The following is a 288,358-nucleotide window of genomic DNA, read 5'->3' as shown; positions in this document are numbered from 1 at the left end:
GCGCTGCTCTGTTTGAGTAGTTCTAAGTTCTAGCGGACTGATGACCTCAGAAGTTAAGTCCGATAGTGCTCAGAGCCATTTAAATCATTTTTGAAGTATAAAAGTATTTACGAACAGTAGAAGCAGCATTGCAGCGAACTGATCACTTAACCAAGTGCAACATAGAGTACCTGTGTAATGAATCATTCCAGCTGTATAGCTGAGAGTAATATTTGTTAAGCAATTCATTGCAGAATTAATGTAATACCCGCACGATGATCTCTGTCGTCATACTGTACCATTAGCAGACCGCGAATGGAGTACTATGTTCGTTAAATCGGATTACTCAAGATGAGAAGCGACGAACGCCACAACACTACCTTTTACTTAAGAAGGGCAGTCAGTGCTAAATTATGTGCGCCACCATTAACGTTACTGTAAGCAGTTTGACAGCATAACACCACCACAACTACTGACAACCTGAACCATTATCATCACGCAGTTGTAACTCGCAGTGATTAGAGGTTGCTGATGTTCGTCAAGAATAGCGGAAAGCGTCTCTGAAGTTCCATTTGCATTACGACTAGGACGGAGAGAATCCTGAATAACAGTAATAGGTCACCCAGCGAAGAGAAGAGTCCACGTATTGTCTCAAGTTCTTGCAGTTTGATATTAATGCAGTTCCCGATGGTTTCACACTAACGGGTTCTTTTGGCTATCGAAATACTCATATGCGAATTATAAAAGTGTAATTGCTAGAACGCCCAACTACCTTAATAACACCTCATTCTGGATTGAATATGACTCGGGAAATGACGTTAATTTGACGTTTCCATCCATCACCTGTCGTCTTACTGAATGAAGTCTGAAGTGCACGCACAGTTGTGTTGCCTGCCGCATGGATTCTGTGAAGTGTTGTGGCAGCTGACAGTCATTGCTGAATACAGACATGTGCAAATATCCTCGCTGCTCTAGGGGAACTAGTCTTTATTGCATTTTTCCGTACCGTAATTATCACAATAACACAAGGCTTATTCTGCTGAAGAACTTGATGCCACAAGTCCTTAAATAAGAACCTCCTAGCGGGAGTAATGCATGAAAGGAAACAGACTGTTGGACAAAAGAATGGACAGCTCCCTGCTTTATGCGTTTCCGATAGTGCCTACGAAAAGAATCTGGTGTCACATTTTGCTTCACAACCGTAAGCTGTTTATTTTTTTACTTCATACTAAAACAAAAGTGATGATATGAGAAGAGGAAGTGACTTATATGCTTCTCAGGAACTTTAGTTTTTCGTGTTTATTTTCTCACTTCATACTAAAACACTCTGTGACCAAAATGGTACTGACACAGAGGATGACAGACTAAAGGCGGAAATACTAAATGTCTTTTTCCAAAGCTGTTTCACAGAGGAAGACTGCACTGTAGTTCCGTCTCTAGATTGTCGCACAGATGACAAAATGGTAGATATTGAAATAGACGACAGAGGGATAGAGAAACAATTAAAATTGCTCAAAAGAGGGAAGGCCGCTGGACCTAATAGGATACCAGTTCGATTTTACACGCAGTACGCGAAGGAACTTGCCCCCCTTCTTGCAGCGGTGTACCGTAGGTCTCTAGAAGAGCGTAGCGTTCCAAAGGATTGGAAAAGGGCACAGGTCATCCCCAATTTCAAGAAGGGACGTCGAACAGATGTGCAGAACTATAGACCTATATCTCTAACGTCGATCAGTTGTAGAATTTTGGAACACGAATTATGTTCGAGTATAAGGACTTTTCTGGAGACTAGAAATCTACTCTGTAGGAATCAGCATGGGTTTCGAAAAAGACGGTCGTGTGAAACCCAGCTCGTGCTATTCGTCCACGAGACTCATAGGGCCATAGACACGGGTTCACAGGTAGATGACGTGTTTCTTGACTTCCGCAAGGCGTCCGATACAGTTCCCCGCAGTCGTTTAATGAACAAAGTAAGAGCATATGCACTATCAGACCAATTGTGTGATTGGATTGAAGAGCTCCTAGATAATAGAACGCAGCATGTCATTCTCAATGGAGAGAAGTCTTCCGAAATAAGAGTGATTTCAGGTGTGCCGCAGGGGAGTGTCATAGTACCGTTGCTATTTACAATATACTTAAATGACCTTGTGGATGATATCGGAAGTTCACTGAAGCTTTTTGCAGATGATTCTGTGGTGTATCGAGAGGTTCTAACAATGGAAAATTGTACTGAACCGCAGAAGGATCTGCAGCAAATTGACGCATGGTGCAGGGAATGGCAATTGAATCTCAATGTAGACAAGTGTAATGTGCTGCGAATACATAGAAAGATATTTCCCTTATCATTTAGCTACAAAATAGCAGGTCAGCAACTGGAAGCAGTTAATTCCATAAATTATCTGGGAGTACGCAGGCAGTCACATCCGCTCACTGCAGTCAGAGCCAAGGTGATTTCTTTCTGTTTATGGCGAAGCGTCTGCTGCAGTGTCCACAATCAGCCAACATAAACAAATCGCGGCGGCATTGGGCACTGCTAATCGGTGCACTTGTCGCGAGCCTCGACAACAAGAGCGCACTGTCTCTGCTAACGATACTATGGAGTTAATACGTCTTAGTTAACGTAATATGCAGGACGTGGGTTGGGTGAAAATTCAGTTTGTAACTTCCCATCGCATTAAAATACTTAACAGTCATATTTGATGCAATATTTATTGTTGGTTGTCTCTCCAATGTTGATAGTATTGATTCAGATTGTACGTGAACACGTAACCACACACACACAGATGCAAACAGTCGTTGATTCCAGTGAGGGTGACAACTACTGTGTGTTGAACAACACATCCACCTGTCAATTCCTCAGCTAGCGTTGAGTGGATGAGATTTTTCAATTACCTTGCACTGCAAGAATTGTAAGGAGGAGACTGAAAGTAAATGGACTTGTATGCTATATCCACATTAAGACTGACTGACTGAGCCGACCGCGGTGGCCGTGCGGTTCTAGGCGCTCCAGTCCGAAGCCGCGCTGCTGCTACGGCCGCAGGTTCGAATCCTGCCTCGGGCATGGGTGTGTGTGATGTCCTTAGGTTAGTTAGGTTTATGTAGTTCTAAGTTCTAGGGTATTGATGACAACAGCAGTTGAGTCCCATAGTGCTCAGAGCCATTTGAACCATTTTTTGAACTGACTGGCTGAATCCGACAAGAAAGATCTGGTATCAAAATGAAATTATAGAAATCGGATAATTTAAACGTCTGTATTGCAACAATGCTGCGCACATAAATTCCTATGATGGAGTAACAGGTAGCAGCTGTCTAAGAAAAAGTGAGAAATATGTCTACTAGCAGCAATGTAACGTAATTATAACCCATATGTATGTGATGGAAATACTGAACCGAACAATACACATCTATTTCAGTGGTGGGATGATACACCATATCGGATTTGCTGATGACGTAATGACGAGAATAATAATAATAATAATAATAACAATAATAAAAATAATTATCCCGTTTGGGGATAGTGGAAACCCTCCCCCATATGGGTGGTACCGAGGAAATCAAGTACTTGGGGTGAACCAAATACTAACACAATCCTGAAAGGCTACTCACTCCGTTGAACCCAAAATCCAGAGACGTCAGTGTGAAAATCACCGCTACTCTGGTCACCGTCTGTTAATCTCAATCATCTCGGCTGAAAATATTTGCTTCCAAACGCTTCAACACCCTCTGGTCCCGCGGTGGTCTAGCGGTTCTGGTGCTGCAGTCCGGAACCGCGGGACTGCTACGGTCGCAGGTTCGAATCCTGCCTCGGGCATGGGTGTGTGTTATGTCCTTAGGTTAGTTAGGTTTAAGTAGTTCTAAGTTCTAGGGGACTTAATGACCTAAGATGTTGAGTCCCATAGTGCTCAGAGCCATTTGAACCATTTTTGAACCCTCTGGTCCTGTCCTGTCCTGGTATCAACGAAGCCAAACCAATTAAACACAAGCAAACATCAACTATGCAAGCAAAGGCAGCTTTACCCTAGATGGTACACAACGCGGCTGTCGACAGGCGGCAGTTGGATTTTCGGATTCTGGGGAGTCCAGGTCAGCACGGCAGAGAATATCGAAGTTCTCTGGTAAATTTCCCTAGAAGCAGAAAACATGTATTTGAAAACTAAACATCGATACATTGACCCAAACACGAAAACTAAATAATCTCACAAAAGAAATCGACCGACAAAATAATCTGATCCTTGCACTACAAGAACCACGACTAACTGACAATGAAACCTTGCATTACGGAAACCATTGTATCTTCAAGAGCAAAATACAACAAAAGGTAGCGAAAAGAATACCAACCCTCTGCATTGCATTTCTCGAACACAGATCTATCATCAACTCTGTCAAAGAAATCAGACCCATCAACAATCGACTTACGACTATGCTCATTCAGAGCCCCAGTAAAAATTATACACTCATCAATGCACATACTCCCATCAACATCGAAAATAATAAAAACACCGGAAATGTCGAAAAATTCGGGAACACACTCGAAAATACTATGACCAAAATTCATCAAGATGACGTGATAATACTAGTGGGAGACTTCAACTCTCGATTTGGGACTGAAAACACCTATAGGAAAATCATTGGTACAAATTCAACACGCCGAAACGCTTAGACCAACTGCACACGTCTGACTGACATCTGCTAACAATTCAACCACAAAAGGATATCTTCCCACTTTAGGAAAAAACCAGTTCTCAGCTAACATGCTTGGTTGGCAGGTGCAAGCTGCTTTCGTTCGCCTTTCGAGACTCACTGAAGGCCAGATTTTTAATTCTTTTATAGCAGAGCTACAAACTCACTAAGGGAATCATAAGAAATCGCTCGAGCAAAATTCGTCTTGCTACTTTCAGTAACCCTTAGTGTCAGAGCGAAAACAGTACGCTACTGCCAAATTCGTAATGTCACTTTTGTTTTCTGCCGACATATTTTTTGTTGTTGTGAATACATAATTTCTCTATGAAATGCCACATTTTCATAATACTTGCGAATGATACAGGAAATGAAGTAATTACAAATCTTTACGAAGTCAAAAGTCGGTAATATCCTACTAATTCCTGTTAAAAGAGTCTCAATCATCTTACAAACACTTAACGCTTTATTAAGATAGACTGCTGTCGTGACGTTTTTGTAGTAAGCTCATTTTAATTTGTATTAGTACAGTGAATATTTTAATTGTTTTGTCCATTAGTTTACTAAACGCAACAGTAATCATCAAAATGAAATTAATCAGCAGCAGAATTTTATTTCACGATATCTAAAACAATCTGACAATGCTAAAGTTGTTTACTAATTCTACGCCCGTAGAAACCCACTGGTTCTAACAATGCCATTGAACCAGTGTAGTTTTAAGAGTATTTTCGTCTAGAAATGAATGGCCTCGATGGTTGATCGATCAAGAGCGGGAAAGGTAAAATTTTACGAATATATGACGAGAGGGACAAGTGCTTGAGAGAGGACTTCCCTATCAATTTAAATGCCTATGAGAAGACTTTCCTGGATGTTGTTGGCAACAAATTTCAGCTGTGTTGCACACACCCCTTGCGGCAGAATTCGTAGCCCAAAACACACTTTTGGAGCTATCAGACGTAAAATATTATATTTACACTACTCTTTGCTCGAGTTTGCGTCTTTTGGTTTGGCTCAGCCTTTCATTTCTTCTTAGGAACTTAACGATAAAGGCATCATAACACGTCACCAGTAACAGTACTGCATAGGAATGCTCAATGAGCGACCTGATGACGTTCAATAGTAGTCACTCCGTTGATTTTTGTTGTTTCGAATTAGAGCATGCGGTACTCCTACACCAGAATTCTGAACTTTGCCTGTTGAATGCAAATGGCGCATGATGGTATAATGGTTATCTGTCACATATATATCAGTAGTCGAGACTTCCTTAATGTGGAAAATCATTCATGCCAGAACGGTCTTTGGCGTATTTTTCCGAAAAGCACTCGCTCCAAACACAGTTCAAATCTTTCTAGCTGCCTCCTCTGCGTTCACCCCTCTGTTATACCAAAAGTAAACGTTGTGTTGCAGATGTTACACCTTTTTCCAATTGCGACTCAATTTTACAATGCTTAACTGTAGTTCATGATTTTCAAGTATGCAGAATCCAATGCTTAGCTACAAGATGATAGTTAGAACTTCAAATTCGAAAATGACAGTTGATCCATACACTGACAGCGTCGCGCCGCGCTCACCTGGGCGGCGCCGGATTTCAGGCGGCGGGTGGCGTCTTGCCGGTGGCCGGTAGCCGCTGCAGCGCGAAGAAACGCTCCGAGCGTAAGCTGTTATGATCGCGACGCAGCCACGAGCTGTCCTGCGGAATTGTTTCTGGAATACTTGTTATTGCTGGTGGGTAGAATGTTAAGCGAATTATCTTCCATGTTCAATCAGACTCATAACTTTCGACCGACATGTGGTAAAAAAAAAAAAAAAATTACACTGGACGCGAACATGCGACCACAAGTTTACAATGCACGACGATTACCACTAGACCACGGGCTAACCCAGTTCGAGAACATCTCGGAAGTAGACAACACTTCCTCCTAATGTCCTCCAAATGTCGGCTTGTAGAAACTGTAGCGCACATCTTCTTACGTGAAAATAGAATCACAATTTGGAACTGGACTAGGAAGAAATTAGCACTATCAGCATAACCGCAGAAAGTCATACACCGATAACTGAAGCTTTACAACCCGACGGGAAATGTTACCCGTCCGCTAAGAATAACACAAAAATGGTTCAAATGGCTCTGAGCACTATGGGAATTAACTTCTAAGGTCATCAGTCCCCTAGAACTTAGAACTACTTAAACCTAACTAACCTAAGGACATCACACACATCCATGCCCGAGGCAGGATTCGAACCTGCGACCGTAGCGGTCGCGCGGGTCCGGACTGTAGCGCCTAGAACCGCTCGGCCACCCAGGCCGGCTAAGAATAACAGTTATTCGTGGCTTCTGGGACAGTTTCTGTTTTACGTCGTAACAAACGATACTTAGAACTTAGAAGAGTACATGTTTTATATTACAGAAGAAGATTTTAAGCTGAAGAAGAATAACAAATATAAGAAATGGTTTCAATTTTTTTTAATCTATACGTGGGCTACAAAGAGGTGGACAGTTTTTTTGTTTAGAAGCATAATACTATATTTTCACTTATTTTATTCCTGGAATTTTCTTAAGCAGAATACTATTCTTTCACTTTTTTATACCTGGAATATACTTTTATGTTGATTCTAAAATCAGAACTGTTGTAATTAGGCAAAACCCCTCCGGCTCCGAAAGTTCTTTCATTTGTTGAAAAATAAATGGCTTCGTTACAGACCTCATATGCATCCAGTGCATAATAACTTAAACTGTGAATATATTTCTGAATGAATGTTTACTATGTATTTTTCCGTCACCATTTTCACCGTTATGTTCTACAAGAAACGCACGCCAATGGAGGCTACAATCCGTAATTTATTTTACCTTAATAACTACATCAATTTTGTTCTCCAATTTAAAGTAATATATGGGTGCAAACATGGAATACATTTGAATAATGCAGCTGCTCAGTGATAGGTATGGGAGAGGCATTGTGGCCAGCCCTCGGATCATCGACCCCTCCCCTCTTTGCCTCTACATACCTGGTGCTGAAAGTCTTCTCAGCTTAAAAAAAAATAATAGTGCATTGATCAGCACGTGTGTCTACTAAGCAGGAGGTCCATGTTCGAAGTCCAGTCGGTCACAAATTTTCATCTGCCGTCGTTGCTGTATTTTTAACGCGCTGTGACAGTGTGGACGTCGGTCCTTCGATATTTAAGATGCAATTGTTTTTTGAGGCAATAGAGGTGATTTGCGAACATTTGTCTTGCCATCAGTGTAGCAGGACTTCAACGGGATCCAACCCTTAGTCATTGCTTTGTGCCAACGCTAGCCCATGTCATATTTATGCGAATCAGATTGTAGTTCATATTTAGTCAAATAACGTATGGTAAATATACAAGTATGCCGGCCGGAGTGGCCGAACTGTTCTAGGATCTACGGTCTGGAACCGCGCGACCGCTACGGTCGCAAGTTCGAATCCTGTCTCTGGCATGGATGTGTCTGATGTCCTAAGGTTTAAGTTCAAGAAAAATGTGTGTGAAATCTTATGGGACATAACTGTTAGGACCATCAGGCCATAAGCTTACACACTACTTAACCTAAATAATCCTATGGACAAACACACACACCCATGCCCAAGGGAGGACTCGAACCACCGGCGGGACCAGCCGCACAGTCCCCGACTGCAGCGCCCTAGACCGCTTTTTTTATTTTTTATTTTTTTTTTATTTTTTTATTTTGTTTTTTTTTTACTTTTTCTTCAACTTTTTTTTACGCTCTATCCTTTTTTTTTATACAGGCGACGGTGGGGGCGCGGGGGGCAAAGTGGGCAGGGGTTGAAACCTGAGGCCTGGCCACAGTGTCCCCCCCACCACCACCGAGCCTGTGGTGTTTAGGGAAATAGGAGACACAGGAATCAACAGTAGTGGAAGGCGTTGTTATTTATTTATTTGCATGTGTTTGTAAGATTCACTAATATCATGAAATTATGGGAACACATCGGCGAAAAGGAAAAGAAATATAAATTCTGGTTAAAGAAAAAGAAAGGAAAAAGGAAAAGCAAAAAGAAATAAAATCCGCGCAATCTGCGACGCGCTCTCCCATCCGCGGAGGTCAGAAGTAGAATAGATCGTAGGCGGTTGAAACTCAGACACCGCCAGGGGAGGAGCCAGGCACCCCCCAACTCAGTGGAGGTCTAACAAAGACCGCTCGAAGATAGTTAGCAAATAATGTTCGGTATCGTGGCGAGTTTTCGAGAGCTGCATGGGCTGTTCGTAAATAGGTCCAAAAGTCGAGGCGGGATTTAGGTCCCTCATGAAAGAGATAAGCGACCGCCCATCCTTTGACCCACGTAATAGCATGACATTTGGCGGCGGGAAAATGTCGGTCCTCCGGGTATAGAAACATTCGAGGTTCGATTGTGTCGGGTGGCACCCGGAGATAGCAGGCAATGATTTGCTGCACGAAGCGCCATACATCTTGCGACGAGGCGCATGTCAGACGGTGTTCATCAGTGTCCAGTTGCTGGCAAAGGAGACAAAGAGGGGATTCTGACAAGCCAATGTTGTGCAGGCGCTGCTTCGTGGCAAATTTCCTGTTGACTATGTGATACCACAGTGCCCGGACGTTCGTAGGGAGGAAGGGCTGGTGGACGGTAGTCCACACTATGGGCCACTGGATGGAGGGATGTTTGGTCTCCATCACATTCCGGGGAACACATCGCAGCAACAGGCTGTAAAAATCCTTAGTCCTAGGTGGGCGTGTATCTGGGAGACTGGTATGTATGTAACTGTAGTCGACGAAAAAGGTCGAAATATGGGACAAATAAGGCACGATATGGCCGACAGACACCGGTGGTGAGGTGGAAGCAGGTAGGAGGACTTCAAGCAGGCTGCGTGTTAGAGATGTACCCTGGGCCATCCACTGTTTTCTCATGGTACTCATGTACAAGGCTGCAGCTCGCATACGGACATTGACGAGCCCGACGCCACCATACCGTGAGGGCAGGGTAAGTGTCTCATAACGGACTTTAAACATCGAACCAGCCGTGAGATAATAGCCAAAAGCCGCCTGAAGGTTGCGCCCAATTCCAGTTGGCAGAGGGAGAACTTGCGCGATGTGAACCAATTTTGATGCCACATAAAGATTAATAAACTCAACCCGTTGAAGTGTGTCCTGGCGGCGCAAGAGGTTCTGGCGGACGTCGTTGCGGATGACGTGTAACAGGCGACGGAAATTCGTTGCCGCTGTGCGTGTTACCGTGGGGGTAAAGGTAATGCCCAAGTACCGGAAAGTCCGCACAAGCGGCAGGGGTGCAACTTCACCCTCCTGGAGGCCTCGTCCAATGTGCATTGCAGAAGATTTGGCGACATTCATGGCACTGCCAGCGACAGCCCCATAACGGGTAATCAATTCGAGGACTTCCCGAATCTCAGAGCCGGAGCGAATGAGGAGGAGGAGGTCATCAGTATATGCCCGACAGCGAAAAGTGTGTTGGCGTAGGGTGAGGCCAGAGAGCTTGGTCGTCAAGCCACCAAGAAGGGGCTCAAGGGCAATGGCATACAGGAGGGTAGAGAGGGGACACCCCTGCCGTATCGAACGGCAGATAGGTACCGGCCCTGCTAAACGTCCATTGACTTGGACACGTGAACTGGCACTGTCGTAAAGACGCCGGATGACGTCGAGAAACGGAGGGGGGATGCCCATTCGGGCTGCCACCGAAAACAGGAAACGATGACGCACTTTATCGAAGGCGCTGTCGAAGTCTATAGCGACAACCGCTGCCCGGAGTCTGCAGGCCGCCGCTATCGCAATTAAGTCGCGGCATTCCCCTGTGGCAGTCTGTATGTTAACCTGTCCGCCAGGCGTCGTTTGCTCTGGCGAGAGGATATGAGGGAGTGTAGTTCGGAGCCGCATTGCCAGTAAGCGCGCGAAAATCTTGTAATCGGCATTGAGTAGGGTGAGCGGTCTGTAACTCGTGACCATCGAACCTCGGGCTGGTTTGTGGACCGGTATAATGATGCCCTCAGCAAAGGCGGGTGGGATTGCTTGGTCAGATGTCATCAGTTCTTGGTACATAGTCGTCCACCGTGGTGCCATGAGGTCCCGAAAGGTACGGTAAAACTCAATCGGTAAGCCGTCAAAGCCGGGCGATCTGTTGACTGCACCCTTGGCGATGGCATGGTTGACTTCGTCTAGCGTGACCGGCACTGTCAAAGCATCCGCCTCCGTGTGGGGGAGGGTGCGCGTGACGTAATGCAAAATGGAGTCGTCTGCTGCAGTTCCAACGTCTTCATCACTATAAGTACGACGGTAGTGCTCGACGAATGCGTGGACAATGTCATTCTGAGTGGTCACCTGCGTTCCATGAGGCGTGGTCAGAGTGCTGATGATCTGCCGACGACGCCTTCGTTTGTCGGACACTATATCATGCATGGATGGAATTTCTAAATCCGCGTGATCGTGGCGCCGCGTCCTTATCACGACCCCTTGCAGTTTCCGGCGTGCCAGCGCAATTATCTTCGCCTTAGTTCGTTGCCGTTCCAACTGGTTGTCCGGGGTTGGCGGTTGAGCATCCAGATCTCGGAGAATCGCGTAATAGAAGTCAACAGTGGTGCGATGCCAGTCGGCCATGTCCTTCCCGTATCTCATCAGTGTCCTCCGGATCGCCGGCTTGGCACAATCCAACCACCACGTCAATGTCGAGTGGTAGCGGGGAAGGCGTCGTTCGCAGGCTGTCCACGTTTCAGTGACTTGTTGGCGACACGCCAGGTCATGCAAGTGTGAGGTATTGAGTTTCCATGGCGCACGGCTGCGCCATACTGATTGCGGCGGAAGGAGGACCGTACAGATGTAAGCGCAATGGTCGGAAAACGCCAGCGGCCATCGTTCGGCGCCCCGTATCGCAGATCTAAGAGTTTGTGAGACATATATCCTGTCTAGTCGACTTGCGGAATGACTGGTAAGAAAGGTATGGCCAGAAAGGTCGCCGTGTTGAACTTCCCAGGTATCGTGAAGCAGGAGGTCTCGCACCACTATACGTAGCTCCTGGCATGTAGTATAGTGGGGAATCTGATCTTTAGGATGCAGAACGCAGTTAAAATCACCTCCTAGTAGGCAATGGTCATACCGCCCTAAAAACAGGGGAGCGATTTCCTCGGTATAAAACTGGGCTCTTTCATGCCGTCGGTCGGTGCCTGAGGGAGCGTAGACATTAATGATGCGTGTCCCCATGGCAGTGAGTGCCATGCCCCGAGCTGATGGAAGGAAGGCGACATCGGTCACAGAAATCCCGTGGCGGACGTAGATGGCCACCCCGCGGCCCATAGGATCACTCGCGGAGGCGTGGGCGGTATAGCCATTGATATCCGGGAGACTAGCCATGTGAACTTCCTGCAGAATGGCGAAATCAATATCCGAAGCCCAGAACATCTCCTGCATAAGGCGGATTTTCACCCTGGAACGGATGTTGTTGGTGTTGATGGTTGCTATCCGGTAGGCCTGGTGTCGGATTGCTGGAGGCTGGTCCACTCCGCTGTCCGCGCAAGGGTGTGGGCGTCGCAGCGGAACATTATCCCGCTGGCCCGCAGGGGAGTCTGGGGAGAGTATCATTAGTGGTGAGGCCGTGACGGCGCAGGGTCCCGTAACGGGTCCTGCTCCTCGACCTCCTCCTCGTGCCACGCCGTGGAAGCGGAAACTGGTGTATCGTCCATTTTGCCTGCAGAAGATGTTGTAATTGTGCGTGGTGTAGTATCGCCTGTGTTACGTTCAGGATTTAGTTCAGCGTCAGCACGGGGCGCAGGCACACCGATAGATGTCTCCGCGCTCATAACGTCTTCGTCAGCAGTAGCGGGTTCTGAGGCCTCGTGCTCGTCGACGGTTACGTCCTCCTCGACTTGTAACGTCTCCTCTTGGCCGGAAAAGGTGCGACGTCTTCGCTTGCGACGTTTCGGGGAACGTTGTTTCCTTGTGCGACCCTCCGTGTCAGACGACGCAAGGGAGTCGCGTCGTTCTGGCAGAAAGGCCGCTGTAGGAACGATGAGCGAGTCGATCTCCATCGTGTTTTCGAGGCCAGGGTCAGCGTCTGGTTGCGCCGGCATCTTCGGAGCGGCGTCGATGGCCGGCCGAGGCGGCGGGTCGTCCGAGGCGCTCTCCGTCGGTGTCGGGTCGGGCTCGTTGATGGCGTCGTTTGTGGTGACCGGGCGACGTTGCAAAGCGGTAGGAGAAGCTAGAGCAGCGGCATAGGTCACCGGTAGCACCGTAGGTTGCGACGTGGGTGGTTCTTCGGCAGCTGGAAGTTGCGTAATACGCCGTTGTAGGCATTCGGATCTAAGGTGGCCTTCTTTACCGCACCCGGAACAGGTCCGAGGCTGGCCGTCGTATATAATTATTGCACGGCATCCGCCAATCTGTAAATAGGACGGGACGTGGCTTCGGAGATCTATGGTGACCTGTCGGACCCCGTTTAGGACAGGATACGTCCGAAACTGTGTCCACTTCTCCGCAGTGTGGCCATGGACTGTGCCGTATGGGCGTAGTGCCGCGACGACTTCCTCAGCAGGAAGTTCGAATGGCAGTTCGAAAATGCGTATCGTTCGCATACCTAAGCCTGCGTGGTCGACGGTTACCTCCCCCACATTGCCATCAGCGTGACAGAAGCGGAGCCCCTGTTTGGTCTCACGTAGTATGCGTTCGCACGCCGCGTCGTTAATGATTTTCACATAGACCGTGCTGCTCACGATGGACAAATGTATGCCGATAATATCGGTCGCCGGGATCTTCACTTCCTCTCGCAGAAAACGCTCCACATCGAGTGCTTTGGGTCGGGCATAATCTTTGCAGAAAGTAAATCGGAGTGTTGATTTACGGTAACGGTTCGCCATGGATCGTACAAGGTAAGCCGGCACTTAAGCAACGGCCGTCAGAAAGTAAACAAGGCGAGCTCGCGCGCCGCACGAAGTCAACACGTACGCGTCCGCTCTGTTGCCCTGCCGAAGGCAGACTGACCGTTCGGCTAATATCGCGCTGCTCTGTTTGAGTAGTTCTAAGTTCTAGCGGACTGATGACCTCAGAAGTTAAGTCCGATAGTGCTCAGAGCCATTTAAATCATTTTTGAAGTATAAAAGTATTTACGAACAGTAGAAGCAGCATTGCAGCGAACTGATCACTTAACCAAGTGCAACATAGAGTACCTGTGTAATGAATCATTCCAGCTGTATAGCTGAGAGTAATATTTGTTAAGCAATTCATTGCAGAATTAATGTAATACCCGCACGATGATCTCTGTCGTCATACTGTACCATTAGCAGACCGCGAATGGAGTACTATGTTCGTTAAATCGGATTACTCAAGATGAGAAGCGACGAACGCCACAACACTACCTTTTACTTAAGAAGGGCAGTCAGTGCTAAATTATGTGCGCCACCATTAACGTTACTGTAAGCAGTTTGACAGCATAACACCACCACAACTACTGACAACCTGAACCATTATCATCACGCAGTTGTAACTCGCAGTGATTAGAGGTTGCTGATGTTCGTCAAGAATAGCGGAAAGCGTCTCTGAAGTTCCATTTGCATTACGACTAGGACGGAGAGAATCCTGAATAACAGTAATAGGTCACCCAGCGAAGAGAAGAGTCCACGTATTGTCTCAAGTTCTTGCAGTTTGATATTAATGCAGTTCCCGATGGTTTCACACTAACGGGTTCTTTTGGCTATCGAAATACTCATATGCGAATTATAAAAGTGTAATTGCTAGAACGCCCAACTACCTTAATAACACCTCATTCTGGATTGAATATGACTCGGGAAATGACGTTAATTTGACGTTTCCATCCATCACCTGTCGTCTTACTGAATGAAGTCTGAAGTGCACGCACAGTTGTGTTGCCTGCCGCATGGATTCTGTGAAGTGTTGTGGCAGCTGACAGTCATTGCTGAATACAGACATGTGCAAATATCCTCGCTGCTCTAGGGGAACTAGTCTTTATTGCATTTTTCCGTACCGTAATTATCACAATAACACAAGGCTTATTCTGCTGAAGAACTTGATGCCACAAGTCCTTAAATAAGAACCTCCTAGCGGGAGTAATGCATGAAAGGAAACAGACTGTTGGACAAAAGAATGGACAGCTCCCTGCTTTATGCGTTTCCGATAGTGCCTACGAAAAGAATCTGGTGTCACATTTTGCTTCACAACCGTAAGCTGTTTATTTTTTTACTTCATACTAAAACAAAAGTGATGATATGAGAAGAGGAAGTGACTTATATGCTTCTCAGGAACTTTAGTTTTTCGTGTTTATTTTCTCACTTCATACTAAAACACTCTGTGACCAAAATGGTACTGACACAGAGGATGACAGACTAAAGGCGGAAATACTAAATGTCTTTTTCCAAAGCTGTTTCACAGAGGAAGACTGCACTGTAGTTCCGTCTCTAGATTGTCGCACAGATGACAAAATGGTAGATATTGAAATAGACGACAGAGGGATAGAGAAACAATTAAAATTGCTCAAAAGAGGGAAGGCCGCTGGACCTAATAGGATACCAGTTCGATTTTACACGCAGTACGCGAAGGAACTTGCCCCCCTTCTTGCAGCGGTGTACCGTAGGTCTCTAGAAGAGCGTAGCGTTCCAAAGGATTGGAAAAGGGCACAGGTCATCCCCAATTTCAAGAAGGGACGTCGAACAGATGTGCAGAACTATAGACCTATATCTCTAACGTCGATCAGTTGTAGAATTTTGGAACACGAATTATGTTCGAGTATAAGGACTTTTCTGGAGACTAGAAATCTACTCTGTAGGAATCAGCATGGGTTTCGAAAAAGACGGTCGTGTGAAACCCAGCTCGTGCTATTCGTCCACGAGACTCATAGGGCCATAGACACGGGTTCACAGGTAGATGACGTGTTTCTTGACTTCCGCAAGGCGTCCGATACAGTTCCCCGCAGTCGTTTAATGAACAAAGTAAGAGCATATGCACTATCAGACCAATTGTGTGATTGGATTGAAGAGCTCCTAGATAATAGAACGCAGCATGTCATTCTCAATGGAGAGAAGTCTTCCGAAATAAGAGTGATTTCAGGTGTGCCGCAGGGGAGTGTCATAGTACCGTTGCTATTTACAATATACTTAAATGACCTTGTGGATGATATCGGAAGTTCACTGAAGCTTTTTGCAGATGATTCTGTGGTGTATCGAGAGGTTCTAACAATGGAAAATTGTACTGAACCGCAGAAGGATCTGCAGCAAATTGACGCATGGTGCAGGGAATGGCAATTGAATCTCAATGTAGACAAGTGTAATGTGCTGCGAATACATAGAAAGATATTTCCCTTATCATTTAGCTACAAAATAGCAGGTCAGCAACTGGAAGCAGTTAATTCCATAAATTATCTGGGAGTACGCAGGCAGTCACATCCGCTCACTGCAGTCAGAGCCAAGGTGATTTCTTTCTGTTTATGGCGAAGCGTCTGCTGCAGTGTCCACAATCAGCCAACATAAACAAATCGCGGCGGCATTGGGCACTGCTAATCGGTGCACTTGTCGCGAGCCTCGACAACAAGAGCGCACTGTCTCTGCTAACGATACTATGGAGTTAATACGTCTTAGTTAACGTAATATGCAGGACGTGGGTTGGGTGAAAATTCAGTTTGTAACTTCCCATCGCATTAAAATACTTAACAGTCATATTTGATGCAATATTTATTGTTGGTTGTCTCTCCAATGTTGATAGTCTTGATTCAGATTGTACGTGAACACGTAACCACACACACACAGATGCAAACAGTCGTTGATTCCAGTGAGGGTGACAACTACTGTGTGTTGAACAACACATCCACCTGTCAATTCCTCAGCTAGCGTTGAGTGGATGAGATTTTTCAATTACCTTGCACTGCAAGAATTGTAAGGAGGAGACTGAAAGTAAATGGACTTGTATGCTATATCCACATTAAGACTGACTGACTGAGCCGACCGCGGTGGCCGTGCGGTTCTAGGCGCTCCAGTCCGAAGCCGCGCTGCTGCTACGGCCGCAGGTTCGAATCCTGCCTCGGGCATGGGTGTGTGTGATGTCCTTAGGTTAGTTAGGTTTATGTAGTTCTAAGTTCTAGGGTATTGATGACAACAGCAGTTGAGTCCCATAGTGCTCAGAGCCATTTGAACCATTTTTTGAACTGACTGGCTGAATCCGACAAGAAAGATCTGGTATCAAAATGAAATTATAGAAATCGGATAATTTAAACGTCTGTATTGCAACAATGCTGCGCACATAAATTCCTATGATGGAGTAACAGGTAGCAGCTGTCTAAGAAAAAGTGAGAAATATGTCTACTAGCAGCAATGTAACGTAATTATAACCCATATGTATGTGATGGAAATACTGAACCGAACAATACACATCTATTTCAGTGGTGGGATGATACACCATATCGGATTTGCTGATGACGTAATGACGAGAATAATAATAATAATAATAATAACAATAATAAAAATAATTATCCCGTTTGGGGATAGTGGAAACCCTCCCCCATATGGGTGGTACCGAGGAAATCAAGTACTTGGGGTGAACCAAATACTAACACAATCCTGAAAGGCTACTCACTCCGTTGAACCCAAAATCCAGAGACGTCAGTGTGAAAATCACCGCTACTCTGGTCACCGTCTGTTAATCTCAATCATCTCGGCTGAAAATATTTGCTTCCAAACGCTTCAACACCCTCTGGTCCCGCGGTGGTCTAGCGGTTCTGGCGCTGCAGTCCGGAACCGCGGGACTGCTACGGTCGCAGGTTCGAATCCTGCCTCGGGCATGGGTGTGTGTTATGTCCTTAGGTTAGTTAGGTTTAAGTAGTTCTAAGTTCTAGGGGACTTATGACCTAATATGTTGAGTCCCATAGTGCTCAGAGCCATTTGAACCATTTTTGAACCCTCTGGTCCTGTCCGGTCCTGGTATCAACGAAGCCAAACCAATTAAACACAAGCAAACATCAACTATGCAAGCAAAGGCAGCTTTACCCTAGATGGTACACAACGCGGCTGTCGACAGGCGGCAGTTGGATTTTCGGATTCTGGGGAGTCCAGGTCAGCACGGCAGAGAATATCGAAGTTCTCTGGTAAATTTCCCTAGAAGCAGAAAACATGTATTTGAAAACTAAACATCGATACATTGACCCAAACACGAAAACTAAATAATCTCACAAAAGAAATCGACCGACAAAATATTCTGATCCTTGCACTACAAGAACCACGACTAACTGACAATGAAACCTTGCATTACGGAAACCATTGTATCTTCAAGAGCAAAATACAACAAAAGGTAGCGAAAAGAATACCAACCCTCTGCATTGCATTTCTCGAACACAGATCTATCATCAACTCTGTCAAAGAAATCAGACCCATCAACAATCGACTTACGACTATGCTCATTCAGAGCCCCAGTAAAAATTATACACTCATCAATGCACATACTCCCATCAACATCGAAAATAATAAAAACACCGGAAATGTCGAAAAATTCGGGAACACACTCGAAAATACTATGACCAAAATTCATCAAGATGACGTGATAATACTAGTGGGAGACTTCAACTCTCGATTTGGGACTGAAAACACCTATAGGAAAATCATTGGTACAAATTCAACACGCCGAAACGCTTAGACCAACTGCACACGTCTGACTGACATCTGCTAACAATTCAACCACAAAAGGATATCTTCCCACTTTAGGAAAAAACCAGTTCTCAGCTAACATGCTTGGTTGGCAGGTGCAAGCTGCTTTCGTTCGCCTTTCGAGACTCACTGAAGGCCAGATTTTTAATTCTTTTATAGCAGAGCTACAAACTCACTAAGGGAATCATAAGAAATCGCTCGAGCAAAATGCGTCTTGCTACTTTCAGTAACCCTTAGTGTCAGAGCGAAAACAGTACGCTACTGCCAAATTCGTAATGTCACTTTTGTTTTCTGCCGACATATTTTTTGTTGTTGTGAATACATAATTTCTCTATGAAATGCCACATTTTCATAATACTTGCGAATGATACAGGAAATGAAGTAATTACAAATCTTTACGAAGTCAAAAGTCGGTAATATCCTACTAATTCCTGTTAAAAGAGTCTCAATCATCTTACAAACACTTAACGCTTTATTAAGATAGACTGCTGTCGTGACGTTTTTGTAGTAAGCTCATTTTAATTTGTATTAGTACAGTGAATATTTTAATTGTTTTGTCCATTAGTTTACTAAACGCAACAGTAATCATCAAAATGAAATTAATCAGCAGCAGAATTTTATTTCACGATATCTAAAACAATCTGACAATGCTAAAGTTGTTTACTAATTCTACGCCCGTAGAAACCCACTGGTTCTAACAATGCCATTGAACCAGTGTAGTTTTAAGAGTATTTTCGTCTAGAAATGAATGGCCTCGATGGTTGATCGATCAAGAGCGGGAAAGGTAAAATTTTACGAATATATGACGAGAGGGACAAGTGCTTGAGAGAGGACTTCCCTATCAATTTAAATGCCTATGAGAAGACTTTCCTGGATGTTGTTGGCAACAAATTTCAGCTGTGTTGCACACACCCCTTGCGGCAGAATTCGTAGCCCAAAACACACTTTTGGAGCTATCAGACGTAAAATATTATATTTACACTACTCTTTGCTCGAGTTTGCGTCTTTTGGTTTGGCTCAGCCTTTCATTTCTTCTTAGGAACTTAACGATAAAGGCATCATAACACGTCACCAGTAACAGTACTGCATAGGAATGCTCAATGAGCGACCTGATGACGTTCAATAGTAGTCACTCCGTTGATTTTTGTTGTTTCGAATTAGAGCATGCGGTACTCCTACACCAGAATTCTGAACTTTGCCTGTTGAATGCAAATGGCGCATGATGGTATAATGGTTATCTATCACATATATATCAGTAGTCGAGACTTCCTTAATGTGGAAAATCATTCATGCCAGAACGGTCTTTGGCGTATTTTTCCGAAAAGCACTCGCTCCAAACACAGTTCAAATCTTTCTAGCTGCCTCCTCTGCGTTCACCCCTCTGTTATACCAAAAGTAAACGTTGTGTTGCAGATGTTACACCTTTTTCCAATTGCGACTCAATTTTACAATGCTTAACTGTAGTTCATGATTTTCAAGTATGCAGAATCCAATGCTTAGCTACAAGATGATAGTTAGAACTTCAAATTCGAAAATGACAGTTGATCCATACACTGACAGCGTCGCGCCGCGCTCACCTGGGCGGCGCCGGATTTCAGGCGGCGGGTGGCGTCTTGCCGGTGGCCGGTAGCCGCTGCAGCGCGAAGAAACGCTCCGAGCGTAAGCTGTTATGATCGCGACGCAGCCACGAGCTGTCCTGCGGAATTGTTTCTGGAATACTTGTTATTGCTGGTGGGTAGAATGTTAAGCGAATTATCTTCCATGTTCAATCAGACTCATAACTTTCGACCGACATGTGGTAAAAAAAAAAAAAAATTACACTGGACGCGAACATGCGACCACAAGTTTACAATGCACGACGATTACCACTAGACCACGGGCTAACCCAGTTCGAGAACATCTCGGAAGTAGACAACACTTCCTCCTAATGTCCTCCAAATGTCGGCTTGTAGAAACTGTAGCGCACATCTTCTTACGTGAAAATAGAATCACAATTTGGAACTGGACTAGGAAGAAATTAGCACTATCAGCATAACCGCAGAAAGTCATACACCGATAACTGAAGCTTTACAACCCGACGGGAAATGTTACCCGTCCGCTAAGAATAACACAAAAATGGTTCAAATGGCTCTGAGCACTATGGGAATTAACTTCTAAGGTCATCAGTCCCCTAGAACTTAGAACTACTTAAACCTAACTAACCTAAGGACATCACACACATCCATGCCCGAGGCAGGATTCGAACCTGCGACCGTAGCGGTCGCGCGGGTCCGGACTGTAGCGCCTAGAACCGCTCGGCCACCCAGGCCGGCTAAGAATAACAGTTATTCGTGGCTTCTGGGACAGTTTCTGTTTTACGTCGTAACAAACGATACTTAGAACTTAGAAGAGTACATGTTTTATATTACAGAAGAAGATTTTAAGCTGAAGAAGAATAACAAATATAAGAAATGGTTTCAATTTTTTTTTAATCTATACGTGGGCTACAAAGAGGTGGACAGTTTTTTTGTTTAGAAGCATAATACTATATTTTCACTTATTTTATTCCTGGAATTTTCTTAAGCAGAATACTATTCTTTCACTTTTTTATACCTGGAATATACTTTTATGTTGATTCTAAAATCAGAACTGTTGTAATTAGGCAAAACCCCTCCGGCTCCGAAAGTTCTTTCATTTGTTGAAAAATAAATGGCTTCGTTACAGACCTCATATGCATCCAGTGCATAATAACTTAAACTGTGAATATATTTCTGAATGAATGTTTACTATGTATTTTTCCGTCACCATTTTCACCGTTATGTTCTACAAGAAACGCACGCCAATGGAGGCTACAATCCGTAATTTATTTTACCTTAATAACTACATCAATTTTGTTCTCCAATTTAAAGTAATATATGGGTGCAAACATGGAATACATTTGAATAATGCAGCTGCTCAGTGATAGGTATGGGGGAGGCATTGTGGCCAGCCCTCGGATCATCGACCCCTCCCCTCTTTGCCTCTACATACCTGGTGCTGAAAGTCTTCTCAGCTTAAAAAAAAATAATAGTGCATTGATCAGCACGTGTGTCTACTAAGCAGGAGGTCCATGTTCGAAGTCCAGTCGGTCACAAATTTTCATCTGCCGTCGTTGCTGTATTTTTAACGCGCTGTGACAGTGTGGACGTCGGTCCTTCGATATTTAAGATGCAATTGTTTTTTGAGGCAATAGAGGTGATTTGCGAACATTTGTCTTGCCATCAGTGTAGCAGGACTTCAACGGGATCCAACCCTTAGTCATTGCTTTGTGCCAACGCTAGCCCATGTCATATTTATGCGAATCAGATTGTAGTTCATATTTAGTCAAATAACGTATGGTAAATATACAAGTATGCCGGCCGGAGTGGCCGAACTGTTCTAGGATCTACGGTCTGGAACCGCGCGACCGCTACGGTCGCAAGTTCGAATCCTGTCTCTGGCATGGATGTGTCTGATGTCCTAAGGTTTAAGTTCAAGAAAAATGTGTGTGAAATCTTATGGGACATAACTGTTAGGACCATCAGGCCATAAGCTTACACACTACTTAACCTAAATAATCCTATGGACAAACACACACACCCATGCCCAAGGGAGGACTCGAACCACCGGCGGGACCAGCTGCACAGTCCCCGACTGCAGCGCCCTAGACCGCTTTTTTTATTTTTTTATTTTTTTTATTTTTTTATTTTGTTTTTTTTACTTTTTCTTCAACTTTTTTTTACGCTCTATCCTTTTTTTTATACAGGCGACGGTGGGGGTGCGGGGGGCAAAGTGGGCAGGGGTCGAAACCTGAGGCCTGGCCACAGTGTCCCCCCCACCACCACCGAGCCTGTGGTGTTTAGGGAAATAGGAGACACAGGAATCAACAGTAGTGGAAGGCGTTGTTATTTATTTATTTGCATGTGTTTGTAAGATTCACTAATATCATGAAATTATGGGAACACATCGGCGAAAAGGAAAAGAAATATAAATTCTGGTTAAAGAAAAAGAAAGGAAAAAGGAAAAGCAAAAAGAAATAAAATCCGCGCAATCTGCGACGCGCTCTCCCATCCGCGGAGGTCAGAAGTAGAATAGATCGTAGGCGGTTGAAACTCAGACACCGCCAGGGGAGGAGCCAGGCACCCCCCAACTCAGTGGAGGTTTAACAAAGACCGCTCGAAGATAGTTAGCAAATAATGTTCGGTATCGTGGCGAGTTTTCGAGAGCTGCATGGGCTGTTCGTAAATAGGTCCAAAAGTCGAGGCGGGATTTAGGTCCCTCATGAAAGAGATAAGCGACCGCCCATCCTTTGACCCACGTAATAGCATGACATTTGGCGGCGGGAAAATGTCGGTCCTCCGGGTATAGAAACATTCGAGGTTCGATTGTGTCGGGTGGCACCCGGAGATAGCAGGCAATGATTTGCTGCACGAAGCGCCATACATCTTGCGACGAGGCGCATGTCAGACGGTGTTCATCAGTGTCCAGTTGCTGGCAAAGGAGACAAAGAGGGGATTCTGACAAGCCAATGTTGTGCAGGCGCTGCTTCGTGGCAAATTTCCTGTTGACTATGTGATACCACAGTGCCCGGACGTTCGTAGGGAGGAAGGGCTGGTGGACGGTAGTCCACACTATGGGCCACTGGATGGAGGGATGTTTGGTCTCCATCACATTCCGGGGAACACATCGCAGCAACAGGCTGTAAAAATCCTTAGTCCTAGGTGGGCGTGTATCTGGGAGACTGGTATGTATGTAACTGTAGTCGACGAAAAAGGTCGAAATATGGGACAAATAAGGCACGATATGGCCGACAGACACCGGTGGTGAGGTGGAAGCAGGTAGGAGGACTTCAAGCAGGCTGCGTGTTAGAGATGTACCCTGGGCCATCCACTGTTTTCTCATGGTACTCATGTACAAGGCTGCAGCTCGCATACGGACATTGACGAGCCCGACGCCACCATACCGTGAGGGCAGGGTAAGTGTCTCATAACGGACTTTAAACATCGAACCAGCCGTGAGATAATAGCCAAAAGCCGCCTGAAGGTTGCGCCCAATTCCAGTTGGCAGAGGGAGAACTTGCGCGATGTGAACCAATTTTGATGCCACATAAAGATTAATAAACTCAACCCGTTGAAGTGTGTCCTGGCGGCGCAAGAGGTTCTGGCGGACGTCGTTGCGGATGACGTGTAACAGGCGACGGAAATTCGTTGCCGCTGTGCGTGTTACCGTGGGGGTAAAGGTAATGCCCAAGTACCGGAAAGTCCGCACAAGCGGCAGGGGTGCAACTTCACCCTCCTGGAGGCCTCGTCCAATGTGCATTGCAGAAGATTTGGCGACATTCATGGCACTGCCAGCGACAGCCCCATAACGGGTAATCAATTCGAGGACTTCCCGAATCTCAGAGCCGGAGCGAATGAGGAGGAGGAGGTCATCAGCATATGCCCGACAGCGAAAAGTGTGTTGGCGTAGGGTGAGGCCAGAGAGCTTGGTCGTCAAGCCACCAAGAAGGGGCTCAAGGGCAATGGCATACAGGAGGGTAGAGAGGGGACACCCCTGCCGTATCGAACGGCAGATAGGTACCGGCCCTGCTAAACGTCCATTGACTTGGACACGTGAACTGGCACTGTCGTAAAGACGCCGGATGACGTCGAGAAACGGAGGGGGGATGCCCATTCGGGCTGCCACCGAAAACAGGAAACGATGACGCACTTTATCGAAGGCGCTGTCGAAGTCTATAGCGACAACCGCTGCCCGGAGTCTGCAGGCCGCCGCTATCGCAATTAAGTCGCGGCATTCCCCTGTGGCAGTCTGTATGTTAACCTGTCCGCCAGGCGTCGTTTGCTCTGGCGAGAGGATATGAGGGAGTGTAGTTCGGAGCCGCATTGCCAGTAAGCGCGCGAAAATCTTGTAATCGGCATTGAGTAGGGTGAGCGGTCTGTAACTCGTGACCATCGAACCTCGGGCTGGTTTGTGGACCGGTATAATGATGCCCTCAGCAAAGGCGGGTGGGATTGCTTGGTCAGATGTCATCAGTTCTTGGTACATAGTCGTCCACCGTGGTGCCATGAGGTCCCGAAAGGTACGGTAAAACTCAATCGGTAAGCCGTCAAAGCCGGGCGATCTGTTGACTGCACCCTTGGCGATGGCATGGTTGACTTCGTCTAGCGTGACCGGCACTGTCAAAGCATCCGCCTCCGTGTGGGGGAGGGTGCGCGTGACGTAATGCAATATGGAGTCGTCTGCTGCAGTTCCAACGTCTTCATCACTATAAGTACGACGGTAGTGCTCGACGAATGCGTGGACAATGTCATTCTGAGTGGTCACCTGCGTTCCATGAGGCGTGGTCAGAGTGCTGATGATCTGCCGACGACGCCTTCGTTTGTCGGACACTATATCATGCATGGATGGAATTTCTAAATCCGCGTGATCGTGGCGCCGCGTCCTTATCACGACCCCTTGCAGTTTCCGGCGTGCCAGCGCAATTATCTTCGCCTTAGTTCGTTGCCGTTCCAACTGGTTGTCCGGGGTTGGCGGTTGAGCATCCAGATCTCGGAGAATCGCGTAATAGAAGTCAACAGTGGTGCGATGCCAGTCGGCCATGTCCTTCCCGTATCTCATCAGTGTCCTCCGGATCGCCGGCTTGGCACAATCCAACCACCACGTCAATGTCGGGTGGTAGCGGGGAAGGCGTCGTTCGCAGGCTGTCCACGTTTCAGTGACTTGTTGGCGACACGCCAGGTCATGCAAGTGTGAGGTATTGAGTTTCCATGGCGCACGGCTGCGCCATACTGATTGCGGCGGAAGGAGGACCGTACAGATGTAAGCGCAATGGTCGGAAAACGCCAGCGGCCATCGTTCGGCGCCCCGTATCGCAGATCTAAGAGTTTGTGAGACATATATCCTGTCTAGTCGACTTGCGGAATGACTGGTAAGAAAGGTATGGCCAGAAAGGTCGCCGTGTTGAACTTCCCAGGTATCGTGAAGCAGGAGGTCTCGCACCACTATACGTAGCTCCTGGCATGTAGTATAGTGGGGAATCTGATCTTTAGGATGCAGAACGCAGTTAAAATCACCTCCTAGTAGGCAATGGTCATACCGCCCTAAAAACAGGGGAGCGATTTCCTCGGTATAAAACTGGGCTCTTTCATGCCGTCGGTCGGTGCCTGAGGGAGCGTAGACATTAATGATGCGTGTCCCCATGGCAGTGAGTGCCATGCCCCGAGCTGATGGAAGGAAGGCGACATCGGTCACAGAAATCCCGTGGCGGACGTAGATGGCCACCCCGCGGCCCATAGGATCACTCGCGGAGGCGTGGGCGGTATAGCCATTGATATCCGGGAGACTAGCCATGTGAACTTCCTGCAGAATGGCGAAATCAATATCCGAAGCCCAGAACATCTCCTGCATAAGGCGGATTTTCACCCTGGAACGGATGTTGTTGGTGTTGATGGTTGCTATCCGGTAGGCCTGGTGTCGGATTGCTGGAGGCTGGTCCACTCCGCTGTCCGCGCAAGGGTGTGGGCGTCGCAGCGGAACATTATCCCGCTGGCCCGCAGGGGAGTCTGGGGAGAGTATCATTAGTGGTGAGGCCGTGACGGCGCAGGGTCCCGTAACGGGTCCTGCTCCTCGACCTCCTCCTCGTGCCACGCCGTGGAAGCGGAAACTGGTGTATCGTCCATTTTGCCTGCAGAAGATGTTGTAATTGTGCGTGGTGTAGTATCGCCTGTGTTACGTTCAGGATTTAGTTCAGCGTCAGCACGGGGCGCAGGCACACCGATAGATGTCTCCGCGCTCATAACGTCTTCGTCAGCAGTAGCGGGTTCTGAGGCCTCGTGCTCGTCGACGGTTACGTCCTCCTCGACTTGTAACGTCTCCTCTTGGCCGGAAAAGGTGCGACGTCTTCGCTTGCGACGTTTCGGGGAACGTTGTTTCCTTGTGCGACCCTCCGTGTCAGACGACGCAAGGGAGTCGCGTCGTTCTGGCAGAAAGGCCGCTGTAGGAACGATGAGCGAGTCGATCTCCATCGTGTTTTCGAGGCCAGGGTCAGCGTCTGGTTGCGCCGGCATCTTCGGAGCGGCGTCGATGGCCGGCCGAGGCGGCGGGTCGTCCGAGGCGCTCTCCGTCGGTGTCGGGTCGGGCTCGTTGATGGCGTCGTTTGTGGTGACCGGGCGACGTTGCAAAGCGGTAGGAGAAGCTAGAGCAGCGGCATAGGTCACCGGTAGCACCGTAGGTTGCGACGTGGGTGGTTCTTCGGCAGCTGGAAGTTGCGTAATACGCCGTTGTAGGCATTCGGATCTAAGGTGGCCTTCTTTACCGCACCCGGAACAGGTCCGAGGCTGGCCGTCGTATATAATTATTGCACGGCATCCGCCAATCTGTAAATAGGACGGGACGTGGCTTCGGAGATCTATGGTGACCTGTCGGACCCCGTTTAGGACAGGATACGTCCGAAACTGTGTCCACTTCTCCGCAGTGTGGCCATGGACTGTGCCGTATGGGCGTAGTGCCGCGACGACTTCCTCAGCAGGAAGTTCGAATGGCAGTTCGAAAATGCGTATCGTTCGCATACCTAAGCCTGCGTGGTCGACGGTTACCTCCCCCACATTGCCATCAGCGTGACAGAAGCGGAGCCCCTGTTTGGTCTCACGTAGTATGCGTTCGCACGCCGCGTCGTTAATGATTTTCACATAGACCGTGCTGCTCACGATGGACAAATGTATGCCGATAATATCGGTCGCCGGGATCTTCACTTCCTCTCGCAGAAAACGCTCCACATCGAGTGCTTTGGGTCGGGCATAATCTTTGCAGAAAGTAAATCGGAGTGTTGATTTACGGTAACGGTTCGCCATGGATCGTACAAGGTAAGCCGGCACTTAAGCAACGGCCGTCAGAAAGTAAACAAGGCGAGCTCGCGCGCCGCACGAAGTCAACACGTACGCGTCCGCTCTGTTGCCCTGCCGAAGGCAGACTGACCGTTCGGCTAATATCGCGCTGCTCTGTTTGAGTAGTTCTAAGTTCTAGCGGACTGATGACCTCAGAAGTTAAGTCCGATAGTGCTCAGAGCCATTTAAATCATTTTTGAAGTATAAAAGTATTTACGAACAGTAGAAGCAGCATTGCAGCGAACTGATCACTTAACCAAGTGCAACATAGAGTACCTGTGTAATGAATCATTCCAGCTGTATAGCTGAGAGTAATATTTGTTAAGCAATTCATTGCAGAATTAATGTAATACCCGCACGATGATCTCTGTCGTCATACTGTACCATTAGCAGACCGCGAATGGAGTACTATGTTCGTTAAATCGGATTACTCAAGATGAGAAGCGACGAACGCCACAACACTACCTTTTACTTAAGAAGGGCAGTCAGTGCTAAATTATGTGCGCCACCATTAACGTTACTGTAAGCAGTTTGACAGCATAACACCACCACAACTACTGACAACCTGAACCATTATCATCACGCAGTTGTAACTCGCAGTGATTAGAGGTTGCTGATGTTCGTCAAGAATAGCGGAAAGCGTCTCTGAAGTTCCATTTGCATTACGACTAGGACGGAGAGAATCCTGAATAACAGTAATAGGTCACCCAGCGAAGAGAAGAGTCCACGTATTGTCTCAAGTTCTTGCAGTTTGATATTAATGCAGTTCCCGATGGTTTCACACTAACGGGTTCTTTTGGCTATCGAAATACTCATATGCGAATTATAAAAGTGTAATTGCTAGAACGCCCAACTACCTTAATAACACCTCATTCTGGATTGAATATGACTCGGGAAATGACGTTAATTTGACGTTTCCATCCATCACCTGTCGTCTTACTGAATGAAGTCTGAAGTGCACGCACAGTTGTGTTGCCTGCCGCATGGATTCTGTGAAGTGTTGTGGCAGCTGACAGTCATTGCTGAATACAGACATGTGCAAATATCCTCGCTGCTCTAGGGGAACTAGTCTTTATTGCATTTTTCCGTACCGTAATTATCACAATAACACAAGGCTTATTCTGCTGAAGAACTTGATGCCACAAGTCCTTAAATAAGAACCTCCTAGCGGGAGTAATGCATGAAAGGAAACAGACTGTTGGACAAAAGAATGGACAGCTCCCTGCTTTATGCGTTTCCGATAGTGCCTACGAAAAGAATCTGGTGTCACATTTTGCTTCACAACCGTAAGCTGTTTATTTTTTTACTTCATACTAAAACAAAAGTGATGATATGAGAAGAGGAAGTGACTTATATGCTTCTCAGGAACTTTAGTTTTTCGTGTTTATTTTCTCACTTCATACTAAAACACTCTGTGACCAAAATGGTACTGACACAGAGGATGACGGACTGAAGGCGGAAATACTAAATGTCTTTTTCCAAAGCTGTTTCACAGAGGAAGACTGCACTGTAGTTCCGTCTCTAGATTGTCGCACAGATGACAAAATGGTAGATATTGAAATAGACGACAGAGGGATAGAGAAACCATTAAAATTGCTCAAAAGAGGAAAGGCCGCTGGACCTAATAGGATACCAGTTCGATTTTACACGCAGTACGCGAAGGAACTTGCCCCCCTTCTTGCAGCGGTGTACCGTAGGTCTCTAGAAGAGCGTAGCGTTCCAAAGGATTGGAAAAGGGCACAGGTCATCCCCAATTTCAAGAAGGGACGTCTAACAGATGTGCAGAACTATAGACCTATATCTCTAACGTCGATCAGTTGTAGAATTTTGGAACACGAATTATGTTCGAGTATAAGGACTTTTCTGGAGGCTAGAAATCTACTCTGTAGGAATCAGCATGGGTTTCGAAAAAGACGGTCGTGTGAAACCCAGCTCGTGCTATTCGTCCACGAGACTCATAGGGCCATAGACACGGGTTCACAGGTAGCTGCCGTGTTTCTTGACTTCCGCAAGGCGTCCGATACAGTTCCCCGCAGTCGTTTAATGAACAAAGTAAGAGCATATGCACTATCAGACCAATTGTGTGATTGGATTGAAGAGCTCCTAGATAATAGAACGCAGCATGTCATTCTCAATGGAGAGAAGTCTTCCGAAATAAGAGTGATTTCAGGTGTGCCGCAGGGGAGTGTCATAGTACCGTTGCTATTTACAATATACTTAAATGACCTTGTGGATGATATCGGAAGTTCACTGAAGCTTTTTGCAGATGATTCTGTGGTGTATCGAGAGGTTGTAACAATGGAAAATTGTACTGAACCGCAGCAGGATCTGCAGCAAATTGACGCATGGTGCAGGGAATGGCAATTGAATCTCAATGTAGACAAGTGTAATGTGCTGCGAATACATAGAAAGATATTTCCCTTATCATTTAGCTACAAAATAGCAGGTCAGCAACTGGAAGCAGTTAATTCCATAAATTATCTGGGAGTACGCAGGCAGTCACATCCGCTCACTGCAGTCAGAGCCAAGGTGATTTCTTTCTGTTTATGGCGAAGCGTCTGCTGCAGTGTCCACAATCAGCCAACATAAACAAATCGCGGCGGCATTGGGCACTGCTAATCGGTGCACTTGTCGCAAGCCTCGACCACAAGAGCGCACTGTCTCTGCTAACGATACTATGGAGTTAATACGTCTTAGTTAACGTAATATGCAGGACGTGGGTTGGGTGAAAATTCAGTTTGTAACTTCCCATCGCATTAAAATACTTAACAGTCATATTTGATGCAATATTTATTGTTGGTTGTCTCTCCAATGCTTATAGTATTGATTCAGATTGTACGTGAACACGTAACCACACACACACAGATGCAAACAGTCGTTGATTCCAGTGAGGGTGACAACTACTGTGTGTTGAACAACACATCCACCTGTCAATTCCTCAGCTGGCGTTGAGTGGATGAGATTTTTCAATTACCTTGCACTGCAAGAATTGTAAGGAGGAGACTGAAAGTAAATGGACTTGTATGCTATATCCACATTAAGACTGACTGACTGAGCCGACCGCGGTGGCCGTGCGGTTCTAGGCGCTCCAGTCCGAAGCCGCGCTGCTGCTACGGCCGCAGGTTCGAATCCTGCCTCGGGCATGGGTGTGTGTGATGTCCTTAGGTTAGTTAGGTTTATGTAGTTCTAAGTTCTAGGGTATTGATGACCACAGCAGTTGAGTCCCATAGTGCTCAGAGCCATTTGAGCCATTTTTTGAACTGACTGGCTGAATCCGACAAGAAAGATCTGGTATCAAAATGAAATTATAGAAACCGGATAATTTAAACGTCTGTATTGCAACAATGCTGCGCACATAAATTCCTATGATGGAGTAACAGGTAGCAGCTGTCTAAGAAAAAGTGAGAAATATGTCTACTAGCAGCAATGTAACGTAATTATAACCCATATGTATGTGATGGAAATACTGAATCGAACAATACACATCTATTTCAGTGGTGGGATGATACACCATATCGGATTTGCTGATGACGTAATGACGACAATAATAATAATAATAATAACAAACCGCGCGACCGCTACGGTCGCAGGTTCGAATCCTGCCTGGGGCATGGATGTGTGTGTTGTCCTTAGGTTAGTTAGGTTTAAGTAGTTCTAAGTTCTAGGGGACTTATGACCTCAGCAGTTGAGTCCCATAGTGCTCAGAGCCATTTGAACCATAATAATAACAATAATAAAAATAATTATCCCGTTTGGGGATAGTGGAAACCCTCCCCCATATGGGTGGTACCGAGGAAATCAAGTACTTGGGGTGAACCAAATACTAACACAATCCTGAAAGGCTACTCACTCCGTTGAACCCAAAATCCAGAGACGTCAGTGTGAAAATCACCGCTACTCTGGTCACCGTCTGTTAATCTCAATCATCTCGGCTGAAAATATTTGCTTCCAAACGCTTCAACACCCTCTGGTCCCGCGGTGGTCTAGCGGTTCTGGCGCTGCAGTCCGGAACCGCGGGACTGCTACGGTCGCAGGTTCGAATCCTGCCTCGGGCATGGGTGTGTGTTATGTCCTTAGGTTAGTTAGGTTTAAGTAGTTCTAAGTTCTAGGGGACTTATGACCTAATATGTTGAGTCCCATAGTGCTCAGAGCCATTTGAACCATTTTTGAACCCTCTGGTCCTGTCCGGTCCTGGTATCAACGAAGCCAAACCAATTAAACACAAGCAAACATCAACTATGCAAGCAAAGGCAGCTTTACCCTAGATGGTACACAACGCGGCTGTCGACAGGCGGCAGTTGGATTTTCGGATTCTGGGGAGTCCAGGTCAGCACGGCAGAGAATATCGAAGTTCTCTGGTAAATTTCCCTAGAAGCAGAAAACATGTATTTGAAAACTAAACATCGATACATTGACCCAAACACGAAAACTAAATAATCTCACAAAAGAAATCGACCGACAAAATATTCTGATCCTTGCACTACAAGAACCACGACTAACTGACAATGAAACCTTGCATTACGGAAACCATTGTATCTTCAAGAGCAAAATACAACAAAAGGTAGCGAAAAGAATACCAACGCTCTGCATTGCATTTCTCGAACACAGATCTATCATCAACTCTGTCAAAGAAATCAGACCCATCAACAATCGACTTATGACTATGCTCATTCAGAGCCCCAGTAAAAATTATACACTCATCAATGCACATACTCCCATCAACATCGAAAATAATAAAAACACCGGAAATGTCGAAAAATTCGGGAACACACTCGAAAATACTATGACCAAAATTCATCAAGATGACGTGATAATACTAGTGGGAGACTTCAACTCTCGATTTGGGACTGAAAACACCTATAGGAAAATCATTGGTACAAATTCAACACGCCGAAACGCTTAGACCAACTGCACACGTCTGACTGACATCTGCTAACAATTCAACCACAAAAGGATATCTTCCCACTTTAGGAAAAAACCAGTTCTTAGCTAACATGCTTGGTTGGCAGGTGCAAGCTGCTTTCGTTCGCCTTTCCAGACTCGCTGAAGGCCAGATTTTTAATTCTTTTATAGCAGAGCTACAAACTCACTAAGGGAATCATAAGAAATCGCTCGAGCAAAATTCGTCTTGCTACTTTCAGTAACCCTTAGTGTCAGAGCGAAAACAGTACGCTACTGCCAAATTCATAATGTCACTTTTGTTTTCTGCCGACATATTTTTTGTTGTTGTGAATACATAATTTCTCTATGAAATGCCACATTTTCATAATACTTGCGAATGATACAGGAAATGAAGTAATTACAAATCTTTACGAAGTCAAAAGTCGGTAATATCCTACTAATTCCTGTTAAAAGAGTCTCAATCATCTTACAAACACTTAACGCTTTATTAAGATAGACTGCTGTCGTGACGTTTTTGTAGTAAGCTCATTTTAATTTGTATTAGTACAGTGAATATTTTAATTGTTTTGTCCATTAGTTTACTAAACGCAACAGTAATCATCAAAATGAAATTAATCAGCAGCAGAATTTTATTTCACGATATCTAAAACAATCTGACAATGCTAAAGTTATTTACTAATTCTACGCCCGTAGAAACCCACTGGTTCTAACAATGCCATTAAACCAGTGTAGTTTTAAGAGTATTTTCGTCTAGAAATGAATGGCCTCGATGGTTGATCGATCAAGAGCGGGAAAGGTAAAATTTTACGAATATATGACGAGAGGGACAAGTGCTTGAGAGAGGACTTCCCTATCAATTTAAATGCCTATGAGAAGACTTTCCTGGATGTTGTTGGCAACAAATTTCAGCTGTGTTGCACACACCCCATGGGGCAGAATTCGTAGCCCAAAACACACTTTTGGAGCTATCAGACGTAAAATATTATATTTACACTACTCTTTGCTCGAGTTTGCGTCTTTTGGTTTGGCTCAGCCTTTCATTTCTTCTTAGGAACTTAACGATAAAGGCATCATAACACGTCACCAGTAACAGTACTGCATAGGAATGCTCAATGAGCGACCTGATGACGTTCAATAGTAGTCACTCCGTTGATTTTTGTTGTTTCGAATTAGAGCATGCGGTACTCCTACACCAGACTTCTGAACTTTGCCTGTTGAATGCAAATGTCGTATGATGGTATAATGGTTATCTATCACATATATATTAGTAGTCGAGACTTCCTTAATGTGGAAAATCATTCATGCCAGAACGGTCTTTGGCGTATTTTTCCGAAAAGCACTCGCTCCAAACACAGTTCAAATCTTTCTAGCTGCCTCCTCTGCGTTCACCCCTCTGTTATACCAAAAGTAAACGTTGTGTTGCAGATGTTACACCTTTTTCCAATTGCGACTCAATTTTACAATGCTTAACTGTAGTTCATGATTTTCAAGTATGCAGAATCCAATGCTTAGCTACAAGATGATAATTAGAACTTCAAATTCGAAAATGACAGTTGATCCATACACTGACAGCGTCGCGCCGCGCTCACCTGGGCGGCGCCGGATTTCAGGCGGCGGGTGGCGTCTTGCCGGTGGCCGGTAGCCGCTGCAGCGCGAAGAAACGCTCGAGCGTAAGCTGTTATGATCGCGACGCAGCCACGAGCTGTCCTGCGGAATTGTTTCTGGAATACTTGTTATTGCTGGTGGGTAGAATGTTAAGCGAATTATCTTCCATGTTCAATCAGACTCATAACTTTCGACCGACATGTGGTAAAAAAAAAAAAAATACACTGGAAGCGAACATGCGACCACAAGTTTAGAATGCACGACGATTACCACTTTTTTTTTTTTTTTTTTTTTTTCCGTTATTGATCGTTGTGTTTGGTCGTTGCGGACGTCGTAAGACATCCGTTGAAGTTCGTTGTTGATCGATTAGCTCAGTTTTTTTATTACAGAGGGTTGCTAACCCTCTGACCGAACACGCTGAGCTACCGTGCCGGCTGTAGACCACGGGCTAACCCAGTTCGACAACATCTCGGAAGTAGACAACACTTCCTCCTAACACTTCCGCATCTTACGGTGTTGCCAGATTGTGCAAATAGCCGGACTTAGAGTTGTCAGGGGCGGTCAGTTTTATTGGCCACCTTAAGTGAACGACTCGGACTTAGTCTCTGTGGCGGCCGGCCGGCAGCCAGGTTTTATGTCTAAGACATAGGTACAATTTCACTTGTCTGTGCTGTGCATCGTGCGCCCTGCTGCTTTCGAGCGGCAGTTTGACGACAGGCGGGGAGTGACAGCGCGGTGCGGCCTCTGGCGGCGGCGGCGGCGACGGCCTAGCGCTGCTAGGCATACCGATCGAATGACGGCAAGTACAGCCGCGGCTGCGGTCGGCGATAAGCTTCGCTACGCGCGCAGAAGAGACCCTCCCCCGTGTCTGCGTGTTTAAATAAAGAAGCAGTTCTTCCTATCCTATTCCTATTAAACATGATAGTGACAATCATACAAGTTGCTTCAGTGGACTATTCAGTTTTAAAGTTTGGACAGCCGGCCGGAGTGGCCGAGCGGTTCTAGGCCTACAGTCTGAAACCGCGTGACCGCTACGGTAGCAGGTTCGAGTCCTGCCTCGGGCATGCATGTGCGTGATGTCCTTAGGTTACTTAGGTTTAAGTAGTTCTAAGTTCTAGGGGACTGATGACCTGAGAAGTAAAGTCCCATAGTGCTCAGATCCATTTGAATCATTTTGAAAGTTAGGACAGGTGCTCTATTTTTTGACAGCCAATAGACTTCCCTTCATTTTGAACTTGGGATAGTGGATTTTCTCACCATTTAGAACTTGTGGTAACCGCTGTGGAGGGGGAATTGTTTAGGGGGAAATGTATGCTTCCAACTTTTGAACTGAAGTAACACAATGAAGTGTAATTATGTTCTGGACATTTAGAACTTAAGATCTTGTTTGAGCTGAAGTAACACGATGCTATATGATATATGTGTTGGCCATTTTGACAACTGTTTAAATGGAAACGCCGCTCGGGATTAGCCGAGTGGTCTCAAGCGCTACAGTCACGGGCTGTGCGGCTGGTCCCGGTGGAGGTTCGAGTCCTCCCTCGGGCATGGGTGTGTGTGTTTGTCCTTAGGATAATTTAGGTTAAGTAGTGTGTAAGCTTAGGGACTGATAACCTTACCAGTTAGGTCCCATAAGGTTTCAGACACACTTGACCATTTTTAAATGGAAACGTAAGAGGGGGATTGTTTAACTTAGACAGGCAGTATGGTATTACGCATTTAGAATAGCCCTAAAGGCAAGGTACTTCCCTTTGTCTTGGTATCTTAGACTCTGATGTCATATAAATGCACCACATACACCATATTGGATTCTGACGTCATACTAAAGCTGCGCCAGTATTCTATACCCATCGTGTCGGATTTTGACGTCATAGAGCTGCGGCAGTACGCTTTGGTCACCGTGCTGGATCGCCATTTCGATTATTGAATTAACCATCTATTTATACTTATGACAATGGCCCTATTTCCACAGTGACATCATAGGAGTCATAGGGAAATTCGATGACTCATCGATTACGTCCTCGATGATGTCATAGGTGATCTACTCTGCACCAGAATCCGCACTATGTACCTACCATCCTTCAATGTCAGGATTGCTTCACTGCTTCACCCAGGCCCCCACTCACCCCTCTGACTCTCCAGAGAGGTGGTAGAAGTGGGATGTAGTTCTCCCCACAATCAGCAGCGCAGGGCGTGCCACCTTGCGGCACGGCGTTCGAGGCATAGGCTACATTATCGTCATTTGGAGTGAGTGGCACTATTTTGTGATAATCATGGGGTCGAGGATTAGGAGGTGTAAAACCAGAGGAACTCGCTGACTTATCACTGTTTAAGGGGAATTTTAGAGATGGTGGTTACTACCTGCGCGTTGTGCACAGCACAATTGCAGTAAAGAAATCGATAATATCTAGCTAGATGATAACTGATCCAGACTGTGAATTAATATCGGTGAAGTTAAGCATAAAAAGTCGGTTAAAATGGTAATCGGATGCTTTTATAGGTCGCCTAGGTCAGGAGGTGTTGTGGTAAGTGCTACAGAGAGAACTTGCAGAATATCGTTAGCAATTTTCGTGATCATGGTGTTGCAAAGGGAGGTGACTTAAACTTGCCAAGTATAGATTGGGGGAGTCATTCTCTCAAAACTGATGCTAGAACAGAGGTTCGCAAACTGGTGGGCGCGCCCCCCTGGGGAGGCGTGATGATGTTGCAAGGGGGGCGCGGGTGGAGTTAGAGGTATAAACCTAATATTTCTTTTTAATATCGATATTTTAATAAAAATGAATGTTCAGGTATTAACGATTATGGTGCTACATGCAATCGTTTGGCGTCCCACTTCCCGCAATCCTATCTCAATAACCTATCCTAGAACATACAGCTTTTGAAGATCACGTTTAGAATGTCACGTTTAGAATGTCACACACAGAAACTCTCAAAATTACGAAGGCGATATGCGTTAATTCTAATATATCAGATCTGTAAACAACTTACTTCTGACAATTGGAGAACAGAAAAGACAGGTATTAACTATTCCGTACATTTGTACACATGACCTGAACGTAATCATGTTATAACTTTTAGCTGTAGTAGGCTATGTTCATCAGAGTAATAATCACTTATACTGCGTAACTGCAAAAATGCCGTTTTATTACCCTGTCAACGCGCGGGTCCCCATGTGATGCGATTACAGTGACTTTAACAGACTGTATACGCTTCAAATGAACTGGCGGGTTCGTAATTTGGACGCCAGGGTAATGCCCTTTGTCACCAGAAAAATGTGCACGACGTGAATGCGAAACTAGTACAAGTGTTCGTTCTGAGCAGAGTACTTCACGCCGTTCTGGAAACATTGTCGTGACTGCTAACAATGAAACATAACCCAGCTAGGTAGACAATGAAGTCCATTAGTGAGGTTTTTTTTTTTTTTTTTTTTCGAACAGTCAGTCTACAGCTCTTTCATTCGGATTACTTATCTGACAAAACAGTTATTTTTCTTCTGCCTTTTTGAAATACGCCATAATTTCGTTTGAAATTAGTGTACGTTCTTTGCTGCGACAATGGCTTCTTTTGGTACGAGTAGAGAGGTAGCTGCTTGGCACTGTGCACAGTTTCCAGCGATGTGTGAAGTGTATCCATGACCTTACTTAATTACCGTGAAATTTGACAACCAATTCATTGATGTTATCTCAAAACTTATAACGTTTCGTTTATAAGTAACGAAAGATAGGGGCACGAAAACGATTTTCGCATAAAACCCCAGGCTGCACTGCTCAGAACAGCACCGCAAAACACGTAGGAAATTCTTAGGGTACCTGTGGGCTGTTTCCGCCCTAATCTGGGAAAAGCCCGTTTCTCCCAGCAAGGGCCCTGCTCGGCCACCAGGTCGCAGACAGACAGTGCACTGACTACCTGCGCTGCGGCTGGGCTTCCCCGTTCTTCGCCCCACTCCTCACAGGCCTGTGAGGTGCCGACAGATGACAGTAGCTTTCCTTTATTTCAGTTGGTTGCTTGCAGTTGTTGACACATCTGATGTATTGGATTTTGCTGAAATCGCGTTGAATCTTTTACAGTTGTGCCTCAGTAAAATCAGTTATTATACTGTTAACTTCTTGTTTTCTTTTTACTTCACCATGAGTGTCGTGAAAAAACGTAAATATAATGATGATTATATCAAATACGGTTTTGCTTCTATACAAAAAAATGGTGTTGACCAGCCGCAATGTGTTATTTGCTATGAGGTGTTGAACAATGATTCCATGAGACCTCGTCCGGAACGCCATTTGTGGGCAAATCATGGTGCATTGAAAGAGAAGCCGAAGGAACTTTTTGCTGCAAAATGTGATAATTTGAAACGGATGAAGTTGGACACTGCTGGATCCTTCGCTCAGACATCAGAAAAGGTACAGGAAGCCTCGTATGAGTAATCGATACTTATTTCAAGGACCAAGAAAAGTCATATTATCAGAGAGACACTAGTCAAACCCTGTTTGTTGAAAGCTGCTGATATTGTTCTTGGGTCAGAAAGTAAACAAAAACTTTCACAAATACCGCTTTCTGACAATACTGTGAAACGTCGGATTGATGATATGGCCGAAGACATACAAAATCAATTAGTTACGGCCGTCAAACAATCGCAGTTTTTCGCAATATAGTTAGACGAGAGTACCGACGTTGCAAATTGTTGCCAACTGCTAGCTTTCGTTCGCTATATAGAAAATGAATCAATTAAAGAAGAGTTGCTGTTTTCTACAGAGTTAAAGACAACTTCAAAAGCAATTCATATAATGGCAGCCGTCTCTGAATTCTTTTGTAAAAATGAGTTATCATGGCAGAAACTGATAGGCGTATGCACAGGCGGTGCCCCATCAATGCTTGGATGTCGCTCAGGATTCGTGCAGATGATCAGAGAAAAAAAACCCTAGTGTTACTGCAATCCACTGTGTAATACACTATCAAGCATTGTCAGCTAAGACACTTCCAAAGGAACTCAATGATGTCTTGAAATTGTGCATCAAAATCGTGAATCATATTAAAAATAGTGCGTTAAATTCCAGGTTATTTACGGCTCTTTGTGAAGACTTGGGAGCAGAGTATAAAACACTTTTATTTCATACAGAAGTACGCTGGCTCTCAAAAGGAAATATGCTAGGAAGATTATTTGAACTTCGAGACGAAGTGATGCAGTTTTAGGAAAATAGCAAACAAACTGAATTGTATGTGGAATTTAGAAAGCCCAGTGTTCATCTTGCATTGGCTTATCTGTCAGATATTTTCGAATCTTTAAACACATTGAATTTGAAATTACAATGTGAAGAGTCAAACATAATGTTTCATCGGGATGCCATCAAAGCGTTTACTGAGAAGTTGCAACTATGGAAACGTAGAATTTTATCCTGCAATTATTCCTACTTTCTCAGATTGTTTGAAATCCTGGAAGAAGCCCGATTTCACAACGATTTTAAGGATACTGATACTAAGAGTAAAATATCGAACCATTTGCAGCACCTCATTGATGAATTCGAACGGTACTTCCCTAACAGTTGTGATGATAAAATTTATTATAGGTTAGCGACTGATCCATTTCACGTTGACGTGGATGTGTTGCCAGACAGACTACAAGAGGTAGTCTTAGTAATTAAAAATTATTCTGCAGCGAAGTATGACTTTGAGAAGATGGATAAGCCTTTATTTTGGGTGAAATATCTCACGGTGTATCCCAGCACAGCAGAACAAGCACTGAAACTTTATTTACCATTTTAAAGCACTTATTTGTGCGGAAGAGCATTTTCAGCGGTAGTGGCGATAAAAAATAAGCTTAGAAGCAAACTCAGTATTGCCAATGATTTACGTTGCGCAGTTTCTACTATTCAGCGAAGGATTCAAAATCTTGTAAAAAATATGCAAGCTCATCCTTCACATTGATTTGTTTGTTTCTTGCCATATGTGTGTGGAAATAATATTTTTATAATAAATCCGTCACATTATAAGAGAACTTGTTATTTTTCTCCTAACTATCCTTACATGTAGGTAATACTGTAAAATTATAAAAAACTATTTCGAAGAAACAATATAAAATAAACATAGTGAATCTGATTTAAATATAAAACTGCGTGTGATCCTTATGGATTCTGATGTTACGTGTGGTATGTTATTTCAACTAATAATAGTATTTCTTCTGGATGAAGACACAGCGAAAGTTTATCCTAGATATGGCAAGCGAAGAGTAGTCCTAAAATCGTATACTGGTGAAGAAATGGTGTGCAGCAAGGGAATGTAATCAAGGTAAGGAAGTTGTTTTATTCATGTTTTTTAAAGTTCTGTGTAGTCTGCAAAATTATTTCGTAAAACTTATTTTTTATTTTTTGTCTGGTTATGAGAACTGGGCGTTTGTCGCCGTTCGGTAACTGTCGTCGTTGACATAAATGCCAACCTATGCGCAATGACAATGGGGAGCGCTACAGGCGTACAAATCAGTGATGTTCGTTAACACCGTGACTGAGTGACTATTTTTGATAATGAGTGAAAATAATAAGCTACACTCAACTTCAAATAATGGCCCGGATCCACTAATCTGCAAGGGCGCAAATATTTTTCCTTGTTTACCAAGGACTTTCTTTACTTCAGGAATGGCTTATAATCACTAGACTAGACTGATGACGTAATAACTGCGACTCGATACGTTAACAGCCCACCATTTTACATGACGTCACCATCACAAATTTTTCAATAGTTTCTTGATAATTAATAAAAATCTCTATATTTTTTTAGGGGGGGGGGCACGGAAGTTTTCTTTTCGGCAGAAGGGGGGGGGGGGGGCGTGACAAACAAAAGTTTGGGAACCTCTGTGCTAGAACCAAGGACTGATGTGACATTATTCTGAATGTCTTGTCCGAAAATTACTTTGAGCAGATAGAGAGCCAACTCGAGAAGGTTGTCAAAGATCTCCTAGTAACAATCAGACCTGAACTTATCTAATCAGTTAACGTAGAGGAAAGTATCAATGAACATAGGGATGCGATAACAACTATGACTACTAGTTTTACAAGAAATGTTAAGAAAGGTAGGAAGATATTTTTGCTTAGCAAGAGTGACAGGGTACAAAGTGCAGAGTATCTGAGTAGTCAGTATCAGATATTCAGTGCTGAGGACGAAGCTGTGGAGCACAAATGGAAAAAATTCAGAACCAACATTCAATATGCCTTAGACAAGTACGTTACGAGCAAGGCGTTAGGAGACGGGAAAGACTCACTGTGGTTTAATATCCGTGTCAGTAAACTGCTACAGCCTGGAACTACGCGACCGCTACGGTCGCAGGTTCGAATCCTGCCTCGGGCATGGATGTGTGAGAGGTCCTTAGGTTAGTTAGGTTTACGTAGTTCTAAGTTCTAGGGAAATGATGACCTCAGAAGTTAAGTCTCATAGTGCTCAGAGCCATTTGAACCATTTGAAGTAAACTGCTCCGTAAACAACAGATTCAAGAGAATTCAAAACCTAACTGACAAACAGAAGCTGAACAAAGCGAAAATGAGCGTAAAGATAGCAATGAGAAAAACATTCAGTGGCTTTGAAAGTGACATTTTGTCTACCGATCTGAGGAGTAACAACATTAAGACATTTAGGTCTTATGTAAAATCAGTAAATGGTTCGAAATCGGCTATTCATTCACTCAGAGACCATGCTAACACCGAAACGGAAGATAACAGAAAGAAGGCCGAATTATCGAATTCCATCTTCCGATATTGTTTCACCACGTATAATCGCAGCCCAGTCCCTCCTTTCAATCATCGTACGATCGTCGAAATGGCATATATTAAGATAACCTATCGCGGAACAGAAAAGCAACTACAGTCGCTTAGTAATAGAACGGCATCAGGGCTAGATGAGATATATCTAAGATTCTACAAAGATTATGCGAAAGGACTTGCTCGCCTTCTAGCAGCAGTTTATCGTAGATCGCTGAGCAACGAAGGATACCTAGCGACTGGACAAAACCGCGTCATTCCTGCTTTCAAGAAGGGCCGTAGGACATATGCACACAATTACAGCCCTTTATCGCTGAAGTCAGACTATTGTAAAATTATGGAAGATGTTTTATGATTAAGAAATATGATGTTTTTGGAGAACGAAAATCTCCTCTATAAAAATCAACAGAAATCTTGCGAAACTCAGCTCACACTGTTCCTCCATGAGATCCATGGCGCTGTAGACAACGGCGCTCAGATTGATGCCGTGTTCCTTGACTTCAGGAAAACATTTGATACCATCTCGCACTGACGTTTAGTGAAAAAATGCGAGCTTATCGCCAATCGGAGCATATTTGCGTCTGGATTCAAGACTTCCTTTCAGACAGCACAGAACACGTCGCTCTTAACGGAATAAAATCAACAGATGTAAAGGTAACTTCCGGAGTACCCCGAGGAACTGTGATAGGACCGTTAATATTTGCAATGTTTATAAATGATCTAGTAGAAAGCGTCAGATGCTCTTTAAGACTGTTAGCAACTGATGCGGTTGCCGCCGGCCTCTGTCGCCGAGCGGTTCTAGGCGCTTCAGTCTGGAACCGCGCGACCGCTATGGTCGCAGGTTCGAATCTGCCTCGGGCATGCATGTGTGTGATGTCCTGAGGTTGGTTAGGTTTAAGCAGTTCTAAGTTCTAGGGGACTGATGACCTCAGATGTTAAGTCCCATAGTGCTTAGAGCCACTTGATGCGGTTGCCTCTAACAAAGTGAGGACGCCAGAAGACAGTAACGATTTGCAGAATGACCTGCAGGGGATAGATGAATGGTGTAGGTTCTGGTAGTTGACCCTGAGCGGAACAAAATGTAACATATTGCGCACACATAGGAAAAGAAAGCCACTAGCAGCCCCATGAGTCAAAGACGTCAGTAACAGCTTGCACTGTACGTGCTGAGCATTGTCCTGTAAAATGATGGTCAGGTCCTGCAGAAAGTGTCATCACTTCTGTCTCTAAGCTGGTCGTAGGTTGTGTTCCAAAAATGAAGAGCATAGAGACAGAAGTGATGACACTTTCTGCAGGACCTGAGCATCATTTTGCAGGACAATGCTCAAGCATGTACAGTGCAAGTTGGTGCTGATTTATTTGACTGATGGTGCTGTTAAGTGCTATACCACCTACTGCACTCCCCTGACTCAAGCCCTCATGAGTTCAACTCGATTTCTAAACTGAAGGCAACACTTCACGGCATTCGCTTCAGAACTACTACAAATTCGTCGGGCAACAGACGGCGCCGCTCGAAGCGTCAACACAACTGGCACTGCTAAGAGTATCCTATGACTTCCACATCACTGGCGACGGGTTATACACAATGCTGGTGACTACTTTGAAGGTCATTAAAACTTTGAAACACGTATCTGTTTTGTACGAGCTGTAAATAAATAGTTGCCACTATTAAAGTTCCAGCCCTCGTATATAGAGGTGACTGAGCAAAGTGACCTGTAGTTCAATGACCACATAGAACAGCTAGCTGGAAAAGTAGAAGTCAGATTGAGAATCATAGAAAGAATCTTAAGGAAGTGTAACTCATTCACGAGGGAAGTGGCTTATAAGGCGCTTGTTCGACCAATTCTTTTGTTCATCAGTATGGAATCCTTACCAGGTATGAAATTAAGGAGATGGGATCTGGATGTACTAAAAGAACCAGAGGTTGTTGAGAGTTTCAGAGGGAGCATTAGGAAACGTTTGACAAGAACAGGGGAAAGGAATACGGTAGAAGAAGACTGGTTAGTTTTGTGAGATGAAGTAGTGAAGGCAACAGAGGATCAAGTAGGTAAAAAGACGAGGGCTAGTAGAAATCCTTGGGCAACACAAGAGATATTGAATTTAATTGATGAAAACAGAAAATACAAAAATGCAGTAAAAGAAGCAGACGAAAGAGATTACCATCGTCAATATATATATATATATATATATATATATATATATATATATATATATATATATATATATAAATGAGATTGACAGAAAGTGCAAAATGGCTAAACAGGGCCCACTAGATGACAAATGTAAGGACTTAGAACCATATATCACTAGGGGAATGACAGATACCGCCTACAGGATAATTAGAGAGACCTTTGGAGAAAATAGAAGCAGCTGTATTAATATCAAGAGCTCAGATGGAAACCAAGTCCTAAGCAAATAAGGGAAACCTGAAAGGTGGAAGTAGTATATAGAGCGTCTGTACTAGGGAGATGTACTTAAGCGAAATATTCTAAAAATGGAAGAGACCGTAGACCAAAATGAGATGTGAGATACTGCGTGAAGGATTTGACAGAGCGCTGAAAGACCTAAGTTGAAACAAGGCTCCGGGGACAGACGACATTCCGATAGAACTACTGATAGGTTTGGGAGTGCCAGTCATGACAAAACGCTTCCATCTGGAGAGCAAGATGTATGAGACAGACGAAATACCTTCAGACTTCAAGAAGAAGTAATAATTCCAATTATTCCAATTCCAAAGAAAGCAGATGCTGACAGATGTGAATATTACCGAACTATGAGTCATGGTTGCAAAATACTAACACGAATTCTTTACAGAATAATGGAAAAACTGATAGAAGTCGATCTCTGGCAAGATCAGTTTGGGTTCGGGAGAAAGAAGGAACACGCGAGGCAATACTGCCGCTAAGACTTCTCTTTCAAGATAGGTGGAGGAAAGGCGAATCTAAGTTTATAACATTTATATACTTGGAGAAAGCTTTTGACAATGTTGAGTGCAATATTCTCTTTGAAATTATGAGCGTTGCAGGGGTAATATACATGGAGCGAAAGGCTATTTACAATTTGTACAGGAAATAGATGGAAGTTATTACGGTCGAGGGCCATGAAAGGGAAGCAGTGGTTGAGAAAGGAGTGAGTTATAGCTTATCCCCGATGTTATTTAATCTGTACATTGAGCAAGCAGTAAAGGAAACAAAAAATGTGGAGTAGGAAGTAAAGTCCAGGAAAGAAAAAGAAAAACTTTAAAGTAGACCGATGACATTGTTATTCTGTCAGACACCAAAGGACTTGGAAGAGCAGTTGAATGGAATGGATATTGTCTTGAGAATGAATATTGTCTTGAAAGGAGGATATAAGATGAACCTCAACAAAAATAAAACAAAAATATAGGAATCAGGTGATGCCGGGGGAATTAGATTAGGTAACGAGGTACTAGAAGTAGTAGATGAGTTTTGCTATTTGGGTAGTGAAATAACTGATGATGGCTGAAGTAGAGAAGACATAAAATGTAGACTGGAAATGACAAGAAAAGCGTTGTGAAGAAGAGAAGTTTGTTACTATCAGGTATAAATTGAAGTGTATGGAAGTCGTTTTTGAAAGTTTTTGTGGAGTGTAGCCATGTACGCACGTGAAACATGGACGGTAAACAGTTAAGAAAAGGAGAGAATAGAAGATTTTGAAACATAATGCTACAGAAGAATGCTGAAGAATACATGGGTAGATTATGTAACTAATGAGGAGGTACTGAATATAAATGGGGAGGCAAAGTATTTGTGACAGAACTTGACCAAAAGGGGGGGGGGGGGTCGGGTGACAGGACACGTTCTGAGACATCAAGAGATCATCAATTTAGTATTGGAGGAAAGTGTGTGTGTGGGGGGTGGGGGGGGGTGGAGGGGGTAAAAAGCGTAGAGGGAGACCAAGAGATGAATACAGTAAGCACATTCAGAAAGATGTATGTTGTAGTAGTTATTCAGATTTGAAGAGGCTCACACAGGATAGAGTAGCATGGAGAGGTGCTTCAAATCAGTCTTTGGACTGAAGACCAAATACCAGCAACACACCGAGCAGGCTGATAGAAGAGATAAAGAAGATCCAACAGAGGACGGCGCGTTTTGTCACGGGTTCGTTTGGTCGGCACGAGGGCGTTACCGAGGTGTGCAACAAACTCCATTGTCAGACTTTACAACAGAGACATTGTGCGTCACGGAGAGGTTTGCTACTGAAATTTCGATAAAGCGCTTTCTGGGAAGAATTGGCCAACATATTAATTCCTCCCGCAAACATCTTGCATAATGACCACAACGAGAAAATTCGAGAAATTAGAGCCAGTACAGAGGCTTACCGACATTCTTCCCACACGCCGTTCAGGAGAGACTAAGTTGTAGGAAGAAGTATTATGATAGTGTTTTTGTTTTGTGCAGAACAAGGACTATGGGTCGGTATTCAACCATGTGACATAGTGAGAACTGTTAGGATAGTGGTATGTTTGAAAGGTGGCGATCCTTTGGGCACTCCATCTTTCACGCCTTGTTAATTATGTAGTCCCTGCAGAAGTACTGCAGCCATCCCAGCTACACAGCGAGCCATCAGGACGAGTAATTGTAGGTATGACAGGGAATGACAGAGTTTGTTTGCTGTTAGCAACAGTAGATAAATTTTTTGTGTGTCGGCAAATCTGGCTAAGAGACGTGGCCAGGACGGCAGAAGTGAAAGAAACAGCTCTAGGTTCCTGCTGGAAAGCATCCAGGCTTCTACAAAAGTGTGACTGCTGAGATTGTGAGCGCAGTCGGTGGCCTCTCAACATAAAGTCAGCCCACGAGTGCAGCCCACTCTTCAGCAGGACAATGGCCAGCAGCCTGTATTCTGTAGGCGTATTGTACACATCGGGTGTGCGACCGACAGATGGGCGCCGAGCTTTATGAGTGCTCTGGGAAGGAGAGCATTGTCCTCCGTAGGTATGGAATGCACGCTCGTTTCTCTGGCCCCAAGTTTAGAAGGCAGAACATAGATTTTGGCGGCAAATTTTCTCATTGGAAGAATACTGCTATGCCGTGTCTAGACGGAAGTTCTGGCATTGTGTTACAAGTACGCCATTGGCAGCTTGACCACTGGGGAGGACAACTTTGGTGACTCCACTGTGACTTGGTGTCGAGAAGGAAAGAGAGGAGAGATTTTTGTGGCATTTAGGTGGATGTCCAACATAGAGGACGGTCAGAGCAAGTCGGCCAAAGTACGCTGTATGCTCGGAAAATTGGCGGAGAGCTGAGAAGAGTGCTCTACCTACCATCATCCTTATGGATAAGATACAATAAGACTTGTTATACCTATGGCATCTTTCGATCCTTATGGATAAGATACAATAAGACTTGTTATACCCATGGCATCTTTCGATGATGGTAGTTAGAGCACTCTTCTCAGCTGCTGTTATGTCAACTGGTGTCAGCAAGTGACGAGCATACGCTTAAATACGAAGATCCTCCGCCTACCTCTTCTCCCTCTACCTCACGTCAACCAGTCAGCGTAAAACGGGTTCACATAATCGTCAAAACGTAAAAAACAAAGTACAATAATAACATAAAATAGTTAGGTTTCTATTACTTTCTAAATTAAATTACAGGTCTGATGATGGTCGTGTGATATGACCGAAACCGGTCACCTATGTTATTGTAGCATACGTGGTGCGATCAAGACATAATTTTAAAAAGAAATTTTGTCATATTTTATTGTCAATCTAGTAAGATTTCTATTACTTTGCTTACCGGTTGAATCTAATGATATGCATACGATAGGCAGCGTTTGGTTTTTAATATTTCACTTTAGAAGGAAATTCTGAACAAATTAGACTTGCGATACTTTGCAGTTACTGGCGCATTTTGTTCTAATGTATATACTCTCTTTTCAGGTGTTCAGTATATTGTATGTTTTGTATGTTTGTGTTTTGTCGTTTCAGCACAATGTGCGTTCTTTTATCATTGGATTAGACGACGGCGTTTTGAATTTTTGGAGGGGTATTTTCCTAATGTGTTTGTGCTGTTTAATAGCGAAGATATTTAGAGGAATTGTATTCACTGTAGGTTCGTGTTTGACATGGTTGTTTGACGCCTGACGGATAACTATGAGCTGGGCAAGAGTCGTTAATGGAAATCGCGAAGTAGCGGGCTCTCTTAACATGGAGCACAAAAAGAGTATAGATCAGGGCGAATCACGAGACGAGGCGGTTGTTTTTTCCACGCAACACACAGAGGTAGTTAACAGCCAAGGTTCAGTGCCACGTTCAGAGGACTCTGAAACTGAAACTGATATAAGCGATGGTGAAGATATGGAAGAAACATGTCATGTCGATGTAGTAGTCCACAGTAGATGAAACTGATATAAGCGATGGTGAAGATATGGAAGAAACATGTCATGTCGATGTAGTAGTCCACAGCAGAAACCTGTCAGTGGCTGAAGATAGAAAGTCGATCCAATCTCTGCAAGCAAATAACAAAAATAGCAATGCGATGGGCAGCATCCTCGATTTTTTAAGAAGATGAGCAGAAAAAAGGCGCAGAGAAGCAGAAGAAACAAGAAGACCGGTTGCAGAATTATAAGGTAGGTTAACACGAAGTATAAAGTACACTATGTAATCAAAAGTATCCGGACACCTGGCTAAAAATGACTTACAAGTTCGTGGCGTCCTCCATCAGTAATGCTGGAATTCAGTATGGTGTTGGTTCACCCTTAGCCTTGATGACAGTTTACACTGTCGCAGGCATACGTTCAGTCAGGTGCTGGAAGGTTTCTTGAGGAATGACAGCCCATTCATCATGGAGTGCTGCACTGAGGAGAGGTATCGATGCCGGGCGGTGAGGCCTGGCACGAAATCGGCGTTCCAAAACATCCCAAAGGTGTCCTATAGGATTCAGGTCAGGACCCTGGCGGCTGGTCCCGGCGGAGGTTCAAGTCCTCACTCGGGCATGGGTGTGTGTGTTTGTCCTTAGGATAATTTACGTTAAGTAGTGTGTAAGCTTAGGGACTGATGACCTTAGCAGTTAAGTCCCATAAGATTTCACACACACACTCAGGACCCTGTGTAGGCCAGTCCATTACAGGGATGTTATTGTCGTGTAACCATTCCGCCAGAGGCGTGCATTATGAACAGATGCTCGATCGTGTTGAAAAATGCAGTCGCCATTCTAGAATCGCTCTTTAACAGTGGGAAGCAAGAAGGTGCTTAAAACATGTGTTGTGATAATGCCATTTAAAACAACAAGGGGGGCAAGCCTCCTTCTAGAAAAAGACGATCACACTATAACACCACCGCCTCCGAATTTTACTGTTGGCACTACACACGCTGGCAGATGAGGTTCAGGTGGCATTTGCCATACCCACACCCTGCCAACGGATCGCCACATTGTGTACAGTGATTCGTCACTCCACACGTTTTTCCACTGTTCAATTGTCCAGTGTTTACGCTCCTAACAACCAAACGAGGCGTCGTTTGGCATCTACCGGCGTGATGTGTAGCTTATGAGCAGCCGCTCGACCATGATATCCAAGTTTACTCACCTTTCCCCTAACTGTCATAGTAATTGCAGTGGATCTTGATGCAGTTTGGATTTCCTGTGTGATGGTCTGGATAGATGTCTGCCTATTTCAAATTACGAACCTAAGAAACTGTCGGCTGTCTGTGTCAGTCAACAGACGAGGTCGGCCTGTACGCTTTTGTGCTGTACGTGTCCCTTCACGTTTCCACTTCACTATCACATCGGAAACAGTGCACCTAGGGATGTTTAGTAGTGTGGAAATCTCGCTTATAGACGTATGACACAAGTAACATCCGACTACCTGACCACGTTCGAAGTCCGTGAGTTCCGCAGAGAGCCTCATTTTGCTTTCTCAAGATGTCTAATGACTACTGAGGTCGCTGATATTGAGTAACTGGCAGTATGTGGCAGCACAATGCACCGAATATGAATAACGTATGTTTTTGGGGTGTCCGGATACTTTTGATGATATAGTGTTGTAACACCAATAACGATTGTAACTAGTTAATACAGTGTAATTATGTGTATGTGACTATGAATTGGTTGTTCTTTACTAGTTAAGATCTTTAGATTGTCAGAGGGAAGTGAAGTTTGTAATGTACTTATTGTAAAAACTTAATACTGTTTAAAAGTAATGAAACTTCATAAAATATAAATGTTAAGAAACAGAAATGTGTATGTAAAAAATTGGTTCGTGCTTAGGGATCTTGTACTGTATAGTAAAAAAGTGTAGGGACCCCCTCCGCTACGGAAGTGGCCTGGCACGTGCTAAAAGGTGGATTTGGGAGTCGATCTGGGCTGCTACTAAGGGAGCACGCTACACTGTCAGTGGTTAGCCGTTGTACGGTTAACATCGAGGGTGCCAAGTGAGGCATTTTAAAGCCAATTTATATAGAAATTGCCTCGGATGTGCTTTCGGCTGTCGTATGGTGCTCTTGTTATTATGGAATGGCTCTAAAACGAGGATAATACGTCGCCAAGAAGATTTGAAAAGAGCATTCAACAGTAAGAGTGTGAGACAAGATAGCCGCCACGTGCTTGCCACCACTATTGCGCCACTGCTACGCCTGCTTCAGGAACTCAGATATGTATCATAGTATGGACCAGTATGTTTGTGTGAGTGGTTTTCAATAATAATTCCAGTAATGTTAACGTGTGTGTGAACTTTAAAATTGTCCTGTTCATGGAACCAATGTAGGGTCCCATCCTAAACGTACAGAAGACCTTGTATCCTGTTTCTGAATAAATATTGATTTGTGTCTGCATTAACTGTGGCAAAGGTCATTGCCAAAGTGTATAAATGTTGCTAGTTAAATTACCTGCTTCACAGTTAGTGAGAAAGGCACACAAATTGAACTTATACGAAAGTAATTTTGCTTTGATTATTACTATGAACTATTTTCTGAAGTTAATTGATCTTAATATTTGAATTACTTGCTTTAAAGTATGAACATATAAATTGTTTCAGGTGGGGTTAGAAATCAATACTGGCAAATTGCAAATTGTTTCTGAAATAGTCACAGAATTTACCTGTAAAGACAGTTTCAGTTTATGGGTCCCCACTATATTCTTTTCTATTATAAGAAAGATAAAAGGAATATTGCACTTGCTAAAGAAATCTGACACATTTACATAATAGTGAGAGTACAAAAAGTGTTTATGCAGTGTTATTTAACTTCATTTGTGGTGTTCGTATGTTAGTTAAACCAGGGCTCTTGTGATGCCCAATTTTAGACTCGTGATGTCTTGAATAACATCTTAGTGCTGAACTGGTTAATGATTGAGACAGTAAGTATTATTGCTATGAGTGAAATATCATTTAACTTCCTATGATTGCTGATTTTTCGAAATAGTAACTACTGCTACCCACTACTCAGTTCGTCCGATAGTCGTGTGTTTTCATTTAAATGAGTATTAATTAAAGTCACTCTAGCAGCTCAGTCTCATTTTTCTTCAAACTTAATGTTTCAAATTATTTTGCCTAATTAGGCTGGCGACCGTTTGTTGTTTCATTCACGTGAACTTCACTACTTTCATTACTTCCAAAATAAAGCCTTTCAAACCGGAACCGCGCTGCTACTATGGTCGCAGGTTCGAATCCTGCCTCGGGCATGGGTGCGTGTGATGTCCTTAGGTTAGTTGGGTTTAAGTAGTTTCTAAGTCTAGAGGACTGATGACTTCAGATGTTAAGTCCCATAGTGCTTGGAGCCATTTGAACCATTTTTGAAGTTTTCTATAATTGCCATAGATACGAAATTACTGTTCGATACCCTCTACCCATTAGGTAAACACACGCTTAAAACATTTCTAAATTCCTCCCATAGCGTAACGCTAGCTTGCTATATAGTGTTATACGTGGCTTTTACGTATCAGAACTTAAGGTTCAGTTACAAAGAAACTCCCGGCGGAGGTTCGAGTCCTCCCTCGGGCATGGGTGTGTGTGTTTGTCCTTAGGATAATTTAGGTTAAATAGTGTGTAAGCTTAGGAACTGATGACCTTAGCAGTTAAGTCCCATAAGATTTCACATACAGTTGAACAGTACAAGGAAACTGCGGCTCGCGTTATAGTGTATGTGTTACTGCGAACAAGAGGCAAACACTCGAAGCAAAAGAGGTCGCTACGGAAGCAAAAAGGGATGCTCATGTTGATAGAATGGAGGCAACTGGTACAAGGAAAGACGCTGTGATGGCCAAGAAGTATGTTAGGACAGCCAGAAGTGTCGGCCATCAATCTCAAAGTTCTTACCATGCTGCAGGAACAGGGACACGAGATAATTCGGGGAACTCAGGAACAAATTTGACAGCACTCTAAGAAAATTAAGATACTGGAAAACGAGCAGACAAAATTGTCACATCTGGAGCAAGGCTACGAGCGTGTCGCCAGTGGCAAGTTGAGATCATGAAGGATATTACGAACACACACGGCCGTATAAAACAGTTGGAAAAACAGGGCGCTAATAGGCAGAAGGGGGACGAGGAACGTAAGACACAAACGTAACAGGAGACGAGGAGGATTGGCACTAGCTCCGACATTACTGTACCGGTAAGTATCGTTGAATCCCCGCAGCAGAGATCAACTTATATTTGCCCACCACGAGTATGCGCAACGCAAGCGGCGGGCCTCGCCACAGTAGCGAAGCAGTCACGTCACTGCTTGCGGATTAGAAGGTTCGATGCTCATATCTTTGACGGGAGCAGTGAGGTGCACGACCATGATAGTCGATGTGACGATGACCCACGGAATATGGCACGCATGAGAGTCACAGAGACGGGAATGAGCGCACACGCTACTGAAGACCTAGGTTACGACCATGAACATTTTATATTGCATTTTATACTGTGGGATATCTTCCTGAAAGATTTTCAAGATATTATGAACGAGGTACTCCATGGAATAAAAATGATGTCCTCTGTTACTGTACTTGATAATTGTCAGTCTAAGAAATTGATAAGAGAAATAGTTGACTTCCACCCGAGGACAGCACAAGAAGTTAGAGATTGCAGGAAAACCCGAGAGCGAGGATTTTTCATTAGACAAAATGTTTGGCTTAAAGTATTTCGCCTCTCCAACGAACAGAAGCAGCGGTGTCACCAATTTTGTACTGTCTACAGTGGATCAGTATGCATCAAAAGAATTGCCCACCACAATACTGTTGAACTTGAAACATTAAATTGTAGGAATTCTATCGGCATTCACAATGTCTGCTACATAAAACATTTCATAGAACAAGGGAGAAGGTGAGTCATGGGATTTTTTGCTAACGTGGTAGATTAAATAGTTTTAAGGTGTGTTGTAGTGTAGATTATTATTTATCAATCTTGTATAGGACAAAAAAAAAGACATTGAGGTTTCTCTTTAGAGCATTATGGATGACAGTGTAAATGTGCCATTAATAAATTGTGTATTTGACGAGTGCTCTAGCCGGCCGGTGTGGCCGAGTGGTTCTAGGTGCTACAGTCTGGAACCGCGCGACCGCTACGGTCGCAGGTTCGAATCCTGCCTCGGGCATGCATGTGTGTGATGTCCTTAGATTAGTTAGGTTTAATTAGTTCTAAGTTCTATGGGACTGATGACCTCAGAAGTTAAGTCAGAGCCATTTGAACCATTTTTGAACGAGTGCAGTAATTTCAGTACAGTATTTGTGAATTGTGGCTAACTAGGTTGTCCATTGCATATAGGGAAAGAAGCAGTTAGGTTGCAAAAATCAGAATCAAACGTCATTGTTGTTACTTTTCTGGAGAGATGATTCAGGAAAGCGAGCTGGACCGTTACATTCCACTCATATTGCGTATTACATGAGATCTTCATTCCTCTTCCAAACTGTTCGGGTTCCATGACTTGGTCGTCTCTCCGCTGAAAGACAGCGTCGTGTTCCTTTTGTGTCGTTGCGTTTGACCACGCTGCTGAGGCGTTGTGCTTTAGGTTTTCGTGGGTGTCATCGGTTGTGTCTGCTCCAGGAGTAGGCCTATTATTCGAGATGAGACTGTTATGCATGTCATGGCTCGTAACAGTATTTTATGTTAATGTTAGTGAATTAGAAATGAAGAGCATTTGATTATCGTATCTTTGCGAGTTAAAAAAAAGGTGGGGGAAGGGGGTAAGCCATGATGAAGAAATTGTCAGCTTATATACAAATGGGCAGTTGAATGATGAAGCCACAGGACTGTCAAGCTAAGGCACACGATACTTCCACCTTAGACGATAACTATGCAGTGAAGGACAAGAGGTAGGAGTAGAATGTTGACCAGGCACATCGAGGCAAATTATGACATGAGGATTTTTACAATTTTGGTTGTTTTTCTCGCGTGCTCTATCTTGATGGACAGAGGAACTACATTTTTTTCATGGTGAAGGCACTAATGGTTCAACGGTGACGGGAAGGCTATTGGCATGTGAATTTGGGGTCATTTTGACCCATATTAGGCCAGCAGACAGAGTAGCTAGGACTAACAGATTATCAGACTCTGACACCACACACAGTTACTCCCATATCGAATTTTACTTTAGGTATTATTTTTTGTATGACACAAAGCCATCACTTGTGCACCAGTTTAATGCTATAATGTATAACTAGAAATAAGTTGTCATTGAAGTATGTATTTGGTTTTCTTTTAAGGAATTTATTTGCGAGTATTCGTCATGTAATCATCTATGATACGTATATGAGTTGTAAGAGATCTATTGCTTCTGTGGCATGTAAAAGATTTGTCCAGGCGACGCCCAGGAGAATGGCGAAAAGTCAACACTCGACCAGTTTCCTTGAGAGTAGAGTGAGGCAGGCAGCCCACAGGGTGCGGACGCTGTGACATTCAGAGACCTCTGCAACAAGCGGCCCTCCTGGAGGCCGAACGGCTGTGGTGCTACTTGACCAGCCTACTGAGGGATGTTCGCAGCAAGTGCCGAAACGGCTCACCGGCAGATCCTTATCCAAGACTGGCGCATGTGAGGGTGGCAAGACTCGTGTCACCTCTTAAACCACGAGTGCGAGCAGGGAGCAACGACAACACAGTGCATTAATGTAGACCAGTTTCTCCACTAAAGGCTCACTGTAGGGACAGCGGCTTGACTGACGTGAAGAGAGACACTACATGCCATCCTTACACTAAGACTGTATGCAAGTTATCGTTCGGCCAGCCTGTGACTGTTACACAGATCGCCGCGCGGGATTAGCCGAACGGTCTGGGGCGCTGCAGTTATGGACTGTGTGACTGGTCCCGGCGGAGGTTCGAGTCCTCCTTCGGGCATGGGTGTGTGTGTTTGTCTTTAGGATGATTTAGGTTAAATAGTGTGTAAGCTTAGGGACTGATGACTTTAGCAGTTAAGTCCCATGAGATTTCACACACATTTGAACAATTTTTTTGTTACACAGATCTGTGTAGGAAAAGAATTCGGAGAACAACGCCTTACTATCGGCCATAATGATGTTCTTTTTGATCACCACTATCACCACATAAAACTGTATGGTAGCAACCTAACATCTCAAGAACTATTCCAGCCACACGTTGCATATATACTCGTGCAAGAGACGTTCCTTCTCCCAGTCATCTGACACTGAAAGTAACAACAATCTCCTAGACAAGGCCAATGACGTCACCATTAAATAACAAGCCCTCAGTCATACCATTGTCAAAGACCCCTACACTTAGCCTTCCGTGCTGCCTCGCAAATCGTCGGCCTCACTGCTTGCTGACGTCATGTGCAGCCCCGCTCCGCCGTGAGCCACACGGTCCAGTTGAGTCGACTCCCACGATTGAAGGAAGGATGTCCGGCATCGCTTACAAATGCATCACACTCTCTGGTACAACCGCAGATAATCCTACCTCTGCCAGTGAGATCGGCACTCTCCCTTCCACACTCATGACTAGGACATTGATGTGACAGCAATCGATAAGAGTCAATTTTTCGAATACTCTGTATTAATTCCTATATAACCATGTTACCATGTTGTCTCTTACGTAAATCTTGTTCTTTACTTATCGCGTCTGTGCTTTCCTTCTCACATGCGACATAGTAACAGATAATATTCACTGTTCTTTGCACTGTTTGGTAACCTGTTCATCGTTACTTTATTGCAAGATATTTGTATGGTTGTGAATGTAGGGTGAATAGAGTTACAGTAGTGCCTTTGTGTAAAGTATTTGGTATGAAAGGACCTTCAGTCAAGGATAAATTTTGTACTGATTTGAAGTTTTCAAGGAGATCGTTGTCGAAGGGTTTCAGTATCTCTGTAAATGTAATACGTCCTATTGTACTGGAATAATTATAAAACTGACCTCAATAAATGTGTGAGTGTTGCCTTGGTTGACGGTGGTTGATTTGGGGGAGAGGATTCAGCAGTGAGGTATCGACCCCATAGGATTAGAGAAGGATGGGGAAAGAAGTTGGCCGTGTCCTGTCAAAGGAACCATCCCCGAAATTGCCTGAAGCGATTCAGGGAAATCACGGAAAAAGCTGAATCAGGATGGCCAGAGGCAGGTTTGAACTGTCATTCTCCCGAATGCGAAGCCAGTGTGCTAACCACTGCGCCTCATCGCTCGGTGAGTGTTGCGTTGCTAGACATATCTATGTACCCATGATAATTTTGACTGTAAAAAAAATTGTTAGAAGTACTTACTATGACCAGAAGGTCCATGAATTAATTCACTGCGGATTCCTACATAGCCTTCACCTCATATATTCAGAGAATAAGTGTGAAAGTGTTGAGTGGCTTGGTCTACTTGCGTATGTATCTGTGTTGGGTGGTATTTAGATATTAGTAGAATCAGATGATTGGAAAAGCATTCCTTTTCGTTAAAATGAACAAGAATGGTTTTAGGCAATTTATTTATTTTTCTCTTTTCCTTGTCACACTACACTAATCAAAGTGTAATACTTCCTAAGGGAAACATAGTTTGACAGTGGGGGGTAGTGAAAGGTGGCGAACCTTTGGGCACTCCATCTTTCATCCCTTGTTAATTATGTAGTGCCTGCAGAGTCATTGCAGTCATGTCAGCTATGTAGCGAGCCATCAGGACGCGTAATTGTAGGTATGATAGGGAATGACTGAGTTTGTTTGCCACTAGCAAGAGTAGCTGTGGCACTAGATACACTCCTGGAAATTGAAATAAGAACACCGTGAATTCATTGTCCCAGGAAGGGGAAACTTTATTGACACATTCCTGGGGTCAGATACATCACATGACCACACTGACAGAACCACAGGCACATAGACACAGGCAACAGAGCATGCACAATGTCGGCACTAGTACAGTGTATATCCACCTTTCGCAGCAATGCAGGCTGCTATTCTCCCATGGAGACGATCGTAGAGATGCTGGATGTAGTCCTGTGGAACGGCTTGCCATGCCATTTCCACCTGGCGCCTCAGTTGGACCAGCGTTCGTGCCGGACGTGCAGACCACGTGAGACGACGCTTCATCCAGTCCCAAACATGCTCAATGGGGGACAGATCCGGAGATCTTGCTGGCCAGGGTAGTTGACTTACACCTTCTAGAGCACGTTGGGTGGCACGGGATACATGCGGACGTGCATTGTCCTGTTGGAACAGCAAGTTCCCTTGCCGGTCTAGGAATGGTAGAACGATGGGTTCGATGACGGTTTGGATGTACCGTGCACTATTCAGTGTCCCCTCGACGATCACCAGTGGTGTACGGCCAGTGTAGGAGATCGCTCCCCACACCATGATGCCGGGTGTTGGCCCTGTGTGCCTCGGTCGTATGCAGTCCTGATTGTGGCGCTCACCTACACGGCGACAAACACGCATACGACCATCATTGGCACCAAGGCAGAAGCGACTCTCATCGCTGAAGACGACACGTCTCCATTCGTCCCTCCATTCACGCCTGTCGCGACACCACTGGAGGCGGGCTGCACGATGTTGGGGCGTGAGCGGAAGACGGCCTAACGGTGTGCGGGACCGTAGCCCAGCTTCATGGAGACGGTTGCGAATGGTCCTCGCCGATACCCCAGGAGCAACAGTGTCCCTAATTTGCTGGGAAGTGGCGGTGCGGTCCCCTACGGCACTGCGTAGGATCCTACGGTCTTGGCGTGCATCCGTGCGTCGCTGCGGTCCGGTCCCAGGTCGACGGGCACGTGCACCTTCCGCCGACCACTGGCGACAACATCGATGTACTGTGGAGACCTCACGCCCCACGTGTTGAGCAATTCGGCGGTACGTCCACCCGGCCTCCCGCATGCCCACTATACGCCCTGGCTCAAAGTCCGTCAACTGCACATACGGTTCACGTCCACGCTGTCGCGTGGATACATGCGATGTATTGTGTTAAAGACTGCGATGGAGCTCCGTATGCCACGGCAAACTGGCTGACACTGACGGCGGCGGTGCACAAATGCTGCGCAGCTAGCGCCATTCGACGGCCAACACCGCGGTTCCTGGTGTGTCCGCTGTGCCGTGCGTGTGATCATTGCTTGTACAGCCCTCTCACAGTGTCCGGAGCAAGTATGGTGGGTCTGACACACCGGTGTCAATGTGTTCTTTTTTCCATTTCCAGGAGTGTATTTTGTGTGTCAGCAAAGCTGGCAAGGAGACGTGGCCAGGACGGCAGAAGTAAAGGAAACAGCTGTAGGTTCCTGCCGGAAATCATCCAGGCTTCTGCAAAAATGTGACCGCTGAGCTTGTGAGCGCAGTCGGTCGCCTCTCAACAAAAAGTTAGCCCACGAGGGCAGCCCGGTTTTCAGCACGACAGTGGCCAGCAGCCTGCATTCTGGGAGCGTATTGTCCACGTCGGGTGTGCGACCGACGAATGGGCACCGACCTTTATGGTTGCTCTGAGAAGGAGAGCATTGTCCGTTGCAGGCGTGGAGCGCACGCGCGCTTCTCTGGAGCCAAGTTTAGCGGATATGAGCATATATTTTGGAGGCAAACTTTCTCGTTGGAAGAGTAATGCTGTGCCGTGGCTAGACGGGAGTTCTGGCATGGTGTTACAAGTACGCCATTGGCGCAGTTTACTAGAGCAGCTTGACCGCTGGAGACTTGGTGTCGAGAAGGAAAGAGATGAGAGATTTTTGTGGCATTTAGGTGGATGTCCAGCATAGAGGACGGGCTGGGCAATTCGGCCAAAGTACGCTGTACGCTCGGAAAATTGTCGTAGAGTCGCCACAGAGGACAGTCTTGGTTTTTTCGGCGTGCCAGCCATGATATTCTACACATCTCGGCGCGAGGGTTGCCGGCCGTGGCCTTTGCAGTTGCGCACCTGTGGTCTGTCTTCACATCACCCATTGGGGCAGTTCACTTTTGAGCATATTCGGAGCACGGCCTATTAGCAATCTTTGTCTGAAAGCTTAGCCTTCACTGCAGCGAGTCCATCTGACTGCAGTCTTGCATTTTCAACGTACCTATATCACATTGACATTCAACTATGGGTTCACAATCTCGGTCAGTACCTTACATATAGTCAGAAAGCATTGTTCCTCTTACGTTGAGGGAGGCATCGTTTTAGCTTGATCTCTTCCCCTTTTATAGCTGTGCCAACCATCGACATCATCTATCACTTTCTAGTTTGTTTCGTATTTGTTTTTCCGTAATTTCATCTGTATGCTAATTCGAGAAATGGACGTGTTGGATTTGTGATAAACTAAATCTGAATAGAGCAATATTTCATTTCAGTACCCTATTCATCCTGAGCATTTAAATTATAATAAATTTTTGTGAGCTGAGGGTACATAATGAGAGTAGGAAACCTTACATCTTTTAGTGTCCGTTTTTTCTCTTCTTTATGAATGTGTAAGTAATAGGAGGTAATCATTTTATGGTTAGTACCATGGGAAGCAGGACTGTCGACACCGCATGGATTACCAGGAATGAATTATTGGGAATCGTAAGTAGTAAATTAGGTAAGTTCCAAGCGGAAAAGGTGGAGTGGGATAAGAGATTAGGAGCACTTGATGCTGAGGTACCAAAAATGACTTATCACAAAACTTTGGAGTAAAGGGAGAAGTTGTGGAGAGCGCACGACGAATGGATAATAGAAAACGGGCCTCGTGATATGAGGAATGTGTTGACGATGGAGAGGATGAACAGCAAGGAAAAAGAAGAGGAAGCTGAAAGGGAGAGGAGCAGGCTTTTGGATAGTTTATATGTGCTTGCAGAACGTGCGATTACCGATAATGTAGTTGATCCTGTCGATCCGCCGATTGGAGTGGCCGCGCGGTTTGAGGCACGATGTCACGGATTTCGCGGCCTCTCCCGCTGTAGGTTCTAGTCCTCCCTCGGCCATGGATGTGAGTGTTGTTCTTAGCAGAAGTTAGTTTAAGTTAGTTTAAGCAGTGTGTAAGTCTAGGGACCAATGACCTCAGCAGTTTGGTCCCTTCGGAATTCACACACATTTTTTTCTGTCGATCACATGAAGAGTAGGACAGGGTGTCCTAGTTGGTTGGCCGATTTTTTAAAGTGGAAAGAGTAAATTAGTATTTGGGTGGAGTCATAGTACAAGTTCCTGAGAATTTATGTGAGGAACAGAGTAATGCCGTTAAGTTAAGGAGACTTTCTCATTGGAAGAGTACTGCTGTGCCGTGGCTAGACGGGAGTTCTGGCATGGTGTTACAAGTACGCCATTGGCGCAGTTTACTAGAGCAGCTTGACCGCTGGAGACTTGGTGTCGAGAAGGAAAGAGATGAGAGATTTTTGTGGCATTTAGGTGGATGTCCAGCATAGAGGACGGGCTGGGCAATTCGGCCAAAGTACGCTGTACGCTCGGAAAATTGTCGTAGAGTCGCCACAGAGGACAGTCTTGGTTTTTTCGGCGTGCCAGCCATGATTTTCTGCACATCTCGGCGCGAGGGTTGCCGGCCGTGGCCTTTGCAGTTGCGCACCTGTGGTCTGTCTTCACATCACCCATTGGGGCAGTTCACTTTTGAGCACCAGCTCCGATATCCAGTGGAATTATGATGAAGACTGTGCCGAAGTGATTAAATGTAGGGATAACATAACGGGTAATTTTAGTGCATAGCATCTGCCCCATTGGATGATGATTGGTACTGTGCTGAGGCCAGAGAACCTGGGCGAGACACACAGGGGGAGGGGAGGGGTGCATGCTGCTGATTTTTGCATCGTGTAGAGTGTAGCTGCAGACGAGTTTGTTGTTTTAGATACTACAGGGAATGTACAATAGGTTGTTGAAAGTTGTGCTGCAGATTTTGTGGCGGAAACGGGGTGGACGGAGTAAAAGAAAGAGGAGACGAGTTCGTAGAGTGGGTGATCAATTTGACAGGGCTGAATCTGTTGTTGAGAGTACGTCGGAGGTTCAGAATGTGGTTCGAGAGCAAGTATTGGGTCGCAGCCTTGCAAGGCGAACAACTGACGCACGCTGCAGGCTGTTTCCAACACAGCTGCAGTATGATGTGGGTGAACGGTTTAAGGCGGTCCAGAAAGTAAATGTTCTGACGGAACATCATTCCAGAGCGATTCTTCGGTGACAGAACGTTATTTTCAGTGTAGAGCTGTCATAAGGTGAACAAGGTAAACTAGCTGAACCTTGTAGAAATACATTAAGGCACAACTCGCATAGTATAGTGCCACCGGTCACAAGAAAGTTGTTTGGCGGAGCAAGAGTAGAAAACCAAATATTTTGAGGAGAATTCATTCTGCAGGGAGCACTACAGTGGCAGCCGTAAGTGGGACTACCTGTCGAGGTGCTGTGAATGGCGGTAGTTTTTTGAGTATGTTGTCTTGCCATGTTTTGTTGAAGTTGATACGATCAGAATGCTTCATTAAGAAAGAAAGATTGTCATTTTTAGTTTGTAATGGTGGAATGAAGAGTTACAAGTTTTTCGTTCTTTTTTGCATAAACATAGCAAGAGGCCTAGCAGTGAAGTATGTTTTATTGTATTTGCGTTAAGGAGGAGGGCATGAGACCCTTGAGGGATGTTGTAAGATTAAGCAGTACAAGCAAGAGATGAGAAATAAGTTGATGAAGTTGAGGATTAATATAATACTTATGTAGTAAATAGGAATAACCGGTCTAGTGGTAATTGTTTTTATCTTTATGTTAAGGGGTTAAAGAGACCTTAGGAGAAAACCTGGTCGAAATAAGACTTGAGTGACCAGTTCTTCGGCGTGCAGGGGGCAGCAGTGTAGGTTCGTTACCCAGTCTTGATGTAATACATGCCACAAATTCTACATAGGACAACATCTACAAATAAAAAAACACGACCTAAAACCCATAAACGAAGCACTAGAAATCCACCATATTACGCAAAAGGGAGCAATCAGGAACTTCGTTGAGGAAGCAGAGATATATTCATATGCATACAGCAATTCCACAAATTTACTGAATCAACAGACTTACCTAAAGCACAAAAAGTACACAGAAAACTTTATTCATATTGAAAAGTAAGACAACGGGTAAAGGAGATACGAAATATACATATCCATAACAATAGCCATAACAACATGAACAGTATACAGCAAATACAGAACATCAAGAAAACATCACAAATAATAGAGAATAACTAAATTATTACGAAAAATAGAAATATAACACTAAAATCTCAACTACAACTAAAACGAAATCCAGGCAAAAACGTAATTAGAGCCAAACCTATAAGAATAATAGAAACAGCCGAATTTCCACACATCACTTAATTATAATGGGAACTATGTAAACATGTAATATCATAGATCAACTAATAATCCTAACAAAAGGGACAGAACATGGCAGCAACGATATTACATATAACGTAAAAACACCAGACGAATGTGTTATAATTTCTTTGAACATAGTTACAGACCGTTGTATTAACATCGCCACTTTCTTATGTATTTACAGAGCACCTGAAGGGTTCATCGTGAGTGATTTATAAAACAAAAACCATTTGAAGAGGAGTGTAGCTTGCTGATATTCATAATAACAGATATTGTGTAAAAACTTAAAATGCAATTCGAGATGAAGAGAATATTACAGTTGGGGAAATCGTGTTGGACTGGATAAAAAATTTCGAAGACTAAAGGTCCAAGAAAAGATGACGACCAAACACTTCAAAAGATCAACGTTTATTTGCTAGATAACATGTATACCGGTAAAATACAAACAAGACAAAGCACAGTAGGTCACAAAAACACAAAATGCTTTGCTACAACATGAGTGACTCCAGTGACAGTATGTCAACATCAATGGAAAACAACAGTTCTGAGAAACTTCGAAGTTTATGCGAGTGGATGCATTTTGTAAACTTTTTGACATTCTCATCCACAACTTTATTTGACGACTGTCAGAATGATACATTATGTAGCTTTTTGTTATTTCGTTTTCTATAGTTTGTGTGAATGAAATTTCGTGTCACGAGGGCTGATTCGCCAGTACAAAAGGAGGCAGGAAGTATTGTGTTGTCAGCGAAGAAGAACAACAGCAGAATCGGTGGGTCAGGAGGGCTCAGTGACTCTGGAAGTGGACCAATAATTGGGTGTCACCTGAGTAAAAAATTCATCAGTGAGATTTATGCATAACTTTCATAAACATAAACAGACTCAACAAAGTTAACATCTGCAGGCTTACGTGAGAATGGCGCCATAGCTGAAACAAGCTTATAGTAAAGAAGAAACATTACTGATGAAACTATTGCAGCGTACTTGAAATTACTTTTTATGAAATGTCATATTTTGCCGTATTCTATGCTGCATGCCCGGCCGAAAAGAAAATGCAGACCCAAACGTTCTATGAAGCCACGCGGAACATTCTATGATACATTACAACCCTACGAAAGCTGAGCAAGTCGACTGCTGGTGATGCGATTGTGAAGTGGAAACACGAAGAAACAACCACAGATAAACCAAGACCAGGAAAACTTACATGCCGATGGACAGACACCGACGAGTATAGCAAAGGGTGGGTTGTAAAAAAATCGCTTGAATTCAGCTGAAGCAATCACTTGGGATTTCCAAAGCGCTACCTGCAATACATGTAGCACAATTAATGCACATAAAGAGTTAAAAAGAATGTGGTACAATCGTCGAGCAACCACTCATAATGATTTTTTTTTCGGCACGATAAAAAAAGTCATAATATGCTATGTTATACCGAATAATTCCAGGTAAGCTGCAGTAGTTAAATTAGTAACGTTTCTCTTTTACTACAAGCTTGTTACGGCTAAAGTGCCATTCTCAAGTAAACCTGCTGGTGTTACACTTGTTGAGTCTCCTAAATGTTATTAATTTGTGCATAATAGTCAGTTTGTAGATACATTTAAATTTAGTTGGAATAGATACCTATATTGCATCAGTAAGTATGCTGTCGATTGTCTGTTAGTTGCTAGGTTGCTATAGTCACGTAAGTTCTACTTGCATAGAATATTTTCATGAAATACTTTTGACAGTTCGACTAAAAGTTATTCTTGTTAATGCTATATGCTTACTTTGTAATCTTTGCTAGTCAATGATGCTAGTTGTGCTTTATTGATAATATAATTTTGTTATGATTTACATCTATGGTTATCTCTTTATTGTCTACTGTGTTTTTTCTCTGTTCTCGTTTTCCAAAAAGTCAATAAAATTTTGTAAATAATTTTTATGTTTGAGATCAATTGGTTCATTAAGGATATCGTTTGGACGACTTTCTGTGTTCCTATATATTTCTAATTCCTCCAGGATGTTCATGGTCTGTCCTTTTCGTATCCTGTGTAGAACTCGTAATGCATTTTCGGAATGTTTTGACTTATGATTTTGGTTTTTGAGATGGAGGTAGAAACCTGATTGATTGCAGTCACACATTCTTGGGTGTTCTTTGAATCTAACGCCAAAATTTTGTCACCTTTGAACGACGGAGAATGTTTCGCCGTCTTTACATGAAATTTTGTGTATCCCAGGGTCGAGGAAAACCGAGATTTTGGTTTTTCCAGATCGAATTTTCGTATTTCAACTGTCTTTTGTTCGAAACCTCGTTTCATTGTAGTTTTGTTTAAGAATTATTTTATTTGATATTTGCCCCAAGTATATTGTTGGTACCTACGTTGCTTTTGGTTTAGTTTTGTTTCCTCTTGTTAATTTTATGTCTTTGTGTATGGTTTGATTTTCAGGTTTCGTGTGTTTTTCTTACGGTTTGTGAACTATATTTAGTTTGAATCTATTTTATTGGGCTGTGCATTGGAGTACTGTATGCTCATTTTGTATTGTTTGGTGTCCTATTGGAAGATTGATTACTCTATTGATCACCGAGTTGAAATAGACAAATTTTTGCGATTTTGAGTGACAAGAACTTTTATTTTAATACTGTCTGTAGTAGCTGGTTTTCTGTAGATTTCAAACTCATGATTATTGTTATTGTTGCTGATTTTAAGGTCAAGAAAGTTTATGGATCTGTTTGTTTCTATTTCGATTGTCAATTTTATTTTTGGTTGAAATTTCTTGAGTTCTTGATTAATTGTTTGTGTGTCTTCATCGTTTCCATTTATTAGTACCAAAGTATCAAATACATCTCTATGGTAATACATACTTTTGTTGAGTTGTGGCTATTTTATATGAAAATGATTTCTATGAGTGTGGAGATAAATACGTCTGCAATTGAGACAGCAATACAGTTGCCCATTGCCACTCCATCGGCATCTGTGTAAATTGTTTGGTTGAAGTTAAAATAACTTTGGTTTAGGGTTAGTTTCAGGAGATCTATGATTTCATAGGTTCCTGTGATAAAAACTTTTTTATGTTTTAGGAGATCTTTTTTCTTTTACATTTCCTATTGTTAGCTTTACAAGTACGTTAGTGTGTAGGTGGTGGATTAACGGGTTACGCTTAATAGGTCGGGGTCCACTTTACATATGAAGTTGTAAGCTTAGTAGCTTTGTTGGGAAAGAACCAGAACTACAAACGCTAACAGAAACCACTGAAGCTCAAATCATTAAAGGTCTGGAACGCTGGCTAAAGCCAGAAATAAATCCAGCATAAATTTTTATAAAGGACTTCACCATGTTCGAAAGGATAGATTAAATACAGACAGTGTTGAAGTGTTAATTGCTGTCTGGTGTAGTTCACCTTGTAGTGAAATTGAAGTAGATACTTCCTGTGAATTAGCATTGTTGGAGCCAATGCTTGACAACCAGAATAAATTTATAAATCGTTTCTTTTACTGACACCATGACTCAGATGACACAGCTGCTGAACATTTCAAAGAAAGCTTGAGTCTTATTTCAAATATCTATCCCACTCATATAACTATAGATTTTGCGACGTCAATTTACTTTCAATATGATGACCAAAATATATGTTTGAAGCTGGCAGTAGGCACAAAACCTCATCCGAAATTGTAATGAATGCTTTGTCAAAAAATTAATTCGAATAATTAACTAAGGAGCCCATTAAAAGTGTAAATTATTCCTGAAACACACGTGACCTCTTAGCAAAAATAATCTTGAGCAAATAGGAAGCATTTTGATGGATACAGGGCTGAATGACCACTAGGTTGTAGTAGTGAGAGTGAAAAGTGTAATATCCAAATCCACCAAAAATAAATGCAAAGTACATCTGTTTATAAAATCAGGTAAAAATTCGCTTGACACCTTTCTAAGGGACAAAATTCACTGCTTCCGATCCGACCATATAAGTGTAGACCAGAAGTGGTTTCAATTCAAAGAAATAAGATCGACGCCTTTTGCGAGGTATTTACCAAATGACGTAATAAGCAATGATATTGTCCACCATGGCATACAAAAAGGGTAAGGACACTGTTACAGAAGCAACAAAAAAAGCATGCCAAATTTAATAGAGCACAATTTCCTCAATATAGGAAAGGTTTTATAGAAGATCGAAATGTTGCGCGAACGTCAATGCGAGGTGCTTTTAATAGTTTCCACAACGAATTTCTATCTCGAAATCTGTCAGAAAACCCAAAGTTATTCTCATCATACATAATGTACACCAGGAGCAAGACACAATCAATACCTTCACTATGCGATACCAATGGTGATGTCACTGATGACAGTGCCACTAAAGCAGTGTTGCTAAACGTGGCTTTCCGAAACTGCTTCACCAAAGAAGACGAATTAAATAACTCCAGAATTAAAATATAGAACAGCTGCCAACATAATTGACTTAGAAGCAGGTATCCTCAGTGTAGCGAAGCAGCTTAAATCACTTAATAAACGCAAGGCCTCCAGTCCAGCTTGTATACCAGGTTGTTTTCAGATTAAGGTGATACAACAGAGCCATACTTAGCAGTCATATGCACCCGCCTGCTCGTCGAAAGATCCGAACCTAAGGACTGGAAATTTACGCAAGTCGCACCAGTACCCAAGAGAAGAAATTACAGACCAATGTCACTAATGTCGATTTCCAGTAGGCTTTTCGAACATACGCTGCTTTCGAAAATACCTCTAAGAAAACGATTTATTGAGAAAGAGCTGACACAGATTCACGAAAGATCCATCTTGTGAAACACAACGAGCACTTTATTATCATAAAGTAGTAAATCCTATCGACAGGATGTGTCACACTGATTTCATATTTTTAGATTTCCAGAAGGCTTTTGATAGCTCTTGTAACAGCCGACTTCTAATACGAGGGTTATCCAGAAAGAAAGTTCCGATCGGTCGCGAAATGGACACCAGAGTGAGAACCTGATGAAGCTTTGCACAGATGTGTTGAGTAGTGTCTCTAGTGTGACCATCGATCGCATCAAAACGCTCTTTTCAGTTGTGAGCGCACTGTGAGCAAGTAAAGGTGCCTAGAACAACGATGTCTCCCTCCAAGTAGGAGGGCCCACTGAGAGTCTTCGCCTTAATGAATGCAGCCCCCCTAACACAACTGCCATGCACTTCATTCTTCGTGGCAATTCTCAGTTGCACTCTGCAGGGCCAATGAAGAAGATCCTGCAGCCTTTTCGATGGGAAGTGTTCGGTCACCCACAACACAGCCCTAATTGCTCGTCCTGAGTATCATCTCTGTTCACATGAAACGCTGGATACGAAGATAACACTTGGGCGCAGGCTACACCCTATAGACCAGTGTAGAGAATTATCGGAAAGCATAGGCAGCTGCCTTCCTTCTATGACAATGGTGTTGGAAATTTGGTATAACGCTCCGACAAATGCCTAAGTCGGAGCGGAACTGATGACCTCAGATGTTAAGTCCCATAGTGTTCAGAGCCATTTGAACCTAAGTCGGAGCGGCGACTATGTAGAGAAGTATCTGGAAAGTGTAGCTAACTTTTGCAAAAAAAAAAAAAAAAAGAAATGTTTCTGATTTTCACTGTGATTTCCATTTAGCGACCTATGGTAATTTACTTTCTGGACAACCCTCGTACAATTGCGTGCCTACGAAGTATCACCTCAGTTGTGCGACTGGATTCGTGAATTCCTAACAGAGAGGTCACAGTTCATAGTAATTGATGACAGAATGTCATCGAGTAAAACAGAAGTAATATCTGGCGATCCCCAAAGAGGTGTTATATGCACTTTGCTGTTCCTGATCTATGTAACCGACATAGGAGAAAATCTGAGCAGACATCTTCGATTGTTTGCAGATGATGCTGTTATTTACCGTCTTGTAAAGTCATCAGACGATCAAAGTCAATTGATAAGTGATTTAGACAAGATATCTGCATGGTGTGAAAAGCGGCAATTGACTCCATATAATGAAAAGTATGAAGTCACCCATCTGAATACTAAAAGAAATCCGCTACATTTCGGTTACACTACAGAACACGCAAATCTAAAAGTTATAAATTCAGATAAATGGTTAGGGATTACAGTCATGAATAACTTAAAACGGAACTATTACATAAATAATGTTATGGTGACAGCAAACTAAAGACTGTGTTTTATTGGCAGAGCACTTAGAAAATGCAGAAGGTCTACTAAAGAAACTGTGTACACCACTCTTGTCCGCGTCCTTCTGCAGAATTGCTGTGTGGCATGGGATCTGCATCAGATGGGACTGACGGAGGACATCGAAAACATTCAAAGAGAGGGAAACCCGTTTTGTATTATCGCGAAATAGGGGAAACAGTGTCACGGACATGATGCATGAATTGGGGTGGCAATCATTAAAACAAAGATGTTTTTCGTTGTGAGAGGATCTACTAGTATAATTTCGAACACCAATTTTCTCGTCTGATGTCGAAAAGATTTTTCTAGCCCAAATCTACACAGGGGGAAATGATTATCATTATAAAAATAACAGAAATCATAGCTGGACAGGAATATTTAAGTGGCCTTTTTTCCAACTGTTCGAGACTGGAATGGTAGAGAAATAGCTTAAAGGTGATTCGATGAACCGTCTGCCAGGTACGTAATTGTGAATTGCAAAGCAATCATGTAGATGTGGATGTAGATGTAATATAAAAGGAAATCAATTTGAACTTTTTTGGTATCTGTGTATTTTTTACGGAGCATTCTAACATTGCTGAGTTCATTATGATGTATTTATTGCTGTAGGTACATAGCTTGGTTTGTAACGTGTTAAATTTCTTACTAATAAGATAAGCTGAGCAATCAATACAGTTTACAATCGGCCGAAATGGAATTAATTGTTTGTGTATCATCGGTTGTGTATTGGTGTACGTGGGTTCACGATGAGAAAAGGTTTGTTTCCTTGATCTGTTGGTATTATGTTACAATTTTTAATGTATTTTTTTATTTGTGCGGCATATTTGTTGATAGGGTTGTGTGGTAGTTCTGTAACGTTGTTGTCTTTGAAAAAATTATTTCTTTGTTAAGACCTTCATTGTGATTTTTTTTTGTAGTTCCCTTCAGATAATTTTTGTAACTTTTACTTTCCGGTCAGTTCCTTTTCCTACTGGAAGAATTGCCATATCGATGGCAACTTTTGTTGTAACCATAAAATAAAGAACGTCCATTAATTATTCTGTCTGCAGTAGTTTGTTTTTTATAGATTTCAAACTCTTGATTATTGTTATTGTTGCTGATTTTAAGACCAAGAACGTTTATTGATCTGTTTGTTTCTATTTCGATTGTAAATTTTATTTTCGATTGAAATTTCTTGAGTTTTTGATGAATTGTTTGAATGTCTTCATCGTTTCCATTCCGTAGAACTAAAGTGTCATCTACATATCTATTGCAAGATATACTTTTGTTGAGTTGTCTACAGTTTCGTCTCACTTGACTGATACAGAATTTTGTGCAGATGTTACACTAAATTTTCTGTGTGCTTGATATGGTTTATAAACCAATGCCACTGTTCAGTAAATGACTGTAAACTAGTGATTAGAATGTGTGAATCATTCTGTACCCTGTGGTATTCGAATGGAATGATTTGGGCTTAACAAATACTTTGTAGAAAGTTTTTTGCCATTATGTGCAGTGATAACAGGGAAGTACAGAAGGGGCAGTGTTATGGTCTGGAGGTATTAATGGTGTGACCTCCTTATTGTATTTCAGAAAATACTAATTGCGGAAGGATATGAACACCTTTAACTGCATTTTCTTCTGGATATGATGCAGGAACAGTTTGGAGGCGATGACTATTTTTACCAGTATGGCAATACACCTATTCACAAAGTAACAGCAGTGAGGCATTCTGTTCTGGACAATAACGTTCCTGTAACAGTCTGGTCTCCCAGAGTTCGCACCTGAACCTAATGGAACCCCAATGGGTCGAGTTAGAACGGCATTTCTGCTCCAAAGTACGGTGCTCGACATCGCTATCTCCTCTGTTTTCAGCTCTTGAGGTACAATTGGGAGCCCTTTTCCATAGACTTTCGGACCCCACAGTGAAAGCTACCACAGGAGAGTAGATGCTGTCATAAAGGACGTAAACAACATGTAGTAATTTCCAATGATACCGTTTTGGTGCAACATGGAGGGCAATGCCTTACAGTTTTGTTTTAACGTGAACCAGTCGAAAGCAGCAGGCCATAATTTGCATGATAATAAAGTGAAAGACTTAACTACAGAATGGGGAGTACCACTTTGCGGAGTGGCATCTTATCTCGCTTCCAGGGAGCAGACCAGCAGGCACACACAGCTGTTTCCGCACAAGAGACAATATAGGTTATCTTGTCATGCATGAATTAGACAGTGGTGGTCAATTTTTCTGTACATGTAAAATTGTGATTATTGTAAGCCAGCGTAATTATGCAGCACATAAGTGCAGGGTGTGGATATCTGTTTCCTGTTGCTTGAAATGAAGAGATGTAACACGTACATTTAACAGTGAGTTTCCTTGATTATGCATATTTTGTAACATACATACATTCAAGATCATGTTCCTTGAAATCTGAAAAAGAATATATTTTGCTTGCGTCAAAAAGATAGGATTTGCTGACTAGTGCTGACTAATCGCATTTTTTGTCTCTCTGACCTGACCTGAAAGTATTAACTCAGCATGATCATATGATATAAAAGCAGAACACCCACTGCAAACAGCTTGGAATTGCTGCAGGACCGTCATAGATGCAGCCATCAAAGTTGTCATTGTCGTTCGAGGGTTACTTCGTTTTGGACACCAATTGTGATTCTGGCAATCACTACATAGTACTTGTAATAATAATATCTAATAGAGTTTTTTGTAGGTGATTGTCTACAGCTATTAGTTAATTTAAAACAAGCATATTTGTGCCATCAGCTGTACCTTTATACGTTTATTCCCTACTGGTTTTGATTATTAGAATCTTCTCCACAGGAGGAAAACAATGAACATCAATGGATCACATAAACATACAAGGCAACTAAATATAGAGCATATATAATTGTCGCATGTTCTACATTTGGTGGGCTTATATATGACGAACGTATGTGTTTGATCAGTTGATGTACACTGTTTTTCCCCTGTGAAGATGACTAATAATCGAAGCCAATATAGAATAAACATACCACTATACAGCTAATAGCACCAACATGATTTTTTCGAAATAAAATTTGAATATTGCTTATTAATTTCTTGTGACACAAGAATGTAGAGTTTCTTCTCCTTACTTGGTGCAGAACTTGTAACATCTGGACGAGGATGGGAGCACACTATCCACTGAAAGACTGCTCGCATTTGAGAAGCGATAGAGACATCAATATGGAGCGCGTCAACAACAAATTGAAGTGCAGTGCTGATTTATCTGAAGGGCTGCAAAATATTCGTGTATTTACTTAAAGACTTTTTGCGGTCAATGATAGGGAACTTTCCTTTCCAAAAAGAGGCGCCATTTACATGCTATACTGCACAAGAGTAAACAACATGATCACAGTTGATTTCAGAAATAGTCACACAAACCAACAGTTTTCTTTCATATGTGTTTAGTAGAAAAACTGTGTGTAAAATAGTCAGTTCCAATTCATAAGAGACCGCATCATAGTGGAACTATAAGAGAAATCTATTTTCTCTCTCTGTGAGAGTACATGGCTTTGTGTTTAATGTACCGTACCAGAATGTTTAGTTCTCACAAACAAAATCATTGGTTTAGCTAATGATCTATATACTTTTTTTCAGGAATGAGTGTGAAAATGATACAGCTAATCAAATAGGAGTGCTTTACAGATTTTGGACATTCTGTTGCTTTTGAAATATACGCTAAGTATGCATGCATTTGTTACACTGAAGTATTTCTGTTCCATAACATACTGATTGGTTGTTACATGAAGGATATATTATTCATATTTTACACTGTTTCGCCACAAAATGCAGTTCAGTGTCAATTCGATTTTATTGATGCAGATACAGCTGTCAAAACGTAGTTACCGAATATTGATTTCTCAAATATCTACTCAAATTTTAACAACCTACTGTTTACAGTAGATGATATTTTAATAAGTGTCGAAGGTGAAGTACAGTGGGTATTAAATTCCTATGTTTCCACTGTACGACATCACAAAATGTCAAGCGGTCTGTGCTACAAGACAAAGTTTGTTATGAGTTAGTGCCTGAAATGTAAAAAGAAAGGATCATCTAAAGTATTACTTTGTTCGCTTTTTTCCTTTTCATTACCTCTGTTACGTACTGAAATGTCACTGCCTCATTAAAGTAAAATGTCACAGAGAGAGAGAGAGAGAGAGAGAGAGAGAGAGAGAAAGAGAGAGTCAGAGAGAGTGAGTGGAAATGTAGAGGTGGAGGTTACACAGTGTGTGTGTGTGTGTGTGTGTGTGTGTGTGTGTGCGTGTGTGACAATTTATGCAAGTCAGAGGCAAATAACTTTGAATATGGTGTAAATTCATTTGAAGATTACACATTCTTTAAAGTGGAAATCTGATAATATTGCCAAATAAAATAATGCTTCTTTATGTAAGCCAGACGCAAATATCTTTGAACAGGATGCTATTTTTACGTAGTTCAAGTGAAGCTTATGTCATTTTCTTGGAAATATATCTTTGAGCATTGCGCCATTTTTACATAATTGAAGGCAAGCATATGTTATGTGGCAGCCTGCAGTTGGGACGTCATCAGAAATGAGGTAATTGCTTGCATATTCACTTGCAGTACGTCTTGTGTTCAATTAAAAAGATACTTTCTCTGAGCAAAGAAGAATTTGGCAAGTCTATCTGTTGTAAACATCTATCTGAGAAATATACTCGCACCTTTCTACATCAAGAACGGAAGCGTAAGCAATCGCAGTAAGTATGTATCTATCTAATAACATTATTTTTTTGTATGGCTTTGTACTCATGTATGATGTTTCTTGTTACAATACCTTAATACTTTGCATAAGATCATAACTCGAAATAACACATGCACTGCAATATCGTATTAGTATTTGTTCCATAGATCATGAATACAGTATTTCGTAATTATGTGGAACGTGTCAGTTCAACATAAGTTTTTTTACACACTATAATCTCTTTTTTTTTTACTACGTCACATCTAAAAATTCATGTATTTTGTTGAAGAAGCTATAATTCAGAAATTCTTTAATTTGTTTTTAAATGCTCACAGGCTATCTGTGACACTTTTAATACTATTTGGTAAATGACCAAACACTTAGGTGACAGCATAATTTACTCCTTTCTGTGCCAAAGTCAAATTTAACCAAGACTAGCGAAGATCATCCATGTTTTCTGGTGTTGTAGCTATGCACTTTCCTTTTATTTTTTAATTGGTATGGGTTAATAGTAACAAATTTTCTAAGAGAAGATATGTCTTGCAAAGCTGTTGTGAATATCCCGAGTTCCTTAAATAAATATCTTCAGGGTATTGTTCTGTGGGCTACAGTTATTATTCTGATTACACACTTTTGTGCAATGAGTACTTTTTCTCCTAATTATGAATTAACCCAAGTACTATGTCTTATGAAAGCTGTAAATGAAAATAGGCCCATTTAGGCTAATTTACTTACATGTTTATCAAAGAAATTAGCAATATCTCTAATTTCATGAGTAGCTGACCCTTAACGTTTCAGCAGATCATCAACGTGTTTCTTCCAATTCAGTTTCTCATCCATGTACACACCCAGAAATTTTGAATATTCTGCCTTTTCTACAGCCATCTGTTCAAAGTCTGTATTTAGCAATGGTGTTATGTCATTTACTATAAAGAACTCCATGTACTGTGTTTTGTCTAAATTTATTGAAAGTCTATTTGCAGAGAACCACTAAATAATTTTCTGAAAGACATTATTTACCATTTCCTCAGCTAATTAGTGTTTGTTGGATGTGATTACTATACTTGTATCACCAGGAAAAAGAGCTAGCTTTGCATCTTCATGAATATCAAGTGGCAAGTAGTTAATATATATTAATAGCAATAAGGGACCCAAGACTGAACCCTGTGAGACAGCATTCCTGATAACTCCCCAGTTAGAGCACTCTGCTAATTTTTGTGCACTATCTGTACTATTAATTTCAACCTTCTGCATCCTTCCAGTTAAATATGAATTAAACCATTTGTGCTTTGTCCCACTCATATCACAATACTTACCTAGAAGAAATTCATAAGTCACATTGGCAAAAGCCTTTGAAAGATCACAAAAATTCCCATTAGATGATGTTCAGTTACTTAGGGCATTTGACATTTCTGTTGAAAATCCTTTCTGGAAACCGAATTGACAATTTGTTTGGGGTGTCTGGATACTTTTGATCACATAGTGTGTTTTTATCAGGTCACACTCAGTAAAGTAGCCCTGATCCCTATCAGTACTGTTTCCTGCTCCACCCATTATCACAACATGATCCTGCTTTGTAAAACCTTGCACAATGACCCTACATTTTCTATCATTAGCTATTACAGCACTACTGGATGTGTTCACAGATACCGCACAATTGCAGCAATGGTCCAATGATGACCATGAGAAGCTGCATCACTGTTCGTAACGGTAAAGTTACCCCAAAGCCAGAATACGGTCCCCAAAGTCCTCCTTCACGACATCAAACACTTTCCTGTTTCGATGGGGCTGAGCTCCGTCTTGCATGAACCACATCTTGTCGAAATCATGGTCACTTTGGATAATGGGGATGGAATTACCTCCCAAAACCTTCAAGTACCGTTCAGTAGTCACTGTGCCACCAAGGAAGATCGCACCGATTATTCCGTGACTGGACGCTGCGCACTACACACTCAGCTGTTGAGGGTGAAGAGACTTCTCGATCCCGAAATGCGGTTTCTCAGTCCCCCAAAAAAGCTACATGCCAAAGTCAAAGATCATTGGTCAAAGAACAAGTTACAAAATATGTGTACACTATGGTACAGTCACAGAGAAATACACATGCACTCAAAGTACTATAAAAGTATTTGCAATTGTATAAGAATTTTTTTTCTCAGTGCAAATTTTTTGCAGTGCAGTGTTACATAATATACACTGATCAGCCAGAAAATTATGACCACTTACCTAATAGTCGATGTTTCCACATTTTGCACGGATAACAGCGGCCAAGCATCGTGACGTGGAAGCATTGAGGTCTTAGTAGGTCGCTGGAAGGAGCTAGCACCATACCTGCAGACATAAGTCTCCTAATTCACGTAAATTCCGAGGACGGGGCTATGAGCTCTGATATCATCTTCAATCACATCCCAAATGTGTTCGATCAGGTTCAGATCTGGCGAGCTGGGGGTCCAGCACATCAACTGGAACTCGCCCTGTGCTCCTCGAACCACTCCATCATACATTTGACCTACTGACGTGGCCTTTCTATAGTGCTGAAAAATGCTACTGCTGTCGGGATGGGGTATATGTGGTCTGCAACAAGTGTACGATACTCCATGATACTGCCTTGTGTGAGCTCCACTGGACTCATGGAGGCCCACGCGAATATTCCCCAGAGCATAATGGAGCCACCACCAGTTTGTCTCCGTCCCACAGTACAGGTATCAAGGAGCTATTCTCCTGGAAGACAATGAATTCACATCCTCCCATTAGGACGATGAAGGAGATATCAGGATACGTCAGACAATGTAACCCTCTGTCACTGCACCAACATCCAGTGCAGGACAGTCATGCCCATTTCAGTTCTATTGCCGATGTAATGGTGTTAACATTGACACATGCATGAGTCGTCGACTGCGGAGGCCCATCGTTAGGAGTGTTTGGTGCACTGTGTGTTCAGACTCACTTGTACTTTGTCCAGCATTAAAGTCTGATGTTACTTCCGCCACAGTTCTCCTCCTGTCCCGTTTTACTAGTCTTTCCAGCTTACGATGTCCGACATCTGTAATGAGGGGTGGCCACCCAACCGCACGATGTCTGGACATGATTTCACATTGGTTTCGCCCCGTGTTGAAGAGACTCGCCACAGGACTCCTCGAACAGCCGACAAGTTTTAGTTTCCTAAATGCTCGTGCCGAGCCTCTGAGCCATCACAAACTGCCCTCAGTCAGACTCAGGGAGATCTCGTGCTTCCTCCATTCTACACAGGGACAGCACGCTCACTGATCCTACATGCACGGTGCGTGTGTCTGACTAGCAATCATTACTCGCTAGGTGGCGCTGCTGTCGCCTGGATGGTTTTATATCGATAGTAGGTCGGTCCTGGCTGAACAAGTCACATGTTACTACTAATTGTCACATGCTATTATAATGTCATATGATAAAAACAGACTGACCATTTGATAAGACCTTCAAATATGAAAATACACAATAGAATGAAATGTTGAACAAATATATGAGTAAATCACACTATCACGAATCATCCAGACGATCACCAGCAAAACAACTCGAATGTGAAATCCATATTAGAGGTTTGGGGATACAAATAGCGTAACTAAATGAGGAACTGCATACTGCATACAGTAATAAGTAATACACTGTAGCGCAAAAGGAACTGGTATAGGAATGCATATGCAAATACACATATATGTAAACAGGCAGAATACGGCACTTCGGTTGGCAACACCTATATAAGACAACAAGTGTCTGGCGCAATTAACCGCGCGACTGCTACGGTCGCAGGTTCGAATCCTGCCTCGGGCATGGATGTGTGTGATGTCCTTAGGTTAGTTAGGTTTAAGTAGTTCTAAGTTCTAGGGGACTGATGACCACAGATGTTAAGTCCCATAGTGCTCAGAGCCATTTGAACCATTTGGCGCAATTGTCCCTCTCCAAGGTCGTTTCCCTCCCCCGTCCTTCCATCACCGGCCCCATTCGGCACCCTCCCCCCACCCATCTACCCCTCTCCCCCCCATCTAGTACTGCCCTTCCCCTCTTTCTTCCCTTCTCCCTTGTCTCTGTTCCCCTGGGAGATTCTGTCAAATTTGTACATCATCGTTGATGTGTTACGTCAGTGTTGTGTTTGGTGCCTTTCTCTCATGACGTCAAGAGCTGTGATTTTAATCGTGCGCTGGACTTGTACATAGTGTTGTGCTACGCCACCAATCACAACTCTTATGCGCTAGCTCTACTTCGCCTGTGTTTCTTCTAATCGTCACAGTGTGTTGTTTTTTTGTGTCCAGTTTTTAGATTTTTGTCAACAGTTTTACAGTCAGCCACCTTTTTACGGTATTTTCATTATGTTCCCCCGTTTATATATCAGTTTCGCCATGTTTCCCTCCTTCATGTTGTTTTAAATGTCTCCCTGTTATGTACTGTCTCTCGGCTGAAGAGCGGCGCACATGCTGCTGCGAGCCTGCCCCTGTGGAACACTGAAATACAATAAAGGAAAAAAAGGCGCAGTTGTTAGATCGGTTACTCCTGCTGCAATGGCAGGTTGTTAAGATTTAAATGAGTTTGAACGATGTGTTATAGTGGGCGCACAAGCGATGGGACACAGCATCTCTGAGGCAGCGTGAAGTGGGGATTTTCCCGTACGACCATTTCACGAGTGTACCGTGAATATCAGGAATCCGGTAAAACATCAGATCTCCGATATCGCTGTGGCCGGAAAAAGATCCTGCAAGAACGGGACCAACGACTGAAGAGAACCGTTTGACGTGACAGAATTGTAACCCTTCAGCAGATTGCTACAGATTTGAATGCTGGGCCATCAACGAGTGTCAGCGTGCGAACCATTCAACAAAATATAATCGATATGGGCTCTCGGAGCCAAAGGCCCACTCGTGTACCCTTGATGACTGCACGACACAAAGCTTTACGCCTCCCCTGAGCTAGTCAGCAGCGACATCGGGCTGTTGATGACTGGAAACATGTTGCCTGGTCGGACGAGTCTCCTTTCAAGTTGTACTGAGCGAATGGGCGTGCGTGTACGTGCATGGAGACGATCTCATGAATCGATGGACTCTGCATGTCAGCAGGAGACTGTTCAAGCGGCTGGAGGCTATATAATGGCGTGGTGTATGTGCAGATGGAGAGATATGGGACCCCTGATACGTCCAGATACGACTCTGACAGGTGACACGTAAGTATCCTATCTGATCGCCTGCATCCATTCATGTCCATTGTGCATTCCGAAGAACTTGGGAAATTCCAGCAGGACAATGCGACACCCCCACACGTCCAGAACTGCTACAGAGTGGCTCCAGGAACACTCTTGGGAGTTTAAACACTTCCGCTGCTCACGAAATTTCCAGACATGAACATTATTGAGCATATCTAGAATGCCTTGCAACATGTTGTTCAGAAGAGATCTCCACTCCCTCGTACTCTTACTGATTTATGGACATCTCGGCACTATTCATGTTGTCAATTCCTTCCAGCAGTACTTCAGACATTAGTCGAGTCCATATGACGTCGTGTTGCGGCACTTCTGCCTGCTCGCGGGGGCATTACACGATATTAGGCAGGTGTACCAGTTTCTTTGGCACTTCAGTGTGTAATAGTCAAATCCTACTATTAAAAAATCCAGTGCTATTACTATGGCTCATAATAACAACAAACCAACCATTTGGTGGGAACTACACCGTAATAAATATATTCATAGGCATGTAGAGCGTTGAAACGTAATAAGAGGCAATACCACTAAAAACAAAGAGCATAAAAACTAAACAACAGCCGAAATAATTCCGACGTCAAGACCATATCACAATTTCAAGGATCCACGAAGTGTAACCAGTTGAGACACGAAGGCTAAAATCACTTCTAATGGTGTCTCACAGAAACGTTAATTATTCATATTATTACAACATGTGTGACCCAATTATCAGTCCCTAACAATTTTATTGAACTAATTCACCAGTAATCTGAACCTGGCATATGAGCAATACACTTTGTATTATCCAACAGCATCAGTATGAAGAACCTAACCGTGAATTTAACTAAAGCCATCATAACCACAGAAATAGGAAGTTGGTCAGATAGACAATTGTTGAAAATTGTAAGATTGCGCCTTTGAGACAACCAAAGACCTTTGTATGATGCACAGAGGCACTAAACAAGGTAAATATTTCTGAGTAGTTCAGATAAGGATTTGTACAAAGGAATGTGAAACAGAATAGTGAGCGGCTTTTCCGTGAGCAAATGAGTATAATTACTACCTTGTAAGTAGCCTAATGAAGCCATACAGGCTTTTTCAGGTAGTGTTAGGAAGGGTAATACTTGTACTTATGAATTAATGCAAACTGATGATGCGAGCAATGTCTTGTTACAGGAAGCAAAGCAAAGGGCACTTGATGCTTTCCTGAGGGATTTGGCACCAGAAATGTCTAGGAGGGTGCGCTCTGGGTTACCTAGGGATCTCCATGCAGCAGTGAGGCCAGCAGTGGAATCTAAGGAAACTGATATTACAACAGGGGTAAAGGAACAGACGACGTTTGTTTGCAGTGAATGTGAAATGCTTTAACTGTGTTTGTATGAGGATTATGGAAAGCCTGCCACAGAAAAAATAGAGGTGGTATGAACTATCGGCAGTATTATGGGAATACCAATAAAGGAGGGCTGTATGGTAATAAACACCTGTCAAACATAAAAGGACATACTGCAGTACGGTGACTAGACACCAGGACAAATGGAGATTTCGACTGCTCCTGGACGCATGCATATACAGGGTGAAGGTTAATAAAACCGACAAACATCAGGGACTGATTCCTGACTGGAAATGGAGGAAAAAAGGTCCTATGAACACGTGTCCAGAAATAGACGGTGTGCGTTCATCGGCAACAAATCGTCCCAAAACACAGTACAGAGCTGCATCGCATCCACGTCACAACAGATGTTAAAAGTGGCCTCTACGGGACTGCAGGTGATAAGGATAGTTGCGGTCGTCATGCAGAATACACGTAATCATACTTTGGTTTACACCATATTGGCGGGTCACTTGCCTGGATTTTGTACTAGGGTCCGCCTCAGTAACCTGTTGAACCCGGTACTCCAAGTCTGGTGTACGCACATTCCGCTGCCTCCCTGCACGTTCGTCTATCTGAAAGCACCCATGGTCACACAAACACCCAAAGATGGCGTGAAATGTTGTGAGATGCAGTTAGTATCTGTGAAGGTACTTGTTTTACTTATTTTGGTATAGCTGTGGTGCCTCTAGATCGTTTCCATCTGCTCGGCCGCACTCAAACACAATCTCGACATGACCTAATATGAATACCGGAGTATTCGGCTGCTTACAGTAGCTGCGTCAATTAGACAGCCTGTGACCCAAAGAACACATCACATGTGGTCAAAGGAACAATCATTCGTCAGCGCCATCTACCATGGCAACAATGCATTTCCGGACACATGTTAATAGGACCTTTCCTCTTCCATTTCCAGTTGGAAATCCGTCCCTAGAGTTTTTTTGTTTTATTAATGTTCACCCTGTACAGTGATAGTGGCAACGATTCGCGACAAGCAGGAAATCTGACTTCGAGTCCAGGTGCGGCTCAGATTTTAATTTGGTCTGAAACATTCTACAGGTGATGCGGAACCATAATCTCAATTTATCCTCGAAAGGGAATCCCAGAAACACCAGAAGACGTTCCCAGTAAATAGAAAAATTCAGGAAATACGAAAGCAGAAGTAGAATGTGCACAGTGGGTGAAGTATCAGGTGTAAGTTATAAGGTATAAGTTTCTGTTGGACACAGTAGCACATGTGTCCTGGCCTAAAGAGATTTAGTGGGTAGGAGGTAATGGAACACACCATATTATAATTCGCGTGGGGGTTGGGGCTAGCCATACGAGTATATGGACATTGGGATCGATAATGGTGAATCTTCAATAGAAGGCGACCATGATTAGGCAGTGTGTAGATGTGGTGTCTCATGAAAGAGAAGGCTACACAGTAATCCTGGGATTTTCCTTTCTGCATCAGTATCATGTTATAATTAACTTTCAATGATGTCTGGTGGAACTTAGTGGGGAGGCATTTCGGATAGGGGAAGATGTCGTCCATTTTGACTTGTCATGAGGAGCATCTCTGATAGTAGGCAATCCATTTAAACCCGAGCAATGACAACAAGACTTAATTGGCATGATTGTGTGTGGAGTGGCTCTGAGAAGTCGTGAGTGAGTGTGGAGCATGTCTTACCTGTTGGTATGTTGTGCATAGTGTGGAGGGTAGTGATGTATTGGATGTAGCGTTTTGTTCAGCGAGATGAAGTATTTCACTTGGATGGGAAAAGAATGGAGGCAAGGTAATAGGCATAAATGTGAATCAATATGTTGCCGAGGAGCAAAAGTTGTTTAAGGAAATGTTAGTGAAAACGTTAGAAATTTTTAAGAGGAAGATTGCTGCGCAAAAGGTGTGACCTATGAAAAGAGGTATATTGCCACTAAGACTGCACTGGGTCAGATGTTTAAGCATTTGATGGGCACAGAGGGTGCAGATGGAAGAACTGTTGTTACAGTTTCAGGGTTTGTTCTTTCCACGTGGGTCGTTGCCTGCAATGCCGGTGACACAACACAGGATTCCTATGGGGATCGAAGCAGCAGTGTACTGGAAGCTATACAGAACACCACGGTCCTTGTACCTGATTTTAGAAGAACTTATCTATCACCAGTTAGCCAACGGCATAACAGAAGAGAGTAGTAGTCCATGGGGGATAGGAATTGTAATCTCACTGAGAAAGTCTACAGACGTTTCAAGGGAGTATCGCTTCTGCTACGACTACTGCCGTTTGAACAGTAAGATGATCACGTATGTCACCCCATTCCAAACATAGGAAAACAATTGATAATTTTGAGCGGTGCCGGTACTTCTCGACGATGGATTTGAGAAGTGGATACCATCACTCGGATGTGATTCCAGAGGACAGATCAAACATTGCGTTTTCTGTTCCTTGTGGACATCAGCAGTACATAATAATACCGTTTGGTTTGAAAAATGCACCAGAAACATTTCAGCATTTGTTGGATGTGGTGTTGAAAGGATTAAAGGTCTGTCAATCTGTCAATATGTGGTTATCTGAACGACATAATTGTTTTATCAACAAATATGCATGAACATAGGCGGAGATTGTGGGCTGCATATTTAACATCAAATGCTTAAAAGAATGATTTTGCGTTGGAAGAAGTAAGTTAGTTAGGTCATGCAAGTAGTAATAGTGGCGAGCAGACTATTCTGAAATTGACACAGCTGGTACGAGATTTACCAGTACTAGGGACAAGCGAAGAATTACAGACTTTCCTGGGGCTCACAAATTACTATAGAAAATTCAGGAGAGGATTTGCGGGGACAGTTTGATCACTCACACAACTGTTGTGGTCTGAGGTGTGTGAGAAAGCATTTGACGAGTTAAAGGAAATATTGAAATCGAGTCCAATACTGATGTTCAAAGATTTTTACAAGCAATTTATATTATCATACAATGCATCAAACAACGCTCTTGGGTGCATTTTGAGCCAGGACGTTGATTGAGAAGAATACTCTGTTGCTTTTGAACCGATATAACTGAATGGGGCTAAGAGAAATTATTCTACTCTAAAGAGAGAAATTCTTAACTTGGTGTACGGAGTAATGTACTTCCGGTATTACCTTTATGGGAGAATGCTTAAAATAGTGACCGATAAGGCTGCTTTGAAGTGGCTGCTAGGTTTGAAGGACCCATCCAGTAGACTGACGAGATGGACATTGAAAGTCAGTGAAATCTATGTATAAATAATCCACAAATAGGGGAAGGAATACGGAAATGCGGAGACACTAAGCAGGATGGTAGTGGTGGTACAAGTACCAGGTCAGGACCTCGCGGAATGGCTAGCAGCATAGAGCGCTGAAGGGTAATTAATGTAAGCAATACGGGAAGTGGCAGCAGTTTAGTGTGTGTGACGCGGCATTATATGAAGAGACAAGACGGGTTACGAGTGATCTTACCAGCAAAGCTAAGCAAGAGTTGCCTGATCACGTCTTGTCTGGTCGTGGAAGGTGCAAAGCAATGAATTGGAGGTTGGAAAGAAATATTGGTGAAAGTAATGAACAGAGATGTTGACCAGTTTGCTGTAGGGGAGGCTCCTATAGAGCCCACGCCGCCTGCTGCATAGGGCGTTGTAACTCGCATCCGGGTTAAATAACGTGTACAGCAGGAACGTACAGTGACGCGCAAAACAACGGGTAATTAATCAGGTGGAGTACTGGTCTGCCCCCTTACCCCTCTCTCTCTCTTTCTCTCTCTTTATTGACGGCTCAGGCATATAAAGGGTTAACCGAGTAGTATCAGAGCTGCGCCTAACTTCGCTGCATCGGTTTATATATATATATATATATATATATATATATATATATATATATATATATATATATATATATATATATATATATATATATATATATATATATCCTTTATGGATATTGTATTCCTGTAAAAAGTCTTATTTGCCCGATTTCCTCCCCCTGGATTTCGAACTGTTTTCAATGTGGCGCCCAAATTTTCGAAGGGAACTCCTATATTTTTTGCGACAAGGCATTCCCATTGCTGAGGTAGAGGTTCTCGAGTCTGGCAGAAGGATAGACTATAGACTCTGTTCGCTGTGGATCATAAATGTCACTCACTTGGCAGATCCTTCTCTCGATGATGTGATACACAATGTGTGCGAGAGTAGTGTCCTATCCGCTGGGAGGCACTCTACCGTTCTGGAACGGTTGAATATCCTGGCTAAACCGAAGCTCCAACAAACTTTGATCACTTATAGTGCTGCTAGGGCGACGGCTTTTCGGAGAACTCATTATTTTATTATTCGCTCTTGTGAGACTTGTATGACGGTGTAGATTGCGCTCCCCTTGCGAGTTGCAGATGTACGATGTATTAAAGTTGTTGCAGTTGAAATGGCGACAGATGGGAGGTTTGCGGGTGCGATCGAAATCACGATCAATAGTGACGGAGGAATTGGCATGTTATACCATCTGCTTCGACATCAAGCTCGGCGTCACCGCCCTTTTACTTCTATTATAGCAGCTGACGGCCGTCAACTGACAGCGCGAGTTTGCGTACTTCACGCCTTACGTCAGTACTGTGTTGATTTTTACTACGTGGATACACTAGCGACATTCCCTTGGACCCGGCTACTGGGACCCTAGGTAGGCCACTCACGCCTAAGCAGAACACCGAATTCTTGGACGCCTTTCACCCAAATAACGTATATGATCTTACTGTTACTTTTCATCCTCACAAACCGCTAGGTATGGATTGGCTCCCCAAGGAATTTCTGTGGTGTCACAGCCAGACACCACACGTCCTAGGTGGTAGCTTAAATCGGCCGCGGTCCTGTAGTACATGTCGGACCCGCGTGTCGCCACTGTGTGATCGCAAACCTAGCGCCACCACAAGGCAGGTCTCGAGAGACTGACTCGAACTCAGCCCCAGTTGTACAGACGACAGAGCTAGCGACTAGACGTATGAAGCCTTTCTCTCTCATTAGCCGAGAGACAGAATAGCCTTCAGCTAAGTTAATGGCTACGAACTAGCAAGGCGCCATTAGCCTTACAGTGATTGTAATTAGAGTCTCACTTGTGTTCACCATAGAGATGTACAAGAAGAAATTAAAGATAAGTATATGAGAAGCACCGTTCTTTTTTTCATAGCATTAATTACGTATCCTGTTCCAGTACTTCACGCCCGTCTGCGTTAGTCTCGCGTGCCTTTTTAAGCCACCTCTATCTACAAGGTGTTGGCCCAGCTGCCGACACATCACATGGCGACGAGGGAAAAGTGTTCTTTCTGATTGCTTACATTTACTTGTGTCATGGCTTCGCCAGATGTACTGTCCGAATTTTATCGCTTGCAGAATCAGCAGACGCAGGCGTTATTGGATGCCCTGGGACAGCTCGTCCAGGGTCAACGTGCGCTGCACACCGATGCGGCCGCCGCCGCTTCATCGCTACCGCCGCCACAACATGCTGTTGCACCTCAATTCAGACCCTTTGATGCAACCCACGAGTCATGGCAGGAGTGGTCCCGTCAGTTCAGCTTTCACCTCGCCGCCTACAGAATTCAAGGTAATGAGCGGCAGCCGTTTTTGCTTTCTTGTGTCGGTGTGTCCACCTACCGAGTGATAGTGAAGTTGTTTCCCCGGCGCGACGTAGCAACTCTGTCCTACGAAGAACTTTTGTCTGCTTTGGATGCCTATTTCAAGGAAACAGTAAATGTCGTTGCAAAACGGTATACGTTCTTTCGTACAAAACGTACGGCCGGTCAGACTAATAGGGAATGGGTTGCGACATTGCAAGGACTTACTAGGGAGTGTGCGTTTGAATGCGAATGTGGACTCCCTTATTCAGATACTATGGTGCGTGATGCAATAGCACAGAACGTTTCTGATGTTCGCATACGGGAACAGATTTTGAAACTAGTTAATCCCTCCCTTCAACAAGTGATAGACATATTGGATAGGCAAGACACACTTGACTTTGCTCAGGACTCATTTGCAACTTCGCCGGCGGTGTGTCACATTAACCGGCCCGCCGGGCCCGCTGCACGGGACGCTAGGCGGCCCTCGCGCCCGTCAGCGCAGCGGCAGCCTAGCTCGCAACCACGTGCGCCGCGTAAGCAAGCTAATGCAGTGAAATCATGCCCGCGGTGTGCAACTAGACATTCGCGTGAAAATTGCCCGTCATGCCAAGCTATTTGCATTTACTGTCATAAGAAAGGACATGTCCAAAGTGTTTGCCAGAAAAAGCTCAGATCAGACACTCACACCAATTCCAGGCCCTTTGCTTCGCGCTGGAATCGAACCAAGGAAACTCAGGCTCGTGCACCTTCGCCCATGGATGTTCATGTAGTTCATTCCACCCCGTCCGGTGACAGTGTTCATTCCACAAAAAGTGTGCGTCGCCGTCGACGGAAGTCCCGTCACGTCGCACGTGATTCTGTCCCAGTGTCTGTTCCCGTTGCACGAAACGGTCGCTTTTGTCGTCAGCAGGACAATAAACTTTTTGTAGACTTAGACTTTGCAGGCAAAGTGATACCATTCCAGCTCGATACTGGAGCTGCAGTTTCATTGCTCAATCACGACACGTACAACCAACTGGGCAAACCTCCGTTGCGTGCCGCAAATGTTCAGCTCAATAGTTACTCAGGCCAGAACATACCAGTGTTAGGACAGTGCAGCCTTCTTGCAACATACAAGGGACAAACAAAACTTGTGTCATTTTACGTTCTTCGTTCTTCTACTGCAGTGAACTTGTTTGGCTTAGATTTATTTCAGTTGTTTAATTTGTCTATAGTAAATCAGGTCCTATCAGTGAATCAGACTGTGCCTTCCGCCAGTGTTTCTAGTCTATGTGAGGAATTTGCAGACATTTTTGCACCGGGCCTTGGTTGCGCTAAGAACTATGAAGCGCATTTGGAACTGAAAGCCAACGCGCAACCGAAGTTTTTCAGAGCGCGCAATGTTCCCCACGCATTGCGTGATGAGGTCGCAAGAACATTAAACGATTTAGAATCTCAAGGTGTAATTGAACGTGTGCAGGCTTCTCTCTGGGCCTCACCCTTAGTAATTTTGCCAAAACCTTCCGGAAAATTGAGACTTTGTGTGGACTTCAAAGCAACTGTGAATCCACAACTAGTGACTGCTACTTTTCCTTTGCCCCGCCCGGAAGATCTTTTTGACAAATTGTGCCCCGGGAAATATTTTTCAAAGTTGGACCTAGCAGATGCGTACTTGCAAATACCTGTGGACGAAGTATCCCAGCGCGTCTTGGTGGTAAACACGCATCTTGGTTTGTATCGCTTCAAAAGACTGCCATTCGGGTGTGCGTCCGCACCTGCCTTGTTTCAGCAATATTTACAAACTGTTTGTGCATCGGTCCCTACTGCTGCGAACTATCTGGACGATATTGTGATCTCCGGAAAGACAGAAGCCGAACATTTGCAAAATTTCCGAACATTATTTCAGGTCTTGCGACAAAATGGTCTTCGCTTGAGGAAGGACAAATGTGTGTTTTTTGCTCGGGATTTACCCTACCTGGGCCATGTAATAAATACCCAGGGCATCCATCCGAGTCCAGAGCACCTCCGTGCCATACAGGATTTGCCTTCACCGCGGAACTTGAAGCAACTACAGAGTGTGCTGGGTAAAATAAATTATTATCATAAATTTCTGCGCAATGCTTCTTCCATTTCAGCTCCGCTTCATCGCTTACGCCGTAAAGGTGTTCCGTTCGTCTGGACGACGGAATGCGAACGCGCCTTTCGCCAGTTGAAATCGGCGTTACTTTCAAATACTTGCCTTACGCCGTTCGATCCCCGGAAACCCCTTTTGTTGATGGTAGATGCATCGGATTTCGGGATCGGGGCTGTGCTTGCGCACAAAGATGGATCGCATGATCGCCCTATTGCCTTTGCGTCAAAATTGCTCTCATCTGCACAAAGAAATTATTCACAGATAGAGAAAGAGGCTTTAGCTCTCGTGTTTGGTGTTACTAAGTTTCACGATTTCATGTATGGTCGTCACTTTACCATCATCACGGACCACAAACCTTTGACATCGCTTTTTCATCCGAACAAGCCGGTACCTCCGCGTACGGCGCAGAAATTCGTTCGCTGGTCTCTTTTCCTCTCGCAGTACCACTACGATATCTTGTATCGGTCCACTGCTAAGCACGGAAACGCTGATGCGTTGTCCCGTTTGCCTGTTGCTGAGGATAAAGCATTCGATTCTTCCGAACTTGCTTGCATGTTCATTGATGCGGAAACCGATGACGTGGTCGCTTCGTTTCCGATTGATTTTCGTCGTGTCGCTACAGCCACGGCTGCTGACCCTGTCCTTGCTACTGTTTTGCGTTTTGTTGCTACGCAATGGCCCTTGTCCAAGTCACGGATCGAGGATCCGCTGGTTCGCCGATTTTTTGCTCACAAGGAGAGACTTTTTGTACGACGTGGTGTTTTGTTGTTGCGTTCTGATAATGATCAGTCCCGAGTCGTGGTCCCACGTTCGTTACAGTCCTCTGTCTTACGGCTTCTTCACCACGGACATTGGGGTATAGTGCGTACGAAACAACTTGCTCGTCAGCACTGTACTTGGTTCGGAATCGATGCTGCGATTACGAATATGTGCTCCTCTTGCGTGGCGTGTGCCGAACAACAATCCGCACCGCCGCGGAAATTCTTTGCATGGCCGAAAGCCACTTCCCCTTGGCAACGCTTGCACATCGATTTTGCTGGTCCGTTCTGGAATGCTCGTTGGTTGGTTGTGGTCGATGCTTTCAGTAATTTTCCTTTTGTTGTCCGGATGTCTTCCACGACGTCTTCTGCCACAATCCAAGCCTTGTCTGCTATCTTTTGCATTGAAGGTCTTCCGCAGACTATTGTTTCCGACAATGGCCCACAATTCATGTCCGCAGAATTTCAGTCCTTCTGCAAGGCCAATGGTATTCAACATCTGACGTCCGCGCCGTTTTCGCCTCAGTCAAACGGTGCCGCGGAACGATTGGTCCGGACTTTCAAGTCACAGATGTTGAAATTGAAAAAGTCGCATTCTCGGGAGGACGCATTATTGCTCTTTTTGTCCTCGTATCGCTCTCAGCCCCGCGATGGTCGCTCGCCGGCTGAGTTGCTCCATGGTCGTTCTCATCGAACCTTGATGTCTTTGCTGCATCCGCCGCATCAGGTTCCTGTGCAGCGGCAGACTCCTGCTTTTGCTCCTGGCGACGTGGTCTTCTATCGCACCTATCGCGGTTCACGGCGTTGGCTCGCAGGGCGCATTCTTCGCTGCCTCGGCCACGCGATGTATTTGGTTTTGGGGGCCTCTGGTGAGGTGCGTCGGCATCGCAATCAGCTGCGCCTCTGTCGTCGCCCGGGTTCTGCCGCTCCCCGTCTGCTTTCAGCGACGGAGCCGTCAGGTCAGCACCCTGGGGACCCATCTACTGGCTCGCCTCATCCCCAGGTGTTACCGACGCTGCCTTCCATTTTGCCTCATGGCGTCGCGCTGCCGCAGCCGCCGCAGCCGCCTCCGGCGCCGCCCGCAGGGGACGCTTCGCTGCAGCCGCCACGCGCCTCCCTGGGTCACGCGCCGCCGATCGCTTCCCGTGACCAGCTGTCCTCCGCCATGGAACTCTTGCCCGCTCCGGACCAGATGTCATCGCGCGTCGGATTCTCCGACCACATGGAGGTCGACCCTTCGGCCCCTCCTGTCTCTTTACGGGCGCATACACCGCATGTTGACGTGCACCCTGGACTAGGTTTTCAGGCGTTTCCTAGCTCCCCTCGGACCGAATGGCCGGGTGCGGGTGGCACAGCCTCGCCTGTTGTTAGGCTCCCCACCTCATCGCATACGTCAACATGGGGTCCTCCCCACGGCGGGCGAAAGCCTTATCTCACGACCGTTCGCCGATTTGCGGGGGAGGAATGTGGTGTCACAGCCAGACACCACACGTCCTAGGTGGTAGCTTAAATCGGCCGCGGTCCTGTAGTACATGTCGGACCCGCATGTCGCCACTGTGTGATCGCAAACCTAGCGCCACCACAAGGCAGGTCTCGAGAGACTGACTCGAACTCAGCCCCAGTTGTACGGACGACAGAGCTAGCGACTAGACGTACGAAGCCTTTCTCTCTCATTAGCCGAGAGACAGAATAGCCTTCAGCTAAGTTAATGGCTACGAACTAGCAAGGCGCCATTAGCCTTACAGTGATTGTAATTAGAGTCTCACTTGTGTTCACCATAGAGATGTACAAGAAGAAATTAAAGATAAGTATATGAGAAGCACCGTTCTTTTTTTCATAGCATTAATTACGTATCCTGTTCCAGTACTTCACGCCCGTCTGCGTTAGTCTCACGTGCCTTTTTAAGCCACCTCTATCTACAAGGTGTTGGCCCAGCTGCCGACACATCAATTTCATGCACGCTTTTGGCCCCTCTTGGGCGTCACATTTACGTCCATGTTGAACGAGGTGATGAGGGGGGTAGTTGTGCCCGCTCTATTTAAGGTGGGGAACATTGTGTTGATACCTAAACATCCTGGTCGTAAAACTGTAGATAATTTTTTTCCCCTCACGCTACTGAACTCAGATTATAAGCCAGTGGCGAGGGTGGTAAATTGCAGGATGTCAGCCTTGCGACTGTCGTCGGCGCATATAAGAATTTTCTCCCTGCTCGCTCTATTCTTAACCCTGTGGCCGAATACCGTGATGTGGTTTCGGATGCTGCCGTTACTTCAGCCCATTGTGGTTTTGCTTTTCTGGATTTTAATATAGCTTTCGATCGTGTAAATCATGAATTTCTGCGTCGGATTTTTGAGATGATTGGGTTTACTGTTGAGGCTCGTAGTGTGTTATCGAATATATTCACGGGCATTGCAGGTTCGGTGGTTATCAACGGGCAACTGACGATCCCGATTAGCATCCACTGGTGAGTGCCACAAGGGTGCCTCCTCTCGATGTCTTTGACTTATCTCTGGAGCCGCTGCTTCGGAAGCTTGCGTCCCAGCTTCAAGGTTGGATGCTTTCTGGAAGGACCCTCGCTATTTGCGCATCTGCTGCTGATATGATGGTTTTACACCGTGGACGTGCAGAGATACCTCAGCTTAAGGCGATCATCGATGATTATTGTCGTGGCTCAGGAGCGAAACTAATCGATGGTAAAAGTAAACTCCTTAATTTATGGGGTTTCGATGGAGCTGTAATCACGTGGGCCGCTGCTGTGAATCGACATACATCACTCGGAATTTTTATTGGTCGTTATTCCCTCCAGATGGCGACTCTAAATTAGAAATCGCTTACCGATAAGATCCAGGGTGCAATACTGGAACATGAATGGCGCTCTTTTTACCCCTCTTCAGTAGGTACGAATTTTGGATACGTATGTGTTTTGTAAGACCTATTGCATCTCTCAGGTTCTCCCACTTCCTTTTATGAAGGTTTAGAAACCGAAGCAGTTGTGGGGGCAATTTTTGTGGAAGCGACGTATCTTCAGGTTGCGATATGAGGCTGTGACGGAGCAACGTTCCCTCTGCGGATTGGGCCTTTCTGACATTGAAAGGAAGGCATCCGTCTTGTATGTTCGGCACATCATTTTGATGATCTCTCGGGACTTACATACCTTTACATCTGGGCTGTTCGCCTTGGTGTGTCCAGCGAGTCTTGGTCCCCACGTTGATGTTGGTCGTCTGAATTTTAATCTGAGACACATTCGAGAGTTCTACATAACCGTGAAATATTTTTTTGTTGGCCCGCTGAGAAGGGATTCCTTGCCCTAATCCCGTTGAACAATCAACACCGCAAATATCCTGCAAATATCCTGGAGAATTGTGCGCGCCAACATCAGCCTCCCGGTTCTATTAATGGCAGCGGCCTCCTGCGGGCATCGAGTGGTCAACAATTTGATTTCCACTAACGAGCTTCTATATCGTATCGGGATTGGTGACACAGATAAATGTAGTAGGTGTGCGTCGCTAGATACTCTGCAGCACCGGTTTACTTGTCGCGGTTACCTAGCAAGTTGGTCGTGCCTCAGGAAGCAGTTGGCTTTTCTCACCCTGTCCTTTGAAGCTGCTTATTCCACTGGTGTAATTCTACGGCCGGCTACCTCTTTTTTCCGAGGACAAGGACTAATACCATCGTGTGGTTGGTTGGTCACTTTGTACATTTGGTCGTTGCTGGTGTAGATGATGACCACCATTTGGCTCTTCGCCAGTTTATGTCTTACGGCTTACTGGTCCTGCCTGCAACCTCACCGATTTCGAGAACTCTTTGCCAACATGCTGAATCTTATCTTTCAAAGTCAGAGCATCGCATGGTTTCGGCAACAGCAACTGTTCCCATTGCGCTATTATTTTCTCGTCTCTGTTTTCCCTCTGTATTCATTTTTTGCGCTACTGGTATTGTTTTTGGAAAATTAAAAGAAAACAAACAAGAAAAAGAGAAAAAGAAGCTCAGTGCCCTGGGCTCCACCACCTTGAAGCTGACTGTGACCATTAATGATTGCTTTTCGTAAAATGTATTTCTTGTTTGCCCGAATATTCATATACTCTTTCTCTGCTTTTTCTAATTAGTTCTACTTTTCTATATGTAAACTGTGAAATACTGTTGTTTAATGTCTTTATTTCAATGTAGGTTACCTGTGCAAAAAAAAGCGTAATGGATAATTTCGTAGGGTGAAGAGTCGAACGATGCGGGTTCTTATCTCGCTAGATGCAAATATATTTTTTTCTCTTTTTCATCCTTCATTTAACGTTGGTAACACATTCTGGGACTTTCATATGAATGTAATGAAAGTAAAAAAGAAAGTAGGTTCCCTTTCTTCAGTTGGATAACTGGGGCAGGTTAGGGACACGCAGGTCGCCGAAGTAGGGTCCTACTATCTATATACATAATTCATTCTGTATGGAACCCTCAGGGCGGGAGTACCACTTGCACTTGTCCTGTTTTTCCGTGATGTGTCGTCTTCGTAGGCAAATGTGATGTATTGCGAATACATAGAGAGAAGGATCCTTTATTGTATAATTATATGATAGCGGAGCAAACACTGGTAGCAGTTACTTCTGTAAAATATCTGGGAGTATGCGTGCGCAACGATTTGAAGTGGAATGATCATATAAAATTAATTGTTGGTAAGGCGGGTGCCAGGTTCAGATTCATTGGGAGAGTCCTTAGAAAATGTAGTCCATCAACAAAGGAGGTGGCTTACAAAACACTCGTTCGACCTATACTTGAGTATTGCTCATCAGTGTGGGATCCGTAACAGGACGGGTTAATAGAGGAGATAGAGAAGATACAAAGAAGAGCGGCGCGTTTCGCCATAGGGTTATTTGGTAAGAGTGATAGCGTTACGGAGATGTTTAGCAAACTCAGGTGGCAGACTCTGCAAGAGAGGCGCTCTGCATTGCGGTGTAGCTTGCTGTCCAGGTTCGAGAGGGTGCGTTTCTGGATGAGGTATCGAATATATTGCTTCCTTCTACTTATACTTCCAGAGGAGATCACGAATGTAAAATTAGAGAGATTCGAGCGCGCACGGAGGCTTTCCAGCAGTCGTTCTTCCCGCGAACCATACGCGACTGGAACAGGAAAGGGAGGTAATGACAGTGGCACGTAAAGTGCACTCCGCCACACACCGTTGGGTGGCTTGCGGATTATAAATGTAGATGTAGATGTAGATGAAGTGAAAACACGAAATGTCATAAACAGGAAAGCACATACAGCAGTAAAACATACATGTAATCGCGAAAACAGTCTGGAAATTACGTTGATAAAAATTTGGGAATGATTCTGCTATGACTTACCTGAATGTTCTTAGTGAAGTGTCCCCCTTCATTCTCAATGCGCTTAACAGAACATGGTGGGGTACAGAACGCGTTACTCGAGCATATTGTTTCACACCGTTTCTGAGTAAACTTGCTGGGCTTACAAGAGTAGTGCCGTTGTGTTTTTTCGCTTTAGATACACACTGCAGCGTGAAGCTGATTCTCCACTGAAAAGAGAAACTGCTCCGCATATGTAATCTGGCATGCGGTAACTTCTTGCAACTGCTCCGCTCATGAGCTCCACGGTATTTCAAAAGATGAGAATATAGAAAAGGGAGAATAAAATGGCGTGAAGCACTTCACTCTGGACGCTTAAATATACAGCGCGTGCAACGGTCTTAGAAATGCGTGAATGCTGAGCTACGCGCACGTCCCTGAGCCCTCACATTGTCCGCAAGGGTAATCGCCAGAAGTGAAGCCCGCGTCCGCCGAATCTTGCGCTCGAAGCTACGGTTAGCTGCCCCTCTAAGACACGGCAGCTCGCTGCAATTACGACACGAGTAACGCCGTGCGTGGGAAGAGCAGCTCCATCCGCAGCGTAGCTGCATTAAACGGAGTGCGGAGCACTTAGCGCACATGTGGCACAGACTTGCTGCGCAGAAAGGAGTGTCTGACGTTAGGGTTGACAGATACTGCGTTCCTCCGAGTTTCTGCGCTGTGGCAGTGTTTTTCTTCAGTAAATCTGCATGCGCCCTGTTGCGGTCCGTAACACATTTTACTTACACTGTTCTCCAAAACTCGAGGACGAGGGTACGTAAAGTAACACAACATATTAACAGCTCGGTGGAAATTAATGAAAGTGTAAAAGCATGTTGCTAGAGATCTTCCAGTCGTACTCAGAAATCTGTACGTCAGCATGACTACGGCGCCAAATGGGCACTGTGGTGGTGTTGTTCATTAAAACATGGCTCAGAGACAACTTTTGGCAGTTCACACGGAGAAGACTCTTTGGGAGACTGGATGAACGACGAAGTGTGAGCGTAGCTCAGGGATTTGGTATTGCTCACAGCATTGTTCCACGTGAATGGGGAGCATTCCTAACCACAGGCACTGCTGCCCGAAGAAGAGGAAGCAATCGATCACGGTTACCTACAGCAGCAGATGACCGCTGCACTGTGTAACGGGCTAGAAGGCGGCGAACGTCAAACAGCAGGAACAATGGCAACGACGTTTAACAGGATTGCCAAAGCGTCACGGAGACTACACGAGGATGATCTCTTTGCCCGACGACCACTGTTTGTCCTCCGTCGACTGTCTCTTTTGCGGCGGTGCCAAGAACATAGGAACCGCACCAACGAGAAGTATGTCGTGAGGTCTTCTCGGATATGAATAGATTAAGTTTGAGTAGTAATTCTGGATGTACCCTCGTATAGTGAGAGGTAGGAACTCGTAATTCACCCAGGAATATTGGCAAACTTATTCGATTAGGTGGTCCAGATATTATGATGCTGGGAGGCACAATGTTGCATGGGCATACTGTCCTTCGAGTCCTTGAAAATGGTACACTCACCTATCAGCGTTATTGAGACGTTATACTCCTTCTCCATATGCGTCTTTCAAGGTATGCATTCGGCCTGACTTCATTCTTATGGATGACAGTGCCCGACTGCATCGAACTGCACAAATTGAGGAGCTCTTGGAAAGAGAAGATGTCCGGCGAATAGACTGGTCTGCCCGTTCACCCAACTTAAATCCCATTGAGTACGCGTAGAATCAGTCGTGAAAGCGCTGGTGGAGGAATGGAAGAACTTGTTATCAAACTTGCGATCAGAAAAAAAATGGTTCAAATGGCTCTAAGCACTATGGGACTTAACATCCGTGGTCATCAGTCCCCTAGAACTTAGAACTACTTAAACCTAACTAACATAAGGACATCACACACATTCATGCCCGAGGCAGGATTCGAACCTGCGACCGTAGCGGTCACGCGGTTCCAGACTGAAGCGCCTAGAACCGCACGGCCATACCAGCCGGCCTGTGATCAGAATGGGAGCATGTTGCAGAGGATTCATCGCTGTCGGTGGTGATTGCACATCCTATTAGGAACCATGCCACGTTTTTTGTAATGTCTAGGGGACCATTATAACTTGCGGTGATTTCACTGTAATCATTGTCTGTTAGTAAGAATATCATTTCTATTAATCTCCTTGCGTATTTCTTTCAGTTACTTTCTCTACTACACTGTAGCAGTTATGTATGGTCCAAGTTTCATCGAGTTGTGTTATTTGGCAGTGACATGTTATGTGAAAGTCACTTTCTGTTCTTAATTTTTACACAGCATTGTAGTAGTAATGACATTTAGGATGATAGTATAACGTAGTAGGGGAAGGCGGGGCAAGACGGGGAGGTGGGGTAAGACGGGGAAGGGTATAAGCTACAGTTAGAGTGCTGCTGTCCGTGGATAGCTACGTCAACATCATCAATACACAAGTCTCAGTGTGTTGACATTGCTGAACCTTAGTTTCGAGGCGGTTTCTGTGAGCTTTGCAAGGTACGTACAAATGTTATACTGATTTGCAATGTTTTACGCATTTCGAGGTCCTAAAACATGTGTTTCGTGAACATTTGTCCAGACTGTATATATAGCACTGAATAGTACGTCTTATTAACAGGTAACTGCTGTGTCAGTAGTCAATGTTCACTAAATAGTGTTCATGTAGGCGTAACATAATCTGACAGCATGGTAGGGGGCAAGACGGGGTGCGGCAAGATGGGGAGCTTCCCCGTCTTGCCCCTACTATTTGTCCAACCATTACGCTCTTATCGTCTCATGTGTTTACCTCGCTGCGGGTTTTTAAATCGTACATTATACGTTGAATACAATTGTAAATAGAATGGTATTCGTTATTCCAACGTTTCCTAATTAATTATAAAGTATGCCTTAGGCTGTACGCTGAATAAAAATACACAAAACGTGCAAAGTAAGTATTCTTGCTATGCTTTAACGACTGACTATTGGAAATATGGTATTTGCTATATAATATAGATTACCAGGAATTATCTGACTCAATAGTACGTTCCACGTGTTTTATTTCAGATGGTTCGCAAGTGTCGGCGACAAACGTCTAGGCAAGATTGGTCACTGGAGTCAATGGAAGGCGCTGTAAATGCTGTTATAGAAGCTCAAATGGGTTCTTTCAGGGCTGCTCGACAGTTCAACTTGCCACAGACAACGATTTAACGACATGTGGAAAAGAAACGTGATGATCCTGGCTATACAGTTGTGAAAAGGTTAGGACCAATCACTAGCGTGTTTACCACAGAACAAGAGGCAGAACTTAAAGACTACTTAACACAGATGGAAGGACAGTATTTTGGCCTAACACTTAAAGAACTTTGTGAACTTGCTTTTCAGCTAGCTGAACGAAACAACATCAAACATCCATTTAATACTGCAGCCAAATCTGTTGGAAGAGATTGGTTAAATGGGTTTCTTGTACGAAACTCTACCTTAACAGTACGAAAACCAGAGGCCACATCAATTGCACGAGCAATGGGGTTTAATCGAGTTGCTGTAGATCGGTTTTTCGATATGATAGAAAGTCAATTAGACACATTCAAGTTTACGGGAGACAGAATTTTCAATTGCGATGAGACTGGTTTAACAGTCATTCCAAAAGGTCACACAAAGGTGGTTGCTTTGAAAGGGCGCAGACAGGTGGGAGCAATTACTTCAGCAGAAAGAGGCCAGACGGTGACTGCAGAAATCTGTGTTTCAGCGTCGGGGTGCTACGTACCACCTATGTTAATTTATCCTCGAAAACGAATGCAACAAGCGTTTGAGACTGGCCTGCCCCCTGGTGCCTGGGCGGAAGTCCAAGAAACTGGTTGGATGACGAAAGAACTATTTTTGACTTGGTTTAAGAAGTTTATTGCATTTACTGGAGCGTCAAAGGAAAGACCAATACTTCTCATATTGGACGTCCACAAAACGCACACCAAGAATTTAGAACTGATAGATGTGGCCCGCGAAAATGGGGTTCTCTTGCTGTGTTTGCCACCACACTGCTCACACTGTCTTCAACCATTGGACATGTAATTTATGAAACCTCTCGGTAAATTTTACGAAGATGATCGTGGCTTCGCACCCAACCTGGAAAAATTGTTACGCCGCATCAGATCGCACGTTTATTCGGCAAAGCCTTCATTCATTCAGCTACAATGTCCACAGCAATGAACAGGTTTCGGAAAACAGGCTTTAGGCCTGTAAACAGAAATGTGTTTCAAGAAATTGATTACCTTCCGTGTTCAACTACAGACATTCATCAAGCTCACACATCTGAAGTCACAGAAACGGAAGACCAAATACCAGAGACGTTGTCAAGACGTAAAACACCTGAACAATTAACAACTGACGATCAAGCCTCTGTTTCGTCTAACTTTCAGGTTACCAGCCCTGAAATGGTGATAGCTATTCCAAAGGTGGATAAAAAACCAAGAGGAAACCATCTAACAGGCGTGGAAAACCCGTTGTTTTAGCCGAATCTCCTTATAGGAGTGAACTATCTGAAGAAATTAAATGAAAAGGAGTCCCCAAACGTGCTGCATGTAAACGAAAACTCTTCCCAAAGACGTTTAATAAACCTGGGATACCACCAAAAGGACATAATGACAACGAAAAAGTAACGAACGTTACTGACGTCTTAACCATCCCTTCATGCTCAAGAGATAATACACTGAGGTCGAATGACAACGAGGAAGAGAGTGGCGAACGTTTATGCTGCTATGACTTCTCTGAAGGAGGCAGGATACGGTGTATTAGCTGCGGACGCTGGGCCAACGACACTTGTGCAGGGATAGAAAGTGATGATGACGAGGCTGTCGACACTTGTGCACTATGTGAAAGTAAGAGGCCTAAATAAAACGTAATACCTGATTCTACAATTCGCAGAACCATGTTTCGAAGCCTTATCGTCACATGATTTCGTTATTCAAGTCCTTATTTAAGCTTTAGAGATGAATTCATGCTAGTTCATCATCTTACCCCGCATATGGGGCAAGACGGGGAATTGGTAGTGTATGTTTCAGATCGAGATATTTCTAACTAAATGTAACAAGTTTGCAGGTTTCTTTGCATGCTATTGTAATTCAATGGTTAAGTAAACAAATGATAATCAAACCTACTTGAATTTTATTATTTTTTACCCTTTTGTAAGGGTTTAAAGTTAGCTTCCCCATCTTGCCCCGCCTTCCCCTTTATTGAACTGTTACGTTTTACTTTCGCTAACCTGCTGCTATCAAAAGAACATCCCTACGTTGTTAACGTCTTTATTATGATCTCTAATGTAACGAAGCACCTCAAACCAAATGACCTTCACGGTGCCAACCAACACGGATTCCAGGCACGCCGGACATTGAAAACTCAACTCACCCTTTTCTCACTTGAAAACCTCAATCCATGGACGTGGGCCATGATCTGCACTATTGCCTGCAGACCGGCCCGAATTATGCATATTTCTCTCTCACGCATAAAGTTTTCACCTCTGACGTCAAACTTTCTCTCAGTAGATCATTTTCACCACTCCTACACTATGTGATCAAAAGTATCCGGACACCTGGCTGAAAACCACTTGCCAGTCGTGGCGTCCTATATCGGTAATGCTGAAATTCAGTATGGTGTTGGCCCATCCTTAGCCTTTTGACATCTTCCACATTCGCAGACATACGTTCAATCAGGTGCTTCCAGGTTTCTTGGGGAATGGCAGCCCATTCTTCACGGAATGCTGCACTGAGGAGAGGTATCGATGTCGGTCGGTGAGGCCTGGCACGAAGTCGACGTTCCAAAGCATCCCAAAGGTTTTCTATAGGATTGAGGTCAGGACCCCGTGCAGGCCAGTCCATTACAGGAATGTTATTGTCGTGTAACCACTCCGCCACAGGCCGTGCATTATGAACAGATTCTCGATCGTGTTGAAAAATGCAATCGCCATCCCCGAATTGCTCTCCAACAGTGGGAAGCAAGAAGGTGCTTAAAACATCAATGTAGCCCTGTGTGGTGATAGTGCCATTTACAACACAAGGGGTGCAATCCCCCTTCGTGAAAAACACAACCACACAATAACACCAACGCTTTTGAATTTTACTACACACGCTGGCAGATGATGTTTACCAGGTATTCGCCATACCCATACCCTGCCATCGGATCGACATTTTGTGTACCGTGATTCGTCTCTCCACACAACGTTTTTCCACTGTTCAATCATACATTGTTTGCGCTCCTTACACCAAGCAAGGCGTCGTTGGGCATTTACCGGCGTGATGTGCGGTTTATGAGCAAACACTCGATCATGAAATCCAAGTTTTCTCACCTCCCGCCTGACTTTCATAGTACTTGCAGTGGATCCTGATGCAGTTTGGAATTCCTGTGTGATGGTCTGGATAGATGTCTGCCTATTACACATTACGACCATCTTCAACAGTCGGCGGTTTCCGTCAATCAACAGACGAGGTCGGTCTTTACGCTTTTGTGATGTACGTGTCCCTTCACGTTTCCACTTCACTGTCACACGGAAACAGTGGACCTACGTGGTCGTGCGGTAGCGTTCTCGCTTCCCACGCCCGGGTTCCCGGGTTCGATTCCCGGCGGGGTCAGGGATTTTCTCTGCCTCGTGATGGCTGGATGTTGTGTGCTGTCCTTAGGTTAGTTAGATTTAAGTAGTTCTAAGTTCTAGGGGACTCATGACCAAAGATGTTAAGTCCCATAGTGCTCAGAGCCATTTGAGCCAGTGGACCTAGAGATACTTAGGAGTGTGGAAATCTCGCGTACAGACGTATGACACAAGTGAAACCCTGTCACCTGACCACATTCGAAATCCGTGAGTTCCGCGGAGCGCCCCATTCTGCTCTCTCTCGACGCCTAATGACTACTGAGGTCGCTGATATGGGGTGCCTGGGAGTAGGTGGCAGCACAATGCATCTAATATTAAAAACGTGTGTTTGGGGGTGTCCAGATACTTTTGATCACATAGTGTATATACAGAGGGTGGACAAAAATATGGAAATACCGCGAGAAAGGCATGCTTAAACATAAATGCAGATGATAGCCAAGCCTGCTGGTTGCATTGATGGATTTAGTCACGAACGTCACCTGTGCAATGTGCTCAATACATTATACTTGCCAGTCGAAGTCAGATCAGTATTCTCTGTAGTTGTGAGTGCTCTATGTCGGAGCTCAGTGATTTCGAACGTGGGCAATTTGTTGGTGCTTGTGTATCGGCTGCTTCCGTAACCAAGGTAAACGAAGTGTTTGGTGTTTCAAGAGGCACCATAATTGACAGTTTATACCGCATAGGAGAAAAGGGCAAGAACATCATCCAATAAGTCACAACGCGGACAAAAGTGTGTGTTGTGTCATCGTAGCGTTCGTAGTAACGGATGGTAATTGAAGAGGATTGTGACGATCAATAAGAGAACGACAGGTGCAAAAGGCTGTGCTGATATGAACGTCACACTCGAGAATGCATCATCAGGAAAACAACACGAAGGGAGCTCCATAAGTGGGGAAGTTGGAATTCCAAAACAATTCATCAGTGATGCAAATGCCCGTAACAGGAGAACGTTTTGCCGAATCCATAAAACCTGGGCTACGGAGCAATTAACCAATGTCTTTTCGTCGGTTGAGTCTTGTTTCACTCTGTTTCCAACGTCTGGACGAGTTTTCGTGCTAAGATTGAAACATGTCGGGGATTCGGTGATGATCTTGGTAGCCACATTCAGCTTTTCCAAGGACCCCATTGTTACTCTGATAGGTCGCATTACTTCCAAGGATTATGCTATCATTTTGGCTAATCAAGTCCTTCCACCTGTTACAATGTTTGTTCCCCGATGGCTATAATGTGTTCCAAGAAGACAGGTCCCTATTCACACTGCACATATTGTCCAGGACTGGATTTGTGAATAAGACTTGTGACTAAGACGCTGAACTGTCGTACCTTTCTAGTCACCACAATCACCAGATTTCAATAGTATTGGGGTGATATTAAATACAGGTATATTTGAGAGAAGGGTGCGTGATATTTATCCGCCTCCAATATCGTTATCTGAATATGTTAGTATTTTGCAGGAAAAATGGTATACGATTCCATTGAAAACCAAAGGACTTTCATTTCTCCATTCCGGGACTACTGGCAGCTGTTTTGAATCCCAACGGTTTTCCTACACCGTGTTAGGCGTGGTAATGTGTTTTGTTTTTTATGTTTCCATATTTCTGTCCTTCCCCTGTTCAATCACAATTCGATCAGATTTCTGTGTGACGGCTCTGACCCCAGATGGACTATCCCATGAATTAGAGGGGTTCGGTTGGGTTGTTTGGGGAAGGAGACCAGACAGCGAGGTCATCGGTCTCATCGGTTAGGGAAGGATGGGGAAGGAAGTCGGCCGTGCCCTTTCAAAGGAACCATCCCGGCATTTGCCTGGAGCGATTTAGGGAAATCACGGGAATCCTAAATCAGGGTGGCCGGACGCGGGATTGAACCGTCATCCTCCCGAATGCGACCATGAATTAGAGGCTGCTGAGTGCTGACCGCGATGTTGAGTCCCTTAACCGCAAACTAACCAACCATTAACGACATGGATCAAAACAATGAAGTAGAAGCAAAATGTATTGAATTTAGAAAAAACATTTGGCTCAACCCTACATCAAGGATTCTTAACAAAAGTATGATCATATGGGATACCCAACGAAACATATGACTGGATTAAGGGTTTCTTGGTACAGAGGAGCATCATTGCTAGATGTAGAAGTTACTTCAGGGAATTGTGCTGAGACCCTTGACATTCTTTTTGTGTGGTAGGGACTTGGAAAAATCTTTGCTGATAATGCAGGTATCCGTAATGAACTATGTCATCAATGGCTGAACAAATTATGTCAGATCTTGATAAGATAGCAAAGTAGTACAAAGACCGGTAAGATGGATTAAACATAGAGTAATGTATAATTGTGTACTTCAAAAAACAAAAAAAATATTGTTATCTTATAGTACTAATATTGATAAATCATAAATATTCTAATATTGAGATATCACCATTTGTGGGAATATTGTTGTATACGTAGCCACGTGGTGGTCAGCCATACCACGACAGGGCGCCAATAAACAGACACTCTTCACATCAGGCCGAGTAGTCGCCACTCAGATGTCGCTCACATACTGGAACTGATTTATGCTTCGGCTATGGTAATTCAAAGCGTCACATCTTTCTGTCGACAGTGATGCCAGGTGCCATAGAGGACACTGACACCAGCAACTATTCTCTGCTTTCGCCACCTAGACTGGAGGTACAAGGCTATCCCGCGGATCGCGAATTAATGGAGACGCGTGGCCACATTCGGCCAGCTCATGTTACAGTTTGATCAACAACAATTCCAGTCTATAGTTACCACTAGCAGACGCAGAGCAACAGTTGCCGCCGTAACAAGCTATTACTTACGAGCAGCGTTGTGCTTAGCCAAAACTACAGTTCGGTAGTTTTGGTACAGTACAGAAATAATGTAGTAAATTGGTACGATTACCGGTAGTACTGGTAGCGTTGGTGGGGAATGAAACATAAATAATTGTGTATGAGAGAAACTGGGAGCTGGCGTCTTCCTTTTGTTTGTTTTGTAAATAATTAGAACCGCTTATCGTCCAGTGTTAGTCCACTGTGTGTTTTATAACCTTACAGAATATTACTTGCATTTTGTAAATAACAAAAATTAGTTGGTCGTATAACTTCTGCACTTTTATGTAATTGAAGAAATTAATTTTGATGTAAATACAGCTTACAAGTACAGACATAAAAATTTATATAATTATTATAATTCTTCATCTTGATGAAAGGCAAGAGTTTCCGGTCATTATTGGTGAATATGAACGTTGTTCATGAATAACAAAAACGTATTTTATGCAAGTTCGACGAAGTATTGAAGCGACGTCTGACATGAGTTTCTTCTACATTTCCTTTTTTTTTAAATTTTATCTTCTTTTTCAGGAAATGGCGTTTTCTATCACTATACGATAATTGTGTGTTTTTTTTTTATTTTTACAACAACATCCCTCTGTTTCAGGTTACATATCAATAGTTTTTGTATAAAATCTGAATTATAGATTGACAGTTTTAAATTTGCAATACATGCCGTTTTTTTTAAAGTTACAATCAGAAGGATAACTATGTAGAAGAAAATTATTATGTAGGTTACCCGGCGCTTTATGTATCCCACTCTGTTCCTAATGGGTTCAACACTTACAGTTTCTATGGGAATCTAGTAAGACACCGACTGCATATGTAAACAAAGTGATCTGTATGAGGTAACGCCATAGGTATGCAATACACCTCAAAGGGCAGTAACGTGACTACGACGTTAACTGCCCAACGCTACTACGAAAACTACCGTAGTCTACGTTTACGCACGATAGCCTACAGCAGCCAATGGTAGTTTTACAACTCTGTTTACGAGTGATCGTCGGGCCGTCAAACGCCGAGTGTCTAGTGAAATTCAGATTCATCGACTTTACTCAATAACTGTCACAGAAAGCAGCTTAACTTATATAGATTAGATAATTAATTTTCAGTGTATTAGGTTAGTTTAGCGTTAGGACCTCAGCTACGGTGCCACATATGAGTCAACACACAAAGTTGAGTATCAATGCTTTTAATAAATGTTTGCTGCTAGTTTCATTTCATGTTTCCCATATTCATTGCTGTAGAGACGACACTCTGTGAGCAGATACACCGCAAGCGTGCAAGCCAGCTACCCTATACAACAACGATTATTCTGTGGTAGGGGGATCAGTTTCCGCTTCCATGAACAGTTTAAGTGAATTCATCAGATATGATCACATAGCCTGAATTGTATGTAAGACAGGTGGTAGACTCGGTTGACTGGTAGGCTACTAGGAAAATGCATTTTATCTACAAAGTAGATTGCTTAAAAATCATTACAGCAACCCGTCTTAGTGTACTGCACAAGTGTGTGGGACCCATACCGATTGAGGCAAATAGGGAGTTTTGAACGTGTTGACGCCAATCACCCTGCGAAAATCTACTAACATAGTTCCAAGAACCAGTATTAAGGGAGGAATCCACAAGATGTGCAACAAAAGACACCTGATTTCAAAATTAAATAACATGAAAACAAAGATCGATAGAAGAATAGATCCACTGGTACATTTATCTTGAAAACTTCAAGATTTTTGCACAGAAATTTCGAAGGAGTAGCTACGAAAGGTAACTGATGGGACTGTAATCGCAGTACGTATTGATTATAAATTGTACTCCAAATCCCAGAACGCCTAGCTGCAGCACTGAAACGGAGGCTAACGAACCGAAGGAAAGGGTTGAAATCATATGTTCCACTGAATAACATGCGTTTCTGGTACTGGAATATCACAGGTCACAAAACTGCATTACGGCAACAAGTCACAGTTTTCAAAAACGAGTTTATGTTCCAAAACCGATTGGAAGTGAAAACCATTCTCTAGCTCTTCACCAAATTCGAACGGACAGATAATGAGAAGCGGTCTGTATGTATTTATATTCAAAATCCAAAGTCAGCACGTGCAGTGCCATCTGTTACCCAAATTGTGACTACTATTTCGAGGCTTCTGCATAAAACTCTTAAAGATTGCACAACAGACATACCGTATGTTACGTAACTCTATCGATCTTTGTTTACATGTTATTTAATTTTAAAATCAGGGACTCGTTTGTTGGAGACACTGTAGAAGGATACTGCAACCTCCGCACGTTAGTACCACACTTTCGGGATTCGGGGAGGCGTACTGTCCCAGATCGAATACGCCCCGCGGATTAACGACGAGGTCCGTATGCCTGCCAACCCGGACATAGCTTCTAACGCTTTACCGCATGCGTCTAGCTGAATACCAGGCTAGTACCAACGTGAGGCTTCAGTTACACGATTCGCAAACACTTCGGAAACGTCACATTTACACATGGAATAGCACTAGACGCAGACAGATGGGGTATAAAAATTCCGTCCTGGAGACGGCGGGGGTGGGGGTTGGTCGCAGGAAAGACATCCGACCACCCTCTACCACTAACATTGCCAAATGCAGATTAACGTTCCGACCCTGTGAACACACGGGATAAGGCCAGGTAAAATAAGAAGAAGTTGCAGCTCATGTATCAGGAAAGGCATTTAACACCACATTTTAATCAATTCCAAATGCAAAAGACTGAGTGTATTATTCAGTTGTTCATTTGTTTCATGGTCCCAGTGGCCAAGAGTAGCCACTGTGGCTGCCACGAAAGTTAATTGCTCTGTTTTACAGAAACGCTTTTCTTACTGTTGCAATTCTGCATTTCGTAACCTGTCTATTTCGGGCAACGTCAGTTATTGTGCTGCCGAAACAGCAGAACTCGTTGGCTACTGTTGTATTTCATTTCCTAATCTAACTCCCTCAGCACCGCCTGATTTATTTCAACTACATTCCATTGACCTTGTCTTACTTCTGGTGAAGCTCTTTTTATAACCTTTTTTGAGTATGTTATCAATTCTGTTCAGCGGACCATCCAAGTCCTTGCCATCTCTGATAGATTTACGGTGACATCGGCAAACTTTAAAGTTTTTATTTCTTCATTCTGAACTTTAATTCTCTTTCCAAATTCCTCCGTGGTTTCCTTCACTGCTTGCTCAAGGTATAGACTGAATACTCTTGAGGATAAGCTACAAAACTATCTCATTACCTTCTCAACCACTGCCTCACTTTCATGTCGCTCAACTCTAATAACTGCAGTCTGATTACTACACCACTTGTAGAAAACCTCCATTTTCCCAGTTTTGACCCTGCTATATATTCAAAATTTCAAAGAGTATATTCCAGTCAACATTGACAAAAGCTGTAAGTAAATCTACAAATGCAATAAATCTAGGACTGTTTTTTTCCTTCGTTCTGTCTTCGAAGATATGTCGTAAGGTCCGTATGGCCTCACGTCTTTCAATATTTTTCCGAAACCATAACTGATCTTCCACGATGTCGGCTTCTACCTGCTTCTCTTTCATTATTCTGTAAAAACGACTGCGTGCTGAAGAGTAATGCCTCCGAATGTTTTATATGAAATCTCTTAAAGCTTTTTAAATAAAACGAACGTCATTGACATTCTACATCTCTATTCTTCATATCTACACATTAGCAGCCCTCTGTCCGCCCCCGGTAGCTGAGTGGTCAGCGTGACAGAATGTCATTCCTAAGGGCCCGGGTTCGATTCCCGGCTGGGTCGGAGATTTTCTCCGTTCAAGGACTGGGTGTTGTGTTGTCCTAATCATCACCATTTCAGCCCCATCGACGCTCAAGTCGCCGAAGTGGTGTCAAATAGAAAGACTTGCAGTCGGCGAACGGCCTACCCGACGGGAGGCCCCAGTCACACGACATGACAGCAGCCTTCTGCTACTAGGGGGCTCAGAATAGTAGAGTGTAACATGTTAGTGTGGAACGTAACTATGTTATTGCGTGTAAAACACTGTCCTGTAATTGAATTTCGAGTTCGGAGAGTTCGTCCACATCTGGAGGATCCTCTCCTTCAGCATGAAAATCGCAGAGTACACACAGCTCTGCTACTTCTGCAACAACCCCATGCCTTGTTTCACTGTCATTGATCGTCCTCCATACAGTTCCCACTTGGCCCTACCTGATTTGCACCTGTTTCCAGAATTTAAGGAACACCTTCGAGGACTTCACTTTCATAGTGATGAAGCAGTGCAAGCAGAGATGAGGTTGTGGCTCAGTGAAAAAGTCAAACATTCTTCTGCGTCGGTATCAACAAACTGGTCTCCTGTTGGGAGGAATGTGACAAGCATGACTTATTAAACTGATGTTTAGATAGTATTCCCACCTGTCAGCACCTTTGTTCTTTGAAATAACAAACACAACACATTAGCATGCCTAGTACGGTCTAGGAAATCCGTGGATATTCAAAACAGCTTCAAGTCATCTGGGAATGGATAATTACGGGTCCCATATGGTTGTAAGGTATGGTACTACTCTTCCTGCAATATAGTGACAAGTGCAAATAACGATGTAGGAGATGTATAGCGATCACACACACTTGTCTCCATTATAGAGCACAAAGGCTCAGTAATATAATCTGGTGTCTGTGTTGGCCAGGAGAGATTCGAAAATGCATCGTCGTGCTTACACAAAACTAGTTCTGGTCGATTCGAGCTGTGTGAACAGGACCCTATCGACTTGGAACACAGCGTCCCCAATGTTGAACAAACATTGTACTACGGTATGGACCTCATCAGTCAAAATACTCAAGTAATCCCCAGAAGGAGACCCCCAGCCAAAAATGCCATACCCACGTTTCACCTCATCGGCCTCCGAAAAATCTCAAGTAGATGCTTGTTGCTTTTTCTACTAATAGCAATATCCAGGTAACGGATAGAGCTTTGTCCTAGTTCCAGCGTTAAATTAATTTTTAGATGCAACAAGGAGGGATAATTATTTGTCACATTCGTTACCTTCAAACAGAATCAGAATGACATTCACATGACGTTTGTAGCATACTGTTTCTCCTGTCAGTTCTTTATATTTTTGAAAAAACATTCTTTCTTAGATCGTTAGTAAATATTTATGCTGAGGAACCTGCTAAGCTATTATCCATGGCGAACCTATTGCTTTGGTGATAAATGCCCCCATTCAATTTAGAATACAGTACTTGTAAGTCAGCGACAAGTTTAGTAGATCTATCAGTTCAAAGACTTCACGTGTACTGAACTTTCTACACTCCCGCCCCATGAACCAAGGACCCTGTCATTGGTGGGGTGGCTTGCGTGCCTTAGCGATACCGGTAACCATATCGTAGGTGCAACCACAATGTAGGGGTGTCTGTAGAGAGGCCAGACAAACGTGTGGTTCCTGAAGAGGGGCAGCAGCCTTTTCAGTAGTTGCAGGGGCAACAGTCTGGATGATTGACTGATTTGGTCCTGTAACATCAACCAAAACGGCCTTGCTGTGCTGGTACAGCGAACGACTGAAAGCAAGGGGAAAGTAGAGCCGTAACTTTCTCAAGGGCATTCAACTCCACTGTATGGTTAAATGATGATAGCGTCCTCTTGGGAAAAATATTCCGGAGGTAAAATAGTCCCCCATTTGGATCTCAGGGCGGGGACTACTCAGGAGGATGTCGTTATCAGGAGAAACAAAATTGGCGTTCTGCGGATCGGAGCGTGGAATGCCAGATCACTTAATTCGGCAGATATGTTAGAAAATTTTAAAAATGAAATGGATAGGTTGAAGTTGGATATACAGAGTGAAAAGTATTTAAACCGACTAACTCTGGGAGGTTGTAGGGGACATCAAAACAAATATTTTTCCCTAACGTCATTTTTTTCCTATGAGGAGTATTTAAACCGGTAGAGGAAGATTTCTCTGGAGGCAAATTAATTGAACCAAGAAACAATTTTCCATTTTTTATGACCAAGAGACAACACATTAACACACACAATTTTCAATTAAAGTAGATTTTCAAAAATTCCTCCATTGACACGTAAACAAAGGTTACACCGTCGGATCATGTTCTGTCTGACACGGGCAAAAATCCCAGAAGTATCCTGAATTGTTCCTGCTGCTACTACTATCCGGGCAACCAGATCCTCTTCAGATGCAACAGGAGTTGCGTAAACAAGGTTGCGCATCTCTCCCCACACAAAAAAGTCCAGAGGGGACATATCTGGGGATCGAGCAGGCCGTGGTATAGGACCATCTCTGCCAGTCCACGTTTCTGGGAACCGTCGGTCCAGGAATCGACGCACACAACGATTGAAATGTGCCGGCGCCCCGTCATGTTGGAACCACATGCGTTGTCTTGTAGGGAGCGGGACGTCTTCCAGTAACTGTGGCAATGCTCTGGCGAGAAAATTGTAATAGTGCCTGCCATTTAATGGCCTAGGTAGCAGTACGGCCCAATTAAACAGTCCCCAACAACACCGACCCACACATTAACGAAGAACCGCACTTGATGAGCGCTAGTAATTGTGGCATATGGGTTATCCAAACATGCGAATTGTACATGCGAAGATAGATTAAGGACAGGCAAATCTACGTTTATAGCGTTTGTAGACTTAAAGAAAGCTTTTGACAATGTTGACTGGAATACTCTCTTTCAAATTCTAAAGGTGGCAGGGGTGAAATACAGGGAGCGGAAGGCTATTCATGACTTGTACAGAAATCAGACGGAAGTTATAAGACTCGAGAGGCTCGAAAGGGAAGCAAGGTTGAGAAGAGAGTGAATCAAGGTTGTAGCCAATCCCCGGTGTTACTCAATATGTAGAGTGAGCATGCAGTAAAGGAAAGAAAAGAGAAATTTGGAGTAGAAATAAAGTCCAGTGAGAAGAAAGAAAAACTTTGAGGTTTGCCGATGACATTGTAATTCTGTCAGAGACAGCAAAGGACTTGGAAGAGCAATTGAATGGATTCGACAGTATCTTGGAAAGAGGATTTAAGATGAAAATCAACAAAACCAAAACGAGGAGAATGGAGTGTTGTTGAATTAAATCAGGTGCTGCTGAGGGAATTACATTAGGAAATGAGACACTTAAAGTAGTTGATGAGTTTTGCTGTTTGGGAAGCAAAATACTGATGATGGCCCCATTAGGGACGATATTAAATCTAGACTGGCAATAGCAAGAAAAGCGTTTCTTAAGAAGAGAAATTTGTTTACATCGAGTATAGATTTAAGTGTCAGGAAATCTTTCTTGAACGTATTTTTACGGAGTGTAGCCATCTATAGAAGTGAAACATGAGCGATAAACGGTTTAGACAAGAAGAGAATAGAAGCTTTTGAGTTGTGGTGCTGCAGAAGAATGCTGAAGATTAGACGTGTAGATAAAGTAACTAATAAGGAGGTACTGAATAGAATTGGGCAGAAGAGAAATTTTTGGTACACCCTGATTAGAAGACGGGATAAATTGGTGGGACACATTCTGAGGCATCTATGTGGATCGTGGGTGGTAAAAATCGTAGATGGAGACCAAGAGATGAACACAATAAGCAGCTTCAGAGAGATGTAGGTTGCAGTAGTTACTCGGAGATGAAGAGGCTCGCCCAGGACAGAGTAGCATAGAGAGCTGCATAAAACCAACTTTTTGACTGCAGATCACAACAATAACAACAAGCTTTCTACGTGAAAGCAAGTCAAAAACAGAACGGACTGAAGAAAAAAGTTGTATACTACAAACGTTATGTGGGTGATGTTCTGATTCTGTTTAAAGGTAACGAATGTGACATGAGTAATTACGCTCCGTTGTTAAGTTGGATGCTCGCAAAAAATAATTTCACGTTGGAACTAGAACAGAGATGCTCTATTGCTTACCTGAATTTTGCTGTTACCAGGGAAAAAGAAGCAGTTTTTCATGATTTTTAGGAAATAAAATATAATGTCCGTATGTTATATTTGGCCTGGGATCCTCTCCTGGGCAGTTCTGCAGCCAGGTGCAAGTCTTTCTATTTGACGCCGCTTGGATGACTTGTTCTTCTCTTATGGTCAGGACAACACAGACATCCAGATCCATGAGGAGAAAATCCCTGACCAGCTAGGAATCGAACTAGTGGCCTCGCGATCGATAGGCAGCAACGCTAACCATAAAAAGACAAGCCGGTTACCGACGATGTTTTCTTAGGAAACAAAAACGTACAAATGTTATAATCAATGCGCATTCGCTTCATCCACAACCTTACAAGAAAGATTTCGTTTATTCCATGGTTCATCGTCTTTTTTGGTTACCCCTACAACAAGATGATGTCAACAAAGAGACTGATATCTTAAATAAAATTGCAGTATCGAATGGGTACAAAACAAGCGATGTTATTGTATTTACAATATACTTACAAAACAGAAACTTTCACACAATGCTAATGGCGCTTTGCCGAACAATAATAGCCGCAAGCTTAAAACTAACTTTGTAGCCATGCCCTACAACGGTCGGGTCGGACATAAGATTGAACAGTGCTTTCGTAAAACTAATGTTAAGTTCGGCTTCCTAGCACCTGACACAATAAAAACATGCCTTCGCCACCGAATTGGTTCTAAGCGTGAAAAATTTAATAAATCAGGAATGTATAAAATTAAATTTAACAACTGTTACCAGTATTACATTGGCCAGACGGGCCGTTCTATTCATACTCGTTTTAGGGAATACATGTACTCCCAAAATAATGCGGCCATTTGTGTGCACATTGCTGCAGAAGGACATACGGTGCACGATATGGGACACAGTATGGAGGTCCGCAATACGCCCAAAGGAAAGTAGCTTGATTTGTTGGAGGAACTAGAAATTTACAATTTTAAAAACCATGATCTTATACTAAACACACAGCGAGAATTTAATCAGGGATACTTCTTCAAAGTTTTCGATGATCTTGTTTCATTTTGCTTGTCATGTGTGCTGTTCTGACGACTGATGTCTGCATGTCTGTCTTCCTGCTTCCATCTGCTCACACGCGTTCGGCGTTGGTACCCGCTGCTGTCAAGTGGTGGGAGGTGGCGCTTCACCTACTCGTACGTGGCAGTCTTTCAGCTTTTTGTTAGTTAGACTACTTGTTTTTAATGTCTCTTATTTTGTACTCATGTATTTATATTGTACTACTTGGATTTCAACATTACTTGAACGTATTGCCTTGTGCCAGCTTGCCTTCTGTTAGCAACAGTTCTCTCTTAAATGGTCATGACTTTACAATGTAAGATACGTCTTTATTTTTCTTTTTGTTCTTAATCATTTCTTTTACACTTTAATGCAATGATAGTATTTAGTTTATGTTACACACTCTGTAACTGTGCGTACTTGCATGTCACTTGCCGGTTTATCTGCCAATTCTTGATTGGTCTTCCCAAGCACACACACCTGTTAGTCTGCTTTTGCCTTTGAGTAAGTCACGAACAAGTTTGGCCTACTATACATACATGTATATCGCATCTTCTTGCTTTGGGCAAATCACGCTTCGAAACAGTGAAGTGTAAAAATTGTATACTCAAATGATACTTTAGTAAGCATGGTATGTGTCTTTATTTATTATTATTTATGTTGTCTTCTTATCGTAACTTATATTTATTATGCTGATTTGTTTTATTATTTTTAATGAAATTGTTTGTACCTTTTATCCCTATAGGTTTAGAATTACTCCTTTTTTTTCATTTCGATGCTGTAGCCAACATTTTACTGAAGTTGTCTCCTGCATGACAAAGGTGTGCCTTTCGTGTTTATTACTCCCATATTCCTGTAATGTCGTAAATCTGATTATGACTCACGTTCATCTGATAATGGATTTTGTTCCTTATGTACAAGGTGGGTCCAATAAATCCCTCAGGAATCTTAATTTAGTTTCATGAACTAGTTTTCGAGTCATATTTAGATGAAGCACGCAGAAATTCATATATTCGTACGGGTTAAGCAAAGTGGCCCGGAGGACAGAGTTCCAGGGTACAAAGAAACACAGCAGAGGAAAGGAAATACAGTACTAACCCGACTATAGCACACATTGGACATAACCACTGTTCATCTCTTGGCACTTTTGGACCCTGGGGAGCAAGTTGCTAAAGTCGTAGCGAAGCCACACTGCTGGAATTGCTGCAGTGTCATCCGAAATGTTCCGCTGCAGTTCTTGAATACTATGAGGGTCGTTGCGATACAGCTTAGACTTGAGGGCTCCCCACACAAAGTAATCACACACTGACAGATCAGATGACCTGTGGGGGCAGCTAGGGCTCAACCAGTCCGACCTCTGCTAACAACTCTGTCAGGCGAGAAGATTGTGTAAATGTGCTCCAACGTTCGGCCGGCTGTACGGGTAGTTGCTCCATCCTGTTGGAAGTAAATGTAGGTCTTTTCCTCCTATGTTAATGCTTCTACAGATGATTTCAAAAGGTTGCCAATGTAACGCGTCGAAGTCAGCGTCTGACGAAGGAAGATGGGACTAATAATGAGGCGTGCAGAAACTGCACACGAAACAACGACCTTCTGATCATGCAATGGTGTTGCGTGGAAGTTATGGGGATTCTCCGCTGTCCACAACCTGTGATTCTGTGAGGTGAGATGAGCATTCAGATGAAACCAGGCTTCATCAGACGTAAAGAACAAATCCATGTCCGAGATACTCATTGTTATCTCAGTGAACAGCCACTCACAAAACTGGTGTCGCTGAGGAGCATCTGCTGGTTTTAATACACGAACAACAGACACTGGGTAGGAATGCATATGCAGCTCCAGGTCCACGCCACTTTTGTTTTCCCCACCATGTAGTAACAATAAATACAGACGATGCAGTTCGACCTTATCGCATACGTTGACGATATGTTTTTATCTTGACTAGTGTATAATTACCTTTTGTACCTTACTTTCCCTCGAAATATGTATATTCTTGAAGACTGTTTAAGTCAATGTATCCAAATAAATTTTCTACTTCTGCTTGTTATTTCTGGACTGAGAGTAGTTGTGGGAACCGAAACTGGTTATCAAATTTAGTGTTGTATATTGTTTACGATGTAGACAATAAAAAATTTATAACTTTTTTGAAAACACATAAGGTTCCTGTTTTCAGTTTCCTGATAATCTCAGGTATTACCAACAATGCATTTTGTTTGAAACCTTCTAACATCTCCATTAAATTGTTCTCTGTGCAAAATTCTACCCCTTTGATTCTTTTACCCAAGTTCTTGTTCCCAACTAATTTTCCTTCTCTTCCTGTTCCTGTTTCTGTATTCCATGTCAGTAAAATTAATTCCACGAGTAATCGGATCCATAACTAATGAAGTCAGAAACATCAAGCGGAGAGGAGGGGTTGAGAGACATTCGAAAGTGTAACTTTTTAGTAGATATGACATCAAATATGGACTAGAAAAGCATTTAAAATCTACGTTTCTTTTCTTGCGGAGTGCTAGACGACGCGCCACCAAGAACTTAGTATATGTCTCTCTCAATTGTGTATTGCACTGCGGTGGATTTAAATGAAGTGTAGTGGTATCATCTTGTACAGATGGTTTTTTGTCTTGCAGCGTCACAAAAATGTTGGCTATGCTAATACTAGGGAAGAGTTAGGGACGGGGAGTGGCTCTATACCTCTCCAGCATTCTTTTAGCTTTGTTTGCCTCTCAGTCCAGGGAGACCAATGTGTACCATTCCATAGCTTTACAGTACATATTACTGTGTTATAATTCATCTAGTACCATTCAATCTTAGAAAACAAAATTCACAGTTTTGTAAGTAGAATCTCTATCAGGCTTCTGGCCCACCACATTGTGTGTACTTGTGACATCACATGTACCAGTTGCATACAAGTAGGGCAAATTAAATTAAGTTGGCGAAAGGAGAGCAGGGGGGGGGGGGCATACGAAGTGGAGCCTACTCCTTCTTAATCCCGTCTCTTTCTTGGAAGTAGGCCAAGTAGAGACCTCCTAAGCCAAAACACACACACACACACACACATACACACACACACACATTCTGCTCACCCAAATGCCGCCTAGTATTTCGCTGTCCATTAAAAACGAAACAGTCAATCAGTATGTGCCCCCTAGAGCTGGACAGCGTGTTCTCTGTACCTCCAAAGTGGGGCCCAAAAACGATTGTAGGTCGAATTTTGGAACCCACTTGGTGCAAGCACAACATGCCCTCATATTAAGTGCCAGAATGTTATTTCCGCATTTGAGTTGTCTATATTAGTTTTAGAACAGTACGAAACACATGTGGCTGAAATAAAATTCCAAGCAGGCAATACAGTGATAGTTGACAGTTCTGGACAAGCAAATAGGTATTCAGAACTCATAATATTCTAACACGAAAATCTGAAAGTTTATGTGTGCCATAACCTGACAGTCAGGTACTGAAACAGTACAGTCAATTCCATTAGCCAAAACAACTGATGCTAAATCAATTTGTAATAGTCCAAATATTCTTCACATTCATAAATTACTGATGATTCACCTAATTCCCATTACCTGACATACCATGTCAGCTACTATAAGACTAGTATAAATTACTACCCATAGTTGACACCACTTTTTTAACCTTATTTCTTTTCCTCACCAAATGTGTCTGATGTCAAGGGGACCGAGTGAAGATGTGTACGCATACTTACTCAGCACAACTTGCGGAAATAAAGGAATCAATTGATAGGACACGTCGTGAGGCACGAAGAAAGCATCAGTTTGGAAGCTGTGGGAAGTGTATGTGTGTTTGTGTGTCTGTGTTGAGGGGAGGGTTGAAATGGTTATAAGCTGTATTAGTTGTTTGGATATGAAGAGACATAGTAGTGAGGACAGTTGTATTAAACCAGTCTTCGATCTGAAGATCGCAACAACGACAACAAAAACAGCAACAACGACATTACACAAGGACGAAATATAGTGTACTGACCAGCTAAAGACACTAGACGGTATCCTCTTTTACATCCACACTATTCTGTCTATTTATAGAAAACAAACACATACAAAAATAAAGAAAATAGAAAAAGTTTCTATGTGCCAATACCTTTTTCAGTATATCCACTGAAAATATTATTTTTCACAGTTTTATACGTACATCGAAGTAGATGCAATAAAACTTTATTTCTCAGCAACTACTTTCCACTACTTCTTCATCTGGTGAACTATAAAGCGTAAAATGGTACATATACATATCCAGTATTGCCAAATACACTAACTCTTCGTTTTTAACAGTTTTTGTTGTTGCGAAACATGAGGTTATATTTGGTGCAGCGATTGTAAATATTACCTCTTCTACACATTTAAGAGCTGTATAATGTATTCAAGTTGTTATGAGGATATTATTAATTTTTCAGTTACACACTTTTCTGATGACTAAAACGCTGTATATTTTTTAAACTAGTCACACATCTTGCGAACGTTTAAGCCCTACTTCGGCAGTTGTGCTCAATTTTCTACCTTAAAACGGAAGAACTCTGTACCATTCAACACGTGATATTTGCAAATGATCTGAGTTTAATAATTTTCCGTCGCAAAAATGGAAATTTGTGTTAGTAGCCAACAGCTTCTATTAACGAAGAAATAAATGAAACATGATCGAGATTTTTTCAGGAATTTGGGGGGCAGTGAAAATCTAAATTAAACTCGAAAATTGTTTGCATTTCCAGCAGTCCGCAGTACTCATAGTGGCGGGCAACAACTGTACGACTTACTCAAATTCTGGCGCAGCCACGGCGTAGGTGTGGCCATACGGAGCAGAGACTGAGGATGAAAGCTGGTGCGAAGTGCAGACGTTCCTCGAAGAATACAGAGTAGAATATAAATGCCAGTTATGGACCACAGAGGTTCTTTTTTTAAATTCTGGCTCCATGTTCCTAGAGACTTCAGATGTTTAGTTTTCTCTGTATCCCACACATAAAAAACATCTATACCCATGAACGAAACCTTGACTTAATTAAAAAATAAATTTATTCAGTTAAAGTTTAATATTCAGCAAACTAAATTCATTCAGTTAAATATTTAGAAAATACAAATAACCAAAATTTATTCAAATACAATAACACAAACCAAATGAAATTTTTTTTCTTACCTCAATCTATAAAATTTAAATCAATAATTTTCTCTAGTTTATCTTTATATTCTGGAAAGATCTTAGTATGAAGATCAGGAAGAGTAATTTCGTATTTATCATCTACATTTCATATAACTTTTTGACAACATTTAATTATCAAAATTTTAGCTTTTGAAATAAAGTAAGATTTATTTTTTCAGTTCTGCTAATTTAATGAACACTTTTGCATAACCGTCATGGTAACTGTTAAGTTCACTTGCTAGATTTATGTTTACATTTTAATGTTTTAAAATCTAAGCTTACAAGTTTCAGCTAAAATTCTATATTGTGATCATAAATTAAATTCGTATTACCATACATAATTATATGTGCAATTGTAGCCCATGGTATATTTTTTCATTAAAAATGCACATAATTTTATAACTGTTTTTTGAGGAGTTAAACTTTTATTCATATCGTCAAATGTATGACACAGATACGATAATTTTCAATAGTCGGCCCCCGGTAGCTGAGTGGTCAGTGCGACAGACTGTCAATCCCAAGGGCCCAGGTTCGATTCCCGGCTGTGTTGGAGATTTTCTCCGCTCAGGGACTGGGTGTTGTGTTGTCCTAATCATCATCATTTCATCCCCATCGACACACAACTCCCCAAAGTGGCGTTAAATCGAAAGACTTGCACCAGGCGAGTGGTCTACCCGACGGGAGTCGCTCGCCACAAGCCATTATTATTATTCAATAAAATTGAAAAGACTTATATTGACATCGTTATTTAATTGTGTTATTCTTTGAAAATCTTTAAAAGTGTCATAAGCTTTTAAAAAGTTATTCAGTGGACCGAGATTTCACAAATAATGAGGGAAAATTTCGTTTCTTCCCATATTTATATACGTATTTTGTATATTAACATGGTCGAATAATGAAGAATCAATCAACTGATTATTTTGTAGCGACTTGAAAGACGTTTTTTTCTTACTAAGAGCTACACTAGTTTTCTTGCTAGAAGAATAGTAAATGTAAAAGATCCAATCGATGAAAAAGATGAAGTTAATAAACAATACTTAGAAAAACAAATAAAAGATCTTACTATAAAAACAAATTATACAAGTAATTTAACACAATTTATTGACACAATAACTGTGTCAATAAAGAAGACTTAAAAAATCTTGTTACAAAGAATGAAGGCATTAAGATTTTAATAATGACTGATGGCTGTTTCTACAAAGTAAAATTAATGAAATAATTAATCAGCTTCATAGTAATAACTATAAGACTACAAAAAAAATGAAAAGCATCCATACAGATCTTACATTTCCTTTAGATAGATGTGATAAAGTAGAAAATATAGTATATAATAGACAAATCATTGAATTAACTTTCATGACTGGAAATCAACAAAAAATGCACAATTTTGAAAAGGATTCCAGACTTAAATGAATTATTGTTATTGGTAAGAATATAAATAAAGGTTTGAAAATTGACAATTCTGATATTAAAGCAACTGTATCTGATAAACTATATGAAATTAATAATAATAATAATCAATCAATAATAGTACACAAATAAAATTTTCTAACTGCAAGATTAAAAGATACAGTTGCAAATGTGGCAGCAGTTGTAAAGGAAATTATATTTGTTTAAATCATTTAAAATGTCATAAATATTTAATATATATAGATGGACAATCATTCAAACCTTCACAATTACTACACCTACTGTTTGAAGTGTAAAAAATTTACTGCTACATATAATCCTCAAATAGTAACAAACAAATGGAAGGCAAAGAGTTGGTCTTTGTTCAGTCAATAAAACCAAAAATACTAAAACAGTTAAAAAAATTTACGTCTTAGTCTAAATATTCATGAAAAAATTATTAATGCATTGCATAAACTGATAAGAAACAATTTCGAAAGAAAAACTGTAACTTCTTTCGAAATAGATGATTTATTGGAAGTAGGTACAGTAGAAACGCATTCAGGTAACCTGAAAGGAATTTTAAAACTAAATAATGGACATAAATATTTATTAACTGCTCTTGACGTTTTTTAAAAATTTGCTTGGGTTATTCCACTTACAGATAAGACAGATATTGTAGATGATCCTTTTGAAAAAAATATTCAAATCCATAAAACTGAGGAATTTACAGACAGATAAATGTAAAAAACTTCTATCATAAATAATTTCAAGAACTGATGAAAAATACAACATTAATCAATATTCAACTTTTACAGACTGAAAAGTATGTTGTTGAAATATTTACTAGAACATTGAAAGAAAAGACATGGAAAAAATTTGACTTACAAGGTAAATTATAGATGGGTCAGTTAGTTAAAAATCTAGTTGGCGAATATAACAACACAAAATGTTCGACAAAAAAGGTAACCAAGAGATGTAAGCAAGGAAAATAAAAAAAAATCTTATTGAAAATTGTTTATCTGATGAATTTACTAGGCATTGAACCTATGTAAAAAATTGGTGGTAAAGTAAGAACAAGTAAATTAAAAGCAATTTTCAATAGTGGATATACTGCCAACTGGTCCAATTTTTGAAAGTGAAGATGTTATTCATTCTAATCCAATAACATATAAATTGAAAGATTTAAATGGTAACTAAATAAAAGGAATTTTTTACGGATAAGAACTACTGAAAATTAATTTTCCAGATTTTATCTTCTAGAAAGAGCTTTGAATCAAAAAGGTAATAATGTAAATGTTAAATGCTTGAGATTTGTTAATTTACACAACAGTTGGCTCGATAAAGACACAGTTATTTTATAAGACTGCTTTAGCTGTCACAAATTAAAATGGTCTTATAATTTTTTGTATAAATGGAGTTATCGGAAATTTAAACATGATTTATAGTGAATACAGTAATCACTACACTTTGGTTTTATTAATGATGACAGAGTATATTTTGATATGGAAATAAAAGTTAATTAGAATGATCTTATGTCAGAATTGCTTAAGAATTTTTAATCTAAATGGACTGAATCAGTTGGTTTTGATAGTTTTAGCTTATTAGATGTATATAAAAACTGTTATGGATGTTGTATAAATTTTAATTATGGAAAAAAGTACTTGGAAATTCAGTTTTATTTTCTAAGCAATGTCTGCAAGATGAAATACTATCCCAAATATCGAAATAAATTCGATAACAAACAATATGTAATCTTTCTTTCATTCTGTGGAATTCATTTTCTTAGTTAGGCACATGATTAATTCTTAAAAATTCTTTATAATTTTGATGTCTGTTTCTGTTAACTTTTTTGACCTTTTTAAACTGTGTTCATAGAATGTAGTAATTATAATCAAAATTATTGACATTTAATCTTGAAATAGCAAAAGCAGGTCTTAAATCTCCATGAGTTAATTGAGAAGCAACATGTGGTAATAAACTAGTTATTTGTCCAATTCTTTCACATGAAATTTCTACAGTTCTATGATATATTTCATCTGTTCTTTTTATGTAATTATCCTTAATTTTATTTGTATCTTTTAAATGATTTATTTGACCTTCATAGAGAAGTTTTCAATAGATTTTATTTATAGTTCATCATGATTTCGAACTACTGGTAAAACTTCTTGATAAATCTGATCTTGAATATTTCATAATTGAAGACTATAAACTAGGTTAATTAAAATGTTTTGTTGTACTGTAATGGGGCCACTACAAATTTTTTATTCAATTTACAATTTTTTTAAAAGAAAGTATTTAATTGCTTCCCTATGCTGAATACATCCTAAAAGAGATGCCATCTGATTCACATAAAGTACTCCGTCTTCAGGCCACGAGTGGCCTAGTGGGACCTTCTGACCGCCATGTCATCCTCAGTGGAGGATGCAAATAGAAGGGATGTGGGGTAAGCACAGCTCTCTCCCGGTCGTTATGATGGTATTCTTGACCAAAGCTGCTACTATTCAGTCGAGAAGCTCCTCAATTGGCATCACGAGGCTGAGTGTACCCCAAAAAATGGCAACAGTGCATGGCAGCCTGGATGGTCACCCATCCAAGTGCCGATTACGCCAGACAACGCTTAACTTCGGTGATCGTACAGGAACCGGTGTATCCACTGCGGCCAGGCTGTAGCCTCTGATTCACATAAAACCAAGGAATATTGTTTTCATCAATACTAATTACACTTGTTTCTTATTATACATAATTTTGTTATTTTTAAGATCTAAAAATGAATGTATTTATATATAATAGAATGTATTTATTTTTTTAATTCTAATATTTTTTATTTAAAATTGGAAAGTGAAAGCAAAGTAATTTGTCCACACTGCAATCAAGAAAAAATTCATTAACAAATAAAAATTACAATATAAAATACTCCTTCAAAAATGGGTTGTACTGATTCTATAAAGAATAAGCAAACAGAATATGGGGAAAATGAATCAGAACATATAAAAGAATATATTACTAACAGGAATAAAAAAATTTACTTGTGACAATAGTAAAGAAGAAGTTAAAAGTTCTTCTAAGAATATTCGTAGATCTGACTAAAAAAAGAGAAAAAGTTTTGTATTATCAAAACATAAAGAAAAGTGGTATCAAAAGGTAGATTTTTTTGTGGAAAATTTATTTGTAACATTTATTAGGAAACACATCAGAAAAGACCATATCATGAAAAACATTAAAAACTTATCAGGAAAATTAATTATTCAGACTTTAATCCCTAGATTCCATAATGACCATTTGGTTATGTATTAATGCCATTTTGTAATACAATACGATTAAAATCATAAGAACTTAAAACAATTTTATTACATTCAACAGTATACAATTCGAGTTTAAATGAACTAATGAAATTCTTTTTTTCTGCACTGTTTGATTCTGTCACCTAAACAATTTTTAAAGTTGTCAGAAGTATATCCCTTTTTGCAACATATTTTTTTAACACCTCCAGATTTTTTATATTATTGATCTTCTACTTTACAAGCATACATTTTCTATTGCAAACTAACATGTTCTAACATAAGTTTTCCTCATTTTTTATCTTTGTGTTTTCTTACAACTTTCTTGTTTACTTGTAGAATTTCACAAATATTACCTTTTGTATAATCACTTGTGTCAAATTCGTTTATCACTGATTTCATATCTTTATAAAAATCTTCAGTTCTTATATCATAAATAAAAGAGTCTGTCTCCAGGTAACATACATCTGTATTTTCGCCGTTTTATCGTTTCAATACTTTATAATGAACACTGTACACTTTTGTTTTCGAAATATCTAAAATACTCTTTCTGATGTAATTTGGTTTATTGAAGTTTACTTTTTTATATAAACTGCCACTAGATTTTCCAGAAATACAGTAGTATATGCATGATTTGGTTTTGAAACATAATATTCTATTGTTTTGGAATTTTTACTATTTTAATATTCTAGTTTTAATCTGCTAGGAAGTTTGATATCAATGTACACTCCGCTGCAAATCGAATATTTCACATATTGCCATGACTGAAACACATGGAGCGTCAGTTCATGAAAATTGCTGGAAGCAGCTATGGAGGTTTATGTATTCCCACCTTATTCCAAACATGCCTTATGGGTGACAACTCAGGGACCTGACAGGCCAGTTAAGGATTCATACATTACTAAACGAATTTGTGGTATGAACTGCAGTGTGGAGCCCTGCATTACAATCCTGTAATACGTCATCCAGCATCTTTGTGAGGGAGGGCATGAGAAAAAGGTTTACCATTCTTGGTACAAACTGGTGAGAGATCAGTCTCCCTTTAACAGTTACTGCGCCAGTCGTTGCTGTTTTATCCTGTAGTTCCCAGCAACATCATTCCAGAAGTTGGAGAGGTATAAATCACAAAAGTCACTGACTGCTTCCTGTGATCTCTACCTACACACATGGTAACATGGTACTGACCGCTACAAGAAGCAAGGCTCGTCGCTCACCACCACGTAGAAATAGTATCGACGGCAGTTAAGAGGTCTATAGAAAATAAATTATTAAGAGATGGTACTAATCCGCCATGGTACACAAAACAGCTCAGAACAGTGTTGCAGCAGAAACGAAAACAGCACCAAGACGCAGTCAATATCTTTACTGCGCGATAGCAATGGAAATGTTACTGGTGAAACTGCCGCCAAAGCATAGTTAGTAAATAGGGTTTCCAAATTCCCTCGTGAAAAAAACGAAATAAATGTTCCTGAAGTCGAATCAAGAACAAGTGTCAACATGAGCAACTAAGATGAGGCTATCCTTTGTATAGTGAAGCAGATTAAATCATGTAATGAATGCAAGACCTTTGGTCTTGGTTGTGTACCAGTTAGGTTCCTTTCAGAGTATGCTGATACAATAGGTCCATACATAGCAACTTTGTGCAACAACTCGCTCGTGGAAAGATCCGTACCTAAACTGCCTACCTACGGAGTATCTTCTCAGTTGTGCGACTGGATTCGTGATTTCCTGCCAAAACGATCAGAATTCGTAGTAATTGACGGAAAGCCACTGAGAGAAACCACCGAGGAAGTGTTATAGACCCTCTGCTGTTCTCGATATATATAGACTATTTAGGAGACAATCTGAGCAGACCTCTTAGACTGTTTGCAGATGATGTTGTCATTTACTATCTCGTAAAGTCATCAGCTAATCAAATACAATTGGAAAGTGGTTTAGTCAAGATATTTGTATGGTCGGAAAAGTGGCAATTAGTACTTAACTGTGAATTGCAGAACGTTCACGTAGATGTAGATATTGCCACAATTGTCCCAGCGGACTGTGATTCTATATCTGGGCTGTCCAACATACGGCCCACGGACCAGAACATGGCCTGCGGCCACGAAGAATTCAGAACGCTGTAGCCTGACGAAGTTGATAGTAAGCGAGGAAAAAGTTTTAAAATTAACCTGCTTTCTCGATTGCACGTTCGCTCAAACAAACTACACGTGGGGCAATGTTGTTGTTGCCTACCTGGTATCATAGCTGTTCTCAACCATATCTGCTACCTGCCGTGCCGAATCTGTCCACCTTAGCAGTTCAACAGGTGTTCTTATTCGGAAGCATATAAATATCTGTGAGCTGTTTTTTTTTTCATAAATGAAAACGTAAAATCCAAAAGAAGATCTTCGCTAACCCATGGACATCTGAGCGGAATTTTCAGAATTTCGACAGCAAATGTCTCTCCAAAAACCGAGGAACTGAGCAAGCACAAAAAATTATTTGTTTCAGTACATTTTCGTTTCATTCATTTTATTTTTGATTAACTTTAAGTTTCATTTTAAGTTTGTAATATTCGAACATAAATACATATTGCCTGACTAAATAGAAAAGTTGTGTTTCTTGGCCCACTTCGAAACCTAGTTGGACACCCTTGCTCTAAATCAACAAGTCCCTTTATTGTATTGTACGATGTCAGTGGTCTGATACGCATGGCAACTCAGGATCTCAACCCAGCTTCCCGTAATATGTTCACAACGATAACGTCTTCCGAGATTTAATGTGACCACCACCCACGTTCGATGTCAACATGCAATACCAACTCAAAGACTGTAGGTCTCAGTATTAGCAGTGGTTGTATGAAGCATGTCGAGGGATCATGAATAACAGTGCAGTCACTGTCGTAATGAGAAATGGAGCGATTTGTATGAAATCCAAAACGGCATGATCATTTCGTTTTGGGAGAAGGCTGGAAGCATTTCCAAAACGGTTAAGTTTGTAAGCTGCTCGCATGCCGCTGCTGTTAAAGTATACCATACGTGGAAAATGGCGCTGTCCAAAACTGAGGCCAAGGCAACTGTGGTACATTGCACGCCATAGATGACAGTAGTGAATGACAGCTGCGGAGATGTGTACAGGAGAAAAGACGTTAAACTGTTGAGCAAGTGGCCATCCACATGAAAGAAGGGGCTACCAAGTGTATCCTGAATGACCATTTAGCAAACGTTACTGCATATGGTCCTCAATAGCAGGTGCCTGATTCATGCACCCATGCTGACTGCTGTTCATTGGCGATGAAAGCTGGAATTTGCACGCCAGTACCGCAACTGGACGTCCACTGAGTGGCGACAAGTGTCATTTGCGTATGAATCACGTTTTATACTCCAGCACACTGATGGCCAATGACGTGTGCTGCCATGCAACAACCATCTGCAGGGTCCAGGCCATAACAGGCAGTGCTATGGTCTGGGGAATGTTTTCGTCACATTCCATGGGCCATCATTCCGGGAGACAAAATGGATCAATAAAAGTATGCATCTATCCTTGGTGACCATTTCCAGCCCTATATTCACTGTGTTTTCCTCGACATGATGGAATCTACCACTAGGACAATGTAACGTGTCACGCAGCTCGCAGTGTACATTCGTGGTTCAAAGAGTGCTAGAATGACTTTACCATACCCATCTCGCCACCAACCTCTCCCAGTTAAAACCCAGTCGAGAATCTGTTGGACCCCTTCGATCCGGCTGTTTGCATCATGGACTCTCAACCGAGAAAACTAGCGCAGCTGGCAACGACACTGAAGTTGGCATAGTTTCACGTATGGCTTTAGAGAGAAATTTCGATAAAGATGCACAGTGTACAAGTAAATACCACATTGATTATATTCGTGAGTATTATAATAATATTCCCCATGAAACTACTGGTAATCGCTAAATATGAGAGGCAGAATCCCAAATTATCTCTCCATATATATAGCCTGGATAAATGTAAGTACAATGATTATTATTATTATTATTATTATTATTTCTTTCCTTTCTCAGACGTTATGTCTGATTAAAAATGGAAAGTGATGCGGACCTTGATCAAGCGTGACATCCTTTTAATTGTACGGTATATGTTACATTGCATTTAGGAACTTTCGGGTAGTTGAACATGAATCAATAATTACAGATTTCTGTAGTTGTATATGTACGTTTGGATGTAGCTGTATTGCGTTGATGTACTGGTGGATATTGTGTGGTATGACTCCTGTAGTGGATAGTATAATTGGTATAATGTCAACCTTATCCTGATGCGACATGTCCTTGACTTCATCAGCCAGTTGGATCTATTTTTCAATTTTTTTCTCCTGTTTTCTTCTGTATATTTGTTGTATTGGGTATGGATATTTCGATTAGTTGTGTTAATTTCTTCTTTTTATTGCTGAGTATGATGTCAGGTTTGTTATGTGGTGTTGTTTTACCTGTTATAATGGTTCTGTTCCAGTATAATTTGTATTCATCATTCTCCACTACATTTTGTGGTGCATACTTGTATGTGGGAACGTGTTGTTTTAGTTTATTTTGTATGGCAAGTTGTTGATGTATTATTTTTGTTACATTGTCATGTCTTCTGGTGTATTCTGTATTTGCTAGTATTGTACATCTGCTTGTGATGTGATCTACTGTTTCTACTTGTTGTTTGCAATGTCTGCATTTATCTGTTGTGGTATTGGGATCTTTAATAATATGCTTGCTGTAATATCTGGTGTTTATTGTTTGATCCTGCATTGCAATCATGAATCCTTCCATCTCACTGTATATATTGCCTTTTCTTAGTCATGTGTTGGATGCGTCTCAATCGATGTGTGGCTGTGTTAGATAATATGAGTGCTTGCCATGTAGTGTTTCCTTTTTCCAATTTACTTTCTTCGTATCTGTTGATGTTATGTGATCTAAAGGGATGTAGAAGTGGTTATGAAATTGCAATGGTGTAGCTGATGTATTTATATGAGCGATTGCTTTGTGTATTTTGCTAGTTTCTGCTCGTTCTATAAAGAATTTTCTTAAATTATCTACCTGTACATAATGTAGGTTTTTTATGTCGATAAATCCCCTTCCTCCTTCCTTTCTGCTTAATGTGAATCTTTCTGTTGCTTAATGTATGTGATGTATTCTATATTTGTGGCATTGTGATCGTGTAAGTCTATTGAGTGCTTCTAGTTCTGTGTTACTCCATTTCACTACTCCAAATGAATAGGTCAATATTGATATAGCATAAGTATTTATAGCTTTTGTCTTGTTTCTTGCTGTCAGTTCTGTTTTCAGTATTTTTGCTAGTCTTTGTCTATATTTTTCTTTTAGTTCTTCTTTAATATTTGTATTATCTATATTTATAGGCATCTGTTTTTTCCATCGCTTCTATGCAGTCGCTGTGGTTATCCAATAAGTAATATTCTTGTTTAGTGTGTTTTCCTTTGACGATGCTATTTTTATTACAGTTGTCTGTTCCAAAAGCCATATTTATATCATTGCTGAATACTTCTGTTATCTTTACTAATTGGTTGAGTTGTTGATTTGTTCCTGCCAGTAGTTTTAGGTCATACATGTATAGCAAATGTGTGATTTTGTGTTGGTATGTTCCAGTAGTATTATATCCATAATTTGTATTACTTAGCATGTTGGATAGTGGGTTCAGAGCAAGGCAGAACCAGAAATGAGTCTCCTTGGTATATTCCACGCTTAATCTGTATTGGCTGTGATGTGATATTATTTGAATTTGTTTGGATATTAAGTGTGGTTTTCCAATTTTTCATTACTACGTTTAGGAACTGTATCAATTTAGGATCTACTTTGTATATTTCCAATATCTGTAGTAACCATGAGTGGGGTACACTATCAAAAGCTTTTTGGTAATCAATGTATGCGTAGTGTAGCGACCTTTGTTTAGTTTTAGCTTGATATGTCACCTCAGCATCTATTATCAGTTCTCTTTACATCCTCGTGCTCCTTTGCTGCAGCCATTTTGTTCTTCATTTATAATATTGTTCTGTGTTGTATGTGTCATTAATTTCTGTGTAATGACTGAAGTTAATATTTTGTATATTGTTGGTAAGCATGTTATGGGGCGATATTTTGCTGGGTTTGCTGTGTCTGCTTGATCTTTAGGTTTCAGGTAAGTTATTCCTTGTGTAAGTGTATCAGGGTCTGCAATGTAACTGTTAAATAATTTTGTTATATGTGAATGTGTTGAGGTGAACTTCTTTAGCCAGAAAGTTGCTATTTTATCTTTTCCAGGGGCTTTCCAATTGTGCGTAGAATTAACTGCTTGGGTGACTTCATGTTGCAAAGTTATCACTTCAGGCATTTGTGGTATCATCTTGTATGTGTCTGTTTCTGCTTATATCCACCGTGCATGTCTGTTATGTTGTACCGGGTTTGACCATATGTTGCTCCAGAAGTGTTCTATGTCTGTTATGTTTGGTGGATTGTCTATTTTAATGTGTTTGTTATCTATTGTCTGATAAAATTTCTTTTGGTTTGTGTTGAATGTTTGGTTTTGTTTCCTTCTATTTTCACTTTTTTTGTATCTTCTAAGTCGTTTGGCCAATGCTTGTAATTTTTGCTTCTTTTCATCCAATTGCTCTATCGCTTCTTGTTGTGTCTAACCTTTTTCGTTTTTTGTCTGATATTTCATTTCTTATAAACTGTGTTAGCTGTCTGATGTCTTTTCTCAGTTTTTCTATTCTGATCTGTAGCCTGTGTTGCCATGCTGGTTTTGTGGGTTTCTTCCGTGTGTTGGTTGGTTCTGATCTCTGCCTAGTGTGTATATTTAGTGTAGTGAGTGCTCCTATATAAACCAGTAGTTGTAACTCTTCCATAGTTGTATTTTCATTTATTTTGTTGTGTATGATTGTGTTGATAGTTGTTATTGTTGTTTCGACTTGTGGGTTATTTGGGGGTCTATGCAAGAATTGTCTAGTATCTGTATTTGTGTCTTTGTATTCTATATATGTCAGCTGAAATTTTTCTTCTATATCTAACATGTGTGTCACTTCGTGTTCTATTTGTGTTTGTTCTGGTGGCTGTCTTAAGATTTCGTTTTCCTCTGATTGTTTAATTGATGCGTGTTGTTCTTTGTTTTTTGCTCTGGGATGTTTTAGTCCATTACTGTATTTTCTTCTTCTTCTAATTGCACATTATTTTGTTCCAGTATTTGTTGCACTTATTGTTTGATTTTTTCTAATTCTGACTGGGGTATCCTGTTATTTTTGATTATTACACGGATCTGATCAGCTAGTCGTTGTTCTGTTAAAAATTTTAATTCTGGGTATCAGGTAATAAATGTTGTTTATACTTGTGATCTGTATCCAGTTGTGTTGGTTCCTAAGTTTGTTACTTGGTAATAACAGAACTGACCATCTCATCCTCTGTCTTTGTTTTCCTTCTAGAGTGGTTGCAGGAAGCATATCCTGCAAAACACCTCTATTTGGATTTAAATCATTTTCCGTGTGGCTAGCAGTGTCGTTACCATTGTGGACGGGCATAGGGTTCAAGCGTCGTCCCCGACCATGACAGCGCTTGTTCGAGGCTTCATTAGTTCTGTCCTGAACCAACTAATCACACTAAGAGGGGGGTTAGCCCTATTAGTGGTTTGTTCTTTTCGTCGCCTTTTACGACTGGCAGAACATACCGGAGGCCTATTCTTTTCCCGGGCCTCCACGGGGTTTATTATTATTATTATTATTATTATCTGCAGGACGTTAGGCATAAATCTGTTGGGCCCTACACTTTTCCTAGTTCTCTGCTCAGTGAATGAAGGATGTAAATTAATTGCTACTAATCTCTCAGGGGATGAGGCAACATTACTGCGGGATCATATGGCTAGCCTAATTTCCATCCAACCGCCAACACATCATGGTTCATATCGTGTTTGAATAGGTGGCTTAACTCGTTTTACTGGAGCAAGATATTAACAGAACATCAGCAGGATTGCTCTGCCCAGGACCTGGTATGTGTAGAGATGCCCACCAAGGAGTATGAGTTCTTTAAGTTTAAGAGTTTTCTCCACAAGGAGGGAGTACTCTTTGTAGCGTATGAAGACTTTGAATGCCTTCTTACTCCTGTAGCAGGCTGTGCAGGCGATCCCACTGTCGCACACACATCCCTCACCGAATGTCACTCACCATTTTCAGCAGTGTCCCAGGTTGCATGTTCGAACATTCCTATAGCTAATCATTGTATGATAAGCCGACTGACTGCTATATTTGTAGGCTGCCATTAGGTAATAGCAGCAAAAACCGGCGTAGGGATCATTGCCATCTAAGCAATGAATTCCATAGTGCAGCACGCAATTCATGCAAATTTAATTATAAACTACCATTCGCTAACAATTTGAAAGGGGTAATACTCATTTCATTGTTGAGCACTTGGGTGATTTGGTCTGTGCAATGATCATGTTAGTGTCCTACCTGACAGCACAGAGAAATGTATTTCGTTTTCAAAGAAAATCACCAAGAATATTATACTGCACTTAATGGACGCATTACAAATCGTGCAGGCACCAATTCAGAAACTTCTGACACCATACATCAGGAGGATATGCCTCTCACTTGAGCTGCACAGCTCCATGATGCTAAGTTTCAGCTTGCAACAAAGGAAGGGGTTTTCTTCTATGAATATCTGTATTCGATGGAAAAACTCCAAGAAACTATATTGCCTGACATAACTGCAATCTCTTATGATGATGCGTATTTGGTATGAGTTTAACATCTCTAATATATGGCATATGCTGACTTGCAGAAAGTTTCGAGCATACCAGGAGTGTAAGTATAGTAACACACATGATGTATCCTACTTTCTACCACACATCATCACAGCTTTCGTGGGATGCCTTACTCAAAGATATATTTGTCAAAATTGAATTCTTAACTGAAGTCGAGACGCTTCTGTTATGGGGCTTAGGATTCGTGGTACAGTTTTCCAATGCGCTATGGCAAATAACGTGTAAATGGGGGAAGTATTCTATAAAACATCTGGTTAATCAAGTTACACCCTTTACTTGGATGTTAACAATTTATACTGTCATCGCATGCAACACTCTCTACCAATTAGAAAGTTTTTATGGTTGCCTCGTGATGAAATCATCAGATTATGTGACTTGCAACTGTGGCGACTAATTCTGATGTAGTATACGTTTTTGGGATAAATTTTATCCACCCTAATAATTTGTATGATGGGCACAGTGATTTGACATTATGTCCAAAGAATCGAGATCTGCGAAATGGTTCCACTTGAAGCTGCTGACAATACTGGAGGGGAAACCAGATACTTTATATGTTATGGAAACCTCTAGCAATATCTCAAGTTGGGGTTTCAAGTGAGTAGAGTCACCTGCGTTACTGAATTCAAGCAGTAGCCCTGGTTGAAGGTGTGCATTTGACAAATGTGCCGAATAGAGGGCATCTATGAAACGCTAATTTGCCAAAGACTTTTACAAATCAATGAATAATCCAGTTTTCGGGAAAACAAAGAAAAATTTAAGAAACCATTGCGATATTTATGTAATGACTTTGTGGGAGAGGCGTAGTGGCAGGAGACAGTGGACCATTAAGACAAATTTTTAATGGGCTCCAGTATTCTACAAAGAATTTGCCAGTCTAGAGATGGCGAAGGTTTCAGTACAGCTCACGAAACTTGATTATGTAGGTATGTGTGTATTAGATTTATCTAAAGTCTACACGTATCAGTTTAATTATGAGTTTGCAGAACTCATTTTGTAGACGCAAACCTACTTCATATGGATACTGTCACCTTCATTTGTTGGGTGAAGCGTTGCAATCCATATGAAGTAATAGGGTGCCACCGCGATGCATTCAACACGTCTGCATATGCAGCTGATAAACCTTATGGAATAAAGTCGGTCAAAAATGTTATTAGCTTGATGACATACAAGCCAAATGGATCGCAGATTGCGAACTTTGTAGTTTTCCACTCAAAAATGTACGTATTATACAGGTCAGGTTCTAAGGCGGCCTGACGGAGTGTAGCGTGTGGCCACAAGGAATCTCATGGATGAAGATTGTTTGGAAGACGTATATGGTGGTGCCGGAGGAAATGATGCTCCTCCTCCTCCAGGATGCCAGGTCAATTTTCAGTCGAGAGAACATATGGTGCACACTATGTCATATCCGAAAATCGGGCTGTCACATCATGATGATAAAATGGGTCATTTGCTAGGAAGGATTCCGGACCTTGCCATGCACTATTCATTTGCATGACAGAAATAGATTGAATGTATTTACGTGTAAATAAATGTATGTGTGGAAGAGTATGATCTATTTATCATAGAGTGTATATACACTCCTGGAAATGGAAAAAAGAACACATTGACACCGGTGTGTCAGACCCACCATACTTGCTCCGGACACTGCGAGAGGGCTGTACAAGCAATGATCACACGCACGGCACAGCGGACACACCAGGAACCGAGGTGTTGGCCGTCGAATGGCGCTAGCTGCGCAGCATTTGTGCACCGCCGCCGTCAGTGTCAGCCAGTTTGCCGTGGCATACGGAGCTCCATCGCAGTCTTTAACACTGGTAGCATGCCGCGACAGCGTGGACGTGAACCGTATGTACAGTTGACGGACTTTGAGCGAGGGCGTATAGTGGGCATGCGGGAGGCCGGGTGGACGTACCGCCGAATTGCTCAACACGTGGGGCGTGAGGTCTCCACAGTACATCGATGTTGTCGCCAGTGGTCGGCGGAAGGTGCACGTGCCCGTCGACCTGGGACCGGACCGCAGCGACGCACGGATGCACGCCAAGACCGTAGGATCCTACGCAGTGCCGTAGGGGACCGCACCGCCACTTCCCAGCAAATTAGGGACACTGTTGCTCCTGGGGTATTGGCGAGGACCATTCGCAACCGTCTCCATGAAGCTGGGCTACGGTCCCGCACACCGTTAGGCCGTCTTCCGCTCACGCCCCAACATCGTGCAGCCCGCCTGCAGTGGTGTCGCGACAGGCGTGAATGGAGGGACGAATGGAGACGTGTCGTCTTCAGCGATGAGAGTCGCTTCTGCCTTGGTGCCAATGATGGTCGTATGCGTGTTTGGCGCCGTGCAGGTGAGCGCCACAATCAGGACTGCATAGGACCGAGGCACACAGGGCCAACACCCGGCATCATGGTGTGGGGGAGCGATCTCCTACACTGGCCGTACACCACTGGTGATCGTCGAGGGGACACTGAATAGTGCACGGTACATCCAAACCGTCATCGAACCCATCGTTCTACCATTCCTAGACCGGCAAGGGAACTTGCTGTTCCAACAGGACAATGCACGTCCGCATGTATCCCGTGCCACCCAACGTGCTCTAGAAGGTGTAAGTCAACTACCCTGGCCAGCAAGATCTCCGGATCTGTCCCCCATTGAGCATGTTTGGGACTGGATGAAGCGTCGTCTCACGCGGTCTGCACGTCCAGCACGAACGCTGGTCCAACTGAGGCGCCAGGTGGAAATGGCATGGCAAGCCGTTCCACAGGACTACATCCAGCATCTCTACGATCGTCTCCATGGGAGAATAGCAGCCTGCATTGCTGCGAAAGGTGGATATACACTGTACTAGTGCCGACATTGTGCATGCTCTGTTGCCTGTGTCTATGTGCCTGTGGTTCTGTCAGTGTGATCATGTGATGTATCTGACCCCAGGAATGTGTCAATAAAGTTTCCCCTTCCTGGGACAATGAATTCACGGTGTTCTTATTTCAGTTTCCAGGAGTGTATCTGTGTAAATACAGCTGTTTATGTACTGCAGCTGTGTGTTGTATTATACACCTTGTTTTCTCATTTTAAATTTACCGCCTCCATTTATATTTTACTTCGTCAAAAATTTTAGGATAAGTTAAGCAGAGGTGTTGCCTCTAGTTAATCCATCTTATCATTGTTTTACGTGCATTACATTTATAAAGTTTTAGTGGGTATGTATATCCAGTTTACGATCTGTCATTTTTAATCACTGCTGCGTCGCAGCGCCACCTCTTGAGGTGATTCTGTATTCGGCTTCAGTACTGGCACACGACGCTGTGGCGCATTATGTTTCTACCTGATCCCCCATCTTACTGTTACTCGCTCCTGTGAACGGGAACGCGTTATGCAGATCTTGGTGCCTCTCGCGTCCATCTAGAAAAGGTAATGATTTTACTATTTTATATTTCTAGTTTTTACTGAGTTTAACGAAGGTGATGTTGGCCTGACATATTCGACGATGCCCTTTGGCTACAATGACTAAAGGATTCTTCTAAGAAGTACCAACTTAAGGTATTTGCTCTTTCATTAGGTGATCTGTTTATACTTTCAATAGGTGATCTGTTTATACATGCTTATAGGTTATCCAAGTCTGCACAACGCGATCGCAATTCTGAAATAGATGTATTTGTTCTCTGTTTTCTATGTAGATAACCTGAAGATGCCTAAATAAGGCGAAACGCGTCGTTGAAGAATAAAAAAAGCTAAAATTGCAACCAAGACTGTTTTTGACCAATACTAAATACAGGGTATCCCTCCTAAGAGCCGTCAGTAGCATTTCCTCTGTTGTTTCGGCAAATATTGGAAATTTAGTTTTGGAAGTGTGTTGCTGGAATGATCTCAAACAAAAATATTGCTCATCACGTCTTTCATGCAACGCCCACTGTCGACGGAAAGTATCAGTTTGTTTCTTGTTACGATCCTACATTAGTCTAGTGCAATTTTCGTTTTTCCATATGTATTAAGAGGGAGAGTAAAACACGAAGAATAACGAGTACTAAAGCAGCCACTAAGCAGCACTGCTGCACAGCGGTGGCAGTAAGTGCAGGTCAGGGCTGTGCTGTCGCTGCTGGAGTACTGGCTAGTCTTCGTGTTTTACTCTCTCTTTTGATAAGTTTCGATAAAACGAATATTGTACTAGATTAATTTGGGACCGCTCTATCGAATGGGCACATAAATTCCCGCCTTAAACCTTGTTCTGTTTGTAACAGTAAGCAAACCGACGCTTTCTGTCCACACTGAGTGTCACATGAAAGTTGCATTTGCTTCGGTTAATTCCAGCTACTCATTGAAAATCGAAATTACAAATACCTGGCAAACCAGCAGAGAAAATGCTCCTAACGACTCTTAGGAGGACCACCCTGTATGTGTGCGTGTGTGTGTGGGGGGGGGGGGGGGAGGGGAGTGCTAGTTAGATTCCATACTGTGTGAGCGTAGTTTTTTCTTGTTTCTGGCCATACAAACCATAATGGTGTTTTTTTTCATGTTGTGTCTTACGGTTGCACTGTGAACTATTAAAGTGTGCTACAATAGCGAAAAACTTAACACTGTGCTAAAACTGTTCAAAGCTTTGTTATTATCTATAAAATTGTTCCAACCTGTGGGATTGTTGTTATTATCTGTAAACTGTTGCAGCCAGTGAGACCTATTATTTTGTAAATATTTTAAACTGCTATACATATTATTCCCAGTTTTCTATCTTGTTATCTGTGAAAACGTATTATTATTAACTGAGATGAAAGAAACCTATTTTGTAAATATTATTCAGAGAAAACATACTCAGTTGATTTGTAAAGTGCTCGAAATAAGAAATATATTACAATTTTGTAGCTGTGAATAAAATGCGTTGTTAAACTCTTGTCACTCTTATTTCTTTCTTCATTATCACTTTCAATTTTTTTTCTGTTCTACAAGTAGGAGGTTTCACACAAAGAAAGTTGGTTTAGTGAGAGACAATAATTCATTATTCAATTTAATTTCATTTAATATAGAACGATATGAAAACAAGTTCCAATATACACGTGATTCTGTACTAATTGATGTTGATGCATCGTACATAATACGTATTGATGTAAAGCACACACTGAATTTCATTGCTAAATCCTCTTCTGAAGTATTTGGACACGTAAGCTCTGTAAGGCTGTACTGTATATTTCCATAAAATCCGTATATCTAAGGGAGTCTCTCACTGCATTCGTACACAACACGATGGATGCCTAACCTTCATGACATCAAGTTCATGACTTTAGATTCTTGAATGTGAGTGCACTGCTTGGTATTCTCGGCGTTGTATATTTTAACTGTTCAACACATATTGTACGGCAATACATTAATGCAGCAGGCATTTGAGTACTGACTATTGTAGTTATTTGCGTTGAATTTTCACATAATTAGTACCATTCCTAATCTGATAACACTACTTTCATTTCCATAAATCGTATGTTTTAAGTAGAACTCTTGTCTGAGGAGAAGCCTACAACAATATTTTTAATGTCACTCACACCCCAACTTGCATGTTGCAGTTAATAACAACACATTCATCGGTACATTATGCAATACCAGCACATCGATACATGGATATAATAGAAACTCAAATTCGGGAAACGGTATTTTGCGCTGACTTAATTTCTGCTCCAATTTATCAGGCGCTGCATTAGGGAGTCTACCTCCAAATATTTCTGCGTGCTGACATCATTTCCGCTCCAATGTATGACGTGCTGCATCATGGAGCCACTGCCCTAGAGTGGAAACAAATGTCAACCATGATGAAAACACACACTCATAACAATGACTTATAATAATAATAATAATAATAATAATAATGGTCAGGAATTGATACATTCGTCCGAACAAGCCAGTTTTCTATCAGTCCAAGGGCCGCTGATCTCTTACGATGCTTCACTTCATGATCAATCTTTCACTATGGTGTACCAGGCACGTCTACCGAGTGTAGCAGATGACTGGACGCTTTGGAGGAGTAGGAGTAGTGGTAGGTGATCGGAGCGTGACGGAAACTGGAACAACTATTTCTGACAACGTTGCTCAGGGAAAGTATGGGAGCTGTAAATAGGTCCACGGAAATTCAGGTGGCAACCATGTGTGGTGTGCCAACTATGGAATGCCACGATCGTTGTATAAAGTTGTCACAGTGGTGCAGAGAATCTTCAGCACTGTTGCATCCTCGCTTCATGCTCTTCACCGCAATTGTTTAAGCAAATAAAGGAACATTTCAGTCCTATCCTATTACAAACACAGCAGTAATTCTTTGTAGTAAACAGACTGTTTAAACACCACAAGTGGGATTCCTAACGTTGGTAGATGGGCTGGTGGATATTGTTTAAATACAGGTCATGCCATTTTGAACTTAACACAAGTGCCATGTTTTGAATTTCCTGCGATTTTAAGTTTAGGACCATTGGTCTAGGTCCGCAATCTTGGATTTAACGTCGGAGGAGGTGTGGAGGAGTTGGGACGAAATCTGGTAATCCTGCATGATAACACTGAGTGACGTCATCATATGACATCATCGGAAATTGTGCTAAAATGCAGACTACGCTTGAAGGCCTAATTCCCTACTAGTACATCTATCTGAATCCAGCGGTTGATGGTATGCAGTGAGTCTAATGCAGTCACTAGTGGAGGCCAAATGTTCCTCATTTTACACGTGCACCTTATGTGCGGAAGATTGTCTCTCACTATCATGGTGGGGTGATTAACCTACTATTAGACTTATAGCTCCTGCGGCAAATAAATTTTCTCTCCAGGTGCTGGCTTTGAACATATAGGGAAGGTTCAACAGGTTCTACTAATTAGACATTTTTCAGAGTTGATCTCATTGCTCCAATGTATCTCTGCAGGCAACAGACCTGTTCCATATGAAGTGCATGAAGTGCATATTTAATGGCGGTATGATATGAGAAGCATCCACAATTGGTGAAGGAGCAGACAAGGCATTTGTACATGATCAAGAGAATGTAAGGGTCTGCACCCTGTCAAGTTCCGGCCACAGATTTCATTGAGTTAATTTTGTTTTTCTGTTGTTTTTTTTATTATTATTACATGAGTCCGCAGCTCGTGGTCAGGTGGCTATCGTTGCTATCCCTGGTTCACGGGGTCCCAGGTTCGATTCCCAGCCGGGTTTGGAATCTTTTTTGCCCTGGGACTGGGTGTTTGTGTTGTTCTCATCATTGCATCATCATTCATGAACGTGGCTAGACTGGACTGTCTACAGACTGGGAATGTGTATCGGCGCTGGTGACCGCGCAGTTGAGCGCCTCACAAACCAGACATCATTATCTCGATTACATGAGGTATGCAATGAGATACATTAAGCACATCACAAACCTAAAAATGGCATTTTAGTCATCAGAGGGAAGGAGACAGATCCAAAAAACTAAAATATCTGAGCTGTTCCAATGTATGCAGCTGAAATGAACTACAGACAACTTATTGGTTTAAACTGTTAGCCTACTGATATCCATTCAGCGGGTGTCACTTTAGAGCTGGAAAAGAGATTAAAGACCTTGATGTGTAACAAAAAAGGCATAGGTCACCTCGGGAATAGAGAGTTCTAATGCCCAGTGAAATAATGATGTCTTTATCTCGTGTGAATATTAAAAATAGAAAAGGGGTTAGAACTGAGCCTTGACACAGTACAAGGCATGAGTATTTTTTTCTTTTTTGTTGAGTCTTTCGTTTGTAGTTCTGCGGCCTAGGAACGTCTGAATGCTGAGTACAAAATCTTTTGGAATGCCCACATCACTTAATTGTTGAGTAACAATCGGAATTTAAATATTATAATACGCACTCTTAAAGTCAGTAAATACTGCCGTAAGATATTATCTATTGTTGAATGCCCAAAAAATTACAAAATGTTGAGAAAAAATATCTACAGTTCACCAGTTTTTCGAAACTGGTTTTCTGGATTCAAACGCGTATTATAAAAGGGCCTTTTCCAGCACACGAGAACAATGTGATGGTCCTGTATGATGTTGCACTTCGAGACTTTGTTTGAGGTTTGGGTACTGGAACAGTTATTTGAGGCGCTGTCTAACACTAAGCTTGCACAGTTCACAGACATACACCGGTGAAGCATACAGCGCCAATGCCGTTAGCTCTAAGGGAACAATGCAGCTGCTTTGCGACACAGGCATCTCGGTAAACGTCCGTACATTCATACGTAGAGACCACAAAATTTGTCAGGTATTGCTCCCATTTTTATTTCTATAAAGCCAGTAGTTATTGTTATAAAGTCAGTTGATGTTTTTATACAGTAGGTTGTTATCACCATAAAACATTTTGGAAAGTATGGAAAAATAACGAAAAGGGTGGAAAAATTCGAAAACTTAGTCAAATATCAAAAAAGAGCTAAAGTATTGAGTTAATATGAAAATTATCGAAAAAATGGATAGGTATCGGAAAACCGAAGTGTATCGAAAACATACCGTTCAGTATCGAAAACTATGTGAATTATTGAAAGTATCAGAAGGGGTTGGAAAGTACTGAAAGATTCGGAATTTCGTTATGAATGTCTGAAATATATTTACTGCATGAAATCACACAGCTAATAGGAGACGAAACAAAGACTTTTAACACATGCATTTAAGTCGAATAGGCGAAATATCACAGGCTTGAAGACTGCATCAAAGATTCCTCGAATGCACATGTACAGATGTCAACAAGTCTTGTCTTGTCTGAGGCCTTGCTGAGAAAGCAGGAAAATAAAGATTAAAAGCCAGTAGCTATTGTTGCCATTTAACTGTTCTGCGGGCGTGTGTCATCGAGAGATTTTTCCTGCAGACATACATAACTCTCTTTAGCTCATACAATGTGACTGCTTTCAGAGCGCACATGTTTAAGGACATGGCTGTGTGCAGACGAGCGAAGAATTTGCCAGTTCGAATGAACAAAGTGGATAATTATACAATTTCTTTCACCACTCTACGAGAATAATGTCGTGTGACCTCTCCCATACCTGAAATAGGAAGCTCTCTGATGGGCATCTTTCAGAAAAGGGGGTGTGACTTATGGAGGCGTTGAGAAATATGTTTGGATGAGTTGCAGTAAAATACTGAGTTCTGTCTGGAAGAGCTTAGTACATGAAGCGCAGTTGGCTTAGGAGCTCTCTCATTGGCCTGTTTGTAAGAAATTAAATAGAAAAGAGGAGGGATAGGAGGGGAAGTGATGAAAAGGGTAGGTAGGTAATAGCTTAAGAAGGGAAAGGAGGGAACAAGGAGGGAGTGAGTTAGTTGGATATGGAGGGAGGGAGGGGGAAGGGGAGGGGGAGGGGGAGGGGGAGAAGGAGAAGGGGGAACCAGAGGAAAGGGGACTGGGAGGTGTTGGGAGAGTCATAGGGTAGGGGCAGGATGTGAGAGAGAAGAGAAGGGAGAGGGATGTCCAGATCAAGTCAAAGTTCGAATTTGCTCCAGTATGCCCATTGCTGTTCTGCCTTGATACAGAATGTACATTGCCGTCCTACTTCCCTAGAAAAGAGCGTTGAAGCTATAATCTAAACCAACACATTAACCTTTTTTTACAATATTACCTGTCCTCTGCTTGGTTCGAAAAGCAGGGAAAACGAGTTATTAATTGAAGTTGCGGAGAAATGCATGTTGTCAGTGAGGAAGATATATCTCTATTTTCTTACCAGTACTAATTTAACACCTAACTGACGAAGAAAAACATTGCTTACATCGTTCCTGAGATTTTAAAATTTTATTAAAAACAACTTAATGGAAATTTATTCGCGAAATTGTTGGATACAAAGATCACCTTTTTTCATACAAAAGATTTCTGAAAATTTATTGAAATACAACCTGATATTCTACGTTATTGAAAGAATCTTTGAGAGTGCTTTATTAGATATTCATGCTACTGATTCCCTGAATAACAATAGTTGTCCAAACGGTAGTTTTGAAGACAGAGTAGGGTGCAAAATACTTCGCGGTAAATTCATCCGTCGTAGAACGTTAAGAAGAGATAATAACGAGCCATACGTCCTTTGTAATGAACTATATTACGATTTCATATAATTTATTATGTTAACTATGCTGATGAGTGATCACCATCAAGTCAAGTCTTGTTAAAGGATCAAAAAAAAGAAGAAATTTATTCAGGTAACAGCTCGAAGTACTCAGGTGTTTTGGCACTATTACTTTACCTACAACGATCATTCATTTCGAATCTGTGAAATACAGACAGGGATGAATGGAATCAGCAAGCAAGTTGTTGTTGAAAAATATTTGAAGCTGGTTTCAAAAATTAATAAAAGAACAGGTTCTCTTATGTTTAAATACCGTGGACCTTCTTCTAACACTTAAAAGTAATAGCTCCTGCTGTAGTTAAAATCAGGTGAATTACTGACAGCTGTGTAATTCATTTGTTTTTATAAATATATGACGGACAAACGTTACTCTGCTTCCATCTTATCTTCTGCATAATTCTCCTAGAGATATAAGACCACTTGAACGGTGAACGAAGCTAACAACATAGTCTGATCTGTGTCGTAGTCGAGAGAAATATCTGTTCGTCAGCTAGCGTCTAAACATAGTTACGAAGATAATAACTTCATGAAAATATAATAAGAATAATGATAAGAATAATAATTAAAACTATGAGACACATTACCTTTCAAACTTGTGCTGAAAATATGCGGTAGCGTGTTCATGTGATAGGGAACGAAACACTTTCAATAACGTATGTGAGTAATGTGGTATGTAGCCAGCTTTGTTGCACTTACTATGAATCGGAACCGAGAGATTCGTCCATAAAACATTTACGTGCTTCAACGTCAATCTTTCGGTTCTACTGCTAAAATATTCACTCGTTTTGCCTTCAGCTGTGATCGCACCTAATAATTCATGCACTGTGTCATTTCATTTGTGATCAATTAACTGTCAAGTGAAAGGTAAATGCACCATTTGATAGATAATAACGACGTTGAAATTTTCTAACAGCTTTCTATGGAATCTGTTGTCATCAACTGACATTCCTTATTAGCGTGTGTTACGTAATAACAGCTATTATCTGGGTCTCCGTTGTAGTAATAATGATTAACAATTGCAGATACTTAAGTTTATCACACGCGCTGTAGTCAGTTATAATTAAAATGAATACCTGACAGCAGCTTGTTGCTGCACCATTTCATATTTATCAATTAGTTTACATCTTTTATAGTAAAGATTTCTGTTCTGCATATGAGCTATGTAATTTTCCTTTTTGGGACTAAGATCTAATATTGTTCCCTAACTCTGTAAGGTATGATTGGAATAATAGTGAAATGTCACATTTCCGAGGAAACAATTTTATCCTAAGCAAAAAAGGAATATATGGTTCTAAAATTCCAGTTATCAGTCAGTATTCCATGCTTACAGTAGTAGCTACAGCTATTTTTGTCAATTTCCCGAAGAGCTTCCGTTTCCCATTTTCTGGTTATTTAGCAAAACGTATCAGATTTCATCCAGTTCCGTTTACTGATCAGGTTTGCCCAGTGGGTATTTGCATATTCTGTATTAGAGCTACATGAATGTTATTTTACATATGAAATCAAGCACATTGAATTCGCATCCCTTTAGTCTACTAGAACGACAAAATTACTTTGGTGAACTTACCAGTAGGGAAAATGCAAGCTCGAAGCCTGGAGCCCATTTTTAATTTCGAAAGAAATACTGCGACTACAGACATCATCGAAAAATTGTTGTCATTGTTCCCGAGCAACACAAAAACTGTAGTCACGTTAAAGGTAGTCAGAGAAGATGGTTCTTGGAAACAGTCATACGTGAATACTTTAGTGTATATAGTGCTTTAGAATAGAGAATCTGTCTCCCTGTATACTCTAATAAAGGAAGTTCCCATCGATTATCTTATTGAGTATGCTCTGAGGAACAAATTATATCTAGCACTGTACGTAATTAACTTTATTAGTTGTGAGAAATTAGCCCGTCGCTACATTGGAAGACAAAACTAAGGAATAATTTACAGAGAGAAGAATGTACGTTGTTTTTGCACGAAAAACAGCAAAACTGTAGTGTAAATGACAAATTCTTGTATCACACCAAAATAGAAATACATGTTATTTAAACAATCTTTGTTGCTCTCTGCACATGTATTGGAAGAGAATCTTGTACCACCATGTTGACTTTTCTCATAGTTTTTGATAAGGTTACTGTTTTTGTGTGCAGTCTTGTGAGAAACACTTTTGGAACTTGATGCGAAAACTGTCTCTCACAAGTTCCGGGGATTATGGGATTAATATGATACGTGGCTTTTTCGGTTGAAAGACAGTAAGAAGTAAAGGTTTCAAAAATTGAAGGAGGACTTTATGGAGAGAAAATTACATATTGTAAAAATTAATCACTTATTTTCATGCTGCCGCTCTCCTGTCTCTACTAGCGAATTATTTGTATTATTATTACTATTATTGTTATTAGTCGTAGAAGTATCCGCAGTAGTTAGTAGTATTAGTAGTAGTAGTGGTGTCAGTAGTCTTCATCTTTTGAACTTATTGGACCACGCGATATACAACAAAACGCATTTTCGGAGATTTATTATACCTTTTCTCTGTGCCTAATTACTTACAGCCTCTCAGAAAGAGCTCTGTCCCTGTCGTGAGACCAAATCATTCCACTCTTGTTGGGTGTTCTGTCAGGTCAAATGTCCAAACATGGATTTCAAACTAAAAACATTTCTCTCTGATATATAAAGTAGTATTACCAATGCTTCCTCCAGGTCGTCTTCCACTGCACCGATTCATTTTGTTGTTTCAATATAGCTCCACTGCGACGATGTAGAGTTCCACAACCTATCTAATTAATCTGGTTGTTCCATTATTTTAATATGCCCATAGAACGTTAGGCTGTGTTTTTTCATATTCGAATAAGTGTAGCTATATTTTGGAATTTCGGATCATGCAGATCCCACACCCTATACAGCAGGAGTAACCTCTGTTATAAAGAAAGTGAAAAGCTATGACTGCAAAAGTGTCATGGCATCAATCTTGTAAACACTGGCTACAAACTATGCTCAAAGATACTCAGTAATCGCATGAAGAATATAACAGAAACTATTATTTCTGAAGAATAAACACGATTTATATCAGGTCGTTCACACACAGACAATGTGTTTGTAATTAAACACCCTATAGAAGTTCACAGAGAGTTTAATATAGACACTCCTATGGCGTTTGTCAGACCTTGAGAAGGCTTTTGACTCTGTGAGCCGTCTGACTGTGGATATCTTTACCACCTAATAGAATTAGTGAACAGACTTTGCAAAAATACACTCATTGTAATATAAACGGGTATGCATCGATCAGCAGAAATAATTATTAACCAAGATATGAGACAAGGGTGAAGGCTATCACCTACCCTTCTTAATATTTACACTGACTTCATTTTCCGTAAAAGGAAATGTAAAATAAACAAAGGAATTAAGATAACGAATAATGAATACTTGACTGCACTTCTGTTTGCAAATGATATCATTATTCAAACGAATGAAGATGACCTCTAAAAATCAGTATACCAGCTGAACGAAAAAAAGCAATAAATACAATTTTAAAATTTCTAATCAAGGAACGAAAATAATGGCATTCCGAGGAGAATATGCTGTCAGATCAAAACATGTTTTGGTTAATTCAGTTTAAGAACAAATGTCTCAAATCTCTAATTGAGGTTGTGCTGTAAATTTTGACTTTGACTTTGTTATTCAAAATAAAGCTGTCCAAGCTGTTTCTGGTACAATTAGCAAAACATTTGGCCATAAGGAAGATAAAGGGCTGCACAAAAAAGACATGTTTAGAAATGAAGATATTAGAACAGAATAAAATTTTTTCATTCAAAAATATCGAGAAGATTGGAGAAATCGTTTCGTGTGAACGCCAGGTCACAGAATATACCATAAGATGCTGAATTACAAATGAAAGGGGAAAGCGATATTGAAAGACTTCAAAAAAGATAGAGATGATTTTGAGTTCAGAACAAGCAGTATCCTAATCCTTGGGGGGATGATGATTATGAGGGTGATGATGATGATGATGATTTTTGGATTTCCGTATTTGCTCATATTCAGAGTGCACCTTCTTCAGTTTAATGTGGACCTAATTTTCTGTGATAACTTATCTATTTGTCTTTTGCATTTCGTTAACATCTCTCTTACGCTTCACTATAGAGACACTCTGGATTCATGACTGAGCTGTAGTGTCTTAGTTTTCTTTATTTTAACACACAATTTTATGGTTGCAGTGAAAGGCTGTTTACATTTTGTGGCAAAGAATTTCATAATCAGTCTTTGCCACGTAACTCCCATGAATGATTTCTCCTAACTAAGAAACTCTATGTTCCCTTATTTAGTGTTTAGAATTTTGAGTACCACGTTGTTGCTGTACATGTATTTAGCTGTTTCGAATTATCTTTGCGAAACTACTTTCTCTGCTATGTCTTTAAGAATTGCTATTTGTTTCAGAGCCGTTCAAAGTCTTGAAATAGAAGCATCAGATCCTCTGTAATGTAACCTAATATTTATTCTTCGTAATTCAATCGGTCCGTCAAATTTAAGGTCCGGTTTTTGTTTTCGCCACTCTTGTATTATCTTTTATGAGACACGGCTGAAAATTGATGGGGTAAGCCCACCACATTGTGTCACTCTTGTTTTAATTTCAAAATGAAATTTCTCACCGGAGCAGCACATTTGATATTGCAACACTTGTGTTTCACTAATAATTGCAGTGGTTTTTAGGTCGAGACCTTATTCTTAGAGAATTTCTAAGAGAGACTTGCTTTTTTTAAAATCTCCAAGCTTACAAAATACATGCTTACCATAAATTTTTTAATGTCTGAGAATTAGTTTTAGAATTAAAATTTGTTCTGGATAAGATATATTTAGTCTGAAAACTGACATTCGTCAGTTTTGCTTTCAGTTGTTGAGTCCGGTTGAGGAGACACTGAGACATTGAACAGAATTGTGTACGTGACAGAGAGAGGGTAAGCTCCTCCATAGTTAATATCAATTCTGTGGCCATTCTTGTGTGGCGAGTGTTTCAGTACTGTTCCAATCATCCCGAATTTTCTCAGTTAAGTCAAATGTTTAGAGTGATCAATGTAGTTTCTTTTAATATTTTTGGGCCAGCTGATTTTAAAAGTTCTGCATTAATTCCGTCTTCACCAGATGCTTTGTTACTCTTTAGCTTTCTTATTTGTCTAGGAACTTCATCTACATTTCGTTCTTGTAAGATTGGTTGGCGTTTAGGGGAATTTTTTGTGGAAATCGTTCAGTGTTTGCAAGTCAGTTTAGCAGTTTCAAAAGAACTATTTGCAGAGTTCTCTGCAATTTTCTTGTCTGTTAACAGTAAATTGTCTATTTTCATTATTGTAACAGAGATTTTAGGGCTTGTAGCCATGTAGCTTCACTTAAAATTTTTTATTAAAGTCCTAGTATTGTGTATTTGTTTGCTATTATTATTATGAAATATTTTATTGTATCCATAATACATAAGAGGTTGTGCTTGAAAAAGTCTATGTTGAAAATGTCGGCCCAACTACCTATTTACAGTACAAACAAAAACAGAATTTACGCGTTTCGAAGATCAAACCTTCATCTTCAGACTCACTGTACAAGAAATCTCTAAGAGCGACCAATATAAACATAAATAAGAGCAATAAAAATAATAAAATAACGTGGCTTCTTTTTGTCCATATTTCGTTCCATTTTGATCTATTTTCTTAGTTGACGGTGATGGGGACGTACATCTTAAGAAGACATGGTTGCAAGAGAAGCAGCCAAGTTATTTTATTACTTTCATTGCTCTTTTTTATGTTTTATACTGATCGCTCTTAGCACTTCTGAAAATGAAGCCTCCAGCTTCGAGGCGCTTAAGTTCTAACGTTTTTACATTATACAATAGAAGGCTGAGCCGAGATTTTTTACGTTGATTAAGAAATTTTGGTTAACACCAGTTACTACTGGAAGGTGTTCTAATAATGACCTAAAAACCGTAATGTTAAAGAGAATTCCCAATTGCGACAAAAGACTGTATAGAATACTATACTACGTATTTTCTGATATATTAACATTTAAAAAGATGTCATCGGTGGAAAGTGACATTCAGAGACGTAGGATTAACATGTTACAGCAAGTGCCTTTTCCGCAGCATGCCACACCAGGGAAGCCAGAGCGTACGTGGAGCTGTCTTCCCCCCTGTAATCATGCAGTATCGACGAAAACGGCCGGTGGAAGTTTTTCCTCGGCCGAGAGGAGCGGGACACAACTTGCTCCGCGTGAAAATTAGATTGCGAACAATGACTAAATCAGCAGTCACTTTCCCGTATTCTTCGCGTGTAGGGCCGTCCCTTCACGGGATTGTTTATATTCTGGCTGCATCTTACTGATAGCTGCCAACTTTTACAGACGCAGTAGAAGCTTTTTTACATGTTAAACAACGGACGTCACAGAGGCTTCTGTAAAAATTTGCAACAGTTTGTGCTCGTTATTATGTACAAATTGGAACAATAGTTATAACGTAAATGATTTGTTTAATGGTGGTTGCTTGAATTTATTTGAAGACTAATATCTACCTAGGTATCTGTATTTGTTTTAGATATAAATGGAAGGGTCGTTGAAATTCTGCCAAGACTGTCACTTGCTGGAAAGCTACAAGTTTTCAATGAATCCCTTATAAGGTGAACATAAATTTGGCATTCTGCAAGATGTGTGGCAAAGGTGCATTTTGGGGTGTGGTTATGACTGACACTCATGCTAATTCTACATTGCAGTGTTGAATCAATGCGTTGGATACACAGATGCAATATCAACAAATTCAAGGTAAACACGACTCACGAATTAGGCCTTAGGCCTCTTTCGACTGACCAACTGCTACCTCAAAAAGCAGTACCAGGAGCGATCTATGATTGTGAGACATGTGACCAGCATGTTGTTAGTCGCTCCAGTATTGCCAGTAGATGAATCCTGTTGATGATGCTGTCTCTTTATTCCAACATCTACACATTTGGCTTCAAAAGGGTTGAGTGGGTCCTACACCAGACCCCTCTACATCAGGAAAAAGCTGAGGAGGAACCGGAAATTGAACCTGGGTCCTTCCGAACCGGAGGCAGCGACGCTAACCAATTTTTATTTTTGTATTTTTTTCTTTACTTTTTTAAATTTAGACTGAACGAAGGTTCCACCGAGATTCGCACTTTTATTTTGGGCCTGTCATCTCTCCTTACAGCCCTACACTGGTCTCTCCAAGTAAACGGTTCGTCGACGAGTTTCTGTGTTATGATATAATCTGCTTAGTGGACTTTTCTTTTAAACTCCAGAACACTGAATATCTGGCATTAGACGTAAACGATAATCTTCAAATTTATGAAATAAAATGTTGTACTCTACAGCTGAAACCGAAGTGAAAGTGAGTTCGATATTTCCTCTTTAAGATATTACACAAACTTGTCATGGTTTTGGAGATGTGGTACAGAATTGACGGAGCACGGCCTCTCATGGCAAAGGAAATGAAATATGTGTTCCATGTTGTCTGCCATCTTGTCCATACAGTGAAATAAACTGTGCACATTCAGAAAATGAAGTTGTGATATGGTGAGCGTGTACAAAAACTACAGGGAAATAATGCACAAAGAAAAATAATTTATTATGTAAGTAAATGAATTAGTAAAAATTTTGTTTGACTTTTTTCCTATAAATTCTACATAGACATTTTCGTAACTAAAATACCTTCTCAAGAAAAGTAGGGAACATAAAGTTCTTGTGTAAATTTAGTTTTATTCTTGAAATAAAACCGCATTCATATTTTTTTTCATTGGATTACTGTCAAAAATAAATAAATAAAAAATATATAAAAATTAAATAAACTATCGATATATCATAATTCGTAGCATACTGACATATGTTTCTCCATATTTCTTTCTCCCTATTACTTTATAATGTTCATTATCGAGAGACGTATAGTAATCCTCTATTTTTGCAAAGCCGTTCGATAGTATCTAACCCTGAGTGTATTCAGCTATCCGTGTTACTGCAATGTTCTTCATTCGTGGGTTCTCAGTCTCTACGTATCGTCACTGATGTAACTGGGAGCTGTTCGATATATAGACACTATTTTGTGGCGTACGTATTGAGAGGCACCCACATGCCTTGCTCATACTGAGGCATCAAGCAGTCAGGCCTGCAAGATGAGTGGTCTGCCAAGCGAGTGGATTCATTCTTATTTATCGAGTAACATGAACTCTCGTACTCACAATTAAGTTACAAATTATCCTCCTGTATGAATAATACGCAACGGAAACGCACATCTGACTATCAGTAATTTACAGAACTCCGACTGTTCACTACGCACTGGCAATACCACATTTTCTTTTTTTTATTTAACGGCTTTTATCAACACGTGGCCATCGCACTGAATATGAATGGCGCACACATTATAAATTCTGGATATCATGACAACATGCAATTCGAAGGAAAAGGCCACCAATCTTTTTCTTTTCACTATCTTATTTATTCCGATAAATTCTATTACCTAAACACACAAATTCTATAACCTACAACAATAACACATGAGAAATTCCGCCCAGTGGGCATGGCCTTACATTGGTGATTCTCTATCTTATGGTCTCGTAATTATTTAACGCTACCGTGCACTTTCTGGATAGGATGGTGGATCTTTTGCTATATCTCACATTTCGACTTTCACAACCATCATCACGAAACTTTCCTCCAGACCGAGCGGTACAAAAGGAACACGCATAACCCACTACCTCTGAAACTACCTTGCTACTTTCCCATGCAAACCACACATACTTAAATTACATGACATACACCACACTACAACATGAAATACAACACAGGGAATAGTCACAACATTATCACTTTCCGCTTTCCAACTTCAATTAATATTTATCCCAGTTTCACACGACACTGCCCCACTTCGTAATTCTACTTTCCTACTATGAACTCTGGAGATATATGCACGTCTTCCTGTGCAATGCAAGCCAAGTGGCGTTGCTGGATAGACGGCTGACTCACCTTGTTTCTCTCTCAGAGTGTTATAGTTTGAATCAAGCGTCACACGGAAACATATCACGCAAAGTAATATTAAGAACATATTCATCACACACACAAGTCCTCAACTGATACCATGGACGAGTACTTCTCTTTATCCTTTGCCTCATACACAGATTGAGGCTCACACAGTACACACCACGTGGAAGTACTCGCCTCTAATTTCAAGTCATGCACACGCTATTTCTTAAATATTTCAACTTATAGTACACACGCTAGTAATTCAGCTTATCTTAAGCACACGGAAGTATTTCAACTTATTGCTACACGTGGTTTCATTGTGACCGTTGGTCACTTCTGAAGATTACTACGATCCCATTAATATTACCTGCCTGACATTTAATTCTCCCCACAAAAGTTCCTGAAATAGAGAAATTATTATTTCAAACTACTCTTAAATATTCCACATGCATACCATGTCTCCACTCTTTTGTCTTTACGGAGCACACCTAAGACAGGTCTTAACAGCACAAGATCCAGCGGCAGAGTGCTGAAACATGGCTGTTCTTCAGGTCCTCTCGCACCTCTGCCAAAGTGGGGGAGCACCTTGCTACCGTATTGGTCAGCCACATTTCAGGCGCCAAAAGCTCAGGTAAATTTCATCTCTTTGGTCCCACCAAAGGTGGCCAAAGGATCGTCTCAAAGATGATCATATATTCACATTCACTATCTGCGGTTAGCAGACGACCATACATTCATTCATGTCACAGATCTCACCAAACTGGATGTAGGGATTTATTTTTTGGGAGTGCACATGTGATCAATTAAATAAATAAATTTTCATTCTTTCCCACACTGGTATCCGGCTTCGCTGTATTAATTGAAATTGAGTTATTTTACAAAAAAAAATGTGTTGTTCTGACAAAAATAATGAAGTATGTTGTACCTATTTTCTACGTTGGGCGGTACTGTACCCTTTCAGTATCTGAACATGCTCAATGCGTTGCCGCATGCGAATCTATGAATGAGGGCATTCACCTGACCGCATACCTCGCATGCCGTTGTGAGACAGAGATGGATATTTTTTAACTTTTCGATTGTTGGTATTTTGTCGTTGACAATGTGACATTATTGCTATCTTACTTGGGAAGGGAGGTCGCATGATGCGCAACTTCACTCGCGACGTCCATGGCGAGGTCAATCTACGCAACCACGACATCATGCAGCGCGGTACATGTGGGCCCAACAACATGCCGAACGCACCGCTCGGGGCTGCACCTTCTCGTCATCGATGAGTGTCGCGTATGCCTTCAACCAGACAATCGTCGGAGACGTGTTTGGAGGCAACCCGGTAAGGCTGAACTCCTTAGACACACTGTCCAGCGAGTGCAGTAAGGTGCAGGTTCCCTGCTGTTTTGGGGTGGCATCATGTGTGGCCGACGTCCGCCGCTGGTGGTCATGGAAGGCACCGTAACGGCTGCACGATACATGAATGCCATCCTCCGACCGATCGTGCAACCATATCAGCAGCATATTGGCGAGGCATTCGTCTTCATGGACGGCAATTCGCGCCCGCATCGTGTACATCTTGTGAATGACTTCCTTCAGGATAACGACATCGCTCGACTAGAGTGGCCAGCACGTTCTTCAGGCATGAATCCTATCGAACAACACCTGAGATAGATTGAAAAGGACTGTTTATGGACGACGTGATCCACAAACCTCTCTGAGGGATCTACGCCCAATCGCCATTGAGAAGTGAGACAATCTGGACCAACAATGCCTTGATGAACTTGTGGATAATATGCCACGACGAATACAGGCATGCAACGATGCAAGAGGACGTGCTACTGGGTATTAGAGGTACCGGTGTGTACAGCAATCTGGACCACTATCTCTGAAGGTCTCGCTATGTGGTGGCATAACATCCAATGTGTAGTTTTGATGAGCAATACAAAGGGCGGAAATGATGTTTATGTTGATCTCTATTCCAATGTTCTGTACAAGTTACGGAACTATCGGAACCGAGGTGATGCAAAACTTGTTTTGATGTGTGTATTACATTTCATATCCGGCTATTTCTCTTCTATACGATTTGTGACATCACTGGGCGTCATGAGCTCATATAACTTTGAAATCCGTAATAGTTGGGGAGAATTTCTGATCTTGTCTATATATCCACTCTTGAAGTAATATAATCGTAGATAACGAAAACTGGCAGGTATCAGTGCAATACTGACAGGAAGTTTCACAATTTACTGGTTCCCACTTTTCTGCTAAAGTTGCAGGCAGACTCGGATGGCGGCTACGAAAGCTCTTCCTTACGTGATTGACCAGAAGGGCCTTACAATGCCACCGTACGTTCGTGCGATTCAATCCACCTGGCAGGGTCAGGGTATGAAAGTTTACTTTGAAAACGTGGCCATTCATCAAAAACCAGCACAGCGTTCTTAGGACACTGTCCGTTAAGTCGTCGGAGAGAGCCATTTAACACATGGCACAGACGCTTTCAACCGAAAGGTTAAGCGTCGGGACCTTTTGACTGAGGTTAAGTTCCTTGTCGGAGTGAATTCTGAGAGTGACCCTGATTTTATTGAGCTGGTCTCTCCAGATGCGGGTGTGCATCCTACCTGACACAACATCAAAGAGTCCAAGAGACTTGTGACAGGTCTTTTAAGTCTTTTCCTTGCATCAGTCTATGTGGTTCGTGTCGCCAATGCCAGTACCAATTTGCAGCTAAGTAGTCTACGTTGTATTGCGTTTGCTCCTGTGAGAGCTGTTAACTTCTGCAGGATACGTCTCGTCGCTGCGAGGTCTTCCTCGCTAGATATTATAATACATACAAGCCTACCATCCGCATACGCTATACAGGATTTGACCTTTGAGTTAATTCTGATGTCCATTATTTCGTCCCTAACAATGACTAATAACAGCTCCAAGGCAATGGCATATAGCGCCGTGGCAAATGGGTATCCCTGCCTATAATTGCCCAATGGTAACTGCTTGATTTGTATTCATGGTTTATTCTGTCAAATGCCTTCTCAAAATCTGAGAATAGCAGCGCTCGGTTTCCTCTTGTTTCAGAGCATGCGCATATATATGTCAGTTAACAGGCCTCACTTAGCTATGACGGTTCGTAAGGGCACAGCACTGCACTGATGTGGCCCTAGGCTCACTTGTAAAACATTTTGCATTCTTAATTTCATCGCTCTCGTTATGATCTTAAAATCATAGTTCTACAACGTGACCAGGCGCATTTATCAATTATGTTTCTGTTGCCTTTCTTAAGTGTGGGGAAAATGAAACCATCCGTAAGTTCATGTGGGATGCTAGCGCCACTCCACAATTCATTAGCCATTCTGACTAGGCTAGATCCAAGGATGTTTTAATAATGCTGGTAAAACGGAGCAAAAATGCCGTCAGTCTCAGGAGGTTTCCGTTCGGCTGCGCTGTTGACGACAGTTCCAGTTTCGTCGATAGTGAATGGTAGATCAAGTGCCTCAGACTTCTCCTCTTACATACGGCAGCTTACATTCTCAAGTGCAGTACCACAAAGGGGTTTATTTGTTTCCTTCTTACCGGTAAGTTCTAGCAATATTCCTCGGCTTTCGATATTATTATTCAGTGATTTTATTCCCTGTCTCATCTACGACATTACGTATCAAAGACTCTCAGCCCCTTTTCGATCTGAGAATATGAAAAAGAGATGCCGTTTCATCCTCTGCAATAGTGGTCGGTCGCGAGCAGAAACTGGTACCTTCCATTTCTTGTCAGCGAAAGGCAATAATTTTTTTAATTGCACCTCTTAATATTGGGTTATGTATCAACATTATTGCTTTTGTATAGCTTGCGGAGGCACTGAAAGAAAATTCTATAGTTCGTTTGTGCCAAAATCGTTTTCACTGGTATATCTGATATTAGTATATCTTAACTTCTTAACTCTGGTCGCAATGTATCCACCATTGGTTAACACTGCCGTAGAGACCTTTACATCGCACTACCTGAACCCAGGTTCCCAATAGCCTCTAACCCGATACACTTCAACTCCGTGGAGATTGACGTAACACTGATAAGAGGAATGATCAGAGAAATCAATTGGCACTATGTCGCAGTTGATTACGCGCGGGCAGAGGGTTGCCGAAACATAAATGCTGCCTGTGAGACTGACCAACTGGCTGTTCGCATAAGTATACGCAATGCGTTCACCGAGTAGCTTTTCCCACGTCTCAGGGAGTTGTTAACCTTGAACGAGGTGCTGTAATACTGCACATATGCTCAGATTCGATGACTGGTCTTCAGAGCTAAGTACGCAGCTGAAGTAGCCGCCAATTATGAGATTTCCGTCAGCCAAGCGGTATCGATATCCCATTTTTTGAAGAATGAAGAACTGCTACCAGAAGGGACGTACACGTTAACTATTAACACACTGTTCACTCTGCAAGATACTCCTCTTCCGTTAAGGAGACATTTCACATGCGTAGAATGGATTTCTTCGCGTAATAAAATAGCAATAACATTTGAGGTATCTTAGTTTGTGTTGGTAATCGAGATAAGCACAGACACACTGGTTTCTCTGTCACCTCATGAAGCAGTCTACATTGGTATTATAGAAGAAATCTATAAGCGCATGCAGCTTGACGACACTGCGGCTTCTGTTCACGTTGACCATAGTGATTTTAAAACTCTGACTACCACAAATTAGCTTTCATAAGCTCCGACCCCCACCGTAGCACCATGAAGTCACAATATGTCGTTTGACTATGCGACAGGTAGCTGAGCGTCTGTTGTCATTCCGTTTTCATTTAAATATTTTTTTAGCAGTTGTTGATCGCCTTTCTTCTAATTAAACACCTTATTGACTTTTGATTTGATTATATAATAAAAAGCTGGAGAAAGTGGCGCCTGACATTTACTGTAAGAAGTGCAACTGTTTTAAGGTTTCTACATTGCATAATACACCTAAAGGACAGTAATTCGTGAAAGAAACAGTCATTCTACTGCATAACAACTTTAAAGATGTCACTATTTATATTCTGGGAATGTAATACTACTTTTTGTAGCGACAGAAGACAACGGGGCTGCTATTACAACCAGTACATTGGATTTGTTGCATATCTACCGGGCGTTTCCTCATAAGTACCGCTTTCCTTACGTATGCGATCAGTATCTTACTAGGTTCCCCTAAAAACCGGAACCGCTAAACAGTTTACAAACTGATTGAGGATATATAAATGACCGTGTAAGCTACGGAACATTTCTGTTTCACATAGTTATCCTCCTGTCTGTTACTTAGGAATAATCAGTATTTATAGCAAAGCTGAAATTGTCAATGTTTAAGTCAGGTTTTATACGAAAATTGTTTATTTGTAACGTGAAACAGACGGATTTTGTAGTAATAATAAAGAATACAATACATATTTGTCATATAGAGCTATAAAACGAAATTTACTCAAAAAATGGTTCAAATGGCTCTGAGCACTTTAGGACTTAACTTCTGAGGTCATCAGTCCCCTAGAACTTAGAACTACTTAAACCTAACTAACCTAAGGACAACTCACACATCCATGCCCGAGGCAGGATTCGAACCTGCGACCGTAGCGGTCGCGCGGTTCCAGACTGTAGCGCCTAGAACCGCTCGGCCACTTCGGCCGGCCAATTTACTCAACATAAAGGTAAAATAAAATTCGCAAAACAAAATATATTAGACATCCTTCAATACTTCGTCGAATTTATATAAAACGTTTTTCTGTTACTCATAAACAACTTTCGTATTTATAAATAATAATAATAGGAAACTCTTGCCTTTGATCATGGTGGAGAATTTTCTGTTGAGTACAAAAGAAGAATAATAATTATGTATATTTTCATGTTGGTGCGTGTAAACTGTACTTGCATCAAAAGTAATTGCTTTAATTACAGAAAAGCGCAGAAGTTCGCTGAACTGTTTTTTATTGCCTGTAAAATGTTGGCTCTGACTTGAATTGCGTACCTGCCTGTAAAATGTAATTTATATTCTGTACTGATATAAAATACACAATGGCGCCGCGCAGAGTGGCCGCGTGGTTTACGGCACCATGTCACGGATCACGCGGCCCCTCCCGCCGGAGGTTCGAGTCCTCCCTCCGTCATAGGTGTGTGTGTGTGTGTGTGTGTTGTTTTGAGCGTAAGTTAGTTGAAGTAGTGTGTATGTTTAGGGACCGATGACCTCAGCAGTTTGGTCCCTTAGGAATTCACACACATTTGAACATTTGAACACAATGGACTGACATTAAATGACGTGCGGCTCTAATTACGCGCAAAACAAATAAGCATACTAACAAAAACAAACAGAAATCATTGGCTCCAATTTTCTCTCTTACACAATTGTTAATGTTTCTTTCCCTACGAATTCTAACAATACTACCTGTGATCCTACCATTTACTACGTCATCTATGTAGTGTACCAGAACTACCGAACCTTAGTTTTGGTAGAGCGCAACTTTAATTGCAACTCTTCCTCTTCCTGTTGCCTTTGTCGGTGTGCTGCACGAGTCTCGCTTTGCCCACCACCGGTTGCCGTGTCGGTCGGCGTGGCCGTGTCCGCCTGGCTACTACGCGGGGTTGAGGCTGTAGCTAGCGAGTGCCTACGGGAGCGCTGCTCGTTGATTTTACGCTTTGTAGTCACTGCAGCCTGCTCTCTCTCAGCGTTTAGCGATATAGCTCGCGCAGTATACGTTCGCGCGATGCGCAATGGCCAGTTTTCGTCCAACGCGCTCGGCGAGTTCATTCGTTTGTTCGGAATGGGAGTCCGATAAGTGTTTCCCACCTTTCGGCCGGTCAGCGATGACAGAATCGGAGAGCGCAATCCGCACTCTTTCTCAAACGATTTTACAGAAACTATTCGGTAAAAAATTTCATTTTTGCTTTACTTATAACTTTATATGTCAGGTTAATGACGATGTGCCCATCATTTCATTAATGGTCATAGTTATTCCGATATTTACGTGAAAGTAAGACACTTCGCGACATTCGGAAAAGAGTGGAATGAAAAATAGAGGTCGCTATGATCTTGCGTTTGGAGCATATTACATAATATGTTGCACAGTATGAAATTTAGCTAACATATTGAATTTTTCTTTAGACTTGGGTAGAGGTATCTACCTGTCACAAATCTCGAAAAAAGTGATCTGATGTAGCACACTCATTTGCGATCGCACCGCGCCAGCGATAAAGCCAGAGTAAAATATCCATAATATTCCTCATATTTTATAAATGGTTTCAGATATCGAAACGAGATCTTTGCAAATGATAGCACACAAAGGGGAGAGTACTTTACGATATCGTTATTATGTAAAACATCATTATCTACCGTGTTATTCCAATAACTACAGACTTTTTCGGTGAAAGAATGTAATTTTTAGGGGTCAACGATAGCTGGTGAAATGAGAAATTCTGTGGGTTTCGGTACAACATATTTGAGGACATTACACATGTTTTTGTACCGAGGATGTGTTTTTTAATAAGCTACTGACTTTACTTTTCCTCAGTTCCTCACTTAATAAACTTAATAAACCTCTGTTTCAGAATTCTTTCGCAGTTGTGTCTGTACAACGGGTCAGTGAGGTGAGACAGCGTAAACGCCACTGTGTTTGGCAAAAGAAGCAAATTTCGACATGGAAACCAGAGAAATGTTTTACTCAAAATTCCACACTCGTGAGTTTTCTCTGAAGGTTACAAATGGTTATCAAGCGAGGAGAAAATAAATCGCATCATTTTCGGCGGAATTGTTTTTAGATACTAACGAAAGCAGATGTGACAGTAGATCATTTTGAATGGTCACCATGCAAGCGTGGACGTGGAGGGGCCCCACTTAATACCCATAAAAAGTGTGAGCGTGGGCTTCGGTTTAGAACGGCACTTCTCTTCCAGCGCTCGGCAACTCCCGTACAGAGCTCTCAGCGTCCCCCTTTCACAACTGCCCACCCCACGCTTCCCCAGCCGACTGCCCGTCTAGCTAGCGGCCACGCCATATTGAGCGCCTATACCTTTAGGTATTCTGTTTGCTCCCGTGTCCCGTCTTGCTGCGACAAGTTTCCGCTGTACATAGCACACGAGGACTTGTAGTCAGTTTCGCTTCCACTGTCTGACATGGGTGGATTCGCCAAAGCATCCGTTTTTATGTCTTCACCACTGTGACCTTTATTTTTCTTTTTACGCTTCTTTTTATTTTGTGACAGTAGAATTTCTGGAAGGGATGGTGGAGTGAAAGTGACCATTTCTTGCTGCATTTTACTTGGACTAGTTTTAGAAGGAATTGAAGCATCTTCGTTTTCGAAGACAATCTTTTCTGTCGGGCACCGATTTGGACTTAGCCGTGTATTGGGGTTTTGGGGCAGCTTCCGCAACTACCTGGCCCACAAGGAGAACACAGAAAGTGCCAGAACCCGACGTGCCAGAAACTTTGCTCTGTGGAAGAGGGATCAAAATAAGAGAACATATGTCACGGCTTATCCGTAGATAATCGACAGTTTTTGGGAAAAAAATTACAGTCAGAGTTTCTGAGGTATTTTTAAGGTGCTTTTCGTGTGTTTAACGTACGATATCCTGAGACGAAATGTTAGCTAAGTGGCTCTTTACTTTTGCGTCCTGTGTTCAAAACCCGGTTATTTGTTTTATTTTTATTTTCCATTTATATACCCATTTCTGTAGAACCTTACTAAATGAATGTTTTCAAGTGCATATTGGTATAATGTTATCCTTAATCGTCTATTAATTGTGTGTCAGGCGAATGAATTTAAAAAAAAAGAAAATTATTTGAAATTGTTTTCAGTGAAATTTCATTCATAATCAACTGCAAGCGCCAGTTTTCGGAAAAGAGGTCGGTTATACATGGTTTGCCACGAAGTTATTGCCAACGCGTGAAATCTTCACCAGTGTTAACGACGGTTTGTTCCCGAGTGAGATTCAGATGAAGAAATGTCGCTGTGGTAAATCTTCCTTCGTGCGATGCTCGTGGTGTTCGGAATATCTGCGTTTCAGATGTTGCTACGATCGGTATCATCCAAGGGAATCCACAAAATCTTCCTAAAGGATAAACATATGAATAAAATATAAGAACTAATGTAAGAATCGATATGAGAATGAAATATCAGAATACGAGGATGTATAAAGATTGTAACCCCTCAAACATACCATACACACATATATTAAATAGTAAATTTGTGAAACTTATTGTGAAATCCAGTTGTAATTTTACAGTTAATATAACGCTGTCCTATACCATAATTCGATAAGAAACATTCGTATAGTAGCCTTCTACGTACAAGAGTAGATAAATGAAAACAATTAAAATGAAAAAAGTAAAATAAAATAAATAAAAGCAATAATCTGGTTTCCAACACGGAGCCCAAAATTTAAAAAAAAAAAAAATGCCGCTACGCTAACCACTCTGCCACCACATCGTCCGAGGATGTTGCGTGGTAAAAGGCACATACAGTACGTCGAAAATACATCGAAAACTTCGACCGTTTTTCATTCAGAAACTGTCGAGAATATGCGAATTAGCGGCGACACGTTTTCGCTTATTTCGACTCCTCTCCTACTGATCCAAGTTCCTGGAAAATCGTGCGATGGGGCTTGCCGTGTTCTCCACGTCAGTAAAGGTACAAAACCCCCACCATCAGTGATAGCAACCTCACGAGGAAGCTGTATCGGGAGTCGACGGTTGTAGTTCGCCCTTTAATGTTCAGTGGAGTGACAAACTGAGCAGGTTTGTTGTTGCCCAACGTAGGTGATCTGAGCTGGACAACCACCAATGACAACACATGATGAGGTTTTCTTCTTCAGCTTTACGCAAATACTGCGCACTTCACTGTTGACATTATAACGATAATCATTCGACCATTTCTCGTTAGTGACTGACAAAACCGCACCGCCTGCAAGGGGGCGCGAGCAACTAACTCATTGGGAAACTCAAGTGGTACGTCAAAGAACCTAACATTTCTGAAATAATAAAAGCGTTACTGAAGAAGCGAAATTTGTTAAGATTGAGTATAGATTTAAGTGTCAGGAAATTTCTTCTGAAAGTAGTTGTATGGAGGGTAGCCATGTATGGAAGTGAAACATGGACGATAAATAGTTTGGACAAGAAGAGAATAGAAGCTTTCGAAATGTGGTGCTACAGAAGAATGCTGAAGATTAGATGGGTAGATCATATAACTAATGAGGAGGTATTGAATAGGATTGGGGAGAAGAGAAGCTTGTGGCACAACTTGGCTAGAAGAGGGGGTTGGTAGGACATGTTCTAAGGCATCAAGGGATCACCAATTTAGTATTGGAGGGCAGCGTGGAGGGTAAAAATCGTAGAGGGAGACCAAGACACGAATACACTAAGTAGATTCAAAAGGATGTAGGTTGAAGTAGGTACTAGGAGATGAAGAAGCTTGCACAGGATAGAGTAGCATGGAGAGCTGCATCAAACCAGTCACGAGACTGAGGACCACAACAACAACAACAACCTGAAGGCGCAATCTGAACATCGCTCCCACTCCAGTTAATACGATGAAATTTCCGTGGGCCACCATATTCCACGATAAATTTCTCGTAAATTTCGCTTGAAATTATTTTCACAAATAATGAACATTGTACGAAATCTAAATGAAAAGCGTCTACAATTTCTTCAGGCAGTTTCAGATCCTCAAATATCAATTGACGAATTTCTAAAGCCGTCGTCCGCAAGGCATTACGTTAAATACGCATTGAACACTGCTTTCTCTGTTGAATGTCGCCATCCCACTTACAGTGAATTACGTCGCACAACGTATTCCTTGGCCTCAGACGCTACTCGCCTCCCGAGCGCAAGTGCGACGTTATCACATGCCCACGCGCCCGCTCTGCTCCACACGATGTGCACTGGCCGGCAGTCGGCGGCAGACTGATGTTCATAGTTTAATATTCGATATCCGTAAGTTTTCTTTGGCTTTCCGTGGTTTGTGTATCCAAGTGTCCGGTATGCGCTCGTCACGTTGCCAATAAAAAACTTCCCCCGAAAAGGCCCCAGAAGGCCCGACGGTACCGATCGACCGTCGTGTCGTCATTCCAGCCTATAGGTTTCACTGGATGCGGATATGGAGGGGCATGTGGTCGGCACAACGCATTCCCGACCGTTGTTAGTTTATGTGACCCGAACCACATCTTCTAGATCAAGTAGCTCCTCAATTAGCGTCACAATGACTGACTGCACCCCGCTTACCAACAGCACTTGGTAGACACGGGTGGTCACTCGTCGAAGAGATAGCCAAGGCCGACAGCGCTTAACTTCGGTGATCTGACGGGAATCGATATTAACACTGTGGCAAGGCAGTTGGCTCGTGTTGCCATTGAGAAATACTTATTCGAAAATTAAAAAAAAAAAATTATTCACTTACAGCACAAAGGTACAGTCAAAGCAAAAAGTCAGAATTTAAGTTTTCCCCTGTATTTTGATCTTTCCCTTAACTTTAACTGTATGTGGGTCTGACTATATTTATATTATCAGTCATTGTAGTAAAACACGTTGTTGTTGTTGTGGTCTTCAGTCCTGAGACTGGTTTGATGCAGCTCTCCATGCTACTCTATCCTGTGCAAGCTTCTTCATCTCCCAGTACCTACTACAGCCTACATCCTTCTGAATCTGCTTAGTGTATTCATCTCTTGGTCTCCCTCTACGATTTTTACCCTCCACGCTGGCCTCCAATACTAAATTGGTGATCCCTTGATGCCTCAGAACATGTCCTACCAACCGATCCCTTCTTCTAGTCAAATTTTGCCACAAACTCTTCTTCTCCCCAATTCTATTCAATACCTCCTCATGATTAAAGTTAAAATTAATTCAAAGGTACTATATTGTCACTTACAGTTTCCGAACTGTGTTTTGGCATCAAATTGATAATTCCTGTATGGCAAAGGATGTCTCCTATCAACCAGACTTAGTCAAATTGCGCCATAAATTTCTTTTCTCCCCAGTCGCATAGCTGTCTAACACAGCGCTTCGGGGAAATTGGTGCCCCGATGTAAACTAAGCTAAATACTTTGAAGATGCAAAACTACATCATCAGCTCCTTACCGCTGAATACAAAGTAAATTATAATGTGTAACGCAGAGATAATATTTAGTTGTACTTCCTAATAATATTATAAATGAGAAAGTTTTTTGTTTGTTACTATTTTACGCAAAAACTGCTATCTGGATTTGGATGAAATTTTGCACACAAATAGATTTCGACCTGGGTAAGAAATAGGATTCTCTCATACCTAGAAAAGGATCCCATGGGATAAATGGTTCAAATGGCTCTGAGCACTATGGGACTTAACATCTGTGGTCATCAGTCCCCTAGAACTTAGAATTAATTAAAACTAACTAACCTAAGGACATTACACACATCCATGCCCGAGGCAGGATTCGAACCTGCGACCGTAGCGGTCAAGCGGTTCCAGACTGAAGCGCCTAGAACCGCACGGCCACACCGGCCGACGATCCCATGGGATAATTTTCAGTGTTGGTCCACTCTATTGGAACGATGTCTCGGGAAGAAGCTAGTAAAAAATAAGCAATGAAAAGATGGCCCCTTGCCGTGAAGCACGTATGGAACAGTCAAATCAGGACCCGCACGGGGCGCGGGCTTGAGGCGTCATGTCACGGATTGCGCGGCCCCTCCCGCCGGAGGTTCCAGTCCTCCCTCTGGAATGTGTGTGTGTGTGTGTGTGTGTGTGTCGTTCTTACCATAAGTTAGTTTAAGTAGTGGGTACGTCTAGGGACCGATGACTTCAGCAGTTTTGTCCATTAGGAATTCACACACACACACACACACACACACACACACACACACACACACACAGAGGACCTGCAGAGGCGTGGGGAGCCGGGCTGTTGTCAGTGTCGGCAACTCATTCTCGCTCAACTAGTGTGCTGTGAGCTCAGTGCGCCTAGCGATTAGTCTGATTTCGTTTAGGCCTACGATTTCCGACCGGTAACTGTCGGTAATCGTCTGAGGTAGGGGTCATGTTTCGTGGCTGTAGCAGATTACAGTTAATAACATAGGCAGACAATAAAACGAAGTAGATAATTTTATTTTACAATCTTTTTCTACCTTTAGTTTGTCTGAATCATCACTAAATATCGTTAAATCTAGACTTGATTCGGCCTTGTTTTCGATTGCTATGAGTGACAAATGACGGAATCGAGCTTGACCCATACTATTACTTAGCACTGCATTATAGTTATAATTTCCTTACGTAATTGGTGAACAGCCGGCCAGAGTGGCCGTGCGGTTCTAGGCGCTACTGTCTGGAGCCGAGCGACTGCTCCGGTCGCAGGTTCGAATCCTGCCTCGGGCATGGATGTATGTGATGTCCTTAGATTATTTAGGTTTAATTAGTTCTAAGTTCTAGGCGACTGATGAGCTCAGAAGTTAAGTCGCATAGTGATCAGAGCCATTTGACCCAATTGGTGAACAGTTCGTCTCGGAGTAAATTTAGGTAGAACAAGATGATAAGTACTAATAAACTGAAGTGAAAAGTTAGGGCCAATTATATCAAAATATTTACTTTGGTATTTATCACATTCTTGTACACTACTGGTCATTAAAATTGCTACACCACGAAGATGACGTGCTATAGACGCGAAATTTAATCGACAGGAAGAAGATGCTGTGATATGGAAATGATTAGCTTTTCAGAGCATTCACACAAGGTTGGCGCCGGTGGCGACACCTACTACGTGCTGACATGAGGAAAGTTTCCAACCGATTTCTCATACACAAAGAGCAGTTGACTGGCGTTACCTGGTGAAACGTTGTTGTGATGCCTCGTGTAAGGAGGAGAAATGCGTACCATCACGTTTCCGTCTTTGATAAAGGTCGGATTGTAGCCTATCGCGATTGCGGTTTATCGTATCGCGACATTGCTGCTCACGTTGGTCGAGATCCAATGACTGTTAGCATAATAAGGAATCGGTGGGTTCAGGTGGGTAATACGGAACGCCATGCTGGATTCCAACGGCCTCGTATCACTAGCAGTCGAGATGACAGGTATCTTATCCGCGCCGGCCGCTGGTGGCCGAGCGGTTCTGGCGCTACAGTCTGGAACCGCGCGACCGCTACGGTCGCAGGTTCGAATCCTGCCTCGGGCATGGATGTGTGTGTTGTCCTTAGGTTAGTTAGGTTTAAGTAGTTCTAAGTTCTAGGGGACTTATGACCTCAGCAGTTGAGTCCCATAGTGCTCAGAGCCATTTGATTTTTTTATCTTATCCGCATGGCTGTAACGGATCGTGCAGGCACGTCTCGATCCCTGAATCAGCAGATGGGGACATCTGCAAGACAACAACCATCTGCACGAACAGTTCAACGACGTTTGGAGCAGCATGGACTATCAGCTCGGAGACCATGGCTGCGGTTACCCTTGACGCTCATCACAAACAGGAGCGCTTGCTATGGTGTTCTCAATGACTTACCAGGGTGCACGAATGGCAAAACGTCATTTTTTCGGATGAATTCAGGTTCTGTTTACAGCATCGTGATGGTCGCATACGTGTTTGGCGACATGTCGGTGAACGCACATTGGAAGCGTGTATTCGTCGTCGCCATATTGGCGTATCACCCGGCGTGATGGTATGGGGCGCCATTGGTTACACGTCTCGGTCACCTCTTGTTCGCATTGACGGCACTTTGAACAGTGGACGTTACATTTCAGATGTATTACGACCCGTAGCTCTACGCTTCATTCGATCCCTGGGAAACCCTACATTTCAGCAGGATGATGCACGACCGCGTGTTGCAGGTCCTGTACGGGCGTTTCTGGATACAGAAAATGTTCGACTGCTGCCCTGGCCAGCACATTCTACAGATCTCTCACTAATTGAAAATGTCTGGTCAATGGTGGCCGAGCAACTGGCTCGTCACAATACGCCAGTCACTACTCTTGATGAACTGTGGTGTCGTGTTGAAGCTGCATGGGCAGCTGTACCTGTACACGCCATCCAAGCTCTGTTTGACTCAATGCCCAAGCGTATCAAGGCCGTTATTTCGGCCAGAGGTGGTTGTTCTGGATACCGATTTCTATGGATCTATGCAACCAAATTACGTGAAAATGTAATCACATGTCAGTTCTATTATAATATATTTGTCCAATAAATACCCGTTTATCATCTGCATTTCTTCTTAGTGTAGCAATTTTAATGGACAGTAGTGTAGTAAAATTGCTTCATTTGCAGCGAGCAAAATTTCAACAGAACGTCTACTCAGGTTTAATTTTTTTAGAGTGGTTTCTGATTCGCCAGTGAATTTCGACAGTATATCCCAACGCTTAATGCTATTTCCGAAAAAATTATATAGGGCTTTCATTGCTGCGAAAAAAACATGTCCTTCCACACAAATGCTAACGGCATCATTTGCCACTAAATTCAAATTATAACGGTGAAATGTGCATACTCCGTATTTCGCTAAATATTCTTAACCTGTTTTTGTACGCTATTACAAACAGCACCCATCACACTGGCGCCATCATAGCATTGACCCACACAGTTTTAAATCAATATTTTTGGCAATAAAATGTAATTTAGTCACCTGCTTGACCAAAGCTGATGCGCCATGTTTGATGACTGCATAAAATCTATAAATAATTCTTTTATTTCTATGTCAATTGGTCGTCAATTTTCTGATCTGGTTATTACTGCATATATCAGAACAATGCTTAGCTGCCGGCCGGGGTGGCCGAGCGGTTCTAGGCGCTACAGTCTGGAACCGCGCGACCGCTAAAGTCGCAGGTTCGAATCTTGCCTCGGGCATGGATGTGTGTGATGTCCTTAGGTTAGTTACGTTTAAGTAGTTCTAAGTTCTAGGGGACTGATGACCTTAGAAGTTAAGTCCCATAGTGCTCAGAGCCATTTGAACCAATGCTTTGCTGATCTACCTTCGATCAGCTTTGTTCTCTAAGCACTCAATCATTTCATTTTGGATTGTTGGAGTCAGATATCTTGTAGATCCTAAAAACAAAAAGGCGTGATTTTAATAATGTTTTCGAATCAAAGCAATTTATAAAATGAACAAAATATAAAATGTTAAAAGAATTTCTTGGATGTGGAGATGATTACCTGTCGGCATACGAAAAACTTCCTTCAAAATGTGGTCATGCCATGGTATCCTTCGTCCTGACTTACGTTCTCTCGATATCTTGTGAAAGACAACGGACTTTTTGCTAGAGTGAGTATAATACCGAATAACACTTCAAGAATCATTTTCCAAAATGACGCTTCTTTATAAATTTCATTTTCATCTTTCTTGTCGACAGCATCATTCTTTTTCCAAAGTTTGTATGCAGCACATACTTCCCTATCTGATAAGTGCATGCAGTCACGATTACCCGTACACCACACATTATTCCTTCGCGAAGCAAGCAACCGGCAAGGTTGATAATAGGCAGCATCTAGGACTTGAGAATAACACAGCCCAAAACGATTAAATGGTCCACACTTAGAAACTGAAACATAGAACGATGTTGAAAAACACCTGTTGTTCTGATGAGCATCTTTAGAAAATGGTACTGTCTCGTATGAAGAATTAGGCGTTTTTCTTTATCTTGTTCGTGAAGTTTCCCAAGTCATAGGAAGTTTTTCGTATGCCATGCAGACGTCGTCGACATGTTCGGGTGCGGTAGCGTTCTCGCTTCCCACGCCCGGGTTCCCGGGTTCGATTCCCGCCGGGGTCAGGGATTTTCTCTGCCTCGTGATGGCTGGGTGTTGTGTGCTGTCCTTAGGTTAGTTAGGTTTAAGTAGTTCTAAGTTCTAGGGGACTTATGACCACAGCAGTTGAGTCCCATAGTGCTCAGAGCCATTTTTGACATGTTCGGTGGCAATTTCGTTCGGATCGAGTTCAATAAGCTTCTCAACAGATATCACATTATCTGAGTCCCAATTAACATAGATGAGTGAGCCGAGGTGCTTGTAGAAGCTTGAGTAGTAAATTTGTCAATTTTTGTTTAGTCTGACGCTGTTTTCGCTCAAACGCAGCACTGATTTTCTTTTTTTATCCATGATTTTAGTTCACTTCAACAAAAACTTTGCAAACTAAACAAACAGTCCTAATGTATGGTTATCCGTATGTGCTCGTGTCGAATACTTACTGCACTCTTCTGATGTACATTGTTAAGAATAAACCTAATTTAAACATTGTGCTATGTATGCTTCCGCGTTTGCTGTTACCCCATTGGCCTGTTGTTTACGTGGAGGTTAAAGCACGTTCTCTCAAGTACACTAATTTAAGATGACAATAAGACAAGCTGTGCTGTAATGTCACCGATAAGACCAAAAGCCGGCCGCTGTGGCGAGCGGTTCTAGGCGCTTCTTTCTGGAACCGCGTGACCGCTACGGTCGCAGGTTCGAATACTGCCTCGGGCATGGATGTGTGTGATGTCCTTAGGTTAGTTAGGTTTAAGTAGTTCTAAGTTCTAGGGGAATCATGACCTCAGATGTTAAGTCCCATAGTACTCAGAGCCATTTGAACCATCTGATAAGACCAAAACGATTGCACAACTGCAAATATATTGCCGGCACATTTCTGCTGACTGGTCGGCCGTTCCAGCTAACTCATAGTTATGTGAACACCTGCTGATAATTTATAGTAACGACAACGACAGAGAAACAACAGAATAGGAAACGCTAATTAATTTGAAGACAATGAATTAAAATACGGGAAAATTTTGGAAATACGCCCTTGAATAGCCAGGTGGTAAGCATATGCCATTTCAGAAAAGGAGCAGGTAAAGAAAGCGAAGCCACTGAAGGCAGTACTTACAGTCATTAAATCATCCGGTGACCTTTAATTCCCTCGATATCTGAATCCAATGGATACAGCCATACAGGTCACCACTGGAGCTTTCATTTGTTACTCTGATGACTAGCCTATCACTAATACACTCCGTAAAAGACCAATATCCAAATTTTCTCTTCTTCTTTTATGAATGCAGTTGGTTACAAAACTTTATCGGGATGTCTGTTTAAGGATCACTCGCTTGGGGGAATTCCCTACACAAACGATTGAGCTACCATGCTTAATGTATTATTGCTTGTTCACTACGACGTGGCCCCTCGCTGCCGCGGAGAATTCTGCGACCATGCGGAGCGAGGTCTTAGGAGAAGCGAAGAGAAAAGGTCGGTGCTTTGCAGGGCCTGCAATTTCGTGAGCAATACCTACCGTTTTCGATGTTAGAAAGACGTGCGGCAGCAACAATGTTCCGTAATAATACATTGTACAGACTTCATATTCAAATGTAGCCACACATTGTATTGTCAAACACACTGCTAGTAATTCAGCACCACTCACTGTTGGTTCACAAACATTGGCAGCCATGGAAGATCCGACATCAACCGACAACAGCAGAACGGCGGCAGTATCCACGTCTTAGCGGACAAGCAATACATTCTGCTATGTTTACGTTCTGGAGGTGGGAGAAATCTTTGTGATTTTATTTCGTGCCGTTCGACGGTTGTTGGTCAGGGTCCTAAAAGTTAAAAGTCGAAAATTCTTGATTCAACTAAGACATTATATAACTTTTTCGAACGTCGTTTATCGAGGCCGAGGGGCCTTTTGAGCTTGAGGGCCCTGGGGTACTGCCCCACTTAGCCCTATGGTAGCTACGCCACTGTTTCTCGCCAGTCCAATACAGTTTATCTCTATTAATTATTCGATCTATCCGTATCACATCAGCATTATTTATAATTCGACATTTCAAAAGCTTCTGTTCTCTTCTTGTCTAAGATGTTTATCGTACACGTTTCACTTCCTTACAACACTACACGCCAGATCTTTACAAAAAAATTTCCTAACTCTTAAATTTATATTCGATGTTAATAAATTTCTTTCGTTTTGTTTTTTTTTTCAGAAACGCTTATCTTGCTATAGCCAGTATGCATTTTATTTCGTCTCTGCGTCGGCCATCGTCAGTGATTTTACTGTCCAAAATACCAAAACTAATTTACTACTTTAGTGGCCCATTTATTAATCTAATTCCTTCAGTATCGTCTTGTATGATTTGTGTACATTACCCTTAATTTACTTGTGTTGATATTCATCGTATAAATTCCTTCCAAGACAATATCCATTCCGTTGAACTATTTTTCCAAGTCTTTTGTCGTCTCTGACAGAATTACACTGTCATTCGTAAATATTAAAATATTAAATATTAAAATATTAAATATTGAGTAGTACTACCGACAACATGACTCGTGCATGTGATGTTATATATATGTATTTGACGATGCTGGTGCTGATTCCGCATTTAACATTTGACGATGCCACTATGGCTGCAGTACATTAGGACTTTGTTTTTATGAAACAGATCTGATGACGGTCATTAAAGACCGAAACCGGTAATCTGATATCAAACAGTAAAGCTTTATTTTGTCTTCTTTAACTTTAATTTACATTCCAGATTTCTCCTTGGTTTCCTTTACTGTTTTCTCAATTTACATACATACAGGGCTTCCTGCATTTCGCTACAACTTGATAGCGTTGCGACGTCTCTGTATATAAGAACATCAACCGCGAACATAGATATTCCGACTTTATCAACTAGCTCATTGATATACTCTGCTTGAACAAGAAGTTCAGCACCCAGAAGACATAGTTGTATTTTGAAGTCGTTTTGTTCACCTACACGCCGTCTGCGGATATGTAAATAATTAGAGATCGAATTCTTTGTGGCAGGTAGAAAGGCCAACATAGTGCGTTAGTGTTCTTCATTAAATGGTTCAAATGGCTCTGAGCACTATGGGACTTAACATCTGAGGTCACCAGTCCCCTAGACTTAGAACTACGTAAACCTAACTAACCTAAGGACATCACACACATCCATGCTCGAGGCAGGATTCGAATCTGCGACTGTAGCAGTTGCGCGGTTTCGGACTGAAGCGCCTAGAACCGCTCGACCAGTGTTCTTCGTGTTAAGTGTTGTTACAATCCTGGTAGGGAATATAACAGGCGTGAACAGTGCCTTATGGTGAGTGATTGCCGTGAAAGACATGGAGATGCCACCTACTCGATACAGACAGTGTTATCAGCACCTGACGGAATTTGAAAATTGCCTCAGTGTGGATCTTGATTTGGGCTGCTGGTCCAATCGAACAATATCTACATTTCTGGGCATTAGTATAGATGTTGGAGTTCATGGGAATGTGAGGGTAGGCCTACTCATCGTGAATCGTGGTTCTGCGTTACCCTGGATGACCGTCGTCGGCGAGTGTGGTGACGACCTTGGGAAAAGTCCTATTCTTTAAATGTTTTGGAGAGCCACAGGGGTTTTATTCCTGGCTTCTTAGTGGGGAGAACCATCGGGTATGACTGCAGGTCACGGCTGGTATCTATTGAGGGGACTCTGACGGCATGACGGTACGTCAAAAGTACATCCTGCATCCTCATGTAATACCTCTCATGTGACAGCACCGTGGTGCCATTTTTCAACGGACACTGGTATTCCATACACAGAACGTTCTCTATGAGCTGTCTGCCTGATGTTGAGGCACTGGACAGCAAGATCTCAAGACATGTGTGGGACCAGCTCGGAGGTCAACGCCGTCCCATTGCCAGTATCCGGGACATGAAGGACCGTTTACAACAGTTTTGGGCCAGATTGCCTCAGAAGAGAAACAACAACTTGATGACAACCTTCCCCAACAGGTTAGTCCATGCATCTAGGCCAGAGCCTGTGCAACGACATACTGATGAGTGTGTTCGTACTGCCAACTTCTTTCTAAATTCCACTCGCGATTGCATTCACTGAAATAACACCACGTACCGTCTCAGCCTGTGAAGTTTCAATTCGTATCCTCCTTCCCTTCTGGCTACTTCACTTTTTTTGTCAAGCAGTGCATATGCAGTGAATAGTAATGGTCCCATAATACTATCTTGGAGAACAAAAAATGGTTCAAATGGCTCTGAGCACTATGGGACTTAACATCTATGGTCATCAGTCCCCTAGAACTTAGAACTACTTAAACCTAACTAACCTAAGGACAGCACACAACACCCAGCCATCACGAGGCAGAGAAAATCCCTGACCCCGCCGGAAATCGAACCCGGGAACCCGAGCGTGGGAAGCGAGAACGCTACCGCACGACCACGAGATGCGGGCTCTTGGAGAACACCCGAAATTAGTTTCACGTCTGAAGATTTTTCTCCATTAAGAGACATCATGTGTCAAAACACAATGGCATCATTGGGAGATTCAGTATTTCCTGCGAACTCTGTTAATCATAATGTTGTCACCCTCAATTAGATGTTGGCTACATATAGAATTGTGAAATAATGTTCCAGCAAAAACTGATTAAGAAACAGTGCCTGTAGTTTTCAGTTGATTAATTATCAACCGACGGTACTAGCTGTTTCCTACACTCAAAAAATTTTTTCGAAACCATCTTTCTTTCGTTGGTAACAAAATGTAAGATCAGAATTCTAAAACAGTTAGATCAGTACTTAACATTATATTTAGGTGGTTTTACTCGCTGTATTTGGTATATGATTATCCGTTGCTGTTTAAAATGCAGTGCAACAGCAACACACTTGTGAATATGGCTGTGCTGTGTTTTAGATCCTTCCGGCTATGCGTCGAGTCCGACAACATGAAATTTTACGAGTTAACATGTATAACGTTTGATGTGCAGTGCCAGTCTATAAAACACATGGCATAGTTTTCTGTGAATAAAACAAAAGTAAGTATCTAGTAAAATTTATATTTACGAGTTTTCAGTATCCATCGTAGAGCAAGTATCCCAATATTTAAGCTGTTTAAATACATACGTTCACCTTCTCGCATAACGCAAAAGTAGAGCTTTGACCTCCAGCCGTTCTGGATCGAATCTCGGAGACGGATTAGCGATTTACCGTCTGGGGGATCGACCAGACGGAGTGTGGTTTTGTACGCAGCCTTACATATTATCATAGGCAAATGCACTCCCATTTAGCATCGTCAACTCAAAATTAAAACATTAAAAGTATTAAAATATTAGTTAATAAAGCAAAAGAGCACTTGAAGGACTTAAATTTACAAGAACGAGATACTTTACAACAAAATATAATGCCCGAAAAGGAGTGGTTAAAGTACTTTAAAGTACACCAATACCAGTAAAAATAGTGGAAGAACTGCAAAAAGTGGCACAAAGAACAAAAAAGAAGAAGTCGCCGGGTACTGACAAAATAAACATGGAGATGATTAACTATGCTTATGCTCAACTAAAGCATACACTTTTAAATTTTATGAATGTTTGCTTGCTGAGCGGATATGTGCCAGACGAATAGAATAACGCGCTGGTATGCAATATTTTCTAGAAAGGTGATAAACCACAGTGCGCAAATTACCGAGGAATAAGTCTTTTAAATTCCTGTTGAAAACTATATGCCAAAATTACAAACAAGAGATTGATACCAACAGTGGAAGCACAGCTGTTAGAGGTACAACATGATTTTAGAAAAGGTAGATCATCTTATGATTGAAACTTCCTGGTAGATTAAAACTGTGTGCCGGACCGAGACTCGAACTAGTGACCTTCGCCTTTTGGGGGCAAGTGCTCTACCAACTGAGCTACCCAAGCACGACTCGCGCCCTGTCCTCACAGCTGTACTTCTGCCAGTACCTCGCCTCCTACCTTCCAAACTTAACAGAAGCTCTCCTGCGAACCGTGCAGAACTAGCACTCCTGAAAGAAAGGATATTGCGGAGACATGGCTTAGCCACAGACTGGGGGATGTTTCCAGAATGAGATTTTCACTCTGCAGCGGAGTGTGCGCTGATATGAAACTTCCTGGCAGATTAAAACTGTGTGCCGGACCGAGACTCGAACTCGGGACCTTTGCCTTTCGCGGACAAGTGCTCTACCAACTGAGCTACCCACACGACTCACGCCCCGTCCTCACAGCTTTACTTCGCAGGAGAGCTTCTGTTAAGTTTGGAAGGTAGGAGGCGAAGTACTGGCAGAAGTAAAGCTGTGAGGATGGGTCGTGAGTCGTGCTTGAGTAGCTCAGTTGGTAGAGCACTTGCCCGCGAAAGGCAAAGGTCCCGAGCTCGAGTCTCGGTCCGGCACACAGTTTTAATCTGCAAGGAAGTTTCATATCAGCGCACACTCCGCTGCAGAGTGTAAAATCTCATTCTGGAAACATCTTATGATTGTCTTTTCACTTTGGCACAAGTAACTAGGAAAAGAAGAGAAATAAATTAACAACTCATTATACTATTATCGAATATGAAAAGGCGTTTGACAAGGTAAAGCAGATAATTTTATGGGAATTAATAAAGGAAATGAGAGTGCAGGCATATCTGATCATGCCAGTTCAGTCATTGTACAAAAATAATGAGATAAGAATGGATGTTTTCTACTCTGGCTCTGAGCACTATGGGACTTAACTTCTGAGGTCATCAGTCCCCTAGAACTTAGAACTACTTAAACCTAACTAACCTAAGGACATCACACACATCCATGCCCGAGGCAGGATTCGAACCTGCGACCGTAGCGGTCGCGCGGTTCCGGACTGTAGCGCCTAGAACCGCTCGGCCACCCCGGCCGGCAGCAACCATTACAAATTATTTCAGTATGCCCTAGACAATTGCGTTCCGGATAAGGTATTAAGGGATAACCATGTTAGAAAAGTGCTACGTAAACAAAGAGCACTTCATCTCAGATTCAAGAGAAGTAAAGCCTAGCTGGCAAACAAAATCTGAACTTAGCGAAAATGAGCGTAAGGAGAGCAATGAGAGAAGCGTTCAATGATTTTGAATGTAAGGCGCTGTCAACCAACCTGACTAAAAACAATAAGAAATTTTAGTTGTATGTAAGCTCAGTAAGTGGGTCAAAATAATCTATTCATTTTCTCAGCGACCACACCAGCACCAAAACGGAAGATAACAGAGAGAAGGCCGAAATACTGAATTCGGTCTTTCGACGTTTTTTCACCGCGGAAGATCGTAGCATTGTCCCTCCTTTCAATCGTCGTGCGAACGTCGAAATGGCAGACGTTTAGATAACCGACCGTTGAACTGAAAGGCAGCTACTATCGCTTAGTAGTGGAAAGGCTTCAGGATCAGATGAGATACCTATAAGATTCTATAAAGACTATGCGAAAAAACTTGCTCCCCTTCTAGCAGTAATTTATCGTAAATCGCTTGAGCAACGAAGGTACTTAACGACTGGATAAAAACGCTGGTTACTCTCGTTTTTTAAGAAAGGCCGTAAGAGAGATCCGCACTATTGTAGTCCTATATCGTTGACGTCAATCTGTTGTAGAATTGTGGAACATGTTTTATGCTCGAGAATTATGACGTTTTTGTAAAATGAACATCTCTTCTATAAAAATCAACATGGATTCCGCAAACGGAGATCCTGCGAAACACATCTCGCTCTATTCCTCCATAAGATCCACAGCGCAGTGGACAGCGGCGCTCAGGTTGATGCCGTGTTTCTTGATTCCAGTAAGGCATTTGACACCGTCCCGCATTGCCGTTTAATGAAAAAATACGAGCTTACGGAATATCGGGGCAGACCAGCGATTAGATTCAAGACTTTCTTGCTGATAGAACTCAACACGTCGCTCTTAACGGAACTAAATCGACAGATGTAAGGGTAATATCCGATGTACCACAGGGAAGTGTGATAGGACCGTTGCTGTTTACATTATATATAATGGTGTAGTAGAAAGCGTCGGATGCTCTTTAAGGCTATTCGCAGATGATGCAGTTGTTTATAGCAAAGTAACAACGCTAGTAGATAGTAAGAATTGTCAGAACGACCTGCAGAGAACTGATGAAAGGTGCAGACTCTAGCAGTTGACCCTGAGCGTAAATAAATGCAACATACTGCGCATACGTAGGAAAAGAAATCCACTACTATACTGCTATACTTTTGATAACAAACAGCTGGAGACGGCGTCTGCCGTAAAATATCTAGGCGTAACTATCCAGAGTGAACTGAAGTAGAATGACCATATAAAACAGATAGTGGGAAAAGCAGACACCAGACTCAGATTCATCGGAAGAATCTTAAGGAAATATAACTCATCCACGAAAAAAGTGGCTTATAAGGCGTTTCTTCGCCCGATTCTTGAGCATTGTTCATCTATCTGGGATCCCTATCACGTAGGTCTGACAGAGGAGATGAAGTTCCAATGAAGAGAGGAGCTTTTCGTCATGGGATCGTTTAGCTGAGCGTTGCGGAGATGCTAAGCAAACTCCACTGGCAGACGTTACAAGAGATGCGTTGTTCATCACGGAGAGATTTACTATTGAAATTTCGGGACAGCACTTCTCCCCACGTCCATCTCGCATATTGACCACGAGGAGAACATTCGAGAAATTAGAGCCGGTACGGAGGCTTACCGACAATCATTCTTCCCACGCACTATTCGCGAGTCAGGGATCAGATAGTGGTACCGAGTGTACCCTCCGCCACACACCATTAGCTGGCTTGTGGAGTATGATAAAAAAAAGAAAACAGTCTTGGCTGCAAAATAATGATTATTTAATAGCGGGTTTCACCGGGGCATCGTCAAATTATCTACAAAGAACGGAAAAACAGAAAAATATTAATACGAAAAGGGTGGCATGATCTTATGACCTTATGATAGACCTCTGCAATGAGTTCATACATAATTCAAAATTCGTCCTAAGAGATTCTACAAATAAGCATTCGTGAAAACGTGCGAGATAGGGCGTAGACCTATAAGGCAAATATCGCGGTTAAAAGGTTTTGAAAGAAAACGCTGCCCACGATCCCCTACCCTATTCAATGTTGATATTGATGATATCATTCATGAATGGTTGAATTACTAAATGACATAGTAAGAAGTGATGATTTTAATTTCATGACGCTGTTTATTCCTGATGACCAGCTTATAATAGGAGAATCTGAAGAAAATGTTCAATTGCAGTATGTAAGTTGAGTCAGATTGCCGCCAAATGCGGAACGAGAATATCGACAGATAAAACAAAAGAGGGGGCATTTCAAGGACTGGAACTCACAAGAGCCAAACTGCTGGAAATGGAAAGATAAATAAGAGAGTGTAAATATACATGGTGCAATTTTAAACTTAAGGTGACATATCAGAACTGTAGAGCATGTTGGATTACAACAGCGGTACGTGGGCGAGCGTTATCCTGTTGAAAAACACTCACTGGAATTCTGTGCATGATTGGCAGCACAGCAGGTGGAATCACCCCTGACGTACACATTGGCAGTCCTGATGCTTGTGATAGTCACGAGAGTGCTCCTGCTGTCATAGAGAATCTCACACTCTAGACCATAACTCTAGGAGTAGGTCCAGTGTGTCTACCGCGCAGTCAGACTAGTTGCAGGTCCTCAACTGGTCTCCTTCCAACCAACACACGGCCATCACTGGCACCGAGGCAGAACCAGCTTCCACCACAAAACACAACAGACCTCCACCCTGCCCTCCAATGAGCTCTCGCTTGACACCACTGAATTCGCAAATGGCGGTGGTTTGGGGTCAGTGCAATAAACGCTACAGGACGCTTAATTAATGTTTCCTACCTTCGGAGTAGGTATTGAAATCCATGGTGACAGAATAAAAACTATGAGGTTCGCCGATGACATTGTAATTCTGTCAGAGACAGCAAAGGACTTGGTAGAGCAGTTGAACGGAATGGACAGTGTCTTGAAAGGAGGATATAAGATGAACATCAACAAAAGCAAAACGAGGATAATGGAATGTAGTCGAATTAAATAGGGTGATGCCGAGGGAATCAGATTAGGAAATGAGACACTTAAAGTAGTAAAGGAGTTTTGCTATTTGGGGAGTAAAATAACTGATGATGGTCGAAGTAGAGAGGATATAAAATGTAGACTAGCAATGGCAAGGAAAGCGTTTCTGAAGAAGAGAAATTTGTTAACATCGAGTATAGATTTAAGTGTCAGGAAGTCGTTTCTGAAAGTATTTGTATGGAGTGTAGCCATGTATGGAAGTGAAACATGGACGATAAACAGTTTGGACAAGAAGAGAATAGAAGCTTTCGAAATGTGGTGCTACAGAAGAATGCTGAAGATTAGATGGGTAGATTACATAACTAATGAGGAGGTATTGAACAGAATTGGAGAGAAGAGGAGTTTGTGGCATAACTTGGCAAGAAGAAGGGGCCGGTTGGTAGGACATGTTCTCAGGCATCAAGGGATCACAAATTTAGCATTGGAGGGCAGTGTGGGGGGTAAAAATCGTAGAGGGAGACCAAGAGATGAATACACTAAGCAGATTCAGAAGGATGTAGGTTGCAGTAAGTACTGGGAGATGAAGAAGCTTGCACAGGATAGAGTAGCATGGAGAGCTGCATCAAACCAGTCTCAGGACTGAAAACAACAACAACATCATACGTTACATTTTAATGTACGTTGTAAGATTCCACAGAGTTTTCTGAATCCGACCAATTTTAGCCCTGCACCGTCTGACTTGTGAAAAAAGGCAAAAGCGACAAAAAACGCAAAGAAGCCAGATCAGAAACCGAAAACCCAACCGTCCCTGTATTGACTGACCAAGTAAAACAAGCATGGAACTGCATCTCACAAACTGACATACGGCACGTGTACAACACGATACAAGAACGTTGACATGCTTGCTCTGAACATTCTGGTGGCTACCCCGGTTGTAAATGTACCAGCACCTCACATTAACCTGTGATCTTGCAATGTTAATTACTTAAATATGCTACGTAGACAAATGTATTCCCGAAATTTCATTCCTCTGCATTAATTATGTTTTAGTGTTGCGATTTGTTTTCGTCAGTCTATATAGATAAAGTTGAAGAAAATAATTGGTCCAATTCTTCAACTGTTGCTACGCTCAGATCCGACTTACCTTTTAACGAAGACATGGAGTCCTATTTCAAAGAATATTTGGAAGAAGTAAAAAACAGTTTTGCAGACTTTAGAAATATTTAACGCTGTTTCGTTGTGGTAGAGAACCATTGGAATGCTGAACATGTTGACCTCGAATTATTCTGCCTTTATGGGTTTCATAAATCCCATTTGATAAATGAAATAATCGAACATCAGCACGACACATAGCTTGAAGCTCAATTTCTAGACCATCTTAAAAAGCCGGCTCTGGTTCAAATGGCTCTGAGCACTATGGGACTTAACATCTTAGGTCATCATTCCCTAGAACTTAGAACTACTTAAATCTAACTAACCTAAGAACATCACACACATCCATGCCCGAGGCAGGATTCGAACCTGTGACCGTAGCAGTCCCGCGGTTCCGGACTGCAGTGCCTAGAACCGCACGGCCACCGCGGCCGGCAAAAAGCCGGAGCACATCGCATTTCGAAGATGTGTTGCCTAGAAAATATAGATTTACAAGACTGTAAATAGTTTATTTTAACACTGTTTCCTGAAATTTAACTTTGCGATGTTTCATTCTCAAAAATAAAGTGCTTGAAAAATAAATATCATAATCGGTTTTTACTCATTTACAAGACACAGTGTGGATACCACGCAGGCCAAAAGGCGAGACACTCGAAGAGATAGTGAAAAAAAGCCTCAGGCATGAATTAACTTTTTTGTTGTAATTAGTTTTCTTTGCAAGGACGAGTAAAACGCCATATTCAAGAACAAACGTGTAGCGTTTTGATATAGCCTTTGGCATGTGATGGACATCGGGAATGAAGCAGCTCGTCGGTTTCCTCTTTTTGAAAGTTTAATATTGATGCCATTAGAATAAAGTTTATGTGGCCATGTGAATAATGTAAAACATTTTTTTAATTATACATATTGCTATTCTTGATTAAGAGTACTTTGAAATCAACTTAAGCTACAAAATACATTGATCTCAAACTCGTTTTTTATAGGGACTCAGAAAGGTCAAATTACTAATGAGACTCTTCCTTTTCTGTACTCTCCATATGCATATGTCAAGCGAAATGAACAGTATAAGACCAGGCACAAAAGGTGAAAAGCATTTTCACAGGAATAAGATAGGATGTATCAGTTAGACAGGTGCACCGTATTCTTTCTTTTAGCTTACTGAAAACTGATCAGTAGCACTTTATGTTATTTTCTACCCTCGCGCACATGGTGGCAGTCACTCTCCGAAATTCCATCGCTGTCCCATATTGCCACAAGGATTATTCCAAACAGCGTCACATTCGATTCCCGAGAATTCATCCCTCAAAAAGTAAATGCTGTCAAATAGGTTCGCAATAGTTTAAAGTTATTGTTCTCTTTAGTGGAGGATTGTAATATCATAATCGTGAATGATCATTGTGAGTTATTGCACAACAATATTTTGCGACGAAGAAGTCAGGTAGAGCCAACAGTTTCGAAAGGTATTCATTCCTTAGAATATGCATACCTTAAAAGTTATGAGCAATTGCTCATAAGAAAGTTGTGTTTCCAAGTAGCGAAGCCGGCCGCGGTGGGCGTGCGGTTCTAGGCGCTGCAGTCCGGAACTGCGGGACTGCTACGGTCGCAGGTTCGAATCCTGCCTCGGGCATGGATGTGTGTGATGTCTTTAGGTTAGTTAGGTTTAAGTAGTTCTACGTTCTAGGGGACTGATGACCATAGATTTTAAGTCCCATAGTGCTCAGAGCCATTTGAACCTTTTTTTTAACCAAGTAGCGAAGATGAACACGTGCTCATAGCTCTTAAGGTATGCTTTCTAGAGCACATGTTTACTGGACATTTTTTTCTTGTTATGGTCCACACTACCATTTCCCAAAATATGGAGAGTAAAGACTTTGCAGTAGAACAGATTTGCATCACAGTATCGAAGATGAAAAATTGTTCGTAGCTCTTAAGGTATGCATTTTCGACCGTATGTTTACTGAGACATTTTTTGCTTCTAGTATCGTGTACTTTAAACTGTATGCGTTTACACCATTAATTATAATACACCCTGTATAAACCCAGTAAAGAATACATACTTACCATTCGCAGCAGCTGTCTGTATCTGGCACCTTCGTCAAATCAAAAATATACTGGAGGAATTATACTAGGTACGCGGAGCTGGGTACAGGAGCACATACATTTATCACTGGAGGGTTTGAGGACGTGATTAGGGGAATGTTTTCAGTTTCGTCTCCCAGTGTTGACGTCTCATAGGCATCTGTGCCAAGTACCGATCGGCTCTTTGGAATAAATTTCAAACGGAAGTAACACGGATTCGTGAATGCCCATTATAGAGACGGTCATCTTCAAATGCGGCACATGTTTGTACCAGGGAATATGAAATTAAATTAAGGCTTTTGTAATACAACACAGCGAGTAGGGGAAAATGGCATTCAAAACATTTAGTAAACATTTTTAATCTCATCTCATACTGCACAATGCATTTAAATGTAAGTACAGTTACTGTTATTAAATCAGTTAATCATCTTCTCAGGTACACAGACAACACAACAACACTTCGTCAGGTAATTACACTATCGTATCTTTGGGCTCGCTGAGCGTAGCAACAATCTGATACAGAGTACAGTCGACGCGTTGTGCTCTGAATAGTACTGACTTTTAACGATCAATATCTGGGGGCTGGCGCCCCTAATACCGCTGTTCTACTGGGGACGCATAACGTACTAATTTATATAGGTTACGAGGTGCCGCCCCATAATGTTAGCGTTGGCTCTTGTGCAAAAAGTTTCGACGACCACTGATGTGAATCATTTAACAATTATTACATTCTAAATTACATCTCATTCTCAACTGTCTTATCCTGCAGCTACAACTTATTAATAGAGTAATTCATTTTGATATTCTTCTCAAACCTACTACCAGTAACGCAATAATTCATGCCTCTTCTTGCCATACGCATCAGCATAAGCTGAGATTCTTCAAATGTATGATAAACCGCACCTGTGCCTTTCAGTTCGTCCTCCATTAATAAAGAACTGGGAAACTTAAGGTACTTGGTTATCAATAATGGATATCACGATCCAATCATTGACAAGCTGTACAAGGTAAAAGTTCCATGAGTTAATAATAAAGTAGTAACAAACTTATCTTCCTCGAAACCAAAATTTGCAAAAATTTCGTTTGTGGGGAATGCGTCACACGAGTTAGCAAGGCTTTTCAAAAATCAAGACGTCCAAACCGCTTTCACGACCGAGAATAGAACCCAGCATAGCTACATTCATAATTAGCAGCCATATAAAGATAAATAACCTAGTTTTGGTGTCCATAAATTAGAATGTAATTATTGTCAAATGGATCATACATGACATACCGGAAGAACGTTCAGAACAAAGTCTTACGATCAGTTTCTAGCAAAGAAAGATCAGGTCAAACGGCACTCTGATTTTGCTGAGCATCTTATTATGATTAGTGGAGAACAACCACATACGTTTGCAATCTGTAGGTCTTACACTACCCTCATAAAGGGAAAAAGTTAAATCTCCTTGCAGAAATGAAAGAGTTAAACATTCGTACACCATTAAACAGCTGCTTCTCAACGAGCAGCTCATCAGCAAAAGTCAATCCTACTACGATTCAGTGTTGTCATTTTTTAAATTTTCACTTAGCTTCATCTTTCTTGATTTTTCTACGTTTCATTTAATGGCTTTCTATCACTGTTTTATTGCCGCAGTTAACTTCAGTTTCTTACGGCTGTTTTTACTAAATTTCTTGATATGGATTGCTATTTGGGCGAGTGCTGTTTTCTTGCATACTCCTCCCCAATGTTGGGGCTTTGGATTTTAATTCTGGATTTTACTTATTCGTTTATTTGCTTTTAATTATTTTTACAATTATTTTCCTGCCAGATAATTATATCTTATCTCATCTGGCGATACGTGTTAGGGCATACACTGTTCAATATTAATTTACGGCAACACTTTTTCCGTACATCCAAATTGCAGATCAGTATATTTTGCATTTAATCATCTCGTCTGCTTTTATTTGTAATTCCGTTTAAAAGTTTGTAGTTTTTGTTGGGACACGATAAGTGTTATTTATATCTAAAATGGAGTAATTTATGTCTTACGTCTACACGCGCCACCTGGGTGAATTTTCCCTCCGTACAGTTTTCTTCCAGTTCGACGTATATGGTTACATTTCTGTCTTGAGGAAACTACTGCTGTGAACACAGATGAAGCCTTTTGTACAGAAGGGGTCCTATTTCTGCGCTTCATCGTCTGCGGAAGTGCTCCGGCTTCTTTGCATTTTCTCCCTTTTGCGTATTACTTTCCAAACGTTCTATCGCGTTATTTACCTTGAAGCTCGACGCCCTATCTGACACGTTCCGACGAATGCTCATCTGCAGAATACTGCCTAAGGTTTCCCTAACGACGATTTTTAAATTACTTATGCACTCACTGTAGAGACACATGAAAGGACCGTGCCTTCCTTCCCTCTCTTCTCGTACTTTCTTATGTTTTCCTTTTGTTTGTAGATAATTTGTTGATGCCCCAAAAGAGTGAAACGCGTTATTAAATAATTGCAACCCAGACTGTTTTCTTTTGAAATTGAAAATAAAATAAGCAACCGCACTGAAAGGAAAGCGACAGGATCTGCGATGTTTCATCAGAGAGCTAGACAACGCTGCCCATGATCCCCTACTATTTTCAATGTTTATATTGATGATATCATTCATGAATGGTTGATTATACTAAATGACACAGTAAGAAGTGATGAGTTTAATTTAATGACGCTGTTCTTTCCTGATGACCAGCTTATAATTGGAGAATCTAAAGAAAATGTTCAACTGCAGTATATAAGTTGAGTCAGATTGCCGCTAAATACGGAACTGGAATATCGACAGATAAAACAAAAAAGGGGGCATTTCAAGGACTGGAACCCACAAGAGCCAAAATTGGTAGAAATGGACAGATAATTGAGCAAGTAAGAGAGTGGAAATATATAGGGTGCAATTTTAAACTTCACAAGTCAGACGGTGCTGGGCTAAAATTGGTCAGATTCAGAAAACTCTGTGGAATCTTACAACGTACATTAAAATATAACGTATGGTAGGAAACATGAATTAAGCTGTATTGCAGCGAATGTTGCACCGTAACATCTGCCGATATCAGACAAGAACGAAACGTTGAAACCATTACAAATATAACTAAAAAATACCGATTGAACTGGTAAGACTATATTCACCGTATGCCAAATAACACGATGCCGGCCGTGGTGGTCGAGCGGCTCTAGGCGCTACAGTCTGGAGCCGCGCGACCGCTACGGTCGCAGGTTCGAATCCTGCCTCGGGCATGGATGTGTGTTATGTCCTTAGGTTAGTTAGGTTTAAGTAGTTCTAAGTTCTAGGGGACAGATGACCTCAGAAGTTAAGTCCCATAGTGCTCAGAGCCATCAAATAACACGATAACTGGAACTGCTAGACAATATAACCCAACAGGAAACGTTGGACGTCCGTGAAAGAGATTGTGGGAACAATTCGGAAGCGGAACAGGTCAAAAGGGGTAATCGTTGAAGACGATGATGACAATGGTATTAAACGTGAAGAATTTACGTGACTCGGACATATGGAGCACACACGTTTCACCTGTTAGGGTAACTGAAGTATGTACTTACAGAAATAGTATACAGCCACACTTTGGAAGTGACCATACAACGAGGAATCTATGAATAGGCCAATACAATAATCCCCTTCGTTCGCTCCCGTACGGACCGCGAAGGAAAGTCAAAACCAGTGCTGACGAAGATTTAGGCTTGCGAGCCGTGCGCTGGCACGAGTGCCATTGGGCTCAGCCTCACTTTACATTTGCCTCACCGCCATACCACGCTGCCTGATTTCTTGAAGGGGCAGAGGCGGAAACAGCGAACGCGCCGTATGTAAATAGCAGTGCAGCCCCACTGCATACGACACATTTCTCAGCAACACAGATCACAAACAAAACAAATTTTCAGTATTGTTTAATTATTTTTGGCGCGCTGGAGACATAATATAATTTTTATTTGGTACAAACTGTCGTCATACGGAAAACAACACACACAATTTACAAATCTTCGCACTCAAGTTGCCACTTAATCGTGACACATTTAGTTTCATAATCGAAAAAAGGTGTTTAACACAAATATGTCAAACGAAATATTGTAGCATTTTGGTAACCTCATTATGGACACGTGGAAACTCTATCTGAAGAAAGCAAAGAGGATGTCATGGGCAGTTTTAATTTAAAAAAAAAATGGTTCAAATGGCTCTGAGCACTATGGGACTCAACTTCTGAGGTCATTAGTCCCCTAGAACTTAGAACTAGTTAAACCTAACTAACCTAAGGACATCACACACATCCATGCCCGAGGCAGGATTCGAACCTGCGACCGTAGCGGTCTCGCGGTTTAATTTAAAAGATTTGTCATTAAAAGAGGAATTACCTTGCATGTCAATGAATTACATCTGCTCATGCACACAGTGGAGCTTTCAAATGAAACGGCAAACGGTCACGAAAGCAGATCGAAAACAAATGTAAGACTAACAATATCTTCAAAACGTTTAGGAAATTATTCTTGTGATTCTTTCAAGGCCACAACGAAATCTTCAAAACTTGCGTTTATTTAACGCCAATGAGCGTAGGGAACCTGACTGTGTTTGTCGGAATGTGTCCCTTCTATAACGCGAATCTCTTTTCGAAAGCATTTCAATCACATCAGAAAGAAGTTGTAATTCTTAAGGCCTTCTTGCCGATATTTTGACGTGTCGAGTAATAGGGTCTTCTGCTGGTTGTTCTCGTTGTTCTCGCACAATATTTCGACGACGTGATTATCTTTCTTCTTCAGGTGCTCAAATGGTTCAAATGGCTCTGAGCACTATGGGACTCAACATCTTAGGTCATAAGTCCCCTAGAACTTAGAACTACTTAAACCTAACTAACCTAAGGACATCACACACACCCATGCCCGAGGCAGGATTCGAACCTGCGACCGTAGCAGCCCCGCGGTTCCGGACTGCAGCGCCAGAACCGCACGGCCACCGCGGCCGGCTCTTCAGGTGCTCCCTGAGAGAGTTTTAAATCTCAGGGAGCACCTAAAGAAGACAATGAGTAACACAGTCGAAATATCGTGAGAGAACGACGCGAACAATCGGCAGAGGATCTGATTGTTCAACATATCAGAAAGAAGTTGTTTCTCACCTTGCGGTTGTAAGTAGGCTGTTTGCTATGTAAGTAGACTGTTTAGGTTTTTATGTTGGTAACGCCACGAAGCACTCTGTATGAAAATCACTGACTGTGCTGTGTGCAGTCTGTGGCTGGTTTTCAAAGTTCGAATATTCGCTATTGTATTGTTGGGCAGTTGGATGTGAACAGCGCGTAGCGTTGCACAGTTGGAGGTGAGCCGCCAGCAGTGGTGGATGTGGGGAGTGAGATGGCGGAGTTTTGAGAGCGGATGATCTGGACGTGTGTCCGTCAGAGAGAGTAAATTTGTAAGACTGGATATCAAATGGTTCAAATGGCTCTGAGCACTATGGGACTCAACTGCTGAGGTCATTAGTCCCCTAGAACTTAGAACTAGTTAAACCTAACTAACCTAAGGACATCACAAACATCCATGCCCGAGGCAGGATTCGAACCTGCGACCGTAGCGGTCTTGCGGTTCCAGACTGCAGCGCCTTTAACCGCACGGCCACTTCGGCCGGCGACTGGATATCATGAACTGATATATATATCATGACTTTTGATCACTATTAAGGTAAATACATTGTTTGTTCTCTATCAAACTCTTTCATTTGCTAACTATGCGTATCAGTAGTTAGTGCCTTCAGTAGTTAGAATCTTTTATTTAGCTGGCAGTATTGGCGCTCGCTGTATTGCAGTAGTTCGAGTAATGAAAATTTTTGTGAGGTAAGTGATTCATGAAAGGTATAGGTTATTGTTAGTCAGGGCCATTCTTTTGTAGGGATTATTGAAAGTCAGATTGCGTTGCGCTAAAAATATTGTGTGTCAGTTTAGTGATGATCAAAATAAGTGAAGAGAGAAATGTCTGAGTACGTTCAGTTTTGCTCATCTGTTTGAAAATCAAATAACGTAGGAGGTTTATCAGCACAGTCATTTATAATTTTTCTAAGGAGACGTTACATATGTCGACCCTTAGCCGAGGATACCTCACTGGAATCTTCTGATTTTTTCTTGTAGTTTGTGTAATTAGTGTAGTAATGTTTATTGCTAGCACGTAATTGTAATGAGAATTTCCTTTGTAGTTGTAGTTCTTCATTGTTGTACAGTAAAACAGTTGTGGCATGCATGTAGATTTGCACCAAATATTTCGCAGCTGCGCTTGCAATTAATTAGATATTATTTTTAATGCTATGTTAATGTGTTTTCTTATTATTCTCTTTAAATTGTGCTTTTCTGTGTTATCGTGTGAAATATTTTGAAAATTATGGCGTGTGAAAAACGTAATGCTAGGTTCCAAAGCAACTGAGAAATGACAGTGGAGACGAGAGTAGTGTGTTAGCGCCACCGTGTAATGAATTAAGAAATATTCAGAATAGCAATTTGGTAATTGTGCATATGAAAATGGCCCAGGCAACAAATAATGATGTAGATAGTGAAACAATTAGTGAACAGGGAAGCATTATCGATCGATCGGTCCGCAACAGCTCGCCTCAGGAATCCGAAATGACAGGACACAATCTTGCAAATACCGTAGATTCAGGTTTTGCGTTCTTACCGTTTTCTCAAATAAGTCAAGACACATTTGGTGCTTTTCAAAATGCGAATGTTGCCGGTGCAAATGCTTTGCCGAAAAGCACTGAGGAACATGTTTCAGAGACCAGTGCACTGTTATTACAATTAATGCAACAAGTGGGACAAAGGTTTCAAAAATTAGACACAACGCTTGAACAAAATCAGAAACAAATTAAAGAAACACTTCAACTAACACGTGAAGATTTAACAACTGAGTTACATAACGTCGAATCGAAATGTCAAAAAGTCTGTAATGACGTAAAAACACAAACATGTGAGCATTTTAAACCTATTTTTTCGCGGCATGAAAATGCATTACAGAATCACGAAGCAGCCATAAAAGAGCTGCAAACTATTGTTCATGAAAATCACGACACTTTGCGAGCTAAAATTGACTCAGTTGCAACTACCGATTAAGGTACGCAACTTGCAAAATCTCAGGAAAACTTAAAGGACACAGTAGATACGCTTTCAACACAAATGGACACTCTGAAACCTGGTTCAGAAAACACACTGAGGAATTAAGTTCATTATCAGAGAAAGTAGTCGTACTTTCGGATCAGCTAAATAATTTATCTAAGAAGGTAGATGATAATCTGAATGACACAAGACCGGTAGTCTTTAATGACACAGAAGAGTACAAACAAATTAGGAAATTCAAACAAAATCAGAATCAAATTAATACGCAACACAAGAGAGAAATCTGGGAAGTATAAGATCAGTTGGCACAAGTAATACCAGAATTACATGTTTCAGAGGTGACTCGCGCTCCAGCACGGGAAGAGGAACTTAGATATACGGAAAAGCCACAAAATAATAACACAGGGCATTTCGGAAATTATGAAATAAATTGGCAGGTGCACCGAATTTTGAGATGGAACCGCAGACACAACGTAACAATGACCGATATGCGACATGATGATTTTGACTATAAGCTGTTCATTACTACACGTAAATTCAAAACATTTAAGAGTTCCGGCAACGACATTCATCCACAAGCTTGGCTTCATCAATTCTCTCATTGTTTTCCTCCCAACTGGTCATTAGAACACAGACTAGAATTTATGTGTGGCTACCTAGAGAATGAACCAGCTGTAAGAATGCGATCGGTCATTCACGATTGTCACAGTGAAGGAGAATTTTATCATGCCTTTCTCTCAGCATATTGGTCTCAAGCTACTCAAGATCGCGTACAACATAGCATCATAATAATGAAACATTTCGAACAATCTGAATTTTCCAGTCTTGTCAAATATTTTGAAGACATGTTGCACAAGAATCAGTATCTGTCAAACCCATACAGCCCCTCAGAACTTATTTGCATTTGCTTAATGAAATTGCCTGAACATTTACGACATACTATTTTGGCAGGACGTTGCAAAGACGACATCGAAGCTTTTGAGGTACTGTTACATGAATTGGAAATTGACACCGACAATCGCCGGACGCGAAAACAGGAACACAAAAATTACTGGTCACATCCGTCACAATTCCGCGATGACAGAAATAGTAACTGGACACGACAAGGTCATTCTTGCAACGCAAATCGTGACCAAAACAGACACCACCCGTATGACAACCGTTGGCAGAGTAATAGTAATTACAGGGAAAGATCACCTCTCCGCGGTAATGACTATAACAGAGACAATCAGAGAAACAGACAATATGGAAACCAACATAATTATTATCAAGGGAGACAGAATAACTTCAGACGCAACGGTCCACCGCGCAGTTACGATTCTGGGAGAAATTCCTCACCACATGACCGACAAGAAAGAAACTATGGAAACTACCGACATAACGACAGACGATATAATCATAACGACAGACCTGAATTTCATCAGAACTGGTGGGATTCAAACAGAGCAGGGCCCTCTCGGCAAGGTGAATTTATAGAAGTTAGGTCTCCTAATCCCAACAACGACTGCCCCACACTACCGTTAAGTAAGATTAAATTACAAGGTGCAATCTTTGGAAAAAGTGTAGATGTACGCCAACAAACCAACTTAGAGTTCCTTTGTTAAAGCCACAGTTTCTCTATGAACTTCCTTATCGTTCCATTATTGTCAACAGAAATTATATTGGGAGTAGACTTTTTGAATGAATACAAAGCAATCTTAAACTTTGACGATGCTGAAATAAGTTTAGAGAAAGCAGGTAAGTTAATAGATTTGAAGATTGGCTCTCAAACCAGACGAGGAAATTAATCGGCTTTACCTCCTGTTAGACAACAGTTTGGAATTTTCCACGGAACTTGACACTAACAATCACTCTGCAACTATTGACAGGGATGATATCGACGGCGTATTTGATGCTAAAGAGTTAATTCAGAATAAAATTCAAACAATTGAGAATTGTAATGCCACTGATAGGCGGGACCTTTTTGAGATTTTACAAGCACATTCCACAGTTTTTACTCACAAAACAGGAACAATAGGGATTTCAATACCAATTTTGTATTCGTGAGCATACTAAATTTTGTGTTAAGCCATACGTAATTCCGGCACATTATAGGGACCGTGTTAGAACAGAAATACAATCTATGCTTGACGAGGGCATTATTGAGCCTGGAGCAAGCTCATTCAACAATCCATTACATATTGTTGAGAAGAAAAATGGATCGATCAGGCTTGTCTTAGATTCGAGACAAATCGATACTACCATCATTCCTGAAACAGACAGGCCGCAAAAGTTGGAAGAACTTCTTCAAAATTTTAATGGTGTAAAAGTGTTGTCTTCTATTGATATCAGATCCAGCTTTTATCAGATCGAACTTCATCCAGAATGTAGAAAATACACAGCTTTTCTTTGTTTCGGCGGTTGTTATCAATATCGGAAACTTCCTTTTGGTTTGAGCATTTCTTCCGCAGCATTCATTCGTGGGCTAAATTCCATATTACCTGTGTTCTTAAAACGTCACATCTCCTTATATGTGGACGATATTCAAATAGCAGAAGCCTCATGGGAACAACATAATCGCATCCTCAACAGTGTGTTACGTATTTTTGCAGAAACTGGAATTACAGTTAACTTGGAAAAGTCTGCATTCGGTAGGACAAAGGTGAAGTTTTTGGGACACATTATTTCTTCTGAAGGCATTCAGCCGGATCCTGAAAAGTTAGAAGCAATCAGAGCCATTCCAGTTCCATCCACAAAAAAACAAGTCCGCAGCTTTCTAGGTCTCGTAAATTTTTACCGTCGTTTTCTGAATATGCAAATTCTAGTTACACCAAAACTTTCTCTCACTGGAAAAAATACTATTTGGAACTGGGACGAACAGGCACAGTTGGAATTCAATTCTTTGAAAGAAGCGCTACTTAACGCGACAATACTGCCAGCTAAATAAAAGATTCTAACTACTGAAGGCACTAACTACTGATAGGCATACTTAGCAAATGAAAGATTTTGATAGAGAACAAACAATGTACTTACCTTAATAGTGTTCAAAAGTCATTATATATATATATATATATATATATATATATATATATATATATATATATATATATCAGTTCATGACATCCAGTCTTACAAATGTACTCTTTCTGATGGACACACGTCCAGATCATCCGCTCTCAAAACTCCGCCATCTCTCTCCCCACATCCACCACTGCTGGCGGGTCACCTCCAACTGTGCAACGCTACGCGCTGTTCACATCCAACTGGCCAACACTACAATAGAAAATATTCCAACAATGCAAACCAGCCACAGACTGCACACAGCACAGCCAGTGATTTTCATACAGAGCGCTACGTGGCGTTACCAACATAAAAACCTAAACAGCCTGCTTACACAGTGTCTTTCCGGGGACAGTGTGCTGTTAAGTCCACTTAAAATGCAATGTCTGCAGTTCGGTCTGGATGTTCTAATTTTCGTTTCTGCACTCGTTTTTCTCTCATAGAGTCAACAATAGCGAGTTTCAAATCGAAAAATCGAACGAGACATGTCCCTTGACTTAACCAACGTACTTTGCAATAATACATAAAGTCTCGGTAGCCTTCATTCAGTTCTGTCGAAAACTGTTGCAACTGTCAGTGGAATAATGTGTACGACTTTAGAAATTTTACTATTCATACTATCAATTTCATCACGTGCTGAATTCCTGCAAGCGGCCCCTCCCACCGGAGTTTCAGCCCTCCCCCGGGCATGGGTATGTGTGTTGTTCTTAGCGTAACTTAGTTTAAGTAGTGTGTAAGTCTAGGGACCGATGACCTCAGCAGTTTGGTCCCTTAGGAATTCACACACACATGCCTGCAAATCTGGCACAAAGTACTTGTAGGTGAATTGAATAATGCATCCCACCTGTCCATCGTTGTAACGTTTTGCTCCTTTATTGTGAAACAAAATTTTAATTTCTTTCTCCATGGTATTCCCTTCCATTTTCAAAGGCTTGTAACGACAGAATAGAGTGACTCAGTTTGTGCAAACACCCACTGGACCTGTGAACGTCCTACGTTCCATGAACGAATATCGAGGGGTAAACGGCACTGACACCATGATTCTGCCCGACCATAGAGAGTTGTGCCTACCGAAAAACGCCACACCTCAATGCCAAACGAAATGTTGCCCTGTACCGACTGCTTCCGGGAAGGAACGAGCTAAGGTGACACAGGCAAAGGCTTGGCTCACAGACGGCCCGCATACCCGGCCCGAGTGAAATTTGCCTCGCCACGGTTGGCGCTAGACTAGACTGATTTGAGCGTGCACAGAGGTATTGAAGCTTTCATTCTTATTGCGCTCCATAGGCAACTGAAACGGGAAGACGCTCTAATATACGGTACAGCAGGAAGCACTCTCCATCCTGCACTTCCTAGTGATATGTACAATATACAAGATGAGGAATAATTCACGCACTCGGACTTCACAGCGCGATTCCTCACATACTGGCAATACAAAAATGTCTTCCACAAAATTTCGTCCTGCGCATATTTCGGGGGGCAGTAAGTGGACTTTGAAGAATATCAATCAGGCAACACTGTAATCACATGTAGGGAACTACTGCTGTAAGCAGACAGCAGTGCTGTGCAGTGGATAGCGTTTTGGATTAGCATGCAGCAGGTTGATGGTTCAAATATTGTTCTAGGCTTATTTGTTTTTATTTGCTAATAGTGGTACGGTATCTGGCGTCTTAATCGTCATACAGAGATTTCAATGGGTCTTCTACAAAACATTTGCTGTTACGTAATACGAACACAGAAATGAAAGTACAGTCTTTTTCACTAGTCAGCTTTTAAAGGAGCCTTTTTCACGTTGTGGACGCGAATTGTTTCGTGCCACTGCATATATTACGTTCCAAAACTGTGCTCTGTGTACCGTCCCCCAATGGCCCCATCGAAATTACTTGCAAAGCACGTTGCTAGCCCTATTGGTGACGTAAAGCCCTAAAGAAATGTAATGGACCTGACCGTGGCAAGAATAACAGTTGGTACTAATCGATGGGACCACTGGGGAGGGTACACACGAAACAAGTTGGGAATCTTGTAGATTCAGTGGCGCAAACAATGACGTCCATGACGTGCAATAGGTTTCTGTAAAAGCTGACCAGTGAAACGATTGTATTTCCATTTCTCTGTTCGTGGTACGTCAGTGCAAATGTTTTGTAGAAGACCCACTGTAATTACTGTATGATGATTAAGGCGCTAGATACCGTACCACGCAGACTACATTCAGCAAATAAAAACAAATAAGCCTCGACCCAGAATTGATCACTACAAGTGCTGCATCCTAACGGAAATAGTTCCTGTACACAGTGTTGCCAGACTGCGAATTTTTAATGTCCATTTACTGTCCGAAATATATGCAGGACAACATTTTGTGACATACATTTTTGTATTGCTAGTATGTGAAGAACCGCGCTGCGAAGTCCGAGTGCGTGAATTTTTCTTCACCCTGTAAATGTAGATGCAGAAACTACTAAAAAATCTGTAGCACTATCTGCCATAGGTTGAAGATATGTTGAAAACAAAATAGTGCTTCTTTTTCCTCCATTAATACATCAAAGCTCAAGATTAACTGCAAAGGCAACGTTGGTGCTATGTATACCGTTTTTGAAGAGAAAACAACTACAAAGCCATTGTTACAGAAAAAGAAACATTCTTGCCATTCGAACATGGTAAGTAAGACGTTACTGTTTTGGTTTCCGATTGCTCAATAAATTTAAAAAAAGAACCATCGTTACCGTGAAGTTCAGGTGTACCACTGATTTAATGTGCTCAGATAATAAAATTGTTAACGAATGAATCAATTGATCATACCAAATGATCTCAGAGGCACTGAGATTGTTGCCATTGACTCACTTCAGGTTAGATGCTAACAACAGAATTTTACCTTTCTGCATAGAGGAAACATTGTTAAGTGGCTCAGTTTTCATACACTCTTCTCATAAATGTTGATTGTCTTGGTAAATGAGATCCGAGCAGCTGATTTAAAATTTGTGACAGAAATCATAAACATAATTTTGAAATTCATTGAAAGTAACTACATATACATGATTCATCAAAAGGAGGCTATAATATAATGATAAAAATATTTAAGCCATATCACCTAATAGGTGTATACAGCACGTGTCTTCTTGCGTCTTATAAATTTAACAAAAAAAATTTAAAAAGTTCTACCTATCTGACGTAATTTAGATGTTTTAATAATAATAACGGACTCACAAGGAGTGAACATGGAAATTTTATTACTTGCCGGCAAATATGAAATAAGTCGGACTACAATGTAAAGAACGTTACTTATGTACTTCTCATCCAAATTACTTCAAATTTGAATGCGCTATGTGCGGTTAAAGGCGCTTCAGTCTGGAACCGCGTGACCGCTACGGTCGCAGGTTCGAATCCTGCCTCGGGCATGGATGTGTGTGATGTCCTTAGGTTAGTTAGGTTTAAGTAGTTCTAAGTTCTAGGGGACTGATGACCACAGATGTTAAGTCCCATAGTGCTCAGAGCCATTTGAACCATTTTTTTGAATGCGCTATGTAACCAACCGATGTGTTCTCCATACAGCCTGCCTTCCGCAAATAGTAGTATTCAATGAACTGTAGGTGAAGCCCGATCAACAGGGACTTACATGCTTTGAGCGAAAATAATAGTGGTATGTAATATACAAACCATATGAGTTAAGCCATTACTTGTAACTTTTTATGACATCATCTGACTATGTACTTCTTCTATTCTTAGCATTGAGAATGGCTAGCTTCTAGCTGAAATCTAGTTCTGTATGATAAAATCTAAGAAAGGACGACTGATTGCTACAATTTACAAATATACATGATTGTTCTCAAAATCACAATTAACTACCTGGCAGAGAATTCATCGAACCATCTTCAAGCTATTTCTCTGCCATTCCACTCACTAACAGCGCGATTTCTCGTATTTAATTATGATGATATTTTCTCTCTATGTAGGTGGCCGCCAACACAATATTTTCACACTCTGAGGAGAAAGTTGGTGATCGAACTTTCATGAGAAGATCCTGCTGCAACAAAATACACCTTTGTTTTATTGATTGCCACCCCATTTCGTGTACCATATCCGTAGCACTCTCTCCCTTATGTCCCGATAGCAAAACGAGCTGTCGTTCTTTGAACTTTTCCGACTTCCCCCATCAATCCGGCCTGATCCGGATCCCATGCTGCACAGCAATATTCCAGAAGAGGACAGACAAGCAGTGTAAACAATGTGTTTAGTAGATCTTTTGCATTTTCTAAGTGTACTGCCAATAAAATGTAGTCTTTGGTTTGCTTTCCCAACAATATTATCTATGTGATCCTCCCAATTTAACTTATTTTTAATTGTAATCCTCAAGTATTTAGTTGAATTTACAACCTTTAGATTTGTGTGATTTGTTGTTTAGCTGAAATTTAGCTGATTCCTTTTAGTGCACATGTGGATTACTTCACACTTTTCATTATTTAGAGTCAACTGCCACTTTTCGCACTATGCAGATATCTTGTCTAAACGATTTTGCAATTGGTTTTGATCATCTGATGACTTGACGAGACGGTAAATGACAGTATCTGTAAAAAATCTAAGAGGGCTGCTCGGATTGTCTCCTAAATCGTTTATACAGATGTGGAAAAGCATAGGGCCTATGTCACATCCCTGGGGATCTCCGGGTATAACTTTTGTGTTACTCGATGACTTTGCTTCAGTTGTTACGAACTGTGGACTTTCTGACGGGAACTCACGAATCCAGTCGCATAACTGAGACAATACTCCATAAGCACACAATTTGATTAGAAGACACTTGTGGGCAACGGTGTCAAAAGCCTGCTAGAAATCTAAAAATATTGAATCAATTTGACATCCCTTGTCTATAGCTCTCATAACTTCGTGAGAAAATGAGCTAGTTGTGTTTCGCAAGAACGATATTTTCTAAATCCGAATTAGCTAGTTGTCAATAAATCGGTTTCTTCGAGGTAATTCGTAATGTCCGAACACAGTATATGTTTAAAAATCTTACTGCTAATATGCGTTAGTGATATGGGCCCGTAATTCAGTGGATTACTCCTAGTCCCTTTCTTGGGCGTTGGTGTGACTTGCGCAACTTTCCAATCTTTAGGAACGGATCTTTCCACGAACTAGCGTTTGTATATAATTGCTACGTATGGAGCTAATGTATCAGCATACTCTGAAAGGAACAAAGCTCTTATACAATCGGGATCGGAGGCTTTGCCTTTATTAAGTGATTTAAGCTGCTTCGTTATACCGAGGATATCTACTTGTAAGTTACTCAAGTAAACAGTTGTTCTTGATTCGAATTCTGGAATACTTACTTCGTTTTTGTTTATGAAGGAATTTCGGAAAACCACGTTTAATAACTTCGCTTTATTGGCGCTGTCATCAGTAGCATTCTTACTGCTTTCGCACAGTGACGGTATTGATAGCGTCTCTCTGTTGTTGCATTTTACATACGACCGGAATCTCTTTGGGTTTTCTGCCAGATTGCGGGCCAGTGTTTATTTGTGAAAACTGTTAAAAGTACCACGAACTGAAGTACGCGCTAAATTTCGAGCTTTTGTAAAACTTCATCAATATTGGGGATTTTGGGTTCTTTTAAATTTGACCTGCTTTTTTCTTTGCTTTTGCAACAGTATTTTGATATGTTTTGTGTAACATATCTATCAATTACCATCGATACTATTTCTTTGATTTTAAACCACATCAGGTCTAAAATTGCACAGTCAGCTTGAAAGGAGCGGAGACTGTTTCTTAGGAAGGCGTAAAAAGAATTTTTATCTGATTTCCTTAACAGATGAATCTTGCGTTTATTTTTGGAGGGTTAGGATGTTACGGTACTTAATCGTGCCACGACAACCTTTTGGTGATTAATCCCGTCATGATGTTCCCTATTTGCTAAACATTATTTGTTTTTAAGAGGTCAAGAGTGCTTTCACAACGATTTACACTTCTAGTCAGTGCCTAAAGTAATTGTTAAAAATAATTTTCTGTGAAAGCATTCAGTACGATTTCGGACGACGTTCCATGCCTGCAGCCGACTTTAAACATGTGCTTTCGCCAACACATTGAGTGTAGATTGAAGTCACTACTCACTGTAACTGTATTAATGGGGTACCTGTTTGAAATGAGACTCAAGTTTCCTTTGGACTCTTCAGAAACTGTATCATCTTAGTCGAGGATTCGGTAAAAGAAACTTAATAATTAGTTATTCCCCTTGACAAGTATAAACTCTACTCATAGTAACTCACAGGAACTATTTACTTCAATTTCACTCCAAGGTTAACATTTCTAACAGCAATAAACACTCAATCACCAACTGTGTTTAGCCTATACTCTCTGAGCACTGACGTGTAAATTAACAGTACATCCTGCCATACGAACCTCTTAAAATTTCATATATATTGTCCATGTTGAATAGCCATGCTGAATCTATAGGATATTTCCTCAAGAGGGTGCAAAAATTTTACATGACACAGAGGATGCTACACTGAACAGTTTGAGGTAGAGAACGAGGGGTCGGAGAAGCTAGCTTAAGGAGATAGTGGGAATAAAATCACATTACTGTGTACATTCATGTTTATATTAGTTACAGTTAACTTCAAATACCATCATTGACACAATGAACGTACTATTTGTACTATGTCTTACAAAATGTGCTGAAACTGACGGCCATCAACCTCAATGCAAGCATGACATCGGAGAACAAGATTCTGACCCTCCCTGACAAATATCTCCGGTGTGTTTCGAATCTTCTCTGCCTCGTGATGACTGGGTGTTGTGTGATGTCCTTAGGTTAGTTAGGTTTAAGTAGTTCTAAGTTCTAGGGGACTGATGACCATAGATGTTAAGTCCCATAGTGCTCAGAGCCATTTGTTTCGAATCACATCAGAAGCAGCTACAATTCTGGCAACAATTCATTTCCGTGTCCACTAGGTTCTCATACAAAAGTCACTTTAGGTATCCCCATAGGAAATAATCAGTGGGATTCAGGTCAGATGGCCTCGCAGGTCATGGAATAGGACCTCCCTTTCCAAGCCAGCGGCCAGGAAATACAGCACGAGATAGTTGCTGACATTCACCCTGAAATTAGGCGGAGCACCGCAGTGTTGTATCCACATCCTTTTACGAACAACCAAGGGTGTGTTCTCCAACAATTCAGGGACAACTCTCTGCACCAGCCTCAAGTACAAGTGGCCATTCAGACGGCCAGGTAGAAGATATGGCCCAATGAGAGTGTTGCCTACAATGCCGACCCAGATATTCACATCAAAACATACTTGATGATGTGACTCTACTAGAGCGTGAGAGTTTTCCTCATCCCACACATGGCTATTCCTCCTGTTGGAAATACCACCACGATCAGATGAGGCCTTGTCAGTAAATAGCACGATTTGGAGGAAATATGGTCGATCAATCCATTGTTGGAGCAACCACTGACGCACAGCGACCCTTGGTGCAAAGTTAGTTACAAGCATTGCATGCTCTCGTTGTGGGCGGTATTGGGGTAATTGCTGTTCGTGGAGTACTCGTCACACGCTAGTTTGTGCAGCGCCCCTTTCACGTGCAATGCGACGAATCCTTATACTGGGGTCGGCTGCAACACGTTCCAGCAGCTCCTGTTCAAAATCGAGTGTGCGGGTAGTCCTAATGTTTCCACTACCCTCGTCTCTTCTTTCCAATGAATGAGTCTCCCGCATCTGTCGATAGAGAGAAATGAGCCCTCATCGTGACGGATGATGCCTGTTAGGAAATCGTTCCCTGTAGAGCCTTTCAGCAGCGAGAGCATTGCAACGTACTTCCCCATACACAAGCTGCATGTCAGTAAGTTCGTCCTAACAGTACTAGTACTGCTCCATCGTATCGAATTGGACTGTATGTTTCTGAATAGCACTGAGTAATTAGTGGGTCTGTCGTTGATTAATAGCACGTTTTGTCATGGGACAATGTATATACGATACAACAGAGCCACATAAAGGACAATTAAAGTAAACGAAACCTGCATCATGAGTTCTTAGTAATCAGGCTCGTCCTCCTTGTTTCCTTGTAGGAAATAAAAAATACATGTTGAAACGTCCCCTTAGAAAAATTATACATGACTGTGCTTAAACTGGCACACAGTACTTTTAGCACAACGCAATCTGACTTTCAAAAATCCCTACAAAGGAATGGTCCTGACTAACAATAACCTATACCTTTCATGAATGACTTACCTCACAAAAATCTTCGTTACTCAAACTACTGCAATACAGCGAGCGCCACTACTGCCAGCTAAATAAAAGATTCAAACTACTGAAGGCACTAACTACTGATAGGCATAGTTAGCAAAAGAAAGATTTTGATAGAGAACAAACAATGTATTTACCTTAATAGTGTTCAAAAGTCATAATATATATATCAGCCCATGATATCCAATATTACAAATTTACTCTTTCTGATGGACACACGTCTAGATCGTCCGCTCTCAAAATTCCGCCATCTCTCTCCCCACATCCACCACTGCTGGCGGCTCACCTCCAACTGCGCAACGCTACGCGCTGTTAACAACCAACTGCCCAAAACTACAATGGCGAGTATTACAACAATGCCACCCAGCCACAGACTGCACACAGCACAGCCACTGATTTTCATACGGAGCACTACGTGGCGTTACCAATATAAAAACCTAAACAGCCAACTTACAATGTAAATAAACAACACAGTACGTGTAAACTTTTACGCATGTTACTTGTAAATAAGTTGGAAAACAGTAATGCTAGACAAACCGGTAGACAAGTTTACATCCATATCTCCTAAAGTGAGCCGGTACGGTAGCTCAGCGTGTTCGGTCAGCGGGTTAGCAGCCCTCTGTAATAAAAAAAAACTGAGCTAATCGATCAACAACGAACTTAAACGGATGTCTTACGACGTCCGCCCCGAGCAGATGCAACGACCAAAAGCGAACAAAATGAGAGGTTTTTTTTTAGAAAAAAAAGCTGCCTTCTCCGAATCCAGGTTCCCTACCTAAAAACTGTTCAGTGGAGCATTCTCTATGCCCTGTTACACTTTTGCACGCTTTTACGGAAACACCCTGTACAGGCGTTACGGAAACACCCTGTATAGGGGTTCATAACTGCGAAAGTGTTGACGGTGCTGGATTTTGTACACGAACTGACCTCTCGATTATGTCCCATAAGTGTTCGATGGCAATTATGTCCCGCGATCAGGGTGGCCAAATCATTCGCTCGAACTGTCCAGTATGTCCTTCAAACCGGTCGCGAACAACTGTGGTCCGGTGACACGGCGCATTGTCTTCCATAAAAATTCCTTCCTTATATGGGACCATGAAGTCCATGAATGGCTGCAAATTGTCTCCAATTAACCGAACATCCAGAGGACACACTCCATTCCATGTAAACACTCCCCACACCCTTGTGGAGCCATTATGAGCTTGCACAGGACCTTGTTGACAACTTGAATCCATAGATTCGTGAGGTCTGCTCCACACTTGAACCATACCATCAGCTTTACTAACTGAAATCGGCACTCATCTGACCAGACCACAGTTTTCCAGTCGTCTAGGGTCCAACCCATATGATCACGTGCCCGGGACAGGTGCTGCAGGCGATGTCGTGCTGTTAGCAAAGGCACTCGGTCTTTTGCTGCCATAGCCCATTAACGACAAATTTCGGCGCACTGTCCTAACTCAAACGTTCGTCATATGTCCCATAATGATTTCTGCGGTTATTTCACGCTATGTTACTTGCTGTCCGCACCGAAAACTACACAAACGCCGCTGCTCCCGTTCGTTAAGTTAAGGTCATCGGCCTCTGCGATGTCCGTGGTGAAAGATAATGCCTGAAATTTGGTATTCTTGCCACACTCTTGACACTGTTGCTCTGGAATATTGAATTCCTTAACGACTTCCGAAATTGAATGTAACATTTGTCTAGCTCCAACAACCATTCGGCGTTCAAAGTCTGTTAATTCACGTCGTGCGTCCACAATGTCGCCGGAAACCGTTCCACATGAATCACATGAGTACAAATAACAGCTCCGCCAATGCACTGCCCTTCTATTGGAAAGTTGTGGTAAGTTCTCATGGGACCAAACTGCTGACGTCATCGGTCCCTAAGCTTAAGCACTACGTAATCTAACTTAAACTAACTTACGCTAAGGACAACACACACATCCATGCTCGATGGAGGACTCGAACCTCCGACGGTGGCAGCCGCTCGGACCGTGACACGACGCCTTAGACCTCTGCCCTTTTATACCTTGTATACGTCATACTACTTCTATCTGTTTATGTGCATTTCGATATACAATTACGTTTGTCACGTCAGTGCTATGTGGTAATTCATGTAAACTTTTTGTTATTTAGTACAATATACAACAAATAAATTAATAAAAAATTGAACAAACTATTACTGTGCCCATCGTTGCATACACTGTAATAATATATTAGCATCAGAACTCTGTTTCGTCTTTTTTTTTCTTTAATTGGTGTTCATTGAAGGTACTGCATTGTGATCTGACTGGTTTGACGCAGCTCTCCACGCAAGTCTGTCGGAAGTCTCTTCATCTCTGTGTAACTACTGCGACCCATACCAATTTGAACCTGCTTCATATATGTGAGCCTTGGGCTCCGCCCAAAATGTTTACCTCACACACCTCCTCCCATAACCAAACTGACAATTTCTTGATGCTGCAGGATGTGTTCTGTCATCCGACCCGATCTTTTAGTCATGTTGTGCAATAAATTTATTTTTTTATTTCTCCCCATTTTGATTCAAGACCTTCTCACTAGTTACTGAATATACCCACCTAATCTTCAGCATTCTTCTGTAGCACAATACATTGAATGCTTTTATTCTCTTACTTTCTGAACTGTTTCATTGACCGCGTTTCACTTCCGTACAAGGCTACACTCGGGACAAATACCTTTATAAAGGATTGCCTAACAGCTAAACTTAAATAGATGTTAAACAATCTCTCTTTTCTAGAACTGATTTTAGTGCTGTAGCTAGTCTGCATTTTATACTTTCTTTACTTCAGCCATCATCAGTTACTTTTCTGCCCAAACAGAAAAATTCATCTATCACTTGTAGTGTCCGATTTCATAATATTATACCTTCATCATTACCTGATTTAATTAGACTACATACCATTATCCTAGTTTAACATTTGTTGACGCTCACCTTATAACCTCTTTTCAAGACACTTTCCATTCCAATCAACTGCTGTCCTTTGCTTTCTCTGACAGAATTACAGTGTCATCGGCAAACCTCAGTTTTTATTCCTACTCCCTGAATTTCAATTACCTCTCCAAATTTCTCCCTGGTTTCATTTACTGTATGCTCAGTGTACAGATAGAGTAACATCTGGGATAGGCTGAAAACCTCTGTCACTTCCTTCCCTATCACCGCTTCCCTATCATGTTCCTCGACTAGTATAACTGCAGCCTGCTTTCTGTAAAAGTTGTGGATAACCGTCAACTCACTGTATTTTATCCCTGCTACCGTCGCCGGCCAGTGTGGCCGAACGGTTCTAGGCGCTTCAGTCTGGAACCGCGCCACCGCTACGGTCGCAGTTCGAATTCTGCCTCGGGCATGGATGTGTGTGATGTCCTTAGGTTAGTTAGGTAGTTCTAAGTTCTAGAGGACTAATGACTTCAGATGTTAAGTCCTATAGTGCTCAGAGGCATTTGAACCATGCTACCATCAACATTGTCAAAAACTTTCTCTAAATCTGCAAATGCTATAAACGTAGATTTGTCTTTCTTTATATTCTAAGATAAATCTTAGGACCAGTACTGCCTTCCGTGTGCCTACATCTCTCCGGAACCGAAACTATTCCACTCTCCTGTAAATAATTCGCGACAGTATTTTGCTACCACGACTTATGGAACTGATGGGTCGGTGATATTCACACCTTTCAGCATCTCCCTTTCTTTTTGAATTGGCGCATATTATTTATAATTCACTAATCACATTCCTATAAAATAACTTTTTCAACAGTATAATTCGACGACATTTTGCGACTTGGTTTCTAATATAATATATGTGAAAGACTGAGGGTATTTTCAGAAAAGATCATTCCACATATCGATTAATTAAAGAAATCATGCAAACAGAATTCGATAGGGCTCGTAGACGTTATGTTGAATTGACATTGGATCATTTAGAGATCACCATTCTGCTGTCGCATTATTTATACATGTGTTGTACCATCTCTGACAGAGATATTATTTATCATGTTTTGGCTTTATCGATCATCATATTTGTGTATAAGCGTCTTGTGGTCGTAGTATTGAGTTCCTTGTGTCTGTGAGTGTGTATGTGTAAGTGTGTGTGTGAGGTATTCAGCACTGTGTGTTTCACTGAAATCCGAAAACTATCAATTCTACCTTATTGTTCCACGCCATGTGAAGTTTTTCAACTACAGACGTTAGTACCATAAGATCGATGCACGGTTTTCAATTAAATAGAACAATATGAATGATGTGTTCAATTAAAAAGCTTGTTATGTTGCATTTGGTTTCGAGCAACAATAAACTAAATAACTTTCACAACCGCTGAAAACCGTCGATGTCTTGCGGTGAGCAACATTTATATGGCATTAAATAAACAAGATGGATTTCCGTTCCATAACCGGTCTCAGGGCTATTTTCTAAGAAACGTACTTGTCGTGAATCACCTGCATTTCATTGAACAAAGAATCTATATACGATAGTACTATATTTCACTCTGTGCGACTCATCTCGTATCACTTCTGTGTGCTGGCATTAAAATGCATCTCCTTCGTATCAAAACCATAGAGGCTTGTTGACAATAAAAGGAATTCCAAACATATCACATACAGCTTATTACCTGTCAGTTGAGAAAATTTTCAAAGCTGGACACAGTCTGTAATTACTACCGTGTGATTGTCATATCTCTGTTCGTAATAGCTCCTACGAACTAAACGTGTTCTTCATTACGGTGGAGACAAAAAGCGGCAACAGAACAAAAACAAGACAAACTGGTTTATTAGTGCCAGAATCTGTATATTTTTTGCCTCCGGCCTGGATTATTTCTTATTTCTATAGATATGCAAATTTGTTTTGTAGATTCACAGCTGACACAGAGTACAAAGCGGTGCTGGACAAGTGACTAGAAGTGTCGCTATGATTTTGACCTAATACAGAAATATATCGCAACCTAGCACGAAGATAGAGGTTACTCAGTCGTTGACTACACTGCTTGTGTGAAGCATCGCCATTACGTTTTAACGTATTCTTATTCTAGGTTTTCTAAATGTTGCCATATTACCTAATTGAAGTAAGAAGTTTTATTAGCAGTATCCCTTCCACAACTTCATGTTTGGTGCCTTGTTAATGAAGTTACTATTTTCGCCGTTGCCTTTTACACGTAATGTCGCTTTTCGGGGAATCGTCGGGCTGTACACACGGGTCTAACATGTCCGCTACTATTATGTTAATCCTGTACAAGAGAGATATATTTTTGTTACTAATCGGTCGAGTAGCTCCATAGTTGCTCACACAAGTGTGTCAGCGTAGTAAATAGGCTCACCCTCTAATTGAATGGAGACCCGCTTCATACGGCACCAGCGAGTTGCCACCGGCTTATTCTCTTGGTTCCGCTTCAAACACACTTTCAACTTCGTTACGCCACACGCGAAGAGGAAAACAAAGCTGTCATTGTATATCTTAATAGAAGCGCGGTCACTGCGACCGGGGCATTGTGCGTATGCAGGGTGAATATACACGCAATATACGCGAGCGCCGCGGACAACGGCCTGCAGCCAGGTGTCGATACGGGTCTTATCTTGTCAGCGGCAGCGCACAGTACAAGACAACTACGTTAATGAGCTTTCGTGTTTTGACACGGTATCAATAAATCGGAGATTACATCCAATCGTATTTTTTATGCTTTCATTCTCCATTCTTACTTTATCTGAAAAAAAAAGGAAAGGGATCCAATGCTCATATCGTGTTAATTACAGCCATCGTATGAACCTGGTGTGTTTTTACGCCACGTAAGTTACGTATTAACGGCGTACAATATATAGTCGTCTGGGGCTGTATTTCACAGATTTTATAAAAGACACTTTTATGTATCCACCGCAAAACTGCTAAAATATTTACTATGTTACAACTAGTGAGTCTCAAAATGTGCATAATTTTAAAATACTTTGTGTAAGTATTCAGTGCTGTGAAAGTAAATGGGACTGGAACACAACAAAATTAAAAAAGAAGTGTATGGCAGCAGAATATGTGAAGAACTATTAACAAAAATAAAAAGAAATGGAAAAATAAAAAAATAGGAAACGCTGCTGGAAGACTGAGCAGTGCTTCAAATTCAAATAACGGTAAAGAAATAAAAAGATTCTGTTAAAACTCTCTGCTTACTAAAATACATGATAACTTTGTACTCTCTGCTTACTGACATACATGGTGACATTGTACAAAATAACAATATTGTATTCACTAAAGCAAGTCTAGTAGGCGACTGGCAAGATAGTAGGAAGCGAGCATCGTACCTCAACGCAAGGCAGGTGGCTTGCACACTTGTAACGAACGTGCTCGGAGGGCTGTATCACTTAAACAATTATTAATGCGGGCAACACAATGCAGCGTGTGAACATAAATGTGAAAGCACCACACACAGAACACATTACCATGGTGTAGGGAAACCGTTTCTATTCGGAACAGCTACCAGTCGTCTCGAAATGGATAAATACAGAACTTGTGTTCCTTGAGGCTTTCCCGACGGACATGTTGCATGTATGGTTCTCGGGCGAGACGTCGGATGTTATAGTGAAAACTCCACAATATTTCGTCAGCACAACTGGCCGACATCTTCAGGTGCGACGAACACACTGCTAAGGCAGCTTTTTTTTTTTTTTTCTTTATTGTGATTTCATTCCCCTGCCCCATACGGGCAGGGGAGGGCTGTCAGCAGCACAATCCGCCGCTCTTCAGCCGAGTGATATGACAATTAAAACAAGAATAAAATAATACATACATAAGGAGGTAAAAAGGGGGAACATAAAACAGAGTAAGGGGAGAAAATGGAGGTAAAAATACACTGATATGTAGACGTTCATTGGGGACAGTTAAAAAAGTCACCAGAAAGTTAAAAAACACAATTGGTGATTCTTAAAACACATGGAAGTCACTAGATGCACAGGCACAGGTTAAAAGTCGGCCACAGTATTAAAAACACTCCGAAACAACACACTTAAAACCCACTCGGAGCACACACGACGAAGAATAAAACTACCAGGTGGGACCTGCCGAGGGAAAGGGCAGAGAGGATGGAAAAGGAGGGGAGAGCATGGGGCAGCTGGGGAAGCGGAGGGAGGAAGGGAGGAGGGGAACCGTGGGTTCACGAAGAGGCAGGAGACACATGGGGCGGGAGAGGAAAAGGGAAGACAGGGCAGGAGGGAGCGCAGAGACACTGAAAGAAGGCACAAGAGATGGAGGGGGAGGGGAAATCCGCTCAGAAGGAGGGAGGGGGAGGAGAGGGAGCCCTGAGGAGGAGGCAGGAAGAGGGGGTTAGAGTTGGTAGGAAGGGTAGATGTCAGGGCGAAGCTCATCATCCGGGAGCGGTAGACGGTGGAAGTTGTGGTGGGAAAGGAGATGGAGGGTGTGGAGATGGAGAGAGGGAGGGACACAACGGTAAAGGCGCGGCAACTGGTCGGGAGTGGAGAGGAAGGGAGACACCAGGGGGTGGGGGGGATCAAGGCGACGGACAACATAGAGTGTGCGGATGTGTTCAAGGAAAAGGAGAAGGTGGGGGAAGGGGATGAGGTCATAGAGGATGCGCGTGGGGGACGGAAGGCGGATGCGGAAGGCGAGGCGGAGCGCATGGCGTTCGAGGATTTGGAGGGCGTTATAGAACCGGGGAGGGGCGGAAATCCAAGCGATGCTGGCATAACAAAGGATGGGGCGGATCATGGATTTGTAGGTGTGGAGGATGGTAGAAGGATGCAGACCCCATGTCCGGCCGGACAGGAGTTTCAGGAGGCGGAGGCGGTTGTGAGCTTTGTTTTGGATGGTAAGGAGACGGGGAGTCCAGGTGAGGTGGCGGTCGAGGGTGAGGCCAAGGTATTTGAGGGTAGGAGTGAGGTGGATAGGACGGCCATAAATGGTGAGGTAGAAATCATGCTAAGGCAGCACCAGGGCCCCCTATTTATGCCAGTTTTAGGCAGGACGTGCGCATGCGTGGAGGCGCCAAATTCGATGGCCAATAGCGACGATATCAACTGATAGCTGGAAGGACAGTAACGCCACCTACAGGATGAAGGACCAAATACTTCGGCGCACGCGCGGAGGCTGCCGCCGCTGCTCTGCACTGCCATCGGCAGCCCCAGCGACCTCTGTCGGAAGCCGCAAGGGCGGAGGCTGCCGCTGTTACTCTGCGCTGCCATCGGCCGCCCCAGCGACCTCTGTCGGAAGCCGCAAGCAAAACTGCGCGTCCACGTAGGCGCCTTGATTATCCTCCCGTTGTCAACAGAATATTTATGTTGCTGGCGAATCGTCGTCCGTCTTATGACCAATAGTATTCCTCTCTGCTCGAAGCGACTTCAATATGGCCAGTGCAGGATCCCATGCTGAACTAAGCTGAAAGCCCGTGTCTCTGTTTACAAGAGTCGTCGAGCTACGTATTTCCACTGCTTCCTTAATAACACTGTCCCAGTACGAACTCGTCGATGCGAGAATTTTTGTACGTTGATAATTCATAGAATGTCCTGTACTGAGACAATGCTCGGCTACTGCAGACTTTTCTGGTTGCTCCAGACGAGTGTAGCGTCGGTGTTCAGTGCATCTCTCTTCCACAGTGCGACAAGTTTGTCCGATGTACGACATGCCGCAGCTACAAGGAATCTCGTAAACACCGGGTCTTCTTAGGCCAAGGCTGTCCTTAGATGAGCCCAAGAGAGCTCTGAGTTTTGCTGGCGGACGAAAAACACATTTAACTTTATGCCTCTTCAATAGTCTTCCTATTTTTGAAGCGACACCGCCGATGTATGGCAAGATGACCATTCCCCTTTGTTCTTCGCCTTCTTCCACATCCTCACGTTGGGTAGCCCGCTTTGGTTGTAAGGCACGGCGAATCTCCCGTTCGGAATATCCATTTTGTTGGAAAATGGTACGCAGATGGAGTAGCTCATTGGATAAGCTGTCTGAGTCTGATATGGCTCGTGCTCTGTGGACCAACGTCCTCAGTACGCCACTTCGTTGCGAAGGATGGTGACAGCTGGTGGCCTGTAAGTATAAGTCCGTGTGCGTTGGTTTACGGTACACTGCGTGACCTAATGTGCCATCTTCCTTTCTCCGTACCAACACGTCCAGGAATGGAAGTTCGCCGTTTTTCTCCATCTCCATCGTGAACTTGATGTTGGGATGAAGCGAGTTAAGATGCTCAAGAAAAACATTCAGCGATGCAATGCCGTGAGGTCAGATAACAAAGGTGTCGTCCACATATCGCCAAAAACACGTAGGTTTCAAATCCGACGTCTGGAGCGCTCTCTCCTCGAAGTCTTCCATGAAAAGATTAGCCACAATGGGTGACAGGGGACTACCCATTGCGACGCCGTCAGTCTGTTCAAAGTATTATCCATTAAATAAAAAGTATGTCGAGGTGAGCACATGTTGGAATAAGTCTAAAAATTCCCCATCCAGCTTCTCGCTAATGAGCAACAACGATTCCTGCAATGGTACTCGAGTAAAAAGTGAGACTACGTCAAAGCTCACGAGTATATCTGATGGTGCGAGTCGTAAGTTCTTGAGCCGACGAATAAAGTCTTGTGAGTTACGGATGTGATGCTCACACTTTACTACTAAAGGGCTCAATTGTGCTGCCAGATGTTTCGCGAGATTATACGTTGGTGCCCCGATATTACTCACAATAGGCCGCAGTGGCACATTATCCTTGTGAATTTTGGGCAATCCGTATAGCCTGGGAGGTACGGGCGCCTGTGTACGTAGTCTCTTAGCAACCACATCGGAGATCGTGCTGTTTTTCAGGAGCTCCAAAGTTTTCCGCTGAATTTTTGCTGTGGGGTCCTTATTTAGTGTGCGATATGCAGAGTCGTCCAGAAGCTGGTGCATCTTGCTCAGATACATCGTCAAATTGATAAGTTTCATCGCTTCAGGGACCGTTTACCACAAGAAGAGAACAACGAAGTTCGTAGACGAACTGTATACAATCTGGCGGACAAACCTTTGCCTGACGCGGCGGTATCGGTCCTGGAGAAAGGATTGAACTTCGCACCCATTCCGAGGACACCACCTGTTCTGGACATTATTAGCTCAGTCGAACAAGGCATCCTAAAACTTCCCAGGGAATCTGCCGAGGAGATCCGGCGGGAGACTTGCCGTGCTCTGACACGGGCTCAAGTGCCTAGGAACAATCTGACAGCTCCAGAGAGGTCAGTGGTTCGATCCCTACGAGAAGATCCTGATATTGTGATTTTGCCGGCGGATAAGGGAAATGCGACTGTTATCCTCTCCACGTCGATGTATCTGAGCAAGATGCACCAGCTTCTGGACGACTCTGCATATCGCACACTAAATAAGGACCCCACAGCAAAAATTCAGCGGAAAACTTTGGAGCTCCTGAAAAACAGCACGATCTCCGATGTGGTTGCTAAGAGACTACGTACACAGGCGCCCGTACCTCCCAGGCTATACGGATTGCCCAAAATTCACAAGGATAATGTGCCACTGCGGCCTACTGTGAGTAATATCGGGGCACCAACGTATAATCTCGCGAAACATCTGGCAGCACAATTGAGCCCTTTAGTAGTAAAGTGTGAGCATCACATCCGTAACTCACAAGACTTTATTCGTCGGCTCAAGAACTTACGACTCGCACCATCAGATATACTCGTGAGCTTTGACGTAGTCTCACTTTTTACTCGAGTACCATTGCAGGAATCGTTGTTGCTCATTAGCGAGAAGCTGGATGGGGAATTTTTAGACTTATTCCAACATGTGCTCACCTCGACATACTTTTTATTTAATGGACAATACTTTGAACAGACTGACGGCGTCGCAATGGGTAGTCCCCTGTCACCCATTGTGGCTAATCTTTTCATGGAAGACTTCGAGGAGAGAGCGCTCCAGACGTCGGATTTGAAACCTACGTGTTTTTGGCGATATGTGGACGACACCTTTGTTATCTGGCCTCACGGCATTGCATCGCTGAATGTTTTTCTTGAGCATCTTAACTCGCTTCATCCCAACATCAAGTTCACGATGGAGATGGAGAAAAACGGCGAACTTCCATTCCTGGACGTGTTGGTACAGAGAAAGGAAGATGGCACATTAGGTCACGCAGTGTACCGTAAACCAACGCACACGGACTTATACTTACAGGCCACCAGCTGTCACCATCCTTCGCAACGAAGTGGCGTACTGAGGACGTTGGTCCACAGAGCACGAGCCATATCAGACTCAGACAGCTTATCCAATGAGCTACTCCATCTGCGTACCATTTTCCAACAAAATGGATATTCCGAACGGGAGATTCGCCGTGCCTTACAACCAAAGCGGGTTACCTAACGTGAAGAAGTGGAAGAAGGCGAAGAACAAAGGGGAATGGTCATCTTGCCATACATCGACGGTGTCGCTTCAAAAATAGGAAGACTATTGAAGAGGCATAAAGTTAAATGTGTTTTTCGTCCGCCAGCAAAACTCAGAGCTCTCTTGGGCTCATCTAAGGACAGCCTTGGCCTAAGAAGACCCGGTGTTTACGAGATTCCTTGTAGCTGCGGCATGTCGTACATCGGACAAACTTGTCGCACTGTGGAAGAGAGATGCACTGAACACCGACGCTACACTCGTCTGGAGCAACCAGAAAAGTCTGCAGTAGCCGAGCATTGTCTCAGTACAGGACATTCTATGAATTATCAACATACAAAAATTCTCGCATCGACGAGTTCGTACTGGGACAGTGTTATTAAGGAAGCAGTGGAAATACGTAGCTCGACGAATCTTGTAAACAGAGACACGGGCTTTCAGCTTAGTTCAGCATGGGATCCTGCACTGGCCATATTGAAGTCGCTTCGAGCAGAGAGGAATACTATTGGTCATAAGACGGACGACGATTCGCCAGCAACATAAATATTCTGTTGACAACGGGAGGATAATCAAGGCGCCTACGTGGACGCGCAGTTTTGCTTGCGGCTTCCGACAGAGGTCGCTGGGGCGGCCGATGGCAGCGCAGAGTAACAGCGGCAGCCTCCGCCCTTGCGGCTTCCGACAGAGGTCGCTGGGGCTGCCGATGGCAGTGCAGAGCAGCGGCGGCAGCCTCCGCGCGTGCGCCGAAGTATTTGGTCCTTCATCCTGTAGGTGGCGTTACTGTCCTTCCAGCTATCAGTTGATATCGTCGCTATTGGCCATCGAATTTGGCGCCTCCACGCATGCGCACGTCCTGCCTAAAACTGGCATAAATAGGGGGCCCTGGTGCTGCCTTAGCAGTGTGTTCGTCGCACCTGAAGATCGGCCAGTTGTGCTGACGAAATATTGTGGAGTTTTCACTATAACATCCGACGTCTCGCCCGAGAACCATACATGCAAATACAGAACTTGTATTGTTTTCTAGGGAATGTTATACCATTGTTCCTGCAAAATGTGGCGACCACACATGTTGCCATTTTTTTTTTCAAAAATTCTGCAGAAGTTTCTCGTGGAAACCCTTACACGCCCTCCATACAGTACCGACCTCCTCCCATGCGATTTAAATATTTTTAGAGCCCTGAAGACCGTCAATTTGCTTCGACCGGAGAGTTGCTCGTCTGGGTACAATTAAGGTTTCGCAGGAAATCGCCAACATTTTTCCATGAAGATAATATGTGAAATCAGTTATGGCAATTAGTTTTGAAATAATAAACAGTTTTTCCGCCTGTCTCGTTTCCATTTAACTACTCCTTATAATCACTATAACAGTGTAATAAAGCAGTGATAACAGAAACGATCTTTTAAAATAATTTAATTTCATAGCTGTTTTGTATATACCCCTCAGCAAATTACCGTTTATCCCTCAGGGGTAGTTATCTCCAACTTGGGAACCACTGGATGAGGGAATGCATCTGACACAAGACATTTGTCTATAAAGATTGGAACTAACACAATACAACACAACAGTGAAACCAATATTCAAGCACGTGGTCATAGCTGCAATCCAAAATCATGAGTTAGGTGAATCAAGAATATCAGAACGGTAAATTATGAGAGAAATACTGAGTCCTATTGGAAATCAGTAAGTAATAATGCAATACATCAGAATGTATACCATATAACAAGGCTATACACAAGAGGTCGTCTGTACCTTGGGGATAATCATACGTAATGAGTAGCAAATGGTTCACGAAGCAGGTTTTTCTAGTTAGTTTGGAAGAAGAAGTCATGAGTTATATGGATACAAGACACCGAGAGAAATTTATAAAGGAACAATATAAGTGAAGAAGTATTGAAATGGAAGTACTGGCATGTAGGAAACAAAAGACAACTAGCACAGAGTAGAGCAAATCATGAAGAAATATTGTAGGAGCACGGAGAAACCACAAATGATGGCAACTGGAAATTGGTTCGTAGAAGACGATAAGGGAAAGAAGAAGAAATTTGTACTCGTATATGTCTTCAGGTGGAAAACTATATCTGCGTTGAACTGTGTGGCCTGAGCAACAACTGAGATCAATCATGCCATGCAAACTCATGAGACTTTTAAATAAAATGCGTGAGACTACTAAATCTGTTCACTCGATGGTAAAGCAAATGGCAGAACTAGCTGAATTGTGGAGTATTGGGGAACTTAAATTTCTTTGAAAAATCATATTCTTAAACGCTTGTACGATCTATTCTAGCATGCTGATCGCGTATAGATGAACTCCTTCATGTTAAACTAATAGAGATGTCGTGCATATACAAAGAAGAGTAGTAAAAGGGCTCACATGATCCACATAAGGCTATTATGGAAAAATATGTACCGATCTACGTACGAAAATACAAATATCTCGCCAGATCCCTACATAGGGTTAAAATAATTAAGACTTAACGTGGAGGAATCAGAGTAAAGCGTTGCCGAAATCTTTCTAGCTGCTGTAAAATAAGATTGGAGGGGACTGTAGAAGTGAGGGAGCGAGAGCGAGAGAGAGAGAGAGAGAAAGAATCGGTCCCGTGGTCCAGAACGTCCGACTCCATGCAGCCGTGAGCGGTAAATACTCATTAGAGAACTTTTACCGTAAAATATTTTAGAGAATAATTCTCTGTGAGTGAGGTGACACATTGGTTGACATTAAGATCTCGTATGTCGAAAGACTGGATTCAGATCCTCTGAAGTTGTCCTGTTATTTTTACTTGATAAGGCTTCAGGAAAATACTGGAACGCTTTCTTAAAAATGCCCCGGCATTTCCTTCCACGATTTTTCTTCTCCAAAGCTAATGCTTCGTCTGTGATAACACTTCTGGAAACTGCACGCTATACTCTCTTCCTGCCTTTTCTTTCTAGGAAATGTGTCTATGAGAGATACTTCTCGATCGCACGGACCGTGGCGTCATATAATTCAAATGAAATGCTTGAGAAGGACATATTGCTGAGGTCCTACAAAAATTTACAGTAACGTTTATGAAAATTGCAACATCAAGGAGGGAACAAGTACTTCATACTGCAGTTTGATTGCGAAACAATAGATAAATGTCTCTTAAATGAGATCATACTCGTCTTGAATGTAGCTATTCACAATTGCAATTTCCGCCTTAAGACCATTGTCAAGTGGAACTGCAGAAGATTTTGCTTCAACACACGTCTGACATTAAATTCTCCGACATGTACATTGTAATCGTCAGAACGAGCCTTTTCACTGCATGAATACACCATAAATGAACTACCGCGAAGTAATGTGCAGCGTGAAATGATGTAAACAAAGTTAGCATCCTTAACAAAAATCCTAAATTTGAGTTACGGTTGTTAACATTCGCAATAATTCATGCAACATACATAATTTCACGATGTATGGAGCTCTGCACTCATTCAATGCTACTGAATTCTTACAATGAAATGACTCATTTCTGACGATGGCGCGCGTAAATGTCGGAGGAGTTTAAAGCAAAATCTTTTGCATTACGCTTGATAATGGTCTTAAAGTTGAAATCGTTATTGTGAAATAAATAATGTCTACAGTCAATGGCAAATATGACTGTGAGCCCCAGCCATGACAAGTTAATATACAGGGTGTTCAGAAACAGTCTGAAGGACGTTCCTTGGTAGGCTGTGCTGAGAAATAATCGTAAAAAAAATTCGATATGTTGCACTTTTTCCGATTTAATTAGCACTGAAGTTAGCAAACTGAAGCAGCCTGCCCGAGACGGCGTTGCCAAATGTGTTCTTTGTTTGGTTTCCTCAAGCCGAACAAGAGAGTGATACGAAAATTGAGCACTGGACTGTAACAAGGATCAAACTCAGTACCGTCCAATGATTTCCCGTACTTTTCTTCTTTTTTCATTTCAGTTAACCAAACGAAGAACATGTTTGACAACCCCGCCCCTGACAGATTGCTTGGATTTACACGCACAACGTCGTGATTGGTAACTTCAATGATAATTAAATCGGAAGCAGAATAACGTATCGAAATTTTTCTTAAAAAATATTTCTCAGCACAACCTACCCTGAAACACCCTTCAAAGCTTTTCAGAATGTTCCTGACAAACGTCTGTAAGTGATTAGGACCACTGAACTGTACATGATCTCTCTAGCAGGAATTCAATATCACGTGGAGCTCCCGCAAGATGAAATTGCAGTCTCTAAACCATGTTGCTTGTAGTCAAAGAGGACCTGGGTATATTCCTATGAAATCTTCCTCCACGCGGTTTGTATCCGATTTCACCAAGTATTAGCAGGTGAACGAACAGAAGGCACATTCCTTGCCACATGTGATCAGGCACAATCCTGCTGAAATATGACATGTGGGAACGCCGCAGACAGAAGCTTTAACTCGGGGAAGTAAACCTTCCAGATCGTCCACAATACGTAATAGGTAAGATCGAATGTTGCATTCGATGGGACCCCAAACCACCACACGTGGCTTTTGTCTGCTATGCTGCTCATCATTACAGGCTGCCAGTTTCAGTAGCGTCTAACAGACTCCAGGCCAAAACTGTAGTACAGGTTGAAGCGTGAATAGTCCAGAAACACTATTATATAACCACTCGACACACCAGTGGCAATATTTATGTGCCCATTACGACCTGAGTTGTTTATGATTCTGGTCAGTGGGAGCCGACGCAATGCAAACGCGCCAGTAGTCGAGTCGGCAGCATTTGACTTCGAAAATAGTTGTTTATTTGTTTAATCTTATTTATTTGTGAATCTTTATAATAATCTATTTCTTTACCTTTTTTCTATTCTGAATATAGAACTAACTTTACAGTGTCTATCACATTACATTTCCTTGTCACGGCGCAGAACAGTCGAAACAGGCAGGTACACAATCATTTCAGCGGTCCAGTATTCTGCCAACTCTGTGAACGAAGCTTAATGGTCTGTCAGTCAACTGATGTGAGCTATTCCATGCTGTTGCCACACTGCGTGACCAATACAAGCTCATCACACCTTCCACCCTGATCTGCCCACTGATTTGACACATACATCACTACTATAGCTTATGTTTAGTCCGCTACCAGTGGCAATTCTTCGTTATCTTTCTTAAATTATGTGCATGTTTCGAGGTATGATTTCATCGTCAGTTGCTAGAGCAAATAAAATGTACATCGATTTTAATGTAGTACTTTTTATCTGTACCTGACGATGTGGTTATATCTCGGTTTATGTTGCAGAAATGAATAAAATTCAAGCAGTATAACAAAGAATAGTAACCTATAGCGTTCTCTGTATAACGTCTTTATAGAAGTTAAATGTTTTTGCATCGCCGTATTTGCCTGACGATGAGGTCATATCCCGGAACATATTGGAGAAATAAAATAATCTACGTGTAAAAACAAAAAAGTGCAAATGGTCTATAAATTTCAACAGTCATCGTCGAGTAACAACCAATATGGGTGTAAACTGTTTCACATACCTGCACGAGCTGAAATATCACGACACAACGAACTCATTTCCAGCTGATTGGTCATACTGCTCTTCGAACTCACTGGCATTGACACACTGCGTCCTTCCTACATCGACGACTGGCACTTGATTTCTCGTTTCCGCTTCATTTTGAAGGCTTTTCATTGGATGATCCAGTCGTAGCACTGATCACTCCAGACACCTAGGAAAGGGCTCCGCTGCTGTTAACTGTACACTATTTCTCTGAAAATCTAAATCGCCAGCTTTTACACTGTTCGACAAATCATTTGAGTCTGGACTGATTCAAATCATTCTTTATGGCTGTTGCAATTTTCACAGAAATTAGTCATGTATTTAAGTTCATTTACAATGTTAATAAATGTACGAAAATTCTTAGGAGAGAGTGCCCGCAAATTGCGTTTAATACGTTTCGAAATATTCGCTGAAAAAACGATCTTAAACGTAGAGCGAAGTGGCGAGAAAGAAATAATGTTTTTTATGGTAACATGCTTAACTGGAGCAAGTTTGTCCTCGGAATACAGACACCGTCTTTCCTTTGCTCCCTCTCGCTTCGTAGAAGTGCTTCGTATTTTTCCGACCTCAAAGCTGCTCCGAGTTACGCTGTTATGCTAGCAGGCTGCACCGGACATCACTGCACGCACGTTATTACGATGACATACTTCCTGTGCTACCCGACGACTGGGAAATCTCAACCCACGACGGTAGTATTAAGCGTGGTATTCGTAGGAGGCGAGCAATGTTTTCACGCAGCCCATGCAGAACGGAGGTTTCTTGTAGCTAACCGCTTTCCCCTGACATGTTCCTTTGTCTCCTTACCGTAGCACGCTTTGAGGACCCCGCTTTCCGTTTCACCGGTTTTCTGCCGACAGAGAGATCCCGTTTCATCCCTCTCGAGCACGCTCCTCCCTCCAGCGACCACAACACGCCTTTGTTCGGCTCGGCTGCAGCCATCACAGCCCTGCCTCACTTACGCCGTCCGGCCCTCTGTACGCGCCGCGTACAAATCATCAAATGCGAGGAAGCTCAGACAACGGAACGGGGGCTCTAGATTGATAGTGCTACTCCAGATCGATGAGTCACGAAATTAGTCTTGCGGACAATCGGGATTTCGTCCATTCTAAGCAATATACATCAACTGTACATAGGCTATGGTTTTAATTGCATGCAAATATTTCGAATCGGAGCTTTCTTTCTAGGTTTGATAACGTTTCTTGAACGCTCTCCGTTCTGTCGCTTGTGAACGCCTTTCTCATCTGTAAGCACTACAGGACGAGTCCGAAAATCTCCGACAAAATTTCAGTGGTTTTCAGGGATATTTTACGAATGTTTTGGTATAACTTAATTAATGAAAGGCCCCTCAACTTGCTGGTATATACTTTATTTAGATGCGTGACCTGTTTTGGCTTTCACATTCAGGCCATTTTCAAGTGGATATGAGAGTGCTATTGTTAATCGATTATATGACAGCTATATGAGTATTTACATGATAGGATATGAAATACTAAGCTAATAAAAGGATAGAAGAGAAGCACGGATACACCGCGGGGAATACATGCTTGAACATCAATGCAAGCCAGCAGGCTGCGCTGTTGTTTTTTACCACAAACAGCACCTGTGCTGTGTCCTCAACACATTGCAAGTGTCAGTCTTGGTCAGAACAGTGTTCTGTGTAGTTGGGAATGCATTATGTTAGAGCTAAGTGAATTCGAACGTGGAAAAATTGTTGGCGCTTGTAAGGTGGGGTGTTTCCATAACCAAGGGAGGCGAAATGTTTGGTGTTTCAAGAGGCACCGTATACAAGATTAATACCCCATACAGGGAAAGCGGAAAAATATCATCTGTCAAGTCACAACGCGGATGAAAGTGTGCATTGAATGATCGTGACAGACCATTATTGCGAAGGATTGCGACGAAAAGTAAGAGGACGACAGCTGCTAAGTCATTGTAAGAACTGGATGTCACTCTCGCAGACCACATCACCACCAAAACAACACAAAGGGAACTCCATAAGCAGGGGGTTGTAGGGGAAGCAGGAATTCCAAAACCACACATCAGTGCCTCAAAGGCTTGTAACGGGAAAACGTCGCACCGAGACCATCAAACATGGCCTATGGAACAATGGAGACAAGTCATTTGTTCGGGTGACTCTTGTTCCACACTGTTTCCAACTTCTGGCCGAATTTACGTCCCAGGAGTGAAACATGGTGGGGGTTCGGTGATGATCTTGGCAGTCCGATTGGGGTATACTATTCTCCCAATGCTTATCTGCAAGGTTTCGTTACTGCTAAGTATTATATGACGGTTTTGGCTGCTCGGGTCCATCCTATGGTTCAATGTTTGTTCCTCAATGATGATGCTGTGCCCATGTCTGGTTCTGTTAGCACGAGGATGGCCATCACAGTCAACAGATGTCAATATTACTGAGCTTCTGTGATCTACTTTGGTCACTTTGGTGATCACTATTCACCTCCACAATTACCAGAACTTGCCCCTATTTTGCAGGAGTAATGGTATAAGATTCCCTTGAAAACCATTCAGGGCCTTTATTTACCCATTCCGAGACGAATGGAAGCTGTTTTGAATGCCCAAGATTATTCTACACCGTATTAGGCATGGTAATGTGTTGTGCTTTTGATGTTTTCATATATTTGTCCACCTCGTGTACATGTCGCGATATAAGTACAGAAAGAATAGATATCTTACACTGCGCTGTTGTGAAGGAATGTCAAATGATAAAAAATTAACAGTATGGAAATTTTAAAAGTGAAATGTCGAATGATATTGTGAGAAAAATGAACGTCTCATGATTACAAAAACTGCACAATTCGATACATTAAAAGTATTGGCATGGTTTAACTTTAAGAGGAGTTATATTCTGACATAATTAAAATGTGAAGTTACTTTCTTACCAATAAACACGAAAGAAATTTTTTATATTTAATAAAATTGTAAAATGGTCGAGAGTAAAGTTACACTCCTGGAAATTGAAATAAGAACACCGTGAATTCATTGTCCCAGGAAGGGGAAACTTTATTGACACATTCCTGGGGTCAGATACATCACATGATCACACTGACAGAACCACAGGCACATAGACACAGGCAACAGAGCATGCACAATGTCGGCACTTGTACAGTGTATATCCACCTTTCGCAGCAATGCAGGCTGCTATTCTCCCATGGAGACGACCGTAGAGATGCTGGATGTAGTCCTGTGGAACGGCTTGCCATGCCATTTCCACCTGGCGCCTCAGTTGGACCAGCGTTCGTGCTGGACGTGCAGACCGCGTGAGACGACGCTTCATCCAGTCCCAAACATGCTCAATGGGGGACAGATCCGGAGATCTTGCTGGCCAGGGTAGTTGACTTACACCTTCTAGAGCACGTTGGGTGGCACGGGATACATGCGGACGTGCATTGTCCTGTTGGAACAGCAAGTTCCCTTGCCGGTCTAGGAATGGTAGAACGATGGGTTCGATGACGGTTTGGATGTACCGTGCACTATTCAGTGTCCCCTCGACGATCACCAGTGGTGTATGGTCAGTGTAGGAGATCGCTCCCCACACCATGATGCCGGGTGTTGGCCCTGTGTGCCTCGGTCGTATGCAGTCCTGATTGTGGCGCTCACCTGCACGGCGCCAAACACGCATACGACCATCATTGGCACCAAGGCAGAAGCGACTCTCATCGCTGAAGACGACACGTCTCCATTCGTCCCTCCATTCACGCCTGTCGCGACACCACTGGAGGCGGGCTGCACGATGTTGGGGCGTGAGCGGAAGACGGCCTAACGGTGTGCGGGACCGTAGCCCAGCTTCATGGAGACGGTTGCGAATGGTCCTCGCCGATACCCCAGGAGCAACAGTGTCCCGAATTCGCTGGGAAGTGGCGGTGCGGTCCCCTACGGCACTGCGTAGGATCCTACGGTCTTGGCGTGCATCCGTGCGTCGCTGCGGTCCGGTCCCAGGTCGACGGGTACGTGCACCTTCCGCCGACCACTGGCGACAACATCGATGTACTGTGGAGACCTCACGCCCCACGTGTTGAGCAATTCGGCGGTACGTCCACCCGGCCTCCCGCATGCCCACTATACGCCCTCGCTCAAAGTCCGTCAACTGCACATACGGTTCACGTCCACGCTGTCGCGGCATGCTACCAGTGTTAAAGACTGCGATGGAGCTCCGTATGCCACGGCAAACTGGCTGACACTGACGGCGGCGGTGCACAAATGCTGCGCAGCTAGTGCCATTCGACGGCCAACACCGCGGTTCCTGGTGTGTCCGCTGTGCCGTGCGTGTGATCATTGCTTGTACAGCCCTCTCGCAGTGTCCGGAGCAAGTATGGTGGGTCTGACACACCGGTGTCAATGTGTTCTTTTTTCCATTTCCAGGAGTGTATGTCTTGTAGCGTGAGCAGGAAAAAGTTGAAATACAGGAAGTTGCAGAGGGCGCTACCGTGTCTTGGACCCAACGTGAACTGCTTGAAAGAATATGTTTGCTAACATCTAGATGCAGCTACTAGCTTTCGATGTGTCTTTGAAGGAAGTTATCAATAAAGGGGGGGGACATCATTATGTCCAAGAAACTGGTTGGCTTTTTGGTTAAATCCATGGACCAAACAGCGAGGTCGTCGGTCCCATTGGAAGGATGGGGAAGGAAGTCAGCCGTGCTCTTTCATGGAACCATCCCGGCATTTGCCCGAGCGATTTAGCGAAATCATGGAAAACCTAAATCAGGGTGACAGGACGTGTGTTTCAACCGTCGTCCTCCCTAATGCGCGTCCACAGTGCTAACAATTGCGCCACTACACTCGGTCAAAAAACTGGTGTTCCTTAGTGGACGCTACTCACTAAACGTCCTTTCACTGATTTTTTTTTCATGTGGTCGTAAATTTCTATTTCTTTATATATCCATAAAGTATTTTTTCTTCATTATATGAAGAATTACGAGGTTGTTTGCGATACTGTGCGCCATGTAACTATCTTGTATGAGGTGAGCTGGGAAGAGGTATTACTGCATAAGTTTTTTTCTTTTTATTTCTACGTGTTCCTCGTATCGTGTTTTAAGATTTATAGTCGTTTGTCCGACGTAGCAACCTAAAAGACAGAGCAGTAAAATTTGCATATGTCATCGTTTGGTGTAAGTTTTGCGCTGTGTTGGTATAAGGTGCCATTGGTCCTGTATACCATAATACTCAGGAGGTGGCCCAGAAAAACCTTCTAAATTTTATCAGCGGACTTCGGGATGAATCTGTATAAGTAAGTAATGCATGGTTAACATACTTGCGCAAGTCCTTCGACTGGAAGCTAAGATGGTGGTTTCTGCTCATTTATTCAAATAATTTCTCATTTGGCTTCGTGCGGTTGAGAGGATCCCAATATAGATTATTCGACGGCAGAAATATTTGACGGGTAATCGAGAATCAAAGCCAGACCTCGGAGTCAGTCGCCAGTAACGCTAGCCGCTAAAATGCAGGGGCAGTCGATCGCTGAGGTCTATGAAAGCTGTGAAATGTCGTCTGTAATAAGCTAAGAACCTGTGATATCTCAGTTTCAGTAAGAAATACTTCTAGACGAATGAAGTGATCCTACCTGCGGCTGTCAATTAAGGCCACTACGGACTCGCGGGAAATGGAAAACTCATTTGATGACGGATAAAGATAGATGAATCTTTTTGGAAGCCACATTAATTCATTTACGGAAACCAGTGAAAATCTGAATCCTGAAGATTGGGCCGGGTATTTCATCCACAGTTTGTGAAAGCCACCTGACTGTGGATGGCGGAGGGTACCTCTGGTACCACTAAATTTTCTTCCCCTCCCTTGTTCCATTCGCGAATGGCGCGTGGGAAGAATCATTCCGATTAACCTATGTATTAGCTCTAATTTCTTAAATTTTGGCTTGTTTTTATTTTGCGGGACGCATACGGAATGAAGTAATATGTTGTCAGAATCTTCCCGGAATGTACTCTCTCAGAATTTCAGTTGTAAACCTCTCCGTGATGCGTCTGAGACTAGAGTTCGTTTAGTGTTCCTGTAACGCCCTCGCTCCAACTAAACGATCCCGTGACGAACCGCGCCGCTCTTCGTTGGATCTTGTCTATTTCTTCTATTAATTGAGCCTCGTAAGGGTCCCAGAGTCATGAGCAATGCTCAAGAATCCACCGAGCAAATGTATTGTAAGCCACTTCCTTCGTGGATGAATTATATTTCCTTGAGAGTCTTCCTGTGAATATCAGTCCGGCATCTGCTTTTCCTACTGTTTGTTGTATGATGTCATTCCACGTAAGGTCACACCGGATGTTTATTCGTAGATCTTTCACGGTAGTCACTGTTTCCAGCAACTTGTCGTTTATAATGTATTGTACAGTAGCGGGTGCCTTCTGTGTATGCGCGGTATGTAACATTCATTTACATTCAGTGTCAGTTGCTAGTCCCTGTACCATTTACCAGTCGTCTAGGTCTTCCTGAAGATCGCTGTAGTGCTGTGGCGCTGCTGTCCTCTTATTGACAAACACATCATCTGCGAAAAGCTTTGTAGAGCTGCCGACGTTCACTACTAGACCATTTATGCAGGGTTTTCCTGAAGGAATGGTCAGTACTCGGGAATATACACGAACGATAATTCAAAGAAAAAAAGTGTAGTAACAAAAATGGTTCAAATGGCTCTGAGCACTATGGGACTTAACATCTATGGTCATCAGTCCCCTAGAACTTAGAACTACTTCAACCTAACTAACCTAAGGACAGCACACAACACCCAGCCATCACGAGGCAGAGAAAATCCCTGACCCCGCCGGGAATCGAACCCGGGAACCCGGGCGTGGGAAGCGAGAACGCTACCGCACGACCACGAGATGCGGGCAGTCGAGTAACCATGGGCACTAGAGCTATGAACACTTGTTCTGCGAAGAGACGAGTTTCGCTGTGTTTGTATACACTTCAGAGCCTATGTTTACTGGGCACTTTTTCCTTATCTTGACTCATACTACCATTTCTAAAATATGGAAAGCAAAGAGCTTGCAGTAAAAGATGTTTGTTTCACAGTATCGAAGATGAATAAGTGCTCATAGCTCACTGACCGGTGTGGCCAAGCGGTTCGAGGCGCTTCAGCCTGGCACCGCGCGACCGCTACGGGCGCAGGTTTGAATCCTACCTCGGGCATGGATGTGTGTGATGTCCTTAGATTAGTTAGATTTAAGTAGTTATAAGTTCTAGGGGAATGTTGACCTCAGATGTTAAGTCCCATAGTGCTCAGATCCATTTGCACCATTTTTTTGCTCATAGCTCTTGAGATGTGCATTTCAGAGCCCATGTTGACTAGACTTTTTTTGCTTCGAATGATCGTTCCGGTCGATTCTCTGAATATAGATAATTCTTCCTGCGACACACCGTATATATTATGAACAGTAACGGTTTTATCACCTTTCCTTTGTGCACTTCTGAAACTATGTTTACATCTGTCAGTCCTGTTTCATTAAGATCGACCTGTTGAGTTCTGTCTGCAAGGAAGTCTTGAATCCAGCGACAAATCTGGTCCGATACTCGGCAAGCTCGTACTTTTTTCGCTAAACTGCAGTACAGGACTGCGCCAAATGCCTTCCTGAAGCCAAGGAACAGGGCATTAACATGAGTATTTCATTTCCCGTAAATGACAATAGTTTCTTAACTGCTACACCGTCACGATCGCTGAAACCCGTCCAATACTTGCACACAAAAAGCCACTCTAATAACAGGTATCTGTTTCATTTGTTCACTACGGCGGTAGTCGCACATCCAGCATGTTTCGCGTTTGCGTTGTACATTTATGGCATCTTTCAAAGAGAGGTCATCATAGATAGTGATGGAAATTTCATGAAATGAAATGAGTTAATCCAATTATTTATTTTCAAATTACAAGGAACTATGATAGCAAACAGATTACTGTAGATGATCACTCGACAATAACTAGAGCCTGTATTGGTTAAAATCAGTGAGTTGAAATAATGAACATCTACCCAAAAGTATCACGGGACGAGGTGTAATTTTCCGCTCTCAGATTAGAAAATTTTTAAAACTCGTTTTTGACGATTCTTCTGTATATACCAGGGGCATTCAATAAGTAATGCCACACTTTTTTTTTCTCTGCCAGTTTCGATTGAAAAAATGCGGAATTTGGTGTGGGACATCTTGGAATATTCCCGCTTCAGCCCTATAGTTTCAAGAAATTCCAATAGGCGGCGGCGTTGTACGTAACCTTCAAAATAGCGTTAGTAGGAGCGTTCGAAGCACAGAGCTGTCATTGATTTTCTTTTGGCGGAAAACTAGAGCATCGCAGATATTCATAGGCACTTGCAGAACGTCTACGGAGACTTGGTAGTGAACCAAATCACGTGGTTGGGCGAGGCGTTTGTCATCATCGCAACGAGGGCGCGCAAATCTGTCTCATCCACCCTACAGTCCGGATCTCGCACTTTCCTACTTCCACCTGTTTGGCTCAATGACGGATGCACTTCACGGGAAGCAGTTCATGGACGATGTGGAGCTTATTGATGCAGGAATACGCTGACTTCGACATCGACCGATAGGGCTGTACTATGCAGTCATAGAGGTCTTCCCAGTAGACTGGCGTAAGGCCGTCGTATTGAACTGAGATTGTTTGTAAAATAGGATTTTGTAGTCAAAAGAGTGGGGAATAATATCGCGCCACGGCAAGAACAGTGACACAACACAAAAATGCAATGCTTGAAAAAAATCGACTTAAAGAAGTCTATACAACTTATATTAACATACCATAAGCGTCTTTTAAACTTCAAGTAAGTAATTTTGCCAGTAAATTCCATTATAATATATACAACTATTTTCTCGTGGAATGTGAGGTGTTATCAGACAATTGTTAATTAATTTTTGGAGTTGTGCCACTTTTCTTGATTTTCTATAAAATTTTGTTTTCGTTATGACCGTTCAGTGTAATATTTCTGCCACTTTTTTTTTAATTTCCTATAATCTAACACGACATTAGAACTTTCTTCAGGCAAAATTAGTACTTAAATTTAAATAACGATTGAAAAAGAAGTTGAAATTGTCAAATCAGAAAAATACAAATGGCAAAATTGTAATTTATAAAAATTTATATAAGGATCATCAACTAGGTACAAATTAAAGAACTCAAATTACAAAATCATACAATAATAAATGGGCTTGTGTAATGTAGGAATACTTTTCGCCGAGAAACGAGAGCTAATGTCAACCTTTTTTATAGCAGAAATTTCTATTTTTTTTTTCTTGTACGTTGCAATGCACGAAATTTCGTAATATTTACAACGGCTGTAATCGTCAAAATAGCGTCTGTTCCTTCGGGCAAGCGTGCATGTCTGAAGGACATTGTAATGTAAGGTACACTGCACAAACACAGGCATTGTAATAATCACTGATATTAAAAATTACATTCATCTTACCTTATATATGAAAAATTGTCCCACTCAAAATGTGCCGCTCTCCCTGAATGATCCATGCATGCCTACCAGTAACAACGCTGAAGTGACAGTGTTGTTGCCATAGGGAATCAAGAAGCAGCCTACAACAAAATGACACAACTGTCCTGAAGTGGACAAATTTTGAGATAAGTATGTGACATTTTCACGTGTATTTTTCGGTGACAAAATCTAAAAATTGCCGTTTTATGACGTGTGTCACTTTTTCTGGTGTACTGGAAGCATGAATAAAACCAACCTGCTTTCAGAAAAGTAAAACTGTGTTTCATTACGTATTGAACATCCCTCCACTGCTCTTGAAGCTACAAACACTTGCACTCCCATTTAATTGTATCCACCTGGTAACACACTTCCTTCACCATTGTGCAACGTACATGACAACCAACCATATCTACTCCTGCATATTTCACCTCATTTGCCGGTGTGCCTCAAGACTCTGTCCTGTCCCCCCTCCTTTACATCCCATACACTGCAGACATTCCGAAACCAACCCGTTCCCCCTCACACCCACCTCCTACAACATGCTGACGACGTCATCTACCTATCCATTTCAGCCCCATTTCTCCTATGTCTCTTTCCACATCCACTTGAACTTTTGGTCGAGTGGTGTGATACGTGGAAACTTGAAGTACATTCACAGAAAAGCGAAGTTGCATCACTTGCATCACTCAACGTTTGCGTCAACGACCAACCCATCCCACTGACAGTAAGGTATTTAGGACTAACCCTCGAGAAAAACCAACATGGAATGCATGCCTCTTTACCATTCAACAAAAATTCAGAAACTGACTATAATTAATAACAGACCACACTTAGAGTCAACATCCATCTAGCATTATACTCACCTATAAATCCCTCATCTTCTCCATCTACACGCAAACCAACGTTGCCTGGATCTCCACCCCTCCTAAATTCTACAAGTCCCTTAAAATCCTGGAAAGACATGAAATCTGCCTCGCCTTCCAAATCCACCTACCTTCCTCAACTCGCATCGTATAGCAACTCACCCACTACCCACACCTTCTTCTCTTCCTAGAGCACCTTCGTACCCAATAAATTAATCGCAAAGCTTAGTCTCATCACCCAACACCCCACCAATTAGTCGCCAATCCAGGTACCCCACTGTGCCACTACATCCATGTTCCAGCTTCCATGCACATACCTACCGTCAATCCAGGTACCCTACTATGTCACTACATCCATATTTAAACTTCCATGCACATACATACCGTGCCCATTCTCTCCTGCCCGAATTCCAACCAGCTCCCACTCCCTACCTACGAAATCCGTCCTTGCATACACCTCTTTCTCCACCTCTAGTCACGATGCTCCACCTTACTCCATCCTTTCAGTTTCTCCTTCTCGTTCCTCCACATTTCTGACATTTATCTAGGCGCTCAGTCCGGAGCCGCGCGACTGCTACGGTCGCAGGTTCGAATCCTGCCTCGGGCATGGGTGTGTGTGATGTCCTTAGGTTAGTTAGGTTTAAGTAGTTCTAAGTTCTAGGGGACTGATGACCATAGATGTTAAGTCTCATAGTGCTTAGAGCCATTTGAACCACTTGAACTCATCACAAACGCCAAATATATTGGCGGGACTACAGTAATGGCTTGTGAGATGAAGTATGAAGTGAAATATTTGTTGTAACTAAATTACGAATGAAGAATATCAATGATTAAAAACCTGTGTGTAATTGCAGACTATTATCCATGTTGGTACCTTATTTCCATCACAAATTAGTTAAAGAACTCTCCTAATTTTTTCGATTAATTCAGCTGCCCCACCAGTTGTAATGAAGTTTTTCTCAGTTATTTTGTTCCATACTTAATAAATCATTTCTTTGGCATGTATGATTGCGGTATTCATAACGAACCGCTGTAATGTAGAAGTAATTTATTCCCACAACATATTATAATTGATTTTGTATAAATAGACGAGCCCAAGGTTTAGCAGATGATAAAAAATCGTTGTTAGGCTATTCTCAATTAAATAAAAGATTACCCGACAAATAGCATATTTTGCGAAAGTAAGTAAATACTCGTGTTATTTACTATATTCACTCAAATTTTGCCCTGTTAACAACACTGTCAGTACAGTAGTGCGAAAAATATTTCGTATAGGCTTGCAATTTAATGATTTTGTACGTTTTACGAGGACTGAACTGTGTGCAAACGAAATCTGTCACTTCTAGAACGTCCTCCAAGCTATTATTAGTGGAATGAAGGTAACATGCTTTAATGCCAATGATCTACATCACGATTTTTTTGGTGCTATTCAGAGAGTCAACGTGGTTTTTCAGTAATAAGGTAAGCGATATATAATTTTTTGTATCGTTCTTGGTGATACAAGCTGAAGGGCAGGGGTGTCCCGCTCAATAGATGTATCTCACCGAATTCCGGAACATCTGTACTTGGTACCCATTTAAAAATAAAGTGCTGTGTCCGTGTAACTGCAACATCGTTAAGATAAATCAAGCGCTGTGGAAGTTTATGAGCAACTTGTAAATCCATCAAGCTTTGTACTGGGAAGGAGGTAGCTAATAATAGTAAAGCCGATGGCATTCCTCGTACACTATACTGGGTAAAATATAATGGAACGGATCCCTCGCATAATTTTAATCATGCAAGCTACAACATTTGAAGTCCCACGTACCTTCCTAGGAGATGTAAAGGAAATAATATTTATGTAATATTCTGACGACTCTTGGAGGATCATGAACATATTAAAAACTTGAAGACAATATTTACTTTCCACGATAGTATTTATTTAATAGTTCGTTACGAACCGGCTGTCGGATTCCTAGATAATCGTCAGATAACTTTTTACTTCGACTTTAAGTTATTTGACGAAGGCACGGGAAGCCAAAAGCCGGTTCCTAACGAAGTATTAAATAAACATTGCTGTGGAACATAAATACTGCGTGTGCAAGTTTTTAATAAATGAAATAACTTATTTCCGTTCTCTTCATATTTTTTGCTATCGAAGTTTTTGAAGTTTCGACAGCAGAGGTTTGGAAACGTTATAAGGACGTCTGTCCGTGTACTGCGCTACACACGCTGCGCAAACAGGAGAAATGAGAGAGAAGTTGTAAATGTTTGTTATTTATTACTACAAAGCTAAACTGGGAAATAAATAAGAAAATATATCAGTATAAGTGGTGTATCGAAATAACGGGTTGTGGTATTTTCAGAAACCTCGTTAACAACGTACACAGTATCGAGAATATGGGGAGCAACGCTAATAGGCATCTTAATTGAATTCACTGGAATTCTTTTTCCAGTTGTATTTGTGAAGTGAGCTTCTTGACATCGCAGTGGGGTCTGATAGGCACATACGTAGCGTGTGAAATTGTTAACACAACAGCTAGCATTATCAGGCGGCTGCGTCAGTGTATAATACACATGAGTATGGCAGAACGCCAGCGCTTCATGAATTTGCTGCAGCTTCGTTTGTTGCAAAATGGTTCAAATGGCTCTGAGTACTATGGGACTTAACTGCTGAGTTCATCAGTCCCCTATAACTTAGAACTACTCAAACCTAACTAACCTAAGGACATCACACACATCCATGCCCGAGGCAGGATTCGAACCTGCGACCGCAGCGTCGTTTGTTGCATTCAGGATTTAGCTAGTATATTAGTGACTACGTCTGCGAATTTGTTTTGTGTGTTTTTCTGTCAGTAGAAGGTAGCTTCCTTTTGTTTTATGTCTGTGTGTATGATTCCTTTACTGCACGTTAGAGAAAGCTGTAAATTCCCTGTATCAGTGTTGTTATTTAGGTATACCAGCTGATTGTCATTATGTACAGTGGTGAAGATGTCCATAAGTGTTGCACGGGTGGTGACCCGGTTTTTATCGGTCTCAAAATTTAAGATGATTTGTAGGATCATTCAGTTAGCGCTCTAGACTTGTGTTCCTACAGTCAAATGGCTTATACAGGCACACTGTAATAAACATCAAAACTAGAAAAAAAAGCGAAGCACCCAGATGGAGAGAAGGAAATTACATGGAAATTCACGGATTAAGACGGCTTGTGATTGTAACTCAGCGATTACAAAATCGAATCAAATTTATAAAGAACTAGGCATTAAGAGCCCACTTATTAGTAAAATATTATATTATCAAACTTGGGCATCTGGAAAGTTGTTTGTTCACGAAATACATAAATCCAAGTAATGGACTTCACGCTGATCGATTGATGGAGCGCTCTGACCTGAATGAATGCTCTGATTCGGTTGGCAAGTGTATCCTAAGCCACTGTATCGTCCCCTGAGTACAGCTGGCCCACAGCTGTTGTAACTGGTCATTGATGTCGCAGTTACTGGCATTGGGGCGGAGTTGTCCGAGTTGGTCTCACACGCGTTCTATTGGGCACAGATCTGGGGATCTCGCTGGCCACAGGAGCATCTCAGCATCGAACAGACAGTTTATAGAGACACGTTTTTGCATCGTCTCAGTTTACAGAGACAGGAGCCATGTGTGGACGAACATAGCCCGTTGATGCCGAGCATATTATGTCCATGTACGGCAAGATAAAGTTCTTGTTCCTTCGTAATAACAGTTCAGCTCTTATAGTGACAAATGACGTAAACAGAATTATAATGTCTGTTCATAAAGCTAGGGCAGTATCATAAACGGTTAATACATTAACATCTTTACGAATATATTTTTCTGCACTCGGAACATTTCTCGCGTTGGAAGATGCTACGAGGGCGAGTCAGTAATTAGGTTGAAAACTCAGGAAGAGACACCAGAGCCGCGTGTATCAGCCTGAAATTTATTTTCCATTTCAACATACTCCCATTGTAAACTTAGAGACTTATCTCATTGTTCGACAAGGCGTTAAAAGCCTGCAGCATAGAATTCTTGTGGCAGAGTTGGCATCTAACGAGTGACATCTTGGAGTATAACTAGTTGGTTCCTTAAATTTCTGCAACCTACAAGACCGATGTGTTCTGAGGGCAGCAAAATGCCCAAAGGCGGGGAAGCAATGTGCCATCACTGAATAACCAGGATGCTCCTTGTTTGTGAATCTTTCTTGTGCTTTTCTGACTTCCGGGTATCCAATTGAACACAAATCTCCATAAGATACAGTTCTACCCATACAAAGGACGAATTTCGCTATGGACGTGCTCTGCCGACAGTCCCTCGGCTCACAAAAATCGCGTTGTTCTAATCGGGTACATACTCGTAACACACCTGCCATGTTGGTCTTACTGTAGATCATTAACCATTGGCCGTTGAATACCCTGTATTCGCTGTCTTCCAAGCGACATGTGCTACCATCTTTTAGACACGTATAGGCGCGAAATCTAAAACGATATGCAGTATTCTGGCCTTTGCGACTTATTGACTCACTCTCGCAGAATAGTGTGGTTCGTTTCCAAGTTGAATACGTCAGATACTAAGTTTTAGTACAATAAATTACGATTGGGTTCATTAAGCTCCTCGTGAAATACAAGTGCCTAGAAAGGTTAGGAATCCAGTATCAATAGAGGCGCTACGCCAACGGTTCAGTCTGATATGTAACATAATTCAGTAACTACGACGGAATGTACAGCAACAGAAAAAGACATGTGATACAGAACGGTACGAAACCCAATAAGGACAAACACCAGCTGAAAGCAGAGGGAATCAATAAGAGCGAAGAAAGTGGTGGATAGCAGACGGCAGCAGCAGGATGTAGAATGCCGACAGGTACCGCTTCTGCATTCCTCGGAGCGCCACGGCGTGCCGATCTCTCCAACGAACAGTATCGTGCAATATATTGCCAACAAACTTTTCGTTCTGCCAGGAGGAGACTTTCAGGTGATCTTCTTTCGCCTCGGCTTGTGAATAACAACACGTTACACTAGAATAACACCGCGAATTTGTGCGCGAGAGCAGTTGGCCTGGAGCTATACAGCATCGAAAGTGGAGGGTATACGTTCTAAATCATTGTGGATTTCTTTCGTTTGTTTCAACGCAGCGAGATGGCACAGAGGTAAGATACTGGACTCCAATGCGCGAGAAAGGCCGTATAATTCCGCCAGCCGGTCATCAAGTTTTCGGCTTTCCATGGTTGTCCTAAAACGCTCGAAGCAAATGCTGCAATGTTTCCTCTGTAAGGAACACGGCCGATTTCCTTCTTCTTTCTTAGCTTTTGCTCCGTCTTTAATAAGCTTATCATTGACGGTACGTAAAACCCAGACTTACCACAATTCCTTTCCTGTATTGCGTTGACTGTGTTCCTAATGTTGTTGTTGTCACCAGCCCGAAGACCACTTGAAGCAACTCTCCACGTTAGTCTATCCTGTGCAAGACTCTTCATCTCTGCCCGAGCGAGGTGGCGCAGTGGTTAGCAGACTGGACTCGTATTCGGGAAGACGACAGTTCAAATCCGCGCCCGTCCATCCTGATTTACGTTTCCCGTGATATTCCGAAATTGTTCCAGGCAAATGCTGAGATGGTTTCTTGGAAAGGGAACGATCGATTTCCTTCCCCATCTTTAAAACATTCCCAGCATGTGCTCCATCTCTCATTACCTCGAGGTCGACGAGACATTAAACCCTACTCGTTCTTCCTTCCTTCTTCATCCTGCATAACTCCTGCAACCCATCTCTCTTTGAGCCTGCTTACTGTAGTCAAGCTTTCATCTTCGTATGCAGCTTTTACCACCACTACTTCCTTCATCAATAACTTGACCATCGCTTGATGCCTCAGGACGTGTCCTATAAGCCGATTCGAATCAGAGAAGAAAAAACAACCACTACGCTGATGTGTGTACATATTCAAGTACCACGTAAAAATATATTGCACTTATACCTGTTACAACCTTCATATATGAGCATATAGTGTGTTTGTGTGCACGTATATGCTTTAATAAAAATACTTTCCAGTTCAGATAGAAAATCTTTATATTACGAACAATATAACATACCTAAAACTCTCTGGTGTCTCCAGGTCACTTCCAAATATACGGTAGATCTTTGATGATTGCAAGGATTAAATTGTGCTTTGTGCAAAATTCTACCAGGCAGTTTCCAGTTTCATTTCTTTTCCCAGTCTACATACTCCCACCGTTTCTCCTTTTTTCCTTTCCCTACCATTAAACTCCAGTCTCCCGTCACAATTAATTTGCCGTTCCCTTAATGACCTGAACAATTTATTTTATCTCGTAATACGAGGGTTGCCCAGAAAGTAACGCACCGCATTTTTTTCCTCAGCCGAAAGCAATGTTACGAACACGAAACGTTGTGTATTGCGTATGTGTTATTTGGAGTCTCCTTAGTGAGTGCGCCAAGTTTCAGTCACTTCCGGCAAATAGCGTAGCTGCAGGAGAGTTTCAAATCTGTAGGTGATGTACTTTAGAAGCAACGTGCCGTCATTGAAACTCTCACTGCAGGGGAAAAAGAAACTATGGGGAATATTCACAAACGCTTGTGCAAAGTCTATGGAGCTTCTGCTGTCGACAGAAGTACAGTTAGTCGCTGGGCACAGAGGGTGAGGTCATCAGAAGGTGGTTCGGCGGAGCTCCACGATTTGCAGCGGTCTGGGAGACCATACACGGCTGTCACACCTGACATATTGCAGCACGCTTCCACTTGTTTGGGACATTAAAGGATGCCATTGGTGGAAGACATTTTGAAGATGATGAGGTGATTCACATAGTGAAGCAATGGCTCCGCCACCAGGACAAAGATTGGTACCGACAGGGTATACACGCCCTTGTTTCGCGCTGGGGAAAGGCCATGGAACGGGGTAGAGATTACGTGGAAAAATAGGGTGCGTAGTTAAAACGTTTTTTCGTGTGTGTAATTCTCATTATGTTCAATAAAGAATTGTTGAAGAGAAAAACGCGGTGCATATCTTTCTGCCCAATTCTCGTATATTCTTTCGATCTCTTCATCATCTGCAGATCTAGCAGGCACATATGGTAGTATCAGTGTGATAGGTGTTGGTTTTGTCTCAGCTTCGCTATAATCATACGTTTTGCAATGCTTTTCATCGTAGCTCACCCTAATCCCTGTTTTTTTATTCATTATTAAACGTGATCCTGCCTTACTCCTATTTTGTTTTGTATATTAATTGTAACAGGGATTAACAAACCTTTGCGTTCCTTTGAGACTGAGAAATAGTAACTATGTCACATAATTACACAGAACGAAATTTTTCTTCGTGTTCAGAAAATGTTTGATATTATGATATATTGTCGCATTTGGCCATTCTTTTCAGTGCTAATTTCCCTGAGCTCCAAATGTGTCACAGAAACAGGTAATTACCACTCCATCTGTGACGAGGTAACAGCCCTTCAATCTAATCCACCCTCTGTCATATCGATCCCGCCACCAGACCCCCCTCTCTATACACTCAGATCGCATAAAGGAGCTTAATAAAGTGTGTGACCGATTTTTAAAGCTCGATGGTTTGTTAGTGTCTAGGGGACAGCCACACATCCGTCGCATGGCACCGTTACTGCGCTGCTAACTTCCACTTGACTGACTAAATTGCAGGCAGGACACTGTTGGCGAAATAAAACGTCGTTAACACATGTGTAGCAAATAAAACGGTTTATTTCACGCATATTTAACTACTGCAAGTGTTACAACAGATTTATTCGTGATCAGGATATAGAATTCAACAAGTCCTGAGGACCATACTGCAGTTCAGAGTTAAAGTCCGAAACAACTCTACTGTTGAAAATTTCTGGTCCGTGTCATCTGACGTAAGCAGAAACTTTACAACTATTTGACACTGCGCTGATATTCATAATTAAAATCCTCCAAATCTAAATTAGAAAATTTTCTTTTTCTAGAAGTCGTACAGAAATTTTGCAAGTTGTAGACTTGTCGCATGAAAAATTTCAAACACTTATGTTCGCGACTGACACACCACACTGCGCATCACCTCAAGTTCGTTCAGTCTATTTCTGTCTGTCATTGCAAAACTCACAAAAGTACATTTACTGTACATGGTATTGACAAAATTGTTGACATAAATATTTAATATAGCAGGAACTTACGAACTGAAGCTTTTGGCCAGTTGAAATATTCCAACTGGACAGCTTTACTTAGGTAAGACTTTCGTAACTTCTCTCGTGGGTCACGTACGAATTTCTCAATGTATAAAAAGTGTACTGAATTTATCGCTACCACAAATATTATACAGGGTGTCCATGGTTAAAGTTCCACTTTCAAAACCCTGTAGAAAGAGAACCACTGCTCGGAGTGACGTCAAATTTGAACAACAAGTTATTATTGATGAGGGCGAAATGTTATGGAAGTAAACAATTAACTGAGATTTGACTAATAGATGGCACTGTAAGCGTCAGAATATGCACACCAACAGACGCGCAGCACACGGCTGTTCCTCAGTTAGCGTCCGAGACGTCCAACATTACTGTTTCCATGAAGGATCACACGCTGCTAGCAAAGCTTGCAGGACCCGAAGTGAGACCTACGTGTGATTAAGCAGCTGACAGCTGCATCATCACTTTGCGGGGGCTGCCGGTGCATCCCAACTCCTGGGGATATGTTCAGGGTTGGCGGTAATTAAAAAACCTACCCCATACTTGTGAAGGATATCGATTTAACTAATTTGCATAAATTTTTTTATATCAATGTGGAGTTAGCGGTAGAATAGTTAAGGGGAGGAGGTGGGTGGTTGGGTGACATGGAGCAGAACAGCAGGTTAATTGCTCAATAGTAGGTTAATTTGCATAATTTTTATGTAAAACACGGTACAATAGTTTGAGTGGGTGTGGGTGGGTGACAAAGAAGAGTGCACCAGAAGTGGCATTCAAAGGCCTGTGAAATTCGAAAAATGTACAAGATATGTTGGGAGGACACAACTAATAGTTAATTTGGTATCAAAGGTGGCACAGTAGATTAAGGTGATGGGGCTGATATTGAATACCACTTAACAGAACAACAGGTTAAGTGCCGACAAAGGGCCAAACGTAAGCTCAAGACACCCAGAGTATAGTGCTGTACATTAGGTTATGCAACATGTTTTCTCCCATGTAAATACTTCTTACAAGACCCACATCTTTCCAAGCAGCAGAGAATGATGAGCAAGAGAAATCCAACGCCAGAAAACTGATTTTTTCTTTATAAATAAACAATATACCCTGTTATGAGATCCTTTCTCTCGTCCACAGAGCCAACAATTTCCATATATTCCATATTCTGCTTTGAATCCGAATTTGAAAAATATGTAAAAATCTACCAACCGGTTGCATAGGTTTTCCATATACCTTGACCAGGTTTCGTCACCTCTAAGGGTGACTTCATCAGAAGGTAAGGTAATTACATGAAGAACATATCGTCAAAGATGTAAAGTGATTTAACAGCTGAGTTGCTCAAGTCATACATTAAAATATAAGACATAATGTTCTTCAAAAAGTCAAGCATTAAAACATAAGTAACACCGGTGTGGTGTGAGCAGACTGACTGACTGACTGACTTAGTCAGTCTCCTCACACCACACCGGTGTTACTTATGTTTTAATGTTTGACTTTTTGAAGAACATTATGTCTTGTATTTTAATGTATGACTTGAGCAACTCAGCTCTTAAATCACTGTACATCTTTGACGATATGTTCTTCATGTAATTACCTTACCTTCTGATGAAGTCACCCTCAGAGGTGATGAAACCTGGTGAAGGTATATAGAAAACCTATACAACCAGTTGGCGGATTTTTATATATTTTCCAAATTTGTGTATACGGTTGCTGCAAACGTCAGCCATGTTCAGAGTTGTATGCTTTGAATCCCATAAATTTCTTACATAAACAATACTCCATTCATTGTCGAAATTGTTTAAGCAATATTCCAAACACAGCAATCGATTTACTGAAAAATTCTTCAACTAAATATATAAACTATATTCCATACTCTGCCATTAATAATTAAACAATATTCTGTACATTGTCTAAATTGTTTAAACAGTGTTCTATAAACTGCAATCGAATTCCCTCCATATGACCGATCAATTGAGTCTTTTTCCCGCGAATTTCCGGGAGGAGGGGTTACCAAAGGGGGAGGGTTTAGTTAATTGATGAATTTAATTAAGTAATTTATCAAACTGATAAGGATGAGAGGCCACTATTCGAATAACTTAGACCCAAAAGTGTACCTGTATCTGTGATGGGGAGGGGGTGGGTGGTGGGTTTTCTGAGGGGTGGGAAGGGTGGGAGGGGGCGGTGGAACAATAGGTTAAGGACCTATCAATCAAAAAGAGGGATCCTTTTAGTAGAACAATAGGTTAAGGACCTGTCAATCGAAGGAGAACAATAGGTTAACGACCTGTTAATCAAAAAGGACCCTTTTAGCAGAACAATAGGTTAAAGACCTGTCAATCGAAGGAGAAAAATCGGTTAATGACCTGTCAGTCAAAGGAGAACATTAGGTTTACCCCTGGGTGCATACCTGCCCCTGATATAGGCAACCCACACTAACAAATTGCACCAAAACATAGTTTGTCACACTACTAGCCTGTACATAAAATAGAACTAGAATTGAACCAACTTTCATGTGGTGACATTAAGTAGTTTCTGGGGTTGTTAATTTGATAGTTACTCACATCTCATTTTGATTAAGTGTTCAAATTTGTCGTTAATCGCCAGTACCTATTCAAACCTAAGGATAACTACTCACCTACATGTACCAATTCTAATTTAGTAGCCCATACTACCACTATACTTATTTTTCAAAATATTAAAGTGAAACATGTATCTTAAGTGCAGCTTATCAGGCTGGGAAACAACCTTAAATTGGCCTACAAAGGTATAGCATGTGCACACATCACGAGATTTTAAGTATCCTCTCTTTCTTAAGTGATCGGCTTAGTCACTTTTTAGTTAATATTATTAATTGAAACTTTTCCATGAGGTAATGGAAGCAAAAAGACTTTTGTAAACGTTCTTCAAAAAGTAATTACGATTACAATTCGATCTGAACTTAAGCCTTACAAGCATAGTAGTTTTGTAGTAAGAATGCCAGACAATAAACCGATTTAATTCTTTAATTTCGCGCTGTTAAAATTCACGATATTTTGGTGTAAAATTTATACAAACGTCAGTTTTGCATATTTTAAATGCAACAACAACTGGTTTTTAATATTAGAGGAAGGTTTTAGCCAAAAACTTAAGCGGTGCGCGTGCGATGTAGCTAAGGTGGCTTTTGAGACCGATTTGTCACTGTTTCCGGTTTGACAGACCACAACTGTTCCCTACCGATTTTTTCGTCTCAACTTCACCTACACCACTAAGGTACGTTGTAAACAGTTATCGTTTACACCCTGGATTTCTTTCATGTTATTATCTAAGTCACATAGAGAATGGGTCTCTTCAATGTGACGCCATTGCCTATTATGTATCTTCGTATCCGTTTTACTGATGCTGCTGTCTTGAAATAATTCGTGGCCTTTGAGTTTTCACCAAACCGGTACCCTTACGCCACGGACTTTCTTGCAACGGCCACTCGCCCGGAGAAAACCACCTGCTGTGACCTTCAGTTACCTACTCCTCTTCTGACAGCTGCGGATTATTTTATTGATTGGCGACTCCATAGTGTCCTGTGCACTACGACCAGATAATGGGTATACTTGGAAGGATAGACAGCATTGGTCGTATATTTTTGTTTATTATCGCAAAATCGATTTTCGGTCACTTAGTGACCATCTTCAGTGCTGTAATATATAACTTAAATTAGTAAGCACTGGTGTCAATAAGCTTACGGCGATCACATAGACTACGCCGCTGCCTAAACAACCAGAGGGGGCGATATTGTGTAGAATTGTTGTAGAAGGCTTCTGACAACATTAGAAAATGTCTATGTCTATGTGATCGCCGTAAGCTTATTGACACCAGTGCTTACTAATTTAAGTTATATATTACAGCACTGAAGATGGTCACTAAGTGACCGAAAATCGATTTTGCGATAATAAACAAAAATATACGACCAATGCTGTCTATCCTTCCAAGGATTATTTTATGGTCGCTACAGCCTGCCAATAGCAGAGGTTACCCGCATCCGTAGCCTAGGTCGCTTGACTTGGAGGCACGCAAGTTCGAATCCTGATGGTGAGTTAAATTTCCACTGCCAGTATTCCAGTATTTGGCCGGCGAGGGGAGGGTGGCCTAAAGTTCGTGATCAACAGTCGTTCTGCCAATGTCTTGAACTAAAATCGAGCTAGGTGGCGCAGTGATTAGCATAGTGGACTCGCATTCGGGAGGACGACGGTTCAAACCCGCGTCCGGCCATCCTGATTTAGATTTTCCATGGTTTCCCTAAATCACTTCAGGCAAATGCCAGGTTGGTTCCTTTGAAAGGGCACGGCTGATTTCCTTCTCCATCCTTCCCTAATCCGAGCTTGTGCTCCGTCTCTTAATGACCTTGTTGTCGACGGGACGTTAAACACCCATCTCCTCCTCCTCATTGAACTAAATTACAAACCTCTCCCGTGTCTCATGAAGAGAGGACATGGGACACTGTTGATGGCTCATCTGTCCGTCTGATAGGGACGTTAAGCTCGTCCCCCCCCCCCATCCCTCGCCCCCCTCCCCCGATATTCGAGATGAGTAAGCTTTGTCTCACCACCCGGTTTTACGCCCTCTCTCCTGTCGTCATCACCACCACCACCACCACCATCATCATCATCATCGTTATACAACACAAACACAAAATCACACTATACACTCAACCATTATTCTCACTTATACTCTACAAATACACATAGGACAGACCACAACTCTCACATTTCTGCAACGAAAGGGGTCAATGTATATAAGAACGCCCTTTACGACAGGCGCCTGAAAAATCCTCTTGGGATGTCCCAGCCAACAATCCCATTTTTTCAGAGGCTGAGGTGTCGTCTGCTCCTAGTAAATCTACGCGCATCCTTCTCGCAACACTGCCACCTGTGTCTGGACTCGAGTCGCAGAGCGTCGTCTATCAAACCCGCGCCTGTCTGTCATTTAACATTCCGTCTGACATGGGACAAAAAGCGATAGTGCGTGCATTAAAAGTTGCAAGACAACACGTATCTGTACACAGATGGCCATTTGTGGTTTCTCGCAGTGTGGTATTCACGTCAGCTCACCACGCTTATCCATACTCACCCTTCTTCGCAAATTCGGTTTGAGCTCTACGCGAGTGCCTGCTACCCTAGTAGATATACAGTTTTAGACATAAAACTTGGCCATCGGCCGGCCACCGTACAGACTAACAAGTGAACATGTCCAAGTGTAAGTAAACGATCTTGTTAAAACTTGTCAGGTACGGTGAGGGGCAAAAATAATGCAAAGAAAAAAAATGGTTCAAATGGCTATAAGCACTATGGGTCTTAACATCTGAGGTCATCAGTCCCCTAGACTTAGAACTACTTAAACCTAACTAACCTAAGGACATCACACACATCCATGCCCGAGGCAGGATTCCAACCTGTGACCATAGCAGCAGCGCGGTTCCGGACTGAAGCGCCTAGAACCGCTCGGTTACATCGGCCGGCAAAAATAATGCAATACGTATCTTTTCTTTCTTCCCTAATTTCGCTTTTAAGGGATAAAACACATCTCGAAACGTAATTTGGAATGGTTGATAGAACTTCGTGAGATTATTTTCAGAACTAGTTCTGCTGAATGATTATGATGTCAGTCTCCACATGAGAAACATTATAATCAAGCTGCACTCACTAGTACATAATCAATTCTCGTCGACAATGTTTTCCACTATACTGAAATGTAAAACAAACAAACACTGTTCGAACAGGTCTCGAAGGCGCAACGGTACCGACCGGCCGTCCTGTCATCCTCAGCTCTCAGGCGTCACCGGATGCGGATACAGAGGGGCATGTGGTCAGAACACCACTCTCCCTCCCCTTGTCAGTTTTCGTGACCGGTGCTGCTGATTCTCAATCAAGTATCTTCTTATTCGGCCTCATAAGCGCTGAGTGTGTCCCTCTTGTCAAGAGTACTCTGCAGACCTGGGTGGTGACCCATCCAAGTGCTAGCTAAGCCCCACATTGCTTAACTTCGTTGCTCTGACGAGAACCGGTGTTACCATTGCGACAAGGCTGTTGGTACTATACACATATATGCGTGAGACAACTCAGGATATTTAGAGGATCGCCTGCCCAAATTTCCGAAATTTTATGAATTTTGTTTTATATTGTATTGTCTGTCATGTGTATGACATGAAAATATTTCGTTGATTTGATCTGCATGGTGTGAAAAAACGTTATATTTTAAGCATTTCTTTACAGATTATCATTACTGTAATAATTTCTTGATTGGTTGGTTGGTTTTGGGGAAGGAGACCAGACAGCGTGGTCATCGGTCTCATCGGATTGGGGAAGGATGGGGAAGGAAGTCGGCCGTGCCCTTTCAGAGGAACCATCCCGGCATTTGCCTGGAGTGATTTAGGGAAATCACGGAAAACCTAAATCAGGATGGCCGGACGCGGGATTGAACCGTCGTCCTCCTGAATGCGAGTCCAGTGTCTAACCACTGCGCCACCTCGCTCGGTATAAATAATTTCTTATCATAACAATAGTTACTTATTATTTCCAGATAACAAAATACAAAAAAAAAGGTTCAAATGGCTGTGAGCACTATGGGACTTAACTTCTGAGGTCGTCAGTCCCCTAGAACTTAGAACTACTTAAACCGAACTAACCTAAGGACATCGCACACATCCATGCCCGAGGCAGGATTCGAACCTGCAACCGTAACGGTCGCGCAGTTCCAGACTGTAGTGCCTAGAACCGCTCGGCCACCCCGGCCTGCTACAAAATACACAATTATATAAAATGGTAAACGACGAAACAAAAATAAGCACGAACTTAAAATGTAAAACAACAGTTTAAAACATAAAACACATATAAGTAAACCAATTAGAATAACAAAAACTTTTAGATATTGTAGTTAGGTATGTTAAAAATAATGTGAGAGCTTATTTTCCAAAAGGCATTTCAGAAATCAGCTTTATTACACATGGATGAATGCAGTGTGAAAGCTTCTTTAATTTATGTTGTAAGAAAGATTTTTTTTCTAAATTAGTTAATGATAATGGAGTATTTTGCAAAATTTTAGTTATTACAAAAGTTAATTATGCAGTTTTCAGGAAACATGTTTTTTGTGCCATGGTTTAGATGATATTCCTCCTAGACCATTTACAATTTGGGGCGTGTTTTACCAATTGATAGTGAAACTGGACACAAATTAAAACAGTATTGAATGATTTTACTCCATCGACACACCCGCCAAGTTCCATCAAGATTGTTTACTTACACCTGGGAATGTTCCCTTGTATGAAAGAGTCGTTTACTTAAGGCGGCCAATAAAACCGGCTGCCCCTCACCAGCCATATGCTGTTCAAGCTCTAGTATTTATGTTGCAGTTACGAGTTGGATTTTTTATGCTTGAAACTTATGAACGTTGTAAAATAAAGTCGTAAGCGGGAAGGTCTGACATTTGCGACATACAGTATTATTCGCTTTAGGTTTAACACAGCGGTGAAAGGAGCGCAGGCACCTCAGAACACTTGTACTGTGCGTAGGACGAGAATATTTGTGCAAAACAGGCCAGAAAAGGATTTTCTAGCTACAAGAAAGATCGTTCTGGCATGAGTGGCTGTCCACATTCAAGAAGTCTCAGTGAAAGACGTATGTTATGAACTACGATCTTTAAGCGTCGTGCAACATTCGCATTCAATAGACAAGGTTCAGAAATCGCGAGTAGAATTACTGCATGATCTAAAACAAAGCAACAAAAGGAAGGAGATGAATATTACTGCATTTTTCGTTGAAAGTAAAGTTCGCTCTTTGGAAATTTCTATGCAATGTTGTTACCGGTGACGAGTTATGGTGCCTGTATGTCAACCTCTTAAGAAGAAAATAATGTCTGAGCCCTAACTCGAGCAAAGAGCAGTGTGAACATAATATTTTGCACATGGTGTATCAAAAAGGCTGTTGTGCACTAAGAATACATCCCCAAGGGCGTCTCAGTAGCTGCTGATATTTGCTGCCAACACCTAAGAGACCAATTGGGCAGTAATTTATAAAACTCCATCAGAAGTTACTACTACACGATAAGGCACTCTAGCAATTCCACAAAGAAAGTTATCCCAGAATCTGGTTAAGAAGTCACCCCTCAAGCAGTTATACTTCTGATCTTATGCTTTCAAGTGTTTTTCTTTTCCGTTCTTTATCGAAAACCCTTCTACAAAATTAGTTTCTGGACGAAAATGCACGTTTCTACAGGCATGGAATCGGTAAACTGTCTAGGCATTGTCAGACTGCTTTAGATAATGTGAAAGAATATGCTGTCGATGACTAATTTGTTTCTGTTGTTTACAATAAAATAATGGAAAACGCTGTTAAAATATGCACTGAACTAATATAAATGAAATGCAGCTTATCGCAATTCACTTATGACGAAAGCCTTTTCCAATAAAACATAAGTTATCTGTGACACGAACGTGACTATATCGGCACAGGTTAGTAAGACATTACTCACGCTGACCTTCGAAATGGTCTATTTACTTGCTGCGTGTGTCATTCTCCAGTAGTATGGAAATGTGACATTTCATAAATAAGTTGGAAAATTTATGTCTTCGACTGCAAAAAGATTCTTTTACAAGTAAAATATGTCACCACTTATCATCTGCATTGTGGAAACCTTTTTTCTAGCTTAGCCTCTCCTACAAAAAAATGGTTCAAATGGCTCTGAGCACTATGGGACTTAATTTCTGAGGTCATCAGTCCCCTAGAACTTAGAACTACTTAAACCTAACTAACCTAAGGACATCACACACATCCATGCCCGAGGCAGGATTCGAACCTGCGACCGTAGTGGTCGCGCGGTTCCAGACTGTAGCGCCTAGAACCGCTCAGCCACTCCGGACGGCCTCTCGTACAACAGTGAGAGAATATTCACATTCTTGATGCCTCACCAGCTGTGTGCGTCTGCAACAGTGGCATAGATCAAATCGCGGTTGAAAAGTGTATATAAAGTCAGACGTTCTCCTTCCTCTAGCTTAATTTTAAACGACCACAACAAAATTAACGGAATCCTATAATACTTGTGCCCATGTTGCAGCGCCGTGTTGGTCAAGAAAGCAGTTTTTTACAATCGTCAGATGACTGTTTTAATTTTGAACAGCTGTTTGAGCCTCAATCTTCTGTCATTGCATATGATATCCTGCACAGTAGCCTTTACCGATTTGGAACTTTATATTATTCATAGCCTATGAAGCCTCTCTGTGGATGATCACATTTTTCAATGAATACTGGGTTACTGTCTGTTCATGCCTCTCTTTTGGGGGTAGTGCCAATTACACTGATATAAAGAAAAATATTTCCTAAGTTCAAACATAGATCTAAGCTCTATAGGACTTAACATCTGAGGTCATCAGTCCCCTAGACTTAGAACTACGTTAACCTAACAAACCTAAGGACATCACACACATCCATGCCCGAGGCAGGATTTTATAACTCTATAAGTATAAAAAAGATGTGTAGTCTACTCATAACGTTTACAGTATAATCACTGGAGGTCATCTGAAAATGTGGATCACTTTTGGTGATAAGCTTTTTAATTTTTAGTAACTGAAGACGAATAAACACAAACAAATGTGCCAGTTCCCGACGTATGATGTTTATTTTGATCGGTGCATGTAAGTATTATTAGTAACTACGATCTAGTCCCCAAACCTCGTTACAGAAATGCAAATAAGACTCATTGATATATACACTCCTGGAAATGGAAAAAAGAACACATTGACACCGGTGTGTCAGACCTACCATACTTGCTCCGGACACTGCGAGAGGGCTGTACAAGCAATGATCACACGCACGGCACAGCGGACACACCAGGAACCGCGGTGTTGGCCGTCGAATGGCGCTAGCTGCGCAGCATTTGTGCACCGCCGCCGTCAGTGTCAGCCAGTTTGCCGTGGCATACGGAGCTCCATCGCAGTCTTTAACACTGGTAGCATGCCGCGACAGCGTGGACGTGAACCGTATGTGCAGTTGACGGACTTTGAGCGAGGGCGTATAGTGGGCATGCGGGAGGCCGGGTGGACGTACCGCCGAATTGCTCAACACGTGGGGCGTGAGGTCTCCACAGTACATCGATGTTGTCGCCAGTGGTCGGCGGAAGGTGCACGTGCCCGTCGACCTGGGACCGGACCGCAGCGACGCACGGATGCACGCCAAGACCGTAGGATCCTACGCAGTGCCGTAGGGGACCGCACCGCCACTTCCCAGCAAATTAGGGACACTGTTGCTCCTGGGGTATCGGCGAGGACCATTCGCAACCGTCTCCATGAAGCTGGGCTACGGTCCCGCACACCGTTAGGCCGTCTTCCGCTCACGCCCCAACATCGTGCAGCCCGCCTCCAGTGGTGTCGCGACAGGCGTGAATGGAGGGACGAATGGAGACGTGTCGTCTTCAGCGATGAGAGTCGCTTCTGCCTTGGTGCCAATGATGGTCGTATGCGTGTTTGGCGCCGTGCAGGTGAGCGCCACAATCAGGACTGCATACGACCGAGGCACACAGGGCCAACACCCGGCATCATGGTGTGGGGAGCGATCTCCTACACTGGCCGTACACCACTGGTGATCGTCGAGGGGACACTGAATAGTGCACGGTACATCCAAACCGTCATCGAACCCATCGTTCTACCATTCCTAGACCGGCAAGGGAACTTGCTGTTCCAACAGGACAATGCACGTCCGCATGTATCCCGTGCCACCCAACGTGCTCTAGAAGGTGTAAGTCAACTACCCTGGCCAGCAAGATCTCCGGATCTGTCCCCCATTGAGCATGTTTGGGACTGGATGAAGCGTCGTCTCACGCGGTCTGCACGTCCAGCACGAACGCTGGTCCAACTGAGGCGCCAGGTGGAAATGGCATGGCAAGCCGTTCCACAGGACTACATCCAGCATCTCTACGATCGTCTCCATGGGAGAATAGCAGCCTGCATTGCTGCGAAAGGTGGATATACACTGTACTAGTGCCGACATTGTGCATGCTCTGTTGCCTGTGTCTATGTGCCTGTGGTTCTGTCAGTGTGATCATGTGATGTATCTGACCCCAGGAATGCGTCAATAAAGTTTCCCCTTCCTGGGACAATGAATTCACGGTGTTCTTATTTCAATTTCCAGGAGTGTACTTTGGTTATTCCAGCATTTGGCAGCCATGTCTTTGAGACGCAAGCTGTTGTCACTTCCCAGCGTGCTCAAGGAACACATTGGCTGGTATTCTTCCTGCTTATAGTGTAACCGAATCTTGGTAACAACGCAAGATATGACTGACAACTCCGTGACTGGCGAATTACTTCCTGGATGACATAGAATTATCCTGCTAAATTCACTTGAAATATTTGTATCATTTCCGTTGAATAAACTGACTGATTTTCACATGTTGTTGTTGTTGTTGTGGTCTTCAGTCCTGAGACTGGTTTGATGCAGCTCTCCATGCTACTCTATCCTGTGCAAGCTTCTTCATCTCCCAGTACCTACTGCAACCTTCATCCTTCTGAATCTGCTTAGTGTATTCATCTCTTGGTCTGCCTTTACGATTTTTACCCTCCACGCTGCCCTCCAGTACTAAATTGGTGATCCCTTGATGCCTCAGAACATGTCCTACCAACCGGTCCCCTCTTCTGGTCAAGTTGTGCCACAAACTTCTCTTCTCCCCAAGCCTATTCAATACTTCCTCATTAGTTATGTGATCTACCCATCTAATCTTCAGCATTCTTCTGTAGCACCACATTTCGAAAGCTTCTATTCTCTTCTTGTCCAAACTATTTATCGTCCATGTTTCACTTCCATACATGGCTACACTCCATACAAATACTTTCAGAAACGACCTCCTGACACTTAACTCTATACTTGATGTTAACAAATTTCTCTTCTTCAGAAACGCTTTCCTTGCCATTGCCAGTCTACATTTTATATCCTCCCTACTTCGACCGTCATCAGTTATTTTGCTCCCCAAATAGCAAAACTCCTTTACTACTTTAAGTGCCTCATTTCCTAATCTAATTCCCTCAGCATCACCCGACTTAATTCGACTACATTCCATTATCCTCGTTTTGCTTTTGTTGATGTTCATCTTATATCCTCCTTTCAACACACTGTCATTTCCATTCAACTGCTCTTCCAAGTCGTTTGTTGTCTCTGACAGAATTACAATGTCATCGGCGACCCTCAAAGTTTTTATTTCTTCTCCATGGATTTTAATACCTACTCTGAATTTTTCTTTTGTTTCCTTTACTGCTTGCTCAATAAACAGATTGAACAGCATCGGGGAGAGGCTACAACCCTGTCTTACTACCTTCCCAACCACTGCTTCCCTTTCATGTCTCTCGACTCTTATAACTGCCATCTGGTTTCTGTACAAATTGTAAATAGCCTTTGGCTCCCTGTATTTTACCCCTGCCACCTATAGAATTTGAAGAGAGTATTCCAGTCAACATTGTCAAAAGCTTTCTCTAAGTCTACAAATGCTAGAAACGTAGGTTTGCCTTTCCTTAATCTTTCTTCTAAGATAAGTCGTAAGGTCAGTATTGCCTCACGTGTTCCAGTGTGTCTACGGAATCCAAACTGACCTTCCCCGAGGTTGGCTTCTACTAGTTTTTCCATTCGTCCGTAAATAATTTGTGTTAGTATTTTGCAGCTGTGACTTATTAAACTGATAGTTCCGTAATTTTCACATCTGTCAACACCTGCTTTCTTTGGAATTGGAATTATTATATTCTTCTAGAAGTCTGAGGGTATTTCGCCTGTTTCATACATCTTGCTCACCAGATGGTAGAGTTTTGTCAGGACTGGCTCACCCAAGGCCGTCAGTAGTTCCAATGGAATGCTGTCTACTCCGGGGGCCTTGTTTCGACTCAGGTCTTTCAGTGCTCTGTCAAACTCTTCACGCAGTATCGTATCTCCCATTTAATCTTCATCTACATCCTCTTCCATTTCCATAATATTGTCCTCAAGTACATCGCTCTTGTATAGACCCTCTATATACTCCTTCCACCTTTCTGCTTTCCCTTCTTTGCTTAGAACTGGGTTTCCATCTGAGCTCTTGATATTCATACAAGTCGTTCTCTTATCTCCAAAGGACTCTTTAAGTTTCCTGTAGGCAGTATCTATCTTACCTCTAGTGAGATAAGCCTCTACATCCTTACATTTGTCCTCTAGCCATCCCTGCTTAGCCATTTTGCACTTCCTGTCGATCTCATTTTTGAGACGTTTGTATTCCTTTTTGCTTGCTTCATTTACTGCATTTTTTATTTTCTCCTTTCATCAATTAAATTCAAAATTTCTTCTGTTACACAAGGATTTCTACTAGCCCTCGTCTTTTTACCTACTTGATCCTCTGCTGCCTTCACTACTTCATCCCTCAAAGCTACCCATTCTTCTTCTACTGTATTTCTTTCCCCCATTCCTGTCAATTGTTCCCTTATGCTCTCCCTGGAACTCTGTACAACCTCTGGTTCTTTCAGTTTATCCAGGTCCCATCTCCTAAAATTCCCACCTTTTTGCAGTTTCTTCAGTTTTAATCTACAGGTCATAACCAATAGATTGTGGTCAGAGTCCCCATCTGCCCCTGGAAATGTCTTACAATTTAAAACCTGGTTCCTAAATCTCTGTCTTTCCATTATATAATCTATCTGATACCTTTTAGTATCTTCAGGGTTCTTCCATGTATACAACCTTCTTTCATGATTCTTAAACCAAGTGTTAGCTATGATTAAGTTGTGCTCTGTGCAAAATTCTACCAGGCGGCTTCCTCTTTCATTTCTTAGCCCCAATCCATATTCACCTACTATGTTTCCTTCTCTCCCTTTTCCTACTATCGAATTCCAGTCTCCAATGACTACAAAATTTTCGTCTCCCTTCACTATCTGAATAATTTCTTTTATTTCATCATACATTTCTTCAATTTCTTCGTCATCTGCAGAGCTAGTTGGCATATAAACTTGTACTACTGTAGTAGGTGTGGGCTTCGTATCTATCTTGGCCACAATAATGCGTTCACTATGTTTGTAGCAGCTTACCCGCATTCCAAGTTTCCTATTCATTATTAAACCTACTCCTGCATTACCCCTATTTGATTTTGTGTTTATAACCCTGTAGTCACCTGACCAGAAGTCTTGTTCCTCCTGCCACCGAACTTCACTAATTCCCACTATATCTAACTTTAACCTATCCATTTCCCTTTTTAAATTTTCTAACCTACCTGCCCGATTAAGGGATCTGACATTCCACGCTCCGATCCGTAGAACGCCAGTTTTCTTTCTCCTGATAGCGACATCCTCTTGAGTAGTCCCCGCCCGGAGATCCGAATGGGGGACTATTTTACCTCCGGAATATTTTACCCAAGAGGACGCCATCGTCATTTAATCATACAGTAAAGCTGCATGCCCTCGGGAAAAATTACGGCTGTAGTTTCCCCTTGCTTTCAGCCGTTCGCAGTACCAGCACAGCAAGGCCGTTTTGGTTATTGTTACAAGGCAAGATCAGTCAATCATCCAGACTGTTGCCCTTGCAACTACTGAAAAGGCTGCTGCCCCTCTTCAGGAACCACACGTTTGTCTGGCCTCTCAACAAATACCCCTCCGTTGTGGTTGCACCTACGGTACGGCTATCTGTATCGCTGAGGCACGCAAGCCTCCCCACCAACGGCAAGGTCCATGTTCATGGGGGGGGGGGGGGGGGGAGGTTTCACATAAGTTGTGAAATAACTTTATAACTCTATGGATTTGAGACCAGGAAAGACGGTCCACGTAAAAATTGCAGCTAACCTCGTTTTTTACATTGCAATTTTGCTGTCCTGGACACCCCTGTGGCAGCAGGAGAGAAAAGGATACTGTAGCTCATCGCTAGCTCTGGGGTAACGTGACCGCCTGTGAAGTGAAGGCTTCTTTGGATAGCTGGACCAGTCTCGCTGAAGGTCATGTTTTGTAACAGAGCTACAGGCTGTCACATCGAAAATCAATCTCATTTGTTTTATTTATGAATTGCCACATTTCCATACTACTTGTGAGTGACGAAGGACAGCAACTAAACATAGATCATTTGGAAGTTAAGAATGAGTAACATTTTATTAATCCGTGTCGATACAGGCACGTTTGTGTTACAGATACGTTATGTTTTATGCGACAGACTTCCGTCGTAAGATTATCATGGTAAGCTGTATTTCGCTTGTATTACAACAGTACATATTTTAATAGCGTTTTCGATTGCTTTATTCAACACAGCAGTAAACATCAGAGAGAAATTAACAATCTACCTTGTCTACAAGAAGAAAGAAGCTGAATGCTTAAGAATACCTCTTTATTTGGACCAAAGTAGGCAATAAAAATTGTAAAAAAAAAGATTACTGGAGACTTATGTTGTATTATAGACAGTAAAAATTCCTTATCTCCTTTCCTAATTCATTACCTTTCCAAAAAACAAAAATACATTCACTTTTGTACGCTATTAGAGCATGGTTACGCGCTAGGCGTAGTGTGACCTTAAGGCAGCTGATGTGACAAAAAGCAGATTTCAGAGTACTTGACGGCTCAACACAGAAGTTTTATCTCAAGTACAGATAGTGTTGATGATCAGTGAACAAAGTTCAAAATCATCGTACAGTATGCATTAGATGAGTATGTGTCAAGCAAGATCGCAAGAAATGGAAAAGAGCCACCATGACACTACAACCGAGTTATAAAACTGCTACAGAAACAAAGGGAACTTCACAGCATACATAAACATAGCCAAAGCCTTGCAGGCAAACAAAAATTACACGAAGCGAAATGTAGTGTGAGGAGGGCTATGCGAGAGGCGTTCAACGAATTCTAAAGTAAAGTTCTATGTACTGACTTGACAGAAAATCCTAAGAAATTTTGGTCTTATTTCAAAGCGGTTGGTGGATCAAAACAAAATGTCCAGACACTCTGTGAACAAAATGGTACTGAAACAGAGGATGACAGACTAAAACCCGAAATACTAAACGTCTTTTACCAAAGCTGTTTCACAGAGGAAGACTGCACTGTAGTTTCTTCTCTAGATCGTCGCACAGATGTCAAAATGGTAGATATCGAAATAGATGACAGAGGGATAGAAAAACAATTAAAATCGCTCGAAAGAGGAAAGGCCCCTGGACCTAATGGGATACCAGTTCGATTTTACACAGAGTACGCGAAGGAACTTGCCCCCCTTCTTGCAGCGGTGTACCGTATGTCTGTAGAAGAGCGTAGCGTTCCAAAAGATTGGAAAAGGGCACAGGTCATCCCCGTTTTCGAGAAGGAACGTCGAACAGATATGCAGAACTGTAGACCTATATCTCTAACGTCAGTCAGTTGTAGAATTTGGGAACACGTATTATGTTCGAGTATAATGACTTGTCTGGAGACTAGAAAACTACTCTGTAGGAATCAGCATGGGTTTCGAAAAACATGATTGTGTGAAACCCAGCTCGCGCTATTCGTCCACGAGACTCAGAGGGCCATAGACACGGGTTCCCAGGTAGATGCCGCGTTTCTTGACTTCCGCCAGGCGTTTGGTACAGTTCCCCACAGTCGTTTAACGAACAAAGTAAGAGCATATGGACTATCAGACCAATTGTGTGATTAGATTGAAGAGTTCGTAGATAACAGAACGCAGCATGTCATTCTCAATGGAGAGAAGTCTTCCGAAGTAAGAGTGATTTCAGGTGTGCCGCAGAGGAGTGTCGTAGGACCGTTGCTATTCACAATATATATAAATGACCTTGTGGATAACATCTGTAGTATATCGAGAGGTTGTACCAATGAAAAATTGTACTGAAATGCAGGAGGATCTGCAACGAATTGACGCGTGATGCAGGGAATTTCAATTGAATCTCAATGTAGACAAGTGTAGTGTGCTGCCAATACATAGAAAGACAGATCCTTTATCATTTAGTTACAATATAGTAGGTCAGCAACTGGAAGCAGTTAATTACATAAATTATCTGGGAGTAGGCATTAGGAGTGATTTAAAATGGAATGACCACATAAAATTAATCGTCGGTAAAGCAGATGCCAGACTGAGATTCATTGGAAGAATCCTAAGGAAATGCAGTCCGAAAACAAAGGAAGTAGGTTACAGTACACTTATTCGCCCACTGTTTGAATACTGCTTACTGGTGTACGGTCCGTACCATATAGGGTTGATAGAAGAGATAGAGAAGATCCAACCGAGAGCAGCGCGCTTCGTTACAGGATCACTTAGTAATCGCGAAAGCGATACGGAAATGATAGATATACTCCAGTGGACGACTTTGCAAGAGAGACGCTCAGTAGCTCGGTACGGGCTTTTGTTGAAGTTTCGAGAACATACCTTCACCGAGGAGTCAAGCAGTATATTGCTCCCTCCTACGTATGTCTCGCGAAGAGACCATGAGGGTAAAATCAGAGAGATTAGAGCCCACACAGAGGCATCCCGACAATCTTTCTTTCCACGAACAATACGAGACTGGAATAGAAGGGAGAACCGATAGAGGTACTCAAGGTACCCTCTGCCACACACCGTCAGGTGGCTTGCGGAGTACGGATGTACATGTAGATGTGTTCTGTCTGGTGACGAGGCACTTGGCTACCTTAAGAGAGCGGATTTCGCCTCTGGTGCGGCCTGGGCGGCGCGGTCCCTCTAGTATTACTAGGGACCGCGCGCGCTATTGCTCCGCGAACGGAACTTTATAAGCGGCCTGTAGCTGGCCGTGCGGTCGTTGCTCGTCACAGTTCCGGCCTGCCGGGACTGCTCTGCGCCGGAGCACGCGGTGTCATTCGCTCTGCGACTGTCGCCGCGTACGGATGCTTTGCTCTTGGATGTCACTGTGTGTTGGCTTGCAATGTTCACTTGTGTTAACGTACCACTGCAATGCCTTTGCGACGTGGTTATAGTCGCCGTTGTCGGCGCAGTGTTCCTGTGTATAAATGTTTCACAACGCTAAGTAAGTTTACCGATTCCACGCCTGTAGAAACGGACTGTATTTGAGTTAAAGATACCGTGAAACCGGATTTTTCGTCCAAAAAGGGTTTTCTTAGCTGTTTTTTTCCATTAGGACTGGGAAAGCTATACATTTGGGGGCTTAAGCTCAGAAGGATTGCTTGATGGATGACTTCTCAAAGAAAGGCCTGGATAATTTTGTTTGTGAAATCAGCGGAGTGTGTTCTCGATTAGCAGCAATATGTGATGTTTTGTAGGTCAGGTTTCTTACGCTCTGCCTGAAAGGTGTCTTAGTTGTTGTTAACAAATGCCAGCAACGAAAGCCACGCCCCTGGGGAGTGTTAGTATTTCACAACACAGCTTTTTAGCCACCAAACGCAAAATATTATGTTCACATATCCCTTTTCTCTAGGATGTGTCATCTTTAGGATTAAGCCATTAATTTTTTCATAAGAAGTTAACATAAAGGCATACTGACTCGCCACAGCATCAGTATTGCACGGGAATTGTCAGTGAATGAACTGATGACGTTCAAGCAAAAGTGCAGTGATAGTCACTCCATTGACTTTTGTTGCTTTGAATTAGAGTATGCAGTACTCTTTCTCCCGACTTCTGAACCTTGCCTATTGAAAGCAAATATCTCACGAAGATTAAATGGTCGCAATTCATCACATTTAGCCGCGCGGGATTAGCCGAGCGGTCTAGGAGCTGCAGTCGTGGACTGTGCGGCTGGTACCGGCGGAGGTTCGAGTCCTCCCTCGGGCATGAGTGTGTGTGTTTGTCCTTAGGATAGTTTAGGTTACGTAGTGTGTAAGCTTAGGGACTGATGACCTTAGCAGTTAAGTCCCAGCCGGCCGCTGTGGTCTCGCGGTTCTAGGCGCGCCGTCCGGAACCGTGCGACTGCTACGGTCGCAGGTTCGAATCCTGCCTCGGGCATGGATGTGTGTGATGTCCTTAGGTTAGTTAGGTTTAAGTAGTTCTAAGTTCTAGGGGACTGATGACCACAGCAGTTGAGTCCCATAGTGCTCAGAGCCATTTGAACCATTTTTGAAGTTAAGTCCCATAAGATTTCACACAGTCATCACATTTATGTTATCGAGACCTCCTGAATGAGGAAAATCATTCATGCCAGAACGATGAAACATGTAACTCATTTCTAATGTGTTTGCACTCCGTCTTACATATCTTCAGCCATTACATTAATATCTGAACAGCACAGCAGAAATACTCGTTCTCAACAAAGAAAGATCCTCTCAGTACCACCACGTAACACCGTCATGTTTTCTAAATCATTTTCTGTATCCGGAACCCGACTTTGGAACAATCTTCCTCAAGATATCAGAGAAATTAAATCACTTCCTGGCCTCAAAAAGCAGCTAATGGCTCACCTTCTCTCGCAATAGCTATTTCTCCCACATACTGGTCTGCAGCCCACACTCGTCAATCCCCCTCCACCTACAACTTTTCCCTTCTTCTCGCTTACAGAGTTATTTACTTAAATCAAGTCCTCTCCTAATAGCCACCATTACTGTCATTCCAATTTTCTTGTTCTTCATCCTTTCTTTTTCTGACAATACTAAACATGATTTAAGATGTTCTAAAATAGTCTATATTATTTTTAATGCACTTTGTTTTAATATTACTGTTATTATTGCCATTTATCCTTTCTTTCATTATTGTCAACTATTATTATTATTATTACTATTATTATGCTTAATATCATCTCTAAGATCGTATCATTTTCATGAATGTTTTGGTAATATATCTGTATGTGTTGATCCTGGTCACATGTAAGAGAGGGCGTTAAGGCCCTAATCTGGCCGGGCTACATAAGCAAATAAATGAATAAACACTCGCCCAAAACACAAAACGAAGGTTCCGAGCTGCCTCTGCTGCTTTCACCGCTCTGTTGAACCCAAAGCGAGTAATATATAGTAAATGTTAGACGTTATTCCACTTACGACCCTGTATTAAATCTCTTGAACAACGTTCTTAAGTTTCAAGCATGCAAAATCCAGTACATACATGCAAGATTAATAATAGAACTTCAAATAAGAAAATGACAGTTGATAAATACACTCCAAGCGCCGAGCCGCGTCAGCTGGTCGGACGGCGATCGCCCACAGACGGCTGGCAGCGTATGGCCGGTAACCGGTGACCGCTCTAGGGCCAAGAAACTGTCGAGCCTGAACTGTCCTCATCTTGACGCAGGCATGAGCTGTTTGGCGGAATTGTCGCTGATAATTTTGGTATTGCTAGTCGGTTACAAAGTTACGCGTATTATCTGTTGAGGTTCCGTGAGACTGATAACTTTAGGAGACAGCCGAAATGCGATTTACAAAAATATCGGAAATGGTATGGACTCCCACTCGCGAATTTATGTCTGCGTTTGACGATGATTACCATGACATCAGGACCTGATACAGCATTATAACTGTTCGGTAAGAATAACTGCACTTCCTTGATACACTTACGCAATCTATAGTGTTGCCAGATCATGCATATGGCTGAATTTAGAATTCTGGAGGACGGCCAGTTTTATTGGCCGCCTTAAGAGAACGACTCCGCCTTAACCTTTGCAGCGGGATTTATGTATAAGACTGTACATTAGTGCGCAAAACGTCAGGACGAAAGTAACTTCGGCATTAAGTGTCTCTACCACATGACATAGCTCGATGAAACTTTGACCATTCATAGGAAAAACTGCTACAGTGTAGTACAGAAGGTAATTTAAAGAAATATGCAATGCGAGGAACAAAAATGACACTTTTACGCAAAGACAATAATCATACCTAATTCACTGCGATTAATGATGATCTCATAGACATAACAAAAGCCAGGATAGCGTCTGAATAGGCTGACAGGCGGCTGTAACGGATCGTGCAGTCACGGCCCGATCCCTGAGTCAACAGATGGGGACGTTTGCAAGACAACAACCGTCAGCACGAACAGTTCGACGACGTTTGCAGCAGCATGGACTATCAGCTCGGAGACCATGGCTGCGATTACCCTTGACGCTGCGCCTGCGATGATGTGCGCAACGACGAACCTGGGTGCACAAATGGCAAAACGTCATTTTTTCGGATGAATCCAGGTTCTGTTTACAGCATCATGATGGTCGCATCCGTGTTTGGCGACATCGCGATGAACGCACATTGGAAGCGTGTATTCGTCATCGCCATACTGGCGTATCACCTGGCGTGATGGTATGGGGTGCCATTGGTTACACATCTCGGTCACTTCTTTTTCGCATTGACAGCACTTTGAACAGTGGACGTTACATTTCAGATGTGTTACGAGCTGTGGCTCTACCCTTCATTCGATCCCTGCGAAACCCTTCATTTCAGCAGGATAATGCACGACCGCATGTTGCAGGTCCTATACGGGCCTTTTTGGATAGAGAAAATGTTCGACTGCTGCCCTGGTCAGCACATTCTCCAGATCTCTCACCAATTGAAAACGTCTGATCAATGGTGGCCGAGCAACTGGCTCGTCACAATACGCCAGTCACTATTCATGATGATCTGTGGTATCGTGTTGAAGCTGCATGGGCATCTGTACCTGTACACGCCATCCAAGCTCTGTTTGACTCAATGCCCAGGTGTATCAAGGCCGTTGTTTCGGCCAGAGGTGGTTGTTCTGGGTACTGGTTTCTCGGGATCTATGCACCCAAATTGCGTAAAAATGTAATCACATGTCAGTTTTAGTATAATATATTTGTCCAATGAATACTCGTTTATCATCTGCATTTCTTCTTGGTGCAGCAATTTTATTGGCCAGTAGTGTATTATTCCTAGTAATGGAATATTTCGTTCACTTTCCTGGTGGATAACATGAATTAAGCACGTCAAAAAGAAGTCACACGCTTGATAAAGATTGTTAATGCTCCTGCCGCTAAAGCACCTTTTATTTTTTAATTAACCCACTGAGCATACCGTCTACATAATTTGTTTGCAGCGTGTAATCCTCCTCCTCTTGTGTCTGCTCCTCCTTTCTTGCAGTTCTGCTAACCGTTTCAGGAAATTCCACTCGATACTATTACACCTAGAAGTGACACTACCATCAAGAAGAATGTTCCTAATCAATTTGGATGTGAGAGTCGTGTCCGGAAGACAAACTTTCTTATTGTAATCCGAAAGATGAGTAAATCATCATTGTTTATTTATTCCGTTACATGAAACAACCAGCATCTGAAACATGCTTCTGTTGCTTTCCCACCACATACCAAAGCCCCGATATCGACATCATTTTCCTGCAATTTTCTTAAATACGGCTGTACTAAGATAACTTTATCAGACCCAGAAATCAGATTAATGAAACAATAGTCAACAGTTATTTTCCAATTAATATTTAGGCTGTGACCACGAAAATAAGTGTCTACCTTGCTTTGTCAAAGTTATTACTGTGTATCTATAGACTAAATCAACATTCCCAAAAATTTATTCTCCATCCCACGTTAAATCCTCGTCAAAAAGAAATGCTCCACGCATTGGGCCTGAACTGTCATTTTCTACGTGTGCTAGCTTGCTAAAACTTTCATTTATGAATCCAGGATTTGCACCCACTGTTGTTGTGCAATGCGGAAGGGTCGTCGGTTCTGGTAGCTTAAAGAAGTTTCTTAGGAAGTGATATGCATGGGCTGAGAAACGTTAACACAATCTTCCTGACAGAGACAGGATACCGGATGAAATGACTCTTCACCCGAAGATCCTACAGCTCTTTAACCATCCGTATAAAAGAATTTAGCGCCACAGAGCTTGCATATTCAGAGAGCGTCTTCTGAATTCTTTTTATTATATACAAATATTTCGAGAATGTCGTCTTTTGTCTTCCAGCCGCCTGACTTGAACTCTTGTACTTCCTTCGCAAGGAACCCAATTTCTCAACAACTTAATCATATTTACGTGCTATGTTACTAAGACAGGGCAGACAATAAATGTGATCGAGTCCTTTGGTTTAGCCTTGTTTAAACATGAAGTAAAGTAAACATACTTAATTGTAGTATTAATGAGATTATAGTGGCGCATACTAAGGAAATATGAAAGAAAATTTTCATTTCATCACAATAAAGATAATCGGCACATACTACAAACATTTAATTGATTTAGGATTTACGTATGTCAAATTTTACAGAGTGGTGTAAAAGCTGTTATCATAAATAAGTTGATAAAAAGCGATTTTTACTGTTAACTGTCTAAATTAGTGGAACAAGTGGCAAAACATGAATGATTTTCCACTTGACCACGTTTCGCCACGTACCGACAGCGATATCAACAGAAATCAGTCTCAACGGGTTGATGGCGTCTATAGTTTATAACGTTAGAACACAATAGCGGGTTTATTTTATGTATCAGCAAAGCAACTTCAAAACAAGGCGAGTTCTCTCAAAACTAAGTGGTTTCACTAAATTTGAAAACAGAAATTAATAACACAGGCTAACATCTAGATAAATATGTAAATCGATGAAACGAGCGAAGGACTCGGCTGTTAGTGCCTGATACGTTCTGCTAAAGTGACCGACACCTTTCAGTACGAAAACCTGGCAGACAGTTATACATACTTATTTAGGAATACAAAAGATATTTACTCATAAGATACAGTTGATTTTGACAATGCTTTCTGTGTATTGACACTGACGTGAGTTTCTTGCAGATTCCTTTCGTTTGCCACTTTTTCTGTTTGTGGCCATTCTCACTTCTTTGCAGACGACTCGGAAAATCGAAAATACTAGACTAGTGGTCGTCAAACTTCTTAGCTCAAGAACCAGTGCTGACGTTGTGGTGCGGCACGTTGGGCCACGTATGTACCGCTCTTATTACTAATTAGTAGCCTGCAAGTATTTTATTTGCCTTCAGTAGACTAGCCACAGTGAGGGCGTGATAAATTGGCCGCCAGCTCCCACATGCAGATTTTTGTAAGTCAGCATGATTCTGAACACTTTGTGTCGACTGTTCTGTACTTCAGCTTTCTGCCACCATCATGTACCCCAGAGCTGTGATAGTGTTAATTTCCTGACGATGTGTTGTTGTGTTGTCTATGAGAACGGGCGATTAATTGATAAGGTACTTACATCTCAATTCGCTATACAGTATGAGACATGATGATAACTATTTACTAAATGCTTTGAGTGTTATTTTTCTACTAATGATTGCACTGCTTTGAATAGCCTTAATTTAATTTCATATTCCTCGCTTCAGATATCTACCACATTTGAAGACGACTGTCTCTTTAATGCCCAATCACGAATCCACATTACTTCCGTGTCAAAATTTATACAATAGCAGCTGATCAGCGTGAGTCGCGCACGCCGATAGGTTGTCAATACTGCAAGACAAACCATAAAACATTCCCCCTCTCATATCCTCTAACCCCACAGTGGTCGCACTACTTACTCCTCTGTCTCTGAGGTACGTGGCCAATCTTACTTAGGTCACAGCCGAATTCACGAAAGTCAATTAAAATTAAGTACCTCTTAAAATATTATTGTGGTGTCACCGCCAGACACCACACTTGCTAGGTGGTAGCTTTAAATCGGCCGCGGTCCATTAGTACATGTCGGACCCGCGTGTCGCCACTGTCAGTGATCGCAGACCGAGCGCCACCACACGGCAGGTCTCGAGAGACTTACTAGCACTCGCCCCAGTTGTACAGCCGACATTGCTAGGAAAGGCTCACTGAGAATTACGCTCTCATTAGCCGAGACGATAGTTAGCATAGCCTTCAGCTTAGTCAATTGCTACGACCTAGCAAGGCGCCATTTATCCTTTGCTATGTATCTAATGAAGCATGTACAGTAACAAGATCAATGTTCACCAATTGTGGATTAAAGTTAAGTATTCCAGCAGCTACGTACTTTTCTTTATAGCATTCATTAAGTATCCTGTTTCAGACCTCACGCCATCCTGCGTGAGCTTATAGCGTGCATTTCGGCTTCCTCAAACAACACGGTGTTGGCACTTCTGCCGACACTTCAATTATTGTGTCTGTATGTATTTTTGTTGGTTACTGATCAGGAAAATTACACTCCTAAGAAGCTCTTAACTTTAGCTGACGTTTTTGGATACGGCTGTAGGTTGCTGAATGCATGTTGCTACAAAATACAGCTGACACGAGAAGCGCGGGCCACACAAATACTTGATTAGGGCCGCAAACGTCGCGTGGGCAGCAGTTTGACGACCACGGTAGTAGGCACAGCATTGTTGTGCAGTCCTCTTCCGTCATTCACTTCATACATACATTTGGCTTCAAAAAGTGAAGAACAAATGTGTTTTCTGTGGACAGCCATTTTTCTGCTCTAATCGCAATAAGCCATTATCTAGACAGAAGCTTGTTTTCAGTGGAAACCTAGGTTAAAATAATAAATTCACATATTCATGTAAAGTTGAAAACGAGAAGTTCATTCTGTGCTGATGAATAAGAAAAATGTACAAACCCACCAACAGATAATATTTTTAAACAGTACTCACTTGAAATAAGAAAAATTGGTAGTTTTATTGCTTCTGCGCATGCAGTTATACACTCAGCAAACGGCAGACACGAGTCGAAAAGAATTCGACAGGTACTTAACTTGCACTATAATTACCTGACGTAGTCAGAATGGAGACATCATCTCTAAACTTGATTGTTGCAGACTTTATTGAAAACTTTATTTGGCCAAGATCTCAGTGTAGAAAACAGTGATTACTAGTTTCAACGGCTTAAACAGTCATCTTCAGAACTGGAAATTGTTATAAAAGGTCACAATACACAACGAAGGATCGGAAATCGATAAATGATATGTAGAGACAAACAAATGCTTACAATTCCAAGACAATTGGCTAATTTATTTGACAGAAAGGGAGGGGGGTAAGGGATCTCATTGGACCGAACGTGACTATTGCGACTAAAGAAAAATTAGCTAATGCATGCAATCAGTTTAAAAGGTGAGGCACTCCGCTAACCTCTGCTTCTACAAAGTAGCCTCCAATCCAGAATTATTGTCGACTTCTGCATTAGGTGATGGTAGCAATATGCGTATGAAGTAACTATGCTTCAACAAAATAGGTTTTTGCATGGAAATCGCACTGTTCTAATACACATGCTAACATGAACAAATTATGTAAGCTGCTGCCTAACCATCACTTGAGCCGTAAATTAAATACGAAATTTAGTATCGTGCGTAAATTTGCCCTGCTGCTAAATTTTTTCTCTGTGAAGTCTTGATCAGTTTAACAGTCACGTTGTTTTTTCGAATCGAAATATGACAGGCGATTCTGACCTTACTGACAGTGTCAGTACGTAGCCAGAGATTAGTGATCGTGATGTCATCATAGCGGCGATGATAATTAAAGTTCATAAATCTGTCAAGAAAACTAGGAGAGTTTTTATGATGGAAAGAGTAGATAAGCAGATGTTAGCATCCTACTTAGACAATGAATGGACATCAAATGGTTCAAATGGCTCTGAGCACTATGGGACTTAACTGCTGAGGTCATCAGTCCCCTAGAACTTAGAACTACTTAAACCTAACTAACCTAAGAACATCACACACATCCATGCCGGAGGCAACGGTCGCGCGGTTCCAGACTGTAGTGCCTAGAGCCGCTTGGCCACTACGGCCGGCGAATGGACATCGCAGATAAAATATGATGGACGTAGGAGAATTACGGGCAAAGTTTAAACGCATTGAAAGTCACGCTCTGGAAAAGTATATGCCCAATAAGTGTATTAAGAACGGAAAAACCCAACTGTGGTTTCATAACAAAATTATGAAAATGCTGAGGAAGCAGAGATTATTGCACTCTCGATTCAGTGAACGACGCGGAAATATTGACAGGTAAAAGTTAGTAGAAATTCGTGTGTCTATAAAAACATCGATGGAATAAGCATACATACAGTCACTTCTACCATCATACTTTAGCGAAAAATCCTGTCGAGGCTATTCACGAATGACAATATACAGGGTGTTACAAAAAGGTACGGCCAAACTTTCAGGAAACATTCCTCACACACAAAGAAAGAAAATATGTTATGTGGACATGTGTCCGGAAACGCTTACTTTCCATGTTAGAGCTCATTTTATTACTTCTCTTCAAATCACATTAATCATGGAATGGAAACACACAGCAACAGAACGTACCAGCGTGACTTCAAACACTTTGTTACAGGAAATGTTGAAAATGTCCTCCGTTAGCGAGGATACATGCATCCACCCTCCGTCGCATGGAATCCCTGATGCGGTGATGCAGCCCTGGAGAATGGAGTATTGTATCACAGCCGTCCACAATACGAGCACGAAGAGTCTCTACATTTGGTACCGGGGTTGCGTAGACAAGAGCTTTCAAATGCCCCCATAAATGAAAGTCAAGAGGGTTGAGGTCAGGAGAGCGTGGAGGCCATGGAACTGGTCCGCCTCTACCAATCGATCGGTCACCGAATCTGTTGTTGAGAAGCGTAGGCCACTTCGACTGAAATGTGCAGGAGCTCCATCGTGCATGAACCACATGTTGTGTCGTACTTGTAAAGGCACATGTTCTAGCAGCACAGGTAGAGTATCCCGTATGAAATCATGATAACGTGCTCCATTGAGCGTAGGTGGACGTAACTAAAATGAGCTCTAACATGGAAATTAAGCGTTTCCGGACACATGACCACATAACATCTTTTCTTTATTTGTGTGTGAGGAATGTTTCCTGAAAGTTTGGCCGTATCTTTTTGTAACACCCTGTAGACATAATATAGTTTGATCGTCGCACAGACACCCGTGTGGATGACATAGAAATAGGCACCCTTGGCGCTGGGAAGCAACTAAAAGAGTTGAAAACAAGTAAGTCGCCAGGTCAGGACGGAATCTCAATCCGCTTTTACAGGGAGAGTACCATTCGGCATTAGCCATTTACTTAGTTTGCATTTATCGCGAATATCTCGCCCAGTGTGAAGCCCCAAGCAACTGGAAAAAATGACAGGTATCTCCTGTAAGCAGGGCGATTCCGTGGCGGTTTTAAAAATTTTCAGGGGTGATAGAGTAGGGTAATTGTATCAGTTTGAGGTAAGGGACGCTAGTCGAAAGGTAGAAGCAAAAATGTACTAAAGTTCCACCTTAGCCTCGCGCAGCACTCAAACTAAGGTACCCAACTTTCGAATCCTGATAATAACGTACAAAATCCCCACTAAATATCCCTCATTACCCTCAGATAATTTCCCTCGTTGAGAGACTAATAAAGACGTACGTAACTTCACCTCAGGGACACCGAAAATCCTAAGTCTACGGTACAGTAATAATGAATTCCATTTACCTGCACAAGTTTCATAAGCTGTTACATTTACAACAGTTGTTCGGAATGGCGTCCTCTAGCTTCAAGGCAGGCGTGGTATCTCCGCTCAAAGTTCTGTAGTACCCGTCCTAAAATCGCCGGTGTCGTCTGAACAGTGGCCCAATCAGCGAGAATTCTTGTCAGGAGATCCACTTTAGTCTCTACAGGCGTCTCGTGCACAAGACTTTTCACATGGCTCCACAAGAAAAATCAAGTTGGTTGAGATCAGGTAAACGTGCGGATCAGTACTTCCTCTGCTCATCCACTTTTCAGGTGATGTCTGACCCAGGTGTTTACGAATCCTCAGTGCAACGTGAGGTGGAGCTCCACCACGTTGGAACCCATCCGTTGATGAATGTACAACGAGATAGTCAGCTGCTGCAAACGCGAAGTCGGCAACGAGTCTGTTGACTCTGACACCACAATCGAGCTGCAGTCAGAGACTATGGCCGACTACGGGACACTCAAGTCGTGGGTGATCGCCCACATCGTTGAAATGCCCGAGAAGAAGACACCAGCACAACAGCGTGACGAGAGATCAAAGCGCTCCTCCTTGATCTGCCTCGGATTTACCGCGAAGTGGCAGTTTAAGACAGGCTGTTGTGTGCTGGTTTTCTAGGATGCAGCATTCAAGCTGCATCGTAGCACAAACACGAAGAAGCCATCGCTGTTTGCCATGGCCGTGCAAATGGCAGACGATATCTTCCCGCTGAGGAAGCCCCTAGGCTTTCTGATCCAAGTAGAAGCTCTTCCACTAAGCTTGGATCCTAAACCCTAGTGCCCCGGATACCAAGAAGGCCATGTGGCTAAGTTTTATCGCAATGCTCTGAGATGAGTCAAGTGTGGTAGGCATGACAGCCGCGCCTGTGACAGAAGAAGAGGCTCCGACATGTGCTCACTGCGGTGGGTCACATGTCGCAAATTAGCTCGTCTGTCCGGTAATCTCTGCTCACAGCCGAGCCACAGACAAGAATACCAGAACGAAGAAGAAATGCCGCCGAAGGGGAAGACGACAGCATAACCAAGTGGCGAGCAGATGATTGCCGTTTCCGTCGACCGCGATAGGCCGGAATATCCCGCAAGTGGCAATAACGGGGCGACCCGGCCACAAGCGGAAAAAAGGACAGTGCAGCCAACACCTGAGACCACCGACCGCGATCGCCCGGAACACCCAACCAGTGTCAGTGGTGGAAGGGGGAGGCGATCGCAAGCGGAAGGGAGTACAGTGATGCCACCACCTAAGAAGGAGGAGGAGATGAAGGCAGCGACCGTCCTATTTCCGAAATTGGTCGAGATAGCAATTGTGCACCTCAAAGTCACCGTGGCAGAAGAGAAGGACGCATACAAAACCCCTTCGCCACAGAGGATGAAGAAGGTTCCCGCCAATGTGGAAACAGCACGCGGCACTTGCGGACTACTTCCGTATCACAACAGAAGGAAGCAACCTGCAAATAGGCGAACGACTCGACGGGAAGAAAAGCTGAGCCAGTGGAGCTCCCCCTTCAGTGGTCAACATGAAGTAGTGGTAACAGAGCGCTGCAATGATGTCACCTACAGCAGCTATAGTGCTGCAGCGCAGGTTCAGACTGATCTCTTTGCGACGAAGAGATGGCTATGACACGGCTATAGAGCTGCATGATACCCGCTACTAACATGACCTATCCTTGCATGATCTGTCGCAGAAAGGAAGAAAGACCACTACTACCATTATAACGTTTCCAGTCTATCGCTTAGGCTTTCTTCCGATGGCAATTACCATGCCAGTTTTTTCCCTCTGCCCTGGAACCCATTATTCTTCGAACATTTCCGTCCATTTTCTATCTCTTTATGCGCCCGTATTAGTAAGTAATCGTGCCCAGACGTACGGAACTACATCACGGTGCTGCATCCTATGATAACCTCGATTAAAATAACTGACCAATGCAGAGATGACAGTAGAACATTTGTGCTGCTCACCATGCTAGTGTGGGTGTCGAGCGGCTCCACTAAAAAAAAAAAAAGTATTGTGTGAAACATTCATTTCACATGGAACTGATCGAGCGATGATTGCAGACGCTTCATCCACTCGCGCAGGCATAGCATCTTCTTCGGTCGTTGTACTGTGATACCAGTTGCCTTGTTTCACTTAATTATTGGAATAGTCTTGGAAACATGGTGTGAGCCGGATGTCTTCTACATGAATATTTTGTCCTGTGCAACCTTTCTGCTTCTCTACTGCAGCCATTTCATTGTCCAAACACGAAAATCATGTCTGCAAAGTACCGTCATCGGGTACAACTCCATTTGGTTAGGCTGATCGACGTAAGTACTAAAACTTGTAAACTCGGATAGCCGTCTACTACACTACAAACACTGCACATCAGGACTGCTCATGACAGTACACAGTACGCCATCTGCATTGACTTAGTTATCATCCTTAGCCGAGCGGTCTAAGGCGCTTCAGTCACGGACTGTGCGGCTGATCCCGGCGGAGGTTCGAGTCCTCCCTCGGGCATGGGTGTGTGTGCGTTTGTCCTTAGTATAATTTAGGTTAAGTAGTGTGTAAGCTTAGGGACTGATGACCTTAGCAGTTAAGTCCCATAAGATTTCACACACATTTGAACAAGTTATCATCCAAACCTCTACACCTAAGTCTTCATCAGTATTGCCTACTCTACAATCTTACCAACATAAGTACTGGTAAATGTATTTCACAGTCAGAGACGTAAGAAAGACTTACGCTTACAGCTACTGACTCGGTCGTTTCCGGGCCAGGGTCCCTTAAGTCAAATTGATACATTTATCCTTGTCCATCATCACTGAAAGTTTGTAACACCATCACAGAATCACCCTGCATAAGAAGGGTAACAGAAAGGACCCATAAAATTACAGACCAACATCTTTAACATCAAATTGCTGCAGAATTATCGAGCATTTTTTATGTTGGAATGTAATAAATTTCCTCAAGGCAGAAAATATTCTTTCCTCAAGTCAGCACGGATTTAGAACGCATCTCTCGATAAACTCAGCTTGCCCTTTTCTCACACGATGTTCTGAGAACTATAGATGAAGGGTAACAGGCAGATACCAGATTCCTAGATTTTCGAAAGCGTTTAACACCGTGCCCAACTGCGGAGTGCTAACGAAGATACAAGAATACGGAATTAGTTCTCAGAAGCGTGAGTGGCTAGAAGACTTCTTAATTAATGGAACCCAGGAAGTTGTCCTGGACGGCAAGTGTTCATCAAATACAAAGAAATCGTCAGGAGTGCCCCAGGGAAGTGAGATAGAATCGTTCTTATTTTCAATATACGTAAATGATTTGATGGACAGGTTGAGCAGCAATATGCGACTATTTTCTGATGAGACTATAGTATACGGAAAAGCATCGTCGTGTGACTGTACGAGGATATAGGATAACTTAGATGAAAATGCTCTAAATGTAGAAAAATGTAAGTTAATGTAGATGAGTAGGAAAAACAATCATGTAACGATTGAATACAATATTGGCGGTGTGATGAGTGACACAGTCACGATGATTAAATATCTAGGCGTAACGTTGCATAGAGGTATGGAATGGAACGAGTATGTAAGGTCGGTAGAAGGGAAGACCAATGGTCGACTTTTCTTTATTGGGAGCATTCTAGGGAAGTGTAGCCCATTAATAAAAGAGATGGCGTATAGAACAATAGTACGACCCATTTTTGAGTACTGCTAGAATGTTTGAGAACACCATCGGATTTAAGGAAGACATTGCTTAATTGAGAGGCGTGCCACTGGATCCATTACCAGTGGTTTAAAAATGGTTCAGATGGCTCTGAGCACTATGGGACTTAACATCTATGGTCATCAGTCCCCTAGAACTTAGAACTACTTAAACCTAACCTAACCACATCACACAACACCGAGTCATCACGAGGCAGAGACCAGTGGTTTAGATCACCACACAAGTATTACGGGAATGCTTCCTGAACACAAATGGGGATCCCTGGAGGGAAGAGGACGTTCTTCCCGGAAACACTATAAAGAAAACTTAGAGAACTGGCACTTGCCAGATGATTGCTGGACGATTGTACTGTCGCCAAAGTTCATTTCGCGTTAGGGCAATATAAGAGAAATTAGAACTAGTACGGAGGAAGTAGACAGCCGTTTTTCCCTCGTCTGTTTTCGAGTTGAACAGGAAACGGAATGACTAGTAATGGCCATGCAACGTATGGTGACTTGCGTAGTGTGTACGTTAATGTAGATTCAATCGTTATTCACCTTGACTTGTCTATGGACACATTCGCAAAGCCCTTTACTACACCCACTCCCCAAGGAATGGCGGGATAGAGATGTCGCTTGAAATCTCCAAGGCAGAATGCATGCTCCTTAGCATTGTTCAAACACATCCACAAGGAGGCACACATCTCTGTCTATAGCCTGTGAGTTTCCCAAAATAGAGGATTTTCATCTTAATTTTTACGTGTTTCGATTTCCTCATTCGTAATGTCGTTGCTTGTGAGTCTATTGAGAAATGAGGAGATACTGGATGGTTCTGCAGAGTTTCTACCGCAAATCAAAATATTTGCTTGAAATTAATTCACCGAATGCGAATTCCTTGATGTCAACTGTATTAGGTATACAGGGTGAGTCACTAACTATTGCCACCAAGAATAACTCCGAAAGTATGATAGGAACTGTAAAATATGTCGGACAAAAGTTGCATGGGACAACGGGGGCCATAATATGACGTTGGTTTTTGTTGCTAGGTGGGGTCGCTTCAGAGATCTGAAGGTCAACTTTGTTTTTTTTTAAATGGGATGCTATTGTTTGGTACTTCTTTTCAGATAACGGCTATCGAGATGAATCCAATGATCTGTAACAGTAGGGTCTTTGAAGTTCAACGAAGGTCAAAAAGGTGGCATGAACGTCCATTTAGAGAACGTGTTCAAAGTGATGACCATTGGTATCAATGCAGTGCTGCCATCTTCTTATTATGGATTGAGTGGTATTCCTCATCACATCGGCACTTATCAAAGCACATTCTCTGACCATTTTCTCTCGTATATCGTGCAAATAGTAAATATTCGGTGAATACGGCGTATCCATCTAACGTGCCATTGACATGTAAACACCATTCGACGGTTCTGCAATTCAACACTAATAGGAACGGTAAGACTAGTATCGTCGAATCAAGCGAATGCGAATGATGTATTCCTTCGAAGAACAAGTCGATATGCTTCTCATTTACGGAGAATGCCAAAGAAATTCACTGAGAGCTAGAGACTTATACACTGAAAGATATCTATAACGTACTCACCCCACATGTCGTACATTTAAATATGTGTATGACAAATTGAGAACAACTGGATCTTTAATGCATCGGAAACAGTAGTGACATATGAAAAATGTGATCGACTGGGACTCAAACCAGATTTCTCACTTAACGTGAGTGGTCGCCTCAACTGCTTTGGTTATTCTTGCACGCTCTCCGAACTGATTAAAACCTCCATATGTCACACATGGTATTCTCCTCGTTACAGGATTTGAAATAATTGTTGCTATAATAAATAGAGCGTATTAGCTGATACGGTACACCTAATGATAATGTCGTTTGAGACTGTGGTGTGGGAGGAAGTGGAATCACCTTCACAGGAACGAGGAGTCATTTAAAGACGGCAGTGTCTACGAATCGTAAACGATGCTTGCATAACAAAGAAACTTAAATAATGCCATTGCAAGGAGCCTACTGTCTCTAACATGTCCTTAACCTTCGTCACAGACCGATGTCATCTGCCCTTTCACTATCCTTTCTTGTACAGCTCAGCATTGATCTTTCCATAGCCCTCTGTGCTGTCCTAAGTTTCCCTTTTGTAAATGAGTTCAGTGTCCATCTCTCGCAACCATACGTCAGCACAGGAAGAATGCATTGATTAAATACTGATTTCCTCAAATTTACTGGCATTTTTGATCTGAATACTATTGAATTCCTCTCAAATGCTTGCCAGCCAAGCTTGATACGCCGATAGATTTCTGGCATTACATCTCCCTTCATAGGCGGCCGAGGTGGCCGAGCAGTTCTAGGCGCTACAGTCTGGAACCGCGCGACCGCTACGGTCGCAGGTTCGAATCCTGCCTCGGGCATGGGTGTGTGTGATGTCCTTAGGTTAGTTAGGTTTAAGTAGTTCTAAGTTCTAGGGGACTGATGACCTCAGATGTTAAGTCCCATAGTGCTCAGAGCCATTTGAATCATTTTTCTCCATTCTATTTATAATCTGGCCAAGGTAGATATATTCACTGACCTCTTCTAATGGACTGTCCTTCACTTTCACGTCTTCACCTGGGACCCATATGTTGGACATTACTTTTGTTTTGGAAGGGTTCATGTTCAAGCCAACCAACTGACATTCCGATGCAAGATCTGCAAATAAGTTTTGGTGCTCTGCGAAGTCGTTGGCCAGTATTGCAATATCATCAGTAAATCTCAAGTTAGTAATCTTTCTTCCATTAATTCTACTTCCCTTATCTTCCCAGCTCAGCTTCGACACAGCCATTTCCAGTACAGCCGAGAACAGTTTTGGGGAGATGGGGTCGCCTTACTTAACACCCCTCATGATGCGGAATTCTTGAGTTCATTCGCCAATATTAGCATAAGTTGAAGAAGTTTCGTAGATATTGCTGATCACTTCAATGTACATGTTTATTTCTTAACATAATCACGCTGGCGATGAACACATTTCTCCCAATAGGGACGAGTTTGTTGATACCGTAACTCTATAATTTTTGACTTTGTTAACGGAACCTCCACAACTTAATCACTATCAAACTGAAGTTCTTGAAGGTGTTCTTTAAGTTTCGGAAATAGATGAAAATCGCATGGGGCCAAGTCAGGACTGTATGGAGGATGATCAATGACAGTGCAACCAAGACGTCGGGTTGTCGCAGATGTCGCAGAGCTCGTGTGTGGTCTGGCATTGTAATTCTGAATGAGAGGGTGCTCCATTTGTGGACGAACTCTTCGAATTTGAAACTCAATTATAGCACGCTGTTTCGCACGCACCAACATAATTACATTACACACCGCTTCAATTCGGAGCGCTCTAGCGGTAGAGGGCTGCGAATATGTAGACATCAGGAATAAAGACTTAGAACGTTAATTAAAATCCATGGAGAACAAATAAAAACTCTGAAGTTCGCCGATGACATTGTAATTCTGTCAGAGACAGCAAAGGACATGGAAGAGCAGTTGAACAGAATTGGACAGTGTCTTGAAATGAGGATATAAGATGAACATCAACAAAAGCAAACCGAGGATAATGGAATGTAGTCGAATTAATTCGGGTGATGCTGAGGGAATGAGATTAGGAAATGAGACACTTAAAGTAGTAAAGGAATTTTGCTATTTCGGGAGCAAAATAACTGATGATGGTCGAAGTAGAGAGGATATAAAATGTAGACTGGCAATGGCAAGGAAAGCGTTTCTGAAGAAGAGAAGTTTCTTAACATCGAGTATAGATTTAAGTGTCAGGAAGTCGTTTCTGAAATATTTGTATGGAGTGTAGCCATGTATGGAAGTGAAACATGGACGATAAATAGTTTGGACAAGAAGAGAATAGAAGCTTTCGAAATGTGGTGTTACAGATGAATGCTGAAATTAGATGGGTAGATCACATAACTAATGAGGATGTATTGAATATAACTGGGGAGAAGAGGAGCTTGTAGCACAACTTGGCTAGAAGTAGGGATCGGTTGGTAGGACACGTTCTGAGGCATCAAGGGATCACCAGTTTAGTACTGGAGGGCAGCGTGGAGGGTAAAAATCGTAGAGGGAGACCAAGAGATGAATACACTAAGCACATTCAGAAGGATATAGGTTGCAGTAGGTAATGGGTGATGGAGAAGCTTGCACAGGATAGAGCAGCATGGAGAGCTGCATCCAACCAATCTCAGGACTGAAGACCACAACAACAACAACAACGTTAATAAAGTTGGCTTTATTTAAAAAGCCTTAAGAATTTTCATATAAAAATTTCAGAGGCATTACTTTTTAGCGCGCCCGTGCATAAAGATTTTAAATTATCTGTGCATTAACAAAAATGTGAGATGACATTTGAGGTCTCTGAGAATATGGTCACCTTACAGTTTATGTACCCAAATAGTAATGAATTATTATTTACAATAGACCACATTATAAAAAATCGTTCTTGGAGGTCAGCAATTTTTGAGCCGTGCCCATAGTTCATGCCAGCATAATGTTATAGAAGTTAACTGTTTTGAATGAATTTGTTCTAGATCCTAATTTAATAAAAAATTTACTAATGAAACAACTAGCTGGAATGCTATCAAAGACCAAAGACACTTTTTGGGTGCCAGTTTTTTTTAAACTGGCACATAGAGTGCATAAAACAAATGTGTCGTATGTCTGTTACTTTCATAGAGGGTTTCATGCAGATATGTACAGGATATTATCAGAAATGTTGAAATACCACAAGTATCCTGTACTAAAAGTTTAATCGGAAAGTGATACATTTTGATTCATGTAGCCAATAACAGCTAGTTTGTAACTACAGATTAAATGCCAACCACCTACCTAAATATCTTCCGTACAGAAACAAATTAAACTTTGTTAAATAACTTTTCCAACCGAAATGAATCAAGCACCCATATTTGAGAAGCAGAATAAAAATTATATATTTGCTGTAATCAGGTGATAGCATTCAGGTCCTGCGCTACATCAGACCAGGTTTTCATATATACAGTATTTTTACGACATCGTTACCTGAGGAAATCCAATAATTTTAATGTGACAAACAGCAATAAAATGATCTGAGTACTGATAAAGAAATAATAAAGTTAATACTATCAGTAGCCTTCTTCCAATAGTGCTGTTTCCGCCGCTAATAATGATAATGATAGTATTTGTAGTGGACTGACAAGGCAGCCAGTCCACAGTGAAGTAGCCGAAAGGGCACGCGTCAACTCACGCCGTCTGGCGTTAAGTCTGGAACAGGATTCGTAATGAATGTGATAAAGAAAAGAACGTAGCTACTAGAACACTTAACTTTTATATTGTCCTTTGGTATACAGCATTCTGGATGATACAAGTGAGACTCTATCTTGAGGTACATGCAACGTTACAAATGGCGCCTTGCTAGGTCGTAGCCATTAACTTAGCTGAAGGCTATTCTAACTGTCTCTCGGCAAATGAGAGAAAGGCTTCGATCAGTGTAGTCGCTAGCAACGTCGTCGTACAACTGGGGCGAGTGCTAGTAAGTCTCTCGAGACCTGCCTTGTGGTGGCGCTCGGTCTGCGATCCTGACAGTGGCGACACGCGGGTCCGACATGTACTAATGGACCGCGGCCGATTTAAGCTACCACCTAGCAAGTGTGGTGTCTGGCGGTGACACCACAGTATTAATAATAATGTTAATGGCAGATGCAAAAAGTGTTTGTAGGTGTACAAAATCGATGGTTTCTGATATAGCGAGTGTAGGTAAATAAAATTTAAGTAAACTGGACCAGCTAAGGACACTGGGAAATGAAGAAGATCTGCTTGAAAAGAAGGATGTAATACGGTAACGAGCGCGTACGGGGACAAAGTTAGACATTGTTGTTGCTTCAATAGATATGGCACTAACTGTCACCTGATTGTCTCTAAGGTGAGCATCGTTCTCGGGTAGACCACGGGGCTTACTCAGATCGCCTGTAAAAAGTTGAGGAAAGTAGTAATGTGCGCGGGAAAAACAGAACACTTGAACACGTTGTGTTTCGATTAAAAAACAACAACTGATGTGGGGTCGAAGTAAAAGATCGTAATGTAAACTTGGTATTGTAAGACGTAGAAGAATGATTGTTTTGAAACCAATTTATTTTTGTGCAAAATCACATACAACTTCTTAATTTACGTAATTACTGGGTTTGGCCGTCACAGGCGATCATCAGATCGTGAGAGAGATGTCTTACTTCACTTCATCTATTGAAGAAGCCAATGGTTGAAGTGAATTAAATTGTATGTGATTTGCCGGGAAGTGAATAATTTTCAAAATAATCATTTGGTCAATCACTGGTGTCTCAGATTTTAGTAATATGTTCTTTCCCTGTAGAGAAATGTGTTTAATTGTATAGATTAAAGGATTGTGTTTTCTTTGAAAGCGGAACGTATGTGAATTTCAAATCACAGGTAAATTTAAAGTTACAATAACTAACAGTTTGCTGCATAAGAGTAACAATCTGCTGCTGTCAGTCTGGCTTATTACTTCCGAAGCTGTCGCCACGGAGCGGCGTGTTCTCAGAACGTACCAGCAGGCCAGGCGCTTAGTTCCAGAAGAATGCCAGTGGCTTCGGCTGGGCGCCGATATCACGGCCGTGGTATTCTAGCAATGGAGAACCGGGGCAGTGCACATTGTCTGCGTCTGGCGGACAGGAATACCTCGATCACATCCGCTGATGGCGGAACACGTGGCACAACTGAGCAGTGACGAAAAGCTAAATACCAGCATGGAAATCCGGTCAAGTACGAGGACACACCAGGCGCGCTACAGTGCACCAAATAAGAAGTTATCGATTATAATTGGTGGATTTATTCTTTGTTTTCTAATAGTTTCTCCATATGCAGGGTGAATCAGGAGAAAAGGTACATACTTTGAGGAGTGACAAAATACTTCAGATGGACATATGCCCTATAACAAATGGATTACGAGATGGACCACATTTAATATCACTTTTGTCAGGTTTTCTTGAATAACTCGAAAACGGCACCCTCCAGTGAAAACCTGTCGCAGTACAGTATTAATCGAAATTAAATTTCTTACAAAAGAGATCCTATTCACTTTTTCTCTAGGACTAATAGTTTGCGCGAGAATATTTAAAACTTCGAGCGCCGCACATGCGCTGGAGCTTGGGTAATTTTTGTAGGCCTGTCTGAAGTATATGTAAAACATTCTCGGTATTCTGTCCTCGTCAGTTCTGGACGCGGCAAGAATACCGAGAATGTTTTACAAATAAGTGCCGTCGCAAAAATCTTCGTTCCCAGCCTGAAGTAATTTGCCGATCAGATAGGCCACAACTATCCTGTATGAAACTGTTCGTCTCGACTCCCTTTGGGCTACTGTGGTACGTTGGAAACAATGAGAATGTTTGAATAATACAGACAATAAATAACAACGCACATTAATCGTGTTCTGTCTCGGAAACCATTTGGAAAAAATTGGTTATTTGTGGTAAGTTCTGTTGGACAAAACTGCTGAAGTCAACGGTCCCTAAGCTTACACACTGCTTAATGCAACTTAAACTAACTTACGTACGCTAAGGACAACACACACACCCATGCCCGAGGGAGGATTCGAATCTCCGGCGGGGGGAGCCGCGCGAACCGTGACATGGCGCCCAAGACCGCGCGCCTACCCCGCGCGGTAAACCATTCGGAATAGGATATATGTTCACACGAAGTTTTTTTATTCAGAATCACTAATACTAACACCCCTCAAAGCGTGTACCTTTCCTCCAGACTCATACTTTATTTTACCTTCTGCTCTCGTGTCTCTCCACTTTGCATCTGTAATGTATCTATCTTTCTTTAGGTTTCATTAGTCTTTAAAGTCAACACCTTTCGAACCAAACGTGGAAATTAGTACGCAACACGCTTTTACAGTAGCTTTCAAAGTGTAGGCGTCCGGAACGATGTGCAAAGACTCAAACTAAGGGGCTGAGATAATTATTACTGTTAGTCGTTAATCGTCCTGACTGATTGATGGGTTGGCCACAAGGTTCCCGTGCATTGCTCCAGGATAAGTGCAACTTGAATTTCTCAAAAATAGGTAAGAAAAATGAAGTGCAACAGATAACTAATGTACAAGTCAGTACACAAATAACAACAACCGATAATAATGGCAGAGGAGGAGAGGGGACGTCGAGGCGAATAAAATTTTTCAAATAAGTATAAGTCGGAAGTGTTCCATTTCGGAGCTACCCCCATAAAATTATAGACAGTCAACGAAGAGCGCGCCGAAATTTGTCTGGTAAGCAAATGTTTTTTGGTGTGGCTAGTTGTGCGATTTTGTCCTACTACTCAGCAGCTATAGTATGTTATCAGTGTCAAATTTATAGGATGCCAGAGGCAGGAATTACGAACATTTGTTATAAAAATTGTATTGCGGAAGAATTTTGGTCCAATGTTGGACTCAGAGACGAGTGAATGGAGGAACTGTCATGACTATGAGCTAGATAAACTTATCGAGATGCCACTATAGCAAGAATCATTAGAAATAAACGACTACTTTGGGCTGAAAATGTGGTTTGGACGGAAGGCGACAGGTGGCCACGAAAGCTCGTAGACTGCATCTCCACAGGTAGAGATCTCCCGTCCGCAGCTCGTGGTCGTGCGGTAGCGTTCTCGCTTCCCGCGCCCGGGTTCCCGGGTTCGATTCCCGGCGGGGTCAGGGATTTTCTCTGCCTCGTGATGACTGGGTGTTGTGTGATGGCCTTAGGTTAGTTAGGTTTAAGTAGTTCGAAGTTCTAGGGGACTGATGACCATGGATGTTAAGTCCCATAGTGCTCAGAGCCATTTGAACCATTTAGAGATCTCCCGGAAAGGGCAAGGAAGATATAAAGGGGTAGTCTCCATGAATACCTATAATAGTCAGCGATGGATGTGGACGGATGGCGGGTGGCAGCCATTGACAGAAGGCGATTGAGAAGGAAACTTGTGGCAGCGTGCGGTCCTTTGGGCCTGATGGCGTGAAACTAAAAAGAATTTTTTCTTTTCCGTCATTGTCTTTATTTACAATTACTGGTATAGGCCCCTACTGTACTTGTTAGAATGAACGTTCATCCATGTCCTTTGTATATTACTAAAAATTAAAATATGCGGCCTTTGCATTTCACTATTAATAACATTAAATCTTACAATTTCACACGTCGACTATCTTACTGCAATACCGTTTCTGCAGTGCAGATTATGATCTTAACAGATTAATGGCATCACCGTACCTGAAGCGTAGTTATTTGATGGTTAAACATTTACGCAGTATACACCAGGGAGCTGCCCTAGCTTTGCACGGATAGCACTACTATCCCACGACTTGCCTGGCGCACCTGTCATAGATTATGTACACAAACCAACCTCGCCACTCAGTCTGTTTTTAGCGAAAACATTGTCAAAAGCCCTGCAGTGGTTGTTGACATTAGCCTTCAAATACAGACACAACAAGGTCACGGGTGAGTTTAATTTAGCAATATGTGTACGTTATAGAAAATTCACGTTTAATGGAACCAGCCACGGATATGAATTTATAGTTTGCCTAGCTTAGATTGTTCGACGAAAACCATTATTTAAGCCTAATTTAAGTAGTAACTGCCCTCTTTAGACTAAAAAATTTTATCTGGGCTAAGCTAATTTAAATGCACACAATTCCGTGAGCTTGTTGGTGATTGGCTGTCGTTTTATGACTGTATCTCCACAAAGGTGCGTTACAGACCTCTGATTATGTGGAAACTTTTGCTCCATTCGACGTCCCATATCCTGCTCTGACTCTATTATCAAATAGTTTTTCTCCGCCATGTACGAGGGTTGGAACTTAAATAGTGAGCCGGCCCGTGTGGCCTTGCGGTTCTAGGCGCTTCAGTCTGGAACCGCGCGATCCCTACGGTCGCAGGTTCGAATCCTGCCTCTGGCATGGATGTGTGTGATGTCCGTAGGTTAGTTAGGTTTAAGTAGTTCTAAGTTCTAGGGGACTGATGACCTTAGAAGGTAAGTCCCCTAGTGCTCAGAGCCATTTGAACCATTTAAATAGTGGCAACTATGTATTCACAACCGATAGAAAAGAGTTATACGTTTGCACCTGTTACTGTCCTTCAAAGTAGTCACCAGCGCTGTGTAGACCCCGTTGCCAGCGATGTGAAAGGCGTAGTATACCGTTAGCAGAGCCTGTTCTGTTGATGGTGCGAATGGAGCGGTCTAAAGTTATGGTGATGCTCGTGTACGATATGATGGTGTTATCGTAACACATTACATTCCTCCACGGCAGACCGTTAATACACAGTATTACTGTTCGTTTTTGGAGCGTCACCTGCGACCAGCATTGCGAAAGAAGCGGCGACACTTTCTGCGCAACCCACCCATCATTTTGCACGACAATGCGCGGGCGCATACAGCGCAAGCTATGCCTGCTCTGTTCGGTCGATGGGACTGGGAAGTACTGTACCATCCACCATGTTCCCCGGACGTAGGTCCTTGTGACTTTGATTTGATTCCGAAGATGAAGGAACCACTTCGTGGCATTCGTTTCAGAACTGTTCCAGAGATTCGACAGGCAGTAGACCGCTCCATTCGCACCATCAACAGAACAGATTCTGCTAACGGTCCATTCGCATTAATGTGAACACCGTTTATGTTTCTTCACCAACTGGCAATAACCACTCCCATACGGCAGATGGCAGCACCACTAGTGAAGTGTATATAAAGCGTGTCTGGAGGACGCGGAAAACAGTGAAGTAGTTGCCGTGAGGGCATGTCGTTGGCTTTCGAGCCAAGGGTGGAAGTATTTCCGAAATGGCTAAGTTTGTAAACTGTTCACGTTCCGTCGTGGTTAAAGTACACTATGCATGGCAAAATGGCGCTATCCAAAACTGGGGCCGAGGCAACTGTGGTTCACCATGGGCCATAGATGACAGGGGTCAACGACAGCCTAAGAGATGTGTACGGGCGAATAGACGTGCGACTGTTGAGCAGCTGACCACCAAGATGAACCATGGTGCTACGAATGGTGTCTCCTCAACAAACGTTCAGCGAACATTGCTGCGTATGGGCCTCTGCGCAGGCGCCTGGTTCATGCACCCATGTTGACCACTGTTCTGCCTCGGGCATGTATGTGTGTGATGTCCTTAGGTTAGTTAGGTTTAAGTAGTTCTAAATCTAGGGGCTGATGACCTCAGATGTTAAGTCCCATAGTGCTTAGAGACATTTGAACCACTGTTCCTCAGCGACGAAAGCTGAATTTTGCACGCCAATACCGCAAGTGGCCGTCCACAGAGTGGTTACAGATGGCGTTTCCAGATTAATCACGCCTTATGCCTCATTGGACAGATAGTCGTTGGAGTGTACAGCCCTTTCACAGGCATCGGAAGGGTTCAGGCCGGTGAAAGTAGCGTCAAGTCTGGGGAATGTTTTCGTGGCATTCCCGGGGTGATTTCGTCATCCTGGAAGGGAAAATGGATCAACATAAGTATGCATCTATCCTTGGAGGTTTATCTGTTTAGCAAGAGTAATAGGAGGCAGATTTCAGACTACCTAACAGATCAAAACGAAAATTTCACTTCCGACACTGACAATGTTGAGTGTTTATGGAAAAAGTTCAAGGCAATCGTAGACTGCGTTTTAGACAGGTACGTGCCGAGTAAAACTGTGAGGGACGGGAGAAACCCACCATGGTGCAATAACAAAGTAAGGAAACTACTGCGAAAGCAAAGAGAGTTTCACTGCAAGTTTAAACGCAGCCAAAACCTCTCAAACAGAAGCTAAACGATGTCAAAGTTAGCGTAAGGAGGGCTATGCGTAAAGCGTTCAGTGAATTCGAAAGTAAAATTCTATGTACCGACTTGACAGAAAATCCTAGGAAGTTCTGGCCTTACGTTAAATCAGTAAGTGGCTCGAAACAGCATATCCAGACACTCTGGGATGATGATGGCATTGAAACAGAGGATGACACGCGTAAAGCTGAAATACTAAACACCTTTTTCCAAAGCTGTTTCACAGAGGAAGACCGCACTGCAGTTCCTTCTCTAAATCCTCGCACAAACGAAAAAATCGCTGACATCGAAATAAGTGTCCAAGGAATAGAAAAGCAACTGAAATCACTCAACAGAGGAACGTCCACTGGACCTGACGAGATACCAGTTCGATTCTATACAGAGTACGTGAAAGAACTTGCCTCCCTTCTAACAGCCGTGTACCGCAAGTCTCTAGAGGAACGGAAGGTTCCAAATGATTGGAAAAGGGCACAGGTAGTCACAGTCTTCAAGAAGGGTCGTCGAGCAGATGCGCAAAACTATAGACCTTTATCTCTGAAATCGATCTGTTGTAGAATTTTACAACATGTTTTTTGCTCGCGTGTCATATCAATTCTGGAAACCCAGAATCTACTCTGTAGGAATCAACATGGATTCCGGAAACAGCGATCGTGTGATACCCAACTCGCTTTATTTGTTCATGAGACCCAGAAAATATTAGATACAAGCTCCCAGGTAGATGCCATTTTCCTTGAATTCCGGAAGGCGTTCGATACAGTTCCGCACTGTCGCCTGATAAACAAAGTAAGAGCCTACGGAATATCAGACCAGCTGTGTGGCTGGATTGAAGAGTTTTTAGCAAACAGAAAAAATGGTTCAAATGGCTCTGAGCACTATGGGACTCAACTGCTGAGGTCATTAGTCCCCTAGAACTTAGAACTAGTTAAACCTAACTAACCTAAGGGCATCACAAACATCCATGCCCGAGGCAGGATTCGAATCTGCGACCGTAACGGTCTTGTGGCTCCAGACTGCAGCGCCTTTAACCGCACGGCCACTTCGGCCGGCAGCAAACAGAACACAGTATGTTGTTCTCAATGGAGAGACGTCTACAGACGTTAAAGTAACCTCTGGCGTGCCACAGGGGAGTGTTATGGGACCATTCCTTTTCACAATAAATCACTTAGTAGATAGTGTCGGAAGTTCCATGCGGCTTTTCGCGGATGATGCTGTAGTACACAGAGAAGTTGCAGCAGTAGAAAATTGCAGCGAAATGCAGGATGATTTGCAGCGGATAGGCACTTGGTGCAGGGAGTGACAACTGACCCTTAACATAGACAAATGTAATGTATTCCGAATACATAGAAAGAAGGAGCCTTAATTGTATGATTATATGATAGCGGAACAAACACTGGTAGCAGTTACTTCCGTAAAATATCTGGGAGTATGCGTGTGGAACGATTTGAAGTGGAATGATCATATAAAACTAATTGTTGGTAAGGCGGGTGCCAGGTTGAGATTCATTATGAGAGTCCTTAGAAAATGTTGTCCATCAACAAAGGAGGTGGCTTACAAAACACTCGTTCGACCTATACTTGTGTATTGCTCATCAGTGTGGGATCCGTACCAGGTCGGGTTGACAGAGGAGATAGGCAAGATTCAAATAGGATCGGCGCGTTTCGTCACCGGGTTATTTGGTAAGCGTGATGGCGTTACGGAGATGTTTAGCAAAATCAAGTGGCAGACTCTGCAAGACAGGCACTCTGCATCACGGTATAGCTTAATGTCCAGGTTTCGCGAGGGTGCGTTTCTGGATGAGGTATCGAATATAGTGCTTCCCCCTACTTATACCTCCAGAGGAGATCACGAATTTAAAATTAGAGAGATTCGAGCATGAACGGAAGCTTTCGGGCAGTTGTTCTTCCCGCGAACCATAGGCGACTGGAACAGGAAAGGGAGGTAATGACAGTGGCACGTAAAGTGCCCTCCGCCACACACCGTTGGGTGGCTTGCGGAGTATAAATGTAGATGTAGATGTAGTCATGCAGTTTGTTTTTTCCTCGGCACGATGATCTCTACCAGAAGAACTATGCTACGTGTCACACAGTTCGCAGCGTACGTGCGTGGTTCAGAGAGCGCGAGGATGAGTTTACCATGCTCCTCTGACTACCAAACTACCTGAATTTAAACCCAATCGAGAATCTGTGGGACCACCTGGATCGGGCTGTTCGCAGCATGGATTCTCACCGAGAAATCTGGCGCAGCTGGCCACGGAAATGGAGTCGGCATGGCTCCACATCCCTGTCGGCACCTTCAAGGACCCCACTGATTCTATTCCTGCACGTCGCACTGCTAAATATGGTTATGCAGTCTTTGACCGCTGGTTACATTAGTGGAATTAGCTGAAGTTTAAACTGGATGTTGTAATGGAAGAGCTGACTGAAATATTGCAGCAGTTACGTGTAGACGACTATTACCTGTTAGATGTGGACATGATTATTAATAAAACGGAGATATGCGACTACTTCATATTAAACCACAACTTCTGCATGGTAGAAGTCCGTCAGGGAAGCCGCAGCGTGATTATGAACAACGATAAGATATTTGGAATAGATTGCTTAACGTGGATTACATCTAATTGTAGAGTAAAGATAAATAATATATTTATGTCAGTCTACAAGCCCAGGCGTGAATAAAGTTATCGGTAACAACCTTACAGTTTTTCTAAGGTGTGCAAACATGCGACTACGAGAACCCTCTACGTCCTCTTTGGTAAAGGAACATGGTATGATCAGATTGTAGGCTATAATTCACAACTGCGGGACTGATCGTGTGTTTGATCCTGTGCAAGACTGTTTAAGTGTATTACAATCTAACAAAGAGAACTTACACTGTGCTCCACAGTACTCTGTGCCAATCTCATACATGTGGTGTCAGTTAACTAATAACGTACAGAACAGCTGTTGTTTGGTGTTTAACAACGTTCTGCAGTTTGTCTAGTGGTGTAATAAGAACACCCATAAATTGACTGTTGTACAAGTAAGTCTGCCAGACTCTCAAGAGTGGGAACATTTATAAGTTAAATTCCGTCTGCATACATTTATAACTGTCTAAGTGTGAACTATGTGGAGCTTCTTAACATTGACTCCAACAAAGATGATACAAGTGTTACACAGAACTGTTATATTAAAGAAGGTGATAAATATTTTTCACACTCTAGGACACTGTTCTCCACTATACCATCAAATTTAGATATTGCCGGATTGGGTTTGGTTCCCACAAGGATTACAGAAAAGAAATAATATGTCGAACAGATTTAAACCATTCCCTGTTAAGGAAATCACTTCCCTAAGTACAGTTGATGTGTTATGTGCACAAAAAAGAAAACGACATCGAAGTGAAGAATCGAAAAGTGGAGTATATGCGAAGACAACCGCCATAAAGGAAGTGCATAAACTGCAACTGGAAAAAGAGATAGCTATTGCAGAGGTGCAAGCAAGGTTTAAAAATTGCTTTAAACACACTGTACGGAGAAATCTGGCTACGCTGGGAGTATAAAATATCGGTATTTACAGTAAACAGAGCTGGATATTGGTCACTTGTTGGAGTGCTGACCGAAATCAATGGAAACGAGAATGTTTACTGCATTAAAGGATACACGAATTTTTTTTTTATAGACGTGCATTTCCATTTGGTTACAGTATATCTAAATGTGGTGCTGGATGTTGTGCACCTAGCAACAAAACAACCATTTCCGGAGTTGAAAACCGATGGAATATCCATATATAATGGGCAATCCTTTGCAAAAGTTATAAGCTTCGAGTTCCATACAGTAATTCCGCAAGAATATATAGGAGAAGAACTGTTGGCGTATACACAAGAAGTAGTGGAGTGCTTTAACAATAATGTCAAGGAGGAAATAATAGATAAAATTAAAATCCCCGAAGCTATAAAAGAGATAGTTTACAGAAACAAAAATAGATATGTTATGGAATTCGAGAACATACCTTCTACGAACCTGTCAAATTACTGGCTAGATAAAGATATATCTGATTCAGATGTGGATTTAAGCTATAAGTTAAAAATTAAGCTAGATTTTATTAAAACTACACCCAACAAACCTAAATAAAGGAATCTTTTCTGTATGTAAATGTACATGGAGAAATTAATAAAGATTTTGTACTAGAATATTTGCTTGTTTTATTCGTTAACCAGCTAAAACTCCTAAGACATTTCCTATTTACAATGATTTACGTGCATGTATTTCGTGTGGGAGTAGTGTGTTGCTGGATGACATTGAAGTGTTGCAAAAGGTAGTTAGCTGAAAGCGTAGCGACCCCCTTTCCATACCTATAAGAGGCCATTGTCAGCTGCTGTCCCAACATTAACATGCATATATCCGCTTGTTGTTAAACGATATGTCGTAATGATCAGTAAGATCGATTCGGCAGCTCAACACGACATAGTCGTTTCCCTTCAATCATGCGAGTCCACGTCTTTTCGGTTTACGTGGCTGATCCGCAACGCAAAATCATCATGTGGATGCTTTTAGGATCGTGTAGGTTGGCATAGTCCATTCGAATATGTAACGGAAAAAAGGCGCTGGGACAGACGATATAGCCCTCGAAGAAACATAAGGCTGAATTAGGATATGTATGGAAGTGTATAGAGAACCATTGTTTTCCTCGATCAGAGCATGAGGTTCGCATGGAAGGGTAGTAGATAATACTGATGCGGTGCATCCTCCATGAAGTACTGTATAGAGGCTTCCAGTGTGTTTGTTTTACATGTAGAATGTTCGCAGGCGATAGAGTTGCCTGCAAGTAGACGGAAAGATCTATGGTGGGGTAGGTAGTTGACCTGAACCTAACTAAACCAGTTCTACACTAATGAGACTAGATATCCAATACACTGTCATCGAAAGCGTTAACTGCAGTATAATACCTAGCAGCAATCATCTGAAGCGAGACGAAGAGGAATGCAAATGTCGGGATCGGATTTATATGTCGGAATCTTAAGAGAAGCAACCCAAACATTAAGAACTGACAAGTAGATGAGTTAAAGCAGAAGAATATGTCAGACTCATATTCATTTGCATGGGTTTTTAAGGGGGAGGGGGAGGGAGATGTAACCCGCCCACTAAGAAATGGCACTGCAGGAGGCGATTGACTGTAAATCCCATTGATATGTCACCTAGAGACTATGACACTACAATTCTGATTGAGGTGTAAGCGGTACTAAGATGTCTACTATTGCTAGAGGAAACAGTGACATTTCTTTGGTTTGGCTTGTACTTCTTGGTTAACTGCCGCTTGATGTACGATATCTGGATAAGCGTGTAAGTACTGGGTTGGCTTCTAAACAAATAACTACCACAATGCATATGCGTACTACCGATGTGTATATACTTTGGTCTAGTCGGAATACAGTATCATGGTCGGTCCACTATTGAAAGCGGGGGAGGGGGTAAAAATGAGCTAAGCTGTGATTAAGTCCCGAATTTGCCCCTACTCTCGCAGTAGCTCTGAATAACGGGTGCAGGTGTGGGGCTGCTGCTCCTATGTAAATGATTCAATCGTTAGTGTATTGGAAGCTCTGTGATACTGTCAGATATATTAAGGAGGAACGCGCTATTAGAAAATGAGCTGATGTTATTCTCACAAAACGCTATGCTGTCAACAAAGACTCTGACACCATAACACTCATTTTTTTAGCGTAGTAATCATAGGAAGACGATAAAGGAGATTAGGACACGTACAGGGTGATATTTATAGACAATCACTCGATATCAATGAATTGGAGGTATTACGCTTTTGAATTTCGTTGCGGAATCCTCGTTTATTCAGTATGGGTGTGAATTTCCTTCTGTACGTTCGCGTGCTATTTTTCTTGTTGTGACAGCTCTCTACCTAGTCGGTGATGGATGTGGGAGTAGATAGCTGTGGAACGTGATGGAATTTCGAGAGATTTAGCAAGGATCTGTGACTTGGTGGGTGACATTTCGTACTCATCAAAATCAGACAGATTCAAATGCCGTATATCAAAGACTGGAATGTTCGTGAGAATGTAGCGGGTACCGATACTTTGACAAAAGGGGAGTTGAGGGGAGAAGTCTTACTGCTTCTTCTAAGTGTTGTAGGCAAACATATTGCACCCTCTCACACACGTCTTGCGAAGTGAATGCAGTGAGAAAACTAGATGTTAGTACGAAGGTTCTTACTGAGGGACGATCAGCAGTAAAAGTTCCGTCTTTTGTTTTCTCGATAAATAAGAGACAACATTCTCCAGAGTGTTTTGTGTACCTACAAACAGATGGGCTGACATCTTATTAGGTAGACTATATTTACAACAACATTTATATGCATACTTCAGTCATTTCCTTTTCTGTTTCACTCACAAATAAAGCGAGAGAAGAAAATACTGCCTATATGCCTCCATATAAGCGCTGATTTATCGTATCTCTTTTTCATGGTCCTTACGTGAAATGTATACTGGCGGCAGTGGAATCCTTCTGCGATAAGCTTCAAATGTGGGTTCTCTAAATTTTCTGAGAAGTGTTCGAAAAGAATATCGCCTTCCCTTCACGTATTCCTATTTGAGTTCTTGAAGTATCCGCCACTAATTTGGTGGGAGCCACTAGGAACGCTACCGCAGGACTGTATTCCGAGGGCAACCCTAGTCTGAAGTATCATGCACTTTTGGGATTGGATGGTCAGCCGACAGGTATTTTGCTATTGTTCCCTGGGTCAACCTTTCCGGCATATCTCGAAAATACACCTCAGAACATCTCAGCTTGCAGATGGGAGGAGCAGAAGCATATTGTTCAAAATATTGGTATTTACCTCAGCGACATTTAATATCCCTGTCCCTCTGAGCAAGATAGGACAGTTCCTGTGAATCTGGAATCATTAACGGTTGTCCGGCACGGTGGTGGCTTGTCGTCTGGGAGCGGTGCAGCCCTGTGTGCAGAGGTTCGCATCCCGGTGGCGGTGTTGACAGCTGTTCACATGTGATCCGCTGGCGGTGGTGGGGGCGAGGCTGGAGGCGTAGCAGGGGTGGAGAAGAGAGAGAAACATCCTGCTGCCCCCATATACCGACAGGTCTCAGCAGGATGGTTTCGGGAGCAGTATACCACCATTCTAAATGACTCACTTTCACCAGCATGAAAGGAAACCGACAGACAGACTGTAATTAGCGTTGGATATCTTGAGAGATTGCAGGGCACTCTCACTTCTGATTCAGTGCTATGCCGCTTCATGTTCTTAGGGAATATGATCTATATTGCAATTGGACTTCATACACCATGATAAAATGGTGGGCAGTAGTTAATGCTCTTGCATGTATGCTCTAGGGAAGGAATAACGGTAAGCTTTACCTGCGTTGAAAGGAATAGGGTGTCGATTTAAACGACTGCAGTAGAAGCACAGTGGCAGTGGGCCGAGGGAAGCGCGTTTTTTCTGCAGAACCTGGGTGGAAACATTTCTGGAAGGCCGAGTTTCGTGGTCTCATTGTGCAGACACGTTGGTTGGCGCTGGTCGGTAGGCATCCACGTCCAGGTAGACTGACTAGCGCCGAGAAGTCGCTGCAGCAATGGCCAGCGCATTGTAGACTGGCAATAAAGCAGAGGATGGGCCCTTGTTAGGCAGGAAGCCGACAAGACAAATGTGAGCGTTCTGCGAATTTCCGTGGGACAGTTCACTGGCGCCCAGACGTCCAGTCTCTGTTACAAAACGTAATTGTGAAAGCACGAGGCTTTTAGCGAGTTTATCGCTGTTCTTTGGAAACTTCGAAATGGACACAACATGGGAGTAACAAGCTTTTTATGGAGGGGTCTGGTTCCATCCTGGTCATGTTGTTAGCAAAAACAGGGCGTAAATGCGTGGGAAAGAGGCTGCAAAGCTGAATCTTTTTTCCTTTCCTCCCAATTAACTCTAAAGTCTCTGACTGGTCAAGTCGGTGTATGCAGAGCAAGGGGCACTCTCCGAGCTTTGAATACCGTACTCCAGCTCGTGATTGGCTTGTGCTAAAGTGTGGGAAGTCTACGATGTAAATAGGCTTTTGCTACCGAGCTGAGGAGGAAAGCGGACTGAAAGAGAAGATCACTCTTGTACTGGTGCTTTGCTAGTAAAAAACTGCAGGCCTCTACCTAAACAGTGAGACTTGTGTCCTTTGCTAGTGTGCCACTTAAAGCCTGTGCCAGTCCAAAAAATGGTTCAAATGGCTCTGAGCACTATGGGACTTAACATCTGAGGTCATCAGTCCCCTAGAACTTAGAACTACTTAAACCTAACTAACCTAAGGACATCACACACATCCATGCCCGAGGCAGGATTCGAACCTGCGACCGTAGCGGTAGCGCGGTTTCAGACTGAAGCGCCTAGAACCGCTCAGCCACTCTGGCCAGCCTGTGCCAGTCACCTTCTGAACCATCAGAGGTACTGCTTCTAGCATCACACACACAACAAGGGTGCGTGGGTGTACTTATTTGTCTTGAGTCATCCGTCTAAACATTTGACATATTCCGTCACGCATAGCCGTGACATGGAGTCAAATTGGTTTGGAAGACCAGCAAACGGGTCCACCTGCACACTGGAATTCACTGGGGTTTCAGAGGTTCATTGAAAAATACCTGTGTTCCGAATTACTTGCATTTTTCAGGCACGTGCCATTAATGACAGATTGCGGCCGTCCGTGACTTCAGTCACCGAACGCATCGTGGTGTGCCGCTCCGACCAGCAGAAGGGTAAAGTATTCGCTGCTACGGCCTAGGGCTCCAATATATGTTTCTAAGCACCCTGTTCTTTCGAACCATATTTCTCTATTTTGGAATAGTAGAGTATAGATGCATGATGGTGGGGTAGTTTTTGTGCCATAACCCGGATTCACGTGTATGAAGTCAGATAAAGCGATTAGTGTTCCTGTTAGTGTCGTGTGTCGATCCCCAGCTGATCACTTTGTCCACCATAAACCCCACGTTAGTGAAAGCGCTTGTGAAATAAAAATGTTTATGTGACTTTCCTTCAGTCATTTCTGTTGTCTTGTGATGTTAAGGATGAATAAATCTACTGTCATTTAGATCTCAACTTCTCCCTGTGTTCTGATTAACAGTACCTTGTCATTTTTATTAAAATCTAGATTCTAAAGGAGAGTAGCAAGCTTGCAATCTTCAGCTATCTGACGACCATACCACCCATTTTTGTTTCGGAGGAAGTGACTACCTAGCCTGTGGGAACTCCCCAGAGACGTCACAGAAGTGACTATATTGGTTATCTGGCGAGTGTAGTCCGACTGCAGGAAAAAAAAATTACTCACCATGCAAAGGGACTCACATTCTGAATTTAATTAACTAGTAAATCAGTCTGATATCAATGGTGTGTTGCCGGCTGGATGGAAGTGAAGGCAAGAGTGTCACAGATATGGTCTGAAAGTTGGAGCGGTAATCAGGTGGTTTTTTTTTTTTTTTCGTTCTGAAGAGATCTTTTAACGAAATTTCAGTCTCCCACCTACACCGAGAGACGTGACTATTGTTATAAAAATCACCTATTTACTAAATTCATAAAGTGATACATAGTATTAACCTAATATTTACAACTTATTTGAGCTGCAATTTGGCTACCTTAAGAGATTTTGTAGATGACGAGGCATTTGACTAACTTCAGAGAGTTCGAAACTGAACATGCTCTTAGCACTTTGTCATGAGCCAAAAATCTGATTAATATTCTAGTCCTGTGATTCAGGACGTTACACATGTTAAACTGATAATAACAGATTTTTTTGCCGAATGACAGAGTACTTAGAGAAAATGTAGCCTATGTCAGGATTTTCACACTAAAAATTAACAAGTAACGATATTTCAGCGATCTGAAAATGGGTGTATGCTCCGATTTCTTCCGTCTTCAAAAGTAACTTGCGTAAAAGAAAGGAAGCTAAATTCTCATCTTGCATTGGGTAAAGTGGATTTTTGAAACTGGGGAGATAATGACGAGGATGGCATTGAAGTTAGAATTCTATGTTCAAGCCACACCTTCTTGTATCGCAGTGTGCTAACAGTTAGCGAAGCAGGTGCCCGGCCCTTCAGGTACACAATACACTCGGTAGATGGCGTTGGACTAGACTGGAGGTGATTGACCAGTTTTTTTGTCTTGAGACGCTATGTTCAAAAAAAAAAAAGAAGTTTAAATGTGTGTGAAATCTTATGGGACTTAACTGCTAAGGTCATCAGTCCCTAAGCTTACACACAACTTAACCTAAATTATCCTAAGGCCAAACACACACACCCATGCCCGAGGGAGGACCCCAACCTCCGCCGGGACCAGCCGCACAGTCCATGACTGCAGCGCCTAAGACCGCTCGGCTAATCCCGAGGCGAGACGCTATGTTCAAGTAAGGTAATGAGCACTACACTCGCAAAAAATATTGTACGATCTGTTTCTTACGTTTTTGTTGGCAAGGATGCGACTTAAGACTCATAAAAAGGTATAAGTGTGTTTCAAACCCCAGTGCTGTTGCTACATAACTCCTTTATACAGGGAACACGGATGTAGAGCAACGCTGGGACACTAGGTCGCCGTCGTAATATTATTGCTCGTATTTATGACCCTCCGAGCAGCGACTTAGTTGTAGATCAGTGGAAGACTAATCCACCAAGAAAAATATAATTAACGTTATTCACTGGCTGATACAACTTTTTTATTACTTTTTATGTTAGACTTACCTGTAGCTAACGTAACATTTTCCAATTGTTATTTTGACGTGATCTCTAATGAGTCGTATCACTTCAACTGTGTATTTTAGTAACACACAAGTATCTTTTGAAATGCACCAAATACGTTATGTAGTCACAACACGCTGCAAGTGGGCTATTGTTTTATAGTATTGGCTTACCATGGGGTTTAGACTCTCTAAACTCTGATTTAGTGAAACTATGCTTCATTACAAACAAATTCATGACTAAATAAACAATTTCGTAATGCAGTCTACTTTGAAAATGAATAAGGGATTATTCGGTAGCTCACAATTTCAAAAAATTGCCAACTAACAAAAGACGTGCTAATGTTGTATAACTGAACATCAGCCACTGCAAAAAATCACTCAAAAGATCGTACAAAAATTACAAGAGCGTAATAGCGACCAACTTGAACACTCTGCAGTAGGGATCTTGGCCGCTGTTTGTAATCACAGAACTTAGGTATAAAACTGAGTAATTGCTGATAACAATCCTGTGAGTTATTTGGAAAATGATGTGATTCACAGCAACTGAACCTACAAGAACTATTATGGAATACAGAACACATCCATGTAATACATTGTGCAAGTCATTTTGTGTAAGATAAACACACACGGTAGAAAATCTGCTGAAACAATTGTCCTTTGAGCAATCATCGACAAAATTTGCCATCATACCTGAAAATGGGCACGCAAAGAACGCAGTATTTATCACTCTTAATGTGGAAAACTATGTTAAATCCGAATTGCTTCATCGTCTGCACGGTTTGCAATTATTACTAGACAAAAGGACGAGCTTTGCTTCATGTCTGCACAAGGGACTTAAGAAGGTATTCAATAAATGGCTTACGAAACTAGAAATGAATAACAGCAAATGCAATTAAATGAACTATATTGACTTCAAATTAAGTATACAAGGGACATGAGGCTTTTGGCATCCAAGGTAATTGTGAAACATAACCTGACAATGTCATTAATCACACTTATTCACATTTATGTACATGACTCCATGCAAAATGTAGACTGATTGCTTCGAACTGAATGACTAGAGCATAACTAGCTT

The sequence above is a fragment of the Schistocerca nitens genome, chromosome 3 (assembly GCF_023898315.1).
Source record: "Schistocerca nitens isolate TAMUIC-IGC-003100 chromosome 3, iqSchNite1.1, whole genome shotgun sequence".
NCBI lineage: Eukaryota > Metazoa > Arthropoda > Insecta > Orthoptera > Acrididae > Schistocerca > Schistocerca nitens.
The sequence above is the reverse complement of the archived record's forward strand: the minus strand, read 5'-3'. Positions refer to the sequence as shown.